This window comes from Larus michahellis, chromosome 3 (genome assembly GCF_964199755.1).
Source record: "Larus michahellis chromosome 3, bLarMic1.1, whole genome shotgun sequence".
NCBI classification, from domain to species: Eukaryota; Metazoa; Chordata; class Aves; order Charadriiformes; family Laridae; genus Larus; species Larus michahellis.
In genome coordinates, this window is record NC_133898.1 from 73,269,239 (window position 1) to 73,557,596 (window position 288,358).

The window sequence follows — 288,358 nt, forward strand, 5'->3', positions numbered from 1 at the left end:
CTTGGAATTTTTTTGGGTAGCTGAAACTTGCGCAGACTCACATGCAATTTTGGGAATGTCTACATTACGTGATGACTTGCCGTGCAGAGTTTAGGAGCTTAGGCTCTCTATTCAAAATTCAGATGCTTTTAGCCATGGCTGTTCTTTTCAAAATTATCTCACATTAATACCTTGCATTGTTGCTGCTAATTTGTGTTCTGATGAGGGGTAAGGAGTGGATTTAGTTGTATAGGAACTATCTTGTACATCAGTAGATACTATATAAATTTTAATTACGATTTACCTCCTCCATAGTACAAACTGTGTCACTAAAAATATAGTAGCAAAGTAAAATAATTTCTACATTAAAACGGCATCCAAAATCATATCTCACTCTTCATGGGAATGTCATGGAGTAGCCAGTGCCACCTCTACCTACCTTCAGTTCAGCTGGTGAGCTCCCACCTGCCAATAATCCATCCCACTGGGAATGAACATCCACAGGGATTTGCAAATCTAGACTTGACTACGGAAGTAGGAATACAAGGGGGAAACATTATTTTGCTAACTAGATCAGAATATCAGTTTCATGTCTACAATTGAGACAACACGTTGTTGCACAAAGTTTTCATTATGGAAAACAGGCAAATAGTTGTCAAGCTGGCAAGAGAGACAGAAAGTGGCAACACAAATATGTCTCTACTATCTTTTCCGTGAAGCGTTCCTACCATCCAGATGTTTCTGGTGACATCTGTCTTTGCTCAGCAGATGCATGTCATTGCACAGTCCCATAACCTTATGCTGAGTAATTGAAAAAAACCCACATATACTCATCTCAGCAACACCCTGTTTACAGGAGAAAAGCTTTAATTTCAGCACTTTCAACTTGGAGTGCTATTTGGAAACATTTAGCTCATAAAAAGTCTTACAGTTCATGCTTTGACCTCATCATGACCTGAACATTTTGTTAACAAAGTACCCTGTTAATGTTTTGACCGAAAGAACTAATGTACTTGGGGCTGATTGTGTTGCCAAAGTGGTGCTTGCTCCTAAAAAGGGAAAGTTTTAATTCTATTTTCAAAAGCAATGTCTTACTCCTAACTATATATGGAAATGTCATCAATCAGTCCTGGAAACAGCGTGTGCACTGCAGTGCATTATATTAGCTTGTGTTTCGGTGTGTGGTGTAACAAATCTCACCATACCGTAGCTCACAGCGGAAGTCTTCTGCTATGTCTATTTTCCCTCCACTAGCTTGAGTAGATGTGAACATAACTTTTATTTCAATCACCAGCAGTGAAGTATAAAGTAACAAGCTAATCTAAAGAGGGGATAATAAAATGCATAACCACTCCCAGACATATTTACAGCAGAATTCTTTGACTAAGGTAGTTTTGTTTGTGGGTTGTTTGGGTTTTTTTTTAAGATGTAAACTACCTGAACCCTTCACCCTCCATGGGTGCAACCTTCTGCCGTTGGCTCTTTTTAAATGTAATAAACAATAATTTAGCTAAAAAATGGATTCTAAACATTTTTATCAGTGCCCTTATAATACCTACCAAAGACTTCACCAACTGAAAACTATCTCCTTACTTAAAGAAGTATGTTATTTGAGCATTACATCTACCAGGAATGCGAAAAGGTAGGTGTTTTTGAAGTAGGCAGTGAGCCGAGACTGTTTGGTCTTCATCTTTATAAACCAAATCCCAAGAAATCCCTGACTGATAGATTCAGCAGCAATGAAAGTAGCAATCAGACAATCACGTGGAAATACTATGACGGTAAAGAAAGGCGAAAATTAAGAAAGCTTGCATTAGACAAATCAGATCCAATCCATGCTAAAAAACAGTGCATTGGGAAGTGCTGTGTGTGCAGTTATCATTTACTAGCAACTTAACTGTATTTCATCTGTATCTTTTAAATTTTTGGTAAGTCTTTGTCAAGATTAAGAAGTAATATATACTATGCATATTTTAAAACAGTCATATTAACTCCCCTTTTTTGGTATGGAGCTCATCAAACATTTTGTATTTTTTTTTTCCATCGTCAGTTATCTAACTTACTGCTGTCTCCTTCATATGGGAATAACAAGCACTTCTAGGTCCTTTTAGAAGTGCCATTTAGGAATTCAAATAAAAGCAGTCATAGTTGATTGGGTTAATATGCAAAAAGGGGTTCTGCATGCCCCTGGTAGAAGAATTGTCATGGAAGAAAATATTAGTCAAGCAGACAAAACACAGAAAAATAAAAAGTGAGAGGATAATAAATGAGAGGTTTTGTGGCTTCTTAAAATATTGCCAGCTAAATGTAGGACAGCACAGACCTTGTCAAAATTAGCAGTCAACATGATGTAAGTGTGTAGGATAAAATCTATTTTGTTGGTGAAGAAAAGAAGACTATTGTAACATATTTAGCTACAGGATATTGTTTCTGACACTTCATCAGCATGTTCTTATTAATACGGAGGCTGAGCTTTACTTGTGTCAAAATTGTCACTCGGAGCCCTCACTTCCCTGCAGACTTCAGTTTCTTAGTAATCTGAAATTTCACACAGTTATTTTTTGTTCTGGGGTTCAAACTCTATTTAATGCCAGAGTAAAAGTCGCAGATAAGCAGGAAGAGACAGAAACCCTCCGCAGCGCACAAACCATTGAGCACAGATTCCTAAATCTAACATATTTCATGTAGGAAGCCTGATCAGAGAATCATAGAATCTTCATCGTTGGAAAGGACCTTTGAGATCATCGAGTCCAACCATACACACACAAAAAAAACCCCAAACCAAACCCCTACAATCTCTGCCACTAGTGCATGCCCTGAAGTGCCACATCTAGACATTTCTTAAACACCTCTAGGGATGGTGACTCAACCACCTTCCTGGGCAGGCTGCTCCAGTGCCTGACCACTCCTTCAGTAAAGTAATTCCTCCTAATATCTAATCTAAATGATGATCTATAAGGGACAGTTAACCTTTTTAGAAAACAGGATACACACTTAAAGGGACTTATTTGGAAAAGTCTTTACCCACATTTGCGGTACCTCATTCCTTGCAAAGATTATACTATATGTTTTAGAAAGTTCAGCTAATTACAAGGCTTACATTAAATACATAATATCCTGAGTTACAGTAGGCATATATAAAGCTTTATGAAAACAATTAAATGTGTTTTAGATTTAAGCCAATCTCTGTTAACCGGGGTTTGGGGGAAATGACCTTCAGCGAGCATATTTTCATGAACAGTCTAGGTGATGGAAAACAGAAAGTCCTTATTAAGTTTGCAGACAATGGGAAGGGTGGAGCTTCAGACATGCTGAAGAGCTCAGAATGATCCTGAAAACTGAAGTTACATGAAAAAAACAGGATGGTATTCAACAAGGAAGAATGCAAAGTACCACCCTCAGCCAGGAAGACTCAGCGTCTCAGATGCGGGATGGAGAAGAACTGGTTCGGTGGACAAGGACAGAAGACGATCCCGGGGTTATAAAGCACTGCTGGCCGAGTATAAATCAGCTGTTGTCATCCTGCTCTGGAAAGGCCAAACACTAAGCTAGGACTTATAAACAGGAGAAAAGACATGCAGCAGCTTCTGTTCTACTCAGAAAATAAAACCTGGTGTTCTGCTTTAGTCAGTTTTGATGTCTCCACTTCTCAATCCACTCTAGCTCTATTTTCTAGGATGATCGTTACTCTGGACTTCGCAGTACTGTCTTCAGAGGACATGGAGCTAGCCACCATTGGTGACGACGTGCTGGATGAGTGGGGCTTCTGCGGTTCCTCCCTCTGCAGCTCTGCTGTACGCAGTGCCCCACGCAGGGGCTTGGGCTGCTCCTTTTGCATAGCTTTTTTTTTTGTTCCATTTTCATTTGAGGAGGTGGGCCCGAACCCCAGGTCTGACGATTGCTCTGAAATGTTTCTGTTCCTAATTTCTCCCAGACTCTAGGCTCACCTCCAAGTCCATCAAATGGAAAAACGTTGTATCACATTTGTATTGTCTTTACCTCGGCCGTTCTGCAGCACCACCGGGCCAAATGTCCGTGGGACAGAAGGGATAAAAGGTCGGGTCTCCAAGTATTCCACATAACTCATTGAGCGGAATGAAGAACTTTTATATTCATAATTTTACTTGAGTTCAGGCCAGTCAGTAAACATTCTTATTCTGAAAAATATGTTGCACAGCTATTGAAATCTCACATTTTGTTCTGTCGGCTTTTAAAATCCTTCCTTAGATTTTGTTTTTTCTAATTTGTGTCTGACGAGAACGAAGACATTTACTTGGTCTGACTTAATTTTTCTTTATTCTGTAAGCTGTATGCCCTTCAGAAAGCAGAAACTGGCTAGTCACAAATGAATTATCATAGACTGCAAGGGGAATGGCTTCATGAGGAAAAGCAGTCACTGCCGAAGTCCTGTATTCCCTTTTCCCTACAAAAGGCTCAAAACTTTGATATTTCTATTGCAAGCTAGTAACAACACTGGTTTCATTTCCACCCTCCAGACAACACACCACCTCCCTCAAGTGGTCAACAAAATTAGGGTTGTTTTTTCAGCTTCAAGGGTTGTTTTTTGGCACTGCCAGAAGAATGTGTTGAAGAATGCACTTTTTAAAAACAATATTAGTAGATCAAGTTTAAGCCATTCTGGAAAAGTAAGTATTTTGAATGGTAGAAAGAGATAACACTCCCACAGAAACAAATACTTAGCTGGCATCACTTGGGCACTGTAGACTTTTGATGAGAAAACTGAAATAGCTGCTTTTTTGTGGATGGGCTCTAATAGCTTTCTGCCTGCGGTTACAGGCATTCAGTTACGGTCACTGCCACGGCGGGGATTGTATAAGCACATAAGCTAATCAAAACAGTGGCACATTTGGAAAAGCAGCACTGTTAATTCTGATGGGTTGCTCAAATCCTCATTGGAATAATTACAGTTTTCTTCTTTTGTTCAAAATGCTCCCCATTTAGAAACAGTTCTTTTGTAATTTGCTGCCTAATATGTGCTTGCAGAACAAACTGGAACAGTGCTGGGGAAGAGCTCACGGGAACTCAAACCAGAATTACATAAATTACAAAAACAGCAATAATGATGGTAAGATAAAAACAGAGAGAAAATAGAAAGCTTCATACTTCAGGAAGCAACCCAGGCATGCACTGCCAGGGTTCAGGAGAAAATTTTCTCGTGGAACGGTATGCTGTAGGACTGCCTTGCAGAGAGACGTATGCGTGAAGCAATGTCTTTGTGTGTACGCCGACAGAATTCACCATGGCAATGGTGCATAAATTGCATGGTGCATAAATTTGGCTGCAGAAATTCCTGCTCCTGCAGCCAAATCATGGTTCTTCTACACATCACTGGACACCTACGAAATTCTGTGGGTGTTATCCAGGATGAGACCAAACATTCGCACCGAGCACCACCCTGTCAGGGCCCAAATGCCGTGATTTTCAGCGTTACCTCATATGAGCAGACTGACAGCAAACACAAAAGGGAAGTAGTTCAGGTAGAATTGAGCAAGCAATGGAAACCCAGGAGCACTAGAAAAAATATCTAATAAACCTATCTAACAAAAGACTACACGACACATAGATTTAGAGAGTGGGCAAACAAACAGTAATGCCAAGTCACCAAGCAGTTAAACTAGTTAGTACAGGAAACACAGTCCTCATGTTTCAAGGCCTAAGTCAGTCCCCAGCAGGAGTCAGGAATAAAATTGTGAAGTATGACACATATAACCAAATATCTTATAAGAATTGTTCTTGCTAGGGGCAACGTTCTCTTCTAGGATGTAATTTTTGTGTTTGTTTTGCTGGGTAAAACTGCAATCAGGTAGTTCCAACCACTTCTTTTAACAAAAGCCTGCTAATTAAAGCAACACTACCCAGCCTCCTTCTTGGCATTAATGAAGTGCCAGAGGAAGGAAGCCTTAAGCATTTATTTTCCTCTCAGACCGTCTAATATCCCACACTACAGCCGGTGGAAAAATGGTAATACATTTCCTGACCAAGAAATGAAAAAAAAAAAAAAGAGAGAAAGCATATTTATCACAAAAGTTTGAAGTACAAAGTTTCTTTTGCAGTTTGTCTGAAAGCTGTTGAAAGGATAATGTCCTCTGCATATTTGAAAGAAATATAAGTGGTATGAAAAAAAGCCCTTCTTGCCTTACTGTAGCACCAGGGTGGTTTAGGTTGGCGGTTGCAGGTCTCTAAAAAATACTGCCAAATCAGATTGTACACAACCTGCAGGTGTTGTGAGAGAAGAACGTCTAAGGACAGCAGTCCTTGACTTGCAGTACAGATGTGAAGAGCTGCAGAGGAAGAAAGCAGCTTCAGACAACTTGCAAGGTCATCATTATTAACTTTTGATTATCCAACATCTACGACCCCCAGCCAGTTGTCTGCTGGTTTCCCTTATTCTACTGCCCCCACCTAAGAGCTGCCTTTCATTCACTCTGGCGTCTGAGAAGCCTTTAGAAAGGAAAGCGATTTCTTGGTACCAGTTGCAAGCCAAAACAAACTCCCACCTCTAAATAGCCCTGAAATTCAGAATTGCTTGAAATTTAAACTCATATCTAGATCCAAATTTGGCTGTTTGAGGTCATCTTTGCACATTTTTGTTTAAAAAATAGCATTGTCTGATTCCTCCAACTTTTTTTGCTTCGGCCTTTTGGGTCATGGTCGGATTGGCTTTCCAGAGGCTCTGGTAACCTACTATAGACATCCCATTCCCTCCCCTCTTCACTTCAAAATCTTCCAGAGATGAAATTCAAGATTGCCCGCTAATTGTAACAGGACAGCTTCTCAGACAGATGACTTTCCAAGTAACCTTCTCATTCCACTCATATTCGGGGAATGAAAAAATATGCCAGAGCGTTATGTGATGACGGATGAGGGCCAACATTACAATTTATGTTTGTGACCTGGCACACAGATGGAAACACAGAGTATGATTCAGTGGTTTTTGCAGCCTTAATCCCTACTAAAGATTGGCTCTGCCAAGGTAAACCTGACATTTTAAATGAAACTGCTTTGCATACACTGCATGGAACCTGAGATCCCACTTTTGTGCTGCGGTTTCCTTCTAAAATGTAGCTACTGCCTGACAGGGCAGAGTAAGTGTGCAGTCTGGGCTCCCCTGTGCTCGCAGTATTTGGTCTGCTTCAGCAAATGGCAGTGACGAGCAGACCGTGCAAAAGGAGCGAGACAAATGTTTTTTGAACATGTACATTCCCAAGGCTGAGAAAAGGAGCAAAAATAACGTCTGGATCCCACTTTCCTTCCCCACCCAGGCAACTCCCAAGCAACAAAATCCAAATTAGGCCCCACATTTGCAATAACATCACATTTCCTGGTGAATCAATCATTAATCTGCAGAACTAGAAAAGGCAATAAAGGCAATACATCTCGTCATTACGTCCACAACTCAAAACAAGGTTTTAGCACTGGGAGCAGTTTCCTCTTTCCCCTCACCATTGCTTCTTTTGTGCTCTTTCTAAAAATAAGATATTGACAACTTGAAAAAGGGAGGAAGGGAAGGAATTCAGGTCATTTAGTGCTCATTATAGCACCAGTCCAACCCAGCACAAAAAGCTCTGCTTAAATATACAAGTACTCAAAAACAATGAGGGATATCCAAGAGCTTAAAGGTACTGCACCAAAGCCTGGATGTATCCGACTGAGCCTCTCTGCACCAGTGTGGCAGAAACGGCACTGGTTTTCCTGAGGCAAAACCCCACCAAAACACCTCACATGCAGCGGGCGGCAGGGCTGTACCGCAAACTACAGCTCATCTCCCCGCTCTCTTCCTCTCCCAAAGACCCTGCTGTGAGCATGCAATGAGGAGATTTATTTAGACTGAGAGCAAGTCGTTTCACCCAAACACCCCACGGTCATCAAATGTCATCAAAGTCATCGTAATCTCTGACTGTCACTGGCCAGACCTGGAGTCAGAAGCACAACCTGTGTAGTGAATAAATGACACGTCTCCAAACGCTGCATAAGCCTGGGGAAAGAAGAGCAGAGAGAAAAGCAGGCTTCCTCGGCCTGCTCACCTCTGCCCGGAGAGAACAAAAAGCATTTCAGTATCCCTGTGTCTTACCTCTCATCCACCCCCAGCCACTTTGTGTACTTTCCTTCACCCGGGTATAGCTTATATGTAAACAGGTTAAAATTCAAAGGCCCAGTAAAGTCAGACATCGCCTTGGGCTCCAGGATGAGAATCAGAAGTGCAAGGTGCTATTCAAGAGCTTGCAGGTAACACTCCCTTGCCCACATTTACCCCCACACACATGCACCTTTTCAAGCACTGATTTTTGAGCCTTCCCAGGAGCTCTCCTGCCTCATCTCTCAGGCCCTACCAGAGAGGAAAGAAATTTCTATTTATCTTTGAACACGTGGCTGTCCTACAGGGACCTGTTGTTGTTAAGACTCATGTAGCTGGTTTGTCTTTGAAACCAGTTTATTCCTTATGCTCTACTGAATGTATACCAATAGGGCTGAAAATAGCTGCAGTAGTAATTTCTACATTTCTTTGGTTAAATAGAACCAAAACAAGGCTATTTCCAATCATCTATTTGGTCTAAGCCTACTAATGAAAAATGTTACAACCTGACCTTTTCAACCTCTTAATACTGCATTATGGGAGAGAAGTGCTGAGAAATTCCTTTTCTTTCAGAAGAGAATGGTGGGAAAATGGCAAAACAGTTCATGAAGAAATAAAAATCAGAAACATTTCAAAGACACCATTTTCCATTCAACTTCTTAAAAAAGTTTTGAAGGGCAGGAAAGGGAATAATCCCATGGATTTTTCTAAAGTCAAACAGGTGTGAAATGGGACCTTCCTAACACCCCACAAGTGCCAGGGAGGCTGGGTATCTGCCCTCAGCGTTCTAAATGTTTTAGCTTAGCAATTCTTACTCCACCACTGCTCTCCTCCTCTAGCTTTTTCAGTAAATTTGTCCCTGACCACCCGTATGCGAATACTGCCTAGCAGGGATAGCACAGTTTTCTGATCCTTTCAGCAGGGTCAGTTTGGACTTCAACCACGTTTCTAGGCGGCTAGACACAGCCTCTCTCATGCAGCTAGAAGCTTTTCCTAATGCAGTGGAATCTTCTACTATTTAAATAATTTTTTTTTCCAGAGTATAATTTAAACAGGATTGGCCATAATTATATATGTTTTGGAAATTGGAAAAAACGTATGATAGGAAATGTATGTTTTCTGCTTTCCATCACTGATTTTGAGGCTCCCCAAAGAGGTCTCAAAAGCTTTGAAAACTTTTCTTCTGCTTTTATTAATCACATCTTTTTGATATTAAAAGTCAAAATACAGCAGGTTACAAGTCAACAAGCCTAGCACATTTTCTTCTCTATACTATAGCACAGGATTGCATTAAAAAAAAATGTATTAAAAAAAAAAAGGCAGAAAAAACCCACAGGGACATAGAAGCACATTCATGTGTCTCTTTCTCTAGGTACCAGCAGATCATTGCATCTTAGGAATACTCCACATTGGAAGGTGGGAAAATCTAAAAGCAGCTTTGAAATATTTTTAGCTGTAAAAGATATGTGGGTACAAAGATGTATAAGTGAATCAGGACACCTTCAGCTCAATACTCCCTAAACATTTCTGCAAAGATAGAAAAAAATTAAAACACATTGTAGCATAGGAAGATGATTTTAGTTGGCTAAGCTGTAGTATAAACTTGGTAAACACTAAGATGTTAAAAACCTTTGGACTCTGCATTAGCACTTCTTTTAACTGACTAGTTAGATAGTAACTTTAGAAGCATATCACACATCATACTTTCTAGGAGAAGATTTAGCTATTTTTTATTGATGTAAGAACCCATGAGATTCACGGGTCACTTGTAACTTTTATTTCCAATAAAACAAAAACAAGAAACTTGCGAACAAAATCCCTGCCAATATTCAAACAAGGAGAAATGTAATCAAAGTAGTCGAAATCAGAAACCACATATGCATAGTCATGTAAAGGTGCTAGCATAGAGAAACAGGCCTCCAAAGCATGTGCTGCCTCTTTTTAAACCATGAATAAATCTTGTATGGGTTTCTGAGTGATGGCTACTCTCAAGGACTGAAGCACTTCAGGATGAGATCCTGAGCAGTGCTGTCTGTGAAACTTTGCAGATGATCAAGGTGGCATCCCATTTTTTAAATCTTTAAATCTTACCTGCACAAGCAGGTTTGCACAAACGCTAATCCAATCCTCCTTTCACTGTTTTACCCCGATTCATTTGTTCTTCCCATATAAATATTCCTTGGGCATTTCCATCTTTATTCACTTTATGTCCAAAAGTGCATGCTCTGCAGAGACAGGCACACAAAGCTCTGCTGCAGAATCATTTCGATGCATGAATACTGTGCCAGAACACTGCACAAGTCTCTAGGAGATGCACAAAGAGTTTAAGACAGTCAGAAGTGGTGTTGGTATCTGCCTTTTGGATAGTAAAGGATTAAATCAGGAAGCAAAAAGGACTGATCAGCCTAACAGGGATTAAGCCCACTCACTCCCTAAAGAGTGCTCTAACCACCAGATCATAGGGTACGCTTGGGCAAGAGCATTCTTCATTCTCCCTCTTGAAACGGAGCCACAGTGCAGCTGGGCATGCAAGAGCTACAGAGGCAGCCCGAGAAAAGGCAAGAAGGAATACGATTGTAAGCTAGTGGTTAGGGCACTCAACTTGGAGGAAGATGGTTGAAAGGCCTAGCCCATTCTCCCGGGTCTGTGTTGGATTTTCTTTAACCCACAACTAGTGCAGTGACAACCTGAAGGGAAATGCATACCCATCCCAAGAAGGAGGGTCTAACCCCCAGCTTCCTCCCTTCCCAGGCAAGTATCTAACTAATCAGCTAAAGCAAATACGTCTCTTGATGCTGCTTCCTATGGTTCACCTTCAAGAGAAGGAAGAGATGCTCTCGTGTGGTGTACAGTATGGCCTGGAAGCTTGGTTACTCCTGCAAGATGAAGAGAGGAGTTTTCTCCTTGTCCAGCTGAGCAGATCCTGCATTGCAGGCATCCTGCTGCCTGTGAGAGCACTGTGCCCACTATGTGAAAGGAGTGTCCCCCTGGTCCTCTCTCCCAGTAGGTACCTGTCCTCAGAAGAAAGGCATGCAGATGAGGCAGTTGAGCAGAGACTAGCACCCAATATTTCCAAAAGATCTGCTATATTCTTAGTGGAAGAGGGGGGTACCTAAATTAGGTGACCTGACTGACCATAAGCGATGGCACAGCTCATGCGACTGGCACTGAATAGGATGAGGAGGCTGAGCAGATGTAGAATACATCTCATGCTGGTTTGTGCATATGTGTGTGTTTGAAGAAACATGAGCATCTTCCAGTCTAGTGATCTCTCAGGTAATGTCAGGAGAAGTTTAAACACACACACACACAGACAAAGTGTAATGATCCAGCCAGACTGCTATAAGCTTTTGGCTTCTGCTGATGCAAACCAGATGTTGACGAGATCTGAGTTGTTTCTGAGTTTGTTTAACTCCTTGGAGCATCGTTCTAGAATAAACACAAGAGGCATCTTTTCTCACTGCTCTCACAGCTCTCTTCCCTCTCGCACCAGACTTACCTCAGCTGAACAGGTTAGTTATTGTCCATTGGGAAATGTCAACCACACAGCATCATTTGAAAACTTGGAGGGAGGAGGGGAAAGAAAATCACTGTGAAATTTTCCAGGCAAAACTGCATTTTTACCCTTCATTTGATCCGATACAGTGGTTTGCTACTGTCAACTATAGATCCATTGATATGTTTAAGCAGACCAGAGAAAAACCTTGTATTATTCAGCATAGTAAGATAAATGTAAATTTAATGTACGGCTCACTGAAAACTGATTTAGGATTTTAGTCAAAGAATAATATCATTCTCCTCTCCCTTGTGATTTAGTTACTTCATGAAGAACAGGTGCTTGGAGAGAGTGTACCTGGTTAAAAAAGATCAACATCTGTCCTGTTCTCCTTGTGTGAGATAGTACACCCAAAAAATCTGCAATTTCAACACCACCTAGAGAAACCCTATATAATTCCACAACTAGCATAAAGTGCCTTGATTTATGCCATCACAGATGTAGTACTACTGATGTTACAATGAAATTTGGGAAGGGGCAGGAGGAACAGGGAAGAGTAGGACCCTTCCTGTGCCAACTCTTCCCCCTTCCAACTAGCTGCCCCAAATTTGCTTTGCCTCACAGATGTCTGCAGTCTGTGTCTCTGGCTCACGAACAGGAAAAGCAACCTTCTTTCCTGAAAGAAAATTGCTTCAAACATGGAAATTGTGGGAAGAGGCAGCAGACCAGACTATATGGCATGGCAAGGTCTCTGACCAAAATAGCCTAAATTGCACTTATAAAAAGGACCAAAATAGCTTAAATTGCACTTATAAAATGAACAAAAGTTGCCTATAACAAACTTTGCATCTAGGAGATACAGTATTCTTTTTGCCATTTCCACATATTGCCCAGAATAATCTATTGCCCTGCAATGCATCTATGTTTACAAATTTGCACAGATGTTCAGTGCCGTGCTCTGCAGTAGCACAGCGCTGCCTACCTCACCAGGAGTACACGGGTGGAGGAGTTGGCAGAACTGACTCGATTGTTTTCACTTGAACTGATCAATAGCACCAAAAAGTTTGTAGGAATTACAACAGTCCACACCGCAACTATCTCTTATCATGTAAAATTTGAGTGTGGAGCTAGCTGTTAATGAAAATCAAATTAGTTTTATGATCAAACAACCCATTCATGTAAACATTACAAAATCTTTTATTTGGTTCTTTACATGAACCAGCTCTCTCCGCTTCCCCCAAATCAGCAAGGATGATCTATCTATTCCAGAGAGAAGGGAAGATTTAGAGTAGCCTGGTAGAAAGCAAATAGTTGGAGAGGCCACATTCAGACTGGGAGGTGCAAAAGCCTGCAGCAAGGCCGATCTATAGATCACTGGCTTACAAAGCCACGGAGGACTCCACTATAACTGGATGCAAAAGTGATGATGTTTGCAGGGCTGCAGATGTTTAATCAGTTCAACGAGTAAATAATAGTAAAATCAGTCTACTGGACATGATGAGCCTGCAGGGATGTATACACATGTGCAAGAAACACCCTTCTTTTATTAGCATCAGAGAAGAGGAATCCTGAAACTCCCTCTTTTTGTGACTTGGGGTCGCAGTCTGGAAGAGATTGAGGATCACCGTGTTAGTGAGCCTCAGTTTCTGGCCCTAATCAATCCAGCATCTTTTCTGAGTTGTAGAAGAGGTGATAACCCATCTATAGTGCCCATAGATCACTGGTAGTCTAAGCAGGCTCACTGATCAGCCAGGCATCTGAGTAATATTCAAAATGAGACCAAATAATTAGTTCCAGCTGTAGATTTTGAACATACATCTAACTAAAGCATCTTTCTCTTTAAAAAATGTCCTCCTCCTGTCAGCGTTGTAAAGGCTCTGCTCAACAGGCCTGGTCTCCTGGTCTCTGTGTGTCTGACAGCCCTGGTACTGCCAGCTACTCTGCAGTCACTCCCATTTATTAGCTGGAGGCTGACAAGACCATTGAATTCCACTCGGCAATAAAGCATGTAAGGAGTGACACTGTCTTCTGCTTCTGGGATTACTCACTTGCTTTTTGAGCGGAGCTTAAGTGCTTTGCTGGAGCAAACCAAGCCACTCAGCACCGCCCAGGATCTGGCACTGCAACGCTGGAGACTGCAGTCCTACATCCAGCACTCTGAGTAGAGTTGCATTTAGGGTAGGAAAAGGTGATGAATGTTCATAGATGAGTAAGTAAATCACGGAAGACTTGAAGGAAGATGATCAGAAGGAGAGTTACACTGCTGTATTCTTTACAGCAAACAAAGAAAAACTTCAAACCAGATGTTTTAAGAGATCTTACTCTGCACAGAATGCACTGAAGGAAAATAGTCCTGTTTTGACAAGGTACAGGATGTGCTGGAACAGCCTAACACACTGAGATGACAAATATAAGCTAAACATCAGAAGTTAACTATAAAATGAGTTGGGCAGAAGTGCAGACTCTCAAAAGAGGCAGATGAAACCACAAGATCTGCAGCTATGCAAGACCCAGTAAGGTACCACAGGACATGAACCAGGGCATGGTCCCACAAATGTAAGGGACCCTTTTCTGGATCACCCAGGCTGATGTTATATTTTTCCCTATCCATTGACAGACCAAGCTTACTTCTGCTGAAGCCAGTGGGAATTTTGCCACTGACTTGCAAGGGAGTAGCAGCCCTATGATTTGGCTGTGTACAATTTCAATTAAAAAGTCTATGAATCACATCATCCTGCCCTTGGCAGCTGAGAGATGAAGACAGCGGGATAGGAAAAGAGCAGCTCAAGCAAATGGAAATAATTTTTCTATTAAACTTTTTTTTTTAAAGGAAGATACTCAGCATAACTTATTCCTTTTTTTCCTCCTGTTCCGTTACTAATAACTGTCCAGTGCGATTAAAGTAGATTGGTAACATCTTGTTTACTTTTCACTACCTACAGGTTTGAACCTGTGAGATTTATTCACCACGGGTAAAACTCATTCCTGTACAGAAAAAGTTGTCTTGTTCAGGGGTCATTCAAGTCCTCACTTAGCTCAGTATTGACAATTAATTTGCGCTTTGGGTAGTGGCACACCTGTGTGAACAGGGCACGGGAAAGCCTCTCATAAGTACATCCGTGAGCTTCAGTGATGCCAGTGGAGCTGACTAATTGTTCAGATTGGGAACAGACCTCTGCCCTTGCGCTCCCTCTGTGTCAGGAGCACCCAGCTGGTTCAAAACATACCATTGAATGTATATGCTTGCATTATAGACTGTGTGTATTGAAGTATATTCTAAAAAGAAAAAAAAAAAAGCCATCCAGAGAATACGACTGTACTTACACAAAGAAATTTCATATGCAATGTTTTCTGAAAGAACATAGGAAGGACACAGGATAGAGCCAGTGGACAAAGACTGATGTTTAGATGGCCTTGGCTCAGCTCCAGGCTTCCTAAATGCGCAAGTGCAAGTCGTTAGGAAAGTGACAGTGTAGGTCAGTAGACAGATGACCCTGCTGATTCCATTAGCGCTACATTCAAAACCAAAAAAAATAAAACCCAACCCCAAACCCAAAAACCAGAAGGCTATAGGCAAAGGGTTCTGACAGAGCATAAGTGAGCATGGATGAGGGTGTGCCTGTCTGATCAGTCTGTGGAGTGGGCTCAGGGATGCTGCTCTACAAGCCAAGCTACCCCCATCCCTGCCCGATGTGTCTGGCTCACCTCCACTGCATTGTGTGGTGCCGGCTCAGGCCAGCACGGGCACCGGCACCGGCATCGGTATCTCAGATGCTCAAAGCATTTGGGTGTTTGGCTCACACTGATTTCAGTGATATTTAGGTGCGTAAAACAGGAAGCATTTTGGAGGATCTGGGCCTCAATTCCCTCTCTGTAAAATAGAGATATTTGCATTTTCCCGTGCTCCATACTGTCTGTTTTGATCTGTAAGACCTTTAGAGTACTTTCTTGCTTTGTGCATGTGCAATGTTTAGCACAGCGAGGGCACAGCCCCTGCAAATGCTCTGTAAACATAAAGACCCATATTATTAGTAAAAACGGAATGCACATTTTTATTGTGAATCAGCATTGACCTTGAAATAAAACCCCTAAACCTTCAGAAGCAGTAGCTTGCTAGCTTCAGATAAGTACCACCAAATGACTCCAAACGTAGCTAGGGTCATTGCCAATTGAGTTGACTCAAACATACTGCAAAGATCTTTTTCAAAAGTGTTTTTCCAGAGATAAAATAGTACTCCCTGCCTCTTTCTCCCACTAGCATCCATATTCCGTAGCACTGTGACCTTGTCATTACCTAGTAAATTAATAGAGGTATTAAGATAAGTCTCCCTCTTGTAAGAACAAAAGCATTACAGCTGCAGCAAGTCTTACCCGGAATGAAACCCAGTGAGCCAAAGCTGAACCAAGACAATGTGAGATAAAACACATAGTTCAGCAGTAGCCCACAACCTATTTTGGCAGAGAAATATTTGGGTTGGGTTGGTTTGTTTTTTTTATGAAGGCATCAAGTCATGAAGGGGAGATTAAAAGTCTTCCACCCTGTAAGTCCTTTTATCCACAAGGTCTTCTTCATGTGTGTGCCATGTGTACCCTGGTAGTCTTCCTATTTAATACCTGTAATCCACTCTCTCTTTCCATAACACCCATAATCCTTTGATACTGCATGGAGCAGAGTTCAGAAGCTTTGCAAGCCAAGACATTTTAAAGTGATTTATACAGTGAAGTAGAATTTCCTCTGCCCACCTGCAAAAGCTGAAGCATTTCTGTGATTATAGTTAATTTTTAAAAGTTTCCATTCATGTAGGGTTTTTTATTAAAAAAAGAAGCACATTAAAGGGATTCATGTATGTGTGTCTGCTACTTAAATCTTCAACAGGTCTCACAGTGTGCCACTTGGAAGAACAAATTTGATTTCATTTGAAACAATCTGCTTGCTGCATGCAATTGCTTTAGCTGTAAATTGTTTCGTTACACTATAAACAAATAGGATATAGGAAAGGAAAATATCAATTACACATGCAGAATTTTTCCTCTAATAATATCACCACACACTTGTTTTTATTGTAGAATGAAGTAGCAATCTGTTCATTTTCATTAGCAACGTCACACTCTGAACAGCTATTAAAATCGCTTCTTGAGGATCAAATTAGAGCAACCAAATGCAAAAAAAAAAAAGGTAAACCCTCTCATGCAAAAACATTCCTTTAACTTCCTCAGTCTAGACATGGAGTAGCAAGATACTGGTAAATGTTTTCATATCCCATTGCCTACTCCCGGAGCCATGCTGTCCCTTGTTAACAGAAAAGAACCTCAGATTAATCAGAAGAATACATATCAGAGAATATTGCATTTAGAACAATAGGAGAAATTATTAGCAATGTCATAAAATTGCAGCTGGTAACTGAAATGTCTGCAAGGATCTCTAAACTAAATGCAAATAAAAGTCCTTGTGGAAAATTAAGACAAGTGCCCCTACATTTAAAATAAAATGTATGGAATAGGATGTTGAAGCAACTAGCAAAAGCAGCAACCATGGAAGAAAAATTATTACCGGGTACGTAAACACTAGTTAGAGGAATAGCATGGCCTTATTCCATCTTGGAAGGCTGTTATGTTACTAAAAGGCAGCAGTAAAAGATCAGAGCATTGTTAATCAGCATGAAAGGAGAAGATCAGCCAAGAACAGCAAAAAATAAATATATTTTTAATGGCTATTAAAAATCGCAGGTCTTCTGGCCAAGCAGGGAGTCTGGGATGTCTGGTTACCTCACTCTAGCAGGAGACACAGTAATTGAATTTACCCTTTGGTGCTTACACAGAGGAGGCCAGTTTTAGCAGCACCTGAGGTACGTGGAAACACAGTACTGGGAAGGCCGGATGGCTGCTTTGTCTGCCCTCTTGGTGTTGGCTTTGGGAGGCAACGGCTACACCTGTTAGTACAGAGCAGCCAAATAACCCCGAGATGCTGAACAATCATTCATAACAACAGCTTAAGTCCACAAAGCCTAAATTCCACCTATGTTTAATATAGTAGGTAGTGTTTCTTACAATATATGGAATTTCCTACATAATTCCTATGCAGCAAATACCATGCCTACATCTTTCCAGCTGTGGCTGGACCTTTCAAGGCTCTTAGACAATAGAAAACCCTGGAAATTTTAGCTGCTGGGAAGACTGTTGGTAGAGTTCAGTGAATGAGCAATACGAAAAGCAGCACATCATCATTGCAGTAACTGTAAGCCTTGCAGATCAATGATGTACCTGCTAGAGGATCAGGACATGAAGTCACCATGTTAAATAAAATATGATCTAAATCCTACCCTCCTGGAGGAGGATCTCGCTGTGGGGGTTTTGATACCCCCTGTGGTCTTTCAGGAGCTGCCAGACATCTCTCCAACGGAGCTTCAGGCTAGACTTATACCCAAACACCATCTCGCTAAACATTTTTGGCAGGAGGGCATACAAAATGAGATCAGACTGCTAGCTCAATGGTATTGGGTATTGCTCACGTACTAAAGCGAATTGTTCTGCACGTTGCGACTTTCCTCAGTCACTTGCTAATGCAGAAGTGGATCCATCTTTCACAGGAGTTTCTGAAGTGAAACAGAGTTAAAAGGCTTATTTCATAGGAATATTCAGTAAAAATAATGGTTTTCCTTACACCACATACCAGCTATTTCTTCAGTGGGACTTACTGCTGTACATATGACAGTGTGACCAAGGCATTGCACAGAGCTGATGAGACCCTACTCCAAGGAAAATGAAGACTGAAAAATAAAAAGCAGCTACAACACGATACTTCTGGTGAATCATATGCCAACAGTCTCACCCATGGGTCATTTAATATGCAATTTCAAAGCAGATGTATTTTTCCTAATGCTATTTACAGAACTCTTAAACTGCAAATACAATTCCTTTTGTTGCTCAGACTTTTTCCCAGCTGAAATATTACACTGATATTGTTATTTTGGGATGCCTCTAATCTTTTTATTTTTATCTTGCCCTGCTTGTTAAAGTTTCTTTGGCTTCTATTTAAACATCTGTGGAAAATACAAGTGGATTTACATTTCAATAAGAAACTTTCATTGATTGTTTTTTCTCCTGAATGAAATCTCTCCTCCTATTTTCATGTTTTCATGGGAGGAAATCCAGTTTTCTTCTGCAATTCCTTATTTTTGTTTGGTTCTGTCTGAAACCTTTAAATTATCTCTTATTCTTTTACTGGTTGGGAGAAAAGAAGAAGGATCTCTTCACTCATCTCATATTTTGGCCATTCATTCTTAGCAGGATCTCAAAATTTTATAAGTTATATTCTCAAGTAATATATTCTGATATTTTTTACTCAGGTAGCAATTACTGAGACAGCATTGGATTTTTAAAACTCTGTCTGTTTTTCAAGCATAAAATTCAGAGGTAGTGATTGCGTTGATCTATATGAAATGCAGCATGCTCTAACCAAAGGCAGTTGAAGAAAGCAGCATTTAAGATCCACGGTGCATTTCAGCTGGGGTTCAGGGTCTGGATCTGAAACTGGACCAAAGCCAAGAATAATGCTCCATTTATTTCCATGGCTTTATTTCTCATTTAGATTAAAAATAGAAAGAAAGAAAGCACAGAAGTGCTTTAAATCTCACAAATCAAATGTAGTCAGAACTGTAGCGTATAATCCCACAGGTTTGAATTCAGGAATTACAGCTTTAATTTTCAAATGCATGGGGTTTATATTTGACGGTGCACATGAGATGATCCAATTTAGCACTTTACTGTATTATCTTATCTTATTTTTTACCTTAAATTAATATAAATGCTTATGCCTAAAACAAACAGTGTGGTCGCAAAATGTCAAAATCAGAATAAGTCTTTTCAGGAGCATTTTGGCAATTTCTGTCAGATGTCATATAGGCTACAAGGATCTGTTACGTATAATATTGCTTTAATTCATAGCACCAGCAACAGGCTATTCTTTCATAGTTCTAACTTCAGTTCAGTTTTGATGAATCCTCAAAGCTAGGCCTATCCCAAACTACAAAATTCACAGCATGGGCTTAGAAATCTTTTGGAAGCGCGTTTTACCACCTGTTGTCTAGGATTTCATGAAGTCCAGGATTTTTAATAGCATCACAGGACCTGTGTGTTCACTCCTGATCGCAACCAGAATAGCAAAGAAATTTTAGAAGTGCTTCAGCATCCTACTGCTCTATTCAGCATCGATTCTGCAAATAACCTGCATTTTGCAGACAGAAGCACAGGGGTGACGCTTATGCCAGAGCAGTTCATCTGTCTGTGGTTTGTATCACCTGAATCCAGTGCTTAATAAAAGTGTGTATCCTATGTGTCCTGTTAAAGGTGACTTAATGCAAAACTTTATCACTTTCTGCCTGCTTGGGCTCCTGTCATCCTTCCTCTGCAGGATGAAGGCAAAGGTTGCACATCCTCCTGCTTTCTATGGTCACCTGCAACTTTGAAAAGCATCTGTAGGACAGAATCCGTTTGAATAGAGAGAAGTTTACGTATCCTGATAATATAAAGCAGTGAAAAAAAAAAAAATTGGCCCAGGGGGAAGGGGTGAGGGGAAAAATAAATATTTTTCTTATTCTTTTTCTTTGGATTTGTTTGGTTTGGGGGTTTTGTTTTTTTTCCTTTTTTTCTGGCAAAAGGCTGTAAAGGGGCTAACTGCACACAGAGAAGCACACACAACCAAACCAAACCTGCAGTCTCAAAAAGAAAACAAATTTCTGGGGAATCCTGTTTGAGACAGGAGTAAAAGGGGAGCTTTTGGTGACAGCACAGTGTCTGCTTCTTCAGGTTTCTTTATTTACTGTGATCTGAAAACAGAGAGAAGATTTCAAGGTTTTCACTTCATGCAAAATAGTACAGAAAATTTAAAACATGGTAGATCCTATTCGAAAATAAACCTTTACCTTCTTGCTGTTCTGCTGCTTTAAAGACTTTCACTCAATTTATTCTGATTGTTTGACTCTTATAAATTAAGGACCAGATCTACAACACCTAGTAAATTAATGCAGCACTGCTACTAACCAAGTCGAGTTCATATACATGAGTTCAGATCTGAAGCCTCTGTTGCCTTTGGGTATGTCTTCTGCAGTAAGTGATTTCCCCAAACTGTTTAATCACTTTGGAGTGTTAGGAGATTTTTGCACTCTATTAATGAGATTAGCTTTATTAGCTTTATCTAAAGTTTCAAAAGATTATGTCATTTTAAGTGACTGAAGCCATAAATTAGAGGAGGTTTTAAAAAAAATCCTAACAAGTTTGCCAGTAAAGCGAAAAAGAAGCTGTCAGAACTGGCAAAAAATTCAATGTGGATGAGGCAGGTTATGACTGGGAAATATGGAAAATTATTTGTCCGACTGCATAATGATTTAATAAAAATATGTACTTTACACAGTGCGGGCTACTATATCACCATTTATACTTGTAAAAACAATCTCCTTTTATCTCTCCAGGCTGTGCAACATCTGGTCAGCAGCTTCTACTCTGCATTCTTTGTTGCCCACTAAAACTTTAAGGTTTGAGGAAAACCCATTACCCAACTTGCCCCTAAAAAGTAAATATTTTAAGAGATCCACCAAAATGTCTGAGGATAATTCACTTATTTATGGACATGCTATTAACTTTATAGTTCAAGCCAGTTCTGACTCAAAGGTTCTGCATCTGATGGTGGGAAACCTGTTTTTCATGGCAGATGGATGGGAGGAAGAATAGCCCTTCTCAGAAGGAACGCTTTTAACAACTTTTGAGAACTGAGCTGTACAGTGCAACTCAATCAAATGTAGTATGCAGATCTGAGGACTGGGCTTCTCGAAAATATTTCCACCACAACTGTCTTTGGAGGGGATTTTTCTCACAAGCATCTTCTTTCTAGTGCTTTTTTTTTTCTCTCTCTCTCTCACTGAAAAACTCAGCACCCTAACTCTACCACTTTTCCTCTCTGACCTGCCACATCAGTAACCCTCAGGACGGTCATGGTCTTCCCAGTTTCCCTCAGCTGGTGGTGCTTCCTTCAGCTCCTCTCTGCTCATACCTACAGGTGGCACCAGGAGGGATATGGGGCAACCATGGATATGAGCTTGCAGGTCAGATTCAGAGGGTCTCTTTTGAAGCTTAGCCTGATCTTGTTAAAAAGTGGAGGGCACAGGAGCGTAAAAATATTATCCAGCCTGTTCTAAATCAAACCTGCAGATTTAGTGCAGCTACATAAGCCCCCAATATTTTTATGTTCCCTTTGCTCCAGAGCACCAAGTGTTGAAACACCCGTATTTTTACATGGTTTGACATTTGCCCAACTTACTCTCAGCTCCCAAAGGGCAGCTGGATGCCATGAGACAGTAGGAGAAAGAGACGGCTCTGCGGCAGCCTTCCCCTCCAGGCATGTTGCCCTGCTGTCACTTGGTCTCAGTCCTCACCATCCTCAGCAGGATCTGAGCCCAGGGTCTCGAGCAGCACAACACTCAGACCTGCCTGTGCCCAGCCCTTCCAGAGGAGACGTATCAAGGCCCATACAATGGATCTCAATGGCTTTAGGCTCTTCCCCCTCCATAAACTTCTAAGGCTGGGCCTGGCTTCACACCAGAAGCAAATTTCTGTCCTGAAAAGAACCTATACAGGAGCAGCTGGACTGACAGGAAAATGTCTGAGATGCTAACCATACGGTTTTGTGTTAGGAGCCCTGGCAGGATAGGCCAAGTAACGGCATGCTCCTAAGGATGAAAGGCATTGGAGTTACATCACTTCTAGACACTGAAGCATGAATCTGAAAAGGTTTGCTTCAAATTAGCATTGAAAACATATGCACAGGTCCTAAATTGAGCTCTTATGGCTCGTACGTTTTGTTATACTGGCACTTCCCGCCCCTGGCTTTGTTTAATCTTACCCAGATGTGCAGAACTACAGAGACTCAGACATAAGGCATGCACATTTACTGCTCCACCCCAGCCCTGCAAACTGTCCAACAGGTGGGATCACTGCAGAGCGATATATCCTGGTGGAACCAAATGAAGACTAGGAGGGAGATGCTCTGGATCAACAGGAAGATACAAGACAGGGGAAGGAAGCTTTACTTGTTTAACAGCTAAGTGGCAGGATTCTCTGGAGGGAGCCCATGATGCCAAAGGGATGGTACAACCCTCTCCCATGACCTCCCTCTGTTCCCCTACCCCCACCTCTACTGCCTCCTCCTTCCTGACTTTGAAGAGGAGAAAGGAGGAAGATCCCTCTCTTGTTCTTCTCATGAAACAAAACTCTCCCTCTTCCTCCTGCCCTGCGCTGTGGATGAAAAGAGAGGACGAACCCACAACATCCCCTCCCCTGGGGCTCCCAGGCAGGGTAAGGAGGCACTGCTGGCACGGGTTTCACTGTTTAACTTTAGACACACAGGATTGCATTTTTGTCCTTAGCTTCTAGCCTGTTTCTTTTTAAGAGAACATACTGGATAAAAGTCATTGCTTAGGGCGAAAAAAGACACTGGGCTTTGAGTTTCATTCAACTTATTAGTCCAAGCTGACTTGTGGTATAATTGTAATTGTGCCAGCTATCTAGTTAAATGTCCAGCTTGCTCTGGTTCTGTGACTGTTTCTCCTCAGAGTAGCTTGTAGCTGTACAGAAAGGGTACGAGTCTTAGCACTTGGAGTAGACAAGGAAAACTATTACTGTTAAGTTCACAGGTTTCGATATTTAAAGGGTGGGGTGTTTTTAATCTGCCTGTGCTGCTCTTAAACACTTCCCTTTTGCCATTATTCCTTCTAAATGACCTATTGGGATCCAAATCCAGGAAAAAAAAAGAAAAGAAAAAAAACAGAAAAAATGAGCAGAGAAAGGCAGCAACAGCAAAACACTGACGGAGAAGTAACAATTTACCTGTAAGAAACAACCAAAACATCAGAAAATGGGATCCAGCTAAAGAAATAAACTGAAGCATTAGCTTAAGTTTAGCCTGCAACAGTCCTTCAGACCTAGAAAAAGACTCCTGGTCTGTTAGCATAGCTACTGGGAAAGCAGCAGGTCCTGGGCAGGGGGAAGCCAGGATGCTCTGCCTCCTTCGGGAGCCAGGGTGGAGCTGGCTTCTCAGAAGCACTCATCTCGCTTCTCAGATCTCCAGGACACCTCTCTGTGAACACCAGTGGTGGTTTTCAGGCATGTCTTTATTTGCAGCCCCCTAAAACGTTATGCTGGAGTTTTTCTTAGTTACCATTCACTGGCCTTTTCAAAGTAGTCCACAGACAGTCCAGAGGTGGAAAAGCACCGCCCTTGGACCTTCACCTGTGGCAGCAAGGGAAGGCAGAGACAGTGCCAGAGCTGAGAAAGCATACATCCATCACAAGCAAAAATCCAGGATGGGCAAATGTTCACAGAAAGTCCTTTGAGAACTTGCTATACCCCCACCCAGGAAGGCGTTTAGGACTGTCCTAGGAGCTGCGTTGGCTGCTTTTATGCCAGGAGACAATCTCTTAGGAAGATAGACAAGATGGTAGAGTCTATCAGAAATCCCAGAAGATACCATACAGGGAGCCCTGTTCCTTCTGGTACCAGACTCGTATGAGGTCAGAGGCTGAAAAACTCGTCCAATAAATAAACCTGCTCTCTTCTGGTGACAGGGCATGGCCAATTCTGCTCTACTTCAGCCCCTCCTGAAACAGAAAAGATTTCATAACCTGCGCATACATCGGATGGCAAGGTACACAGAAAATACAAGTGATAAAGGGTACGTTGCTCTTGAATTCAATGGAAGTTAATTCACTCCTTTCAAAGACAGCATCAGCAGCCCTTGTCAAAGCAGAAGTATCTCACCAAGTGCCCACAAGTATGGTCTGATGAGGCGAGAGAGGGCTTTGTGATTTCAGGATCAGGCCCTTTGGGAATGAATAAAATAGAAGGTTGTGTTATGCTGATAATATTCTTCTGTACATTTCACTCACCATAGTGCTCTGGACACAAAGCATTTAATTTAATTAGGGATGGAACAAGAAGGCCATGTTATGGTTTTGGTTTTGAAGAACTACATTAGTCAGGTTGTGATTTGCACAACCCAAATCGCGGATGGTTTAAATCCAGGTTCCGTTTTTAGCCAAACCGACAAGGTCCAGAGGGGATAGAGGGCTCAGATAAAAGGTTTTGAGTTCAGTCTCATGTCTATAATGGGCAAACTGGAGTGGTTTGGGTTTGAATTTTGCAAAACCTCATCACTCAGGTTTTGGTTTTGCAAAAACAAAAACAACTTGAGGTTGGTTTGGATGTCATTCCATTTTATCTGAATCATTAAATCTGGGGGAGGGGATGGGGTTGGTTAAAGGCTCCGTTTATGTCCCATCTCCAGCTTTAACAGCATGGTTGTGATTTTTCCTGTGATTTTTCAGGAGACAAAGAAAACCAGCCAAAAAAAAAAAAAAAAGATTATTAAGTCAGTTTAGGACTCAGTTTTTTTAGATGCTAAACAATTCTTCAAGATATTGAGCTAACACAGCTGCCACCACCTTTACAAGATGTTGAGGGCACATGGTATTTTGTAGAGGACTAAGCCGCTGGCTCTTTACAAGTCAGGCCCTTGACTGGCAGAGCTGTCACCAAACCTCTGAAGCTTGATAGCCAAGGATCTGCCCCACTGAACCAAATTTCACTGCTGTAATCAAGCATGTAAGTCCCATTCATGAAGTCAGACAACTTGGACAGGAGTAATTGGAACTCTAAAAAGGTTAAAGACTTAGGAATTCAAGTGACATTTGAAACTGAGAATTCATGTTCTCTGAGCTGAAAGGTTAACACTGTCCAATACGGGCCATGTGTTGGGAATGATTAGAAAAAGAACATCTGATTCACAGTTATGAAACAACTCATTTAGACAATGCTATTCATAGCGTAATTCAGTAATGTTTTATTATTCTTTCTTCTGCTTCCTCTGTCTCCGTGTTGATTTTTCTCAAATGCAAATTCAGATATAAAGCAAGTTGCTGACATTTTCAGAAATCAATCCTAGTTGCGTCCTTTAGAACAATTTTCCCACCCATTTTTTGATTGCTCTATTTTCAGCAAATGAAAAATAAGATTATATATATAAATGTATATTTATATAAATATAGACAATGTCAGTGTTATTAAGAATCAGACCTAAGCTACTAACTTTAGGTACCCTTTTAATTTGGAGTAGAACAAACATCAATACAAGGTTCCTTGAAGATGCTTCCTTTGCTCAAATTAAGGTTGGATCAGTTCTGCAGTCAACGATTAGATGTCTGCAGAGAGCTATTGGATAAATGAGTGAGAAAATGCTAATGAAAGGTACAATATTTCTGTCATCTTCTTAGTAGCATTTAATGACTAGATCACTCTTCCTATAATGCTACATCCAAACCCTTCTTTCACACTCAAGCCCTGCCTCTTACTTTTCCCCAAACTACTGCTTCTGCTCCACATTCTAAGACCTGATGGTTAATGCACAGGCTATGTGGTAGAGCTGGGACAGGGCAGACACCTACTCTCCACAGTTTCCTGTCTAACCTCCTCAATACATGCAGGTTTCCAAAATGCCAGGGTGCGCAAAGGAGCACTCTGGAAGGCAGGGCAGATCGGAGACACCTCTGCTCGTTGTCTTATTATTCATTCTTGGTCACTGTTAATGACTATGTAATATATTAATCAATCTTACAATAAGTTGTCTTATCCATTTTTCAACTTCTCTGGGTCTCTGTTGTTTATATGTTCTTTTCTTCTTTGTCCGTTTCATCTTTTCTTTCCCCTCTTTCATTTTTTCTTTCACTTTCTCAAATAACTTCAGACTATGCTCTTTTCCCTCCATCTCTTACCACAGCTCCCCCACATCCTTTCTCTCTCTTCCCATCCATATACCCATATCCTTAATATCAAGCACCCATCTCACCCTCTTCACATGGACTCGTGACCATTACACCATTGTACCATAATGGCAGCAAATTACTCTTAAGGACTTGCACGCCTCTTCCCAGACAAATGAATTGGGATTGTGGCTCCCAAGCTCTCTGTAATTGTTTCACACACCGCATTCACCCCTACAATCCTCAGCTGTGTCCTGGCAAAGTTTTTCACTTAAAACTGTCCTGCCTGAATGCAGTTTTCAAAGACTGGAAAGCAGCAGTGTGATTTTGCATTTTGTACATACATCTAGATACGTGTCTGAAACAGAACCGTACGTCTTTCTTGAGTGCAAAATAGCATTCTATGTTGCAGTTGTAAGCTCTACAAATACCCTTGCTTTGCTAGGAATACACTCCTTCCAGATGCGTACCTGGCCTCTCTAAACTATGGCTTTGAGAGTAACAGGTTATTAGGCACCCTACATACGTTAGCCTGAGATCCTACAATTCCTGTTGATGTTTCCTTCAAATGCACAGGGAGCCTCACAGTGCCTTTCTAAATGGGACGTTGCCTGTTGTTAATCCTTTATTGTTATCTGCTCTGTGGAATGAGGTCCAAAGGGGCAGCAGCTTAACTCAAAAGAGCTGCTCTGGCTGTCCCATGGTCAGCTTCTGCTCCAGCAACTATTGCCTTATCAGGAAAGAAATGAACTCTTTCCCTGGCTGTATGTGGTTGCCTGTTGTCTTCAGGCCCTAGCCCTTATTCCTTTCCTGCCTGAGGTTAAGAGCTTATTTTAACTGGGGGGGAGGAGGGGTCAAAAGTATGAGACACTTTCCAAAAATCATTGTCAAAGAGAGGATTTCGCAGAGCAACAAAACCAACATTGGGCTGTGATAACAGTAAACTCCCCTCCCACTTGATGTTGTGAGAATTGAAGAAACTCATATGAAATACTGCTCAATCTCAGTGCGCAGATAAGGGCATGAAACCTTTTAGTCGTGTGCGTGCTTGGGGGTGTAATAATGGACTGCCTCAATGAACAAGAAGAGGGTGCTGATGTACGCCAGGTGATGAGCACTAGTGGGAATGGGGAAGTGGGAGATCACATGGAGACAACAAGCATTTTAAAACAGAAAATTGTGATACCTACTGGGGGGGGGAAATTCTCCTTTGTCATTCCCAAAACAGACCTGATGTTTACATATTCTGGCATAACTAACTTACATAGCATGAATACTCACCTGGATTTTTCCAGTTCCCTACCTCAACCTCATCCAGACTTCCAATAGCACTCTAGACTCACTATTGAGTGCACACAGGAAAACCCAAAAGGGTGGATAAGCATCCAGATCTTTCTACAGAAGGCAAAAATCAAAAAAACAGAAGTCAGGGGAGGTGCAAAATTACCCAAGACCAGAGATAAAGCCCAAGTTGCAGGGCTCTCACTCTGTAACCCAAACCTTTCCAGAACTCATGTTGAACAAGTATCAGTGGGAAAAGGACAGTGGCAGGAAGGCATTTCCTCAGGCCTATTCAAAAAACATTTTGCTCTCATGGTAGTAAATGAGGGATACATGAGAGATTTGTTGGAGAAAAAGTCAAACAGAGCTTTAAGATGGAGGGGTGTTAGTTTGGCAAATTTTGTCACAAAGGGTTGTGGGAATTATTTTTTCTGCCTTTAACTAAGGAAATGAAATGCAAACAAGTCTCCTTTATAACTCATTTGAGATTTTTAAGCACCGAGAACTCAAGAATTTCATTACTAACATTCCCACGGCAACTGTAACTTGTCCATACTGCACATGTATATGGCACCATAAAAACTAACACTCCAGACAGTAATAGAAAATTTCTGAACAATAGTTTTGTACTGTGGTGGTTATTGCAAAAATTAAAATGCTGATTTCCATCATACATGTTGTATCAAAATGTCAGCCAGAAGGCTGAAGTAACATTGGATAGGTTTTACTTAACCATTAAGGCATTCTCTCAGCTTCCTGGGAGAAGTTCCCTTAATCTCTGCATCATCTTGGAATCTTTTCCACCTCCACCCATTAGCCCTCTTCACCTTCACCCACCTTCACACTGTCCTTGGCTATGTCCACTACCATAAACCATGAGATGAGCGCAGCTGCAGATTTGTTGCACGCGTGGGAGGATGCAAAAGTCTGGTAGCACACCCGCTGGGATTCATTATTCACCCCGTTTCACAGAACAAAAGAACAGGCCAAAACAGGGGTGGCATCAGTCATGTTGGCCAACTCTTTGGTCCTACCTGCAGATTTGAGGTGTTTGATTATTCTGCTACTTGAAAAGCAAAGCTTCCCTGCAGGCTGTGGGGTGAATTCCTCTCTGTTATGCACAAATCCAGTATTCGGGGCAGTTAATCACAGTGGAAACGGAGCTTTGATGGTTTTTTCACGTGGCCTCAAGGTTATGTTTGGCCATCAGGCAGGAAGTCTTGCTCAGTGCATCTGCATTAAAAAAATACTAATAAACCTTCTGTGAAATGTACAGTGTGTAATGAGCGAGTCGCTGTGATACCATCTTTCACCTCTGCGATAGCAGCTGAGCTTCTGGAAGCCAAGCTGAGTCAGGAAAAGGTTGGCTTTATCTTTGTGTCTGTCCAAGAAGCACCATCTGGCATCCACAGCTGGAGAACCACTGCAAAGCTTGTCTTGGTATCACCGTCAGCCATCTGGAGACAGAACAACCACATAAGGTGTTCAGGTGAACAACTTGCTTGAGTCAAGCAGGGGCACGTGCAGGAATGAAGAGTGTGAACAGCGTATAGGTCCCAACTGGCCATGGAGCAAGGCTTGGTGCTGGAGCACACAACTAGCAGCTGTCAGGAAGCCTGCTTTTCCTGAACCCGTGTTCCCACTTTTTTTGCTCATCCTTTTTGAAACATCTCTGCTGCCTTTTGTTCTTCTGCTCCCTTCAGCGCTGCTCCCAGGGTGAGTTTTGCCAAGCATCTGGCCCCCTCCCCCTCCTCCAAAAAGAGTTCCCACCAGCTAAAACGGGCAGACTGTTGGCAATCGGGACCCCATGCAAATCAAACCAAAGAGGTGCCTCCTATTTACAGCGCACCTCCTCGTTCTGGCCTGCTGCCGGGGAAGGGAGCTGTGGATGGGGAGGAGGCTGCTGCACGGGCCAAGCAGGGAGTTGGTAGTTTGAAGGGAAGTTGAGGATGTTGGCCAGGGAACAAGTGGAAAGACAAAAATACGGGAGACTCCTGCTTCAACTGCATTTTTGGCAGTTGTGGGACTGTCGTTGGCTCAGAGCACGGTACATGACTGGCACAAATAGCTGTTTGGAGGAACAAGGGAAAGGGAACACTGTATATTTCACATACAATTTGACCCACTATAATCAAATTTGTTAATAATAACCAGCAAATAGCTGAGCGGTAATGAAATGATACAGAATATGTTCTGTGGAAATTTCTAGACAGCACCAAAACTCTCATGCTGAGTTCTGTAAAACACTGCCCTTTTAAGGAGGAAAGAAGCCATTTGAAAAACAGCCTTCCCATCCTCCCATGGGCCAGATGCAGCACATGGATTCAGTTATGGCAAAATCAATAGAGCGAAGTAAGGAATTAAAAGCAATCAGGTAGCTGAGCACTAATACATCCAAGCAATAGAGTAAGGGCAGCAAAGGAGGACTTATTGCCAGTTACTGGGAGCTCAACAGGAAAAATGTCTGAGGGAGAGGGAGAAGAAGAAGAGGAAATTGTGGGAGAGAAACAGCAAAGCAGAGCTGGAGACAAACTCCCAGTCCTGGAGTTTCCCCAAGCAGCTCCATTCAACGGCACCACACAGGCACTGAGTAGCTGCTCGTACTGGGAAGAAAGCTTAGCTGGCCTTGGCCATGAAACATGGTTAGGCAGATTCCCCCAGCAAGCTCTGCCTTGCATGGTGCCAAGCAGGCAGAAGACCTTGGGTCTGAAGGTACATCTACCCACAGAGACCTAACAGGAATATAGAGAAAAGTTCAAGAAACGCAAGTCCACTGAAGCCAAATAAAAACCCTAAGCAGTGAGGAGGGAAAGACAAGGAGCGTGCTAGTCTGGTTTTTGAATCAGATAAAGTCAAGCTCCATGAACTGGCACTCAGTGATTCTTATATATGTAAGTATATATGTGTATATATATATGGTACTCCATGACCCACGTGATGGAGAAGGTCAGAACAAATTATCATAACGGTCTCTGCTGGCCTACCACTTCATGAATCTCTGAATTTTTGTACTTGTGTTTGAAAGTACAGCCCTCTCTCATGCCCAGCAAGATATGCTGTGGCTCCAGCAGCACTTCAGTGGTGAGCCAAGTGGGAGCCACGCAGGGAAAGTCAAGTCACGAACAGCCAGGCAGTGGGGCTACTGCAATCACTTTTTATGCTACTATTTAGGAAAAATCTTAAAGATTTCCCAGTATTTTTTCCATATGTGAAAAAAATAGCTGCAAGACCCAGGTCTCAGCAGGGGGACAAGTATCCAGGCCTGCCTGGGAAGGTTCTGCTCTGCAGCTGGTCATTTCACACTGCCTGCCTCACAGCCACCACGCAGTTTTGTCAGCACAGTGCTGCTTCCTGACCAGGGCGCTCCATGAATCTTATCTGCTGCCAGTGCATCATGCAGAGAGGATTTTGTTTATATACACGCAGGCACGTGTGAGACAGAACTCCCTGGGGCCGCGTGCATTATAACCTGTGCTTTGACCTTTTCCCTTCACTGGCTTTGATCAGACTGAGAGATTTTTGTTGGGGACTTGCTAAATATGCAAAGTAGATTTCAGGCAGCATGGATAAGGATAAAGCAGTCGGATGCTAGCTGAACAAACAAACAAACAAACAAACAAAACCCAAACCACTTCTAAAAATTGAATTTTGCTGTCACATGATTCTATTTTGGCTTCTGTTTGCAACATTTAATGATAACCGCACTGATGGCTGACCTTGAAGAGCCCGGCTGCAAACCCCCCTATTTAACATTGCTGTGTTCTCCAGGTCATCCCATAACCCTCCTTTCTCTCCCTCATATTTTCCCACATGGATCATTGCATTTGCAATCGTAACATTTATAATCATAAACACTGAATTGTTTGCCTGCCTGCCTTGGAAACTCCACAGCCATTCCACCCGTGTGCACGTTCATCTGCTGTCCTTCCGTTCCACTAGAGCCACATCTGAAGCTGCGTGCCCATCGTCCTCAAGGCTGGAGTTCTTCTGGGAGTCCCAGAAGATGTTCCCTGCCCAAGGGAAGGGTGCCCTTCGCACAGCTCGCCAAGCACACACGTGAGCAGGGCTCCAGAGATGCCCCGGTCCCAGAAGCGGTTTCGGTCAGGGCCGGTGCCTGCTCAGCCGTGGGATACAAACCATAGCTAATTAGGCTCATTCATTCCAGCCTGAGGGGAGCCAGTTGTTTTTAAAGGGAACTACGTAGATCCTGGTCCCGCGTGGAGCAGCTGTGGCCCCAGCCAGGGTCATTCGGGGTGTTGGTAGGGACACGGTCGCAGTTCACAAACATATCCCAGAATGACCCAAATGGAGAAGAGGGAAAGCCCGTCCCCTCTCCCCGGGCACCCCTGTCCCCGCCAGAAAAAGCCCTGGCAAAACAGAGGAAACTGAGATCCCTCCCTCTGACTTCACTTGTCCCTGTTATTGTTGTTGGCTTATATTTTTGTTGCATTTGAGAGTCCTGGTCAGAAACTAGCTAAGCTCATTACACAAGGTAGTGTGAAAATAAAAGTGAAAGTTCCTGCCCCATATATGCCTCTGTCACTTCTCTATGAGGTGCATAGGTTTTCTGATGTGCTGTCTTCCTTTCTGTTGTTAGGTTTTTGTACAATAATATGCTCAAAATCCTCCAAAGCTCCACTTAAATATAAACAGCAAATTAGATCTACCCAGACACAACTGTCCTTATGCCTTCAAATAGATTTGCAGTTAAAATCTGAACTAGGAGACATATAGTTACCTTTAAATTTTGCATTACACATCTGAAAAAGCAGTGACTGCCCAGCTTTCTCCAAATTACTTGTCTTGACTTTAATCCTCAAGTTATCATACATTGAAAATGAAGAAAGGAGGAGAAAAAGTGCAAGGGAAAACCTGACTGATACTGCGGTATGTGATCACTGCATCAGCCAAAAGGGCTGGCTTCCAGTTAAGGACTCTGACCTGTAAGGGGTTATAGCACTGACAAGGATATTTCCTCTGGCTAGAATGTTGGCGTAAGAAGTCTTACAGCTCACACTTAAAAGCAATAGCTCTGAGAAGGGCAGATACCAGAGAGTGAGTTTTTTTAAATCTCTGTTATATTCCTAACACTTGCACAATGACTGTAACCTGAAAGGGGGGGCAGGGATTCTCTGCTTTTCTCGGGCCTGATTGATTTAGATCAGAATAGTTATTTGGCTTTCAAGAAAGAATTATTGTTCCCATGTGCAGCGATTTTTATATGGCCAACAAAGCTTTGTGATGTTTCTAGCATATGGCGTGAGTGCATTTACTTGACAGCTCACTTTATATTTAGTCCAGAAGCTTGGGTTAGAAGTGGGAAAACACAAGCAGTGATTAGAAACTCCTTAGCCCTCACCTGGCTCTTCTCACTGACTCCCTGTGTGGCTTGGGACGCTGGGCTAGAGCAGTTTTTAAAAACAGCCTCTGAGCAGGACTGTCTAGTTCCTGGCTGCTGCGAGACACTGTAGGCCTTCTCCTTACATTGCTGTAAAAAATAAATCTTTCTTTTTTTTTCTCCTGAAGTGTTCACCTAACAACTTAACCACCTAAAGTTTAAATGTGTATATCAGTTTTCCCATTTCTAAATGTGGGATGTTAATATTAATCTGCTGCATCAACATGGACTAAAACTCAGTTACTTAAAATCCATACAGACCTTTCACGTTCACTTTGAATCAGTTCACGTTCAGTCTCTTATTTCAATGCAGAATTAAAGTCAGGTCAAATCAGGATGTACATGTGCTATATAGCATAAGGAGTCCTTCCTTTACTGGCAATCCAGAATGGTTTGATTTCAGCCCAGTTCTAATGGTGATTGATTGAAGCGTTTACTGCAAGTCCAACAAGTCCCAGCTGCAGGACTCCTTGTGCAAATGTGCAGGTTGACTGTTGCCACTTACTCCGAGTGTCCTTCGTACAGGATTTCTGGAGAGCTGGCAGACCAGGAGCTCGATATCCAGCCAAACAAAGTGACAAGGCAGTAGGGAATTGCTAAAATCTGTGATCTACCACCAAAGCTTATAGAGCCAGCAGGGGTAGGATAACCCCTGATTGTATCTGCAAAAGGAAATTCTTCCAGCATAAGCTATGTCTGAATAAAGCCACATTCTGGTGATTGCTTCAGATGACTTTACTCACATGAATCATGGGCATTCATTTTTTTGTCAACCATTATTGCTCTGCTGTGTCCAGAGAAAATGTCAGAGTTATGAAAGAGCTGCCCAGCTTCCTTACAGCAAAGCGTTAAGTGTTCAGAATGAGAGTATTTCAGAAAAATGTGTCATAAAAACAATCCACAACTCACAGGTGACCAGCCACATGGAAACCTTGGCTGCTCTCAAGTGTCTCAGGCACTCCCCAAGGCTTTCTGCTCTGGGTCTTCATCTGTCAGTGCTTGGGTGAAGAATATTTTGCTGTGTTTCGAGCATTGTCATCCTGTGTGCCCCAAATAGGAGGCAATTGAGGAGGTCCCTGGGGCTGAGGTCTCATTACAAGTCATCGTGCTCTGCTCTGCTCCTTGACCTGGATTTTTGGTGGGCCTGTGATGAATGAAAGTCACCCCCCTCGCCTGTGGCATCACACAGATTATACACTTTTCACAGAGAAGACATTAAAGCAAATTTAAGCAGTAAACCACCTTTGTGAGAATGACTAATCGTATAACGTGGCATAAGGACCAATGTCAGATTGGTCATCTGATGACAAGCAGCTCCTTTAGCAAGTCTTGTCCTCTTACAGGCTGCCTACTGTTGTATTCCTAAAATTGCTGGGGTCTCCTTAAGTCAGCCAGGCGTGGGTGCTTCACAAGGAATTGCCACTTTCTGAGTAAAATTTTCAGAAGTGCCTTTGTTACTAAGCCCTGTTGACTTTGAGTGGTACTTAGAGATCAAACACATGGTCAGGTTACTCAGACTTGTCCGGCCAGGAGTTACCAGAGGTTGTGCATAAGCTGAATGGCAGTAAATGTCTGTGTGCATACAAATGCAATGTAATTTGACCTAATTTAAACCTCTCGTATTATGAGGTAAGTTCAGAGCTGCCACAGACTGAAAGCAGACACATGGAAGGGTATTGCTGCTTAGCGGACACGTGGTAACCTGCTACGCTGCAGGAGCTGGGTGTTTGATCTGGGCTCTTAGGTTCTCAAATCCCTTTTGAAAATGGAACTTGGGCAATTCGAAAAATTGCACGTTGTATGAGAACCTAAACTCAGCATGTGAGTGCTATGTAGCTTTGGAGGCACTTTTAGAGATGGCTGCTACCAATAATGATAGCACTTGAGAGGAAAAGAAAAAAAAGGCTTTCAAAAATAAAAGGTAACTGGCAAAGTTTCTCCTTCCCCCAACTGAAGGCACTATGGGACCTTGCAACTTGCAATGATTTCTGACTCCCGTGCAGAGCACATTGCCCTCAAATAGTCACAGTGAGGAGATAACTTGGTAGAGGAAAACTGAATTACCATGTACTTAGCTTTATTTTCAGAGAGGTTTCTAATGAATTTATCATGTAATTTCCATAACAAAGTGTGTAATTATTCCTCTTTTTTGTTGTGGAGATTTAATATTGAGTAGTAGCCTCAGGTCTATTGCTAAACCACATGCTACAATAAAGCTGTTGTTTTGTTTGATTTTAATTCTTAGACCTAACAAAAGGACACCCTGGCAGAACTTGTTTAAAGTGGAAAATTGGCTACAACCCCTGAAGCTCAAATAAAATATAATTTATTATACAGTTTTCTCAATGTCTTCATAAGCATTGTCCATTTTCTGGAAAACCACGTCAATAAATCAGCCACTAATTGTTGTTTGAAGGTCAAGCTAAAGGTTTTGTTTTTCTTGCAGTTGACTTCTGTAGGTGAAGAAACATTTGGCTTCATGGCTAGACAGTCTTGGAATTAATTTTCCACCAGTTCTTATGCTACTGAATGTCAAATATTTCTGCCCTTGAAACTGTCACATCATTCTAAGGAGCTAAATCTAATTGCCACCTCTTTGAAATATTTCTTTGAGCATTTCTGTGGCTTTGTAATTTTTGTCTGTGTTCTTTCCTTTTCTGCCTTTGGCACTTTTTTTTTTTTTTTTTGGCTCTAGAGGCCTTTCTGAATCTAAAAGTGCCCTGTTAGGAGCCAGGCTAAAAACAAAAATTGCAAGTGGAGCTTCACCGCTGTGTGCTGACTTCCCCAATACCTTAGAAAAGGGTCTCACCTGCCCCATTGGGCTGAGGGGTGGAGCGTGGGTGGCTGGGGGGAGAGGCAGCCACCAGAGTTTGCTTCACAGGCGCAATAGCCTGCATGGGAATACATGTAGTGGACGACTAGAGGGAGAAAAGTATTACAGGGGCTGACAAGAGGGATAGAAAGGAGAGAGAAGCCCTGGAAAGCCACTGACTGAGGGTTTCCAGGCTCTAGCTGTGGGCCCTGGGAGTGCTGTGGGAAGGCTGCCCAAGAAAGGCAAGAGGCCATGATGAGAGTCTAGCAGACGAGGTGACTTGGGGTCTGGATGCTTTCAAAAGGAGCAAAGCTAATTACAAGGATGCAACTCTTCCCTGATTTGATCTCGTACAAGGAGCTGCTGGAGGGAGCTGCTGTACATAGGACGCTGTCACAGTTTCTTTCCCATTGCGTGGGCTGAGTTATTGGACACCACTTGGCACCAGTCCCAGGGGACTGGCTGCACCAATATGCATGAAGCTCTGGCTGTGCAGCCCGTTTCTTTGCTCCCTGTGGTGAGTCACGGTGGAAGGCTGCCACATCGCTCCCAGCACGGTGTGTGCTGCAGCATCCTTTCTGCTACAGCCACCGAGGCTCATCTCACCTACTATTAGATGCCAATAGACATCTACACCTGGACTAATTCTCTAAACGCACTCAATGGGGAGAAACAGACACATCTAAAATGCAGTTCACCTCTTCCTAAGGCAGACATATTAAAGAGGGCAGATGAATTGCTCTCCCAACATACCTATTTCTTTTCTTTGGCCATGAAGGAAGCCTCTGTAAGCCTTTAAAGTTAGTTTAGATGAATGCGCTTCGCATATCTGTAAGAACTAATTGTATGTTTAAAATGCTAACATGGGTAACATTCATTGGATTTTTGCTTCTTTCTACTATTTGTTCTTTTCCAGACCACTGTTTTTCATTTTTTAATCTATTTGCCTTTATTATATGTATGACGCATGACGTCTGTTGCTTCTCTGTTGCCTTGTTCATTTACTAGATTACAGCAACATGATTAGGTGCCAGTTCCACCACAAAACATTCACTCTGAATTCACTGACTGAGGAAAAGTAGATCTTTCGGTGTAGATGTTGACATTTGGCCCAATGAATCCCACCCTAGGTGAGGCTTCTTAGGTGCAGAGCCTGAAAGTTGCACAATGTTTTAGAAGCAGAGAGTAATTCTACATCTTTTCCTGAGGAACTAGTCCTCCAGCTGAGAGAGGCAATCAAAATAGCAAGGACCACGCAGCAGATTGGGAACAGATGATTTCAGAAGAGAACTGAATTTTGGACAGGAGTGTTTGGATGTGTCGGATGGAAAAGAAAATCTGGGTCGTTGCACACAGGCAGGAGAAAAGACTACGATGAGAGAAAGAAAGAGGATTAAGAATATATGAAATGAGTGAGGGCAGTTTGGGGAGGGAGTCTATAAATCTCTCTCATCTCCTGCTCTGCTACAATCAGACGCATTTTTAGAAATGTTTGATGGTGCCCTCTTTCCTCGCGCCACCTCTGCCCGCAGGCAGCTCATGGTGTCACGGTGTTGCCCCTGCCCACGTCGCCCAGGAGAGAGCCTGGCCTCCAACAGCAGCCGAGGTGAAGGGGTGGGAGGGAAGGACTGCATGGAGAGATGTGAAGGAACTGTTCCGCTCTGTTCAGATGGGAGGGAATTGTACCCTACTGAGATCTAGAAAAACAAGTGGAAATAGTAGTCATAAGTTTTTAATAAATAAAATAAATATTTAAAAAAAAAAAAACCAAAAAACAGTTCTGCAGTTCTAAGGAGAAAATAATATTTGATTAAAAGACAAAACATGTATGGGGTAACTTTTTCATTTCCTGTTCATGATGAAGGTATTACTGACATTATTTAAGCTGTGTTGAAGACATATAACGAGAGTCTAAGCAGATATAAATGTTCTTTTGGAATGTTATTTATAGTTCCTTGGTACCCAATGCCAAACGTTAATAAGGTTTATGAGAAACCAGTGGAGACTGTAAATTGTTAGACTTCTAATTTAAATCATGTTGCTGACTCCATTTGTTTCCTACACATTGATCTGACATTCAGAGATAAATCTGATAAAATTCTCCGAGTTGGAGAGAGATTTGTTTTCTGTCAGTGCAAATCTAACTATTAGAAAGACAAGGAGTGAGGTTATTGGGAACAAAGCCACAGGCAGCAATATACCACACTTGAATACTTCTTTTTTATTTATTTAAATGTTACAGTATTTGATAAATTGCTTATGCAGCCATTTAACGGACTCTTCTGGAAAGTGTTTATTTGCAGTCACCTCAATGTCAGCAGTGAAATGAGCTGGGACTGAAATTTCATTAAGAAAGTCATATTTCATTATTATGGCCCCAGCGATCATCACTCTGTATACATTAAGTACAAAACCTATAGAATGTTTAAATAATAATACAGCTATGGCAAGAAACGGGCATGAGCCAGACAGGATATTCACTGTTAACGCACTGGCCATACCAACAGCTCAGGCTCTTGGGGGACAAATAGCTGAAAGAGTGTGTGGGTCTTAAACTTTGAATTTCCTTTGATTTACCCATTTCAAATTGCAGCCTTAATTTCCTTCAGTGCAAAGAAAACCTCTAGGTACCTGCTCTGTGCCAAATGGAGCCCTCCTGCAGTAAAATCAGAAGGAGAAGGCCAAAAAGGGAGGGACAAGTTACGAGGATCCTCCTTAGGATGTCTCTTCCAAATGCTTCCCTTGGGACAGAAGGTGGTTTCCCTCCTGTGAAGAGTGAGGTGACAGGGGTGGGTCAGTCCCCCGTCCCCTGGACAACCACAGGGTCCGGGCCAGGGGCTGGTGCTTTCCTGCTTTCTGAAACTCCCACCATGTTATTTCCATTTTACAGCAGCTAAATTCAGCCTTTTCCCAAGCTTCTCTGTAATGTCTGTCTACAAACCAGCTTGCCCCTGTTCAGCTAAATTGGCTTAAGCATTTCTTCTCCTGCAAGTCTACATTGTAAAGATTTGGTGTTCCTATGGAGGGACGTGATTTGGAGCCTATGAAGCCACCAGAGAGAGGTACAGCCAGAGAGGCAGGCAGGATTGCAGCAGCTATGCTGGCCCCAATCAGGTGACAGTCCATGGCAGAAAGCTCGAGGCAGGGTGAAGGCCCTGCTGGGAGGAATATTTTGCCCAGGTGTAATCTTGCACCTTAATTTTTCTTCCCATCACATACCCTGTCACCTAAGTGGTCTGGTGCGCCCCAAACGTCACACGCTGACTCAGAAACAAGCTGCAATATTTGCATCTGACTGTGTTATGAAAGTAATGATGCATTTAGAAGCCTCATTTTGAGGAAACAATATTTGGACAGAACAGCCTGTTAAGAATCAGGCCACGAAACACTTTTATCGCTCCTCATGCCTTAGAGAGATTAATGATACATGGCGTTTTATTCCTGTTCTCTGACAGTTACAAAAGTCCTCAAGGAAAACAGGCATACAGAAATGAACACAATTTAGATACAGTAAATAAAATAAATCATAGAAGGTAGGGTTATACTGGGGGTTTTGTTTGTGTCTTCGAATATACCAGGATGAACAAAATGAAAACCAGCATGTCACAGGAAAATGGGACCAAAGGGGACCTTGAAAGACAAGCGGTTCTTAGAATCATAGAATCATAGAATCATTCAGATTGGAAAAGACCCTTGGGATCATCGAGTCCAACATCAACTCCACTCTACAAAGTTCTCCCATACACCATATCCCTTAACACCACATCTAAATGAGTCTTAAACACATTCAGGGATGGTGACTCCACCACCTCCCTGGGCAGCCTATTCCAGTGTCTGACCACTCTTTCTGTGAAGAATTTTTTCCTAATGTCCAGCCTAAACCTACCCTGCTGCAGCTTGAACCCATTGCCTCTTGTTCTATCGCTAATTACCGGTGAGAAGAGACCAGCACCAGCCTCTCTACAATGGCCTTTCAAGTAGCTGTAGAGAGTGATGAGGTCTCCCCATCAGCTTAGACAGCTTATCTACACCTTCCCTCCCAATAGTGCGATTCAAACCCTGCAGAAGTCGATGTGTGTCATAGGCTTCGGTCGCTTTAACTCAGCTCCTCAGTTTTTCACAGTCCCTTTGGAGCAAGAGAAACCTAGCTTGCCTCCTCCCATACACCAAATAAAGTTTCCAAAATGGCACCTCTGCCTTGCTGACTACACTCTTTTCTTTTTTAATTGTACACGTGTATCCTTGAGAAACCTCACTCCAAGCTCAGGATAAACTCATGTTTCCTCTGCTTGCCAGAAGAAAATGAAAAGTAAAGCCCCATCAATTTTATTGCTCATAATTGTGGATAAAATGCAATATATTTGGCTCATATAAATTTGCTAGCAAATTATATTCAATAAAACCCTGGTGAGCAATTTAAAAGCATAAATCCCCCCATGCTGAAAAAAAGCTCATAAATTATACAAGAAAAAGGAGTGATTTCATCAAAGAACCAAGCTCTGCCCATGGAATGTTTCAATAGTACTGGATTTATAGTTTTCTGGGAGACGATTTATGATGCCTAATTTTCTGCAATAAAAAGCTCAGCGGGGATTCTCTGAATGAAATATCTTTTAACAAAGAAATAAATAAATAAAAAGATCCATCTGAGAGTGAATGCAGACAATGCCATTCTTGGAGAGCTGCCCCTTTCGTGTTCCTGTCCCAAAATTAATCATGGAAGACCCTAATAAAAATTGCATAGTGAGAAAGGAAAGGAAGACCATTAGTCTTTGCAATAAATGCATCACACAGTTGGAGAGGGCATTTTTAGTAATAAATTCACCTGTGAGACTTCACAGCCATTGTCTTTAAATAAGAATAAAATGATCAGACTGTTTTGAAGGAAAGGTTAAACATTTCCGAAACACACAGAGATGATTACATTCTATAAATAATCTAGTGGGGGAGGTTGTGCATGAAGCCGGTGCACATGCATGACGTGTAATCACAGCTAGAGGCACAGAGAGATGCATTCACTTCCCCTGATTTTAGGGCTCTGATTCACAGTCCTTGCCAAATTTAGTGGCGGTGGCTGGAGAGGTTACTGTTCCCACAGGCCATTAGTCACCAGGCAGCAGGGACCATGAATCAGAGCATGTGTCTGTTGCAGGTCACAGACCAGGGCGTTAAGGTGAAGTGAGAATGACAAGTTTTAAGTTAATATGCCAGGCTGTGAATTATGACAACTGAGGAGGAGACTTAATGTCTCTTCGACTGCTAAAGGGTTGAGATAGGAAAAAAAATAAATAATTCAGTCAGTCAGCTTTTAAAAACTCCCACATAAGTCACCAAGGTTGCGACCAAGAATTCCTGCTTTGAGAACCTGCCACTGGGTGGTAAGAGAGAGGAGACAATGGGCTGGATGGACATTTGCTGTAGTAGACCATGGTTGTTCCTCAAGATGTTATTATTCCCATTTTATCGATAAGAAGCTGAGGCATAGAGAGAAGTAAAGATTTGTGTGAATGATCAGACAAGCAGACTGACAATACTGGGATCTGAGCACATTATCCTACACATCAGATTGAGAAGGGTCTTCCTTCTCTACCCTACATCCATACACAGTCCATGATCCTAGTACACAGGGATAGGGATAGCCGCCAGGATAAGTGGGAGCCGTGAAAGTACCTACATGCTGAGTGCCTACATCGCTGGGGTCTGCAACAAAGGCTCAAAATCTGTCCCTCCAGAATTCCAGACTTTGAGAAAAAGGGTGAAGGTGTAGTTCAAGAAGATTTTCCATTTCTATCCATTGCATTTTCCCCTGTTTAGCTCTCCTGTGTGAGGGCTCCGATGTAGGCCCCCAAGTTTTCAACTTCCATGGCAAAAAATACAGACGCAGGCAGTTAGGGGCTGATCCAATGCCCATGCAAGCCTGTAGATGAAAGGACTCTATTGCCTTTGCTAAGTATTAGATTGAACCCTTACCTAAACCCACATAACACAAATGAAAAGAAAGTTGCCAAAAACATTTTGTTTTGACAATAATGGACAGAAAAGGTTGATGACCAGGTTTGACTGACCAGTCTTTTTCTCACCAAGCTTTATTATGAAATAGAATAAGAATTGCTGAAAATAACCTTTGTTCAACTAACTCTTTCTTATACAGCACAGCAGACTCAGTTGACAGCACTTCTGGTAAGAGGGGTAAGAAAACTGCAGCAAGGAGGAAGATTTTTCAAGAAATTAATTTAAACTCACATTGCAGCTCTGGAAGACTACCAGCTAAGAGTGGTGAGGCAGAACAGCTGGCTGAAAGGAAGGAAGTGTGTCGTTGGAAAGGTAATTTGTAAGTAGTAAGCACGCAAGATTTGCTATCTATCATCTATCCTTGCTCCAAAACACTTTACAAGCACCAGGCATTTTGCCCATGTCTGTCCAGCAGGACCTGGGAGTGCTTCCTAGCTCCTCTGCCGAGGTATTCGTGCCAGCTACATCCAATGCTATGTTGGGAGCAGACCCAGCTACAGACTGGTCCCCTCCATCCCACGCAGTGGAAACCCCAAATTATGGCCCAGGAGGTAACTGCAAAGTGTCCCTGCTGTTCCCCTGGTCTGGGCAGAGAGTATGTGCCTGTAGCTACTCTGCTCTGCCCTGTGCTCTGCAGACAACATTTGTGGCTGAAGAAGACCAGGAGAAGGCATTCATCAACACCTCAGTCATTGTTCCCCTAGAAAAAAAAAAAGAAAAAAAAAAAAAAGGCCTGTAGCTTGATCATTCATGGCTCTTACAGAGTTGCTTTTTTTTTTTCCCCCCTGAGGATCTGGACTGTATTTCTGATTGATCAAGAATGCAAAATAATTGCAGGTAAAAGTGTTACAGTTATCTACGGATATTTCAGTAAATACATCTGTACTCTTTTCACCCACTATCGATAGCAGAAGAGACTTTAGGGAATGTATATATGTAGCCATATATTAACATGTCTACTTGGCATCCCAGTGTACCAAAAAAGTAGTGTTTTCTTATGCAGACAGTGGTATCTGGCTTCCATACCAAATAGCAATAACATTTACTTGACATAAGTAGAAACATCCCTACAAAACAACAGCTCCCCACAAAATAAAGGCATTCAAAACTACAGCTCTGTGATCCATTTCGTCATCTGACTAGATTAAATTTCAGAGACAAAACAAAATGTCTTGTTTTATATATTTTGGGGATAATTCTAACATTTCAGTAAATGACACTTATCACTGATGCTGCAGTGTCCTAGTGTGTGCCCTGAAGTACATCAACTGGCTGACCGAGGCAGGAGCTGTTTCTGCTCAGGAACAGCTATTCCTGAAAGGGCCTTTTAAACGCTACTCCTGTGGATTTGTCCGTGACTTTGACACAACTGGAGAAAAAGAAAAAAATCACTTCTTAGTTATTTATCCACAGAATACATCCAAGCCAACCCTCCAGAGCTTTACTTGATCCTTTATGGAAACTCAGGTCCATAAACTTCGTAATTATTCGCAGCATTGTTGAGCCTAACTGCATGAGTACCAGCTCCCAATGATCTGCAACAATAAAAATAGGATTTTTGAACAACCTGCCCATTATTAGTGCCTAAAATAGCAGAGCTGTATCACCAGAATAGGTTATGTTCAGAGAAGTGAGGGAACGCTGCTTGAAAGCTTCCCCTTATTCTCCTTCAGCGCAATCTAACTGATCTACAGTAGAGATCCTGCAGCTACTAAAAAAGGAACCAAGCAAATAAGAAGCCGGTTGCTCAATGTGAAATGCGTAAGAGGATATCCAAAAGGAGACAAAAGAACCAAAAGTCAAATGTACAGTAGGCATAAAAGCATCATCTTGAGTTGGAGAACAGTCGACCTATAGAGATTGAAAACACCCCAGGGAGGGGTCCAGCTTGAATAAACAGCCTCACAGGCAGCAAACATAAAATGCAGGGTAACATTTTTGCAGAGCGTGTTCGTTCTAGTGAAGTCAGAGTCATAAACATCCTAGAAACAAGACTGGAAGGGATCTCAAGAACTCATTTACTCCATCCTTTGAATGTGAGGCAAGCTAAATACAGCTGAGAGTGATATGTTCAATCTGTTCTTTAAAAATCTCTAATAAAGGTCAAGCCATGGATATACGTGGAGATTATGGGAAGGAAATGAATTCAAAACACACTACCTGCCTTGCAAATGGCTGTATTCTCCAAGCTGACCTACATGTTATCTGCAAAGTGGCTTTATTGAAGCAATAAGGTACATCTTTCTTGTCAGTTACAACCAGAAGTACTGAGTGTTACCAGTGCTAACGCCAAGTGCCCTTATTTTCTCCAGAAGAGTCAGAAGAGGACAAGGAAGAAATGGGAAATGGCCTCTTTGAAAGAGAAATCTACTGTTACTGGCACAAGAACAAGAGAAATATCTCAGCATGACGATGAGTTGGCAACCGAATCCCGATGGCTCTTCAGTGTATCTGGGAACTTCCCAGAGTAACAGGCCATGGCACTGACCAGCCACGGATCATGAGTTATGATCTTGAAGTCAGCCTCAGCAAGGTCTAGATGTCCCCACATCATTCAATTAGAGTTAATGCAAAGGTTATCATTTTTGTTTGTGATCGTTTCTGAGAGATGAAGACATAGGAGGCTCTTCCCAAATTTTGTGAAGGTATGATCCAAGACCCGAACACCACGCAGTCAATATTCAGCAGCACCCAGCCACTAAGGCTCACAAGAGGAAAATATTAAAGAGAAAGGAAAGAAATGCTCAACAGTAAAAACACGTGCTTACCAAATAAGACATAAATGAGCCAGGGGACCTCTGGCCTAAATATCATGGTGTAATTATTCCTTTCTCCACTTAATTTTAGACATAAGAAGGCTGAGAACAGCTGAAAAGAAAGACAGAGCAAGAGATGAGTGTGTGCTTTAACGAGGGTCAGTTCTAGGATGCCTATGGGAGGGAAATCAATAGAAAGCAGGAGAAAAAAATACCCAGAAAGAGTGCACTAACCTGCCTACGTGCCCGCTGGGGCAATCAAATAGCTCATGGTGATTCTGGGTTAGAGTGAGACAAATCGGTGCTGATGTTCACGCCAAGCCACAGATACCACACTCAATTTGTTAGGGAATAACCCCAGGTCTTTCCAGCAAAATATTCACTCCTTCCATATCCTGTCAGTGAGCAATATGGAAAAATTTCCCTCTAATGGGTGAGTGTTGTATCCTAAAACAAGACTGGGAAACCATAGCTTGTACTTCGTGCATGAAAATACTGGAGAATTAGAAACTCAGCTGAACCATGCAGATTGCTGATGAGGGTACACGCTTATTAAAAAAGCGTGGAGGAATTTATTCTTTGAAGTTTACAGCTGTTGCCATTTCAGCCACAAGGCCAAGTTTACATCCATGACAGCCGAAAAACAGCACAGAAAAAAAAAAAAAAAGAGATCCAGCTTGCTAATTACATGACCATTTTCAACCTTTCTGAGGGAGAGGTTTGTTTCCTTCTATTTCAGTGGCTTTCTCCGGGTAAAAGATGATTCGTTTGGTACCCCAAGAAGATGAAGTTTCTTATTGTTCCCCCAGATGTGGTAGCTGGGATAGGAGGAGTGTCTCGGAGCAGTTTCTGTCCCCTCTGGGTGGGAGGCCAGGCTGTTTTCAACGTGAGTGGGGTTGCTAGTCTCTCCTCTCTGTAATGCCTTCCTCCCTTCATATCCCCTCCTAAAACTACCTCTACCAAAAACTTCCTGCCCTCTCAGAGGGGGGCTGAGATGGGACTCAGCTAGAGATGAAAGAGCACATTAGTGTCCATGTTTATTTTCTTTTTGTGTTACCTGTTAAGATCCAGCAAAGACTCTGGAGATGTGTTTTTCTTATTACCTGGATAAAAAGCCACTGCAATGACACTCTGATGCCATGTGTTTCACACAGTCCATTGAACAAACGATAACGACCTTCCACTACCTTGATGTTATACCCGTGGTTAGACTGAGCTGCGGCCTATTTGTACTTCACCTCAGAGCTGGGCAATCTGTTCCCTGTTGTTCCGAAATCAGTGAAACAAGATCAAAATCACCCAAGAATAAACTTTAACATTGCCACATGTCCCCAGTTCAAATTTTCTTAGCAAAACCTTTTCGGAAACATCCCTGAACCTGCAGATTGCTTAGTCTGATCAGAAGGCCTCAGGTGTTGGGGCGGGCATTTCCTTATGTTAATCATGCACGACTCTTAAGTTGGTGTCCTAGGGACATCTGTATATGTGATGGACAAGGGGTTAGGGTTGCATATTTGGCTGGGTAGTGCATGGTGTGATGGACACAGAGCTACTCCGCAATAATTTTAACAGTGTGCGTTGGCCTAATAACTGTTTATTGCATAAATATTTTGGTTAAGTTTAATAGCAGGCTGTAAGGAAAACAATCGGAAAGGAAGAAAAATGGCTTGAAGTCAGCCAGCCCTGCAGTTAACACAGGACAATGGGAAAGTCATGGGCTCGCAGGAGTCTGGTTCAGCTTCCTGCAGGGCCTACTGAACTGGTTGGGAAAAACAGAGCCAGAAGTCTGACAAGCGAGAAGCACAAATGAACTCTGGCTGCATCAGCAGGACTCTCTTTTCAGAGCCAGGGAGATCTTGGGGAGCTGTTCAGGGGCACCAGACCGAGACCCAGGCACTCGCTGTAGTGTCTGCAGAAGAGAGACCTGCCTCAGTTGCCAAAGGGACAGAGCTTTGGATAACGTGGAGGATGGGGGAGAACGGCTCATTTTATAAGTGCATTTTGGAAAAGGAAATAATGTTACAGTTTTGAGAAAATGGTTTTGACATTTTGTGGGCATCTTTTGTGACACCATTCCTGAAAAAAAATTCACAGGCATGCAAACATGTCTGGATATTTTGATGAAACCTTTCCTCCCTGTACTGCAGCCCCTGGCCACTCAAGAAGAGACCCAAACTCTTGAAATCTCCCCAAGGTAGGCAAGCCTCGACACCCGAGGTGAAGTGAAGACGCAATTGCCAGTAGCAAGCTTTGGTAGGAATATGGATGCATAGGCCGCTCTGTGAGCCCCACAGCTTAGATGGTCACCCAGATCACCCTGGTTCAACGCTGGCACTTGGTTCCTCCATATCTCTCCTGCCAAGACGCACATGAGATAGAGCCTGATGTCTGAGCCAAACTGTTTTCTTCTCCTCTTGTGGGCTTTGCAGCCCATCAGAGTCCTGACACCAGAGGGACATAAGCGTTGCTAGTCCTGTAGTGAGCCTGAGCGGCACTGACTGTACTTCAACGGGGCAAGCTTATACCATCAGGAGAAAGCATTGCCTACTGGTGCTGAAGAAGGTGGCGCCTCTTGCTCGGACCTTGTATCCTCTGCTCTACTGCAGGTAAGTAAGCTAGGCTAATTAAAGTCACCTGAAATCATGTTTAATTTTTTATCATAGCAATGATTTTGCATTACATTTGCAATGGGGTAGGCACCCCATTGGTTCCTGCTTGGTTCCTGCTTGGTTCCTGCCTTCCAGCTTCAGGGCAGTAACAAGAAGTGCTAATGCATGTTGTCCTTATGATCATTTGAGCATATCCTCACAGCATTGTGTTTCAGGACTAGCAGTTCTCTTCCAAAACCAAACTGCTTATTTAGATTAAATTTCATTGAGACTTCTGTGGGCATTATAGATGTGCATCACTAAGAAAGGACACAGCCCTTGCTGGACAAGAGTGAACACTCCCTGGCTTATGTATATGAGGACAAGTGACGGCTAGGTCATATTTAATTCACCCTGACCACACTGGCCATAATTCTGTCTAACCAGAAGAAAACATTGCATGATAGGGAAAACAGGCAGACCACGAACTAAGTATACACCACAAAATCCAGTACAGCGTGTTGAGTAAGCAGATGCCACTGGAAGGAAAGTACAATACTGTAGGTACTGAAAACCTTCAACTGGCATTTGCATTTCTTTATTTCTATCTAAAGGTCTCCTTTAACAGCTGGCTTCATGATCTTATTATTATTCTTTCAAATGTAAAATGGTGATACCTTATATCTGCGATTCTCCAAAAGACATTTTTCTCCTGTTCAGAAAATCAGGTATCTTCTTGTTACAGGTGAGTTAGTGTTCACCTAATGGACGATTTCTTGACCAGCACCGGTGTGTTACTTTAGAGAAGGTCATATATAATCATAAAGAAAAGGACATATAGCCGGAGAAAGAATCAGCAGCAAACCCAAAAGGTTTGTCAACTTCAGATAACCTACGCAGCACCTTGTCCCTTAGTAGGGAGCTAGTCTTGAAAAGCAATACTAACAAGGGAAGAACTGGCCCATAAGAGCAGCAATCTTTCCTCTTCTGTCCACAATTGCTCATAGAAACTACAGCTCAAATTCTCAGCAGGGAGCTGGATGCCGAGTAACTCATGCTTTGGATGCACAACTTGAGAAATATTAGAGGGGCCCAGTTTTAAGGAGTCCTCTTAAAAATCAGGCTTTGTTTTGGACATCATAAGCTACTCAGGATCATCAGTCAGATGCTAAGATCTTGGCTAGAAAGTACATCTGCCCATAAGCGCTATGCACATCTTCACAACAGGAACCCAGTCTGCTGTTTGTAATGCTTGGCATTCTAACCTCAAGTAAATACACCAAGTAATCTGCAGGATATGTCGCTGAGCATGCTTACATGGTAATAATGATGTTAAAGTAGAACAGCCGTATGATTTATTATGCCTTGTGAAATAAAGCAAAGTCAATCTCTTCCCACCACGGGAAGTACCATCACAGTAGAAAATGGAAACAAGAAAAAATGAAATACCACCCAGGCCTGGTTCAAACATGCAAACTTTCTAATAAAATATCAGAACCAGATGCTGCTAAAGATGAGTGATAATTAAAGAAGATAAATTAAAGAAATGTTTTTCCAGGGAATGACTCTACTGCACACAAATTGTTTCAGCATGCGGAAAAAAATATAATAAAATTACTGCTGCTGCCTGTTTTCAAAAGTTTCCATTAATGAGTCAAGGCAGGTTCCCTGCTAAATTCCCTCCTATTCAGGCTCTCTCTTTGCCTCTGTTGGTTTAATCTCGGTGTGGTTTAGCAGAGTGAGCAGAGGACCGAGCGCCAGGAACTTGGTTCCAGCCCTGACTCACTGTGTGGGCTCCCTTATGTCATGCTCAGGGCAGGTCAGCCCTGGAAAGCAAATCTCAGAAAACGGTCTTGAGGGGTCCAGAGCCTGACGGTGTCCCCACTCTCCGTGTCAGATGCCAGCAGTTCACCAGAGGTTTTCCCCTGACCGCCAGCCCAGAAAACTGATCTCAGGCTAAGCTGGTGTAATGCGACTTTTTTTTTTTTCAGTCTGGTGTCTCATCGTAAGAAATGAGTACGCTGGAAGCCAACTTATGCAGACACCTGTGCAAACTCACAGCAGGAAACGGGGCTGGAGTGCTGCGGATGAAGGGCGGATTCAGCAGACCCGCTCAGACCACCCTGGAGCTTTATGCACCCGTGTATAAACTCATCTTAGTCCAGGCTCTTGTTAAGCTTCCTCTTAGCTAAACACAAGATGATGTTCAAGGCCCTCGAAGACTTCTGATTTCTTTAGATTTCTTGCAAGCAGAAAAGTGCCTGTCCAGTTGCCTTAGGCATTTTCGTAGCATATAAAATAACGTGCTGCACCGGGCAAGGAAAAGAACAAGATGAAACCATGTAAATACATGGCTCAGTTCCCTTTTAACCACATGTTCCCCAGGCTCATAACCTCTGCAAATGCCTACAAGGAATAATGTGGTTTGCAGCGTGCCTTTAAGGTCAACAAATCTGGCCTGTTTCAGGCTGAACAAGGACTCAGACACAAGATCAGGTTCCCTTTGCTTAACGAGCTGCCATGCGGCAAGCGTCTGGGCGAGCACGCTTCCCTCACGGCGAGCGCAAGGTGAAGCAGCCCAGCTTCAGCCGACCTCGCCGAAGCTCGCATCCCCGGGCTCCTGCCTCGCTTCCCAAGGGGCTGAGAGGAGCTGTATGGCGGGGTCACCGCGGTTCACGCCAGGGTAAGGCAGCCGAGCGTCTCGCATGCCAATGCCAAAGCAAAGAGAGCTTCATGAAGGGCATGGGGCTCACAGCTCTTTCTCCTGGGTAGCCAAGTTAAACCAAAGGGAGGAACGCACACACAGAGTCAAGAACAGGGACAGGCCTCTCCAGCATGCAAGCTCTGAGTTATTTGCAGATGTTTTAGCTGAAACCCAGAGTTTACACTCAATTCGAGACTCCGTGCTAGGTAAATCTGTCCACAGGCCATCACCTGCCAGCCCCAGCCCAGCCACCCACATGGCACGGCCAGCTGCGCTCTGCACCTTCTCCTTCCCAGCACAAGGGGATGAGGCATGGATGACAGCAGCTAGGGATGCTTCCAAAACAGTAACAGCCATGGTACGCTGGACAGGCTTGGAGAAAAAAGAGCAGTGCTGACCACAGCTCTCACTTGATTCTCTAAAAAGCGCATTTATTAAGCACACACACACACACCCCCCGCAGACCTTTGAATTTGAAATAAGAAGTACTGGTTACACGGCTCACAGGGAGCCTGCCAATCTCTCCCCGATTTCTGCTTCAGTCCTGGAGACAGTGGATGTGGGAGTCAGTGGAGGGGGAGAGGAGAGGAGAGGAGAGGAGAGGAGAGGAGAGGAGAGGAGAGGAGAGGAGAGGAGAGGAGAGGAGAGGAGAGGAGAGGAGAGGAGAGGAGAGGAGAGGAGAGGAGAGGAGAGGAGAGGAGAGGAGAGGGGAGGAGAGGGGAGGAGAGGAGAGGAGAGGAGAGGAGAGGAGAGGAGAGGAGAGGAGAGGAGAGGGGAGGAGAGGAGAGGGGAGGGGAGGGGAGGGAAGGGAGGGGAGGGGGAAGGGAAGGGAAGGGAAGGGAAGGGAAGGGAAGGGAAGGGAAGGGAAGGGAAGGGAAGGGAAGGGAAGGGAAGGGAAGGGAAGGGAAGGGAAAAAGAAAAAAAGGGAGACGAATCTGGGTGTGTAATTTATATATGAGGGAAAGTTTAAACCAGTGTGACTGGCAAGAATACAATGTTACTAAAAGCCACAGACATGCTAATTGGTGAGTTATTTAAGCAAACCCTATTGATCTTGCAAGTTTGCCAGTTTCCAATTTTCACTTTTACTTGAAAACAGCTCAGAAAACAAGACTTAACCAGAAACTCATGATCGGTGACTTTTTAATCCAATTTTTTAGCAAATGTAACTTATCTATCTTGAGGGGTGCTTTTGTTTGACCAAGGGAACAGTTCCAAAGAGCTTCCCTTTACTCACCTAAGCCTCCCCCAGCGCGGGCTGGAGATGAACGCTTGGGGCAGGCCAGCTCCTCTGTGCTATTCTCCTGCAGCTGCAAACCGAGGTATTCTTCTCAAAGGTGATCTTCACTGCCAGCAACCCGTTTTAGGTGTATGAGGACTAACCACCAGAGGCCTGTGACACCTCAGCCACGCCACTGCAGAGGTGGGGGAATCCAAACTTGGCTCAGCTCGATTTTCTGCAGTTCTTGTAGCCGTGCCCAGCACAGGAGCTCTCAGCTGCTCAGAAATTTGACTGACATTGTCATCTTGCTGACAGTAAATGAACGTGACTGATGTCTAACAGTTCAAAGATGAGTTTAGTATGGCAATTCATGTAAATGAACAACAAAAAAGAAGGTTTTATCCCACTATCCCATCCCTCCTTTATTATTTGGACTGTAGCTAAGGCAAAGTTGACAGTAGTGGCCAAAGCAGGTATTCCTGGCCGTCCACCCTGCTCCTCTGTCACAGGTTAGGAAGACCTTGTCCTCTCTGAGAGAAGCACTATGGGCTACCAAGTCATCCTGAGCTGCTGCGATAGAGGGATGGGCTCCTTCTCCCCCTTGGCAAGAGCGTCAGTAAGCAGGCACAGGCTTTCCATGTTCTTAAGCAAAATATTTACTTTACAAGTGCTGAAACAAAATTTGGAAAAGTGAAAAATAATATTTATTTTCACAACGTTAAATTGCATTAAAGTTGAAAGTGAAAATTAGATGCATGCACATACATTGAGGGCATTATCCACTAATCACAGCAACATAAAAGAACTGGAAAATACCCTCCTCCGCTGCCACTAGGAAAGTTGGTCTGGACTAAATTACAGGCAAAATGTATAATTAAGCAAGCTATTATTACCCAGTGTCTTAGCAGATGCTGACCTCGTTTATGGTGATTTGGATAAGAATTCAACCGAGGTTTGATTTCACAGCTGTGTCCACCATGCCTTGGACCTGTTGTACTGCCCCAGAAATTCCCAGCATGTTAGCACTGGTGCCTAAGTGCGGTGCTTACAGTTTCCTATTCTCCTCGGCTGCTGGCGGGGGAACTTTTCTTCGGCTTCTTGGGAAAGAGAAAACAGTTTTCCTGATCTGTCAGCCAGGCTTTCTATTTGAAACCTGTGTTTAATTACTTTGAAGAAGCTTTAATATTCCACCAGTACAAGGAGGGGGGGGGGGACCTTCCACTGCTGTGTTATTCTCTTATTTTTATTTTTTGCAGGTGTAGGCTTGTGGCTTAGTTACTGAAATAATAATTCTGGAAATATCATTGGCATGAGGGATGAGCTGCCAAAGTGTTATGGGCTCAGTAATTTGTACATGGAAATGAGGATCCAGGGAACAACATGAACATCAGTGGCCCGAGGAGCTTATGATTAAAACATGATGCTGAGCTTTTATGATTTCTACAGCTAATTAGCAAGATTTATAAGCATCTAACAAAAAACAAGGCTGAATACAGTAATGATCCTTATTTTCCACTTGGAGCAGAAAACTACTGGGTTCTAAAACAGCAGGCAAAGGAAGAGAGGAACAAACATCCTTATCTCTTCATTTGCCCACCATTTAGCCTAATTGCTTCTTTCTTTTCCATAGGATGAGTGGACGTCTCTCAGGTGGCAAGCTTGAAGTCTGTGACTTATTCACATCGATGGCAATACCCCGTTGATTTAATAAAGAAAAGGTTTCCTGCTGCTTCTTTATGGCTTCAGACTAGCACCGGTTTTGTTTTCCAGCAGCGTGCTGGGGGAATGCGAGATGTCTGAAAAAGCCACTTCCACCAGCCTATACTTGGTTGATTCTGTTCCCCAGAGGTGTAAAAGTAATAGGAGAAAGAAGAAAAAAAAAAAAAAAAAGGAAGAAATACCAAGCTAGTCTGTAGAGAAATGAAGTGCTTAGTCTGCAACCGTAGACCCGCGAGGGGCCCTGCTGTTCCCGGGAGGGCTTGTGGTCAGCAGTGCCTGCGTGACCTGCCTGGGAAGTTCCCGGTGTGCATGGAGGGGCCGTGCGTGACCCCAGCCTTTTCCCCTCTGGCTTCTGCATTTCCAGAAGCCCAAACATCCTCATGTAGTCACAGACTGGAAAACCCCTGGCCAGCGTGTAAAACTCTTCAATTTGGCCTGGAGAAACCTTCCAGCTGGAAAAGGAGACATCCTCCAGAAAAACTTGATTGCATGGAAATCTCATGGCAGGGGACAAGCCTCGCTCAAACCGTAGATAAAAACAAGACGATCGCCACTGAAGCCATTGGCAAAGGAATGGCTCCAATACGGACCCACAGCAACTGAGGTCAGATGCAATGACTGGTTTTGGTGTGATTGCAGCCGGCTCCTGTGCGCAGCACAGCTGAGATTTCACCCAGAACGCAGCCATCTTGTTTCAGCCAAGAGGTCCCTCGCTCAGGTTTGCCTTTGAGAAGAGGCTCTCCAGCCACTGCAGGTATTGGTCTTTTTCAGCATCTGCACTGGGCACCTCTCCCGTTTCTAGCCAGGAATGCAAGGACCACAGGTGGGTCTGTGCTCCCTTGGCTGGGCATCGTGACCCACGGTGGGGGACTGAGAGCCCCACTGGGCCCTCAGCTGCCTGGGCAGCACTGCTCCCCTTGGCATGGAGCGACGTGGAGGGAGATGTGCTGTGCACACAGCCATCCCAGGCAAACCTGACCTTCAGAAGGCTGTACTTCATTTTTTGTCAGTTGTAAACTTCTAGTGTCAGGCACAGCATCTTCCCTTGTCCATGGAAAGTGGCTTTCCCCATTCTGTATGTTGCCACAATGTAATAATTAAAAATACACTGTGTTATTACACAGTTAGTGTGACCACAAAAGTCCATTTATAAAGCTCCATTTATTTATACTGGAGCTGTGTTTCCTTAGCTTAGAGATATACAAATACTGGTAGGCCATGATTAATATTACCCTAGCATTTTATTATTTTTTAATGAACCACTGTCATCACCTCCTCCAGTATTTTTTTTTCTTGTTCCTGTATTCATAGACAGTTGACCTAAATGGGTATAATGGGATAATTTCCACTGCAGCAATGGTTTGGCACTTGCGTTGAACAGTGCCTGGTAGCTGGTGCATCCTTGAGACACAGAGTCTGCTGAAGTTTATGGTGAGACCCACACCGGAGTGATGCCACACTCTCCGTTTTCACTTCCAAAACCAGTACATTTTTTTTGCTGGCATGGAGTGGGAGCAACTACATAGAAACATTTCTGAAGGGTTTCTGGTCTAACATTAGATAGGGAGGTTTAGCCAGCAAATTTCCTCCAAAGCAGCACCTAGCATCCTGCTTTCTTGGCCAGAGGTCCTTCAGACCATGGGAATGTCACGTCGACATCTCTGTGGGAAAAACATCCAGCGAGAGGAGCATCAGCAGAGCTTCCCCTCATCGTATAAACCCAGCGCTGCATACGGACGCAAAGCTCTCAAAAGAGAGCTGTGGATGAAAGGATCTCTCCCTGCTGGAAAGAGGAAAGCGGAATGAAGACCTGGGCTTGGCCAGAATCGCCGGGACGCCGGCAGAGCTTGGGCTAGTCCTAGCGGCAGCGGGAGGGGAGCGGGTCAGGGGGCACCACCCCGCCGCAGGGCAGCCCCCCTTGCCCACCAGCGCTGGGAGCAGGGTCTGCCTGGCCTCTTTTTACAGGTGTGCAGGGAAACGGGGGAGCGACGGGCTGCCGGGGCTCTCCTCCCAAGCATGTGCGCTCCAGATGTGCCAGGAGTGAAAGCCAGCCAATAAGAAATATTATTTATAATAACAATAATAACAATATTAATAACATAAGAACATCTGGTAGCGTTTTTTTTCCATCTACCATTTGGCTGGAGGCAGAGCATCCGGGTGACATGACAATTGGTATTTCTGTTTCCAATTTAGCCCGAGCTCAGCTGCTGCGTAGACTCAGACACAGGCGCTTCCAGGGATGCGTCCCCAGCTCCTGGGCTCGGCCGGCCCCACAGGTGTCACTCCTGCCACCACCCATGGCAGAAGCACCTAAAAACTTCTCGGTTTGGGTTTCCTTTATCGGCTGTTTCATAGGAGATTGCAAGGGGGATTCTACAACTCCATGGCTGCTTTCCATCCTGCCCTGTGAGAAAGTTACCCAACTACAACGGTGTGCGGTTTCAAACAGAAAACAAAAGCAAGCTGTTTTGAAATCAAAACAGAAGTGGCTCGATTACACATTTCATGCTATTGAAAGTATATTTGACTGAATACATATTTAAACCATTTTGGTATTGTTTTGAATTCTAAGGCTTTCAAACGTGTCCAGTAAATATATCACTTCCACCTACTGAGATTTCAGTTTTGACATGCAACTAACATCCAGCCCAAAAAAATTAATGCTGTGTTTAAGAAACAGTCCTCTAGCTTTTCTTTCCTCTGCATACTGACAGAAAGCTAAAAGCAAAATCACCATGGCAGCTGCAGCTGCTGCTCCTAACGTCTGCACAGACAGCGGCAGCAGAAATCCTTTTACCCATCCCGCTCATCATTAGTTTCTCCCGGCAAGGTGTAGGCTGGGGAGTTGGTTTCTTCGGGACCTGGTGCACGGAGGATGGATTCCTCAGTCATGGAACAGGCTTTCGCTTCAGAGCAGATAATGCATTGCGCACAGACTCTCATCTGCTATAAATTTATACAGGTTGATGACAAACTTAAAATGTGCACTATTAAAACGTCACGTTCAAGAATAATGTTCATTTAAGTATTCGAACTTTCTCCCTCGAGTCATTAGAGACTGAGATTTATGAAGAGCAAATGAAGAGGCCCCCTTACGCCTTTGGAGGCATGTATCCTGTTCCTGTCCTTGGGGTCAGCCAGCTCTGCACGTACGCTCAAGGACAAACTAGGCCCCAACACTCATTATATTATCAAATTTGCACACGAAGCAGCAAATGTTGCTGATAAACAGAAAATCTAGGCCTTTGGCTCAGCACTTGTCGAATTATTAAAATAAGTTGCTTTAGATTGCATCTTCAATAAATCCATTTCTCTTAATGCACTTTACTCTGTGAATAATAGGTTAGATTAAATCTAATTAGGCAGACAGACCTCCTACTTTATGCAGCTGAATTTATCGGGCAATGCAAGACTGCTCCCATCACCTTTGGCTCTAGCATAGTCATTCTTAAAATAACGTAAGTTGAAAATTTCAATAGCTTCAATACACTATTTGTTACTAGCAAAAGCCAGGAATTTGGGTTAATTCTACCCCCAGCCTTATTTTAATCCCTACGTAGGCTCCCTGCTGTCACAAATATTATTAGCATAGGAAATCTGCTGACTGCTAAAGTTTGGGGAATTCCAATAATGAAGGAATTTCCACAGCCTTAAATCTGACACATTTTCTGAAGCAGATGCTCAGCTAATGTATATTACAAAGCTCCCCTGGTTGTTTCAATGCGAACTTAAAGTAGCCAAGAGCCTGGAGCTCTGTCACATGAAAAACGGCGCCAGGCTCTCATCTCTTGGCCTGGAGAGACAGTGGCTCCCCTTCTCCTTGGGGACGCTCACGATGCCACCCAAGTGGGGACCCAACGCCCGCTTTCCTCCGGGATGCTGAGGCTGGCCCCGGGTGCAGTGATTATGGGTCAGCACACAAACGGACTAGAAATTTGGCAGCTGAGCAGCCAGAAGAGAGGGGGGATGAAGCGGACCTGGGAAAAAGAAACTGGAAAGGAACAAAGAGAGAGATGTAATCAGAAATAATCTGAAGCCATGCTGTTAATATGTTACGCGTAACAACATCCTTGATGACAGTCCAGGATGCTCAGCTTGGGCCAGGGAACTGTCAGCTAGGAAGGAGTAAGTCGTTACATAGGTTCATACTATTAATAGTGACAGTGCTCAGTAAATCTTACCTCGTGCACCGTAAACAAGTTTTTATTCCTACAGCTCAGGGCAAGTCCTTCCGAATCCAGAATTCATTTGTCTCTCAGCTACACAGACCAGAGGTCCAGCTTCGCAGGCAGAACTGAAACACTGCAATAATGAGCCCTGCACTGCTTGCATACATTTTTTTAGCGTTAATAGGTACAATTCACCTTCCTCTTACAAGACATTGAGCCTCTTAGTTCAATTTCTCCTCCCCTTCCCACATCCCACCTCTCCAAAACAGGGTCTTCCCTCCATTCTGCAGGGCATTTCCTCGCGTACAAGCCCTTTTGCTTTATGTGAACCAAAGAAGTATCTGTGACAGTCACCTGGAAGGGTAAGAAGTGGGTTCCTGCCTCTGTTGAAAGACTTGATACAGTGGGAGAGTGGGATTAAGATCTCCACGGTCTCCAGAGAGGTCTTGCAGCCTGGTGAGACAGCCTTGCCTCTGCTGGTGCTTCCTCTGAACACGATAATTAAATCCTTGAACACAAAGATGACGGCTTCAATGGGGAGACTGAGATCCCTCACCACAAAGCTTTCTAATCCTTTTCTCCTAGAAAATGGGTTAAACAGCCCTGGTTTTCCTTGGCAAAGGAGGGGTTTCAAACTGGGTGTCCCACAGACCGGGTAAGCAGGTAGAGGGAGAAGTGCCTAAATCCCTTCTCAGTCCTTCGGGGTCTATCTCACTTTACCACCAGAGATAAGCAGCGAGCCAGCCTGTCTTTGAACACCGCGTCTCTGTGCAGCGGAGGGCTGAACACCTTCAGGCAGAGATGCCCTGCCCCCCGCTCCAGGGTTTCAATAGTCTGTTACCAGAAAATCCTGAATCGACAGTGATTTTCTAGTAAGATTTTCATTGTTTTTTAAAATGCAAGTGTAGAAGGCTGATGAAAAGTTTTCAGAGCAACGTGTGTTAAGGTGTCAACATCAGAAATCTAGAGAGGATATCAGCAATTCACTCACATTTCTGCAGGCGTGTCATCTGAAAGAAAAGCTTATTTCATGTTGAGTATCATACTATGATGGAAGGACAGAGAACTCAGTCAATAGGAAAGGACACAAACACTTCTGGGCACAGTAAAAGGCATCCCTAGGAATAAACACTGCAATTTATTTTTGTTGCTTTATGCCTTCTTCCAAAGGTTGCCTTTGAGCATCACCCAGAGGCAAGACACCTTCCTCTCCTTCTGGGTGAAAATCCAAAAATCTCTCTCCCAAGAAGGGAGTAGACGCAGTCTACTTGGGAGTCTCCAAGAGCTTCAGGATCTTCCAAGCACAAATGCCCACAAATTTGCTTGAACATTCAGAATTGTTCTTCAGTGGAGAAAAAACGTTGACTAGATTTACCCTTGATTTCTAAAAATAATTTATGGGCTGCCTGAGCACCCACGCACACACTGGACTACTTGGCATTGTCACCTACGTACTTCTGAGTGTTTCGGCCACGGGTCCATGGATTAGTCCGTCTTCTCAAAGAGGACACTGCCAGCAGCAAAGCTCCCTCTTGACATTAGGTTAGTGTTGCTGTTAGTGAGTTGTGGGCTCGTGCTATGGGGGAAGGAAGAGAAAGTAATACTTGGATTCATAAAGAGCGGACCCTGGAGCAATCAGTAAATGGGAGAAGTGAAGATGACTAGTGTTGTACTGATTGCTGTCAGCAAGCAACTCAGAGCACAGTCCCTTCCAACCTCTTTATAAGGAAAGACAAAGGACTAGAGCTGGGGAAGAGGAGAAGCCATCCAGCCCGGTGAATCAGGACGGACAGTCCATCTCTGCAATGGGAAAATGAGCTGGCCCAGCTCCTACCACAAAAGAGCAGAAGCTGGAGGGCTAAGCCCACTTAACTTTAACCGACTTTTACTAATGTGGGACCTAAAACCACACATTTTGGGGATCAAGAAACGAGAGTGCTACTGGCTGCATTACAATGAACAAAATGAGCGGCAAAGTGACTGCATATGGGTAATAAAAATAATAGCCGATGGGAAACATGAGGAATCATTTAAATGATGCAAGAGAAAGGATATACATCTGAGTATATTTTTCATAGGCAAACAGATGAAAACTGGTCCTCCAGCAAAGCTGGGGTACAGCCAGGGACTTAGATGTTGCAATGTTTTAATTTGCAGATTTCCTGTTGCCTAGCAGACTCCTCAGCCAGGAATTAGACAGTCAAGATACGATTCCCGGGGAGAATTAGGTGCCTTAGAATAGCATTCCTAGAAACCAGCACACTGAGCATGAAGTTATTTACACTGGCCTGGAGAAACCACAGAAGAACAGAATAGGACCACAGTCAGAGACAGCAAAAATACCTCTCTCTGCTCAGTCTCGAACCTCCTCCTGTTAGGTAGGTAGGTGTTCAAGCCCAGTTAACCCTTTGTTGCAAAAAGACACTTTTCTTCTCCTCCCACCACACTCTGTATCTCGGTAGGTAGATCACTCTCCACAAAGAAAGAAAACCTGCTTTAAACCTCCATGCTGCCTGATCTGCAGCAATGATTTGGTCCCGACTGTTGCATATCACAGGCAAGCACCCACGTCAAATCAGGTTCACCTGCTCCCTCTCCCAATCCCAGTGACTATGCAAAGTGAAATGGTGTCAACAGGAGAAACTGGGAAAGGCTCACCCTAAAACACCAGGAGAAGCAGTAAGCTGAATGCCAACAGTGGATATCAGAGCATGGCATTCAAATTTTTGTTCCAAATTCGCTAAAGTGTGCGACTTTGCAAAAATACCCCACTTCCCAGGTCAGCCTTCCTCTGTCTCCTGGGTAACATCTGGCCAATGCATCCTGAAAAGCCTAATTTATGGCTGCTTGCAAAACCAAGACCCAGCTTGAGGAGAAGTATGAAGGCTGACCTACAGCTGCGATGAGGGAAGACGTGCTTCATTTGAGAAGTTGCTCTGCAAGAGCGTGGAGGTAAGTGGGACTCCAAAGAGACCGGCCACACCAAGACTGATGCTGCGGCAGGTGTGACAACAGAGTGAGGTTTAGGAGGACAGCACGGCCTTTCAACTGCACCTAGAAATCAGGATTCAGGTGCCCTGAGAAATCTACCCCTCTGATACTAATGCAACAATGCCATAGCTGCCTATATCACTCACAGTAACATGAAGACGCAGATGAACTTTGTAAAAGTTTAATGTGGAAGAGTTTCATAGCCAGCTCTTCGTCAGCGTTCTCTCACCCCTCTATTAGGCATGGAAAACTGATGGATGGACTCTTGTTATCTCCTCTTGTGCATGCTGCCTTGTGAAAGAAGGCTCTGCTCTCCCTGAGGAAACGAAGCACAGCTGCGTATTTCTTTCATATTGGATGCAATATCTGTTGAACCCTGCCAGAAATTTACCTCCTCCTTAGGCTTCCTTATTAAGTGTGCAAGAGTAATATTTATGTGAATCAGCTGAGAGCTACATCCAAAAAACAGCTATCCCAGAGAATATTTATGTGATTTTTATCTGGCTAACAGTAAAATGCTTCTGCATAAGCAGAATCTACTTATGTAATATTATAACACGGACAGCTGTATGTTGCTTGCAGGCAACGTCTCCACTAATTTTGGCTGGTATGCAGACCTTAAGGCACTGAAAAAACCTGCTTTAAAATAATTAAAAGTATACTTCTCATTGTCAAATTTAGAGTAATCTTGAAAGTGTAACCTTAGAAAATAATTCTGAAATTGGAGTGAATTATACATGCTCTAGACTTGTGCTATGGATTTTTTGAAATTTAAGACAAATGTGCACCAAGTCATTTTCGTAATGATGTTTGCAGTGCAGCATCACTCTCAGTCTCAGATTCAGAGGATTTCTGTCTCCACAGCTGCCAGTGAAACTCTATTTCCTTCTGTAGGCAGGTCATTTTCAGTAGCGTCTTATTGAGCTCCTTAAGACAGGCTTCCCTACTAGATAAACCACTGCGATTTGAAACCACAGAAAGCAAACTGCAAACCGCCTTGCCCAGAATGATTGTAAACATACAAGCAAACATGCTCTCAATAAGCCAAAGAACCTCTGAGTTAATGAAAACGCATGCCAATAGCCATCTTGATTTCTGCGAAGAGAATATTCTAGACTGAAAGAACTGAAGTAAGCCGGGCTGCAAGAGTGCTGTTGATGTAGATATTTGATTTGACCAGTAAATGAAATGTGCTTCAGAAAACCGTACCGGATCTGATTTGAGTAAGAAGAGTCAAAAACCAGATAATTTTTCTGACCATATGAGACCATCTTCCACCTCTCAACAATACCCCAGACTACTCCCTTGTTATAATTAAGGTTATGTGGGGTATTACTGGTGGCAAAACTCTGTCGAATAAACAGAACCTATTTAGCAATCGGCTGCACAAAACAATAGCAAATAGACCATGAAAGCAATAATCCCGTGCTGGCAGAGATGGACACTGGATGATCTAATTGACCTCCTGCGTTTGAACCTTGTCATCTATCACTGGCTACGGGCTGCAGAAGAATGAAAAACGTGTAAGATGAAGGTTTAACAATAGAAAAAGAAAAAACAAATGCAAATGCAGAATGCAATACGATTGCTCAAGATGCAAATTATAACCAGACCCAGGGACAGATTAAGAAATGATGAGTATACTCAGAGTGCCAAACTCCAAATAGTAGGTTACTGTAATGCCTCCTTTTTAACCCCACTCAGTCACTTAGCCACCAGTAAACGCCCTTTGCAGGACTTGTATCTCCTCATATTCAGGACGTAGGTAGAAAAGCACATTCAAAGGTCCAATTTTACTTCTAGGTCTACAGCGCGTTAGAGACAACAACCGAGACTTCATTTTACAATGGGAAGAGTCACGGAAAGTAGCTCATCTCCTCCAAGGCTGCTAAGGCTGGATAAAACCTTTGTCTGTGGAAGACGGTCTAATTGCCACCTCACCTCTGAATACAACTCTATAAACTCTGATTTCCTAGAGTTTGTACTTGAGGCTATGCCAACGGTAGTGCTGTAATTAGCTGAAAAAAAACACCTTGAATTTCTACTATAATCAGCCTGAAAATCTTTGGTTTGTAGAACAAGTTAATCTGCATTACTTCCATTTCTGCCTGATTTGTTGTCACTTTGTGCACGCCCCGCAGCCAGCCCCATTAGGCTGGCCACGGCCTAAGGACAACAGCCTGCTCTAAGTGCTTCTCCACATTCTCCCTCTCCTTCAAGATGTAACCACAGAAGGATTCTCCATCCTTTGCCCCAGTTTCCTGCTCTAGAACTGCTCTCCTTCCTTCCTTTGGGAAACACTGGATTCACTTCCCAATTCCTGGTAAAGAAGCAACTCTAATGCATCCCCACTTTGTCCAGCTGAAGCTCAAAAGCAGGCATTTTGTAAGAGAAAGAAAAGAAGAAAAAGTGGTTGTGAGGGGCCACAGCTCTGCTCTCTCCCATCTCTGCTACTCAGACAGAGGTCCACAAGGCGCTGGGGTTTCTACGACATCAGGAGGGGGCTGGTAAAGTGACTACACCTTGCTTCAAACATACCCACAGCTTCCAAGGGGGTTTGCTGGGAAGCATCACTGCCTGCTGGAGAAAAGAGTGGGAGCCAGTCACCCAGCCATCAGTTTTTATGGGCTGGCAGGACCTACAGGCAGGCATAAAGACATTTTTATTAGCAACACTGATAATCAAATTGTTTGATTACAAGATTAAGCTAGGATTTTGCAAAGCGATTAGCTCAATTGCCAAAGATTTTCTCACTTATTATTGACCCTTTTATCCAACAAAGAGTGGGATACAGAAAGGTTCATAGACTTTTATAAGACTACAACATTCTTCCATTAAGAAAGGTTGAGAAATAGTACCTTTATTCAAAATATTCAAAGACATTACAGATCCCCCTGCTCTCTGCGATATGACTTTCAAAGCCAGATTCAGACGGGAAAAATATAACCTTAAAACAGACAGATCAACCTTTCCCAAACTCTTAGCTGCAATAGAAATGGAGCTGGAACTATACGAGTGATCCTTTAGTTTGCAGTTTTCCAATTTCTTCCCTTGCAAGTAGAATTAATAACAAGTTTAGGTTCATTTTATTCCTTGGACTCTTTAACAAAAGCAATTTCTGCCCTCCATCTCTAACAAAAGGTCCCCAATCTCAGCGCTACCCCAACGGCTCTAATAAACAGTTACAGGTCTCCACTGAACAATTTCTTTGCAAATCAGATTGACACAGAACAATTTCCTTGGCCAAGAAAACCAAGAATTCAGCCAAAAAAAGACAAAAAAAAACCCCTTTCCCCTCGATTTTCAGGCAAACACACAACTGTAATAATATTTGAGCATATTTTATCATCAAAATCAACTACTTCACTCTTAAACAACTTATACTCTTTAGCCAACCATCCAACTAAACTGCTGGTCTGTCCAAACAATTAGTCATATTTTAAACCAATGATAACAGGCAAAATCGTCGTTTCCATAATAAATAAAGTGATCATTTTTAGTAGAAACCATACTTTGTATCTGTTTCTCCAATATATATGTTACTGTATGTATATCAATGTAGTTAATGCTCAGATGACAACTGATGGAGAACAGAAAAGATGCCGAGGCTGGCGTAGATCCTACCTCATCCTGAGTTTCTGCTTCTGGGACAGGAGTCAGGAAAATGAAAGGTCTCTGTAAACTTCATTCTGTCACAAGAAATGAGTAGGAAAGAAGAAGGTGAACCCACAAAGAAACCAGAACAAGACGAGACCTTGGGATTTCAAATTCTCTTCCAATTCATATAAACAGAGGCTATTTCCTTTCGGTTTAATTCCCTACCCCGCCTTATTGCTCTATTGCACATTATAAGCAGAGGTCCCAACCGTTTGCCTGACTGAATTACCACAATATGTTCCCAGAAGAACTGCAGTCACCAGAAGAACTCCGGTCGTCAGTGGCCATCCCATGAGACTGGCTGCTCTACCACCTGCAGATCAGTGGGTGGCTTTACTGGTGTGAAGGCCATTTGGCCACATTTGGTCCTCAGAGCACAATGTCCTGCTTCAACAGAAAAGGTACTGACAGCACAAAATGGAGCAAATCAACACATCAATTCTGGCTTTCCACCATGGTGTGGAGAAGGGGAGAATGGGTGTCTCTTGACCTGTGATGCCCAGGCACAGATGCCATTCTTCTCTAACCTCCCGTCTAAGGCAGGTGCCAAGAGGAGACCCATCACCCCTTCCAAGCTGCTGTTGTGTCTCCTCGAGGTCGGCTGCAGCAGCATCCCCTTTTTCACAAGGATCAGCTGAACCAAAGACTTGGGACCTTCAGAACACGAACCCAGGCTTTGGCGGGTTTTTTTTGGGCTGGGTTTTTTGTTTATGCTTTTTTTCAGGCAGACATTTGTGTAACAGGGAGCACCTGAACTAACTGAAATCTAAGTAACGATGTGGGGAAGGGAGAGAGGGAGGAATGGGAAAAGGAGTGGAAAAGCTTGGTCGTCAGTAATTCCTTACCTATAATAATTTCTAAAGCTGGCTAAGCACCTAAGCATGTGCAGAACTGCATACACTCAAGTCTTCCTCTGGATCACCTCCAAGACATTAATTAGAGCTTTCAGAATTAAAAAATACACATATACAATTATAATTAATGAGATTATAGATTTCGTGTGATCCCATCATTTCCAGTTCAATGTAAGAACAATAATTTTGGAGGGGTCAGTTGCCCTTTCTTATCCAAAGGACTTGCGCCAATGTGAAATTACTAAGTGGGAGGAGAATTAAAGCATGTTGCTGGAAACTGGACAATTTAAGTCTCTGGAGATATACATCTGGTTTTATAGTTCATTCTTTGATATTTTTCTTTAAAAGCCTGAAAAAGTACAAGCAATTGAATACCAATTAAACCATTACAGTGTCTGCAGGGCTTTTTTTCCATTACAGGTTCAATAACCTAAATGAGGCCTTTTAGTTACTTCTACAGAGTCCAGATTCACAAAAAAACCCCAACCTCACACACATACACACAGAGAGGCCTTCAAACGCTGAAGACCCTGGTTTATAAAATCACATAGTGAGATTAGTTTTGAGGAAATTCAGAAGCAACCGTGCAGTTATATATCTGATAGTAGAGCCAGCAGACAGTGATCATTTCGGAGAAAGGCACTCCTTTTGTCCCACTCAGAACAGCAATATTTTTGACAGTGAGTCAAAGTGAAGCACGTGCAGCCATTGTAGCTACAAAGGCATCCTACAGTCACGGCAGGGACTACTGCAAAATTACAGCACTTGTGCTTTGCATCATAAATAAAGCAACCCGTGGGAAGGGGTGCTCAATGTTTGCGATGCAACAGATAGATATCCTTTACCCCCTTTTTCAGAACTCAGGTATTAATACAACAGATTTAGTTGGACACTATGAAAACAGCCCTATCCAACTTTCCAGATGCTCCAAATCTACAAAGCAAAAGGCAACTGGTACCAAAATAGAGTCTTTGGGCACCAAGCTTACAGACTGGCAAAACCTTAAGCCAAAAAGTGGTTAGATTTCCTGCTCTCTGCCCAGATTATAGAGAGGATGTAATATTTCATGGTAAAAGATTGCCATGGAAGATATTTGCCTGGGCTTTTTTCAATAAAGTTTATTTGGCAGCTACAAGGGAATGGACCATTAGGTATTTTTCCATCTCTAGCATCTATTATTCTAATTTCACCTAGGAATAGCAGTCCGGTATCCATCTGTAGCAGCGAAGCTAGAAAGGCAGAGTTAAGCACAGACATAAAAACACAGGCTGCAGGAAGAGCCAACGCGATCAGTTGTCCATATCTGGTACCCAGTAATCTGATAGTCCAGCCTCTTACCTTTAAGACTGAAAATATCCGTCATCATAGAGTGGGAATTAATTTCTAGAAGAACAAACAGAAAACTTTGAAAATAATCTTCTAGGCATGTGCTGGAGGTACCTCACCACCCTGTCCTCTCTCTCTTCACGCTGATGTGTTGCATCCTGTGAAGAAGGCTAAGACAGACTCTCTGAAATGTTGTGATGTTTTTCTCTTCACCTTGTCACAGCTCTGCTGAGTGATGGAGGAGGATCTGAATGGTCTATTCTCTCTGGAGCGAGAGAATAGTGTCAACACCGCTCTAGATTTCAGATCTGGCAAAACGTGCCTGAAGGTGACATGGAAGAACAGCAAGTTTTAAATGACATCTCCGTTCTCATATGACTCTTGTGAAGCTCTGCCATTAATAAGATAAAGCTTTCTTAAAAATTAAATGTTATTTTTGTGTCTCTTGTACTGAGTACCTCAGCACAACACTGAGTTAAACAAAGCAGGCACTTATTTTAGATGTGGAGTGATAAGCACCAGTAATTTACCGGTTTTAATGAAATTCTGTGAGTATGTTTTAGTCCCAGCACCATTGGTGCTCACAGACTAGCAATGCTCCGTAGATAAATTAGTCTTTCTTGACATCAGCAACCACAAATATCCATTTTATTTTTTTTTTGGAAAACCTAACACATTTGTGTCTTTTGTGGAAAAAGTCTTTCAGACAAGCTTTGACAATAACCACTACAATAAAGGATTAATTCTCTTAGTTTCCTGGGTCTTAATCTGTTTGCTGTAGTTCAGTTTAAAACAAAAGAGTACCTTCCTTACAAATGACAATTCAGAGTGAACGATACCAATTGTGCGGATTAAAAACTTTAAAGTTTTACTTGAAGATCATACTAACTGTCCAGCAAAATTTAACAATCATTGACAGAACTGCTTGCATTTTTGCTTATGGTACCAAGCAGTTTACATAACCTGTATTTTGTTCACGAGAACGTGCAGTATATTGTGAACAATTATTTTCTAGTTCACTGTGAATTTCCCCACTAATTTAAAAATCAGTCGGTCTTTCATGTATTTTCAGTACACTCTTATGGATCATTGGTTCTTTCCAGTTAGAAAGAAAATGAAGGAACATGGTGCCCACAAGCATTAAAATAGTACATACTGCAACAGAACCCTACAAAATGACTGGCTTCACAGCTAGGTCCAGATTTTGATTTACAGATCCAGAACATTTTGCTTCCCCAATCTCCTAGCACGTAAAAAAATCACAGTGGAGGTACTGCACTGTGAGCTGGTTGTGGTCAACCCTAGAAGAAAAGATGGTGGAGTGGTTTGAGAGCTAGCCTGAGACTTGGAAGGTCTTCAATTTCTGCTCTACCATGGGCGTCATGTATGACCTTGGGCAAGTCATGTTTGTAAATGGGAATACCTATTTCATAAGGATCTGGTGAGGACAAATGCATTCAAGAATGCGAGACACTCAAGTATTACGGTCATATGGTTTATATAAATACATAAACTAATTACGTAAGTTCCGTATCTGGAAGCTTTGGAGGGTAAGGAGTCCTGAGTTCCAATGTATTTGTACAAAGAATGGCCACAGCCCTAGATAAAAGGGGTCTTCACCCTGAATTCCCAAAGACAGATGTTTCACATGGGAAGATGTCCTCAGCCTTAGAGATGAACACCTGCTTGCATTTCACACACAGAAAACCCCTTCAGGCTTCAGGCAGGTTATAAAATCTGGGCTACCCACTGCAGTCACAACTGCTGCTCTGTCACTCTAGTACCACTTCATCATCTCAGCATGCGGGGTACAAATACCCCCATGAGCACACACATACCACCTCGTTCCAAACACCCCCCAAAACTCCTCTGCGTGCTGCTGTTTGCTGGGTAGCTGCCTTAACCGCCCCCCTGTACTATTCAGGGTGGGATTAACTAGTCGGTGATTTCACACGTTGAATCTGGTTTATGTCCTGCTACTCAGACGTTAACCACAGAGAGAAGGACTATCTCACCAAACCACACTCAGAGAGCAAAGAAACCCAGCCCATCCTCACACCAACTACCCAGGCATGTTCTTTGAAATGCCTGGGTCAAAAAAAAGTTGCAGCATCTAAATTAAAGGAATCCCAGGCCACCCCTCAGTTGACAGACTGAGAAGAAAGAACTGATTTCTCAGTAAAAAATCTGTAGCCACTGAGATGCAAATCCAAATAGGACAAAGATCAAATCAGAAACACATTCTGCTCCAAAAAGGGACAGTTTCACGGTGTTGGAAACTATTATGAGCGAAATCAGCTTGGAGAGAGAATTTTTGAAAGGAAATCAGAAATAATAATTAGGAGGTATTGAAAAAGAGAGCACTGAATCACTAAAGACACACAGTCACACACACAAAAAAGAACTTTTTGCTGCTGTGACACATACTGTGGCTGGACTTTTCTACACCTTAAAATCCTCCAGAACCTGAAGAGAGGCTGTAAATGCCCCTGGACTGCAAATCTCTTCACACCCCTCTGAGGTGCCAAAAGCCCAGTTGCAGCTCCACTACCGATCCTCATGGTTCCTCTGGGCTACATGGTTCCTTTGGCACTCCCTCTCCCTGGATCACAAGAAAAGAAAGCTTTCAGCAGCAACAACATAGCTCTTCATTTAAAAGAAAAACACAATAAAGTGTAAGTTACAAATGTGTAAATAACCCCCAAAGGCAAACCTTCTCACTTTAGTTTGTATTTCCTTTTCTCAAAGACAGGGCCAATTTGTGTTTAGAAAGGCAGCTAATGATTTTTCTTATAGAATCATAGAATCACAGAATGGTTCAGGTTGGAAGGGACCTTAAAGATCATCTAGTTCCAACCCCCCTGCCATGGGCAGGGACACCTCCCACTAGACCAGGCTGCTCAAAGCCCCATCCAGCCTGGCCTTGAACACTTCCAGGGATGGGGCATCCACAACTTCCCTGGGCAACCTGATCCAGCGTCTCACCACCGTCACAGTAAAGAATTTCTTCCTAATATCCAATCTAAATCTACTGTCCTTCAGTTTGAAACTGTTACCCCTCATCCTATTGCTGCACTCCCTGATAAAGAGTCCCTCCCCATCCTTCCTGTAGGCCCCCTTTAGGTACTGGAAGGCTGCTACAAGGTCTCCCTGGAGCCTTCTCTTCTCCAGGCTGAAGAACCCCAACTCTCTCAGCCTGTCCTCATAGCACAGGTGCTCCAGCCCGCTGATCATCTTCAACCTTCCACATTTTTACGTTTAACGCCCACTGTGACACCAAAGAACATCAGCGGCTTTCCTTCTGCCAGGAGGCTCTTGGGTGATCCAGCAAGGAGCTGCACAGTCTCCACAGACAGCCTGAGGTCTAGGAGTAATGTGACAGAGACCACAGTTTCAGGACCACAGCGAGCTGATCCAACAGCTCACCTCCAATGGGAGAAAATGCACTCCCTCGCAGTAATCTTTTTCAGCAAAAAGCAACAGTTTTCTGCTGGCTTAGTAAGTGGAACTGGCACAGGAAAGGCTCCAGTAAGAACCAGAGTCAGTGCAAGAGTGGGCAATTCCGCTGAGCACAGCGGGAGAAAAGCCAGGACCAAGGAATGGGGAAAAGGCAGCAAACCCCCCTCCTTTCAGCAGCACTGCACTGTCACATTAGCTTCCCTGCTTGTGAAACCGCAGGCTGGGGACTTGCTGCGGAGCAATAACTCATCTGCAGAACCTTTCATGAAATGTAATCCGCTACTCCCAGGCAGGATTCGTATCTCACCCATCAGCTCCCCAAAGCATCATACATATGAAGTAACGATGTAGTGAAAGGGGAAGTAAAGTTAGCCGTACAAATATTTAGATAACTCACGCAAAAAGGAGAAGTAGGCAGCAACTCCTAGAAATCATAAGCCAGAAAACTGATAAGGCAGCCAAAAGGACAAAGGGAAATAAATTCTGTGACTGCTAAGACACTAAGAAAGGAGAGATTTTTATTTTTTTGATGTGGGACAAGAGGAAATGGCCTCAAGTTGTGCCAGGGGAGGTTTAGATTAGACAATAGGAAAAATTTTTACGCGGAAAGGGTTATCAAACATTGGAACAGGCTGCCCAGGGAAGTGGTAGAATCGTCATCCCTGGAGGTACTTAAAAGACGCGCAGACGTGGTGCTGAGGGACATGGTTTAGTAATGCGATGATCTGAAAGGTCCCTTACAACCTAGACAATTCTGATGCTATTCTGTGTTTAGGTGTTTGCTCTCCTGTGTGTTTCTTGAATTCTTGTTTTTTGCTGGATATCAAAAACAAATTGGTCCATCTTGGGATGGACGAAGTAGATGAAAATGAAGAGGCAGAACTATTTCATAAATATTCTTATCCAGCATCACAGAAGCAGCAGCTGACATGCATATATAAAATGAAGGTGAATTAACCAGCCTCACTGCGCCCATTTGGTATGGAAATATGCAAGAAGATGGCTGAAAATATGCCCCAGTGCTGCCTCTCCTGACTGAAAGCCGGGCTGGACTTCAGCTGGGACATTTCACTTTCCCCTTTCTGCCTCCTCGAGACTACATTCATCCCTATCTCAAGGCGTCCTGAGAAGGAAAGAAGAGCTCAGTCACTGTGCATTTCCCCTGCTCCTCCATGGCAGGTGGGACACAACTCACGGAGCCTGTCAAGCAGCAGCTCACACTTGCTCAACAGCCAATGGAGAAAACCAGCAGCTAATGGTGACAAGGAGCGCACCTTTTAAAAACGAAGCCCTCAGCCAAGTGGAAATGAGTGGAAGGGGTAGTTCTTCCGCAAGAGATCAGAGGGACTGCACGGCTTTCAGCGCCAGCAGGCACCGCCTGGAGACGGGAGATGCTGCTGCCTACACCGTCCCCCATAAATCTTTAGCAGAGGCCACGTCCTTCATGATCTTCAGATTCACCAAACATTTTAAGTGGTCCATCTGGGAAAGCTGCTGTTGCTGTTGTTCATAATAATTAACAGAATATGCCATAAATATAAATAGTAGTACTCCTTCTCCATGCAGGTCAGCAAGGTGCTCAGACCACCTGCCATGAGGAGCTCCTGCCATCCCCTCTGGCGAGCGCTGGCATCTGAGCTAACGTACTCACAGGTAGCTTTCCGATGTCCTTGTGAGCTGCAGCCTCACACATGGAGCGGGCAAGGCCACGGGAAGAGGCTGTCGGCATCCCAGGGCACTGCCCGTGTTCGGAGCACTGCCTTTTCTCTGTCCCAGCGTGGTCACCAGGAGAGGAACACGCTGAGCAAGATCATAGTAAGCTTACAAGCTTCCAGAAGACTCTCCTGGCGAGAGGGAGGAGGGAAAGGAACGTGGGCCGCTTGCCAGAGATCGATCTGTCCAATTTAAAGAAATTAATTTAATTGTTTGTGGCAGTAGGAGAGCTTGCAGCTGTTGGCTGCAGGAAGCCTGGAGAGTAAGAAAACACGGCGCCAACACTGCTAGAACTAAGCAAGCGAGGTGAGCACCCAGCAGCCAGAACTTAGGATGCTGGGTGGCTTCACGTCCCCGAGATGGCAAGACTGCACACCCGCCTTTGCCGTGTTGAACAGCCCCTTCCCAGCGTGGCAACTCTCCCTAAAACGCAGGCTGGCTGTGAACACGCAGAGCAGCTGGTATGAGACAGGGCTTACAAAAACTCCAACACCCTGCAATCAAAAGCTCGCCCTGCAAAAAAGCCAGAGGTCCGTCCCGCAAAGGGGAGCCCAGGGAGGCTGCTCGGGCGGGCGAGAGGCGATGGCCGTGTGCGTGGTCCATGCCCTGATGCCCTGCATGGGCTGCGTGGTCCATGCCCTGCACGCAGACACCCGCTGCCCCTGCCCGGGTCGCGGAAAGGCAGGGAGAACACTAACAACTGTGCAATTACAAAATTATGTTTGCTTATTTTCATTCTTTTTTATTTTTTTTTGTGACTCAGAAGATAAGAACAGTTGGAGAAGTATACGCTGTGGGGCCTCAGCAAATTGACTGCCAGGGTTTGCTGTTTGAGGCTTTTTCATCCATCCAGTTTTAATCCAAATTAGTAGGAGCTTCAGAAAGGGACTCTGGCAAAGTCACAGCTGGAAAGATTTTCATCATTAATTCTGCCAAGCATATAAAAAATACAATTAAAAAAAAAGGGGGGGGGGTTGGATGTAACAGTTCTTGGCGCAAACATGTTTTGACTTCCTTTTAGAGTAAAAAGAAAAACCAAAGGAAAATCTATATTTAATAAAGAAATAGTCCGTATCTTTGTCTTCCTTGACATCTTTACATAAGGCTACAAACGCTGTTCGATGATGATTACAAAATTCGTTTCTTACTGAAGGAGAATTTTTCTTTGCTTTATGCAGAGGCGAGGCGGCCGGGGGTGAGAGGGGAGGTCCCGCTTCCCTGGCCCCAGCGGCACGGGGCCCGTGCGGCTTTTTGGCAGGTCATTCCCGGTCGCAAAGAGCAGTAGTTTGTGGAGTTCGGCCCTGCAGCTCGTCATGTCGCTCCCAGGAGGGAACACCAGAACAGGGAGGCAGAACAAACGCAGGGGGTGCCTGGGCGCTTTGTGGTGAATATTGGGCAAATATTCACCACTGCCCGTATCGGCTGCTTTGCAATTCGCGGATGGAGCAGAGGCACCGCGCTACTGAAGAAGCTGCTTTCCAGCAGCCACTATCAAAGCACCCACCCATGGGTGCACACACACCTCTGTGACAGCTCCTGTTGCAAGCCACGGAGACTAAACCACGACATTTTGCAAATGCCAACTTTGACAAATACATACCCATTAAGCGAAATCAGCCCCTTTTCTCACATAACTTCATTACTTTTTTTCCAGGGAGCATTGTGTAAAGGGGTGAGGTTCAAGCAAAGGCATCCAAGGGAGTACCCCTGCCACATAGGCATTTTGAAGAGAGTGTGGGAACTTCCCAAGACTTCCCTAAATTGCTAGGGCTTTGTTTTTTAGTGAGACAAAAGGTTCTCCCCAAGACAGGAGCGTTGAGTCAGTTTTGGGCCCCTCACTACAAGAAGGACATTGAGGTGTTGGAGCGTGTCCAGAGAAGGGCTACAAAGCTGGTGAGGGGTCTGGAGGACAAACCTTATGAGGACTGGCTGAGGGAGCTGGGGTTGTTTAGCCTGGAGAAGAGGGGAGACCTTATCACCCTCTACAGCTACCTGAAAGGAGGTTGTAGAAAGATGGGGGCTGACCTCTTCTCCCTGGTGACAAGTGATAGGACGAGAGGAAACGGGTTCAAGTTATGCCAGGGGAGGTTTAGATTGGATATCAGGAAACATTTTTTCACTGAAAGGGTTATTAAACATTGGAATAGGCTGCCCAGGGAGGTGGTGCATTCACCATCCCTGGAGGTGTTTAAAAAAAGGGTAGATGTGGTACTTAGGGACATGGTTTAGAAGTGGTTTTTGTCAGGGTAGGTTAACGGTTGGACTTGATGATCTTAAAGGTTCCTTCCAACCTCAGCAATTCTATGATTCTATGATTCTATGAGTCCTGCTCATGATTCGGGTTATCCTAGTCTCTGCCACAACTGCTACCGCAATAAACACATTGCAGTCTGCCTGGCGCTTCTAATTGCAGGATCCCACAGCTTTATGCAAACAGCCTCAAAAGAAACCTGTGGAGCAGAACAATTTATAAAGGCATGAAGTGTGGCCAGAGAAGCATCATTCCACCCATTGCACACGCTCACATGAAGAACGGTACCACAGCTCGGTGGAGAAGACTGCCTGTAAGGACCTATCCTTCCAACTGAACACATCCAACCACTCACAGTCCACATAAACAAAAGCTACATTTCATTTCCATCCAAAAGGCACAGTATTTTTGAACCTTGACTATTACTTATTAAAAACTTTTATATCTAAATTTATCCTGTACTGAAATTACCTGCTTGCGTTTCTCCTACTGCTGCATTCGACAGAAAAAAAAGACAGATGAAGGATTAGTCTTGTTCCAAAATGCAATCATTGGCATAATTCCTAATCTTCAGCGGAAATCTCTCCTAACAGTCTCAGGATAAAGCAAAGGCACCCTGGGCTGTCCGGTCGTGGCACTAAACATCCATCCTTGGTCATCACTCAGAGACATCCCATCTTTCGGGACAGACTCTTGTAGACGGAAGTATGACAATTAATTGCTACATGTCTATCGTGCCAATATTATCTCCTTATGGAGATGAGATTGTTTAGCTACGAGTTCTGTATTTGATTAGAATTAATTACTTATCCCATCACATACAGTAACATGACCTGCTATTTTGCACTTTATTAGTGCAAAATTTATTAGAATGAATCCATGAAGAACAAGTTTTAGATCAGAATTTTATACAGCAAGAGGCACTTTCATTGAAAAAAAAATTGAAAAGTATTTCTTAAATAAGATTAATAACATTTCGTTTGGGAGACAATTAAAACAGTGATAACACTATACTGTTTTGACGTCTTTAGAAGGTAAGATTTTTTTTATTTTAACCAACAGAAATTTTGGATTAGAATCGCAGATGGTCATTGGCAATCATCGTATCTTCGTACCACATAGTCTCTTTCCATCACCTGAAAACTGAATTTAAAAAAAATAACTTTGGGGGAATTTTAAATGAAGGAAAATGTCCTGTTCCTACCCAGTTGTACTCAAAATACTCCTTGTGAAACCTGACATGCAGCGTCTGCTCTGGGCTGTCAGCAATCTGCAACGTATCACCCCAGGAACCTCACTGAGCGCACAGATACCAAAGATCGCAACAGTGGCAGTAAGACATTAAGATCTCCCCTCTTAATCAATGGATTTTACCTTTCAGCTGCCCAGCTCGTTTTAAGCAACATACAAGAATTTGAAAAGATCTTACTTGGCAAACCTGCCTGGAGGTCCGATACCCTTAAGTGTAGCCAGAGAGATCGTCCTTTCTCTGCGATCTTGGGTTTGATGGGCCTTTTAGCTGAAAGAGAGCTGACATCTCTTTTGAGAGGTGTCCTCCACATCCACAGGCTCAGCAAAGCTGTAACTGATTAGAGGCACTGTACAAAATAACAGCCACAGTGATAGACAACTATAATGAAAACAGTTGTGAGAATACGTACATCAACAGATTTTTACAGTCCAATAAGCCAATAAGAGAACATCAAAGAAACATATTAAAAAGGGTAGCACGGAGGCAGGTAAGTTATATTTCACTGTTTTAAATGAGTGATCACCAAAATCGATGACATAAGAGAATAAGGTTTAAAAAATTATTTTTTTTTTTCCAAATAGCAAACAGAAGAGAAAGGCAGAGGGATACCGGCCTCTTTGTTCTCCCGGGTACCCACAACTCTGTTCTTTTTAGGAGCAGGGAAGAAGTTTCCAGACTGAAAAGACAGCCTTGTTCAACTCTGGGCCTCAGTTCAGACTGGAGACCAAGCTAAACAGCAAAGAAAGAACACATTCATTTTTTCTTAGAGAGTCAGAAAAGAGAAACATGGTGGTGACGGGAGCTGAGCCAGCAGAGAACAACCTTTGCCTTCTGGAGACTTCATCGGCTTCCTGTCAGCTAACCCCAGAGCTGCTTGCTGTCCGACAGGGAAACTGGTAACCACTGCGTATCATCGGCTCCAGACTTGCCCTCTCCCACGGGACATGTTTGTCTCTGGAAAACCTGTGGCCAGAGGACAGTGCAAAGTCACAGGGTCACCTTCTCTGTGACACCCTTCCTGGATGGCGGCCCTAAGGCCGTGGAGTTGTCCTGGAGAGAGTTGAAATAATCATTAAGAAGAAATCTTAAAAAGCAGTGAGAGAAAGAAAGAGAAGATTCAGAATTATTAAGGTGCTTCCTCCCTGTAACATCTCTACAGTTCACTGTAATATCAAAACAGTGAGAGAAAGCCCATACTTTATCTTCTTAGCAGTGTTTTTCAGTATTTTTGGACAGATGACCCTTCACTGAGAACTCACAAAAATTTCACTGCCTACTGCCAACTTCCATATGTACCAATGACCCTCTTACAAGTCACAACTCTGAACTAACATACTACTTTAATGGACAAAGAAGAGGTGGCAAACAGTTAAGGACTTCCACCACAGTTTTCCAGCACCACTGAACAGGTAGAGAGGAAGGAAAGATCCACCAAAACCAAACTTCAAGAGCTGCTGTTGAAGTGCCCACATCCAGCGAGTGGAAGTTGCTTTAGTGCATGGTACCAGCACAAAGCCCAGCACGGCTGGTATGGAAACAAAAATCCCGCTCTACTAGAGGAGATCCAGAGTCAGATGTTGTCCCAATAACAGACAACAGTTTCTTAGGTTGGTTTAAAGGGAGGACTGCATTCTCCTTGAGATGTTCAGCAAGCTGACACATCTGCTTAACTCCTCTCATTGGAGTGATGAGAAACCACCGAGTCTAAGTTTTTGTGAGCTGGTGTCACAGCTTGAGTAGAAGTGGAAAGTTCGGCCAAGACCTTTACGTTCCTTCTAAAAAGGCTCTTCGTATGCTTTCATTTGGGTCTTTTTGTTTTAAAGAGAAGATCAAGAAGCAACAGGACCAGCACTGGTCGTAGCAGTGGCAACAAAAATCATGGTTAGAGTTTTTGTCCCCAGGTCTTGTTTCCATGTGGGTTCTCTGATAATTAGAGTTGAACTCGTATTACAACCTTTTCCCTGGAGGAGATTACCTGGGTCTTTTTCTTCAACACCTCTGCCTATTTCAAGAAAAGTTGCAGCTCCCTGTTATCTGTAAAACTTCATCAAACCTTGACCTTCTGTCAAACTGGCTTATCTGTAAAACTTCATCAAACCCTGACCTTCTGTCAAACTTGTTCCAACTCGCCACTAATTAAAAAAAATATTAGAGATAAGCAGATAGGGCACATAATTAATGCAGAGAAAATCTATTTCTGCTACTTTTCCACTTCCTCTTCCTATAGATTCGTGGGAAGCTTGGCAGCCAGGAACACCACCACCAGGCAAAGGTATTCTGTGAAAAGAGGGGGCTCCTTCCCTTTGTTGCCTCCACAAATCGCTCCCTGCAGCAGGAGACAGCCTCTGCCCATATGACCTCGCAGCCGTTTTCAGCTCCTCCCTCTATCCAATTTGCTGCAGCGCAACAAAGCGCTCCAAAAATAACGTTTATTTTTCAAAACTGGAAAATGGCACAAACCACCCCAAAGGAGAGAATGACAACGGCATGAGTTCAGCACGGGCTCGTGAAATGACCCTCCCTGCCAGGGACAGGAAACTGGAACCTCACGGAAAGAGACTGAATGGAACCAGATCGAACAAAAGCGCCAGAAACCGCGGCCATCGATGGCCAAATCCTGCCGAAAGGATAACTCAGTCCTTCGCTAGAGCGAGCGCAAGGACTGTGACACGGCTCTGCAGCTATAAACACCTCCGCTTTGCGAGTCTGGGTGTACGAAAGCTGGAGGACGCACTTTAAGCGAGGAGAAAGTTAGAGATCAGGAATATTTCCAAATGATAGCTTTAAAGTTGGGGACCAAGCAGAGCTTGAACATCTGATTCCAATTCTAAACTATTCCTTATTAGCAGATGTTGAGGTAGTACCCCAAATACACTTAAGAGTTTCTGTTCAAAATGGTATTCTTCAGTAATGATAGAGCTGTTATGTATGAACTGCTAAACAGAGGCCACACCACCGCTGCTGAATGGACGAAAAGTTGGACCAGGCAGAGGAGAAATAAACTAAATCATTCTCTTTGAATAGACTGAGCCAGATTTGCCACTACCTTACATCTTGTATAACCATTTAGATCATGTCTATGTAAGGTAACTTTTATGAAAATGAAGTTATAAATACATAATAAATCCATCTAGAAAAATTCCTTGCCTATGAAGAACAGAAAGTAATTTTAATTTGTAAAGTAATAAAAGCTGAATGCCAAATTGCAATGCTAAAATTGAAGTCAGAAGTTACACGAAGACAGTTTTTCAGAAGCAGTAATTTTTTTGATGTAGTATTTGAAAGTGATCAATTCAAATTCTGCTTTTGAAAAAATTTTCAGAGCTTTGATCTCGCTCCAAGTTTAGCCCAGAACAACTATTATATGGCTGACATTAAAAGTCTCAAAACAAAGTGATTTATAATGGAAACACAGAAAATAAATCACTATTTCAGAACCTCCTAATACACCATAGATTAGATCCAGAAGGTCAGACAAAGTTGTCATTGAGTATGTGAGCTCTCCCTGTTGCAGCTGAGGACCACAACACACAGAAGAGCAAATTTAGTTAATGAACTTGATCAGATACCCACAAGACTCGTGCCTTCCTAGGCATCATTTGTTTTTTGGAGAGGCACTTAAAGATTATAATCTACAAAGACTGTAGCACGACCACAGCCAGTAACTCGCAGCAAGTTGAGAAGCAAGGCTTTCTCTGGCTGGAGCGAGTAGATACATTCACCAACGCCCTGCTGAAGAATATTTGACCATATTTGACCACCAAAATGAGAAGAGCCATTAACATCTTGAATTAATGGGCTTAGTGGTTTTCAAATGAGGTATTTTCATGATGGACATGGTGGGGATTCAGCAAAGTTCGCCCTTCAACAAATACAGCTTCAATTTCAAAGATTTGATTAGGCTTAATACCATTAGGGAACCATTACTGATTTTATGCTCTTGTTGTTACTGCTTTAACTATCAGTTTCTGAACCAAAAATTGCAGACAGTTGGCTTGACCAAGAGTCAAGGTTTAGGAATGCAAAAGCAAATCCAAGGTACAGATGAGCTTCAGATGTGGACAGGCTTCACAGGATTTAACAAGCTCTCCAGAGTTTCTCAGGTCACAGAGGCTTCTTCTTCTTGGGGAGGTGTGTGTGCGCGCACGAGCGCATTTGTTTCTTTGTGTTTTTTGTTTGTTTCAAACACTGGTTGCCTGAGCCAGAGCAAACGGAATTCATACAAGCAATTATTGCATGCAACAATTGAAAAAAAAAAAACTCACATCAATCTTTTCTGTTTTATTGTATACCATTTACAAAAAAACAAAACAAATGAAAATGATCTTCTTAACAAGCAACCCTTTATCACCACCACGTGTTTCTAAAACAGCCAGATGTTCACAGTTTAAGAAGTCAAATAATACTACTACTCTTTTGTAAACGTTAATGGTGAAAGAGCAATAATAATGGTTTTAGTCAATCATCATTAGTACTTGAAAGTACAAATATAAATTAAATAAGACTCAAAAAACTTGTACAATAAAATTCGCTATAAACAAAGCTAATTAAAAAGAACTGCTCTCAACCTGTGTTGTGGGTTTCATCTTGTTTTAAAATTAAAAGCAGTATTTATTTTTCTGAAGCATCCAAATGAATGTTCACATCCAGATGTCCTTACAAAGAAACACGATCTTCATTCTTTCCTCATTTTTTAATCTGTTTATATTACATTTTACTTATGATTGTCCTTTTCTTCCTTGGCAATCCTCTTTGTCACACCACTGAAATACTTCTCACGGAATGAATTGTGTCCCCTGTATGGCGTATATTGACCGTCCAATAAGTAAGAATTCTGATCTTGATCCTGCATGGTATCAAAATGCAAGCATTAGGGTTTATGGTAGTATGTTGAGCGTGTCTTGCCATTGGTTTTCCTCCAGATTTTTTCAGACAATTACAAGCAAGAGTAAAGCTGGTTGATCGGTGGTTGTTTTGTTGTTTTTTGGTTGGTTTTTTTTTTTCCTCCCAATTCAATGCCAAACATTTAAGTCATTAGATTGATTAAAGAATTCCAGAAATAGAATGCTAAGGTTTCCATAAGGATTAACAAGAACACATACATCCTACTGCAAAGTCTTAATATTTAACAGAACTGAAAATCCACATGCAATGGATTCTCATTTGAAATTGATCAAATACAAGCTGTAAGCAGACAAGGAGTTTTTGTTGGTTTTTTTTTTGTTTCGTTCTGTTTTTTTTTTACCTACTCATTCAAATTTTCATTATTTTACTCTGTACATTTTGCAATGATGCAAGTTGTCAGTACCAGACACTTGAAGTTTTAGCAGTGCTGCATCACTGGAAACATCTCAGCTAACATCACCAGAATCCAACCTTTGCATGAAAAAATGAGAGCATACGTACTATGCCACACAGCCTTTTATAAAGGAAAATACAAAGATTGAATTCTCCAGACAGTCTTTTTTCAGGAAACTAATCACTTATAGGTTTGTGGAAGGCAGATACAAACCAGAGACCACCACAAATAACTAAAATGAGTTCCTGCTCATTTTAGGCTATCGGAGCGCTATCGGAGGATTTTTTTCTTGTGCAGTATTCAGGTACTTCTGAAAGTTAAAAGTTGACACAGTAAATCCCTACACATAATACCTAGCTGACATCAGCCAGGAACATAGTCTAGAAAATTGGCCCATTATATACACAAAGGTTTAGTTCACCGTGTACTGCAGCTTTATACAATTAAGATACCTGTCAACTAAAGTTATCAATACTCTCAGATAAACAATACATCAAACTTGCATCTGAGCACTAAAGAAAACTGATGGCAACTTTTAAAAACCATTTCACGCTTATGGTTGATGTCAGTTTATTATGCTCAATAGCAGGATGGAACTGAGATAAACAGCCCCACATAGAACAACTGAACTGTACAAAGAGAAAATAAAAACAAGCATACGACAGAACTAAACCTCTATCCCACTAAATGCTTCTTCTCAATGCATCCTCATTACTATATTTTTTTCATCAATGCAGCAACATACAGATTGGTTCATTAGCTAAGTTTCAGTTCAGAGTTATTTGTTTGTAATTGAAAATGAGGTTACTGTTGAATGCTTTAGCGTAAGTAATAGGGACATGGAAGTAGACTTAAGTCAGTATTTCTATCCATTACAAAACTATTACAATGTAAGAATCAGCTGAATTGCAGTGGACAGTCCCGCCCGCTTTCAGCTATTTTGTAGCCTGTTCAGGCTTTCACCTAGCAAGATCAACACCTCATCTTGCTTTGGATACCCTAATATGCATTCTGAAGGAGTGAAACAAAAGGTTTTTCAACATAGCAAGAGGTTAGTGTGCATGTACAAGTGCCCTCTTCTGGACACAAGAAGATAATCCAATGATGTAGTTCTCATCTGCTAACCTGGCAGATAGCAGCAGGATGCCACTGGCTCAAATTAACTTCCTAAGTGTTAAGTGCCATGTAGATATCAAACATGTAAAGCATGTACACCGGTAGCAGCCAATTCGTTCTATTTAAATACTGCAATATTGGAAAACAGCAGCAGAAAATGACCTCAGTAAAGCCACTGTAGACACAGTACTATCTATTGCCTTTTGGTCACCTATGAGACTGCCATCTCTAAAACCATTCTCAGGCTGACGATCAACAGGCTTTTAACATCTCCGTGGGGAAAAAAAAAAGTTACTATTGGCAGTTAGGAAACAAGGAGGACTTAAGATACTCTCCTCCTACAGCCAGCCTTTACCCGCTTCTCCAGGTCTCTTACACAGGGCCACTGTGAGGAAAAGAGCGCTTATTCTTCCCCTGAATTTGCAGGTCAGTAATCCTTCTTTGACCTAAACATATAATATATTTTGAAACCTTTTGGGTGTGCTTTAAATGTAATTCTACATAATTTGCTTGTTTTGAGAACTGAATGGGATATTTGACCCTCAAAGATAATGATACCTGGGTCAACATTATTTTAACATAAAAATTAATCCCCACAACCTCTAAGAGGTCACACATCTGTACACCATTCATCTTGATTCCTTAAGTAACAAAATGCTGATTCAGGGTGAAGGGAGGAAGGAAGAAAGGAACTACCCCTTCAACCCCCCAAGCTGGTTAGGGCAAAGAGAGGATATGATATGTAAGAGAACAAACTTCAAGTTAAACAGAGCTGTAAGAGGAGCATCTGCATTCATCAAATGGAAACAGGCTTGGTGCATCACTCCACAGCAGAATCCATTTTGCAAATCCAGGCCTCATCAAAAGATATGCAAATCATTGCTCACTAGATAAGAGGAGATCTGCAGTCAGGCACGCATTTCTTGGAAGAGCTGACAAAGGAAGCTCCTGGCCCCCATCACAGTAATTCCAGCTTCAGAGCTTCCACTCCTTACCTCTCCCCTGTACAGACGTGACTGCCCAATACAGATGGTAATTGCTTTGAAGAAAGAGAATAGATTGAGAATTGCTTCTTAAAAAAGGGAAAAGAAAATAAGATAGCCTGAACGACCCGGAGATGCCATTCACTGTTGACATTTACTAGTCAAAACAGTTTTATAGGCAACACAAGAACTGATCAAAGTAAAAGGAATTGTTGGATTGCAGAGAATAACAATTTCCAAACAAATTCTAACTTAGGGCATTTTATATCTACACGGGGAGATGAATGGGTGCAATCTGAACACCAGGGACACGCTGCATTCAATGCTACAGAGATAAGAAGTTGTCAAAAATCATCTGTTAAACAATTTGTTGTGACTATTTGCACTAGAATTTGCCTGGGCATGAGGCACCAGCTTGTTTCAGTAAGGAAGCCAGTCAAACATCCTCAGTTAAGCTCTATCTTGAGTAGCATAAATTGGTAGAATATGAACTTTAAATATTTGGCAGGAATGTTTTGCAGTAAGAGAAGATATGTCTCTTATGGAGGGTGTCAGAGACAACTCTCCCTCTAGTGTATTAACTGCCCAGTGCAGTCAATATGGATGGGGTTTTTTTTTTTGTTTCTCTTGCTTTTTCTTAAAAAAGGTTTAAATTCAGGGAACAGAGTTGAACCACAGTGTTTTAAGGGAGATAGTCTCTTTCCTCCTCTGGAAGAGGAATAAGGAGTACTGCTCATGAGTAGTAATGCTCAGTACAGCTGCATCTACGGGCAAGTAGCTTTTTTCACTTATTTCCTGTGAAACAACTGTACATATTTTTCAAGGCATAAAGTTCGTAATTGGTTATTCAACACGAAACAGTGAGACCTCCCAAGAAATAATTTCCAACACTGATCAGCAATGATCAGTCAACTTGGCACCAAGCCAGCTCTTTTCCCAGTCTGCCACCACTACCAAGATGACAAAGACTTTTTCCTTTATTTGTAGAAGTCAGAACTGAAGATGTTCGTTAATCCCTGGTCATTCTTTATCATCATCCCTGGTTCTCACTTTGAATAATTTAAATTCTAGAAACAGCAGAAACTTCTAGGTATCTCTCTGAGCCCTTGTCAATTACAGAGCTCCCCCACAATATTTTTTTTTAGAAGTCCTGATTAGAAACTTCAGAACTAGGTAGCATTTACCAGCCAAATAGATAACGTATTTCTGTAAAACAGCCAGCAGAGAAATTAAACAAATTATTCAACTACAGCTGAATTATAATTCAGCATAGGGAAATCAACAAGCATCAGAAAACAGAAAGCTAGACATACTGTTGTAAAGAAAGGGAACAACAAACAACGCTAAACACTGTTCATAAGTCCACCCCTTCCAAAAACCGTTGGTTGATCACCAAATACAGATTACCAAGAACCGCTGTAGTAATACTGGTGTAAGTTTTTGTACTCCTATTTACCTACTGATTAACCACTTACCAGTTATTTGACATTTAAATAAAAAATAATGATGACAATTCAGATATAGGTGGCAGTCTTACATAACTGTATTTTTTAAGGCTTTTGAAAAATAAACTGGCCAAAGTGAAAATGTACCTTCCATTGATTTGGGCTGGAAGAACTGGTTCAAACCTCCTATGACCTAAAGCAGAAGACTGGACTCCTAGTGGATCACAGTTGACAGATATTATAACGTGAATCTGTTTGGCCAAGGGATTCTCATTTTTCCACTGCCACTGTATTTCAGTTCTTATACACGAATGCCTACAGTCTTTGGAGAGCTGAACTTGTGTTTTTACTGTCCTGTCCACTACGATTATCAATTCAAAGTTTTATTTCAGGTTTAAAGAGAGATTGGGGAGATCCCTATCCATTTAATACCAGAAGGGACAGTAATGTCCCTAGAAAAAAAGCAATACATCAGACTAGTAAGCTCTCATCTCCTATCGCTTCTGTTTTGTTCCTCTCCCATTCCACACTCCTGTGCTTCGCTTCTCTAATTCTTCTGCCTTCAGAGTTTTAGAAGGCTAGAAGTTGCCAGGTGGCTACTGCTAGCTGCCCTCTACAACAACTGCCTTCATTTACTTTTATTATTATCACTACAATTGAAGATTGGGGAGGAGGGGAGTTATTAATGACTACCGTAGCTGTGCAAAAAAAGCCCTAAATATTAAAAACCAAACATCTCTTCTGCTCATATTGTGCACGTGCTGGAAAAGTCTATTCATACCGACACTGTGTTCGGTAAGAAATCTTTTCCAGTTGGCACGATTTCATCGTAAACTTAAATAGAACAGAGTGGATGCCTACAAGACAGTGAGTTATATACAACCTTCTGTGATGTTTTGAATCCAATATTTATGATCTTCATGCTTCTGATTAATTATGATAGATCAATACTACAACTAGACACATTCACTTTTTACTTTGTGTCTCTTTTATATTACAAGCACAATCAAATTGCACCACCAATTTCATGTCCAGTAACTGACTGAATTCATTTCCAGTTAAGAGATGAGACTGTTAATAGTGAAAATGAGTTTCCTGTGAAATCTGCAATTCGTTATTGGTGGCAAACACTGGGGAAACTGAAGGACTGCATAATGACACTACATGATTTGTAAAACTTCTTAGCCACTTGTGAGTACTACACTAAGCTGAATTAAAAGGTATTTGTGACTGACTGTTACAAATCAGTTTAGTAAAGCAGACAAGAACTGTCTGGAAACATAAACACATGTATACTCATAAAAATTCACTCTTTCATTTGGGAAGAACTGCAACCATTGAACTTTATGATCATACCTTGTGTGTCAGAAGTATAAAATAAATAGGTCGTTCAAGATATTAAAACGGGAAAAAACATGTCCCAAGTAAGGGATGCTGGGGTGGGGAAATCTTAGATAGTTAGACACCAGACAACAAGACCCTAAACCAAGCAGGCACTAGCTAAGGAGTCAATATGTATTTTGTTATTTGGACAAGTTTTACATCATCAGAAACAGCACATGGGTTCTGGTATCTTTAAATTATCTAGAAGACATCTGGAGTCCTGAGTGTAAGCACCTGTGCAGTTTTATCTAAGCAGTAAGCCTGCCAGCTAGACTCAGGTGCTCAGAGCTAAGCGTTTCCAGACATCAACCTGTCAAAGCATGTACTGAAGAACAGGTGATGCACAAAACAAGAATAACAAATGATGAAAGTCTATTCGCAGAAGGGTGAATAGATTTTTAAAATTAGAACATGTTATCCTACAGCACTGTCAATAATAGAACTCGTGCAGAAAACTTCCATGAACACCCTTAGACATACATGTCAAAAACTTTCAAAATTTACCCTCTGGGTTTGCTACTGGTGAAGTTGGCATCTCTGGCTCTGAACTCCACGTACAGTGTTTTAAAAAAGATAAAATAAAAATCAGGTGTTGCTTGAGAATCTCTGTCATCATTAGCATTATGAATGCAGTACTGAAACCCTGCTGCGTTATTAGTGCAAGCACCATGCAGACACAGCAGTCCAACCGTATCTCCTGTCATTTAAAATACCTCTTCCAACTGCCAAGGAATGCACTAAAAACACCTGCTCACCGTTTGCATGTGTTTTCATTAAGAATATTGATTCCCCTTTGTTTAGCATCTCTTTTAACAGTATTAGGTGAGAGAATCAGCAAAAATGGAAAGGAGACCCGAATGCAATATTCCCTGGTCTCGATGCCCGAGGAGAGGCACTTAACATATTCCAAAACAAACAAAAAAAAAAAATAAATGCCAGTGTGCTTCACTGTACTTATGTCACAGCTACAATATTATTTCAAAAGCTTGAAGAGTACCACTCTAAAAATGAAGTAACAGAATTGAATATACATATATATATATATAGGTTTACCTATACTGCAAGACCCACAAAGGCATTTAGTATTTACTTGGCCACCAAATTACATTTTGGAATCAACGGGAACTTAGGCATCTCTGTGGATGGGATTCACAGAGTTCAGTTTTCCAAGAAAAGCACATGCAACTTTCACAAGTAACCATAAGTTCAAAGACCTCTTTCACACTATTAAGTAGCTTGCTCAGGATGAAAAGTTTATCAAAAACTCAGGAGAAAAAAAAGACCAAAACCAGAACAGTCCTTTAAAACACTACCCAATTTATTTTAAAGAAACGTGTGGCAATTTTACAAAAGCTCTAACTCTTATTATAAAAAAAAAAAAAGCCTCAAGTGTGATAGAAATAAGGATCAAATGTTGAAAAACAGAAACTTTTCATGAATGCAATAGCTACTATTTCACACAATATAATCAAGAATTCAAGCTTACCTTGAATTCTTTCACTTTTTCCATGGTTATCAGGCGCCTTGATGTGTGGCTGGAAAGCATCTGCTCACAGTTGCTAATAAGTTTCAGGCACGGGTGGCGGGGAACGATCTCTTCTGTATATCTGGAAGAAATAAACATTCACAGAGCTGTAAGCTCATGAACTGGAAGACTTGCATCTGAAACAAAATTCATACGGATTCTTCACAAAATGGCTTACATTTAGGAAGTTCCAATGCATTTTAATCTAATGAAAGAAATTCACGTATTGGTGCTCGAGTTTTTACAGCATATATTCCAATCATTTTGTGACACAAGATGTGTAGAATTAAAACCTCACAGTAAAGAGCACCCCCCACATTTTCTACATGTATTTACATGACGCTAATGTATGCACACAGGCCTACCTGTATAATTTCAAGTAGAAAATATCTCAGCCAATCAGGAGTAATAACTTAGCCAATCAGAACTGTGATTTTAAAAATGTATTTCACAGTCAGCATACATAAAATTGCAGGAACAAGAGACTTAACTCTGGCTCCCCAAAAGGGGACCATTACACTTCAATTCCAAATCGATTTAACCCAGCTCTTATTAAACAGTGACATTCCTGGACATCAGAATTCGGTGTTATAAATGTATCGCATTGAAATTACTTTTTCTAAAGGGAAGAAATAAGAACACATTATTTTTTAACATAAGATGGTAGCAATGCTGGCTTGCAATTAAATCCTGTCTATAGAAGCAAGCATTTACAGTGTTTTAAATGCCCCTATCTCATAAGCATACTATTTTCTATAGAAACAGCTTTCTCTAGATTGCTTTCAATCCTTCTATTTCTCCAAATGCTGAAAGAGGAATTTAGGGATTTAAGACTTTTGCATGGGAGTATAGGAGCAAGAAGTATTGACTTAGCTAATAAGATAAACATGAGATCAGACATCCTTCCTATATAATTGATCAGCCATTTAGTCTTAGTTTTTGTAATTTGCTTTCCTGTAATAGTTACTACAACATCATACAAAAAACAGCATATGGTATTGTCAGTGACTATGATTTCATATGAAATGCTTGCTTTCATGATTCCCCAATGCTTGGGGGTCAACAGAAGTCAGACATTAAGAAGCAGAACTAAACAACTTTCACACCTATCACTTGAACTTAAAAGATAAAGAGGATGAGCTTCATATTTTTTCTGTATAAAAATGGATTTTCTGAACGCACTTTACAAAGTAAATGGGAGTTCTGGGAGAAAGAGAAGTCAAATGCAACACAACTCAAAATAGAATTCCATCTAGGTGCTGATGGAAATCTTGAAATTTCTCAAAGATAACAGTGAGCTGTTAAACAACTAAGACAATACCAAATACAGACTTGTAAATAGGAAAAAAAACAGAACAGTACTGCCTCTTTGCATTGTTCCAAGACTTCCAGATTGCAAAACAACCTTTCAGTCACTTCTCATGTGTGGAATCAAGTCAATACTTCTGCTAGGTGAACGTTCTGCATGTTTTTGACAAAGGAAAGTCAAATTAATTCTCAACTGTTTTGGTTTTTTTGTTTGGGGTTTTTTTTTTGTTTTTTTTTTTTTTATTACACAGGACTTTTGATGCCCCTAGTACCAAACTGCCTTTCTCTCTTACAAAGGTAGGCACTCTGCCACAACATCTTAGAAGTTTCTCTTCATAACCCTCTAAAAGCCTGACTGCAAAGGAATTAAAAGAATTCAGACTCAACAATGATTTCAATGTCAGATTGAAAGAGTAAACTTTGGAGTGAGATGCTATCTTGCAGAGGGAGAGATCATTATCACTTTGTTTAAAAGCCTTGTCTGTTAGCATTAATGCATATATTTCTACATTCTTTCAGGTAGAACTCGGAACATTATCAAATAAGAAATATAGTAGCAGTGGTTTAAACAGACACCCATTTTAATCCAGTTTTGTTTTTAATTTAAGGTAATACACTAGAATCTCAAATAACACATGAACCTGATGGCAGGTGTTGCCAAGGGATATTTGATAACACAACAGGTAAGTAGACAGTATCTTATCTTCCCCCCACACACTTGCTTTAATGTTTGTTCCTGTGTTCATCATTACAGCTGAAAATGAAGTGACTGTACTAACATTCTGTGCTAATATAGTGGCTTCAGCATTTCAACCTTCATTGAATAAAGTCAATTCATAGTAGTATGTACAAATTTACTTTTTAAGAGGTAACCCAACTAAAGCTTGAGAGCACTGACGTCCCCAAAACAGCAACTCAAGTAAAACGAGAATGTGCAGTTCATAGTTATCTAAAGTTAAGCACTTTATACTGCTGTACTGAGGACGCATGCTCTTACCAATGCTCAATGAGCAGACAAAAAGCTCTGGTATCTTAACAGATAGAATAAATTCAGTAATTTCAAACAGAGTTTATTGACATGGAAATCTAAGAATTCACAGCTACAGATGGTCTGTCAGGGTTAAGCATGTATAGACAGTCATTTTGAACAATTAGCTATAATACTGTTAATGGCACTCATTGCTTTGTTTATGAATAGTGTTACAAGAGAAGAAGCTTAAGATACCAATTCTACCAAAAAAAAAAAAACCCAAGCCTCAAAATCTTATCTAAGAGATGCTCAAGTAAGGTAGGCAAACGGATGTCTTTCCTTTTAAGCCCAGTTCTAATCCTAGGCTGCACTACTGAGCATACAGCATCCCGCAGTCTCTGCTGGCCTCTCTCGTCCCTAACAGGGCTGCTCCCCTACTCTTCCTGCCTCTCACTGCCATCTCTTGGTCACTTGACTTTCTGATGTCAGAAGAAAGCTAAAGTAGTAGTGCCAAACGCCAAAGAGACAGGAATGTTCTCTTACAGGACTTCGTCATGCACCTCTATCAAGTACTCTAATAGAAACATATATTAATAAGATCCTTGCTACTACTATCTTCGAAATCTATCTGCACCTTGAAAGTCTAATTTTCTAAGTTTTAACCTCAACCGATTGGACATGCATTTGGCAAGGACATGTGAAGGTTTTTTTCTTTTTGGTAATAGTCAGGAATTATCTCCATCCAAAACCCTTATTTCAAAATCTGCTTTCCCTCATATGAAATTTTAAAATATGAAGTCTGAACATTACTCTTAAGTGATGGTACTATGGAAGTTCCATCTGTACTATGCTCCAAAAGAAAGCACAGTTAGAACATAGCAACATCGGTTCTGACATACTACATACCAGAAATCAAGAATACATACTCAGGCCTGTATATCGGCAGCCAGTAAACTAATCTTCCTCCCATCACAAGATATTCTGCAGCAAACTTCAACAGGTCAAAAAAGATGTCACTTAGATGATAATTGGATGAAACGAAGATGTGATTTTCTGTGCTAAACAAAAAATTTACAAGTGTAAACATAAAAGCACAGGTAAGACCTGCATTTTACATTTAAAAAAAAAAAACACAAAAAACTCCAAACCACAAAATAGCACTATCCAAGATTTGCAAAACTACCTAGGACAATCAAGGAGTACAGCTTCTACTATGAAGAATATGACTTCCCAAATTCCCCTACTGGCTCTTTAGTACTTGTGGAAGTCAAAGCATGACTATTCCCCAGAAGCATGTTGGAAATAGTTATTTTGCACAGCATCTTTCTTAAGGGCAATTTAGAGTAAAAGGCAAGGAAGGCCAGGCAGTGGAGACGCAATGTGTTATCTCTAAAGAGAAAGGGAAATCCAAGAAAGAAGGTTAAGGTAAAATAGACATGTTCCATTTTAGACTGATTTTGCAGCATGCAGGGACTGAAGAGAACTTTATGAGAATAGGAAACAAGGTTAATGGTGGCTCACAGAGATGAGAAATAGGATTTGAAATCTGAACACGTGCAAATGATAAGCAGGGAGAACAAAACCAAGAGGATTTCAGGAAGTGACACACCGGTTTTGCAAACAGAACAAAAAGGGCTTTTCTTCTTTAATTATTATCATTATCATTTTTTTTTAACGGCTGACAGCCAACCAAGAAATAATAAAGATTCTAAAACTGTGACTGGGTTTCCATTAAGACATTTACATTCTACAACAGACAAGACAGCTTACCTACCTTCTTTCAGCTGTCTTAACTGCTTCCTTTTGTGAACCTGTTCTGCGAGTAGCTTCTCTGATACCATACGGTGCTATACAAAGCAAGTGCGTAATGCAGAGATGAGAACCTCACCCTTTGTCCAAATAACATACAACTGTATCATACACACACAGCAGTGCACAAACGGTGGCTTATACATAGTTAAAAAAAGGAAAAGCTTTTACAAAGTAAAAGTTGGTAAGGGTAATCTCTTGAAGATCTACTAAAAGCTTCTTGCTTCAAAAGGTCACTTTAAAACCATTTCAAAGAAAGCCCTTCAGCTGTTAAGAGGTTTCCAGCAGCCTAGACATTTGCTACACCACAAAGGACGATGCTTTTCTGTTTTGTTCATTAAGAGATATTCCTTACATTTCCAACATGTGACAAACAATCCCACGCTCTTTTGTTTGACAGACACAAACACCTCCCCTATAGCGCTTAGCTAACCTTTTTCAAAATGAAATTTTATGTATTGGAATTTCTTGCCAAAACATCACACAAATGGTAATTCTCAGACAGACAGATAAGAATAGACAGAAATGGCTTTTTCACATACATTTTTGCACACTTCTAATAGCATAAAATATTTATTTCATGTTCACCCCACAAGTTGTGACACAATTTGCAAACTCCATTTTAAGTCACATTAATATTCTATACTGTCTTATTGCCAAACAAGGCAAAAAAATTAGCAGGCAACCCACAAAGAAAAGTCACACTCCCTATTCCTAATTAATATGAATGTGTCATGGTAAGAGCCAGCACCAGAGATTAGAAATTGCTGTATCGAGGTCTTCTATTTATTCCCTTAGCCTCTACTCCTCTCAGGCATGACAAATGGTGTTAACTATATAGGTTTCCAAAAGAGCAGAGGATCCTTTCAAACTGCTAGTACTTCTAGTAGGTAAGTGTATCAGAAATGCATTAAAATTTCTCTTGGAGGCATTCCAATAATCGCTTAATATAAGTCTCTGGATGTCCATCAGAGCTGCTTGGCAGACTCAAGTGTGCTGCAGATCAAGTACTTACAGCAACATGGACCATTATGATAAGAAGTCTCTGTGCATCAATAAAGTTATGCCTTTACTGAATGAGACTTCTTCAAAGGATGATTTTCAGCCATGTTGATTTCTATTGGCACACATAATATTCTCTCCACGGAAGAAAGTATTACTTCCAGTTTTGTTACACATTTATAACTATCCCTAAAGCAAATGCAGGGATGTCAAATGCAGATCCAGTCTCCACAGTGCTGCCCTCAACATTCATCTTTTGCAATACAGAAACTGCAGACCTGAGCACTCAGAGACATTAAATCAATGTACATAGACACAGGCAATAATCTTTCAGTCATTGTTATTAGGCAACAAAAAGCATTAACAAACTTACGATCTGTAATGATTGCATCAAACAGCATCCCTTTTCGCCATATTGGTCTTGAAGAATCAGAAACTAGCGCATCAAGGTAATATTTCTCTAAACCATACTGTCGAAGATTAGCTCTGATGTTTTCATCTGGCCCTCTCCATTTCTGGTTCTTTCTGCTTGCCTTGCCTGGGTCGGGTAGAATGGGAAAAAAAGCACACTCAAACTATTTTATAGGAAAAGCTTTCACATACTCTATCATTTATTTTAGAGGAAAAGAATTAAATGTCGCATACAAAACCAGAGTTTATCTCCTGCCTTAGGAGATAAACTCATTGTGACAAATATTTGCGATAAACCTCACAAGTAGCAAGGAATAATAAAAATAGATGAGAAAAGTTCTGCTGTATCATCTACATAGGGTCTCACAGAACACATTTATAAAAATGTTGTTTTGTAAGATGTTCTCACTATTCGTCAGTCATAATCCTGTCCAATCGGTCAGGTAAAGTTTTCACTGGGATTAGACTTCCTGGGGTTAGGTTACGAGAAGCTTCCTACATCACATGCTAAGAAAGCAATATTTATTGTAATTATTATTCAGAACTCTGTTTTGGCTTTTGTTATTCCTTTTAGTATTTCCTGCTTAAAAATTAAAGAGAATAGTTTTCTATTCTAAATGTAAATTGCTCAATAAAAATAAGCATGACAAAATAAATCCTGTGAAGATTAATGTTGCTTTAAAATCCACTAAGTATCATCTGCCTATCATGAGCATTCTTAAATTCCAGAGTAAGACTTCAGTGGTTTAGAAACATGTAACATACCTAATCCGTGGATTGTGTTGTAATCTATATCAGTACCACACACATATGCTCCAAAGTGTGCTGAGGAGATAAGAAGGCCACCTATAAAGGGGAGAAAAGGGGAAAAGTATAAACTGCTGTCATAAGTGTTATCTGTGTTAGGATTTTTTGGTCAGGAACTTCAGGAGTTTACAGCAGTAGCACACTAGACCTAAAGCTAGACCCAAGGAAAAAAAAAAAAAAAAAAAGAATTAAAACTACCAACCAGTTAGAAAAGCTACACAAATACAATCAGGGACAATAACACTAAGTCCCCTGTCTGCTATACTTGATCTTCCTTATCTTGCTATGCCCTATGTCACTCCTTACCTCTAGAGACTGTTCTTAGGAGTTTTATGGTTTTCTGTATTTCAAGGCAATAAGATCCTTTAATCATTACATGAACCAAAACTTTTAATTCTAGTTTGCAAGCAGCAGAATTGTTGGGAAACAATCTGAAAAATCATCACCAAACAAACAGCAATTCTACCATGTGTGTTCTCAAAATCAGTCTCCTTAACTGTGTCTAAAATCAAACTTGTTGTATAATGTGGCCATTCCTTGAGTAAGAAGCAATGGTCAAGAACCTTGCAAATGCTAATATCTCCAACGTAAACAGCAATATCAAAACAGTCTCTGTAATTGTTTTGCAGTGTGAAATGTATACACAGATGCATCTTTTTCTGTATGACACCTATGTTGTCAGTACATTTATTAGCATACTCATCCTGCAATAAAACTAATTTTTTTAATCGCTACTATTGTGATCTGATTTCCTAATTAAAAAAAAAAACACACAGAAAACCCAACTACCAAAAAAGCACGTGTGTTTTCCCCTTGAAACTGGGCAATGGCTGAATAGCCAAAGAAAAAAGCAAGTGACATTCTCTCTTTAACGTTTTCCAAATTAAAAAAGGACAGACAACAGAAGATTACCTAAGAGCTGTGTTGTCAAGTTGTTAATAAGGAGGTATGTAGTTAACAGTGACAGAGAACAAGGCTGTGAACCCCACACTACTGGTGTCAACTGCTTATGGATACAAACAGTCCTGCTAAAATAAAGGGGACAATTGCTGCAGGATGAAGAGTTGACCAGCGCAGGGACCAACGCACAAGCTGGCTGTGTGGGTGACAAGCTTTCCCATTCACCAGCAGTGTGGAGAAGAGCATCTCAGGTGGCTGCATTGCCCCACGCCACCCATTCAGCACCAAGAAATCCCTAACAAACACACACTGTGTGCGCAGGCTAAACATCCCACCTCAGGGCAGCAGAAAACTCCTACATCATATGCCAGTGAACTCTACCAAAACTGAAGGTGAGGGTGAAATTAAAAAAAAAAAAATCCTCTGCTTTTTCTTGTGAAATGGATCAGGGAAAAGCAAGGTTACTCACCCCAGAGGAGTCACCCATTTCCCTTCTCGGCTGCATTCCCTCAGAACAGATGGGCAGTACCTCCAGAGGGTCAAGACAAATTTAGCTAGCCCTGACCCCAAGTATGGCATACCACCCAGTCCTATAAAAAAAGTAAGAAGAAAGTACTTTGCCCATCTACGAATGTTTTTGATTACAGGGAAAAAAAAAGTTAGAAAAACATGAACTTACAGCTTTTAATAAGTCTCAGCTGGTACTAGTTCAATTGTGTTCACAAAGAAAGTGCATGAATACTTAAATACTCTAATATGGCCAACCCTTTGACTTCCTATATCAAACAGATGTATACAAAGGGTTAATCAGAGAATCACTCTGTCGCCTGATGACTACTAACAGAATGATGATGGCACAAAACTTCACGCCTTCCTATTGTACGCTTTTTCCCCCCGTCTCTTCAGTGCACACGTGTGTCTGGTCACACCACTATCCTCCAGGATGTCAAAGAAAAAACTCCCATCACTTGCAATTACACAGCATCACAAATTGGCAAAGGGAAAGGGACAAACATCTTCCAAAGGTACAAACAATAAGCTTACTGAGATAACCAGAACAGATTGTCTAGGAAGAATTATAAAGTATTCACGTAAAAGACTTGATTTATTCTTCCAGAAACCTTCAGGCTTCCTTCTGCCCAACATTGAGAAAAGAATATTTAACCAGTTTATGGAAGTTATGTTTTACAACTCAAAACCAATCCTGGACATTACAATTCTGCTTTACAAAAAAAGGGGAATCAAACCTCCTAAGCCAAGGTGGTCAAAAGCACTTTTTATTAAGACAAATTCCAACTGTCCACTCTTACGCTAATGCTGAAGACTTGTGATTTGGCTCATCCAGCAAAAACAGTTTCCTTCCAACAAGAAAGCACCATTTTGCATGGCCATCCTAATTTGGTACTATTTACCTTTTCAGCATAAAAAACAGGAAGAAACCAAGCCAGGTATTAAAATTGCATCAATAAAGAAATATGAACTGCAGTTTCTTCAAAATTTCCTCAAATCCCAAATACATGCTCTTTCCCAACCCATCAGCTCAAACTCACTGCATCACTCTCAACTCTGAGCTATCTCCCAAAATGACAGTGGCAGGACACTGTTGCCCCGATAATCTTGAAAATCCTCTAAAGGACCTCAAGAGACTATTGAAATTCCTGGAGTTTACTCACCAAAAGTAGGTGCAAAAGCCACTGTTCAGTTGTTTAGTCATAAATACACTTGACTGACAAATGGTGTGCCCCCCAGTAGCTCCAGTGTCCCTATGTACTGTTTATCTCAAGCCTGTCTATTACAAATGAGTAGTGCAATAAAACCACAAAAAACGCAATTCAAATCATTAGTCAATTTGGGGAGAATTTTGTGTATTTTATGTTTCGAACTGAAACATGACTTAATATTTATCTTGAATTTCTATAGCTTCACTACTTCTATGTGATTTTTGTCCTCTAAATTTACTCTTTTTTTTTTTTCCTTCAGTTTTCACTCCGAAGAGAATGAATGCTTTCAAAGAATTTTTTGTGATTTAGGTTGAGCAGATTTTTGTAAAGAAACACAAAACCATAGACACTGAAATGAAACAAACTGCTTAGAGATGAAGCAGAGGAATTTCCTCAACCTTTCAAAGAGTACTACCCATCTGCAAGGAACACAGGCACAAGGAGGAGGAAATTCCATAAGACATTATCATTCATGTAAAAAATCAGGTCGTATACAAACAAAACTTCAGACAAAAACATATAGTTCACCGAAGCCTTGTGTTTCTGAAAATATTATATCCCTGGTCTGTTTTCAATGGCACCGAGAAGCCACATGCTAATAAGAATTTGTCCTACTAGTGACCCTGTAGCATTATCTTCTCTCTCCCTAACTTCTCTGCAGTGAATTTTCTTCATCCTTCCATTAATGTATGTATTTTTAAATTGTATGCGTCTCACACTTGGTCCTCTTGGTCAAAGTTTAGCAAAATCCAGGTCAGAAACACAGACTTTGTTATGCTTTTGAAGAAACTACTATAGGTAGCTTAACACAATACACTCTTGTGTGATTAAATGGCACAACCTGACACAATAGATCTTCTATTTTCCCTTTGGTAAAAAGTACTTCTATACCACACACAGTAATATATGGAATAAAAGCTCCCCCTCCTGGCTTAACTAAGAAAAGTTCTGCTGGGGCCGAATACGCGGGGTGATCAATATTATCCTGAAGTCGAGACGTGATGGTACAAGCAACTCATCACTATTGAATGCTACGACCTAACTATTTCTATGTTGTGTTATATGCCCAGAAGTGCCCTTAGCACTCCTCTAAATAGCCACCTCCAAAACTGCTGCTCCTTGTAACATTCTGAAAGTGGCTGCAGGGAGCGCTCTAGCCAAATTTCAGTTCTTAGTCACTTGGGACCTTAAGCAGCCCATGACACACATGAACTGGTGTTTAAGCCATGTTACATAAAATAATACAGTGAAGACAGACTTGTCAGAAGTGTAAAATAAACTGTTTACATCTTCTGAAGTTGGTCTCCCTCCCCCGAAATCCCTTTCAAGTTAATGAAACATTCATTTTGTAATCACCATTTTGCTTTTGCTTCAAGTATCACTGGAGCACCAGAAGCCACTGTGCCAGGTAAATATGTGGTGCGAGCAGTAACACGATCTCCCAGGTTTTCCCGACAGTAGAAAAAAAAAAAATATACCTGTTCCAACAAATGGATCATATACAACATCATTGGGCTTTACTCTCCCATGGTTTGCCATAATGAAAGAGAGGCAGGCATCCATGCTCGTATTTCCAATAAAATGTCTCTTTTTTACACTGTAGGACTCAATTAGTTCTCTTTGGCCATCTGCAATCTGTCGAAACATTTAAAAAAAATCACTGTCAGGTCTCAGATACAAGATATAAGCAGAGAGGATAACTGACTTGCTTAAGTGACAGCACCCCAAACAAACAGGTAACTCTTGATTCCATAACACATCACCTTGCTTTCTGCCATCTGAAAATATGACAGACTTCTTTCCAAGCAATAGATATCTTGGTCCATCAACTAAATAAATTTTTAAAGACAGAGGCCAAAAATGTACAAACAATTTAGAGGGAAAATTCTTCTGAAGAAGTAACAATTAGAGCAACTTTGCAATTATTCTGGGCATCAGAGAAACAATTCCTGGCAATTCAGAGTTAAAAGAATTTCAAAATTATGAGGAGCAGAAATGCATGTTAACACACATGTGCACATAGACATGCACATGCTTAAGGTCACACGGAATTCCATCTTTACTGGCTTTTCTGTCCACACTCAAAATCTAAATTTAGGTTAGTGTTGACAGATCAAAATTTACTGGAAAAACAAAGACCCAATGCTAACATTTTTACATCAGACTTCCAAAATATGTTGAAGAGGACCAAAGCAGTCTGGAAGAAAACATGTTCAAAAGCCCTTCCAACACTATTCCCCAGCTCCAGTCAACATCAGTCTTACTGGGTAAACAAAATACACTTGCCGATTTTTTTTCAGGTTGGTTTACTCTTTTTTAAACACTTCAGGAATCCAGCACATACGGGACAACAGCTGCAATGTTTTGCAGTATTGCCACAACCCAGGGTGCTTTCACATGAATCACAGGCATGGAGAATATTCACAGGTGCTGACAGATCACTTGGATCTCTAACTTCTCTGTACACAGCCCCTGACGATAGCTGTGCAACTTTAGCAGTGGTTCTCCCGCCTTCCAGCTGCCCTTGACCCAGGACATTGCAAGTACACTCCCATCAGTGGCTGGTGTCATTCTGGAAGATGTCCTTTGAAGACCCACTTTTTCCTCACAAGACATAGTAGACCAGATCAGATTTCCTCAGGATATCCTAATAATCCAGCAGATTTGGAGTGCATACACCCAACAGGCAAGAACATTTTTAGTAAGGACCTCAAATGACAAGCTCCAGACAGTTTTTGAACACGGTTCCTACTGTACAGCACTGCACTGTCAGTGTCCCCTTCGGTGGGCTTCACTTGCGGGCTGGACCTGCTGATGGCCAAAGCCTCGGGGATCAGTCTGTGCCTTTCTGTTGAAGAGCCTGCCAGGACCACTTGAAGCACAGAATGCTCCAGCATGACTGATGCAACTCAGTGGGGCCACAAGCCATCTCCAGTTCCTGTAAATCTTACTTCACGTTTGAAACAAGCTGCTGGTGCTTTCAGCTGGGTCTGGGCCCACAATAACCTGACACACCACTGTAGCTGTGCAGAGACTCAACTGCTGTGTTGAGTTCCCTCTGTGGAGGGCAAGATAACGCATGTTCCCAGATAGAAATTCAATTTTTTCCACCTCTAAACTGCCCAATTAACCTTTTTTTTTCCCCTAGTCATAATAAAGACTTGCACGACTTACACCAGTGTATTATGCAGTGACAGATTCAGCCATGATTACATTGTCTGCTTCCATTAAAACTCAACACATTTTTTTATATTTAAATTGAAGAACACTTTCCTGAAAATACAAGCTCATAAAAACTGAAGCAAGCGTACTCACGCACCCATCTACCAAAATACAGATGAAAGGGCTCTTCTGGAACATTATTAGGGTCCATTCCGTAATCTTCCAAAATCCAGAAGATGTGTTCTGGATTCTTTAAATTTACTTTTCCTTTGAATGGCAGAAATTCAAGGGCCTACACAATAAAGAAAAACAGAGTCCAAAAAACACAGTCGATTTTTTTTAAATACGCCCCCCCACAAAAAAAAAAATAATTAAAAAACCAAACCAGAAACCAAAACACAATTCCACTTGTGAGAAATGATAGATTAGTAGTAAAAGTACATCCTCAATTTTCTTTGGATTTCTGAAATGCCTTTCTTGTGAATAAAGATAGATCAAACGATTAAGGATTAGAAATCAGGAACTGTAACATTTTTTTATTAACTGAACAGAACCCAACTTTAGAGGAAATAAACTGTGTGTATTAATTATGCAATTTTCAAATTATAAAAAACAACACTGATGATGAACAATGGGATTTAAAATTTCAGTGATATGCAGCTGCACCAATTGACATACTCAGCATTATTTCACGTACACAAAAACTGAACAAACAGGAAACTGTAGCTACTATTAATACAGATAATTTCAGTCTCTGTAAATGAAGTAAATAGGATAAACAGCTGCTAAAATAAGATTGTGGAAGAGCAAAAATTAGCAGTAATTTAGAAAAATTTCCTAATTAAAATGCTAATGCAGTTAGGAGGAGAGCACAAGTGCTAACAAGAGCATAAGGACAGAACAAGAAATCAGTGCACAATCCACAGCTTGCAACTGAAGTCACTTGTCCCACGTTCTACAACAATAAATGCCTAATATGGAGATCAAGTAACAGATTTTACAAAAATCTAGCACCTAACTCTAGCCATTTGAATCTTATAGTTTTGGGCAATAAACTTCAGTTTCCCCAGCACACTGAGCTGAAATCAGCAGTGATATTTGTTTCTCTTTGTATATGCCTTACATGGTCTGTTTATTACAAAGTCATGAATTTTGAGGGGATGTTAATTCAGACACAAAGATCTCATTTAGAGCTGATAAGACGTAAGCTTTAAACTTCTTTAAGATCACCAGGAAATCCAATCTTAAATACACTGATAGCATGGAACAACATGAATAGATTAAATCAAATGTCAAAGACTTCTTAAACATCTACTTACATCTATCTTTTTTATTTTCTGTGCTTGGGTCAGTGTTTTATTAAATGTATGAATATGCACTTTGTAAGTGGAGTCTGACTGTAGATATGGAAGCTGAAAAAAAGCAAAGATACTTTCATTAGTGCTATTCAGTGTGATTAAGGAACCGTATTATCCAGATTCTTTATATGCATACCATCTTGTCCATTGGATAGTTCTTCAAAGATGCATAGAGCTCCCCTGCAGATCTTCCATGACCCCACAGTTCAAATATAGACCTGAAATAAAGATTTTTTTAGACTGCAGTCATGGGGGGGGAGGGGAAAATGCCTTAAAAACACTTACTTTTTTTGACCTTCTTGGCCACTGTATTTAGCCTTTGCTTCATGGATTATTGAAGCGCATTATTTAACTCTTAGCACATGCTTAAGTTTTGTTCTTAACAGGGACACACTTATTTTTAATCCTAAACTGGTATTTCAGTTACACCTTTTTGATTGGTAACATACACCGAAAGGTAAATTTCAGTCTTAATACCCTTGGATATCACCAGACCTTTTTCTAGCACACAGCGATACTATCAAATGAGACAAAATTAATTTGTACCTACCAATTCGATGAGGTAAGCAAAGGCTCAAAAAAGGTCAAGAACAGACTTTGCAAGTGTTATGCTACCCTGGAGTAAAACAAATCCTGAAACTGTAACATCCTATGGATAACGACATCATCAGAGGTTCTATCCCATTTTAAGATGTGGTTATGATGTTTGACATTTTAAGATGTTCATACACTATGCTGACTTCTTACACGTTTTTTCCCCCCCCGTTTGTTTCCATATTGTCAGCTTTAAGAAGAGCATTGCCTTGGAAGATGAGAGAGCTGATGCTACTGTAATGAAGGCACAAGACCACATCATGGACCTTTTCCCCAGCATTCAAGTATCCCAACCGAGTGGTCTTTCTGTGTCAAAGAAAAAAATCCTTTTAGTACAGGAATCCTAGTCTCACTGCATATATTGCTAAACACTAATGCGTGCATTTGCAACACACCATAACCACAGTGTTTAAGGATGAGCAGTGTCACGTAGTACCTTTTCAAAGATGACTCCTGAAGGAAAGTCTTCAAAACGTTCAAAGGTTTAGCTTACTCAAACAAAAATAAGATTGCCTAAGTGCCAATAGCAGATACCAAGGTCCAGTGGTAAGCTATTTTGTTAAAGTATTCCTTTTCTGAATAAATTATTTAAGGCTACATTTCTAATCTGCATTTACCCTGAAAAAAGTACATTTTTTGCAGTGTCTAATTTTTCTTCTAAAACATCTGATTCATCTACTGTGATAATTTAAACTACATTTATAGATGGAGCAATGAAAATGCTGACAGTATAGGCTGTACGAGACAGAACCAAATATTCATCGTTGAATTTTATTCAACTGTTGGAGAAGCTCTTATAACACCTTCAGTCCCACATTTTACTTTTACACTGACATATGTATTGGAAAAAAAAACCACAAAATGCTGGGGAGATTTTATTTAGATAAATATATGCTTCAGAGCTTTTAATATTCATTAGCAGTGCAACAGAGATGTTCCACCAATCTCACTCTAAAACTAGCATATGTCCCCACAACAAGTAAGAGAAGAGTAAAAAACCAGGGGCCAGTTATGCTTTCTACATGAAATAATAATAGATTAGTTGAAAGAGCATGGTGTACAGAATATCTGCACGCTGTTTTGTCATGTTTTACTTCCTTAGTTGCTTACAGCTGCTGTTTGAAGAGCAGTACAGTTTATCCCCATTGGAAACACACTGTCATAAGGACAATTTTGTATACGTGGGGTTTCTTTAGGTAAGAGCGGACAGCTCAAGTCATTGCAGGTAAAACTGAATACCTGACACAACAAGCACTCAACAGGGACCATGCAATGCTCTGCAGAAACACCCAAACTAACCCTGAACAGGACAGCACACACTTCATATTTGGTATGGTCAGAGAGCCATAGCACAGCTCTGCTGCTTCTCATCCTGAACCATACTGCTGAGGTATCTCTCAAGCCTCACTGGAAAGCACATTATTTAGGCACCTCTAAAAAGGACGAAAAGCAGCTGGAACAATCACTCTGGCATATTCCTGTGCTCTTGAATTTTCTGGAAGGACCTCTGCTGCAGTGGCCTGGCCTGAGGGCTCAGATACCAGCACTATGAGGGTGACACAAGGAATCGTTACTTTTCTCTTCCAAACTTGATTTTCAGTTTTCATGTATCATTGTTTTTATCTTTTAATTCCTTACACATTTTAGAACAAGCCACTAACTAAACATTATTCAAGTTGACTAAAATGTCAGTGACACTACAAGACAAGTACTGGCTCTTCAGTGAAGAACATCATTTCAAGATGCTGAGTTGACCGTACGCTATGTATGGAGGACAGGTGTGCTACAAAATCAGTTCTACAGGCTCCAGCAACACCTCCTCAATTTGAGAGGTAACCAGAGACTGTCTATTTTAAGACTCCATACAAAATTAATATTTGCCGCAATATAGCGGAACAATTTTCCACAGCCCACATTATCACTTCTAAGATTTTTCACCTCTTACTTTGCACATACTGTCCGTTTCATTAGTCCCCTTGCCATCTCTTCTGAAGGAATACTGAGAATCCAAAATGGAGACTGAAATAAAGAGAAGATAAGTGATGCAAATGCCAGCTGGAGGATGTCACATAAATTACACAATAATTCTGCTCTATTAAAAAAGAGAACATGCATGCGGAAAACAAAAAAAAAAAAATCCGTTAACTGTACAGAAAATATAAGGACAAAACATTAAATTTGAGGTAAAACTGTATACTCAGCTTGAATGTCTGAGAAATTTTACTAGGTATTTCATTTTCCCAACATATCTTTGACTTGGTAGAATATTATTTGTTTATGCTCCTCTAGATTATTCACCCTCTAAAGAATCCTAGCACTTCATTACACACAACTAGTAACTAAAACTCAGTGACATTCTCCGACCTAAGCACTGAGACCAGAGTCACTCAGCTTCCTAGCTTCACTATTGCTGATACCTTGTCTCATTGATTTAGAGGCAAACACCAAATTCAAACTGCTGCTGAATGTTTTCATGGTTCAGCTATTCTGAAAAGAAAGGAGCGCCTCCCAGCAGATGGCACTGTTTCTTTTCACACTGTTAAACGAAGACATCCCGAGGTGTATTTTGTGCATCTTTTAGAATCATAGAATCATAGGGTTGGAAGGGACCTCTGGAGATCATCTAGTCCAACCCCCCTGCCAGAGCAGGGTCACCTAGAGCAGGTTGCACAGGAACATGTCCAGGCGGGTTTTGAATGTCTCCAGAGATGGAGACTCCACCGCCTCCCTGGGCAGCCTGTTCCAGTGCTCTGCCACCCTCAGGGTAAAGAAGTTCCTCCTCATGTTTAGGTGGAACTTCCTATGTTCAAGTTTGTGCCCATTACCTCTTGTCCTGTCCCCAGGCACCACTGAAAAGAGCCTGGCCCCATCCTCCTGACACCCACCCTTTAAGTATTTATAAGCGTTGATAAGGTCACCCCTCAGCCGTCTTTTTTCCAGACTGAAGAGACCCAAATCCCTCAGCCTTTCCTCATAAGAGAGGTGTTCCAGTCCCCTAATCATCTTTGTAGCCCTCTGCTGCACCCTTTCCAGCAGTTTTACTCAACTCTGAGTCCTTGGTGAAATTGAGAATTAGTCCATTTTGGAAGATACCTCATTTTCCTAAGAAACATTAAAATTTATTCAGCTACCTACATTTAATAGCAATACTATAAAGAACGTATTTGTATACCACACATGCACTCAAGTAAAATATTTGGTCCTCACTTACATTTACGCGGATTTCCTGCTCACTGCTGAATTGTCCACCACAAAGCGAGAGCAAAGATGTTATTTCCTAAAGTGAAAATATAAAGGCCAGGCTTTAGGAGCATTCACTAATGTTTTAAAGAAAGAAAAGTAAGGGGAAAAAAAAAAAAAAGCAGCATACCATGAATTCTACTGCAGATGGTGACCTCCATAAGGATTATGAACAAAATGTCAGAGATAGCAACAGAAGAAAGAAAGGTGTTTATTACTGACTTACTGTGGGAACCGACAGTGAAACAGTCTCAGAGTAGTTGTGTGGATAGGGCAGAGGTTCACAAATAAATTCAGCTTGTACACACAGTTCACGAACTGAAAAAATTAGACTCTCTTGCTATAAAAGCAGCTGACTACCGCTCTCAAGAGTTCGGTTGCAAAGGAACGAGTTATGGTTAGGTTACGAAAAGCTGTACATTATACAACACAATAAGATCAAGTTCAGCAAATTTCAGTAATCAAATACCACCGTTTTGTATTTTCTCTTTCATCAAAATCTTTACTGTTCAATCCTACACTCTCACAACAATATTCCTTTTACAATATTATTCTATCTACTCTTAAAGTATTTTTCTGACTAATTCACACAAAAGGAGCGTCTCACTAGTAACACTCTGGCCCAGGGCTGGGTCCAGCGCTGAGCATCAATCTCTTTTCTGTTATTTCTCTCTGGTTTACAGGTATCTCAACAGTTTTCTTCAGTAGGTGCCTTTTCCAGAGTAAACTAAATCAAAGATCATAAATTGAACATGCAAAACAGCAAATCTCCAAGAAACAAGCTAGCAAGTAATAATTAAAAAAACCACCCACTAAAAAGGCTTTTGAACTGAAGTGAGAGGTAAACATTGGGGATGTTTCTCATGCAGCCCTTTTACTAGAAATGACACTGCAGCCTCTGAACAAAAGAGCACTGAAGCAAAATTTTATATTGACTTAGATTTGAGCCAAGTGGGTAAATAAGATGATTACCATGAAGTATCCCAAAAAACGGAGAAAAAGAAAACTGTTGCATAGCACTAGCACATGGCTTTAGTGGGACATTACCCCATTCATTTCCATCTTTCCATTTGTATAGAAAGGACATAAGAAACACTAGAAAAAAACCAGGGGGTTTGGTCCAGGAGAATAGAAGTTTATGCATAACCATTTAATTGTACAGTCCTGGGACAGCAAAAGCGCCTGAGATCTTACACATGAATCGGTGGCACCCTCACACATTCCCGGTAATATTATCCACAGGAAAGTGACAAGAATGAGAAATGAAGAAAACATGGCTTGTGAGAAAAGGCTTGGAGAGAAAAGCAACCTTGACCTCTACACATGCGAAAGGTTGCTGTGATAAAGGAAGGTAATAATCTATTTTCGATGTTTACTACAGAGGAGACGAGAGCACAGGGTTCAGACTGCAGCAGTGCTCTGGATGAGAGGTTGGGAAGATCCTTCCAAGAGCAAAGACAGTGAAGCACTCGAACAGATCTGATAAGAAAACATTTGCCATGCACCTATCTGTCCATTACAGACACCTTGTGCTGGAAAACAGGATCCGTGATGTTACCCCTCGGTATCTGAGCTAATCAAAGAGAGATCCCGGATTATGGAGCATGGTTTCTTACCAACTAAGAAATATGAAGCACAGAACTTTATTCTACAGTCATTTAACAACAAATGCGGACTTCACACAACACCTTCAGCTTCACTACCAGAAGAAAAGCAGTCCTCTCCTATCCCATATGCAGGTGTGGCAGAGATGGAAATCAGGCAGCTGATGTGGTTGAAAAACCTGTCCTTGCTCATTTCGTTAAGTTTTCAGATCAATCAGGTCCCTACTGTAGCTCATCACAAAGCCAAACGCACGTCTGAGCGGTGACCAGAGTATAAGAAAAGGGAAATGGAACTGCTTTCTCCAGCAGTTCATAGAATCATAGAATCATTTAGGTTGGAAAAGACCCTCGGGATCATCGAGTCCAACCATCAACCCCAGCTGTTACAACCAAGTTCAACTACAACCTTGGAGGGGGGGGGGGCGCGGTTCGGAAACCAACAACCCCAAAAACTTTCTCTTTTACATATATATCGTCTTTTTTTTTTTTTCACTTAATCTGACGACCTTGCCTCAAGAAAAATTGGGTTGACCATAAATAAATTCATGTTTCAGTCCCACAAAGCAGATAGTAAAAAACAATGCACAAAAGAAAGCCTTAATGAAAGCAAGGAAAATAAATGATGCAACACACATTAAATATTTTAAAACACGTGTTAACGATGACCCACCAATTCTAACAAAATAATTCTGCATTTCAGCACTTTTTTTAAGCACTAACATTTTACCCTGGATATCATATTACTATCTCTTCAAGATGGTGCCTAAAAAAGCGCTTAAGGCACTAAAATGTGTTACAGCGTATAGTAAATCTGCAAGTCACCATGGGAAACAAAATAATCACAAGTTAAATTTACAAACAAGAGGGTTTTCTTATAAACACAGAAATTGAGTGTATGCTAAACTAGACATTCACCAAGGACCCATAGAAACCACCAAGGTCTCAGAAAAAAATACCAGGGAATACTTCGGATAAGTTACAATTTATTTCTTTTTAAATGATTTCTGTGAATAGCGCTTGATCAAATAAAAACAATTTAGTGTCAGGGAACAAACTGTGCACCCCAAATTTTGCACCCAACTGGCATAAAGGTGTGAATGACAAGCAGACGGTGGTTTTGGAGGCAGGACTCGCTGGCTCCCACACCCCACCACCGAAGGGGGTCTCCTCTCCCTGATGCCACATGGGCCAGCGCAGCACAAACCCTTCCGACCACATGGAAACAAACGCTCAGAATTAAAAGCCAAAAGCGAGCAGCCCTCGGTGCCATACAGAGGAGGGAGGCTGGCGACGAGGACACCAGCCAAGGGCTTGGAGACCTCCACTGGATCCCAGCACACATGCAGGCCCTAGGACTTCAGAGAAGCCCCGTCCTCACTGATCCCCGCGTCTTTTTTCCAGAAAATGAAGGTATCTGCACCCTCGCACAGCTCCATGAATGCCTGGGACAGAGAGGACCTCACCTGTCGCCAGGGCAGCACCCACACCACGCCGGCGGGAGCATCTACATCGCTTAAACAAACTAAAAAGTCACCGAAACAGGACCTCAGAAATACTGTCATAAACCCACTTTTTTCCTCCGAGTTTCCACTTTCTACGTGGGAGCCCCAGGTACTTTCCTGGCAACCCCTCCTGGCTCCAAAGGCTCTTGAGAGTGGCAATGAAAACGTTGCCTCGGAGCCGCCACCATAGGCCACCTCTCCGGCCAAGGGGCCACCTCTCCACGGAGGCCGGGGGCTGGAGGAGGAAGCCTACGCCTGCTGCAGGGCTGAGGTAAAAGGCGCAGCAGCCCAAGCCAGGGGTTCGCTTGCCACAGGGCGCGGTGTGGGGCGAGTGAAGGGGCACCGGGCGCCCCCCGCTCCCCCCGAGCCGCGCGGGGCGGGCAGCGGGCGAGGCCCCGCGGGGGCCAGGCCACCCCTCAGGCACACCCGGGGCCGCTCCAGAGGGCAGCGCCTCAGCGGGCCGACCCTACCGGGCCCCTAACCGTAACGCGGGCCCCTAACCCTAACCCCAGCCCCTAACCCCGGCGGGCGCTCACCGGCAGGCGGAACTCGAGGTGCTCCTGCGCCAGCAGCAGCAGATACCGCCGGAGCGCGGGAGTCGCCAGCGCCATGTCCGGCCATTCCCCCGCCTTCCCGGGCCGCATGCGCCGACGGGCGGGCCCGGCGCCGCGGCGGGAGCGGGGAGCGGCGGGAGGAGCCCGCCTCGGCGGGCCCGGCACCCTCGGCGGCGGGCAGCGGTAAGGGGTGTGTGACCGAAGGGCCCACGCTACACCCCCTGCGCCGTCCCGCAGCGCTGGGGACGGGCCCTGACAGCGTATCTGTGGGCCGGGGGCGGAGCAGCGGCCGTCAGCGCCGCGGGGACGGAGTACCGCTGGCTAATTAGCGTTGATTTCATCTCCCTCTCATCCCTTTATGAGCTGTACCGGTGCGGGGCTGGCCGGGGGCAGCCGGCGGGTTCCCCCCCCGGTCCTGGCAGCCGCCCCTCCATCCCCCGGCCATGACCTTCCCTCGCTGTCAGGTCATTAAATAACATTAACAATTAACAGAGGCCAAAGGAGTCGCCTTCGTTTTTCCATGGGAAGGAGGTCAGCGCCGAGGTGGGTGTAGGAGCCGATAGAGGCGCGAAACAGATTCCAGGAAAGGGGCCGAGATGTGGCTATCCAACAAGGGTGGGGGGGGGACACAAAGTTTTTTGTATTGCAGCTCGTATTTTGTTTTGTTTTAACATCTAGACCTGATAACCGTAATCCTGTACTCACTGATCTCCCTGTTATGTTGAGCTGAAAGGTTCGGCTTATCCCGATTTCAGTAAGCTTTTTATTAGGACCAGGCCAGCTCAGCACTGAACTCATGTTCTGGATTTTCTGTGCTGATTTTTGGACAGCTTTTTTTTTTTTTCCCCCGGATGGCTAAGATTTTGCTCGTGACCCGTGAGCACTGCACGGGCCGTGTTCTTGATGCGTCTCCGTAATGTCATCCTGCAGCTTCTCCAGTTACCTCTTCCTGCGATAATCAAAGCTGAGGTTTGCTGTGAAGCTTTGGCCCTGACGACTGACAGTGTTGAGCCAGCATCTGAACGTCAGCTTTCCTAGAAGAGAAAGAAAAGACGTAGAAGTGGGTCAGGTTTGCTCACCTCAGCAGCTGAGCGCTGAGACCTGGCAATAAACACATTGCTGAACTGCTGACGAACCCTGCAAGTCTGAGATTGCTTACAAAATCTTGCGATTGCTGAAAGAGATTTAGTGGAAGAAGTCTGCTTTTATTCTTCCAATCTGTCTCACTTTAAATTTCTTAGCCATATAGCTTCCATTTTAGAAACTCCTTAGGAAGGGTTATTGGTATTGTTGTTTAATTGAGACTGGCTTTCTCTTACTTTATCTGCAGAGCATTGCTATCTGTTCTCAGAAGGTGAATACCTCAATTTTCCAGTGATGCTGTTTTCAACAGAGGAATTTAACTAAAGCGCTTTTTTCCTGCTTTTGGCTGGAGGATCCATGCAAAATCACTGGCAGTCTCTATATGCTTCTCAGCATAGTTTGAAAATGTATGTATATTAATAAGTAAGACTTACAGAGTCTGATCCTGACATAAAAACAAAGTGCTTTTCAGATACTATGTTTGTAAACTTAACATGCATTCCTATACTGCCACTGAGAAGAATCAAGCAGTTTGTTAGCGTGGATTTGGGGAGTCATCTTACATCGACAACATTACATAACTATTTTAGGGAGGGAAAGGAGGAACAATTCTCCTTTTTAGCCTTCAGGGGAATTTTAAGTACACAAAATGTAATTACTAAAATTGAAATTTATCCAGGAAGCTAGAATTAACCACCCTTCTCTCACAAAAAATATAACAACAGGATCATACGACAATCATGAGTTCCAATTTAAAAGTGAAACTGTGAATGAAAAGCCATTCTTTAATATGTGCTGCTGTTTATCTTTCTCACTTCCCTTTTGCAGCCGTTGTGTTGCCATCTCCTGCTCATCCCGTGCACTCTTCTAGACCCAAACACAACACAAGCTTTTTTTGACCATGACTTGCACGTTCTGCTGGGACACTCAGGAAGCTCTGACACTGCTCATAGAGTTCACGTGCAACAGCATCAACACATTTATATAAGCAAATACCATGAAACCTTACTTTAAAAAAAAAAACCAATAATGCTTTTAAAATATAGATGCACCTAATCTATAATTCAGTTATTAAATTGTTCAGAACTGGCATTTTTATCCATTTTCCCATAGAAAAGCTAGCACTAATCCTCTGTTTTATCTCCAAATGTCTGTAAGAAAAATATCAGCTCTACTGATGTGCTACGTGGAAACTTTAGTTTGTGTATTCCAACAGGTGACAGATAGGATAGAGCAAAGACGTGGTTATAATGCAATCAGACCTCTATAGGTATGTAAAAGTCAGTCCCTAATTCATTAAAATAATGACATACTGCACAGATAGTCCATAATCTAAGTATATGTAATTTTATATCGGTGGGGGGCAGCCTGTGTGCCCAGGGGAGCTGGGCAGTGAGTGCAAGCTCCCTCCTCTGAAGCCTGCCCATAGGTTTTAGTAGGCAGACATGACTCTGCAGCACAGCCTTTTAAGGGAGAACTATCTATTCTGGTTTTGTCTTCTTCACTAAATAGGGTGTTGCAGACGGTGCCGTGCTCGCTAACTGGATTTCCACTTCTCTTTTCCGTGCCTGATGAGGAAAATCCCCCTGCTACCAGCACGTATTGGCATTTCAGCTCCAGATAATGTTTTCTGTGCATAATAACTACCGCAGTCTGTGGGGACCTCCTCAGCACAGCCTGGGTTTGTCCACCTTTAATCAGCGTGCAGGCAGGAGAAAGGCTACCCACCCCTGTGTATGGGTTGGTTCTCTGGCCCCTGGAGAATGGTTTGCTCTCTCTCCTGTCAGTAAGCCTGTGCTGAACAGGTCAGCCGGCACTCCATCAGCTTGTCTGGGAAGTCTGCGGGGCTGCCAGCTATAAGGATAAAGTTCTTTAAAAGGATCATTGCATGAAGAGTAAGTACAGCATGGGGCTGCGGGGTATGTATGATAACTGCGGGACAGGTGGTACCCCCTGTAACTTGTCAGCATAGCTTACTGCCCTGTGTTACAAAGTGACTTCCGAATTTCAGCTGAATCACTTCTACTTTTCTCATTGGTATAGAGTTATGGGTGGACTTAAAGAAATCTTCAGATATTTAACATCTTTTTCAGCAGCCTTGCCTCTCACTCGGGCAAAACTCTGCCAAAAATTATCAGGCTGATTTGTTGTTGTTTTTCCTTCACAGCTGACAGCGCGCCCAGGAACCACAGTTACAACCGGTTGTTGATTTGTTTCCTGCTTGAGTGCCATAAAACATTCTCAAGAAATGGAGGAAGATAAAGGGCAGAGTGCTAAAGCTACCAGTGCGGTGGGTGACTTGAGGAAAAGTTGGCAAACCTGGGCAGAGGATCACATTGAGTATCAGAGAAAGAACCCGTTCAGCAACGACGACAGGCTTGCATCTAAACCGGTGCATACTCACAGAGGAGACTCTACCTATGGGAGACCCCCCGAAGGGTCTCAGACAGAGCAGAGGGGAAAAGATGCTCACTCACACGTGGGTAAGGAGGTAGAAGAGCTGTGCTCTATCATTAGAAGAACTGGAGAGGTGGGAGAAGATGGACATGTGAGTGTGACATTCGGGCAGCTCTTTGAAACATACGTGACTATTTCCAATAAAGTAGTGGGAATCTTGTTAAGAGCCAGAAAGCACGGTCTGGTTCGTTTTGAAGGTGAAATGCTTTGGCAAGGAAAAGATGATGATGTGGTCATCACTTTATTAGAATAAGGTTTTGTCATCTAATGAATTCTGCTGCATGGTTCCATTTAGAAAAACATAGCTGGATACCATCTTGAAAGAGGTTTTCATTACAGAATTTCAACTCAGCTGCTTACTGGGACGTGAGCAGGAGAGAAAATGGGCGAGAAGGATAAAAAATGTTTTTGCAAAAATGGTAGAGATTTGGACAGAAATCACAAATAATGAACTAATCCATCGTGCTGCTATTGGATTGTCCTTTCATTATTATCATCCACTACCACGTATACCGCAGTTCTTCAAATAACTCCACTGGCTTACTGCTTTAGGTTACTGAAAGTATAAATTGCTAACTTGCTACTATTCAACACTGATTCTTGCAGGTAGTGATATACTCACTGTGTGGGGGGTCTTCATTTGTAAAACATGGAATTGAAAACTTTTATGGGAATTCATATACTTCTTCAAAAAAAGAGCCTGAAATATGACAAAAGTTTAGGTTATTTTCACATGGTGAAACTGAATAAATGGAAGTTACTTTCTGAAGTATATGAAAAATCCCAAATTTACAGAAATATCACAGCAAGGATATTTGAAGTTTCCTAAATTAGTTACATCTTGCATGTATTTCGGAGAGCTGCACTAGTCCTGGTATTTAATAGTCTGTTCTTATCATCATATCTTCTCCCAAATCTTCTGTGTCTCTTGTTGTTTTTCCTCTGTATCTCACCATTTTTACCTGTTCTGTTCTTCTAATGCTGCGTCATACCCTAGAAGATCACAAAGCTCTGCAGCTGCCTTGGTGAATCCAGCTAACATCCTTTCATAGAAAGTAGGGTGCCACAATGTAAAGATGTGAAAGACCACTGATTGGGGCACTGTGCATTCACGAAAAGAAACAAAAAGGTTCTTTCAACAAAATGTAGCAATTTTGTTTACAACAGGAAGAGAGTAGGGATCCTGTAGTGCCAAATGCAAAAATAAAAGTATAGTGGTGCAGTCTCGTGCCTCATTTATCTGAGGCAAAGCTTTTCTTTCAGGGGACAGTTGTGGGTTCTCCAAACTAGGAGGAAAAAAAATGACCAGCTCGTGAAAATTGAGACTGAAAGATGACCGATAAGAATTTCCTTCGTGGTTATTCCAGGGGAACTTTTTCTATGTTTAAAAAAAGAAAAAAAAAGGATTGGTTATACGCAATAGTTGTAATAATGCTATTAAGAATAATCAGGAGCTGTATTTACAATAGTTCCCACCAAGAAAACTGTATAATTAGAAATATCAAATTCTGTTTTTTACCAATGCAAATAAAAGCTTTTATGTGGTGTTAACTACAGTACTTGACAGGTCTTTAGTGTAAGATATTCTCTTGCCTCAAAAGGATATTGAAATTTAATATAATATAATATATTATATAAATTACAAACTTGATAAAAGTGATAGATTATTTTATGCTATTTATATAAAAGAAACTTTTTGCAAAAAGCCTAAAAGAATGGTTTTTTTGGTTTGACATTTTCATCCAATGGGGATTTGCATTAAAATAAGCCTTTGGACTGAGCAAATACAAATACGGATTTCTTTATCCCTCTGCCTCCTTTTGTAGTGGAAAGACAATGAAAGTAGAAAAAGAGGGAAGAAAAGAATGTGCTAAAATAAGTGTATTTGGGGGAGAGGGGAGCCAGATGCAGATAGAGCATGGAAGGGAAAACAAAGGGTGGGTTTTAATCACCATGTAATTTTACCGTGTTGGAAAGTGGCGAATACATGCTGCAGCAGGTACTACTGGTGTGTGGTCCCTTAGCTCTCAAAACTGCTCCTTCTTCCTGGACAAATCCATGTCTTGCAGCCAAAAACAAGACATATAATTTGTGATCTTAACACATTTAAAATGCTTAGGGTTTTGGAAAAGCATTTCTTGCCAAAATGACACAAGCACACCACAGTGGATTTCAGCTCCCATTAGATAAAGCCTGGATATGCATTTTGATTTCAAAACGAATTGAGCTCCTTAAAATACAGCTACAGAATGTGGTTTGTTTAATTCTATCAATTTTCAAATGCAGTCCTTGCTGCTGTAGCACTTGCAGGAAGCAGTGTCAGGCGGTTCAGGTGTTGACAGCTGACTAACAGGATGGCAATATCAGGAAAAATAACACATTAAAAGACACACAGTTGAGGCAGTGTGTAGCCTGAGCACCCCAAGATGCAAGTCCAGCTCATGCAAACTTACTAGTCCTTCAGTAAGTCTGGCTCAAGTAGTTAAATGACAGGAATCTAGGCTTCCACTGCTATGTAAGTAGGTAGGGTTAGGTGCTTACATGGCCTCTGCTGCACTCCTTCCTGCTGCTCGTTGGTTTAAATATCACTTGAGGACACCTACAAGAGTTTTAAGCACATCTCTGATCAAAACAGATAGGAAATGGCATACCAATTTTATACGCGACTACAAAAAGCTTGCCCTATCATGATACTTGGAATAAAACCAAGGATTATTAGCAAAAAAGATTATTTATAGAGGGATGGATTTGTTTAAACAGAGACAAATTTCCTACCTGCCAGCTTCAGATGAGTATTCTCTAAAGAGTGACTGAAATCTTCCTATGTGCCTGTGCAATGGTTATAAACACCAAAAAGCTGCCAAACTGGGTCAGCAAGCAGGCTGACAAATCCAGTCTCCTGCTTCCAGCAACAGCCAGTATTTCAAAAGAGGCCTAAAAGATAGATCATACAATTGGTGAGTTTGTCACTCTAGAATACATCAGTTTGTACACTCCAGAATAAAAAAAATTACTCCTGAGGCCTGTATAGTCAGGAACGTGTCATATCTAATAAACATGACTCAACTGAGCTACTAGTTTACAAGTTTCACAAAATTCTGCTTCCTCACCTGCGATGTAGAGATCAGGTTAGCATCTACAGGTGAAACAGGAATTTAAACTTTTCAACAGGCAACTTTTTTTGCAACAGGCTCGCATTAGTCTAAATGGAGCGGAATTTATTAAATTATTTTCAGAAAAATTGTAGCACGTGAGGTTTTCTAGTATTACAGATTATTTAGAGTAGTAAGTAAAATCTGACCTTCTAAAAGGTGTTCTTGCCCTACTAAGTAACTTTCAGCTCTTCAAATCTCTCCTAAACCTCACTTCCCTGTGGCCTTTCCTCTTCTTCCGCTTGGAGCCTGTGAATTCTGCATCTCTTTTGCACTGTGCCTTGCATAGGGATTATCTGTATCCCGTCTTGTCAAACACTGAAAGCACTTTCAGCACTTCAATAAATATTACACATCAGTTTGAAATGACAGTATGTGAGTTTTTATGCAGCATTTTGTTGTTTCCAACTTTGGCAAATTTGAAATACGATTTTCGCAGGTTTGCTCCCATTTTTATGCTTTTATTTACAACTCGCACTTAAGATGACTTCAGAATAGCCGGAGGAGCTATTACCAATTTAATCACATTGAAAATGCTGTCCTTAGTCAAAACACAAACTTTTTTTTACTCTACATTTAACAGCGTTTCATGTGTATCTGTTTCGTCCTTTCAGAGGGGACAGTTAGCACTTCAGCATAAAAGCAGTATTCCTTGGGTTCACATTAGGTTGGGAGTTTATGTAAAACAATTGAGCAAAAGAGCACAAATAAAGCTTTGTCATTCCTAAACTTGTAGTCAAAAAAGCAGCTTTTCTCGGGGCTGCTAATGCTGGATCAAAGAACAACAGAGCCAGGGGCAGTGGCTAAGCAACTTTCCTTGGCTTCTCTGGGCTCTTGGAGAGTAGCTGCTGAGTAAGTTACTCTCCAGGAGTAATTAATTGATCTTTGCTCACTGGAAAGCTCTACAGATGATTTTGGAAGTTTTAAAGTGATGCTGCGATGCTGCTGTAGAAGAGGGTGACGTAGTTAATGGGGTCTGCTCACCGCCTCTTCCAGGGCCCAACCAGGAATTCTGAAACATATTCAAAGCATTAGGGCAGGCTTTTCAGAAAATATTTCTTAGCCTAATTAAAAAAATTATCTCCCGAGTCCAAGAATGCTTGTCAATACAGAAGGAAAATGGAACACGGTTCTATGCTGAAAAACACTAATGAGATACTGAGCATTCATCTCAGTAATTAAGATGGCTCTGTTTAACACTGTGTTTGAGCCAGTTTGAGGCCCGTCTGCTTGTGTCAGAGACAAGTTGAATTCCCCATCTTGCTCATCAGCAAAAGTTTGGAAGCTAGGTTATATCCCGATTTTTACCTTTCCAGTCTTACTGTCACTAGTGGGATCCTTCCCAAATGTAAGATGCAAAAAGTTGACCTTTGTGCTTCTGCGTACATTTGACAACGTACTGGCTCTGGCTGGGATGGAGATGATTTTCTCCAGAGCAGTCCATAAGGTGCCGCATTCTGTGACTAAAACAGCGCTGATAACACACCGGTGGCATGGCGATTGCTGAGCGGCAAGGCCTGCTCTTTTTACTGCTCCACCCCTCCGGCAGGCAAAAAAGCTGTGAGGGGACACAGACTGCACATTCCATACCAGACCGTGGCAGGCTCAGCAACAAGCGCTGAGAGAGGTTTGGGGGGAATGTAGGGCGAGAGGGCACCTGCTTGTGGGAAGTCATGAGTGATTGCCTTCACATCACGTGCCTTGGGGTTTTTTTCTTCCTCTTCCCTTCACTTATTAAACTGTCTTTATATTGACCCGTGAGTTTTCTCACTTTTCTCACGCTCTTCCTACTCCTTCCCCAATCCCACCAGGTCAGGGGTGAGGAGCGAGCAAAGTGCTGTTGGGGGTCAAACCCCACAGTTAACTGTTCCATTGCATTGGAAAATCATTCCAAGATTAGCATTTATTCTGTAATTCTGTTTATTAATCCTTTTTGACAACAGTTCATGTTGGTACTTTAAATATTACATGTCACGGTTAAGTACAGTTACATAAATTAATTACAAATCAGAACACATACACAGTATTAACTCTTGAAAAGATCTTAATGTTCAGATGTTTCACAAAGCTAGGAGCCAGCTCAAACCTCTGAATCTATTGCACAGAAGTAGTCAAAGTTCATTGGCTTTAATTCACACTCTTCCTACCTAATGTTATAAATTAAAACCCCAAAGGACTGCAAATGACACGTGAGCGCCCATTAATAAGAATAACAAGACATTGCGCGCAAGGTAATAGAGAAAAGAGAGGTGTTTCTGGGTAGAAAATGTTCTTCAGAAGGGTGTGAACTTTCTGAAGTACTACGTACAGTTTACTGTAAGAATATTACAATTCATTGTACCACTAAGGCAACAGTTGCTGGATCAGTGGAAAATGCTGAGAAAATTACGTTCAGGGAAGCTTGCAGGTGCAACGGACCATCATCACCTCATCTAAATGCCATCAGCCAAGGACACTTGATTAGTTAGGCACCAAGAATGTGAATAAAGAAAATCCACTCCATGTTTTCTGGACTCTTAACTTTCCAAACAGTCTGCCTAAATATGGTATTGAAAAACAAGAGTGCCAGCATTACTGATTAAGTCATACAGCAAAGGCAAATGTTCATCAGGTTCCTTAAACAACCCGACATGTTCCAGTTTTGGGCTGAGTCCCTGCTATCCCAAATTCAACTCAGATTGCTATTACGCAAGCCTGCCACATACTGCCTGTTTCTATTAAGACTTCATTTAGAAATCAAATTTAGCCAAGGCACTAGCAATCTCCAAGGGACTTCCAGGGAGAACAGTATCAGAACCATCTAAAAATTTGGGTGTTTTTTTCTATCATCATGCAGAAGGGCGATATATTAAATCAGTTCCTCTGAACTCTTCACATTTTTTGTAAGCATACAGTAATTTAAAATATTGTGTACATAAGACAGAAACAATCTTTAAGTCCAACACACAACCACTTACACATACATTTAAACTATATTCTATGTTATATAGCATTATCACATCTTGGGCACGTATTGCATTAACATTTACTATGTCACTGTCATGCAAGTAAGACAGGTAATATATTAAAGTGGTTTAGATCCAGAAAGTTAGGAGTGTATTTTCAGCAATGTACCTACTAATAACTAGGCATAAGTAACATATCATACAAATACAGATGGAAACCTAAATGTTTTAAACATTACTTGTAATCCCAGAACAATGCATGCTTAAAATAAAAGCTTGATTCTGCAACAAATATTCCCTTTGGTATCACATACACGATGTTAGTAGTAACTTGTTGCCTTAGATGCCACACGTCCTGCTGCTATATCCTGCCTTTTGATAGGAAAAGTTCTCTGCATGTGAGCATATATATTATGTATGTATATATATACAAATATAACATTATAATTAAAACAAATTGCCTTATTGTGAGAGAAATATATAGACTGAGGTATCCAAATGGAAGAATTAGGTTGGCAGCTACAAATTCTGTGTGTATTTCCTCATAAGGAACTAAAGTTTTTTTTATCATGGTATATTATTGGCAACATGAAACTGTGCAACCTTAAATGAGAGTTCAAAGAACGAACCGGCTAGCGACACAAGGCTAAGAGTGCTTTCAACTGCCAGCCTTTTCAGTTTGCAGTCGCTCAATCAGTTGTTCAGCCTATGAAAGAGAGAAAGCAATGTATTAACTACACTGTGGACCTTCAGTTTACTGAAAATTCCATTTTAAAGATAGTGACACCGACAGAGCATTTACGTTTCATTTTTACATGAAAAAGCATACCACAGAAGCAGAATACAATGATTGTGTTGAACAGCAGGCTCCTTTTCACAGTTTACAACTCCCATTAGGTGATCAGAAAAGGAAACAGAACCTATGAAAGTCAGAGGATGTTTGAGCAGATAAATAGCCGATAAAGCAGTGTGGTTCTAAAGACCTCAGAAGACAGCAGTGCTCAGAACAACCAAGTTTTAAGACCTGGAATTCTTTGGGAGATGCTCCAGATGGTGTGTTGTGGCCTCTCATCACCCAACAAGCTGCACAGCAGACACATACATTGCTGAGGGATGGAGTGCATTCACCTATGTGGTTCATGTCATGAGATATACATCCATTTGGTTATGTCACTGTGCTCACACATGCTTTTCTCATCATATGACTATTTATGCATCTAGCGCATAACTGCGGGAGCTGTATTTTGTATATGTAATGACATCAGCCCACAGAGCCCTCAGAAAGGCTCAGGGCAGCAGGAAATCTGCCAACATTGTTCTAGCAGGCCAAATTGGGCACACAGAGACTAACATGGGCACTTCTGAAATAAATCAATTTACTGTCAGCCTTTTTTTGCCAGTCCTATGAATTAATCTTTTATTTTGAACTAGTGCTTGAAGTTTTATTAAGATCTCTAAAGCAACCATGTTAATCTGTGAAAAGTTTAAGTTTGGCATGTTTTAAATACAGTAAAAATGTACTCGGCTACTTAAGGTAGGAACAACTTAACAGGAGCTAAACAGCTCTTGCAGTTTATTTGCAAATAAAGCTAGGTAAAGCATGAAGCAACTGAAAATGAAGCTATCTGAACCTTGGTTTTGCATTCTTAAACAAGTATCACATTTCAAGCCATTCCAATTTAAAAAAAAAAACAACATCCAAAACTAATTCAAGAACATTTCCCAACTTCACAACAGGGTAAAGTATCTTTTGAAGTACATCCATATTGTATAGCCAAACTTGGTACAGATCTCCCTGAGCTAATCCAAGATAGCAGGCAGTAAAACCACACAACTTATTTGAGGGCCAAGTATCTATGTGATGCTCTACAATACAGCAGAGGCACATCTGCTTTGATCGAGCTGGGTGCGATCACCAGCGAGGTACCACTGCAAAGAAGTTGAGTTTTTTCTCTTTAAGTAAGAGACTGTCTGTATCCTTTAGAAGAGACAGACCTTTTTCAGTATCTTTGTTTTGGGGCTGTGCAGGACACCAGGATGCTGTAGCTACACTGCAAGGACAGGTTCTTTGCTGCATCAAAGCAGTGAGAGTAAGCTTTAGTCCTTGAGGGAGAGATTTTCAAATAGCTATTTAGGCAGTGCCAGTTCAGTCTCACTGCTTGTCTCTACTGACATAAATCAGTACAAACAATGTTTTTTGTAAAGCAGACACTTGTTTCAGTCTAAAGATGACAAAATGAGAAAAAACATGTGAAATGATAAAAGCAAGCATTAGATGGCTGTGTTTTTCACCTAAATTGAATGAACCAGGGTACGTACAACACTTGAATACATCCTTTCACATTAAAGAACAAATACTTACCAAGCACATCACATTAACCGAAGCCACATGTTAAGAGATCCGGAACTACTGTGAATGTTATTGTCACTCCATTTCCCTTAGTAAGCATACACATTAACTTCTGATTATTTGAGAAAACATAAATATTATGTATTATATTTTCTCAAATACTTAATGGAAAATATAAATAATTAATAGTAATGACAAAAATAATTGCTCAAAGAACTTTTGGACATAATTAAATGTTAGAAAGATGTCACATTTTCAGCTTGCAACTGAAAACCTATTGAAAAAGCTCATCTGCATTACACTTACCGTGATAAACCAGTAGGAATTGATTCTGTACATGAGTCTGGATAAGAATCCTAGCTGACTGGCTGGCGCCAGGACATGAAGATGCAAGTGGGATATTGAGCAGAACGGAGGCCAGTGAAAACCCATTCTTCAGAAAAGGAAAACAAGTAAAAAATACCAGTGATGTTAATTCAGGAAGAATTGGAACACCACAACTTAGTTAACATGATCCCCTGAATTAAGAAATCAACTCATCACATTTTCCTTGCACATCAAGACAAGAACAAAAATACGCCCTTTAATTTCATTATACTCTCAGGAAACATTTTCAGAAGACCATTAGCCTCCTCCTTCACATCTCCGTATTTAAGATATATTTTGTTAAAAAGGAGGGTTTAAAAAATAAAATATATCTTAAATGTATCATATCTAATTTTCAGCTGGAAAGCCAACTGTCACTAGATCAATGTAGTTTCTACCTATTTTAATCATGAAGGCTCAGTTTCCTATACTCTACACTGTTTAAATTATGGTACAATTCACTTTGGCTACCAAGGGCACTGGCTTAAACTAAAGGGTGCAGCACTGAAATCAAATGAACGCAGGCATGACTCAAACACAATGCTTGAATAGGACAAAGTTTACCTTACCTGTGGAACCCAGGAACCCAGCATATTTTCAGCATGTAATTAAAGAGCAGCCTTTTAGATAAGTTGTTTGAATTGCCCTCCCTATCCCAAGATGTTGTCAAGAAAAAAATCTCAGAGTTGGAACACAATCTGCACTGGCAATTCATCAGAAAAAAGGGTTTATATTCAATGTCAGCATATTCTACTTAAGAAGTCATGCAATAAGTGAATGCAGACCCGATTTCTTAATAAATCATGCTGCAGTTGTTGCCACCATCTCTAAAATGGCACTCTGAAAAGTAAAAAACATACTCAATAAACACAGAAGGTTTCCACTACATACCTTATATCATTCAAGTCACTAAAATTATTTTTCTGGAGGACAGCTTTTCCAACTTCCATCATTCTCTTCACTATTAAACACAAATAAATTTAATTTAACATTTAAGTAATATTTTACATATATGTCATCAAGTAATTTAACTTCAACAAACTGATTACACTAGGATCACAAATGTGTGTTTTTCAAAATATAAATACTGTCACTACTCATAATCAAAGATTGTCAGGATAGTGTTGTACAATGATTGACATGAAAATTGCAACTGTTACCAACTTCCACACTAACAACACTTCAAAGTGTGGTATTATTCTAATAACTTTGGCCAAAGGTATGGTATCACCACACCTGCATAAGAAAACCCACAACAAATAATGACTGGTCAGAATGACGATGTTTACACTAATTCCAGTGTTATATCTCTACACAGCTACAGGACTTTGATCTCAGGCTGGTATAAGTTTGGAAGTTTCAGAGATGATACACAAATTTAAATTAAAATAAAATAAAACTCTCAATCCTACTTACTACTAGGACAAAGTTTCATTATGTATCACTGAGAAAAAAGCAACCCTAATACAAAAACTCAAGGCAAAAATCTAAGGAATTGTCTTGAAGACAAACACAAATAGAAATTGTTTCTAAAGAAAACTACCCTACATTTAAGAGAGACATCAGTGATGCAAGATTTGCAACGTGCAACTATAACTCTTTTCTTGCATCACCTGTAAATTGCCCTAAGGTGGAATCTCTTCATGCATGTACAGCTGTAGTTTCTTCTGTTACTCAACACACTTAGTTAGGCATTTCCTGTGAAACAAATTCAAGGACAATGTTTTCTTTAGAAAAAAAAAAAGCCTAAGAATAATAAATCATGGCTTCAATATTTTAGAATCTTATCTTTTCCAAAACTACTGAAATTTACTAGAACACCATTTCCCTTTTTCTTCTCTCACTTTTTTCCTGAAAAAGTGTAGCACTTATTTTAAAATATACATTTTATAAAATTCTTCTATAACTTTTCATATAATTTAAAATTGCATAAATATCTAAGAAAAAGCAACGAAGCAACACATAAACACTTGAAAAATAAAGCTGCAGTTCCAGCAAAGTGCAGCATCACCTATACACCACGCAAACAAAAAAGATTTCATGCACTAGTATGATGTTTTTATAGAATTGCACAAAAAAAAGTGCTATTCTAGAACAGCACATGGAAGTTCTCAGGAAGGGTAAATCCCTACTTACACACACTCACACCATCTATTTCCATGTTTACATCCTCAACCAAATGGTGCTCAAAGGTGTAATTTACTTGACAGCACACTACTTACGACTGTGCAAAATTATTATCCTTTAGGTTAAACACATACTTACAGACTTACCTAAAGGTATGTGTTCTCCCTTCAGTGTTTTGCAGTTTCCCATGTGCTCCACCGGCACCACCAGATAGTGGTGGGGGGCACTAGGTCTGATATCTCTAAAGCAAACAAGGTCTTCATACTGAAAAAGCATGCAAACATATTAAATTGATTAGGACGAGGATATTAGCAAAGATTTGGTGATAAAGTTCATCTTCACCCATCAATGTGATACTTAATGTCGTGTTTGAAGTAACTAGCAAAAATCTTTAAGATTTTCTGAGCCAGCCTACAGAAAGGCTTGTAAGCATGATTTGTGCCTTCAGCCGACCGTCCGCAATCGGGATCCCTTGGCGTCTGCTTTACGGTTTCTAGCTGTTGTGACAACACTTAAGGATAACAAGATATTTCCTCTCTGATCGCTCTTATCTCCACAAAGGAGCCGAGGACCCGTAAGACCACCCCAGACCCGCCGAGCCCTTCAAAGGGACACCCTGGCCTAGCCGGCCGCCCGGACACCGCCTCCCCCGGGGGAGGACTGCCGCCAGGCGACCGAGACGCTCACGGCTTCAGGGTCTGATCTTCCGTTCTCAAACTAACCCCCTCGGCCCTTCCCCGCTCTCCTGGAGCCCTGCCCGGCCCGCAGACCCCGGTGCCGAGCGGCTGGGCCGCCGGGATGCGCAGGAGAGCCCTCACACGAGCGCGGCGACAGCCGCAATCCGGCTCTTCATTAAAAACCGGCAACGAACAACAACAAACAAGCAGCCGCCCAGGCCCACGACGGCCCCTCCGCTGCCAGCGGGGAGCTGGCACCCGCACCAGTGCCCGAGGACAAGGGGCGGCGGCGAAGGGCGGCAGCTCGGCCGGCGGGACACCGGGAGAGGCCGCCGCCGCTGCCCGGGCGCCCCTCACCCACCTGGCAGGGTAGCAGCGCCGTGCCCGGCTCCTCCCGGCGGGCGATCCTGCAGAACACGCACTTGCCGTCGTAGCTGCCGCCGCTGTTCCCGGCTCCTCTCCCCTCAGCAGCGGCCGCGGCCTCCTCCCCCGCCATGGCCGCGGCCTCGCTCGCTCTCCGCCGGCACCGCGCGCGCCCCCTGCCGGCGCGGGGCGGCGCCCTCACGCGCTCGCCGCGAGCACCAATGGCGGGGCGGCGGGGCGGGGAACTGGCAGCGGCGCCGCCTCCGCCGGCAGGGGTAGCGGGGAGACTGCGGCCATGGCGGGGGCTGCGGCCGGAGCTATGGAACGTGGGGTGGAAGGGACGTTTCAGATCATGGAGTCTAACCCTAACACTGACAAAAACACCACTAAAGCACCGCACCTACTCGTCTATTAAACACCTCCAGGGATGGTGAACTCAGCCTTCTTCCCTGGGCAGCCTGTTCCAGTGCTCGACAACCCTTTCACTGTAGAAATTTTTCCTAATATCCAGCCTAAACCTCCCGTGGCACAACTTGAGGCCGTTTCCTCGTGTCTTATTGCCTGTTACTCTGGAGCAGAGACCGACCCCCCCCAGCTACAACCTCCTTTCAGGTAGCTGTAAGAGCGTGTGGCTGCAGAGAGACTGCGGGCCATGGCGGAGCCCTCCGGGCCATGGCCCCGCTCTGGCTCCTCTGCTCCAAATGAACTCCAACATAAACCCCAATTATTTTATTTGACACAGCTCGAGCAGGACTGTATGCATTCTCAGATTCACCCCTCAGATGGGCAGGTTCCTCCAGGCAGGTAAACACTGAATTCCCTTGACATTTCAAAGCAAAGCTCTAGCCACACATTGAATTACAGCCCTGAAGCATCAATAAAAAATACGTGAAGTCTGCTCACCTGAAGTTTTCACTAAAAAAAGGTATAACTGGGAATAAAATGAACACATTCTGAGCTTATTTGAATAAACTGCTTCCAAAGCTAATAGAGGGTATTTCTAAGTGGTGCCTAACCTTCAATTTCTAAAAATGCTTTCTTAATAATTTGTATTTTAAATTGCTTGCCCAGTTCACTAAGACCAGAGGTGCAGAAAGCTGCAGAATCCCTGACCACAGAATTTCAATGTTTTTGTTCTTCGTGCAGCCCAAATGGCACAAAGTATTTGTCCCACAGACGACAGGCCATAGTGTTTACAGAGGTAACAAGCCGCAAAATTCAGAATGAGATTTTCCAAAAATGCATTTCTTTGAGACCAAGTAAGCTGTGCTTGCAGAAACAGGACATGGAAGATTTGCCAGCGATCTCTGACCTGCAGAGCGCGATGCGATCCCTTTGCAACGAGCTAACCTGCTCCTTTGCTCCGCTACAAACAGGCAAGCGAAACCTTGAAAGTTTTGCACACGAGGATTATTCTGAAAGTAACTGGGTTTTACTTTGCTCTAAAGCCAGTTTTGCACAAAACATCTGGTGCAAAAACTGCACTGAAACCAGCACCAAACTGAACATCTGCACTTACCTGGGGACCTAAAGCCTTATTGTGAATCAGCACAACACTGTCCGGAATCAAAAATCTTTATCCGAGTACCGCAAAAGTACATATGCTTCATGTTGCAAGAACAAGCTTTTGATCTCCGAGAGAAAAATTACTAGTGACTGTAATTTTCCTATTGCTTGACATTAGTTAAGAAAATTCTTAGCTCTGTTTCACCCAAAGCAAAGTTCACAAATAGCATATTTGCTCCTTTTTGTGCGTAATAGTTTGTTTTTTCTTAATACCACCTCTGGATACCATAAAACCAATAAAAGCCAAGAACAAAGTACTTTTAAAACACTGTGTCTTGCTTGTACAGAAAGAAAAATACATGAACGCTTTAGCAATATAAAAAGGGTGCATACAAAAAGGACGTACATGGACTTTTGACTTCTGGGAACAGGTTGGTCAAAAAAGAGTGAATACCTGTCATTCACTACAGCTGAAAGAAGCAAGGAAAACTACTAGGTCAACTGTTTTAACTGTTTACTGGTATTTTTTAGCCCTTTGTCACAGTCTTGTCTTTGAGACAACACAGAACACAGCTCTCTCTTAGGAGATGCAATACCACACAAAAAGAATGCACCCTCAGCAAGTTTGCTGATGACACAAAGCTGGGAGGGTTGGCTGACACACCGGAAGGCTGTACCGCCATACAGAGAGACCTGGACAGGCTGGAGAGTTGGGCAGAGAGGAACCTTATGAAATTCAACAAGAGCAAGTGTAGGGTGCTGCACCTGGGGAGGAATAACCCCATGCACCAGTACAGGTTGGGGGCTGACCTGCTGGAGGGCAGCTCGGTGGAAAGAGACCTGGGAGTCCTGGTGGACAACAGGATGACCACGGGCCAGCAATGTGCGTTGTGGCCAAGAAGGCCAATGGCATCCTGGGGTGCATCAAGAAGAGTGTGGCCAGCAGGTCGAGGGAGGTCACCCTCCCCCTCTACTCTGCCTTGGGGAGGCCACACCTGGAGTACTGTGTCCAGTTCTGGGCTCCCCGGTTCAAGAAGGACAGGGAACTGCTGGAGAGGGTGCAGCAAAGGGCTACCAAGATGATTAGGGGACTCGAACACCTCTCTTATGAAGAAAGACTGAGGGATTTGGGTCTCTTCAGTCTGGAAAAAAGACGGCTGAGGGGGAATCTTATCAACACTTACAAATACTTAAAGGGTGGATGTCAGGAGGATGGGGCCAGGATCTTTTCAGTGGTGCCCAGCAACAGGACAAGAGGTAATGGGCACAAACTTGAGCATAGGAAGTTCCACCTAAACATGAGGAGGAACTTCTTTACCCTGAGGGTGGCAGAGCACTGGAACAGGCTGCCCAGAGAGGTGGTGGAGTCTCCAACTCTGGAGACATTCAAAACCCGCCTGGACACATTCCTGTGCAACCTGCTCTAGGTGACCCTGCTCTGGCAGGGGGGTTGGACTAGATGATCTCCAGAAGTCCCTTCCAACCCCTACCATTCTGTGATTCTGTGAACCCAACCAAAAGCTCCCATTTCCTTAGCCATGTTTCTAAAATATGATAGTGCTGGAATTCTCTTTTGAAGGGGAGGCGTAGGTATTTGTCAGCATAACCTGTAACTTAAGCTGCATCTTTTCATCCTTAAAATGTAGTAAAATCTGTGAATAAAAGAGAAAAGATCTGTAAAAAGTTTCTGAATGCATAAATTCCTTTATTGAAAATATTGTGATAGCACTGCATTACATATATTCAATATTCATGGTTTCAAGGGTCACAGAATTTTGGTTGAACAACACTGTTTTGAATATAGACCACAGCATTTAGATATGCTCTGACAAGGATAATATAATGGAGTAAGTTGTAGGTAGCAATAGTGAAATGTTGAACTTGGTTGGTGTGGATTTTTTTTGTTGTTTTTTTTTTTTTTTTTAAGTGGTCTGCCACCATTTAAAAGAGCAAACACTATTAGATATTCCCGGTATTTTCAAAGCATTATTCTGTTAGCAACTTCCAAAATATTTTACAGCATTACCAATAAGAACTTTACTTATGGCTGTAGCAGACCACGTAGAAGGGAAGTGTGAAAAGCTCACGTGCAGCGTGTTACAGGCTTACTTTTATAGCATTGGTTTTTAGACTGTGAAATTTCTGTGCAGGATTATGATTTAGTAATGTTTTTGAAAAAAAAAAAAACAAAACACTTGGCTGCCTTTTTTTTTTTTTAAATCGATTCAAAAAGGGAAGAACAGTAACTAAATTCAGTTGTATTACTCAGTTAATAATATTCCAATACTAAACTGTACTGTTTAATGCATGGAAGCACACTACCGTTTCTAAAATCTGCCTTTCTCAGGACCATGACACATTCAAATCTAAGGGCAGAACAGCGTCCTAACGTTATTTGGGTCTGAATTGTGTAAACAAAACCACAGCTTCATGCGAAAGCAGAATTCTTTAGCAAACTGGACGGTGCCAGTCCTCTGCCACACTCTCCCTATTTACTGAAATTTTCGTTTTGTAACATAGTCTTTTCTGTTCAGCATTGAGGGCGGAGGGCAAAACGTATCTGAATATTTAATGAAACACAAAGAAGAATATTTAGTTGCCTGTCAAATCCTAAGCCAGCCTGTTGCTTCAAGTCCTTTTCGGGAAGGAAATCATATATATATATATATATATATATATATATATATATATATATATATATATATATATATATATATATATATATATATATATATATATATATATATATATATATATATATATATATATATATATATATATATATATGTAATTACTAAGCAAACAAGTCACTGACATGACCTGGCCTGTTAGGGAAATAGCATTCTTCTCTAAATCTCAATTATATTTTCTCCTTAAAGCAGTTATTTTTCAATTTGTAGAGAAGTGCTTGTAAAAGCACAGTGGGTGGCTTATTTTGAATCATTTGGTGATGATACAGAAAAAACAATCCTCTCAGAAATGTCCTTCGTAAACAGTCAAATAATACTAGGGCAGATGCTCAGAGCATGCTGTCCCAATTCTGTTGGCTGCAACAGAGCTGATACGGTCTACACCACGTGGCAGTTTGCCCAATCTCTCCATACACTGCCAAAATAATAATCTGTTAACAGGAATGTGGCAGCAGAGTTAATAAGAAGCACTATCCACCTTCTCCCTCATCTCAGAAAAAAAGCAAAACAAAACAGAATTATGCACTCAAATGTTTCTGCCAGAAAACAAACCCTCTAATTAGGGTAAAATGAAAACCAAATCTCATTTACAAAATAAAAATATAAAAATTAACTTCAGAAATCAAATCAATTGATTCAGAATAAATGCCAATGCATAAGAAACCTACCTGAATAGTAATTATTTATCAAATTGAGATTTGAAACATTAAAAGAAAAAACTCATAGCTAATACATTTACAAAAAAGAAATCTGCTATACAATAATAATAAATAAAAAGATTTTAAAAACATGTTCCCTTAAGTGCTGTGTACACCTATTTGTGATTCTTTTCCATGGCAAACAATATGCTGTAGATTTTGGTAAAGTAACCTTTTATTTTTGGTTAGCATTTGTACGTTGAACATAAATACACATGGAATGTACTAGACAGTTACTAGTTTTCCCACAGGATCTTTTTCACAGTTACAGAAAGAGTTTTCAACTTACACACCATGAATGTTTCCATAAGCATTGTATCTTCGATGGAAGAGTGTTGGGAGGAGGAAGTAAAAAACACTTCAGCCCGATCTCTTACTGTTCTGTCTCTTACTGCCTCTCAAAACCAGCTCTGTTTTTTCTTGAGTTGGTTGGGGTTTTTTTTTTGCGTAGTCATGCTCTGGTACAAACTTGAGGAGAAAGCGTGTAACACTGTGAGGCAGCCTGCACCTTCTAGTTAGCTTTTAAGTGCCTAATGGATCCAGTCCTTAAGGCAGTCAATATTTCATTCAAATGTCCATACTTCTACATCTTGTATTATGAAATCTTCTTTCTTAGATAAGATGTCATTATTGAAGGTGCTGCAGGAGTTGCTTCGCCCATGATACAAATCTGCATCTAACCATAAGCCAAACCGGCCACTGAAAAGGAAATACATGACAAATTTCAGGTTATATATGATAGTAAAAATACCAGAAGCTGCAGAAACCCAGAGAAGCGATACGGAGGAATCTAGGTAATTCTGAGGACCTCGTAGACTGAATAGTGACAAGCTTGACCCAGGCAAAGCGCTTGCCAAGAATCTCACAGAGCAGTTCCCTTGCTTTTGTTCACACTAGCAAGCAGGGCAGAGCACAGGACTGAGCACACACCTGCATGCCCCCGTGTCATTCAGCAGTTTGCACCAGCGGCTGTGGCTGACACCGGGGTGTGGATGTCAGGGTCCCTTCCCTGGCTGTTCAGGTGTGGACATGGCCCCTTGTGGTGTGGGAGGAAGAGGAGCAGTGTTTGTACACTCCCGATGCAAACCATGCCCAGACATCCTGTGGTGCAGCCTACAGTCAGCTTTAGTTAGTCATATCACCTTAGCCCTTGATTTCATACCCACTGACCTCTGAAATTTAGGACCTGATTAAGCACTGTCTGTATCCTTGCTCTGTGTAGCATCAGAATAATGACAATTTAATAAGGATCACATGAGAAACCTTAGAAGCTAATGGCAGAACTGCCACTAGAGATTATCTTCCAGTGACAAACCTATTCAGCAATGAGACATGTATCTACCCAAAACATCTGGTTTTTTTCCGATCTCAAAAAAAAAAAAAAATACACTTACTTGCCCAACATCATTCACTCTCTTTAAGCAATGGAAATTGCTCTGAGTCTATACAGATCATTCACTCTCTTTAAGCAATGGAAATTGCTCTGAGTCTGTAACAGAAATCAGATTGCTGTGCTATCTGCCCTAAACAGTTTTACTAAAAGTTCAGCCATTTTACTGATTAGTTTTTCTTGCAACTACTATCGTCCCTATTCTCACTAAAAAAAAAAAAAGTTAGCTACATGATTTGAAAACCAGTCACTCACCCTCCACCTCCGAGCTCCAGAGAGCTGGTGTCTCCGTTGATGAAGTAGGTGTTCTCTCCACTCCATTTGAATACCTGGGGGGTAACCAAATATATTTGGACTGTGACGATTCTCGTATAACTACTGGAGACTGACTCTTAGGCAGGTACTTTTTGGTGTGGTCATATTTTATTTTATTTTTTTCTTGAAGGGGGAAGAGGCAGAGGAAATACGTATTGTTCCTTTACTTTCTACCTATTTAAAATTATGAACAAGGCACCTCAATCCTTTTAAAAATTTTGCTTGCATCTCTAAATCAACAGGCATTCTGTTAAAAAGGAACAATGAGTTCAATACTGAAAAATGCATAAGCCATGAACATTAAGGGGTATTCTTACTCCTCCCTGCTTCCCCCTTCAAACCACTTAAAACTCTCTCCTCACCCTTACAGACCGTCCTCTCAGCACTTCAGATAATTACAGCCACTTCTGCTAAAAACATTGCATCAAAGCAACAAGTGATTAACTGCATTCATCAACAGGCAGCACATCTTCTAAACACAAATATGCTGTCTTCATAAAAATCTGATACATGTTTCAGGAGTGGAATCCCTTATTTGAGAAAGTGAACACCTGCTTACCTTGAAATTTGGACTGAACGTGTAGAGGAATGTTTCTCCAGTACCATAGTAATGGTCACTAAACCTGAAGGGATGTGTAGCATATGCTCCAAATATCTGTCAGAATAAAGTGATTAAACGACTTTTGAGGACAACAAAATTCAAGAAAAAAAAAAACCCCACAAACATTTCAAAATACTTTCTAAAGAACAACTGAACTGGTGTTTCACGTTAGAAGAACCAACCAGTAAAGGACATCAGATGAGCAAGGACTCCTGCAAATCTTTTGTATCCTGCAAGTTAAAAGCCAGATGACAACAATGGCAACAAGAATGCTGACTCCAAGAGCTACTGAAGTACTAGACCTCTACAGAAGCATTATTTGTGACAGCTTGTTAACTGAGAAACTTAAGGAAGATACTTCCATGGGCACTATTAAAAGGAGCACTCATTGCAATTAGGAAGCTTGGGAGGGGTATTTCTATTAGTGTTGATGTACTTCCCTGCCTGTAAGTTTATTTTAAGCAGTAGAAAATATAAAAGAAAACACTAATATCTTATTTCGGTATGATGTCACTTCACAGTATGACTACCACTTCATAGTCATCACTTTTTATAATGTTGCCCTTTCAGTCTAACCCCCACAGAACAAGCACTCCTTACCTGGTTGTCCATATCCTTGATAACAAGGAGAACCGGACTGTCAAGAGATGCTGATTTACGGTACAGAGTCTTCAGGCTAGTCCCATGCTCCAGTGTGCTGTATGCGAGCCGCCATGGATATCCCTGCACCCGTGCAGGCAAGTGCCGGGCAAGCTGGGCAACAGACAGAGGGGGAAATGGTTACACATTCAACAGGCTGGGTCACAGGTAGTGCCCCAGATTATTCCCTTGTGGCAGGGACTTCTGAGCCAAAAAGTGACTTTCAAAGGAGCAGCTGATGCCAGCAGCTTAACATTTCCGCTACATGCATGTGGCCTTGTACTGAGCCCAACTGTCTGCGTTCACATCACCTGTGAAAGATATTTCAAAACTGGCACCTCCTCTCCAAGCACTGAAAGAGTTGCCAGCCTTCAATATCACAAATCAAACTCCAGAGTTGCAAAACACAACAATAAGCTTTCCAGGTGAGCCAGCGATGCAGCAAAGAGGACCTTGCACAAGGACACTCTAACATACTAACTACTTTCCAAACTTTTCAAAAGCATTGGTATTGCCTCCAGAAGGCAGAATGTCCCACACTTGGCAAAAACAGCACCACAGCTAACAAGGAAACTTGAGGTTTTTCTAGCTGTACCTGCTCTATGTGCATGTTTTCCAGGAGAGCGCTGTGATGCTTTAACACAGGCAAAGTATCATCATCGTCTTCTTCACAGTAACTGCAAATGCTCTTTCGTCGTTTTGCTTCTTCTACAGTAATGATCTGAGGCAAGAGAACAAGTGTTCAACCTGAAGCATAGCTCTTACACTGACAATCCTCTGTTGAAGCAAATTAATTTAAAACAACATACTCCTCATCTGTCACACTGCACAGAGCAAAACCACTGTATGGGATGGTTCTATCAAGCACAGGCAGCCTTAACCAAATGGAGAAAATCTTAACCGGCAAGGTGTCTTTTGAAACATTGAGGTAACCAGGTGACATAATGTGGTCGGTCTCAGGCATACTTGGTCCCAAGGCAGAAAGCACACTACACGCATCTGAACTAGATGTCCTGTGGGAGTCTAAATGAGGAGGACACAGAAGCTTCTTTGTTTTCTCTTATGCAGCTAGTTGAGTACATGAATTATTTTCTCAGGTGCTAATGCATAAGAATATGAAGACGTTTAAAATTTCACTTCTCCTTTTAATAAAACAGCAGCTTTCCCCTGGTTTTCTTTACTGACAGACACAGTTTTGTGTGTACAAACTGAAACAGAATGAATAAAGCAAAGACTAAAAATGTAAATCAACTTGACAGATATGTCAAAGTTCTGTCTTGTAGGGAATGTACCAAGTAAGGTTTTGACCATACAGTTTACGTAAGTTCTTGAAAATACTAATTCTAAGAGTCAAGGTCTTTATAAAATACATTCTTAGTTGAAAACGATCAAACAGCTGTTTGGAAACTTCTATATATTCCTTTGCTTAAGACTTTATAAAGAGAGCACATTGTAATATTTTAAAAGGTGAGTCCATATAAGTATTACTAACATCAGGTTTGAATTTAAATACTTATGAAACTACAGATAAGCCACACTACCTTTTCCCATAAAGCTGGAAACAAATGAGAATTCAAGCCCATACACTTAATACTTATCTATGAAAGGACTCAGCAGCCCACAAGGTGCTGAGAGAGACAGGGGACAAACTCTGAACCCCACGTGGCACAGGCAGCACAGAGGAGCCCAAACGTGGCGCAGGGCAGGAGCTTCCAGGCTGGCAGCACCCACGGTGCCCGGAGCTCACCACAGAGGGGGACACTGCCTCACCCCTCGGTGGTAGTGGCCTGGGTGTCCTGACTCCCACTGAGCTGCTGCTGGGGTGCTCGGCCTCCTGGCTGGCAGAGAACATCATCTAGCATAGCTGGAAAGCTGCTAATCCTTCAGTATGCCTCAGGGTGCTTAGCAAGCAACAGGAGCCTTGGCTCTGCACAGCAGCAGGAGGTGAGATGAAGCACAGCATGCCCGGCAGCAGGGATTTAGCTGGGGCTGGGTGCCACAATAGCCAACAGAAAGCAGCAGCAAGAGCTCAGACTGATGAGAAAGAAAAGGGGAAGCAAGGAGGCCGAGCTACAAAACAACCAGGAAATCTTAAACTGCCTTCCTTCCATGAGCATGCCACCACAGAGGTCTTACGAGTAGGAACCTTAAAGATGTGGCTGCAGGGCATGCTGCACCGCTGCCACACATCTCCCTGCAAATATGGCTTCCAAACAACTTTCACGTTACACATGGATAAAGTTTTGCATAACTCCTCTGTGCCTTCAGGATCACTGCTTGAACTTGCAGAAGCTGTCAACAGTCGAGACAATTGCCAAGAAGTGCCTGGAGGTCCTACACACACCTGCCCTACAGGCGAGAACGCAAATACTCTGGACTGACTCCAGGTGCGGATTTAACCACACCACAAAGCACAGAAGCAGCTTTTCATGAAGACCAGAACTGGTGAGGAGTTCACTGTGGGCAAGACAAAGCCCTAACAATGTCAGTCACACCTAGCATCTCCCCTGGGAAGTGAACAACAACATCCGCTGCACGCACTCACCTGCAGCCGCCTGGAGCTGAGCCACCCTAAGCAGGGCACCCGGGCACTGGTGCCCCAACACACACAGCGGGGTGAGGAAAAGGCTGGAAGGACCACCACAAGGCAAAATCCAGCCTGCAGAATGAAGCTCGTCACGTACCCTCGCGCACCCAGACAATACAGGTATTTCTGCCGATGACAGTGGAAGAGCCGTACAGCTGCACCCTGCCCCTCCAGCCCAGGCTCAGTGGGGTCTAGTCCTGGGTCTTCTGAGACTGGAGGGAATCCTGTGCTGGAAATTTTTTGATATGGCCAATTTCAGGGAAAGTTTGCACTGCAAAGTTAAGATCAATTTAAAAAAACCCAACAAACTCTAAAGGAGAACAGTCCTGCTTTTATCCTTGTTCCTTTTCCACCTCCTGAATGGTTTTCCTTCCCTCCGCATCTCCCAGGTCATAATTTTATTTTACTTTTTTTTTTTTTTTTTTTTAAATGAACACCTTTTTCATCTTCTATTAAAAGTATCCAATTCCTCTTTTAAAGGCTGTTTTCTAGGACTAGTCTCCTCCCAGGAGCGGGAGGCAAGGTATCACAGTAAATCAACTGGCAACAGGTATTTGTAGCAAAATGCAACACAGACAAAAAACTCAGACACAGGCAACCACAGAAAAGCTATTAACACAGCTGTAAATTGCAAATCAACTGCAAAGACAGACAAGCCTCCCTCTTCACTGCATAGGTATCTATTCAGTCTGTAACTGAAGTGCACATTTGAATGAAGTTCTGAGTCAATACTTGCAAAAAAAGGTATTTACAGACCACACAAAGATCAGGTATTTACAGACCACACAAAGGCAGAAACAGATGAAAATAATCAACGACTACAGAAAGTGGATATACAAAATCTTTTTAAGATTTTTTTACTGAGAAAGCAAGCCGCCTGTGATGGAAATACCCTGTTAAAATTTATCTGAGTTTGGAGCACATGTTTTACTAGGACAGAAGTGCTGTATCAGATCCACGCTGTTCAAACAGGGACACAGTTCAACATACCTCCACAAAAGGTTCCTCCTGGTCAGATCTGGCGTAGTAAAGAATTCGAATATTCAAAGGCATTTGTTTCCCTTTCATCATCTATGAGTTTATTCTGCAGTATCCACTACAATTCCCTGCTCTAGTGGCAAGAGCTCTCGCCCAAAAACAGGACAGATGGCTACTGACCATGGCACGCTGTGATAAAATTGCTTATATATACTTCCCTACAATCGTACTTTCTGTTTCCCCACAAGGGAGAGTGAAACTTTCACAGTAATCATGCCCAAATTTGGACTTTCAATTGAGATTTCCTGGCAGACCTACTTTAAATTTGTAAAGCTTGAATATATTACAAATAAAAGAGACATACCTTTAAGAAGCTGATTCCAGCTAATTCTTCTCTCAATACATATTTAAATAAAACAATGAGATACAAAGCTCCCAGTGTGGCCAGATGTCTCTCCCACCTCTGTTTTTCAGATCACTGGCCCTCCTCCTTCATTTTGGTTTTATGAAAATGGCATGCAAATAACAACTGAACAGTGAAATCTAGTGCAATATATGACTGCACCCAGCTCTGAGCGAAACAAGGAATGAAGACACTTTTTTTCCCCCCCACTTGCAGTTCACAAAGTACCAACGTTAAGAAACTACAAAACCGTAGAAACAAAATCTATGTGGGATTAGAGGTGATGTTGCTACATTTCAAATGACAAGCGCCACCCCTGAGCTCTGCTTTTGAATAGAACAACATACTTTGAAGATAGAAATGGTTAAAAAAAAAAAAAAGAGGGCAGTAGAACTTTAAAGATAAGTTTATGTTTAAGACAAAGAATCAGATCACTTTTTAAATCACCATCAAGATTATTTCCCACTTAGGGATTTCTCTGTTTTTTAATTTAACCCACATCCTTAGCACAGCAAGTCCTTCAGCATTCAGAAATATCATCAGAAAATGTGTGAGAGCTTATTTCCCTTAGAAAATAGTCTTTGTATACACAAGAGACAGGCAGATAACAAACACAGGCATGCCAGGAAGTTAAAACAGATTCCAAAAGCCTGTGCATTGAAAAAGTTAAAGTCCCAGTCTAAAACCTATCCAATATTCAAACAGTATTGCTGTGTGCACCTGAGAAACAAAGGTATGGCACAACATCACATACCAATCCATTTCAACCAGCACACAGGAGTCTCTGTTGGTGTTCATGTGTCTACATGCATTTTGGAGGTTTTATTCGTAGCATATAAATACAATACAAATTTAGCAATGCTGACTACATACACCTGTAGAGTTTTGCAAAAGGCTAACATCACATAATCAAAACATTTACACAACTTCTGCTGGTTGCACACCACAGAGCTCCCAGCCTGCTCTTTCTAGGTAGGGAATAAAGGAGCACAGAAGAAATATGAGTACATTCGTGAAGACAGATACAAGCCTTGAGGAGACTTCTCTATGAAGCAGAAAGCATTATAAAGAAATACCATAAAAACCATCAAAAGAGTAGCTGCTGAGATTCTTAACAGGGGATGCACACTTGCTATGCACATGCTTCATACAATGACAGAAAGCACTCACCTCCCAGCTTTTAGTAGTGGGCTCACTGAAGAAGTTGTCTATCATGTCAAGCTCCTCTTTTTCTACCACAACAAAACCTTGCTCTTTGGCATCTTTCCCATATATTTCTGGTGACCACTGAACAAAAAATGTGTACAAGTGATCCACCCTGTAAACAGAAGAGGAAGAGACAACGGTTGTGCAGTGGTCCATGAACACAGCACTGCCATGTAGTGCTGAGGTTCTGCCCAATGACAAAGAAGGGATGCAAGTAGGATACCCGTGTACTTCCACCCTCCCATACCACACAAGGTAACAGCTCCTTCCACCTGGCAGCCTGAAGCATTTCAAGGTCTCTCTGCTTCCCATCCCCACCACATTTTTTTTTCTCCCTTTGATATACCTGCAGCCAAAGCATCATGGAAAAACTAAGTTGCTCATCCACTCCCACACAATTCGTATTAAGAGGACAAATTGTTTGGTATTAGAGCATGCTCACAAAAATTAAGTCCATAAGAAAACCTCACTTTAATTATTTAGTTTGACCTCCTGCATAAACCAAGCCGTAAGATACCATCAGTAAAGTCTGCACCACATTTCTAGCTGCCCTCTAAAAGTTATAGAGGCCAACAACAAAACAATTCTTCATTCTGTTAGAATAATGAAAACAAGCAGTTACGGACAGCTTCGCTAATGATATAGTACCAGCAGTGTATGCGCTTCCATAAATGTAGTCAGCTCTCAATCACTGTCTTTAAAGAGTTGTTCTTTGGCAACAACCATAACAAACAGTGAAGCCATTTCTAAAGAAGGAATTTATGTAGTGTATTAAAATTAAAATGAACACATGCAATTTCAAACAGGAATACGATAGTGGATCTACTGTACAAGAAGCTGAACTGCCAGCAAAAAGAAAATCAAACCCTAATTAAAGAGGGCAGATAGCAAGATAGTAAGTACTTATGACACAGGATCTTTCTCCAGCTATTTACCAGAAAGTTTTGCCTGGCAATTCCTCGATCCCTACTAACCAAGAAAAATTGTAGAGAAATTATGAAAATTTCCCTGTATTATTTCCAGTTACTTGGATCTATATATATGCACAAATAGTCTTAAAACACCATTTCAGCACTGTTGGATTCTGTTTAGGGCCACTAGTATAATTCCAGCGATCTTACCAATCAAGTCTACATTTTTTGTTCTACACTCCTACCAGTGAGGGCCAGAGTCTGATGTCAATTCTAACTGCATAAACTGACAGCCCTGAAATTGTTTCCCGCTCATGACAGCTACACTAATTCACAGTCAAAGTGAAAGGGCTTGACTCACTTTGGCCTCAAGAAATTTACATCCAATTTCCACTACCCTCAGAAAAAATAAAGGATTGACTTTGTTCATCATGGAAATGTCCTCTTAACCATGAGAAAGGAATAAATTAGCATTGCCATCAGATTTTTTACCTTCTCCTTTGCACATTCACAAATGCTTCTGTGGTGCATGGCTAACATGTTCTAGCAGAGCTTAAATTTTTGTTATCAAGTAAGAACTATCCCTGTGAAATATTTTTAACATATACAACCAAATACGGTTTTAGTACAATTGTCCTAAATTTGTGAACACCCAACATTAGTTCCTGAGGCCTCAGCAGCACCACTTCATCAAGAACAACTAAGGTAGCTAACGTTGATATCAAAGTAAAAATTTTAGCTGCTGTTCATTCCTCTGCAGCAACAGACACACGAGAGATCAAGGTAGTACTGTGCAAACAATCAGTCTTTGGGACAGTTCTTGCCAATAATTGCCTGGAAGAGACTAAAAGAGGGTCACACTCCTATTGCCATGGGTTCTCCCCTTCTTTGTGAGAAGCCACATGATTGCTTGCAAGTTTGCATAGATCTAAACACAGTGACCTATGGAAGGCACTTCTAAAAGCCTTATCATCTCATTTTAGTCAAGACCTTTTTCTTCTAACTGCAGAAGTTTTCCAACATCAATAGGTCCCACTCAGCATGCCCCATTCCTCTTTTGACTTGCTCATAGAGGCTTCGGAAAGAGCAGTATGATCATCTCTTTACTAACTAATGTGAGTTTTAACTGAAAGAGACATTTAAATTGAGCACTGCGTATTTCATGTACAGTAGTACTAGTCTGGAAAGCTAACTAAATTCCTACAAATCCCTATTAAAGAATAATAAAACTCATGGTCGCTGCTGTCTGGCTAAGATCGGTTTGAAAGCACATTCATGCAGGTGAGTGGATGAGAGCAGCATACTCTCATCTCTGAATCACAGAACATATTTAGGTTGTAAGGCACCTCTGGAGATCATCTAGGCCAGCTACTGTTTACAGTAGAGTCAATGTCCAAGACAGAGAAGGCTGCAGAGTCTTGTCCATCTGCAGTTGTGAAAATCTCCAACAGAGATTCCACAATCTCTCCAAGCAACCTGTTCCATGCATAACCAGTTCAATTTTTTTTTCCTTCTACCTAATCACAATTTCCTCCAGTGCAAGAGCATGTGATCCGAGAAGGTGCCATCCTACTTTTTTCTTGCCTGACATCCTTTTTTTCACCACGTGTCCAAAAGGAAGAGGGGAGTAACCACCACCCAAGCTGTTAGCTATGCTCTTCCTTATGTGGGCCAACAAGACATGAAGCCTTCATTATTGCAAAGACACACTGCTGACTTATGTTGAATTTGGTCTCAACTTCTCCATCTCCTTTTCTGCAGGGCTGCTCCCCAGGCCACCTATCCCCAGACTGTACCACTGCATGTACTGTTCCACCCCAGGTGCACAACTTTTCCTTTGCCTTTTCTGACCTTCCTGATGTTTCTGTCAGCCCATTCCTCTGTGTTGAGGTCCCTCTGAACAGCAGCCCTCCCCACCAATGTATGAACACTCCCCAGATTTGGCATCGTGCCCCGAAACGACAAAGTTGTAGTCTGTCCCAATGTCGCTGATGAAGGCATTAAACAGTATCAATCCCCAAGGAACACCACCTGCACCTGGCTGCCACTCAGACTATCTGTGAACCCTTTGAGCCCAATGGTCCAGTCAGTTTTTCACCCACCTGGTAGTCTAGCTGTCCAGGTCACCTCTCTACAGTTTGGCTATGAGGATACTATGGAAGCCTTACTAAGGTCACGGTAAAACAACAATCCTTTGCTCTCCCCTTGTTCGCAGAGCTAGCCATCTCAGAGATGGTTGGTAGAAAACCAATTTGCCCTTGGTAAATCTAAGATAGCTGTTCCTGATCACTTCTTGCCCTCCATGTGCTTGGGAACAGCATCTGTAAGGATGCGCTTCCTAATTTTTTCCAGGGACTGAGGTGAAGCTGACTGCCCAGTGCTCCCACAGATCCTCCTCGATTTTTCTAGAGATGGCTGCAGTACTTGTTTTTCCAATTATTAAGGACCTCTCCAAGTGATCATAACCTTTCAAAGGATGATAGAAAGCAGCCTTGCAATAACATCAACCAACTTCCTCAGTACACTCAGAATATTTCCTGTCAGGCCCCACAGACCTGTATATGCTCAGTTTATTTAAGTAGTCCATAACTAAGTTTTCCTCTACCATGGACAGATGCTAAATAAATCCAGACACGCCAAATTTAAGAAGCAGCAGCATAAAACGAGAAACAGATGACTGCAGAAATGAGGTCATTCTGAAAGGGGATGCAGAGCATCGCTCCTCTGTTAATAAAATTATTGGTGGTTATTTCCAAGCTACCAAACTGAAAAGACTGGAGACCATTTTTAAATTGAAAAAACATTGTTTGAGGAACACTTTTACAGCCAACTTGACAGCTGTGAGGAAATTTGTCCTAGAACTCAATAGCTCTTTTGGTGATCACATGCTTATGAGCATGTCATGCACTAACACGGAAATATCAATACAACATAAAATACTTGGAAAGGAATGACTTCAGAAACCTGAAGTTAATCACTCCAGAAAGAAATAGTTCAAAAGGAAAACATGATAACAGGAAACTTCTTTTTTTTAATAAATCTAGGAGACACAAATCAAAAATGAAAGAGTAAATACTGATTAAAGAGGGGACTCCCCCCCAGCTGTAGCCAGATTAAAAGGAAAGTGAATATGCTTACAAATGTGTTCACAGTAAGACACACACAGAGGGCACAAATGTAAAAAGAAAAGTTTATAGTAAAGGATATAAATTCAGTAGAAAACTAATTTTGGAGAGTATAAAACATAACACAAAGATCATGACACCAAAGAGATAAAACCAGTGTAAGGACAAAAGCCTTGTGGAGTATTTACGCTACCACATTGCTTAGTAAACTGGGCACAAGTCAGCCATGACACAAATCCAATCCATTAACAGAAGCATGGGAGAGTGATCCTTCAGCATCAGGACCATCCTAATCATCACCCCTTTATGCAAGCCCTGTGTAAGGGCACGGAAGCATCACATAGGTATTGACTCCAGCCAGTTGTGTTGCAAGTTCTTCCAGATCTCAGCTTCAGCCACATTAACTACAGGGTATTATGCTCTAGATACTAACAGATACTAACACGAGTCACGACCAAGCAACATCTTGCTCCACAAAAGGAAATCCCATAGAAACAGTAACAAAAACCAAACCAGAACTCACCCAACTCCCCAAACCAAACAAAACAAAAAAATCAATGGGACAGGAAGCTAAGACTGAAAAAGAGAAGCAAGGCTCAACCCCTGTTACTTTTCCTCCTTGAAAATCTGCCTGCTCTCAAAAAAGGAACTTCCAAAAAAGAGATGCCCTCTCAGCAGCATGATCTCAGTGCAACACCTTTTCCATCAACATCAATGCAAATTACACATTCACAAACCAAACCTGTCTGCCAAATTTATATTATAGATAATCAGTCAGATTTACTTCTTGACTGAAGAACTAGTCAATGCTAAAATGAGGAAGTTATTTGTTAGGACACATAAACAAAGAAATTCTGTGTTACTATCTCTGTCCCAGTGCAAAGCATTTTCCTCTGCAAAATCTTGAGGAAATCTGTGACATAATTACTGACCTACTACTACTCAAAATTTATTAGGGTGGAAAATCTACATACCTTTTAAACATAAATCCATGTAGAGCACACACAGACTTACCCTCTAATACTGTAAACTATACCCATTGCAAGACTTCTCAGCAAAAAAATAAATCAATCTCTCTATTGGTGTCCAAACCCACGGGCGCCTCTCTGCTCAGCTGAACCCAACAAGAAGCTGCCCTAGACTGAGTAATCTCTAGTAATCTGTATATAAGGCAACTTGAGATGTCCATCTCCCCTCTTACGTGTCAAGGCGAGCACCACTGTGATCAAGCAGGCTGTGCAATGCAGCCCTATAGTCATTGATTAACTCAGCCGTGCTGTGTGTGTTATGGGGCAACTCACGCCGAGACACTCTGAGCACCCACAAAGCCACGTAGGGAGAGAGAAAACCCACAACGGCTGCAAAAGGCAAATGACACATAAAACTTCTTGACAGCCTTTATAAAGAATATCAGCCTAACGGTCTTCTCTCTGTATTAATAATGTTTCCAGAGGCTTCCATTAAAAAAAAAAACAAAAAACCCACCATTAAAATTTTAAAAGGTAAGTATGTCTCCCCCCTAGTGTGGTTTTCCCGCAGCCTGCCAAGGGCAGGAAAGCAGCAGCAGTCTGCACTGATGGAAGAGCGGAGGGCTACAGGGCCCAGGCTGAAAATGGAGCCATTTTCACAACTGATGTCAGAAGCTGCTGTAACAGAAAACATTAAGAGATCACGGGAAAGTGTAATTAAATGCAAATGAGAGGAAGATTTAACTTACACAGTGATTATAAACATGCATGCCAATTTCTTCACAATCTCAATCCAGGTTTAGTTTGTTTGGCTTAGTGTTGGGTTTGTGTTTTGGTTTTTTTAATTACTACGAAACATTAAGATGCTGCACAGGCTACTGTGACTGCACTGAACAGAAAAGTGTTTTATTTATGCTGCTTTTTTGGCCAATGAGATAAGAGTGGTATTCTTGATATTTTCATACCTGAATATAAATTGCATTCCAAATGTTTTTAAGTTTAGTAAATTATTTTGATACATTGTATCAAAAATACATTGCAAAGATATCCCAAGTGACCTACTGTCCATGGCACTTCCAAGATCCAACACTGATAATTATATACTTACTATACAACACTGGTGCAAGAATATCACCAGCAGGTAGGAAGCAATGCAATTTGCTTTGGAAAGGCATCTGAGAGTTTAGAGAAAACAGTGACTTTTTAGGAAAAGACATGTCTTGCACCAATACAAAGGAGTGGGTCTCACATCTAATTTTTGCCCCAAGTTCTACATGATCTTTTATGCACCCCTGCAGTGTTAAAACAGGTATGCGTGAATAGCGCCAAAACGACCCAATCTTATACTACGTTCACCACTAATTTGATCAAGATCTGAACAGCAGCCCTGACAGCAAAGATCTGGCCTGTCAGCCAGCACAGCCAGGTGCTGTGGCAACAGCTCACTGCAGAAATTACTTTTTCCTCATTCTAAAAACTGAAGTATAAACCAGGTGTCAACACTTCAGTTTATATATGGGTTAGGTCCCCTCACGATTGAGAAAATGACAAATAGAGAAGCTGTTTTGCAAGTTTGTAGTAAGAAGCTTAATAGATTTACCTGTTGCACAAAGCAATGATCAGAGGTGACCTCACTTCAGCTCAGCAGCTTTATTCAACATTAGATACGCTATCCCCAAAACTGACCTTGTGTTATATTACAGCATCACCCCAACTCCTTGAAGTATTTACTCACACTTCAACCTAGAATTTTCTGAACCTGCCCTTTTGCAATCCCTGAAGAGCCAAGGACTCGGTTCAGCAGATAGCTTTTGGTTTACTTGCTATCTCCAGCTACACTCCCGATGGCCACATTCCAGCTGGATTAAACCTCTCCCCCTCCTCCCCTGGGTCAGCAACTTCCACACTACTGGTCTTCTCAAAACACTCATTTCTAAAATACAAGAAATAAGCACTTAAATGAACACACATGCTACAAATTTGAAAATAAAACATACTGAAAAATTATTTTAAAAAAGAAAAAAACCTGACTGCATCTTAAAGAGCAATCTCTGAGATTAATCACCAGTTCAGAGTCTTCACTCCTGGTATCTAATTCACCGGAAGTGTGATCACTGATTTCCCTATTTTGGTTCATCAAAAGACTGGAGAGTTGCTCTAGCTGCCGTCTAGCAAAAGAAGGACGAGGGATTTGATTCCTCACAGCCAGTGAAAATTCTCGGGTGATTTATGTGGAAAATTACAGGCCTTCACTTTTTTTTTTCTTTTTGCTGTAGTACTATTTATGCATACATACACATCTATAGGCACATAAAACATTTAACAGGTTTTATCACGAAGGTTTTTTTATGGGCCTGAAGGCTGACAGCCACACCCGTTCAGTTTGGAGTCTCTCCCTTTCCCACATCGTGCCCTTTGCTCATGTGAAACCCTGGTTTTTTTAGCACTGGCACCTTAGTGGGTTCCTTGCCTCTCCTGACAGTGCTCCCCTTTCCCTCACTTCCTAGGCTATGGCCAAAACCCACGTCAGCCCCCAGTGCTTTTATTGTATGTTATCCCTTTTTTTATCTTCCAAGTAGCATGTGATTCCTTTTTCCTTCCCACTGGGAGCCATATTAGACAGCAACAAGCACTGCTTTATCTCTCTGGCATACAATGAAACGAGGGTACTCCTCTCATCTCAGCATCCTTGCTGCATTTCACACCTTGGACCACATAGGGAAAGTCAGATTCAACTCTAGAAAGCACCACACATTAAGAAAAAAAAAATTTTTTTGTACTATGCACTGCATCTTACCTTTCCCGAGGAACAGCAAACCAGTACTCTGGTTGCTTTATCTTTTTACTGTACTGTTGAGACATGGTGGTGCTCTGAGATGCAAAGGACTTTCTCATGGGCTTGCCTACTTTAATGCACAGAAACATTGGAGGAGTCTTGCTCTTCTCCTCTTTTGAAGGAAGCATATCTGAATGAGAGACAAAAGAAAGGGGCTGCTTACAGGAAAGTACAAATACTGCAGCTGGTAAAACATTGTCACAAAGATTAATAACCTCGTGCAAAGGAATACTCAGAGGCACCTACACAGAATTAAACCTGACATGTCATTCAATAACAAAACTGGTTTAATAAATCCTTATTTCATCCTAAACTGTGGCTATTTATTCCCATTTCATCACAGCCTGTATTCCCCCTCAGCTGTACAGCATAACCCTGTAAAGCAAATCAGTAAGGTGATCAGGCTGGGTGCAAACTGCAACATGAAGCAGGCAAGTAAAGGGGGCTGCATTTGAGTGGGTCCAGGAAACCGATCTGCGCACGTGCGCACACACACACCACCCAATCAGTTCCTCAACTCTGATAGTCAGACAGCCATACAAACACCTCTTGCCTGCACAAGACAGTCAATGCTAGTGTGACAAAAAAAAAATATTATGTATTAAACTATAGCCTTAATCACACTGAAGTTGCCTTATTCATTTTAGTACACATACAGCCATTTACTTTTTTTCTCTCCCAGTAAGAACGATCAGTAAATACAACTAGTGAGATATAAACCCTTCCAAAAGAGGGAAAAGTCATTTTAAGAAAACAATTTTTAAAATCAAGACTTCCACTCTAATCATCCCCCACCACCCAATACCAATCACGGGTATGTCCACTGGTTCATTAAACTACCAAGAAAGGAGTGCTTCAGGATGGACGAGTGCTTAGAGGCACTGGGCTGTAGTAGAAGTAGTAATACGTGTACATGCTATTTAAACTGAGATTTCATTTTGTACACGCTTTCCAGCAACAGCCTGAATTTTATTTATGATAACCCAATGACCAATCAGGACAAAATGATCGGTCAATAAGACTCTACCTATACTCCTCTTTATCACTTCTTTAAGGGTTTCCATAGTATGAAAGACACTACACAGATGCAAGTAGTGCCAAGAATACTTTGGTACCCCCTTTACCACAATGCACTACTACTTTGCGTAGAAATACAGAAATACACTGACAGACTTCACTGAAGCAACAGAAGTTACCAATACGGAGTGACAATTCCTAGGCCATGAGGTGTCCCTGTCAATACTGCAACTAACCTTCTTAAAGCCAGTAAACAGAGGTGAAGATTATATAAACAGTGATCACTGAACACGGAAAGAGCACAAAAGCTACATTATCAAACTAGAACCTTAGTGAATTTGAAGGTTTTTTTTTTCTTCTAAATAGCAGATAATATGAAAATATAATATTGGAGAGTTAAAAAAGAAAAGACTAGGTATTATAGAAAGAGGAAATTTAGAGCAGGCGTCTGTCAATTCAAAGGTTACCGTCATAACGCTGTCCGAGTCTCAGAGGCAACAAGGATAACCAGAGACCTACCTTCAATTGGCACTTGAATTTTCTGCAGCAGCCACAGTCTGATTTCTGATTGATTGTCTAACTGCGTTTCTTGACAGGTCTTGTCTACAGCTGGTACTAATGAAGAGTCCACAGACTCTTTCAGATCCTTTTCCTCTGCTGCTGCTGAGCTGATTTCTAATGAAGGTGCTTTCCTTTCAACACAGCAGGAATCAAGCTCCATACTTTTAACTGTATGGACTTCATTAGCTTGGGACTTTGAACAGCTAAGTGTAAGGTCTATACCAATTGCTTTATTGTTTTCACCTTTCTGGATTTCAGCCTTGTGTAAGTCTTCAGATGACTGAGACCCATTCCCATCTTTATTGAGGTAAAATTCAATAAGTTTATCTTTCTCTAGCTCTTTCTTAGTGTCCAATGCAGTCTCCACCTTACCTGTCGGGGAACTCATACATTTGTTTACTTCTGGAATAACATCTTGCTTTTCACACAGCTCTAAGTCTAAGTCAGCTTTAGGTTCAACACTGTCCTTTTTTTCCAAGGAATCAACTGTCAAGTGCTCCTGGACTTCTGTAGTGGGTTTGGTTACCTGCTGCTTAGTTCTCCCCAACTCCCTGGGGTGAGCCAGCAAGCCTTCCATTACTGAGATTTTCCTGTCCAACCCTTTATCCATACGAGATGACGTCTTTTCCAGTTCAATGAAGTCATCCTCTCCTTCTCCCAAAAGGGATTTTTCTTTGGTTTTAATGTCTGAAGCATTTTTTTCCCCAGAAGGCTCCTTTGCACATGGATCCACAGAAGACTTTTCCAAACATTCAGTGGCAGTGATGTTGTTGGGAAACTCCAGTGACTTTGGCTTGATTGAGCCTGTACTCTCAGACGACTTAAGAACTTCAAAATCAGCAGACTTTTCCTTATCCGAAGGCTTTATCTGTTTGGCATCCAGAGCTATGGAGGGATCCCCATTCTGCTGCCTCTTTTCCTTGCTAAGGGATTTGAATTTGCTGAAAGGATTGATATCTTTCTCAGAGGATAGGTCTTCCCATTCTCCTGGCCTGTACAGAGGACAAAGATCCTTTGGTATGTCACTGTCAGGGAAAATGATGGATGTATATAGGATGTTAAAAGCAAAATGGAAACAGAAAAAAAATGGAAAGAAAAAATAAATCATATACCAACTTAAGCTCTGAAACTCAATGAAAAATTACCTTCTCCAAAATAAACATATATCAGTGGAAGTAAGTGACTTTAAAGAAAATGGAGAAAAATGTGGAAAGGATAATACCGAAATAAAATGAGTAAACCACCTGGCAGAATATGCCACATGGGTGAAGAAATGGTACACACGTAATAACAATGTGCAAGTCATCAGAGGTTCTGTAACCAAAAAACCACAGGACATGTATTTAGCTGTTGGAATTTCATTCATACCATATTAGTATTGTTATTTCCCACACCTGACAATGAGTCAACCTCTAACACCATCCATTCTTCTTTAGTCAGTACAGATGTATTTTTGAGAAGAATGCAAGTCAGAGATAAGCCATATCCTGTTTGAACATGTTTACTGCACAACAGTAACAGGCGACAGAGCTTTCTTTTTCCTTTTATTTTTTTTCTCCATTAATTAAATGTACTGTTTGAATGCAGACTTCCCCAAAGATTTCTTTTTAAAGCAGGACAACCATAAAATATTTCAAAATAGGAAATTCTTAAAAACTTAACAGCATACAACTTGAGCTCTTAATTGCTGCTAAGAAGTCTGAGGTAAATGAGAATACAAGATTCTCATCACTTAGAAGTTACTAAATGCTCTAATAATGAGCGTAACAAGTATCTGGGAACTTTTTCTTGAAATGAGAAAATGGAGGGAAGTAGACAAATTTCACTTATCAAACAGGTGTTACCTATCAGGGCAAAACCTTGCTTAGAACAAATATACAAGTGGTGCCTAGACTACCCCAAAGTATTCCACCTCACAAAGTCTATTATGTATTATATATGATAACTATCAAGCATTTCTGGTTCTGAAGTGGAAGTATTCCACAGACTGGTATTTCTGTAAGTTGTGAAGATGGCAGTTAAGGTGCTGTTATCTTCCAAAATTTTAAGTACTCCTCTTAGAACAATCCTGGTAACACAAAAAACGTTCCAAATCTAACCCTCTTCACGGAAATAACTCTACAGACAAGTTAGTGCAAGATCCCAACCATGGCATGCCACCAGTGCTTTTAATTACTCCTTTGCACTTTGGTTCTCATATTTATGACCCATTTCTCTTTAGTGCCACTGAAGTGTTCTAAAAGGAAAGCAGAAGAACAACACATGCGAATCATTCCTTTGCTGGCACTTTCCTCCCCTGGTTTGTTTTATTCTGCTGAATTAAAGCTCCTTCCCTCCATTCCACCTTCCCCACCTTCTCCATGACCCTTACTGAAAATCTGTAAACATAATTTCAGGGAAGAACACTCCTTACGATGGCAACGCGTCTTTAATCTTCATGTGAGAGATGTCATTGTAGAGAGCTATTGAGACAACCTCCTCCATGGGGCAGATGAGCCCATACTCTTCACAGCCATTCTCAATTACCAGAGGATCAGATTTATGTGGGTCAAACATGATATTGTTTGGAGTTACTATCATGACTCCTCCAACTACACCCTAAAAGAGGAGAAATAAGAGTTAGCACATCACATGTAATTCACTTATTTGGTATTGAATTTTAGGCTACAATCCTAAAAAGAAAAACCTCTCCTGCATCTTTATACCCTGTCATGCAATGTCTGCTAACAAAACATTTTGTTTTCCATCACATCAAGTCATGACATTGTAAGGCGAGCAAAGAAAAAACTACTTGGTAACACTCAAGTTCCTGGCTGATAAGAAAGAACATCTGAACTATTCAGCTTTCAGTGCTAGCTGCTACAAGCTGAAACTGCAGATTGTTAAACAATCTCAGACAAAATAGATTAGTGGATTTATTCTAGATACAGGCACCTTCACTTGATACATGAATTCATATGCAACCATTACACCTGAAGGCAGTCTTGCTCATGTAAATGTCAAGGTTACTATGCTAAGCTACATTATAAATTTCCTTAATCTACTCTCACAGAGATACATGCAGAAAACTTGTATATATAGGGACCTGATATGAAACAGCTTCTCCCCAGTCTAGAAGCAACCCACCACTCTTCAAGGTTTACAAAGCAGATTTCCCATGTCGTGCTCTTATACCCTCTCTTCCAGATGAGCTACAAAATTCAACAGACCAACTCAGAAGCTGTGTGTAAATCATGACATCTGACAAATAGGGGCCACAGATCAACAGGAATGATCTACACTGTAGATACTATTAATTAGCCAAGGTCATCTGCAAGGCAAGCCAAGGAAGGCTAAACAAATGGCAGGTAAAGGACCACAAGCTTGGTTTGTTGTTTTTGTTTTGTTTTGTTTTTTAAACTGGGAGATGCCAAGCTGATGGCTTGGCAGTGGCAAGTTAGTACATGTGTGCCTGCTCCTTTGTAAAGCAAAGTCCGTATGTATTTCCCATTTGCTTCTCTCGTATGACTCACATTCGCATGCCTGGTTTGTGTTTGGATGAAAGAATCAAAACCAAGTGCAGAGGCTTCTCCCAAAGGTATGTAACTCTATTTAGCCAGAAGAGCAATACATCAGTAGGCTGTACTTCCTACCCAGCCGCTGCAGGAAGCAAGGCAACAAGGGATTTTTAGCTACACTGGCAAAGAAGCCGTCCCACTTTTGATTTTCTGACTGCAAATTTTTCAGTCCTACAGCCATAAAATTGGCGATCCCTATCCTCTGCACCTAGCAAGCATCACATAACAAAGCAACAGGATTGCTCTAATTTACATTCAAGACATCAAGTAGCCCTCTGTTACTTTCTACACAATAGCAGACTAAAAAATTGCAGAGCAGTTAAATACAGTCTACATCCACTCAATGCGAAAAGCAGACAAGAACTGCAGGTGTAAACACATCCATCTTACAAAAGTCAGGACTACGGGAAAAATAGGTTTAAACTACAATGGTTAGCATCTCAGTGTTATAAATTCCAGAGAACTTGAAAACCCCAAAATGCAGACATCTAACTGAAACCAGAGTCAACAAGATATATCAAAGCAGACAGTTCAAGACAACAGTGTCCTGCAAGCTTGAGAAGAAGAGAGGCTTAAAATACTGCCCAAGCTTTGTGCATTTGCTTCTAAAACAGATGCTGTAAAATTTAGGGTTGCAGTCCCAGTGGGAACACATATGTTACAAGAATGCTTGCTAGAAAAAGAAAGGAAAGAAAGGTTGTATCATGCAATATTTATCTTTTCATTAGGGTTTTCATAACATTCATTAGCAAGTGCACGCAACGTGGACGTATTTGGAAACACTAAAGTTAAAATTTAGCTTAAAGTCATAAATGAAACAGGTAGGCATGTGCTCGTTTTATAAAGCTGTTGCACAATTTGATGGAACTGGACAACTAATCCTGACACGTCATAACTCTGAAGTGCAATTTTCTCTGTGTATCTAGCAATATACTCTTAAACAGATAATTCTGGGAAGACGTGGTAAGGGAATGAAGATGGGTAGGATAGAAGAGCTATTCTTTCATAAAGTAATTATCATAACAGATGAAATAATTAAAAGAACAAAATGATACAGCATATTACCACGGTACCAATGCACACAGCAGCTATAAAGTTACCATAACAATTACATTCTTTACAAACACAGAGCACGTTTGACTCTCCCAGTATTCACCTCTCACTTATCCAAAGAGATTTTGCTTTTAAAGAATCCCATACAATGCCCAAAAGCCAGGTTTCACCTACCTTACCATCTGTGAAGTAACGACAATTCATTTTTAAAAATTTGACAACCACAGGCTCATCCTCTTCTGAAGTAGAGGACAGGACTCTCTCAACTGGTTTGAAGGCCTTTCTTGCCAAATCAGCATCCTTAAAAAAAGAAGAGTTCAGTGCAGAGCAGCAGGACCAGAATCGTATACTTTTAGATTTTGGGGAACTGTAAGACCAGCTTCAACCAACTATTTTCCTTTTGCTTAAGGAATAAAAAGTGGTGGTCACGTATGTATGTATGTATGCTTTACACAGTATCCTCGATGGAAGAAAAACCTCAATACAAATACCAGGCAAGAAATTAAAAAATGCCAAGGCAAGCCAGCTAATGGAATTTCAATGAGATATTCTCATTAAGAGAGGGCCAGTCCTACCACCTCATCCACACCAAAGACCTCTGCACACAGTGCACTAGTGTGATTCCCCAGGCACATGGCACAGAGGTGTAAGACCAAGGTTAAACAGTTATTCACTCCAGCATTCTCTCCACTTTTTGACAGTTATGGATTTGAAATGTCTAATTGTTTTAACATCAGCAGATGAACAGCCAAACTCCTAAAACTACTATCTAAAATCATCATGGTCAATCACCTTTCTAAGGAAAATGAAGTATCAGCTATGCCAAGGCCTTTCACAAAGATTAAATCCAGCAGTCTTGTGTATATAAGACAAGTCTATATATGGGTACCACCGTAACACACTTAACTAGAAAGAAACTGACTGCTCAGACTAAGCTAACAGCCTCCATGTTCCAGGATCCCAATGCAGGATCAAGGCTCTGGACTGCAGAGCAGCATAGAAATCTCCAGAGTGAAACACTAAATAATTCTTCATATTTAACTTTCTATTCTTTAAAAACTATAGACTACACCATTTTCCATTGCTTTGGTAGACTGTGGGCCCAACTGAACTTGTACTGGGTTTCTACACTCAGACTGAATTCCCTTCATTTGGCATATTTTAAAGAGATGGCAAATTTTGCAGTATAGCAAATTAAGACTGATGTTACTCAATATTAACAACACCACACATAGGGTCTGAACTGTAACCTCAAAAACCTGCTATTTACATAGCCCTGAATCTCAGCTTCAGAGTCAGAAATTTTGTGAGCAAAAGACCAGTCAACCAACGTTTGACTTACAGGGAGTTTATCATATTCAGCATCTGACGATGAAGGAGAAACGGGAGCACCGGGACTGAAAGAAGACAGTTTTGCAGCACTTGCTTCTGGCACAAAGAGAATCTAAATACAAACACATACATCAAAACGGCTTTAGAAAGTTACTCACTATAAACTCTACATTCTACTAGAAAGACAACCCAATATTGATCACTTGCAATTGCAATGCACTCCTTAACAACTTCTTATTCTGGAGTCCTTCTTCATAGGTGGTGATGGCAGAGCACATACAGGTCTAATGAATTACAGGATCTAGCTCTACATTTTGTTTTGCAGCACAGGCAAGAAAATAAAACGTTTCCCACAGAATGAGGACCTCCTCTTTTTTTCCCCCAAAGTTACAATCCCAGGTTTCCTTGCAACTATCACAACTACAAAGTAACTGTAAAATGACTATTAACAGTCATTAACTCGTAACAGCAACCTCTGGTCCAAAGAGAAGGCCAGTGTTGAAGATGGGGGATTTTTAGTGGTAGAAGTTTGCTAGAGGTTGTCTGTTTCCAAAAACATACTTGCATCTAGAAATTTGAGAGAATATTCCTTACGTGAACCAGCATTGTACCATCATGTACTACATTTAAAAGTGTAATACGCTAATACACACGTATATAAAAATATAACGCTTTGTTTGAATTTTCACATTCACTTACAGTGAACATCCCAGATTTTTAGTACAGCAGTACTAAAACTGCAGTACAGCTTTGGACCTCCACCCCAAATAAAAACAGAGAGCCATTTGTCACAAGTGTCAGAGCAAAGATACTTCTAAAGTTAAAAAAAAATGTTCACAGTATAGTTTTAAACTAAAAACGTTCAGAAAAATAAAAGCCTTTTGCTTATCCCAGCTGTTGTCTGCTGGGTATCCTTATGCAAGTCTTGCCACCTCCTTCTGCCTCAGTTGCCCCATCTGCAAATCATGACACTTCAATCTGTTCATGTCTGTGAAGCAGAAGTAGAGATCTGCTCTTCATGAACCAGGTGTTAGCCTTCACATTTGCATTTCCATTACATGACTCTCCCAAAAACAGTCTATCTCCATTTATTTCTCATCTTACAGGAGACTGATTCATCCCCAATGTAATGGCAAAGAGCCATTCCAATTACTGTATCTAACTCTCTAATTCTTTAATGTATTATATATAGCATTTATCTAGGCTTCCCAAGAATTCTACTCTCTTGCAACAGCTACATTACCCTCTTGAGCTTCAGAGTTATCTTTAGGCTTTAATGACAGCAAATAAATAACAGAAGTCAGATACGGCAATTACAAAGCTCACCCCACAACTCCAGGTAACAATCTAGCGAGTTCCCCTTTGAGGGATTTAAACTACTGTCCATTATCCTTGTATACAAATATTTAAAAGACACATGAAAGTAGTAAAAAGCTTTTAAATACATAGCAAATAATCAGGTTTCGGGTATAAAAAAAAAACCATAAAAGATTTACCTGGCCTGGCACAATCGTCTGCGTGAAAAGCTTATTGAGCTCCACAAGCTTGTTTGGGGTGATGTTAAACTTTAATGCTATGCTGTTTATGGTGTCCTGGTTTCCAGCCTGAAGAAAAAGTTGAAGCTTAAGATACCATAGTGAACACATTCAGCACACCAGCTGAACTAAAGCCATCTAACAAACTGTTTGCAGGGAATAGATTTGAAGATCTCAACACACCCTCTGTTTAATAGCTTACATGATAAGCCAGTATTAATAAAAAGAAAAAACTATTCTCTCGTACTATAAAGTAGATAAAACGGAGAGGTGTTATAGATGTCCCTCTCCTTTTCTCATAAAACTTCAAAGCAGCACCACCTTATTTACAACTGGTCTGGCAAGTGGCGAAAGCACACGCACTGGAAAGTTTATTACACAGTCAGCAGTTGCGGCACGTCAGGCATTTGTGCTGTTCCCAGCTGGGACACTCGCCTCCCACAGTTGCTCTGTGCGATGGAGGGCAGGGTTCAGGGACCTGGCCGGCTCACACAGAGACCTTCTGGGCAGAGCCAGTTCTCTGAGCTGCCACAGCAGCACACTGCCACCCTGCTCCAGCTTGAAGAGGTCTCACATCATCTCAAGAGCAAGCACAGGCCAAACACTTGATGACTTAAGCAACACTGTGGAATGGAAGTATTTTTCAAAATAACAGAACTGATTACTAAAGAGTCATGGTGCCAAGGTCAAAATAAGACTGGCAGCTGTGAGAAGAGGCAGAGGACCTGGGCTGAACACTAGTTCAGGACATGAGCCTCACTCTTCCCACATAATGATATCAGGCGCAATCCCTATTGAGATAAGTACAAGTTGCAACCAGTATTCGCTTAGTGCTTTTAGTTTTGTGCCACTGGCTCCCTCTCAACCTCAACAACTCCACTTTCAAAACGCAGACATGAACAAAGCACACACCAATACTTACAGTGTATTCTATGGTACCGTGGGGTTTCTGAGAAACCATTTTTTTCTCTTTCTTTTCATTGGTTTTGTTTTGATTGTCATCTAAAGAGAAAAAAAATGATTCAAGTAATTGACTTTCAAGATGTTTGCTTATCAACATGTTTTGAAAGACATCTACAGGATGTACAAATTGCAGCTGTGAACAGGAACGAGAGGGCACATCAAAAATATCAATTAAGCCTGAAATTGCATTGCAAGGCAAGCAAAACTTCTTCAAGTACAGCAAGTTTATTAAACATTCAGGAACTCTGCAAGAATAACGTATATGTGATACCATATCAATACAGAACTGCCCCCATGTTTTTCTCCGTGATTGCTACACAATTCAGCTGTTGGATACAAGCACTTTTTGTGATGAGCTGCTATCAACGCTGAGGAACAAAGAAGTAGATGAATGGAGGCACTGATAACTGCATCAGTACAACCACAACAAATACTGGTTAATCACCACTGCACCTCTAGTACATCATATTTAAATACTATTTTAAACTGCGAAGGTAAGAGTATGCTAAGAGTCCTGCAAAGCGTACATGCATACAGTATACAGTCAAGTATCAGAAAGCATAAAGCTCTTTCAGAAGACATTTTGCATCAGCTACAGTACACAAAACTCACTGCACCTGCAGAAACCCTTCCAAGATGCAAAAGGCACACGTGAGCAGGTTAGCTATTTCCAATTCTTACCACAGCTGAGGGTGAGCGAAGCCGAGGATCAGGGAAGACGCCTGCTGCCCAGCCAACCCCCGCTCCCTGAAAGTGATGGCAGCCCCGAGGGCTCACCCTCCGCACCCTGAGCCCAGGCCTGCATACCTGGGGGGTACGAGGGCGGTGCGCAGCCCCAGCTCCAGGAGCGGGGCTGGGGCGTGGAGAGGCCGTGCATGGCCGCTCTGCTCGCCCAGCCTGCTCGTCCCCGGCCCCTCAGAAAGGTCCTGCTGCCTCCGGCAGGGTGCTGCAGCCCGGCCGAGACAGGGAGAGGCAAGAAGGCAAGGCAGGGCTGGGACTGTCAAAACCGGCATCCAGGGCCAGGAGCAGGGAGACGCTGCCCTCCTTGGGGGGACTCTTCCCAGGGTCCAAACTGGCAGCTCCAGAAGGAGATCAGGGCAGAAAGGATGGGGGATGGCAGTGCAGAGCTTCTGGCTTGCACTCAGGCTTTGCTGCAACCTTTGCTATTTCCAGAGAGCAAGAGGCAAACAATAAAAAAAAGGGTGCGGGGCACCTGCCCCACTGTAATGTACACAGGAAGAAAGGAGGGGCTCAGAAGCATTGCTGCACCTGACCCTTCTGACGGCCCATTTCCACAGCGAGATTAATGCTAGGGGCTGCCTCAGCGTCTTCCGCAGGCTACACGGTCAGAGACTGTCTCCTCCAGTCAACAGAGACTCACAAGAGCCCAGCCTGGTGCAGGCAGCTGAACATACATCCAAGCATTCCTGCAGGGGTACCCCACAATGACCTGCCGGGGATGCAGTCATGAGAAGTGCCAAAGTTAGCCAGGTAACAGATAGCAAAGACGTTTTTCCCACAGCGTAATAGAGGCAAGAAGCATGCAGGGACTAAACACATGCAATTTAAGTCCATGTGGGTAGCACACAAGGCATGAAGGACAGAGGTGGGAAGAGGAAGATGAGGATGACGCTGGCTTTTTCCTGATAGCATTTTGGAACAAAGCGTCACTCAGTGATCTCAGACATTTCATCTCTGAGACTGCAGACCTACAGTAAAACTTAAAATTCGCATTCTTGTTGCCTTTTTCTGACCATTTGTACCTTCACCATTGTCACACCATGTTCCTCTGATCAAAGTCAAAGCAGTCTATAGTGATGGATGGAAAAACAGGTAATGACAACATTAGCAGGGCACAGCATTAAACCATCAGAAACACAATGCCAATATGACAGACAAAGAAGTGGCAACTAGTGGATATTTCCTTAATCCACTATTTATGTACAACTGCTGATATGGACACAATCCTGCCTGAAGAAACTCCCCCAACTGACAATGAGTGAGTTCACGCTATTTTGTGCTACTCAGAAGATACCACTTCAATTACTCCAGCATAACTAGAACTATGTATCACACACCATGCAGGGCACACTACCTAAGCTGCCTGCAACCTCTCACTGGAGAGAGACAAGAAAGGTTTATAGGTAGACTTCATCTTCTAGTAAATCATTTGGTATAGCTGGAAAAAGTAGATGAGTTTCCAGATATACTAACACTTGCTTAGCTCTGAAGCAGCACACAAAGCAGGAAACAGTTAAGAACAATTATTTCATACTAACTAGACATGCATTGGTAAGACCCTGGGGTGGGGGGAATAAAAATAAAGTAGCCCAGAGAGATGGAGCGAAAGAGAGAGAGATTTTGCGCCCGCTGAATGTGAAAAAGTTTACATCTGTGTGCGGATGGGAGAAATATGCCATAAAAGCAGTTTCTCTGCAGAGCTTAAGATGTTTGGTATTAGCTAAACATTTTCATTCCAAAGCACTGTCTTTGGAATGTGAAATGGTGACTGAGAGCCGACCGTGACAGCAACCACTATGCCACTGTGACACATGAAGACCACAAAATACTCTAGCAATACAGACAACTTCCTTCTCTACAGCTTCCTGCCTGGGAGGGGATGTTCCTCTCTCTCCCACCTCTCTCTCCCCCTGTAAAGTATTTTTCAGGTCCTCCTATTTGCATTGGCTGCAAGGTTTGGAGATTAAAAAACACTACCCAGTGAAAAGTTATAACCTGAAATACTGTGTTGTAAGGAGAGACATAATATGCTCTAGTTCTTGGCTGACAGGACCACGGGTCTGGTTGTTTAGTAGGGTCCTCAACACAACTGTGGTGCAACACAGAAGAGTGAGACAGATAATCACACATAGTGGAAACACCAAACTTGTAAAAACAAGTAAAAGAGAAAAATTAAAAAGACAAGCTGAATTTAGACTAACCATAATATAGTCCTTCTCTTGCCAATAAAGGTTAATAAATCCTAAATAAGCCCAATTAGACGGCTTGCTTTTCTTTCACATCTATATGCAAGAATAAATGTTGTATAGCCTGTTTACCTACAGGCTAAAAGAAACAGTCAAAGTCTGTAAACTTACTTGTCTTCTGAAACCAAAATCTGACACTTCTTGTTTGAATAGTTTTTCCATCACCCCCCCAACCCCCTTTTCTTTTTAAAAAAAAAAAAAAAAAAAAAAAAAAAAAAAAAATAATCCTATCAACAAGGCATTTTGGACACCGTCCTCACACTGAGCCTAATTACTTGGCAGGCTTTGGCAATTCCAAACCACATTGCATCACTTTGCATAGTGGAAAGTCTTAACTAGTCTATGTTTTTAATTGTGCATATAAAGATTTAAAATAATAAATTTAAAAAAAAAAATCAGACCTTCAGAGGAAAAAATTCCAATGAATCCATTCAATCTGACAGGTACTGCTGAGGCCACTTATTGTACATGTAAGTGAGGCCAACGTCACAAATTATGCTCTACATGACTGGTTACAGCAGAAGGGGTGGAAAACCTGGCAAAGCAAGGAAAACATCACAATATACCATTTCTCCAGTTACCTTATCCTCTCTTGTTTCTATTTCAGGAAACCAAACATTTTCCGACACGATCTGAAGGCAGCTAGCTCTAGCAGTAGTCCAAAGGCACCCAAGAGCACATGCAGGTGTGATGGAGTCCCCAGTAACCACGTATCTTTCAGACAGAACTAGATGGAAGAGCTGCACCTCTCCACAGGCTTTAAAATAAATGCCCCTGGCTACTTTTTGAACTTGGACACGTGCTAAGTGATGAAACAACTGACAGTTCTGCCTCCCAAGTTTTCCTGCACTGCATGTGCGCTGTAGATGGGATCGTACAACCATGAGAACTGACTAGGTGTTAATGCAAATTTGATCACACTGCATTTTTAGGAAAAGGGCAGAGTGGGTGGACTGAACCTCTCTATGATTTCAAGAAACATGTAAAATAAGAATTACATAAGTATAGTAAAATTAATGAGCAATGAGAAGAATGCCAAGTGAGAACAGGCAACAAAATACAGGCCTATTGAAAACAGTTAAGTCTAGAATGGACATTTTTCTGCCCTTATTGATATATTTATACCTACCTCACTTCCCTAGTACACTGTTCATATTTTATTTTGCAATGCTATGGGAAACCTTAAAAAAAAGGAATAATTTGGAATTCCTTACCTAGGAATAATTTGGAAAGCAACTACTGAAGGAGTACGACAAAGAGGACAATCAGTTTATCATCCAGAAGACCTTGACGCACGATAGGAGAATTGCACCTCTATGTAAATGGCTGTGTAAGTAGATAGAATAGGTCAAGAAGCATTAACCGAATCCTGGGTCGCTCACGCTGACATATGATGTGCCACTGCAAGACGATACCATCACCACTAATGCTACAAGCCTAACCTGCTGACAGTGGAAATCAGTGCGAGGTTTCGCAGTGCTGGCAGTGGCAGCTGAACCCGCCCAGCAGTTCCCAAGCCATCAGTTAGGCTGACGTCTGGTAACGCTGGCAGGAATGCTGATATAAACAAGGGGCCAAAGGACTGACCACTTCCCACACCAGGTAAACAAACTCAGCCTGAGAGAATAGAGGCAATGGCACACTTGGACCAAAAGTCCATTTTACTAATTAATTTGTCTTACCAAACACTTAGGCAGCAAGTAAATACAGAAATCTTTCCCCTGACTAGCGCCCTTGGCTTCTAGAGATCATGTGTTTCCCAGGGTAGAGGAGCAGCATCCACTAAACTGCCCAGTCCCTTCAAGACCTCTACACCGGTCCTATGCCAAGGAACCCCACAGTACCATGACGGGGCATATAAAGTAGTGCTTCCTTTCCTGCACTGTTTACTTCATTAATTTCACTGAGCATCCTAGTTAATGCTATTTTAAGGATGAATAAATAAATAGTCATTATTTACCTTCTGCATACCATTCATGTTGTCACAGATTTCCAACACCTTCTGTGAGTTATTTCACTTTTTCAGGTTGACTAATACTAGTATACTTTAGACTCTTTCCTATTTCTCTGATCACACAGGCTGTCCTCCTCATTAGTTTTTCTTCTCCTACTGTATCCTTTTTGAGATGGAGGAAGGAAAACCAAATGCAGATTCTAAGATGCAAAATATCCCATTAATTTGTGCAATGACATAAAGAGGGTTTCCTTAAAACTGTAAGATACTAGTCATATTTTCCCACATCACTGAGTACATCACTGCTGGTTTAGAACATTCCAGTCCTACGTCTCTATGACAGATTTGTTAGAAGAAAAAAAAAAAACAACCACCTGTATTATTACAGTCTAGCCAAGCACAAGGACCAAGGAGTGAAAACCTGAAGACAGCTTACAAGAATCTGAAATGCAATAAATTCAGGGGAGAACAGTTATCACTTGGAGTAACCTAATCAGAGTACTGATAAGAAATTAGGCAAACAAGGCTTCCTGGGATAGTTCCCTTATCAGTGAATGAGGCCTGATACCAACTATCTTGACAGAGATGAAGTACAATAAGTATCACTTAAGCCATTCTAAACAGTCACGGAGACCTCAGGAATATGAAAGTCCTGCTTCACCTAGTAGTGGATGAAGGACAAAGACAAATCAGTTTATCTTAACAATTTTTTCCATTGCTACTTTCTAGACTGACATTTTTATAATTTTCAGCAATACTGTTATGTGCAGAGTTGTGTAAGGATGATTTAATTGTGTCTCCACAAGCACCTTTCTGGTTCTTCTCATGGCTCTGAAAGCGAACTGAACAGCGTTCACATTAAAATTATTACTTTTAGATAAGAAGTCCTTCTTTCAGTTCCTGTCAAGTGTGGGTGAACCCCATCACCACAGGGTCCGGATCTGTGTTTTGGGACATCCTCCACGCACTCTGACATTCCAACACTTCCCAGAGGCCGCAGCAGCCTTCTAAGGAAGAGACATTATTCCAGCCCCATTCTCTCCTTTAGCCAGCTGCAGCAGCTGGGGTGCACAGAAAGGTTTTTTGGCCATCTGATCAGACCTATCTCCCTGAGGAAAAGGCAGCAAGTTAGACAGAAACATTCCCTGCTCAGATTTGAGCAGTGGACTGCTACCATGTTAAAAGAGAAGAAAAAAAACCCAAACACATAACCAAACAAAAGAACACCACAACATCCCACCATCTCAGGTGTGTTTTTCTGTTGTGCTTCAGACTTTTCCCACAGCCTTCTGCCAAGCCCTCACCTTTACATCTGCATAACTTTTCCTCTACTGAATCATATTATCATTTGGCTCCCTCCTTCCCTACTGCTGAAGTCACTTGAAACAAAAAGGCAGCTGTCGCCTATCATGACCACACTTGCACTCCTTCATTAGTGAAACTTCTGCCACAGAAGAATAGCAATTCCCTCATCAAAACAAATCCAGGCACATGATGCTGAAATATCTATGCTTTGAACAACTGTTCTCTGTTCTCAATAAAAATTGTGACTCTCCACTGGTTATTTTCCAAGCAACTCTTTCAAAAGTATAAAGAGATCACCAGAAAACACAGGGCCCCAACAAAAATGACAAGCAGTTCAAAGAACTGATATAGAAAAGGTAGTAACTCCTTCTGCTATAAATGGAGAAGGTATTTTAAGGCACTTTTAAATATGAATTTGGCTATTGATACTTATGCAATATTCATATACTGCAGCTTCTACATGAAAAACCGCAAATATTTTCAGAGAACTTAAATTCCCTCTTTATTTACTCCTTCCTCCCCAAAACATGCCTTTAGCTCCTTTTCAGAGGCACAAAGCAATGCTACATGTTACATGTTTAACAGCCTATTACCACCTGAATACGCTGCACTAAAATGTGAAGTGACCCTTTCCCACCACAGCCAAAGCAACAGAGGACCCACTGCCATCCTTCCCCCCAGACGTGCGCAGGGCTGGAGGACAGACAGCACCTGCACTCGGGCAGTGGGGCATTTTTGGGCAATGGGACACGTATAGGGACCTGCACACCCAGAAAGCCCTCCAGCTGAGCAAGGGCAAAGGGCCTCCCTGCAGCAGGGTTCCTCCCACCAGGAGCCTTGCAAGGAGACATTGTCTAGGGCAGTATCATTGCCACTTTTTTGCTGGCTCTTGAACGAGGTGAGCAGGAGACACAAGCCCTGCAGGGACAGCGCAGGGGGGATGAGCGCTCACCAAGAGTGCCAAGCTCCAGGCAGCTGCACAGCTCTCGTGTTTAAGAGGGCAAGACATGTGCTGCTGCATTCAAATGCTGCTGCATCCTTTGTGAAGATCTGCTTGAAAAGCGAGAGGAGGAAAGATCTAGCTTAAAAGGTTGCTGAGGTTTAGGAAAAGGGGGGGAAAAAAACCCAAACCAAACCACAACCACTCAATTTGAGAGGGAGGTAGTTCACGCACTCCACGTGTCAAGAGGAAAATTTGACACATTATTGTAAAGAAATAGTGAGATGTAGCCAACAGCCCAGTGCTTTAAGTCTAAATCTCAGCTAGAAAACAATATGGCAGCAGCTGAAATGTACTGGAACTAGAGTATTGCTGAAGCAGCATGTTGTTGGGCACCCAGAAAGAAACACTGAAGAGGGGTGACTAGAAGACTCTTTATATTTAATGCTATGGTCAGAAGGGCAGTTTAAAAGAGAGGATGCAAAGTGTTGTGAGCAGGGAGATGTGCACAGGATGTCCAGTAAAGGCAGAGGCAGGGGGTTCCTGGCATTCATTCTGGGTGCTGTCTGAAGACACAGGAAGGATTCAGATCAACCGATAACCTTGTATCGGACAGAAAACAGACACACTTCTGCGGCTAGAGACCAGTACTTAAGAAATAGGTCACGATGATGTTTCCCGAGGCACAGCAAGCCTGTAAAGAAGGCCACTCTAGATGCATGTGCCTTGTTGATGGAGGCTGCACAATCAATCCTCCACTAAAAAGGGATGCTGATGGACAGGACAGCATCTGCCTCCAGCTCCTGTGAAACTTATCCTGGGAAAAGGGAGATGAGTTACTCTCAGGGAGCTCTCTCCCACCTTTCTCCAGGTCCAAAGCAGCCTACCTGAAATGTGAATATTCAGAGTCATGGGGAAGGAAGGAAGGAGAGAACATGAAGACAGGGGGTGGGGGTGTCCTTGTAGCCAAAAACAGGCAAGACAAGGCTATTGTGAGAGGTAACAGGTTTCTGATAGAGCAGTGAATATAAGTGGAAAAATCAGAGAAGTCTTTGAGACCACGAACACACTTTTCGGATCGGGCTTTGCTGCTAAATATACATTAGGAACAAGTTAAGATATCTGTCAGCTGGACAGGAGAAAAGCTCCCAGCTGCAATGATCCTATCTATCTCTCTTTACCCTTAAGCAAACTAGTTACACATGCTTTTCTTTTGTGCTGGGGAAAACGTCCTACATGAGGAAAATGCTTTGTGTCTTAAGCCTCCCTGAGATAGACTAGCTGCATGAACAAACATCATCTTCAGCTGTCTGTGGATCAAAACAAACATCACATTCCCATTTGCATTTGAGGCAGAACCGTAACACACACTGAGACTGTTTTTAAACAGCTGGTTAGATTCCAAGAAATAATTTTGTACATCCCTAGGGAATGTAGTGTACAGAAATGTAATTATCCTGAGCATCTCTCCCAAAGGAGAAGATGGTTCATGTTTCAAGACGCAAGAGGAAAACAGGTAAGAAGAAGTAGTCACATTTTGGGGAACCGTTCATACGGAGCAACTGGAATGCTTCTGTAAGCAAAGTTCTTGCAGACACAACTGAACACCCCTTACCACAAGGGTGAAATACATATTGAGACTGAGCAAAAAAAATAATAGTTGTTAATTGTACAAAATTGCAGAAAAAAAATTTTGTGTAATGCAGCACAATTATACAAAGATATCCAGAATTGAAGTTTCAAAAGATGTATAAAGTGAGACCACAAAAAAAGTGTAGAGCTTCTGTGCTCTGGATTCCTTCAATCTCATATTATTCAGCAGTGACACTGACACCCAATTCTTCTTCAGGGCAGACACAGGGGTATGGTTTCAAAAGCCAAATTAATAGCTCCTAAGAGGAGAGGAGCTGGTCTCTCCTCACATCTCTTTCCACCATGGACTCTGGTTCTCATCTGATCCCACAGAGAGATTACTCAACTGATTAAAATAATCAATTATCTCAATTTTTATTCTTTGTTGGTCTAGTGAATTGACTCATCTTACTTTGTGGTCAGATAAACGCCAGTACCAGTTCAGAGAGAGAGAGAGGGGGAAAAAAAAAAAAAAAAAGTAGTTTTGCGCAAGGGGAGGAAGCGCAGGACCTCCCCCATTCAGCAGCAGCAAGGTTTTAATTCACATTGTGGAACATCAAGCTCTCATAGCACTCAGCTGTACTTTGAAACTAGTGCCTAGGAAAACTATAGTCACCAGATGTATGGATGTAGTCTAAATCTAGCCCGGACCACTTTAAGGAAGAAATTTTAAAGAGAAAACCATTTTAGACGTATGAAACTTATTTATTAAAGATTGTGAGGGACAACCAGAAAGATTCAGATAACATCAGTAAGTTTTAGCAACAAATAAGATGGTTGACAAGAGAGCAGCAAGGAGGAGGTTAACATGTAAGAGGAAAGGGAGGCCTCAATAGTTTTCAAATGAAGTTTGAGCAGTTCAGTCTCTATAAGGAATTATACCCAATTATTATCTCTAAGAAATTAGATGACTGTTGCTATAGCAGAGAACAAGATCCAAGATACAAGCAGGTCCTCTAGTACCATGAATAAACTGGTAATATAAGCATCATGGAATTACAAGTTATATGTCCTAACAACAGAGTTAATCTTGCTCCTATTACCTTTTCATACATTTTATAGAGTGCTCTTTACCATGAATCACATTAATTTGTGAGGTTTATCCTTCCCTTCCACAGCCAGGTGTCCTTCTGCATGCTCCTGCTTATAGACAAAGCAGTGGTGAAACAAAAGGAGATCTTGTTACACAGAACTTTAAGCGTGACATTCAAAAGGAAATCCACTTCAGATTAGGAAAACTCCAGATGGGAAAATATTTGCAAGTGCTTTCCTGCATTTTACACACGTGATCTAACTATACTTACTGTAGAAGTACTTGTAACCATATATTTATTCTGGCCCTGGATAGTCGCAGTGACATGCCTGTAACAATAGGAAATGATCATCATTTCTGTGAGCTTGTTCTCACATGCTCTAGATAACTACTTTGTGGTGTCATCAAAACTATGGACTCTTCCTGACCTACTTTCCATTTACCACTAGTAACGGTTTCTCCCCACTGCTATTTCACCATCTCCAGCAGCCTATGTAAGATAGACTTGGCAGCATGTTGTTCACCCGGGTTATCCACAAAACAGACCAAAGTCCTACTTCACATCAACACCACCTTAGATAAACCATTGTCAGCAGCCAAATACTGCATATTCAGTTAAGTGTTCTATCCTCCTTCAGAGCTAAAGTTTATGAACCACATTTATCAGCCCCACAAAAGAATTCCTACAAGCAATGGATGTCTACTGCCTAAGGGCAGATTAAATAGCTACCATCCATGAGGTCTACAGCTATCACGGAAGTAATTACACAACATACAGGTAACACATGCTATCTTCAACCTAAGAAGTGTGAATAACAGCCAAAGCAAAGATGCAGCAATAGAAACTTCAGCATGGGCTGCTACCAACTTGCTGAGTAAGTACACAACAGGAACGCCAGAACTGCATTTATATCCTCCAGACTGTTTGGCAACAGTATGATCTAGCTCCCCACTAGCATGATCAGCATTACACAAATACATAATGTTAAGTCAACCTTCCTCAGAAATACCAGCTTGAATAAGACAATTCACAGCCTCGGCATACAGAAACCTCCTCCCCATCCAGGGTTCGGCTTTATTTGTGTAAAAGAAATGCACAGACTCAAGATTAGAAGCTGCTCAGACTATCTGTTGTCACTCCTTCCAGTTTCTAGTTCAAGACCATTCAACCTACCCCAAGATCCCCGTGTTTGACAGTCTACCTCTAAAATATCCTGCTCTCCTTGTACATTTGTGGAGGTAGAAAGGCTCTCTTGGGTGCACTGATGAAGACAGGTGGAACTACAAGACAAAATGAATTTTGTGCTTTGCCAGTTTTATCAGCTGATGTGGTCTTAGCCGTCCTACCACATTGCAATAGTGACCACAGACTAAGAAGTAGTCTACACACCAAAAAATAGCAAGAAGAATTACAATGAAAAAAAACAGAACAAATTACTTTCCCTGGTTTTCTTTAAAATCAGGGGGAAAACCCTCCACATTTTCATTTTGATAAAGAAAGTCATAAAGTATCTGGTAAGTGCTCCCTTGGATAGCATTTCCCCCCCTTTATCCACTGCAGGTGAAAGAACTTTTCTGGCCAAGTTGGTCACCTGCAGATATATACTCCATGCAGGTGTTTGTGCTATCAACTCATAAACTGGAGCACAACATAGCTGAAGTACGTCAGTCTTTGAACACACTACAGAAATATGCTGCATTACTGGGAGCTGCAAGAAGAAAGCCACACGTCTCCTTAGATCAGACAGAGAAGGTCGTTCTTATTTTCTGTCACTTGCCCGGACAAGCTTTTCAGACATTTGGCATCTAACTGTGTGGTTAGGAGGACAATTCTTATGCAAATTCTATATCCTGTTTTCAGTTACTAAAGAAAATCCAGGTACCGGAAGCAAAGCTTTCACACTACCTTTGTCAGGCCTCTGCTGGACGGGAGTTCATTCAGGTGAAGTTAAGAAGCAAAATGGTGGGAATGAGAAAAAGCAAAGACTTCCATTAGGAAACACTAAAAATCCCCAACATATAATTTAAACTGCACATTGGTTTTGTTTGTTTGTTCCCCCCCCCCCCCCCCCAGAAAAAAACACCAAATACACTTTTCATATTAAGCAATGCTTAAAAAAAAAAAAAAAATCAACACTTTCACACATCTAACTTTAATTTCTTCAACAAATTTACCTTGACAGTGACAAAGGCTTAATGCATGTGACTGTGCAGCTCCCCCTGAAAACCGACCCAATATTAGTCGCTCTGGAGCAGTCCCTGGATTTGAGCACAGCTCTACGAGCAGCTTAAACCAACCTACGATGACACTGTTGTCAAAACAGGTAAATACACCGACCTTCTTCCTCCATGTGTTCCTGCCACCAGCCCTGAACTGGACAAGGTCACTATATACCAGTCTAAGGAAAGCAGCTCCTGACTGTCTGGGCTGGCGACGGCTGAAGGCCGGCACCGGGACCACTCATCTGGGCTCAAGAGGAGGATGGGCAGCACATCCAGCTGCACTTAGCAGCAGCGTGGACATCTTAGATTGGCTTGACGTGTTTATGAAGGTATACCCTGGGAGGGATATGGTGACAACCAGAGCTAGTTCCAGGCTTCTTATACAAAGGTGGAGGTAAAAAGGGCCCGTGATTACTTCAAGATGTGAGGGGATGCAGAAAAAGAAAGTTCAGTGATTTTTTTACTCACTTTGGGCGTAAGTAAACTCAGAAGCATTTTGGACAAGAAGCTGCCCACTGGTCTTTCTGTGGACTGACAGACAGCATTGCCTGTGAATTTATCATGAAGTGCGACCATAAAATTTCTATCCACTGCATCAGGGATCAAAGACAATACAGAGTGAGAAAAAGCAGCCTGTCAACAGAGCAGGGCTGAGGGAAGGAACACTTTGGCATCACAAAAGAAGACATGCACATTTTAACGCTACACATGCTGTTTTCCTTCATTCATTTCGCTGCTTGAACACACAGCAGCTTGCCTGGGAAAGCTATGCCATGTAACATCTCTTCAGATCAACATGCTGCACTGCCTTGTCTATCGGTTGGTGATTACAACGTCACAGGTTAAAAATATAGGTGAAAATCACAAAGACTCTAAAGATATGGGACACATGCCCTGTTCTTGTGTATGGAGACAACATCGGCATCTGAGGTGTTTCTGAATGCCAGCACTTCATCACACAGATCCTCAGGAGCCATAGAAAAGAGCAACTCAGTTTATACATGCTACTGATCCCAAGCGCGACCTGACGAGTCGCATCACAGACACCATGACAGACTGACGAGACATGAGGAAGCGTCAGTGTAGAAAGCTGTCAGCAACAGTGTTACAAATTGAAAAAGATCTGGCATAACTTTTTATTACTATTTAAATGCAGGTGAAAGAAGTTCTGCCTTTCAGAGCATTTAGGTTCGCTTCCAACAGTGTATTTCAAGCACTACACGGGAACTTGTTGGAGAAATTAAAAGCCTGCCTTGAGGATACCAGGCTTGAGTTATGCAGACGCCCTGAGAATGACTCCCTCATGCCTCTGCTTGGAGATCAAACGATTTGCAATATGATTTCATCAAATGCGCTATCCCGTGCTCCTTATGCATTCCGCCTATGAATATTCCTGCCTTAAAGAAATAAAAATCTTACAAATGTAAACCTCATGTCTGAAACTACAAAGAGGATATTCTGCCTCTTCCCTGGGGGCAGAGATCCCCAGAGAGCTACAGGGCGTCACTGGGCAGGGGAAAGAGACTATGGCACTGATAAACATGGGTGCTGCAGAGGACTGCTCCGCAGGCACCCAGAGCACGGGTCCTGGAAACCTGCGTGGGAAAGAGGCAAAGGATCCAGTCTGCCTGGTCGATGGCCCTCCCAGGAAATGCTGAAGGGGAGAAGCTGTAAGAGAGTCCAACCCTTTCCTCCAGGACAAGAAACGCAACTAAAATCACCTCCAACGAGCTGCACATCCCCTGCAGGCTCTTGGAGTAACTTCACAGGGCACCCGTGCTCAGCAAGCACAAGACCCAACAGGCAGCTGGCACGACCTGGAAAAGTTCAGACTATCCCAAACATGAGGAGCCTGTAGATTCTGTAAGCGAAGGACTCGCTAACCATGCGGACATATTTCACTTCATTATCCCTGGCAGAAATACGACAACTCTCTCTATTAATTCTCCCAATGCACTTGCCTTTCCCCTCCTGCACACGTACACCTGCCACAGCCTCACTGTGTGCGATCTGACCAATTGCTCCACAGCTTTCCTCCCTTCCTCCAGGGGCTGCTTTTCAGACATGCGAAGTGCATCTGCATTTAAACATAATTAAGAATGTAAGCACTCATTTCTCCTGAAAATTCAGGCCCTGGGAAAACAGACAGCCCTGGGAACCACATCTGGTTCTTTCAGCAGCGAGACCAGTTTTAACTGATCGAACACCAGTCATGTCATGCCCTAGCCTGACCTTTGCGGAAGAGATCACAAGACATCACTATCTTAAATCTTATTTTGAATAACTGCTATAGCAGAACTTAACTTTTAGAAAATATCAAATCCTGGTATTTTTTCCCCAGAGTCAGAAATTCTACCCTTCTTAATTTTCTGCCTCAATAATTACTGCCACTGTTAAAAAGGTATCCCTGGTTTCTAATTTCCACTTGTTTCTCTCCATCTCCTAGCCTGCTCAGCCTGCCAAAACTCTGTGCTATGATATTTCAATTACTTTCACAAGTAATTTAGGATAAGGCTCTGGTTCCCCCCGCCCCGAACAGTTATAACTGAAGGAGTCTCTCACAACTCCCTCCAGTCCCACGAAATTTGCCTCCTCCCTGAGCTGCACTAGAGTTCACAGTAAATCAAGTCAGAGAACTTGAGTTAAGAGCAAAAACATCCCCTGTCCCAGCATCCTGGGTCCTAGAGGTTCAGAGAAGAATAACAAGTACAAGCAAAGCCATGAAACACCTTAAATGTAAGGAATGCCAAGTTCTTCGCCCTGATGGAAAAGGCATATTTTACAGAGAGAAGATTATAAAAAAAATAATAAAAAAATCATAGGAGGCTTGAGATGGTGAGTAGGGATTGACTGTTCAGTTTCTTCTACAAGACCAATGGCCACCAAACAAAGCCAGCAGGAGCAAGACTGTTCTTCACGCAAATGGTGGCAAACCTGTGCAATCTTTACCAGAAGATATTGTAGAAACCTGCACAGGCCCAGGAAGAGACAAGCTAAGTATATGGAAGAACAATCCCTAAATCCACAACCTACAAGCAGCTCAGAAGTTCCCCAACAGCTGAGAATTGTCATAGGATGAGAGAACATTAAAGCAAATAATTTTACAAAATTCTCTGTGTTCTTAATGTTCCCCAGACATCCAGGTGTGGCCTTTGTGGGAGAACAAATGCTGCACTAAATGGACCCTGGTCCATTGACAGACAACAGCTACGGATTACATACAAAACACCAAGTTTTGCTTATTTGTGTCTTTTACTTAGTTTTACAAACAGGAGCTTATCCATCAAGATGAGAAGTGGATTCCACATATGGAGAGCTCAAACAGCATCAAGATGTTTCCATCCAAATTTTCAGAAGTTAAGTGCCAGCAGCATTATTTCCGGCACTTACTGCTCAGATCAAATTCTCCTGCCTGCGGACAAGACATCCCTTCTTCATGCAACGGTTTGTAGTAAACACCAATTAACTCAGCTCGAATATAACCTGGTGGCCTTGATACCGATCCGCTGGGATTTGAGATCATTTGTTCTTATTCCAAAACAAGTGATCTGAAACTGTATGCCTTTCAGTCATTCATTCCATGTGGTTTCAGCAACTGATGCTAATGTAACAAGCGCCTGAAGCTTCCCAACCAGCCACTGCCAACTACATGCAGTTTACACTTACATGTAAGTTTACTGCAAACCCCTTGTTATTCTATGGAGACAATTACAAGCAAATAAAATTCTTCCTACGCTGCTTTAATTTTATTTGAGGTTTTGATTTTGGAAGAAAAATTATTTCCCTTTTCACCCTGCCTTACATCTACTCTAATTTTTCCTCTCTGAAGCCAACCTGAAACACAAAGGCTAAAGCACAGACTCAGTAGACAAAATTCAGATCCTGTTCCTCTTACTGTTGTATTAAGCAACATAACACTGAGTAGTTCAGTTTGTAAATCACGTGGATTACTCAGAATACAAAGTACTTTGCTACAGGAGTAGGACTGACCAAATCAAGCCCCCAGAGATTAGGGCTGATTAGTTACCTAATTACCAGCAAGAACTTATATGGATTTTCTTATTTTATAAAATGCAGTCCACATTTTTATGACTAGCACCTTAAATTAAGTACTCAACTGCATCCTACTTTTGAATAACTGTCCCAGGTAGTAAAGACAAAACCAGGACTCATCAACAGAATTTTCAACTCAACATATACTGAAAAGTCCATTTCAGATTAAGACTATTTAGCAAATGACTTATTAGAAACTATTATGCAAAGTGTGTTCAGTAAGTGCCCCACCTTTTTATTAAATTTAAATTCTCTATAAATTTTCACAGCATTACAAGCAACTTTCAACTTTGAAACAGAGTAAGTATGCTGGTATTACGGGAGCTGCCCCTGCTGATTCTGTGCCAGTCAGGGCAAATCTCACCGCATTACGGGTGATCAAAATTGCTGTGCTCTCTCTGTTTTATTTACTAACATTTATTCTTGGCCAGCTACGCAGAACACTCAGAGGCTTGATAACTGCACAGGTGCCATGTTGCTCTCCTATCGCCCCCTGCCCGAGCGGTGGCAGGGAGGACAACTCAAAAAGGCATCAGTTTTCTGACACTGGGGAGATACTCTGGCAATTCCTGTTCAACGTACAATATACTGTCTCATTAAATGGGCACATACCATTTTTCCCTTTCAGGACTCTTGTCTCAGTGTTTAGGACTCCTGCTTGTTTTGGACAGAAGTCAGAGCTACAGTAAGAGGAGGTTTTGTTAGAATCACCTCCCACTTGCTTGCTGTGGAAACTGAACACTGTACAGTGAATGAGAAAGGATGGCTTTATGATCACAGAGAATAATGATAAGCTAGTTAACTGGATTTTATTTTACTGATAAAAGTAATTGTGTGATGTAGGACAAGTCATGTAAACCAAACTTTTCTTTATGATGCATTTTTTAACAGAGATGCATTTTTAACATGCTGCTCATGATCTCAAGCAAAAGCAGTGCAATCTGGGAATATTCTGCACATCTGGAAGAAAGACGCATTGTATCATGCTAGAATAAATATATGGACAAAATTCAGAGGGTTGTGCTCAGCTCTAATTCGCACCACTGTTAGACTGCCTGCTTTCATAAGGTCACCTTTTTTCCTGTTTCTGTATCTTCAGCGTCAAAACTTCATCCAGGTTAGCAATTACTGGCAGGAATCCTGGTTTCCTAGTCTCGCAGGAATCCATCTAACAAGTCTGTCCCAGAGATGTGCATCCTGCCCTAGAGCCAATAAACTGGTGCTTCCAGGCTGTTATAGTTACAGTACTGGGTTCCTGCAACTCGCCTCGTGTTTGTGGAAATGTTTTACAGCCCGTGATATGTGGGGGGAAAAAAAGGAAAACAATAAGAAAATAAGAGAAAAAAGAATTTGAAACTTACCAAGTCAACATCTTCCAACAAAACAGGCTTCCTACAGAAAGCGCATCTGAACCTCGCAGCCAAGCTGCAGAAGTAGGTCAACTAGGTTATCCCAAGAAGAAGGGGAGAGCATCCTGGGCACTGAGCGTAGCAGCCAGGGTGCCTACGCAACCACTGCACTGTGCCAGACAGACAAATCCTTAGAAGTCTGAAAGAAGATTACTGCAGCAACAACAGCAGAAAGGGTAAGACGACAAAGTCAAGAAGCTGATTGTCACATAAGCCAAGAGATGAGGCAAAAATAAGAAGAAAGGAGCGTGACTTCCATTGGTCCTCAGGAAAGAAAAACAAGCAATGTTGGAGCCTCTGTTGTTTTCAGACAAGAAAACAAGTGCTGTATCTGCTCTTGTCTTAGAGATTTGGAGATTGAATGGTACAAATATATTCCAGAATTACAGAGCCATTGAAGAACCACACGAGTGCTAAGAGAAAAGGAAAATATGAGCTTACACAGGAGAAACCTTCTGGCAGTGGGATCTGCTCAGCCATTTAGCAGTGCCTCAAGATAAACGATCAATACCTCATACCATTAGGTTATTTGTAACGGTGCCACCGGAGTGCTAGCAGGTGTGCTGTACGGAGCAATCCCGGCTGGGGAGAGGGATGCTGGAGGATCCCTTTCTACAGGGTGCAGGAGCAGCAACCCCTCCTCCTCGGCTCGGTGATGCCACCCACCGGCTACAGGCATCAAGGCAACATAGCACTTGGTGGGTACCCGGCGAGGAGCTCCTCGCTCCATCGCTGCGCTTCCATCTTCTTCAAAGAATAAGAAGTCTTTTAACCACCCTCTTTTCTATAAAGTGTGTCAGGGAGCACCACCACCCCTAGTTCTCCACAGCCTTCAGAAACTGTGTGGCAATCTTTCTACCAGAGAAGAGGGATTTACTGAGTCAACAAAATCCTTCTGACAAGACTTATCAGCCCTTGCATAAATCTATTAAAAGGAATGACATTCAAAGTGAAAGACTAAGGATGTTACTGTCAGCATTTATGAATTCATAAAGGCAAATACATTCACAAGCTTCTAAAGAAGGGACGCGGTATGCGAGGAAAAAATTACAGTGAGATGTGATGTTCCTTCCTCGTTTCTCTTAGAACAATAAATAAAGAAGGATTTATGGTCCTGTGAAGCATGAAAGGGAGATTATTCAGCGGCAGGGGTCTTCATTCTGTGAGACCGACAGACACGACCCTTCCAGGCTCAAAGCAGCTTATGACAGGACCTCCATTAAGCCACAAAATAAAGTTTGTGTGCATCACCATATCAACATGCAGATGAGACAATGTGCAAGACTGTTGCTAGATTTAATGCATTTTTCTTTTGAGTAGGAAAACCAAGCATTTTGTCAAAGTGAAGAAAGTATTTAGAAAAAGAATTAGTAATTCCTTTATCAGATTTTCTTAAAGTTCTAGACATTAAGTCAAAGCTGGGTAATCAGAAAAAAACAACCACCAAAACACCCAAACCATAAGAGAGAGAGAGAGACTATTTCAGTCAGAGCGCCTCAGAAACATCAATAAAGGGACAACTCAGAGCGGGGAAAAAAAATATCACATTGAAGAAAAAAAAAAGAGGTACATACAACTATAATGTTAAATAATGAAAACAGATGTGTACGTATAGATAAACCCCATCAGCCAGTTTCATATGAAAGTGTATCAGCTATTAAAAAATAAAAGTCTTTATAGATTTGGCAGTACCTTCCCACCACTGTGTCTTCCAGCAGGGAACTGCTGAATTCACATCTTCTGGCAGAACTCAGCTCAGCAAGATGGATAGTTTTGTCCTCTACTGCATGTGAAGGCTAACTATTTAAACAAGTCCCATTTGTACAGGCTGCTATGGGTGTAGGGAGAGCTCTTGGAAACTGCTCGGGATCTTCATGAAGGCAGCAGCTTTCAGAAGAGCAGCAGTAACAAACAGCCAGGCAGGTAACCACTGCCAGCTATAGCTGCTGTGGATGAAGGCAGATGTAAGACATGCAGACTAATACTACAACAACTAACAATTCCACTAAAATTACTTAATTTTGAGAGTTGCATGAGGAACGTGGAGCTATTGCACTTGTTTCACAATCAACTATTTTCCATCTCTCTTCAAACTTTCACTTCCACAATTTTCATGCTCCAGCTGGGCAGAAGTCCTTATTTAGGAACAAACAAAAGCAGGCATTTAAATAACAAAGGGAATTCTCTCTCTAGGGATTTTGTCAGCTGGGTCTGTGCTCAGCTCAACAGCAGCATTAAATTCTTGTATTTCTCAACAGGACTTCTGTGTTTCTGCAGAACACAGAGGCTTTGCACACCCATATGACAGCATTTCAAGTCACCCCTGTAACGATGCCAGTCCACATGAAACATGGGAACGCTTACGAAACAAACACCCGTAAAACCTGAGTTTGTATTGACTGTTGGATCACAAGTCGAAGACGACCTGGAGAGCTTTATGTTCTCCTTCACCAGCCCTGCAGCACTTTTCAGTGAGAGAGAGGGGTACCATGATCCCCCTTCTCCCCCATCTTTCCACCGCAAGTCCCAACTGTTGCAGCATTTTTCACAAAACTACTGAAACACTAGAGAAACAAAAATTCAGCTACCTAACCCTACCCCCCCCTTCCAATTCCTTTAGGTACAAACCAACAATAAATTGCTGCTTTTAGCAGATGCACTTTACAAGGAATGCAACAAAAGTTTATATTTTGGTGTGTTGTTGTTTTTGTTTTTGTTTTTTTTTTTAAACTAGCATACTAACAAAACAGGAAGAGTTCACAGGTTCATTCATTAACAATTCTCCAGTTTTCATTCTACGGATTTTATTTCAAGAACAGTGTGGTGAGAACGTCAAACAAAGACCTGCAAGTTTTCATTTAGTTCCCAGATTATTGATCTCATCAGATTTAAGCCTCCCAAAAATTACAGACCGGTCAATAAATCACTGTAAACTCTTGAGCTTGTCAGGAAATGTTACTCCAAGGTTTATCTTCTTTTATGAGGCAACACACGCCTTACCAAAAAAAGAAGCTCCAGGTGTGGACTAGTCTGTATGCCCCAGTCAACATCTAACATTTTTACTGCCGATTCATTTCCTTATCCTAATGAGAACTCCTTCTTAGGAGCCAGCCATTCATGACACTGTGTGAGCAGCAAAGAAGTCTGCTTCTAGGATATCTACAATCTTTTGCTGCCTGCCTTCTCTTTAAAAGAGGATTCCTTCTAAGATAGAACAAGAGTTCTCTCAATCTAAAAGATCATTCCTACAAAATACCAAGAGAAAAACTGGAGAAGTACTTCATAAATCATATCTAAAATTACTTACGAGTATCTAACAAATTACAATACACAACTGCAAACAGATGTGTATATGACTCATCTCATACTTATGCACAAACTGATTTTTTTCTGAATTACTTGCAAAAATACATCTAAAAAAGATATTTATGATTAACTGAGGTACTGATATAGTTGGGGGGAACAAGCGTTCCAGCACACATGCCCTTTGTTTAAAAATACATAGTTAATTTACTTACTTGTTCATACTTCAACAGACAAAATGAACATGAATTAAGACCAAAGTCTTATATACAACAATTTATGAAACAACCCCACCAAAAAAAACCTGAACCCCAATGCCATAAAACACTGAAGACAAATCTTAAAAACATATTAAAATAAAATGCAATAAACTTAACTGTTGCCTATAACGACACTGAGTTTTAGAACTGAGAAACAAGAAATGTGTATTTTTTTTTTTTATTTTTTTTTTTAAAGAATTGCAAGGTTAAAGTTAGAAGCAGATGATACGCAGAACTACATAATTTTGTTTGATGTTAGGGGAAGGATATCCAAAGCCAATTATCCTCTTAAGAAAGGCCTACAGAATATGAGAAAAGTACATTAACAAGCTATCAAAACAAACATATTTCAAAATACTATAGCATCAACATAACTCACCAGTACTATAGTATCTTTTAAGTTCTGTGCGTCTGATGTCTTTCAGTTGATTGTATTTTTTCTTTTTCTTTTCTTTGTCTGGAGCAGTTTCCTTTTCCCCAGCAAATTTACAGCCGTCTTCAGAGGAACTGATTTGCTCCAAAATAACTTTACTTTCATCATCTTTCTCAGAAGGTGTTTTGGAAACAGGAGATCCAGGGGAATTGGCAGAGACAGTCTCGGTGCTTTGTTTGGCTTGCCTTTTCTTTTTCAAACTACGCATAAAGAAAAAACCCACAACATTAAGATGCAGCCAACCTCCACAGACAAGTTAACTCACTTGCTAACTTTATTTTTTTAAAAATGAATTTAATATAAGAATTTCCTACAACTCAGTAAAAACCACACACTTTGCATCATTAACTTAGTAACTAAGATTATCTTACAGCATACTCTTCAATCATCATATCACCACCTCAAGGATATCTTCTCCAGAGTAACAAAAAAGGTAATAAAATTTTTACTGTTGTTTACTGAGGAGGAGAAACAGGGAAAAAGAAACAAAAAAACATCAAAAAGCTGTGTTTTTTTTAAACCATCATACATCTAAATGTAGAAACAAGATACTGAACCATGTTTTCAAGATGAAGCTTAGGATAAAATAAAGCCCCAGATCATACTGTATTATAATGCAACACCTAACATAACAGTTTCACAGTCAACTGCTCCTGCTTTATAAAGCTACTTGTTTTGACATAAACTTGTTATTTCTTTCCATTTTGTCCAAGGTTATCTCCCAGGGGCCACACATGCCACTCCAGGTCTGTTCTCGCACAACCCACACCACCTGGCACTCCAAGTGTCACCCAGCAGCTCCTTCCCCAGTGTGACCGATGTGGCCGCGAACTGCTTGTGCGGGAATGTTTCCCAGCTGCTGTAGCTCTTCTGAGAGAAATCTTAACGAGCTGCCTATAAATATTCCAACTTATCACTATAGCAACAAGAGTATTTTCTTTTTAGAAGACTCCTTAAAGCACAGCTCAAGTGAGAAAGATGCTTCAGGAATCCTAACACAGAATTTTCTGCTAAATCACCACCGTTAGCACCGACTGTGCTTAGTGAGAGCAAAGGCTGACTTTACAGGCTGAGGGTCAGCGTCACTAAAATAGTCCTCAGTTAAGAATCACTGACAAACACCACACAAAACGAAAAACTAATCTATCTAATGATCCTTCTCTCTAGTACACTAAGTTCTTAGTTAAAAGGTACCTAAGGGAGGAAGTAGTATATTAGTCTTGTTGATGCTAAAAACTTTGTTACGTGCATAGAAAGAATTATGCATAGAAAACACAGACAATCAATGAGTCACTACAAATGGGAAAAGGTTACGTGATCTCACAGCAGTAATTTACTTAAGGGAAAACTTAATACATTAAGTTATTAATGTAATCCAGGAATTTCAGAGATTCTTCCTTCCACATTTTATATCTATATGCTATCAATATATTTTATCAGGCTATAATACAAAAATAAATACACAGAGCATTTGAGAATTACAGTAAGACATTTCACCCTACGCATCCCGCCCACCCCCCCCAAATAAAACATTAAAACCCGTTCCCAAATCCAGAATATCCAGCTTGAGACCTCTGAGAAGGGTCAGTTTCTGAGACCACGTGTGACCAACACTTTCCAGTGCAACATTTCAAAAGATTGTTTTGCAAAAGCTGTGTCTACCACACACGTATGTATACATATTTCTTAAATGCTTCCCAAAATATGACAGTGGGAGATTCACATTCTGCAGCCAACTCAGTGAGGATGCCGTGGTTACCCATTCACTCAAACCAACTGATTTGTAAGACAGCTAGTAGTAGTTCATGCTCTACACAGCAAAAGAGATTTGTGTGTGAAACTTTACAGATCAGGTCCTGACTACATATGAAAACAACCCATGGGGATTTACAAAAGTGACTACATCTATATAACAAATCAAGTGTTTTGTTTAGACTAATGAGAATTTGCATATGCAAAGGAAGCTTATTTTTTACTAATAAACCACAGTCCTGATCGAAGGCTGCTGTAGCAACCGCAAAATATTACAGTCACATTACATACACAATGTCTATATTTAGCCCTGGTGGAAGTCTTTGCAAAGCAGCCCTCTACACTGAAATGGCATACCCTTAACTATGGTTGTACTTGATTCCAAACTTGTACATGAGATGCATTCCTGAATTTTTACTCTAGTGACTCAATGGTCTTCCTGTACGTGTGTGTATCACAGGGTACCCAAACCATCTCCTTCAGTAGACAAGAATAGGGAAGTATCCACTGGCAGCCCCGTTTCTCCTCATGGTGCATCAGAGACTTCTGTCCTTGGATTCCTAGTCCATTTTTTTTGATCACAAACTCTGTTAAGTAAGCTTTCTGTAGTATAAATGCAGTATCTCAACACAACAAAAAAAAGCTGCTAATAGAAACATAGAACCTCTTTTTGGAGCGGAAAAAAAAAAGATTAAAGAGGAAAACCTCTCTAGAGGTCAACAGTCCTCGTCACAATGCTCACAGCTTCTGTCAGTATTTTCCTTAAAACATGCTCATTTCAACCAAAGTCTCAAAGTTGCCCTAGGCAACTTTAAAAATAAAGAGCTAAAACAGAACCGATCCTTTAGTGATAGAAAAGAGGAAAGCAGAAACAACCATCTGAACTGACTGACCCCAACATAACTGACTGATGCCTCTCCCCATAGCATTTAATCTTTCCTGATTCCCATATACTACAGCCCACCGAGAACCTACAGCATCCCCAGCACACTGTGCTGCTGCTAATCAACAGTACCACAGGCACTTTTTGGTAAGAGTTATAAAGAATCTGGGCACTTCATAATTTCTATGCCGTCCTTGTAGCATGCATCAGATTTCCAGACAGCGCCAAACCTACTCCTCCTGCCCGCTGCTCCGTTTCAAGGCAATGACCATCCAATTCTCAGAGCAGCAACCTTGGCGCTAGAAGAAAATATCAGATGAGGACCGAGTACATGACATTCATAACAGGACTCAGAGTCACTGCAACTCTGCCTGGGATCTCTGCTTGGAAAATGCTACTTTTAGAAATTTCTAAAGTCTGGCCAAAACTATCCCAAACCCACCACTTTACTCACTCTTGAAAAACCTCAACTATAATATCCCAAGGAACCAAAACAAACCTTAAACAGCATTTAAAACCATAACAGCAACCACAAATCTACTATGCTTTTTAACATTATGTGCGCCCTCTTAGTAAAGCAAATACAGAGTCCTGTATACACGAGGCAATTCATTATCAACACACACTGGTTTTGTGCAGCAGAGATTGGGCTGTGAAGGGCACAGCTGGAGGGTTTACTGCATCTCAAACAAAATTCCAGACCCTTGAGAGACCCCCTTCAGCCTCCACTTGCCCTCCTTTCACACTGACCTGCACATCCAAGCAAGGCAGACTGGGCACACACACAAGCTGCCAGCCCTTCTCCTGCTCAGATTTCAAACCCATCACCTCCTGAAGAAGTTGGAGGCTGAAGGTTTTATCGGCTCTTCTCCCAGCTCTCAGGTATTTGCTACTTTTCATGCCAAGATTTGCCACGGAAGATGGACTTAAGAACACCATTTGTCAGATTATTTCCTTTTTCAACTACTTCGGAAGATTTTGAGTTGTTTTGTTCAGTTTTAAAGAGGATTTGTCTGAATAAAACCAACATTCAGTCTTGTCCTAATGGTTATGAGAGCAAAAGGGACAAATAAATAAATAAATGAATGAAACCCCTCAGTGTCAAAAGGGCCAAATAAATAAATGAATGAATGAAACCCCTGAGGAAAGCATGCCACGGTTTGAAGGAGACCACATTAGTGAGGACTCCCACTCTGACATTCCATCAGAGAAAGGTGATAGACGTTTAGAAATTACTGCTAGAGAACAATGGGAAAACCCTTTCCTAGAAGGGGAAAAGGGTACTAGGCTAAGAGTTAACAAAGCTCATGGACAGAGCTTTAAGCCGAAAGTTAAGGGGGAAGGGAATAAAACCAGGCCCGCTGGTAATGAACCTGAGTGTCAAGGGCCAAAGATGGGGGTGAAATCAGTAGCCCAGGTCATGTGCATCTACGCTAATGCACGTAGCATGGGCAACAAACAGGATGAGCTAGAAGCCATTGTGCGGCAGGACAACTACGACATAGTCGCCATCACGGAAACGTGGTGGGATGATGGTCATGACTGGAATGCTGCAATGAGTGGCTATAAGCTCTTCAGAAGGAATAGGCAAGGAAGGAGGCGGGGGGGTGTGTGGCTCTGTACATTAGGGAGTTGTTTGACTCTATAGAGATAGACTCCAGTGATGAAGAAGTCGAGTGTTTATGGGTAAGGGTGAAAGGGAAGGCTAACAGAGGTGATTTTGTGCTGGGAGTCTGCTATAGACCACCCAACCAGGATGAACAGGTTGATGAGGTATTCTATAAGCGGCTGGCTGCAGTCTCGCAAACGCCAGCCCTTGTTCTAGTTGGGGACTTCAACTTACCAGACATCTGCTGGAAATATAACCAGCAGAGAGCAGGCAGGCTAGGAGGTTCCTCGAGTGTATGGAGGATAACTTACTGACACAAATGGTAGGTGAGCCTACCAGGGGAGGTGCCTTGCTAGACCTACTGTTCACAAACAAAGAAGGGCTAGTGGGGGACGTGGAGGTCGGAGGACATCTTGGGCTTAGTGACCATGAAATGGTTAAGTTTTCCATTCATAGTGAGGTAAGGAAGGGGGTTAACAAAACCTCCATCTTGGACTTCCGGTGGACAGACTTTAGCCTGTTCAGAACCCTGGTTGGGAGAGTCCCATGGGAGGTAGTCCTGAGAGACAAAGGAGCCCAGGAAGGCTGGACGCTCTTCAAGAGGGAAATCCTAAAGGCCCAGGATCAGGCTGTCCCCATGAGGCACACAATTAAAGGGCGGGATGAACAAAGAGTTCTTGATGGGACTTAAGGAAAAAAGGAAGGTTTACCACCTTTGGAAGAGGGGACAGGCAACTCAGGAGGAGTACAGAGATCGTGTTAGGTCATACAGAGAGAAAAATCAGGAAGGCAAAAGCCCAGCTGGAACTCAACCTGGCAATTAATATAAGGGACAACAAAAAAAGTTTCTATAAATACATCAACAAAAAGAGAGTTACAGAGAATGTCCATCCCTTACTGGATGCGGGGGGAAACCTTGCAACCAAGGACGAGGAGAAGGCTGAGATACTTAATGCCTTCTTTGCCTCTGTCTTTAACAGTCAGACCAGCTACCCCCAGGGTGTTCAGCTTCTTGGGCTGGAAGATAAGAATGGAGAACAGAACAACCCCCCTGTAATCCAGGAGGAAGTAGTTAATGATTTACTTATGCACCTGGACACGCATAAATCTATGGGGCCGGATGGGATTCACCCAAAGGTTCTCAGGGAGCTGGCAGGAGAGCTCACCAAGCCTCTCTCCATTATCTATCAACAATCCTGGTCAACAGGAGAGGTGCCGGATGACTGGAGGGTGGCCAATGTGACGCCCGTCTACAAGAAGGGCCGGAAGGAGGATCCCGGAAACGACAGGCCTGTCAGCCTGACCTCGGTACCGGGAAAGATCATGGAGAGGATCATCCTGAGTGAGCTCTCAAGGCAAGGGAAGGGCAGCCAAGGGATCAGGGCCAGCCAGCATGGGTTTATGAAACGGAGGTCCTGCCTGACCAACTTGATCTCTTTCTATGACCATGTGACCCGCTTTCTCGATGAGAGGAAGGCTGTGGATGTTGTCTACCTGGACTTTGGTAAGGCCTTCAACACCGTCCCCCACAGCATTCTCCTGGAGAAACTGGAGAATCATGGCATAGACAAGTGTACCCTCCGCTGGATAAAAAACTGGCTGGATGGCCATGCCCAGAGAGTTGTGATTAATGGAGCAAAATCTGGTTGGCGGCCGGTCACCAGTGGTGTCCCTCAGGGCTCAGTTTTGGGGCCAGTCTTGTTCAATATCTTTACTGATGATCTAGACAAGGGGATTGAATGCACCCTCAGTAAGTTTGCGGATGACACCAAACTAGGTGGGAGTGTTGATCTGCTTGAGGGTCGGAAGGCGTTACAGAGGGATCTAGACAGGTTGGATCAACGGGCCAAGGCCAATGGGATGAGGTTTAATAAGGCCAAGTGCTGGGTCCTGCATTTTGGTCACAACAACCCTGGGCAACGCTACAGGCTTGGGGAAGAGTGGCTGGAAAGCTGCCCAGCAGAAAAGGACCTGGGAGTGTTAGTGGACAGCCGGCTTAACGTGAGCCAGCAGTGTGCCCAGGTGGCCAAGAAGGCCGATAGCATTCTGGCTTGTATCAGGAACAGCGTGGCCAGCAGGAGTAGGGAAGTGATCGTGCCTCTGTACTCGGCACTGGTGAGGCCTCACCTCGAGTGCTGTGTTCAGTTTTGGGCCCCTCACTACAGGAAAGACATTGAAGTGCTGGAGCGTGTCCAGAGGAGAGCCACCAAGCTGGTGAGGGGTCTGGAGAACAAGTCCTATGAGGAGAGGCTGAGGGAACTGGGCATGTTTAGTTTGGAGAAGAGGAGGCTGAGGGGAGACCTCATTGCCCTCTACAACTACCTGAAAGGAAACTGTAGAGAGGCAGGGGTTGGCCTCTTCTCCCAAGGGAATAACGACAGGACCAGAGGAAATGGTATGAAGCTGCGGCAGGGGAGATTTAGATTAGATATTAGGAAGAATTACTTTACTGAAAGAGTGGTCAGGCACTGGAACAACCTGCCCAGGGAGGTGGTGGAGTCACCATCCCTGGAGGTATTTAAGAAACGTGTAGACATGGCTCTTCAGGGCATGCTCTAGTGCCCAAGATTATTGGTTTGTGGTGGGGTTGTGGGTGTGGAGTTTAGTTGGTGGGTGCTTTTTTTTTTGTGTGGGGTTTTTTTTTTTTTTTTAATGTGGTTGGACTCGATGATCTCAAAGGTCCCTTCCAACCACTAAGATTCTGTGATTCTGTGTCAGGTTTTGCAACTATATCAGCCTTTCAGACAAAACACTATGCATCTTTTCCAGTGAATGGATAAGGTGCTACTGCAGAACACACTTGTTTTTCAGTACCAGAGTCAATGGATATGTTGCTCTTCACTAGGAAAGTTGCTGGGGGAAGGAAGTGGGAGAGAGAAAACGGGAGGGCAGGAGAAACAAACAGCTTATCTGCAGAAACACTCCAGTTTCTGAGGAAAGTGTCATACACATCTGTAATTTCATTTAGATGCCAGATAACGTTTTTTAAGCTAATTGGTTCTGACAGGCAAAACATTTCTTCTGAATTTATACAGAGGCATCCTTTTACAGCTCCTCAAAATGTTTTCTGAGCAACAACTGATAAGCCATTTTCCAAGTGTGTCCAAAAACAGAGTTTTCTAGTAAAAGCTTTCAGTCTGTTACTGTGCACAACAGATGGCATGGGGGTTGTTCCACTAAGTTCCATGAGGATCAGAGGAACTGGCTCTTAATGGGCACTGTGACCTGGATGCAGAGATCTGAAGGGCATCTACCCTACAGAGAACAGGGAACAGAAACTTTCTACAACACAATGACCATTCTCTTACCACTTAATAAAGACTAACGATCTGAAATAGACATAATTTCAGAGCAGGCAGGTAAAAATACACGGTCAGCAGTGATTACTTCATTTAATTTGCAACTGATTGCTTAATAGCTTAGGCACTGACCAAGGAAAAGAGCTAGGAAAGATTTCAAGAAATGGCCTACTTCATCTTACAGACCCAAGTGTATCTGACTGCCTACAAAAGCGAAATAAATCTGCATTTTCAGAATAAAAGTCTGAATTTCCCATCACACTAACAAGGTAGGTGTCTAGTGTAAGAAGAAAACTGGTCAGAGAAAAGAAGAGTGATGTTATCTGCACAACTTTCACTAGAAGACTACAAGCAACCAGTAAAGCTGTGCAACTCTTACACTGAGAAAATAAAGAAATGAAAATCTGACAATAACTTTTTTCTAGAAATTCCATTTGGTTTTTGGTTAACACTTATTCAACAGAAATGCCTAACAAACAATTGAATAGGACCTCATTTGGTACAGAATAATTAATCACAGAGTGCTTGGTCTGTATCATAGGATGTTCTAAACAGTTCATAGGATAATAAGGGATGATTTTTATGACATATTAGATTAATAAAAATCATACAGCTTTAGAATCATACTTGCTTTAGAAACAAAAGCATCTAACAAAGTGTCCCTCCAAAAATATAAAAAAAAAAGAAGGGGGAAGGGAGAAGAAGTCTTCATTTTATCTTGAAGCTGACACAGTTTTCCTTTGGGGAAATTTTTCACAATGTGCATCCTCTAAAATGTGCCTTGATATCTGGCATACAGTCAGCTTAACATCCTGCACAGTAGAAACAGATCATGTTTTACAAATGATGTTTTTTTAAATCCATTTATGCATATATGCAATAAGATTAACACTTCAAACACCTTAATCTGTTTTGTTCCCATCCCTGTTAATTTACTTTGTATACAAAATGACACACACACCAATTATTTCATTCAGAATTAACCATTTTCATCTTAATTTAAGTCTCTACACTCACTACAATATGTACTAATTTCTTTGTACGCTACATGCCTTTCTCCACCCATACATCCAGAACAGCTAAATAAATCAAATTCATGACATTAAAAAAACCCAAAACTATTTACAGAAGCCTTAGAGTAAAAATCCCCGCCAGGCACCCACTGGTCTGATCCTAGCCAGCTATTCTATTCCGGCCCACACAGATCATCCATCTCCCCTTTGCCCAGCTCCGTGCCAGCACTACTCGGCCAACTCCTGGCACGGCTGCGCTCTCACCCCACTTGATGAAACCTGGCAAATAAGTAATCTCAGACAAAATAAATCATTACTGTTTGCAAAGCCAAAGGAAGTGAGAGTGCTTGCCAGACTGTAGGACTTCACTCCTGACTTCCTTAGTGTGGCTACTTTCACTTCGCAACAGAAATGAATACAAAACCGTTCATCCTCAGGGAGAAAACTTCCTAAAACTAAATGGCATCCACCCCACAAGAAAGCACGCTCCACGAAACACAAGCCGTCTCAGGCTGGTATGAACCCTGTTTTGGAAATGCGCAAGCCACAAGGCTGTATGTTTACTATTAAATCAAACTATTAAGGCAAAAATAAGGGATGGAACAGATTATTTTTTTTTTTTATGACAGATTTAAAAAAATAACTGCAGGGGAAAAAAAAAACTCTGAAATAGTTATCAAGGACAACAACGTGGTTGCAGACACTGAAAAGTGTCCATACTCTGGTCATTTCAAATGACAAACAGCAACTACAGAAAGCTCTGGTATTAGTAGCACAGGTCAAGACTGGAAATTTCTACTCTTATTGGAACTCCTGTTACTAATTTACAACAAATACCAGCACCAGGTTTCACACATGGTCAGTCTTCAGCAACGCTCAAGAATTGGCATGATTCAAAGAGTAAAGTGCTGTACTGATAATCAGGGGATGTCTGTTTACTTCTTGATACTACCATTAGCTTACAAAAACAAGTCACTACCTCTGTTTCATCATCTGTGATGTGGAGGGAAGGATTTGTAGTGAAGCGGTTCTGGAATTTTAAAGACATTGTAATCTTTGATAGAAAAAAAGTTTTTGATTAAATGGAAGTATGTTATTGTTTCCCCCAGTCTTCTGATTGATATCAGGGAATTTTAAATATCCCACTTAAGCTCTCTTATGTTTATTTTAGGGAAAAAAAAATAAAAATCACCATTTCCCAGGGTAAAACTTGAGAGCTTTCAGCTGTCATAGTTTTTATTTTCTTAAATTTAAGAATAGTGTTCCCACACAGCTTAATAAACCTCCTATTTTCAAAGGCAAAAAGTATCCTCATCTTTTCTGTTTACTTAGCAAAAGAGATTATGATGTATTCAACACTCCATTACCATGACAACAATTTAATAAAATCTTTCCCATAGGGAAAGGATTTTAGAAAGCTCTTTTGTTTGATTTAAGAGATCTATTTAATTCCTTCTTTTATAACCTCAGTTACTACAGGTAACTGCAGTAACTCAAACAACAGCTTTAGGCAGAAGGCAAAATGAAGAAATCCCTCCCTTCAGATGACTCTTTTAACTTTGCCTGAAGCTCATTTAACAGGCTTGGTCAGTTAAACCCGCACCACAGATCTATCTTGTCATAAATACCAGCTGGACTCTTACCACACTCCCATCCTGCTCCTCCTCTTCTCCTCTGCTAACAATGCCAGACACTTTCTCCTACTGTGGTGTTCATTAATCATCCCAAACTGCTCCTACACATGCAACAAATTTTTCCCAAAGTGGCTCAGCAAGACACTCTCGCTGCATCGAAGCCCTGGACAGGGAGGAACAGCCTTGCCGTGTCATCTCCAGCTGGTGCTGGGCTCCAGCTGCTCTCCCACGCTCAGTGTCAGGTCCCCGAGCCACCACTCCCCTTGACATCAGCTGGCTGAAACTGTAAGAAAAAGGGAACTGCAGTTACATGGCAAAGAAGGAAGCTGCAGGGAAGTTGCACGGATTCTGCACAGGAGAGTCACACCATATTAAAACTATTAAGATTATTTGACGAGGACAATAAGCACATGGTAACCAGGCTGTCTGGAACACATCTCAGGTTTTCCCCAAAACTTTGATAAAACTCCTCCCTCCCTGCCTCAATTGAACACTCTTGAAAAACTCAACTTCCATGAAACAAAGAGGAAGGCCCTTTTAAATTAGTAATTGATTAGCATAGGGAAACAAAATGCAAGAATTGATAAAGACCCAAAAGAAGAATGAAGACAGGGTACATGGAGAGCTGTGGTGGACGTGTGCTCCTCTATACAGTCATCGCTGGACACCCACTTTCTCAGATCAGGTAATCATAGAATCACAGAATGATTTGGGTTGGAGGGGAACTTAAAGATCATCTAGTTCCAACGCCCCTGCCATGGGAGGGACACCTCCCACTAGACCAGGCTGCTCGAAGCCCCATCCAGCCTGGCCTTGAACGCCTCCAGGAATGGGGCATCCACAACCTCCCTGGGCAACCTGTTCCAGTGTCTCACCACCCTCATAGTAAAGAATTTCTTCCTAATATCTAATCTAAATCTACCTTCTTTCAGTTTAAAACCACTACCCCTCGTCCTGTCGCTACACTCCCTGACAAAAAGTCCCTCCCCATCTTTCCTGTAGGCCCCCTTCAGCTACTGGAAGGCTGCTACCAAACTTCCCTGATATTACAAGAGCCAGTTTTAGTATTGATCAAACCAACTGAAAGCAGTTGGAAGGAAGTTTAGTGCTCAGTGACTCAAACAACAATAAATATTTACAACAAAGCAACAAAACAGTAGACAAAAATCCACGGTCATTTAAAGCAAAATCCATGGGAAATGTGCCATACCTGGTGCAGCAATGACACAGCTGGAACCCACCTCCAGGAAAAGATCTCAGGGAATGGTATTTTAGTATTTCTTACATGAGAAGTACCAAGGGCACCACATGAAATTCTTTCAAGAAATACTTTTAGAGAAGGTGAAAAGCAGCTAAAAGCAAATAGCTTAGGCATGCTGTGTTTGCCAAATATGTAAACAGGTACAAAAAGCAACTATGAAAATTCAACATGGCAGGGCATATGAGGACCTATGGAGGACACAGTCACAGGGATATGACCTTTTTTGATTTTTGCTCAGCAGGTACCTACACTGCAAACTGCTAGAAACCTGTACCTCTGTGGCCACACTCGTGAAGGATCCCTGCATGCACTCATTCCCCCCCCCCCCAATTCTTAAGCATCCTTGACTGGCTCCTATCAGAGATAAAGCATGGTGAGCACAGCAGTGTTGTGGTTTAACCCCAGCCGGCAACTTGAACCACGCAGCTGCTCACTCACTCCCCCAGTTTGGATGGGGGAGAGAACCAAACAGTAGAAGTGAGAAAAAAAATCATGGAATAGTTTAACAGGTAGGGTAAAAGGCATGCACAGAAGCAAAGCAAAACAAGGAATTATTCACTGCATCCCATCAGCAGGCAGGTGTTCAGCCATCTCCAGGAAAGCAGGGCTCCGTCACATGTAATGGTTGCTTGGGAAAACAAACAGCATCACTCCAAACGTCCACCCCTTCCTTCTTCTTCCCCCATCTTTCGGGGGGACACTGAACATGATGTCATATGGCATGGAACATCCCTTTGGTCAGCAGGTGTCAGCTGTCCCGCCTCCCAACTTCTTGTCCCCGCCCAGCCTACTCACTGGCTGGGAAATATGAGGAGCAGAAAAGGCCTTGACTGCCTAGCAACAACTGGAAACACCAGTACGCCATCAAAAGTATTTCTCATCACAAATCCAAAACATAGCACTATACCAGCTGCTAGTAAAAAAGTTAACTCTATCCTAACTGAAACCACGACAAGCACTAATGGGGCAAAAAGCACAGCAAACCCCTAGGATTCAGGAGCACGGTACTATTCAAGGAAAAGGAGACTCGGCTCAAAGCTTGTAGCTCAGAGAAGCATTTTAAGCCACTTTTGTCAGCAAAAGAACGTGCCCCTCTCTCTCCTTACCATTGATCCTGTCCCCAGGAGTTGGCCCCATTACCGCAGACAAGTGCTTGCTGCAACTTCATAGGGAGCAGATCTGGGAAATTATCTATGCTAAAGATAATCCAGCAAAACTGCCAATATAGAGATTAACTTTTCAAAATCGGATCACCCCCTCATTTAATCCCACTTGGCTGTGCTACCACTTGTATCAACACAAAAGAGAAGGCCAAAAGACGAGACAAGACTGCTCCTCCAAGCAGCAGTGACAGTTCAAAGGCACTTTACCCAGACTGAAGGGCTTGTCAAGCTACAGCCTTCCTTGTTCTCTGTAATGTTAGGCTGAGATCAGCAAAAAGAGAAAGCCAGAAAGCCAAACCAGACACAGGTCACGCCATGCGCAACAGACCTCTGGACAGGATCACTGAAGCAATTGTGGCAGCTTCTTCCCATTTATCCAGAAAAGGTGCTCTGACGATGGGAAATTTTCATGAAGGTTTGTGCTGCGAGGGCTGGGAGACAGGCAGCTTCCCCTGCTGCAAAAAGTAAGGAAACAGTGACTCTGCTTCTCCAACAGCAGCAGGGAAGAGTGGAAATCGCTGTTTTCTTCATAAAGAGGATCTTAATGTTGAATAAGTTGACTCAACTTGGTAAGTGAAGTCACCTGTCTGACTTTGCTGACAGGCAAAGTCAGGGGGATCCAAAAGTAATCACGCTCAAGAAGTCAGTGATCAAAATGAGTTAAAATTCAATTATTTCGTTATTTAAATGACCACTAAACGGGATACCTTAGAGAGGGAAGAGACTGAGATGTAAAGCACCTGCCTCTACATTAGCTTTTGCTTTTATTTCAAAAATTACTTTGAAAATTAATGTTTAAATGTCAGGGCTCTCTGCATCATTGCACCATTCTGTATGGTACGAAACCAGAGATTTAATACAGCTGTAAACAAAAATTGTTTAAAACAAAAAACAGAAAAAACCATACAACTTCTTCTTTTCTTAATAGAGAAGACCAGGATTTTAAAAAAAAAAAAAAGCACTAAAAAGGAAGCCAATCTGTTTTTTTTAAATGCTAAATGCTACTTTCATAATGACGACAGAATCATCCAAACGTCACCATATGTTTCTCAGGGATTCTGTTAATCACAGCTGGAGCTCATAGCATAAGAGATGCTGTGCACATACTTACAAACAGGTTGCAAATGCATCTGTTCAGGAACAAATTTACTGCAAGCAGCATGGTGACAAAAGTAGAAAAAGGTTCTATTTAAAGTATTTCAGAGTAATTTTTAAAAACAAATCTCAACCAACCCACCACATGTCTCAGTTCTATGTTTGCGTTCATTGTCCCCAAACAACTTGTAACCTATTTGGCATGTTTGACAGTTTAATGGGCTTCCTGAATAGAGTTCCCATTAACTGACCCTCACTCAGCACAGAAGAGGAAATGCCCAAGCGTACGAAGATCCTGTTACATAGATTAGAGTTCTAAAAAACACCCAGCAATGCTGATAATGGGTAGGAAAGACAGGAATCTGTAGCTTCAGCATTTGGAATAATGACCAATATTGTCTCATACAATGGGTATTTCATAAGTAAGAATGATAAACCCCCTCCACCAGAGGAGGTGTTTGCATCAGTGCTTCTATACAAAATAGTATGGCACTACTTTTCTAATACTATGGTCAAAAGATCATTAACCGTAAGTATAAAGATGACAAGACAGCATAGGGCTTGTCTAGACGAGACAGTCACATGCCAGGCATGCACCAATGCAAGTTCTCATATGCATATACCTTATGCTAAAATGAATATTTGACATGGTCTGGTATTTTTCGGTAGCCATACCATTGTACTACATTATACTAGTGTACTAGGTCCTCCGTTATGTTCCCACTTGTAAGAGAGAAAGTGTGTGTTAATTACCAAGTCTTAAAATTTCTCGGTGTTTTTTATTCAAATATTATATTATTTATGGTTTTATTTTTGACTGAAAAATAGTTTGGATTTTTTCATTTACTCTTCAGCTGAAACTTTTAACATGCAATCAAAATGTTTACAGTTGGAAGGGGAAGAACAATTACTGCACAGGAAAAACATAGGCAAAAAGTAAATCTTGCCCTCTATCAACACAATTGAAGAAGGGGCAACAGGAAGACACAAGAGGTTCTGCTCCATCTCCATGTTCTCTGGACTCTGCAAATCCTGAAGGTCTCACTGCGCTTCAGGCAGATACTGAACTAGAGTAACAAGCTGAGGAAACCAGAAATTTACAGTGCTCTTAAATTTGATCTTTATAGGGCAGCCCCTCTACTTAACACAAAGTGGCCTTGCTCCTGGCAGCAATCACACGCACCCAGACTGCAGCACGTTCGGGAGGTTAAGTGCCACCTCCTCCCTGCAGAAGCAGAGCAGGAGGGTGGCAAGGAGAAGCAGGCCAGCTACCTTCAGTCCCCTGCTGTTTTCAAGGACAAGGGCCTCCTAGCAAACCTGGCTGGCCAGAGCCAGATAAGGCAGGTGTTCTGCAACACCCTGTCCTGCCGCCTGCCACTGTCCCCCCTTGCCCATTCCTTTCTGGTCTGTGAAGGAAAGCTTCTTGCCAAGTTCTACCCTTTCTAAAGCAGGTGGCTGGGGAGCTGCTGCCCTCCCCTCCTCTCTGCTGCCCTGGCATTTCACCCTGCAGCAGCAGTGCCCTGGACCTGCTCCCACCACCCTCCCTACAGCTACGTTCCTACAAGCAACTTTCACCATTCTGTTAAGCCCAAACAGTATAATTCATCATGTTCACGAGACCAGAGTCATATGCTGTGGGATTGCACAAAAAAAAAAAAAAAACAACCCAAAAACAAACTAAGGGGTTTTTTTTTGACAGCATTGGTAACACAAAACACTTCTATAATAACAAAAAACCCTTCTCAGGCAAGCAGAACTGCTACATGCAGCACCTGCTGTTGTCCAGGTGGAAAGAAGAACATCATCTTTTTAACACAGATTCTGAACATACAGCTAAATTTTCTGCTTAAGGAGATTTGATTTTTAAAGACTGATTGAAGCATGCGATTAACACCTTGAAGACATGTATTTATAGAAGCATTACTGAAAGCAAAAATCCAGCAGCCGACGGAAACGCACTGTTATGTCAAAACCATAAAATATAATTTGAACTAAGTCTACCTGCGATTGGCTAGATGTTAAGTTTACACCTACTGAAATAAAAACAGCCACTCCAGAAAAACAGTGGTAGAAACCTGGAGTTATTATCAATATATTAAGTGCTATACATGACAAGTTCTCTGTGCCAGAGACTGCTGCCTGACAGGAAAATACTCAGTGCATTAAGAAACCCAGAGAACTGATTTATGGCTCATTTACACTACAAAGGTTTTCCAGCATAAGGACCATTCTCCCCCTCCTCCCCAAATTCCTAACTAGTTCTGCCGCTCTCCTTGGGATTTCTTCTCACACAAATCAACAGGACGAATCCCACAGACTTCAGTGGAATAGCAGGAGAGCCTTGGAGCATAGCTAACATACATGCTTAAATTTCAGATGATCCTAGGAAATGCTCCCTACCCAGCCTACAGAGTAGGACAAAAAAAAAAAAACACCCCACCACAAACCGACACTTACAACCCACCTCCCCATAATCAGGTTGGCAGGAATAGGACGGGGTGGGGAGAAATCCCTTCCAAACCCAGGCTGGAAGCTGGATTAACGCTGAGGGTATGAGAGTTTACCAGCCTGGCACCACGGGGAACCTAATGCCATCAGGAATATCCACACAGCCCCAGGGAAGACGGAAAAAGCTTCATTTCCTTGGGGAGGCAAGAGTGGGGAGCCCAATGCTCACAGGCACACAGCAGAAACGGCACAACATGCAACTAATAGTTCAAATACAGGGCAAACAGACAGTCATCCAGCATCCACATGTAGGATCCACAGCATTTCTTCTTTACTGACAGAATTCCCTTCATTACCTACATAATGCTTTCCAATCCCCCAACAGAGGGGAAAAAACTACCTCTCTCCAAGAGCACATTCCTGCAGGTATCATTCCTATCTTTCCCTTTAAACGTGCAGCACCATTACCAGAAATAGACCATCCCACCAGCCAAACCAACAATCCAATGTAGCACAGCACATGCCAGAAACAAGCAGGCAAAAGTCTTGAGTCACAGCAGCAGATAGAAGGCAGACAACTTCATCTGTGGGACAGAAACAACAGCAACCTTCCCTGAAGGGGTATGTCTAGCTTCTTATCAACCCAGGTTCTCTTCAGTTCAGCGCACACTAACATATTTGACTCCCCTTCTTTTCAAAATACTGTACATCCCACTCTCTACTATCATGCAGTACAAAGCTGCATGGTAGTAGAGATCTGACCAGGACTGCTGCCGCAAGGTGGTAGAACAGCTGGGATTTCTCAGAGAATGAGCAAGAGATGATTAACAGCACCATCAAAGAGTCAGTACAATTAGGCATCTCTTTAGGTGTGTGCCTCTATGTCACTTAAACAAACCTGTGGCTCCTTCTGGAAGGGGCCTTCATGCCATAGCAGCTCTTTGATGGCAGCTCTGCCATCTGTAAGAGATATGGCAAAACCAGAAGGCTGAGTGAGACCACCTCATTCAGTAGCACGTTACACAGCATTGCTTTTAAATTGACCATGGAACCACACGTCTGCCAAGTATTAACGCTAAATTTCCACCAGCATTCAAGTTTGGCTTTATTTTAAAACTGTTCACTGGGATTGGGCAGAATTTTATGCAGTAGGTCCTAAGAGCAGAAGAGAGGATACGTCTGGCTGAAGGCTGAAGGGACAAGACCATACCTGCAGACACTACCAAAACACAGCGTAATTTAAAAAGGTGATTATATCCGTTTCCTACAGACAACAGTAAAAGGTCTGTAACTCGTCTATCCAGAAAGCCATCTTTTGAAGCCTCTAAGTTTTATAGCTTTAAGATACAATATTTTTAAATCCCTCCAAGAGCGAAAAGCTAAATAGCATGGCCCACCGGCAGCCTCCAGCACACCCCTCGTGCTCGGCATATGCCGTGGGGGAAGGGAAGGAGAGGAAGACAAAATACATTACAACTGTGTTAATGGCAACTCTTATCAAAACTGCACAGACTCCTACATCAAAAGGCCTATGGTGTAACTATTTACGTTCTAAAAAGGAGGCTAAGTCAGTTTCTTTTTTTTTTTTTTTTTTTTTTTTGCAGTTTCTTTTTAAAGGCTGATAAGAGACACCCAAAGGTCCCTTTGGGAAAAGCAAATATAAGGTCATTGTATGTTTACTGCCTAACAAGCCAGGCTTATACGTATCTTGCAAGGTGATTAGTGAAAATTCTGAAATTGCTGGTGTGAGACAGCATGTTTGAAGATTAAATAAACAGAAACTCTTTTCTCTGTGTGTTCTGTGATACAGCCCTCAAAGAAATCAAGAACATCATGAAACTCGGCCTTTCTTCTCTTTCCTAAAAAAAGCCTCTTTATACAGAACCCACACTCTTACCCAGTCTCACTTCACATGCAGAGGGAAGTGAACGGGTGAGAGGATTAACCATGCTTCCCGTCTTATGCAAGCTCTCTAACTCCATAAATAGCATTTCTGGTACTGGAAAATTTTGAAAAACTCCAAAGAAAGTCTCAGGGCCCCACTAGTTACTTTCACTAAGTCTGTTATCCAATAACAAAATTCTTCTTAAATCCTAAATGATTTCACTACTCTTGAGGATGAAAGCACTGGAAAGAACCAAGGCTGCTGAAACCACTACCTTGTTTATGCTTTCCAGAGGCAGGAATTCATGTTGGGAATAATTCTGTTATTCACAGGCTAAGTAGAGGACAGCAGTTCATGCTCTTCTGCTGACTCTCATCCTGCATCACAGAATTACAAGACAGCTAATATAAAAACCTCATAGTCAGAAAGTAACAGCAGCGTGAGATGAGGAGACAGTGCCCAAGATAAGCAGCTGTTCAATGTACTTTTCCCCTGCACTGCAACACTTCAGAAAAAGCAGGTTCCATTTTTCCTCCAACTCTCATTCTCCAGGTTTGCATGATAAAAGAAAACTTTCATATTTTTTATATATACAACAGTAAGTTTATGAGCAATGAACAGCAAGTGTCTCTCAAGCATCTGAAGGACCCGACCACCCTCCTAAAGCTCTACTCAAAAGCTTTTCATGCTGCTGTCTGCAAAATTCTAGACATTCTTCAATGTCTGAAAACTACAACGGTTGCAAAGGACAGCTGAAATACTAACCTACACAGCAGCAGGCAGAAACTCTGCTAAAAACATTGAAACCTCTCCATTTTAAGTAACTAGAAGGCAAATCTCAATACTGTATGTTTCAGAAAATATTTTATGGCTTCTCTCAGCACCTAACATAGCAAATCAACTATCCTGCACATACACCCCTAAATAACAGAGCAAATAATATCCATTGCACCCCATAAATCAGAAGGATATCTTCAGCTTTTTCTTAGAAAATAAAATGCCTCAGGCAATACGTGTTACTGGTAGAAACAATGCGAGTAAAATGCAATACTGTTTTTTACTTTCAGTAACAGGATTATGAGGTAATGTTTATATGTCTGGAAGCAGACTTAGAAATTTCCATTATACAGATGAGCTGAAATGATGTATTATTTCCTAGAGTCATTTAAAAAAATATAAGCATCTCCAGGATCTTGGCTTGACTATTCTTCACACCCAAGATAAACCTCAGCGATGGTTTGTTTTAAAAACAATGTGTGGAAACTTTTCCTTCTAAAAGCAAAAAATAAATTATGAGTGCTACAGGAAACCTGAATAAACATCAACACTTTGGCTCAGCAGAGCAAGAACAATAGCAAGGAGACGATTGCTGGAGAAGTAGTGATCTGAGGAGCACCCAACAGCTGAAGCCTGTTGCCAGGATACAAGGAGTCTGGCCAACAAGAAAAGCACTTAACACAAAAACCTATGACAAAGTCTCACGTATGGGAGATGCCCTCAAGAAAGTACGTTTGCACACATATTCCTTATCTGGGTTTCCCACCTTCCTAGCCACCACTGACTTCCTCTCTTTCCACACATTCCCCCTGTGCTCACTGCATTTTTCTCATTTCATCATCTTCCTATGACTTAATAGCCACAGAAATAAAAAAATATGAAGCGTATAAATACTGAATATGGCAGTAAAACAGAGTAAAACCAGAAAAATTCCAAATGAGATGCTTATAAACCTGTTAGTTTGTAATATGCAAAAGACTGACCAAAAGAGTGACCATAGTGCATCAGACCAAGGGTCCATGCAAGCCAACAACCCGCCTCCAACAGCAGCCATGAGCAAGGACCAGGGAAAGACCATAACAATACGACAAGTATATACACGACTCCTTCTCCAGCTAAGCTTTCCGGACTCTAGCTGTTTACAGCTCCGCAACTATATATTAATGATTCCTACTGTAATGGGTTGTGAATGTTTACAAGGAAATCTAAGGCTAGGTTGTAAACAACTAATGCAATCGGAATGCTGTATACCATTTGTTGTACAGTTTATTTATTTTTAGGTATTAAAAAATAATTAGGAGAAGAAAAAAAGCTGTAAATTACAGCCTTGTAACTAGTAAATGATAAGTGTACTAAACACTTATGTATGTTTGTAAATCTTGGTTTTAACGTACAAATCTTAATCTGTGTGAATGTAAATTTAGGTATCTGAGACAAGAATCTAAATTAAATTAAAATATGCTGTGAACTCCTTTATTTCCCGTAAATATTCCTATCATAAGGCAACATAAGGTAAACATCAGCTTGTACAACTGGCTTCAGTTTCTGACAGAGTATTAGCAATCTGGAGCTAAAGGGAGTCTCTGCCTACTCAGATGGGCTTTGGAGCATGTCCCAGACATTTATGTAGTTTTGTCAGAAGAACGATGGTGACAAGACCAATGTAAATTCAATAAACACAAAAGCACCAAATCCCAGTGAGAATATTTTCCCCTAATACAGCACTTCACCTTTGACCTGAGAAATCTGGCTCTCAGTGGTGACCAAAAAAAGAGACTGAGAACTAAAATTTGGAATTCCCCGGGAAACTATTAAAAAAATTATTCAATGTAAGTATCAGTTTTACAGTTCATCTCTACACAGCATTCTTCAGATTAAAGTCACCACAAATTGGAGACATAACTATTAATAAAATTAATGTAAGCATCTCAGGCGACTTGTTGAAAAGGAGTATTTTTTCCAATAAAGCACTACTTATTTGCTGTTCTCAGCTAAGAAAGTAGTAGAGAGCTACTTGACATAGATCATAGATAGATCATACAAAGCATGGAAAATGCCAAGTGAGGAAGGTTAAAAGACACAGAAAACTTGAAACTAAGAGAGACCCTTCTGTTATTCTTTCAGTAAATTACTCAAACTCTTTCCTTATGATTTCTCATCTCCTAGAACTTCTTGTCCAAATGTATCCAATATCACCCAATAGCACGTGCAAAGTAATTCCAGTTTCAAGCTGTACATTCACCATTCCAGATAACCAATTTATAGCCAAGGCAATTCTTTCCATGTGACACGTCACTTAATTTAAAAATAAATTACCAAAATAAAATTTTAATAGCTATTCATTTCATGAGTGAAATACCTCTGAACTTGACACTACGCAATAGGCAGGGGAAAACCAAGAGGAGAGAGGGAAGATAAAGGAAGAACAGACAGAGGGAAATGGGAAGTTGTACCAGGGTTCAAGGGCACATAATCACAATAAAAAGCACCAAACATCACAGTAGCATGAAGGACCCAATACACATAGATGTGCCATTGTACATCTATATTACACTGTACCATTTATTTTTTGACTTGCTGGATATCAGGACAGACTTCACAGCAAGAGCAGACAGTTCTCTGCAACAGCTGGAGTAATATTGGTCCATTTGGGAACTAATGACACAGAAGTCAAGAGCCTAAAAGCAAGGTTTGAAAAATTAGGCAAGAAAACTTAACTACACAGAATAGTCTTTAAGTAGGAGTAGCAGTCTTAAATAAGGACCTATTGCATAAGATAAATTTATGCCTGCATGTTACTCTCTCACTTTTACCTCTTGCCTGTTACACTCCCACGAGCTGTAACATCTTATCTGCATAAGGAATCTAAATTGGTCTTTAAAAAGTTTTGTAGAGATTTCAATTCTGTTTGAAAAGTTAATTATTTCATTTCTTGCCAACCAAGTCAAAAAATAAGCCCTTTACCAAAAAATGCAGCGAGTAAAGGAGCATTTGTTAAGAAGCAAAAATGGATGGTGAGGGTTTTATTTCAGCTTCGCTTGCCATAGGGAGGGGAAGAGACCCCAGAAAACTGAGGCACTCAGACCATGAAGACCTGTAGTGGAAAGATGTGATGGCTGGGCTGGGTTGCTCTCTTCTATAGAGAAATTTCAAATATTTTAAAGGACAAATGTTTAAAACAACTTATTTACAACACTAAATTTAGGGGACAGAGATGCAGACAGTTATTTCATGTTAATCTTGCTTACTCTGTAGCAGTTCAGGAGCTGGTTTGGCAGCACATAACTACCACCATGCTAACCACTTCAAATATTTTGAAGTTCTCAAGCTAACCTTTCCAACGATTGCTAGTGTAACCAGTCAGACACTGAGCGCCACCCCTACCAAAAGCTACCCAGGAGGGCCAAGACTACATTAGCCCGAAGGCTAAAAGCCACCTTCTGATGGGAAGTCACACACTTTGGGATGCTGGCAGGGCAGCGCGGCCGCTGCTCGTATCCACACGCTGCCTTACTCTGCCAACAGAGAACTTGGGTTTCTGTTAGCAGGAACTTAAGAGAAAGAGATATCACGTCCCATTTTTCAGTTAATGCCTTTGTCCTTGTTAATACCAAAATAACCTTTCCCCTCACATTAAAGAGTGAGGTTTTCTATTAAAATTTGTGTATTTTCATTAATATAGTCCGCAAGGTAGTTAAAAAAACATTTTATTTCATCAGCATTGAATATATACGTTTTCTCCTTTCTAACCAGGATATAAGCAGAATAATTCTTCTCAGCCCTGGGTGGAGCAGAGCCCTTTTCTCCACCCTCTTGACACAGAGCACAGCTTTCCCTCTTGCTGGCAAAAAGTCTAAGCTGTTTCCCCATTCTCTTCCTTGGTAAGCAGTAGAGTCTTCTCCCATGAACATATGACCATAGGCAAAAGTAACAAGACTCATGTAAAGGTAGGGGCAAGAGTCCTTGTTTCATAAGAATGTTTACTATACACAAATTTAGATTTTATAAATACTATTATTATCTTAGACTCACAAAACATAACAGTAGTAAGAGGTAAGGGGAAAAAACCAAAACGAACAGTAATGGAAGCAGAGGGGTGCATGTGTAAGGGGATCAGCTGAGGTTGCTCTCGGCTTAATAAATAGAAGCCCAAGCTGGCAGGAAAAGCAGGGTGTTTGAATAAGCACACAAAACAGTATGAGAGCCAAAACACTATTAAACTTGGGTGCTTAAATTTGAAGCCAGAACATGTATCCACAGATCCTAAGATACAAAACAACCAAAAATGACAGCGATATCAAACCATGCACCTGATTAAATTATCTCAGTGTCCCAATATCAGGCACCTAAGCTGGGAACTTCTGTCTACATCAAGTCAAAAGCCAAATTTTAAAAAGTTTAAAAAAAACAGGTAGGGGTATTGTTAGAACTGCCTTTGTACCAAAGGGAATATAAACTGCCTATTATTTTCAGGTACTCGGATGACATTTACATGGGTCATCATGTAAAGCATTCAAAGCATTCACTTGCAAGATGCTGGGACACCTGTCTACTAGAGGAAGCACGCTAGACTTAAGATGCTAGACTAAAATCAAGGACATGTAAATTCAGTTCTGCTTCTGTCCCTGACTGCACACAGACAACGTACGTGAAGGTAAGTTGGGCATATCACCTTCTGACCTACTTTAGCTTCTATTAAAACATGACTTAAGGATCTGCAAGAACATTCTTGTAGAAATCATGCATGGATTTGCTTAGAATGGGAACTTAATTTAAGGGCCTGCAACCTACATAAGTAAAAAAGATGCAATCCAGGAGGGAAAGACACATATGATGTCCCCAGAGTTACACAGCAAGTTAAGTGCTAGAACTGGGAATTGATTTCAGGACTTTTTGACCCCCACCTAATGCCTTGTGCCCATACAAGACACACTGCCCCCGTGAATTTTTAAAAGGGAATAGCCACAGATAACACAGGAAAGCTGCAAACCAGATTAAATAAAACATCAAGGACTTTGCTGAAAGCCTCTTGTGGATTTTCCATTTTGTTTAGCAGACAGCATTCAGAAAGGACTCAAGACATTCTCTTCAATTCTAAAGCATCTAACTCAGACATCTCTCAAAGCCTGAGCCTTCCATGACAAGAAATTACTTATGCCTTCGTCCAATCTCTTTAGCTACCTCCTCTGCTATAGGTTCCCATTGTTTATTTCCCCTTCTCAAATCTAAAACTGCAACATTCCTTCATGTCAACATCAACATAATTGCATTTCTCCAAAAGTGCCAAGAAACTTGCTTTCCTAAGAGATGTCCTTCACCACAAAACTTCCTAAAGTCTTTAGCCACCACTACATACCGCCTGAACAGCAATAAAGAAGTGCTGCAACTTTTCCTCACACTACTACTTCTAAGTGGCACGACAGGCATGTCTCTAGATGGCTATAATGCACTAAGGCTAGTGTTTTAGCCCAGTTTCAATAACAGTTATTTAGTACAGAGTGGAAAGAGCATACACTTTTCCTCTTCAACGGTGCAGAAAGTACCTTTGAGTCAAAGATGTTTTTCATACTGATTTCCTCCCCCTCCTATGCCCTCAAGAGTAAGTGAGGTTTGGTTCTTCTTGTACATCAGAGCTCAGAGAGGATTACAGACTTGCTAAATTAACAAAGACAAGTTATTAGGAAATCAACGTCACTTATTTCTTAAAACTCACCAATCATGAATTACAAACTATAAAAATGATTGAACAAAACCCCATTGCTTTTATTTATAAAGACGATAAAGTCTAGGCAGCTTACCCCTTCTTAGCTGACCTTATCCTACAAGATACAACACAACTTAGTCTGTGCTTTATTTGAAATGAGATAAACTTTACGTTTAGACATGTTTATGTCTTAGATGTGCTTGTTTTTATAAAGACTCCTCAGGAACTGGATAGCGGAAGCTCAAATGCAGTGCAATTTGCAATTGAGTACCCAAGAACAGCTTTATGTTACAAACAACAATTATTGATTTAAGTTTATCTCCACTATCCAAAAGAAAAAAAATCACCACCCCAACATCACAGACACAGCAAGGAAAGCACTTTCTGGATATATAATGCAGCATGCGTTTTGTTTATATATGTACTTGAAAAATTTTAAAGCCTTGTGAAAAAGGCAGAATGAGGAGTTCTACATTTTAATCAATATTGAAATAAACCCTGTAACCTTACCGAGCAAAATAGCCTTGTCTTCGTTCCTTTTTATCTTCCTTGGTCTCCATTATGTACAGTCAAATGGACAAGGTGAGTGGCCAAGCGTGATGCTCTTTTTTGCCTCAGTACCTCATATCCAGGCAGAGTCTCCTGTATATAACATTTAAAAACAGGATGTTCATAAATCAACATGTCAACAACACCTATAAAAACCAACAGAGTTGTGGAAATGCAACTGACCCGGTGACAAAGCAAAGTAAAATTTTAACCAGTCAACGCTTGCCACGTGATATGCATTTAGTATACAATGAGACAAACCAATAAATGCACTCAGGCCAGTTTCTCCAGCAGGAGAAGAGAGATACTGCAAAGCAAGTAATGCAAAGAGCAGCAGCAAGTTTTAAAACCCTGGGAGGATTAAAATCTTTTGCAAGCTGTTAAATAGTTTATACCGAAACATCTTCCCAGTTTCATGTGTTTTATAGACAGGAAGACCAAGAGAAGCTTTGGAAACACCCAGTACAAAGAGCGTAACCAGAAAGAGCCATAATTTTCACTTTATAAAAGTTCTATAAAATAGTGAGAAATAAGAAAGTTTTAAAATAATGTAAAGAAAAATAAAGAGCTATCTACATTCTTTACACAGGTTTGACTGTTGTGAACAACACACAAGTTCGAACAAGTATACAGGGTGAAACACGATGCATCTACTGCTCGCCAGATGAATTGCAGTCACCTTGAGATAGACAGGACTACGGAAGGTTTCCTAAAAAGTTAAAAAACAAACAAAAAAAAACAAAAAAAAAAAAAAAGGAAGACCAGTAACACCGGCTTATGACATGGAATGCATCACCTCTTTGCAGAATGCTATACTGAGGCCCCCGAAAGCCAGAAGTTGGCAGTTTCAGAACTGCTTGGCAATTACTGCAATTAACAATATGCCACAACAATTGCTTTCCAAGAATCCCACCAAGATGTTTCATCCTCTTCCCCTCTCCAACACACACCATCTACCTCAATGGCTTGTGCACATGTACAAAATAAGTAAACTTAAGAGTCCTTTATCAGTATTCCAGATTAAAGTTCAAACCAGAAGTTACTACTAAACATTTTAGTCTAATGGGCTGTATAACAAACAAAAGGAAGACGCATGAATTATGTTTCGTAGCAAAAGAAGACCTAATCAGTTCCTACTATTTTCCCCTGCATTAAAGGATCTTAAGCTACAAACTGCCAAATGTCAACACAAGAGATAGTGTAGCAAAAATAGACTAAGCTACTTGAAAAGCCCAAGAACATATCACACTAGATTCTATCAGAAACACTTGCCATAATTTTCTCTCCATATTTATGGAGCATCAGTCCACAGCAATTAAAGTCCATTCCATCAAAATGCACTTTTTCTTACTCATTAATTTTGAATACATCCAGTGCATCAAAAAGAATCTAGTCTCTCTGTTCTTCATGTATCAGGTAGAGTCTTACAGTAATGGCCACTCTTTAAATGGCAAATTTGACTATGACATCTTTGGCTTTATAAAGAGAACACTATTTTATCTCTGCAAATTAGTGCATGTCACAGTCTTCAGCCTGACACAGAAACCTACATGATAGTAGCATAACAGTAGCATCAAAACAAATTGTCCTGCTCTGATGTCCAGTCTGTAACACACACTTTCTGAGAACTTCAACGCATCTTTATTTTCCCTGTTGGGCCAAGTCCTCAGATCTTCAGAAGATCAAAACCCATGGCTTTGTTAGCACTGCATTTAGAGTTACAGTAAACCTTTCAAAGCATACAACTACAACCTCTACAGCAAACTACAAAGAGTTCAAAGAAAGAGGAACCACTCTTTCCTCTTTGCCTGCTTTCCCTTCACTACACTCTGAGATGCATGTGCAAGGGCACTGATGGGCCAGAGCTGCATTTAACCTTGACACCAAGAACTACCAAATAACCATGGAGCACCAAGATAATAGTAAACTCACGAGGACAGTGGGACCCATGGGAATGAGAAGAGGGAAGTGGAGAGAGCCCCTCTTACCTCACTGAAACATAATCAGCTGGGACGAATGGAGGGAAGTGAGAGCTGTCCTCAGGGCCTCACCTTGTTCAAGAGTTGGTGGCACGCTCCTTCCATTCATTGTCTTCCTCTCCCATGATCTACCCACCCCACCCAGCACCCTGCAGGCAGATGAAGGGAACACCACTTCCCAGGGGGCTAGGAGGAGAAAACCCCGCCTGCCCACAGCCCTGTCTGTCCCAGTGCTGGAGCAGCCATCCCCTGCTTTGGCAAAGAGGGGCACAAAGGGAGAAGAAGTAGGACTTAAGCCTAGACCTAGCCACAGATGCCACAGGAGGTGCCAGCACCGGACCAGTGTGGCATTGCTGAGCTCTCCAAGTGTAAGGTTTGCTGTTTGCTTTCATCAACTCTAAACAAAGTTAGCAATGACAATGCAGGTATGGAGCCTGTTCTTCCCACATCAACTAAATACAACTCCAAGTCCTTTCAAATGGTGAGGGCGAATAAATAAAGAACTTAAAAAAAAACAATTAAAAAAATTATTTAGAACAGATGGGCACTCAGAAAATTGGAATGTTATCCATAGACCAGAAGTAACAAAGACATTTGGGTGATTTTTTTTTTTCTTTTGCTAATAAAAATATGCAGGGATCTCATATCCAGTCACCAATTAATGAAAAATTTCACAACCAAATTATTTAACATCAGGTCTCACTCTGACGACTTAAAACTGATTTAGCTTACCTTCTTAGAAGAAATAAAGGTGGTGTTCTTGGAAGGAATATTTAAGGCTGAAAATTATACTTTGAAAATCTAGTACTAGGAAAAGCAAACTGATTAGAAGTCTGATGTCACCACCTCTGAGTTTATTTTTTTGTTGGGGATTTTTCATGTAAGAGTTGGCTCTAAGGGAAAGGAAAAAAAAGGCCTGAAAGCTAGGATGATCACAGTGTAACCTGCAGTAACTGCTACTGAAAGCTAGTATTTCTGAAAGGTCCTTTTCAATTTTTAGTTCTTTAAGCAGTAACAGTACACAAGCCATGTTTACTTAATAAATTGTCATTGCCATTTTAAAGTTACATCAAAAAAAGCAAGCCTACTCCGCATTTCCCCTCAACCTGTCCTTCGATATCTCCCAAGAAAGAAATCACAGATATTCTTTATTAACTGCTTAAAATATTAGTAAGGATATATAATTAAAATGAATCTTGGTTTCCTGCTAGAGACAAAGACTGAATCAGGCAGACTATTAAAAATGTACATATTTGGGGGATTTTTATACGCTGAGAGACAGACATCTGGCATGTCATGAGTACAGTCTAAACTCAAATGATGACAAAACTGATTTTACAGAAGTTTCAGGCTCAGTTTAATCCTTTCTACACTGAAACAGAAATAGACAGTGAAAAGCTTATATTACGTGTCTACAACAATGTTAATTCTTTTATTGGGTAATTTCAAGAGGAAAGTTATTCCTGATGGACAAAAAATGCATTTAAGTAACGATCCTGTTAAAAATTTGCCACTCTCCAAATTCAGCCAATGCCAGCACCTAATAATTATGTGAGAAAAAGAACAAAATACATTAAAATATACAGTACTTTTTGCTGTTAGTGCTACTGCTCTTGATTTTTTTCATTTATATTAGCATATTTTTGCATAATTGCTTTGTCTGTTTAGGCTTGCTGCCAGGGAGCTTTGGGGATGCCACTGGGAGTTTGTAATGAGGGCGGGAATGCTCCAGCAAGGCTACAAAAAAAAAAAGTTTAAAAAAAAAGAAAAGAACCACAGGAACAGACTGAACTCCTGATTCTGGATACCCACACCTCTGCAACTTCCACCACTCTCCCAAGATGGCCAGAAATGCTGCTTCCAGCTCCTGCTTCCCGCTCTGCTACCTGGCACTGCAGGACAGCAGCCTCCTGTCATGGTACATTAAAAGCAGCAGAAGAGGAACATGCTCTGAGTGTGAGAATAAGCAAAGGGGAAAGGAACGGTATTTTTGAGAGGAAAATTAAAAAAAAAAAAATATGTGAACAGAGCATCCTAATTCCTCTAAAGACTTTTATATATTTATCAAATTCAATTATTTTTCCTCTCTTTTCCCTCCCTTCTCAGGCATGAATAATAATAAACCTTTCTACTTGCAGTTTAAGTAGTTAACATTTTCATGAGACAACAAAAGGACCTGCTTGCTGCACTCAGGGGTAAGCACCCAGAAATCCTGTTCACTGGCTCTAAAGCATCAACGATCAGTCCTCCAATTGTGAGCATTACTTTCCAAAACTGTGCACATGGAACAACAGCATATCCAACAGCACTAGCAATGAAGAAGCCAATGAAATGTCTGATTATTTTTAGAACATTCAATGGACTCGATAGCTTGTCTCTGGCCATCTGTGCCCACTGCAAGTCCTGGAATGACATACAGATAAAAAATAAATGTTCAAAATAACACAATTCACTAGATATATTTTCATGACTCTGTAGAGTCAGTATCTCTCAACCTTTCATGAGGTAGGAAAATGCTGTAATTCCCTACTTTGCAAATGGGGAACTGAACTACATGAAGTACCTCCACACGCTCAAACGAGAGAAGAGCAATGTGTGCAAGTATCGCTCCACTAGCTTTAATCTAACCAGCCTCAATAACCAGCAACAATGAGAACAAGGAAGGAGACTACCTTGACAAGGAGCCAGTCATTATTTTCTGTGTAAAATTTAAACTGACAAACTTTGGAGACCGATAGCACAGTCTTACCTTTATTTGGCTTTGCGGGAACATGCATAGAAATTGAAGTTGAGATCCACAAAAGGAAATAAGAAGCCTAACTCCTCTGAGGATCTAGGTTTAAATGGCGCTGTCGGCTCCTTCAGGAAATATGTAAAAAAGCTTTAAGGAAATCAAGTCAAGGGTAGTATCCTGTACCTTAGCAGGGTCCCCACAAGGCAAGCAACGGTGGCAGCAATCATACTGTGAAAAACAAGCAGGGAAGGTGAGAGGTCTAAGCAACGGAACAGATTAAGGCAGAAGATTCCCAGTGAGACAGCCAAGCGGACATGGTCATGCCAAGGATGTCACAGGGAGACCCCACGGTGCCGAGGGAACAGGATGCTGCCCAGACACACCATGTAGTTCTCACCTGCTCTCTCGTGTGGTTACAACATTAGTTTTTTATTTTTGCTTCTCTATTTTAACTCTGCCCCGAGACTACAGACAAACACTGCACACGTCTGCTCACACCACTGCATGCTTCCTTACTCTCATCTGCTGTAATACGAACATTCAAATGTTACCACCAGTCATTTTCAGACATGAAACATTACTAACGATTCTGCTTAGATCTGCAGCAGAGTGTCTTCTTACGAACAAGAAGTGTTCTGGGTACACTTTAGCGGCCAATTCTGACCACTAAAAAAACCGCACCATGAGAGATGACAAGGATTACACCAACCAGTCAATATTAAGACCAAAAAAAGGAAAGATATGTACGTGGTACTTCAAGAGCAATATTAAAAACGTCTATCAAGCTAGCAGAATAAGAAATTATAGAACAAATCACAGACAGAAGGGAAGCATTTTCAGTGTATCAGACCCTTGGGAGTTGCTATCTGTGCCTCTGGAGAGCCCAAAGCAGTTTCCAGGGCGTTGTGCAAATGCAAATAGACACAAACACACACCAACAAGGTTGCAGGATAGGGTCACGCACAACACCTTTAAGCATAAGGCAACAGAACAGGAGATGTTAAAGTTTTCTACTGAGAAATGCTGAACTTCGTAGTATTTCATTAGTGCCTCAATGACTGGACTAACTGGGTTGAGTTTTACTGCTTTTATATTCTGCTAGTGAATTTCATTTGATGTAATAGTAAAGAGAAAAGTTTCAGAATAAACACTACAGCATCTCAAGATGAAAGGCAACAGAAATGCACAGCCAGCAAAGAGGAGAGTAAGCTACAACTTTTTTAGTCTTTTCTTCAGGCAGAATGACCTAGCTAAAAGTGAGATTAGAAGCTTTGAAGAAAGCACTAGCACAAGCCAAGAAAACACAGCACAGACTAATTACAGTAAGTTATATTAAGTAGAATGGACAAAAAATTGTTTATTCTAGAGCTATCTTAAGATACATATGGAATTACCTTAATATAATTATACAGTCACATTATAATTACCATGTAAAGTGTAATGTTATTTCTAAAATATTAATAAGCTCTATAAAGAAGTCCATTATACATAACTGAAGCGTGCTAAACTAACCTAAGAGAGGTTCTCCACCTCAGTGAAGCTGGGGCTAATGACTCAGCTCTTACTTAGGTGAATAACCCTTATTTATGCACACAACTCCACTGACCTTTAAAGTATTGTCTGTCATGTTTCTTGTAACAAGGGTGCACTCTTAAAATCCCCAAATAATTGAAATGCAAAAATTAAGAGACTGAAAATAAATTGGTATGCAGAAGTGATTTCTGGACTTCTTGTTCAGATTAAACACAGACACGTATCACAAGTTCTCTATCTCCAAATGGAGAGAGAGATTCAATGCGGCTACTGTACCCTATGGAATGTCAAGGACAGAGAAAATAAGATCGGGAGATAAGACAGGCAAAGGGAACAAACCCACAGGAACTGGGTGCAATGTTTAGGAGATTGCTATCCCCACTACAGAGGTATATTAAGCTAACAGTCCAAGTATTTTCCATTTCCTACTAATACAGGAAGAACAGGCTAAGCTTAGATCACCTTCAACTCACCAACTGGATCTCCAACAGCCTGTCCACATGAACAAAGTTCAAATAAAATAAATGAGAATCAATGTAATCAAAACATTTCTGATTCAGAAACCAAACAATAACAACAAAACGCGATTCAATTCCAATGGATTCCCCAGGCGAATTATTCCTACCTGACTTGGGAGGAGGCTTTTACCCACTAACTCAGGCTGTCATGTTTCACACGTAAGGGGAAGCAAAAGAGCTATGAGAAATTCCACATCACCAGTAAGGGTTGTCAAGAAAGAAAAACATTCAGATTTAATCTTCCCTCATTGGCAGATGAACATACCAGATGTGTTTTCTATAAGGAACAACGTATTTTACTGTGTAAATCGGCTGCAGTTGCTAGACAGAAACTGGTTACAAAACACAGTGTAAACTATTAACAGGTAGAGCGTTACGCCATACCAAATATAGAAGTGCAATGCTGTTTGAAACCAGGCCACTTGGGAAGATTTTCATTTTTAAGTGAACAAGAACACTGCCGCAGGAGTTTAAAAATAATTAACACCTTCATTTTCTTGTATCCCCTGTTTCAACCCACCCTGGATCAAGTAAGCATCAAGCTGAAGCCTTCTGAACCCCACAGCCTTTCACGCTCACATTGTACAGGTATACACAGTATGCAGAGTTTAAATGCCAAATCCTGCATCTTCATGGACTGTTGACAAAAAACAGTGGTCACTGCCTACCAAATACTGTAACAAAAGGTACAAGGCAGCAGAAAAACATCAGCATTTGGATAAACAGAATGAATTCTGTAGCCACTGAAATACAGAAAACCTCATACATGTAAACAACAGAAACACCCAAGAATTTGCAGGGTGCTGGTTCCAGTTAATTGAGATTACAGTTAATTTTAGCTACTTTTATTTAAAAAGCTAAGCCTTTCAAACATTCCTCGTCAAGAATATTGCTTTCATTTTACAGGTGAGAGACTGAGATCTAGAAGGACCTTGTGGTCACTCTGGAAAGTTACTACAAAACCACAGATCTTGTAACTGCAAGCAAACGGCTTACCCCTGTGTCTTTCTTTCCTGGGACACCTGCTGAATTAAATAAAGTCTGTGCTTACACCACATACTAAGGCATTTCTGTCACAGCTTATGTTGCGTTTCTGAGTCAGATCCTAAACTGATGTACACCATCAGAGCACCACTACTACAGAACACAAGGAGGATGCAGTTTACCATATCCAGAGAGAATAAGACAGATGTCACTGTTTCCTTACCTCTCCCTGGAGCATGTAGGCATACACACAAAAGACTTCTACGTATATGCTCAGCAGCATTCAACTAAAACACCAAGTACTTGCAATTTTTAAAAAATAAAAATTGATGAACATTCAACACATCAACTAGCATTTAAGCAATCCCCTTCGCACCACCTTGCTGTTTTGGCAGCTGACAGCAGCAGTTTCCTCACTCATAATAACTGCTAGTTTCATGACCTGTTTAGAAACATTTCAAAGAAAGCCTGTACATCTGTTTTGACAAAGTCAAAACATATGCATACAGATAACCACATCACTCCCAGAGCCAATGAGTTATGGATCTCTTACTAGGTTTTTACGGGACATGACCAAGTACTTCTTAGATTCCCCTCTCTGAACCAAGCAAAGGGACAGAAGCAGCAAACAGAAAGTCACTCCATCCTCACCACTTCTATGCAGCAGTGTGTTACGAGAGCAAGTCAGGTAGCAAACGTAATCAGCCAACTGTCTGGTGCCACCTTCATGCCAGGTGAGCAACCAGAATAACTGTTCTATGTTCCATACACAGAACGCTGTTAAGGGCCATTGGATCCACAGCGTCACGTATCATAGGCTTGGCCATACATCAGAGTTGCTTCTACGAATTAGCTTACACAGGGCTTGAGGGAGATTTGCACTGCCGAAACAGCAGCATCACTACAGAGAGATGCGCAGCAAACGTCCTTTGGTGGTCAAGGGGACCTTGGCCAGCCAAAGTGCCAAGTGAAAGAAACTGGGCTTTCACGCATGCCTCTCAGGCTGTTAAAATACATCCAGGCAGCAAGCAGCTGCCAGTTTGAAGTATTACTGCCCTTCGCCTTCCTCCCATTCACCTACTTCAGCTGTTTGCTACCACTCCTCCACCGAAAATTATCGCATAAATTACCTGCGGCAATCAGCAGAAGCAGCTCCATACCTGCAGTTCCCATGCTGGCTTACACCCACTTCCAGCAGGCTTTGCTGCACACAGCTGAACTGCAAGCACATCCTTACTACTGCCACAGAAGGCAGAAAACCACGGACCTAACTCCTTGAGCAGCCACCTCATTCCATGGGTCTCAGCAACCGCATGCTTTGAAGGATGTGTACTGCTGAGACCTAAGGCCAGCATTCATGAGATGAGAAACAGACTACAGAAGACAAATGCACGTTCTCAGCTTCATGGCAAACTTGCTCTCTTGCTTCTCAGCTCTTTTCTCACGAACCCAATAAAGGCATTTATACCAACGGTAAATAAAGTAGAGACAGGGCAGAAAGAGACAGGTGTCTGAAGAGTCACTTAAAACTCAACGATGCCGCTTGATGCTTGGCACAAACACTCGTACCATAAATCCTAGGTACCACAAATCGCCTTCTACTTACAATTAGTTTAGGTCCCAAAATGCTTAAGCATAAAGTTAGGTTTATATTTGTAAATATTACCTTTGTACTCAGAGAAACTTGGTTAACATGTTCTCAATGCTTTACAGAATAAGGCCATGCAACAAGAAAGTGTTAAAATATGAATAAACCCATCAATTTAACAGGAAGTATGAGAGATGGTCACTGCTTTTTAGGTCAAGTACCTTTCCAACAATATCCATAATCACACTATGAAAATTACTGGAAACTTTTCTTTAGAAAAGTACCCATCATTTTCAAGTTTTTAGAAAGAGACCCTCAAATTAACAGCCCACTGACACTACGCTGTGAAAGACTGACATTTGAACACTTCCTCACTTCAAAAAGCAACTCAAGACACAAGAGCTACTTGAAGGTAATTTCAAATTTCAGCTCAACATCCCTTTTTTCAATCGACCCTGACTCATGCAAATTCCAGGCCATGGCTTTTTCTGTCACCTACCTCCCAACTGAAAAGCAAAGGAGCTTAGGAGTGGGGGTAGAAAGGAGTCTCACAGTAATGCAATGCAAATGTTTTCCTATCTGAAACACCGTTAACAGAACCAAAATGCCAGGTTTCCATAGCAACCTTAACTGTGTCACACTGCATACACTCTACATTAAGTAACATATTGAACAGTTTAATTGTAACAGAAAATCCTGTACATTTGTAATGTACAAAATTAACACTGGAAACCTTTATTGTTTATATTTCAATTCCTTAATCTGCAACATTTATTGTGTTACAGTCTGTTGAGTGTGACCTTATATTACACCAGCTTTGCAGGTGTTCAGATACTGGCAGCATTAGGTGCCTTAAAATTACAGTGATCAACAGTAAATCGTACCCTCTACCCAGTGCATAGCCTGAAGGCTGTTTTAAAAGCAGCAATGTTTCTAATTATTTCCGCTCTCTTTGCAAAATTCCGTTAGGTATTGTGGAAGTGAGAATGATTTAGTTTTCTTGCTCTTCTGAAACATCCTTAAAACCTTTATTACCATTTTTCCTTCCTCTATCTCCGGATTCCTGTACAACTTTACACACAGTTTCTGGTCTTGTACTGAGAGTCACCTTGCGCTATATACAAAGCAAAAACTCCCCTCTCAAACTGAATTCCCCTTGCTATATGTCATAGCGCAGTTACATTTACCTACCTAATTAGAGAGTCTCTCTGAGTAGTTGCTTGCTTCTTCCCAGAAACAGAAAAATAAGTTTTCTCTACTTTTCTGTGTTCTAACTATTTGTGCGTGGCTAAGTGCCTGCTCGAAATTATTCTGGTAAATCAAGCTAGCAGCCTATTTCTATGTGCACAGAAAAGACAGAACAGAATGGTCCATACAAAACAGCTATACGCTATTCTTTTTTTCACCATACCTAATCTGGACTTTATTTGCTTAACTCTGGATAGGTTCAGTCTGAGATGGTTCAGGGCTTAGTTAAAAAAAAAACAAAAACACAACAAAACAAAAACCCAAAACCAACAAAAAGTTAAAAATATGCTTGAATTAAGTTAGAGTACTGTTGCATAAAAAACCAGAAGTGTAGACATTTTCTGGTAAAACAATAGCAGTATGTACTTTACTTTCAGATTACTCAAGTGTTTTAAATATTATTATTGAACTGAGGTGCTCTTGTTGAACAAAACAGGCTGAAACTAAAATTCAAACATCTTACACTGACAGTATCGACAAAGAAACTCAGCATTTCTGAAGATAGGTATTTCTTTTTGCTGGGGCGGGGCCAGGGGGAGAGGGGGAAGAACCACTTCACAAAATTTGACCTAATTTTACAAACAGCTTCAATTCCTCCACTGCTGCGTTTTCATAGAAGCCATCTCAGCCCCATCACCAGGCACTGCGACGTTGCTGAGCTCTCTACTCACCTACCAAGTGCATTGAGAGGGACCGCTCGCTTACATGAGTTATGCTTGTAATACCTAAGCACACATTTGCAGAATTGGGGCCCTAAGATGAAATCTGCTAACTTTCCCACAAGTTCTGCCTGACATAGCTGGTAGTGGGGAGTGTTTCAGACTGCCCAACATGTTTCAAACAACACCTTGTCTTCACTTGTTTACAGCTACATCGAAGTAATTGCTTGCCCTTCCTCAAGTTAAAGCCAGACAGAATAGTTAATATATTAAAGAGTTTCAAGGGTTTTTTAGGTCCATGTTAAAGCCTCTTTTTTTGAGGGGCCGTAGTGCATCCACTTTTGGTGTTAAAATTTGGCAGACAATAATTCAGACCTTTTCACAGTTGCTCTGAAAAGCCGTCCAAACTAGGTAGAGACCTACATCTTTGAAAAGAATAGGAAAAGCAGCTTACACCTACCCCATCTGGGTACATCAGTGATTTGTAGGACTGATGCATTACCTGTAGGAAGTATATTACTAGAGCTAGGTTCATGTTCTTATCAATAACTATTACAAGACCTAGGATTAAAATGCACACTTCCAACCTGTAACACATGGCTGAGCTAACCTAATGAACAGGTAATACCTGGCACTAGCTTCCACAGGTCAAAATTGGTTTTCTGTACTATCTGCTTGCTGGACTCGGTGAAGTTAAAAAAAAAAAAAAAAGTGAAGAGAAGCAGAAAGAAAGATACAACCAGATAAAGTAAATTCCGATTTATAACACAGTACGCTGTCATCCTAGAGCCTTTCAGTGAGAAATTAAACATCCACAGCTCTTTCATCACAGAATTCACAACAAATACTACGTGGGACAAATACTACGTGGGATGAAGAAGTCAAAACTTAAACAACAATTACAAAACACAGTACCAAGTAAAACTTTTATTTTAAATGCAATATAATGCTGACTGCAAAGCAATTAAGAGTTGAAAACTGTACTCAGTACTGCCATGAAGTCATGATTTCAGTGACATCCATGGGAAGTTTGATTGTTTACAAAGTTACCAGATACTTGAAAAAAAAAAAAACCAAACCAAAACACAACCAAAATGAAAAAACACAATCAGAAGAGAGGCTTTTAAAAGCTTGTTACCATTTACTGAGGGATGACAATAATTTTGCCCACATGACAAAGTAAAGACATTACAGTTACCAAATACAAAGAAATACACGTTTCCTCAGAAGCACCTTAAAATTGGGTTTGGTGCTACAGGTGGCCCCTTCAGCTCAGTCAGCTTTCCTTTTGCAAACCTCCTCGGTTTTCCACTGGCATTTGCGCAGACTGCCCACGGCATTCTGCAATCGTGGCTTGCTCATAGTGGAGCAGGGCCCCATTTCTGAGAGAAGCAGCGTGCCCATTTCCTTCCCAGGAGGAAAGCAAGGAAGGGAACGCACCTTCCTTGCTCTTCTCACCACCTTAATCCAAAGCGTGAGCAGAATTGAGCAGAAAGGCTAGGAACCACTTTCCTGGGTGGCAGCATTTTTTCCACATCTTGACGTTCGTGAAGCCCAGAAGTCACCAACACGCGCAACTGCATAAGGTCTGTTTTTTTCCTGGGGTTCATGTTACTTGCTCTTCCCACCCTGCCTGTAGAAGATTCTGGATTTATTGTACTTGCTGTATAATTTTGGTCTCAAGATCAGTCTCTTGTCCCCTTCCCATAAAACCTGCCTGTTACCTGCCAGGCTCAGCCTGGGACTGGAAACTACCAGAGCAGGGCTCAGGAAAGGACACAACTAGTTGACAAAACACTGAAACTTACTACTCACACAATAGCATCAAGTGCACAGTGTCAACAGAACAGGAGAAAAGAAAACTAATTTCCAGCTCCTTAATCTCTTTTGATGACAACCAATGTGTTACTTGTACCAACATAAATCACACATTACAACGGGAAATCCAATTTTCAAAACAAATAACACACTTGAAAATTTATCCAATGACCAATCAGTTACCGCAGGGCTCAATTTTAAGAAATGCAGAATTCCCGTACATAAGGAGACAAACGCGTCCCAGTGAGTAATTACATGGGCACTAGCTCAACACAGGAGATTTTACTTTCCATCCTCTAAGAATGACTGTAGCAGGACACAAATATAGATGTCACCACAAGTTCCTGCCTAGCCTCTGTACAGTGATGTGATGATGCCAGCCACCTCCCACCATCTACTCACCCCTAATAAGAAGGCGTATCTAACCAACACAGCTCAGCATCATACACAGAAAGGAAAACAAACAAACAAACAAACAACCCCAAAAACCAGAAAACCCCAAATTGCTTTATTAAATTTATTAAATTAAATTTCTCCAGCTAAGCACAAGGGCTGGAGAACAACTCACCGCGTTGGCAGAAAGCCACCCTTGTCATTCCTTTGTGGTTCTCAATTCATCTCCTAACCGCTCTGATGACTACTCAGACTGCTTGCCACTTGACCCAGCACATCTGGGTGGCAAGGGGGCTTTCATGTTCATCAGCTGATGCATAGCTGTCAATCATTTGGCCCATATCTACACAAGTGACTGGCTTACAGCAGGCAAATTCAATCTTTCACCACACACCTGGACACATTTCAGCAGTCTGTTCCGTAACAAAGTAAGAATCAAAGTTTTATCTCCTTGATTCTCCACTCATTGTCACCAGGATGTCACCACTCACACCACGCATCTACCAGACAACAACTGCATTTTAGAAGCTTTCAGAGCTGGGACAGATGGCACTGCCTGGGTTTTATGTCATGGGTTATCACAGCTGCCACCTTTTGCCATCAGTCTTCAGCAGCTTCACTGCAAAAGGTTTGATCGGCAACCAGTATGAAAAAAAAGGGAGTACAAAAAGTCTAACATTACTTATGTATTACAAGTGAAGAATTTCTTCTTAATATCTATTTTAAATATCATACAAATAATATTAATGGGTAAAATTACTTTTTTATACTCTTCAATGCTTCTCTGAATTACCTAAACCTTTGTGAGAAAGTATGAAGGAAGAACTCAAGCCACTCTCCAGCCTACAAAGCTTTGCCAGGCTTGTAACAGCTACCAAAACCCGCATACAATATTATACCTAGTTTTATCAGAAATGTCCAGGTTTTTGGGTTCCGTATAACTACTTAAAAAGCATTATAGAAATGCTGTGCAAGTTGACAGTAAAATAACGCCGTTGCCACCACACTGGGGCATTACTTGACCACAAGACAGTTAACAACAGACTAGCACTACCTACTATGTTATTTGTGCACAGTGACTACTGATGCTGCATGAAAGCACTGCTGAGCCACTGACAGTATCAAGTTGTTCCTTGTAGCATCCCCCCCAGATAACAACCTAGGCAGATGCCAGTTAGTTTCTGCAATCACAGCATCACCTGACCTGGCAGGAAGCCATACACACCTCTTCCCCTCAAAACGAAGGTGGCAGTGATGGTTAATAAATATTCATACTTCTTTTCTATCTGCTGCCTTAGCTTAGAGTATTTAAAAAGAAAACAAACCAGAAAATAAGACAGATGGCATGTGGGACAGAAAGCAAAAAAAAAACCAGACAGGAGTAGCAGCAGATAGAGAGAGCACTGCTAGAAAAGGTTAAATTTACTTGAAAAATGAGTCAGTGAATAAATTACCTTTTCTTAAGATAAGGCTGAGTTCAAGGAAGCAGTAGCTCTGACTGTGAACTTCTGTAAAACAAATCTGTGATTTCCTCTAACTGGTGTACTGGGACAGCTATTTGTCTGGACGGAATCTTGGATTTTGGGGAAAATGACTCTCAGATATCTACAGAAACACTATGGGAAGATCCCCAAATCAGTCACTAACGGGTGAGACTACTCTAAGAAAATTTCCTTTCTAGAAATTGGTAGCTGTTAATAGACTTTTAAATCCTACTAAGTGAACACAGAATGAAACATAAACAATCCTAATTTGACACTGTAACCAAAAGGTAAATGCAAATCTTGCCTGTATAAACAAGTATAACTTCCCTGATCGGCTTGACTGTTTTCTGTTCTTGTAAATGAGGTTGATATTGTCATTACTTCGGTATGATGGGTAGTCATAGAGTCTGCATTTCAAAAAGGATGTTGAAAAAAACAAAACCCAACCTGTAAAACATACATACTAGTCATAACAAAGGCAACAGAAGAAAAACAGTGGCACCTCAGTGGGATCTATATGTAGAATACCAAAGAGGGGGCCTAATGATTAACTACCACACATGAGTATTACAGGGAACAGAATAACTGAGTGCAGGGAACAGTTTCATCTAGCTGTCAAGGCCATAGGACCACACAACACATGGAATTTGAGGCATGCAACTGAAAGCACAGCTCGCACCTTAAAAACAAGATAAATAACAATCAGAAGGCTTATTAGGATTATGACGAGTACTGTATATATTGAAAGCTCCAAATATAAGCCAGAAGTCTTCCTAAAGCATAAGCTGTGGTTCCATGACAAGCCATTAAGCCTCAAGTAAGGGCAGGCATGTCATTACGGTGCTATACAGTACCAAGCTGAAATACTGGTACTGTTTCTTCAAGCTTGGCCAGAGACTGGGAGCAGCACAGGTGTAAGAACAAAGCATCACACCTGGAATACCTCATCCTTCTTAGCACTTACTATTACCTTCTGCATTGCAACCCATCGGGAAGTACCCAGAGACCCCACGAAGCCTGCCTGCACCCTGTCCTTGCAGGCAAACAGAGGACAGACACAACCACAGCCCCCCGCAGTGTGCTGCCCACCCCAAAACCGAAGAAACAGTTCATAACAGACACCTTCCAGCAGCAGCATAGCCACTCATGCCCGCCTGACATTTTGACCAAGTATAGCTTTCCGCCTTCAATCAGAAGGGTTTGCAAGGAAAAGGGGAAAAAAAAGGATTCTCCCGTGTATGTGTTTAATGTATCAATATGAAACATTATGTTGGGGGGGGGGGAGGGTGATGTGGAATATAAATCCTCTAGCTTGCTGTGAATTTTGTCACTGCCTCGCTGTTTCACAAATCAGGCCAGGGACAAATGACACGGGAATAAGGAAACCAGTCAGATTTAAAACAAAAAAACACACACAAGAGGGAGAGATCTGAAAATTTGTTTCCCCTACCCTGCTTTTCTTCCTAGTCAAAGGATGCCACCTAATTGAGTGCTCTTAGTGCTGACTTCACGCCTCAACTGTAGCGTTAAGTTTCCTCTTTTTGGGAACGCAATCTTAACCCACAGGACAAACCCACAGCAGCTGCAGCAGCATGACTCGTGCATTTTCCTCCACGAGGGCACAGATCCCGAGGTCCAGCTCCCTTGCAGCAGGGAGCGAGAAACCACCAACTCCATGGCAGGCAGCCATCCCCACTGCCAATAGCTATACCAGTTGAGTGGATACCTCACTAAAACAAGAGCTGTGCCCGTAAAGCCTTATAGACTTTTTTCACTTATTGATCACGAGGAGGAAGAGATTTGTCAGTCTGCTGCTTCTTGGGCGATGACGCTAGATTCACCTCGCCAGCAGAGGTGAGGACCACAACCACCTGCTGCTGCATCAGGCACCTGCTGAGATACAAGAGGGCACAAGCCATGGGCCAGACAGGGAGTTTTACCGCTTTTCTCAACATGGGTTATGTTCCAGCTTTCCTTCACTGCATACTGGAAAGCAAAGGGAAATTAAGTCCCTTCATCCCTCGTTTCCGTCATAATTATAGTTTGTGAACATCTCCAGCTGCCTGGATCAGCAATTTCTTGTGTCACATCATGCTGCAGAAGCTCACACTAAGATCCCACCTTTGAAACACTTGCCCAGATGGGTGACTGCAGGGAGCCTCTCTGGCTGCAGTACCCATCTATGGGATTCTCACAATTTTGTTAATAACCTTTTTGAAGAAATGTTTCTCCAACCCACATCACTCTCTAATGAATTCATCTCTATCTGAATAGAGGGACTTACTCCCTAATACTGTAAGGAATTTGCAAGCTGTCCACTGAAGTCAGGACCATAAGCTAGCCAAATATTTACTACAAACAATCCCAACCAATTTTACTCTTCTCTTTGAAAATCCTGGATACAGAAAGCAACAAAGGTGTATTCCTATACAAGAAGACAAGGACTGTTCCAATCAATTCTAAGTCACTTCAACTCCGTGAGGAATCACTTATCATTTTGGCAGTAGACCTAACAAATCCAGAGAAGTGTGGCCACTGGTGCAGTGAAAACAGGACACTGGGCAAAGGCAAGGAGTGAGAGTCAGACATTGTGCCTCACAACTGACTTAGACAAATCAGTTTTTCTAAAAGTATTCCTTTTTCATAACATAATACACAACAAGATAAAAAGGTAAGGAATTTAACTGAAGTACAGAATTCCCTTCCAAGCCCAAGATTCTGATCCATTATTTAAAAAAAAAAAAAAAAGGGGGGGTGGGGGGTGCATCACATAGCATTTTGTCCACAAACAGTCCCATCAGCTTCAACAAACTCTTCACAGGACCAACATTACTTGCTTGTTTAGACCCTTAAAATATTTTGTGTATATTTATGAACATTTACCAGGTAAAAAGATGAAAGAGAGAAAGAGAAAGCGGTGTAAAATGCACACGGACTTATATATTCTTAATCATGACTTAAAGACATATATTCCTGATAAAGTAATTTTCATTCAGAAAGTGTATGTGCACACATACTTTTCTTGGTATTTTCTAATGCCTTCTCCATTAATCTTGTGAAGTCTGCATGTGTTTACATTCACATTCAAAAACTATATTAGCAAAATACAATTTCCACGCTATGTAAATACATGCTGATACAATATGCTGGCAGGGTTCATCAATATGCATTTTAAGTATCATCCAAACACAGGCCCTTAGTCTGGGTGATAGCATTCGAGGCAAACCATAATCGATTAATGGGCACCTACCCATCTCAGAAGTCCATCGTTATGCGTTAATACAAGAAATGTACCACTACTTAATGGGAGAACAATAAATGTGGTGTGTAAAGTAAACACACGGTAAAAGCCTGTTATTGAGTCTAAGCGTTCATCATCTTATTTCATCACCTAGAGGACAAACAGTTACTGCATCCTTTAGCACCATAATATTGCAAACGCATCGTCAACACACAGCTTACCGCCTCCAGCCAAAAAAACCAACTTTGAAGTAGTGTACGATGAGGTACAGAGAGGAAAGTCCATTGCACAGATGAAGAGACAAAAATTAGTTACTAACGCACATTTGGCACTCGGCAGCACTTCTCAATCATAATAACCTGAGACTGTAAATTAATATATAGAGCGCCTGGAACGTTCCAGTAAATCACCCAAGATCTGGGGAGGGAGGAAATAAATGTGGCTTGAAGCCGTGAAAGCCAACAAAGCAACCCGTTCGGCTGTAACGGCTGGTTAAACGCCACCGCGGAGGCAAAAGCTGGGGCTAGCAGGCACCGGGCCCACCCCGCGCCCAGCCGAGCCGCCGGCGGCCAGGTCCCGGCGGCCGCCCCGCGCCTCCCGGCGACAGGAGAGACACATCACGACAGCGACGGGACCGCCCCTCACCTCCCGGCTGGCTCTGACAACAAGCGGGCAGGCAAACGGCTCCTCCGGCAACCCCACACCGCCGGGGCTCAGCGCCCGGCCCGGCCCCGCCGCCCCCCGCCCGGGCCGGCCTGCTCGCCCACCGCCCCTCGGCAGAGCGTAAACAGGAAAACGACCCGGTCCCCCCACCCCTTCCCGACGGCGCGCACCTGCAGGGCGGGCGAGAGGGCGGCATGGCGGCCCCGCGGCCGGGCAGTGGCTGCGGGAGCGCCTGCTGCAGCGCTCCCCGCTCGGCTGGAGCAGCCCCAGCCCCGCCGCTTCTCCCCCCTCCCCCGGGCCGGGCCCGGCCCAGCCCAGCTCGCCGCTCCGCCCCGGCGATCCCGCCTCCCCGCCCCGGCGATCCCGCCTCCCCGCTCTGCCCCGCCCGGCCCCGGTGGCTGCGGTGGGCTCACGGCTCCGGGATGAGCCCGTAGCGGAGCGCCGGGTAGGGAGGGGAGCGCAGGGCGTGCTTCGCCTCAGCCGCTTCACGGGGCCCGGCACCCCCCGCCGCGGTGCCGGCGAGCCCCGTCCTGGGGAAAGGGGTCGGTCGGTCTGTCTGTCTGGAGGGGCAAAAAGAAGCCAGGTATGGCGTATTTCTTCATAAAACCCAAGCGCCGGGCTGTGCATCTGGAGAGGAGATTTCACCAGGCTGTACAAAACCAACCAGTTTTGCAAACTGAGGTTAACCAAAGCCTTTAGATCCATGGGAAACCGATCAGCCTGCACACTTTATCTGCCGTTTCCACATTGCCGGCTTCTTCACCCAATGCCCCTAAACCCACTACAGTTACCAGAAAGGCCATTGCCTTACCCGAGATAACTCCAGGTAACCGTTCCAGCCGTTTGTGGCTAGTCTAAGCGAGATCTGGCTTCCTATTCCCTCCTTCAGTCAGTTTCCAGCTCTGACAGACTACGGTATTGTAACATCCTTAAATCCCAAATTCTGCAGGCAAAAGCCTGAAGATAGACAGATACCCACATAAATAAAAACTTAAAAGTAACACAAAGTGTATACATGCACATATACGTACAGATGCTAAGAGACTGTGCGAAATAAAATACCAAGTGGTGCACAGATGTCCCAAGATAAAAATAATTATTTTTTAATATTCATAATATAACAAATCCAACAAGTTTTAATTTCAAGTAAGAGAGGTACTTGTCAGAGGCCTATTTTTTAACCTAACAGCTGCTTAAAGATCCATTTCAAAATCATATGTGTCGATTTCAGGACCGAATGCAACTCCAATGTGGACACGCAGCTCCCACCACTACCCTCACCCTGCTCGTGGCATTTGCTTTCTACCACTCAGTGTCAGTACCAGGACAATGACTTTCCTGACTCCTTCACTAAATTTGCTGCTGTATTTCCAGCTAAAACTGAAGTCTGCATCTGATTTATTTTTTCCCAAACAGTTTATTTCACAAGACACAAGTCTCCTGCTTTGATATGTTTTGATAGCATACTGCAGTTACTACATCTTGTATCTATATTATTACCCAGGTACAAGTTGGGCAAACCCAAAGTTACATTGGTTAAAATCTCAAAGACCTCACCGGCACAAGGGTTCTCTAGCATGGCGCAGAAGAATGGGCCTCTGCTCTCAGTTACTCCTCTGGCACTGCTTAGATAATAAAATTGGGGGAAAAAGAGAAAGAAAACTGCAGACCTCAAATAGTACCATTTACTTGATTTCTTTTGCCTAATTGCATAAGATACGCAGCCCTGTCCATCAAAGCGATGTAAACCCTACTTATGTCTTAGCTGAACTTGCGCAAGAATGACACTGACTAACACTTTATTTAGCTCCAGGAAAAGTTATCCCTGTCCTAAGGTACCAGTTCACTGTCTATCATCATTCCAAGAATGATCACCTCTATTGTATCGTGTAGAAAGCTCTATGAGGACAATGCATAGATTCCATGCAGCAAAGAAACTACATGTTTCTACAGGACTTACATTGCCCCAAACTTTTCAAATACATATTCTAGCCTACTGGCATAGGGAAGAAATCACTCAAACTCCTGTCAGAGCAGCAGAGTAAGCAGGCTAGGACTTGGAACAGGACCATCATACAAGTTCTGGTTACGGCACTGTGGATTATCACCTGGAGCTCAGCCCACAGAGTTTATGCCGTTGTCAGAAACTGCATGAGTGGGATGTAATATACCATTTTATTTTACTGAGCCTGGAACTAAGAGGTAATGCCTGACCATCTGTTACAATGATGAACATGAGATAGATGAATAGACAGACGGATAGACGCACACACACACATCACCTTTGAAATAAAACCTTTGAAATAAAATTTAGTTTCGGTCTCTCTACAGCATAGAGGATAGAAGACAGTCTGAATGGTTTGCTCCTTCACATGGCAATTCATTTAAATACAAATGATCTAACATAGTTCAACTCATTGCTTTTGTGATATCAATGGTTAGAATATCTTTACCTGAGAAAATCTTAAAATTCATGTCGCTCATTCATTTCAGAATTGGGCAAATTTGTTTTATCACCAATTGCACTATTTTGATGGAGGTAAAATGCAAATTTGCTATTTTGATCACTTCCAAATTGTGAATTTTCACTCGAGAAAAAGATTTCTCAAACAAACTCCCATGCGTAATAACACACGGAGGGCAGAACAGACATGGGATAAAGTACAATGTTTGGATGGGTTTTGATCTTCCACAATACACACTTCAGTGTATGTTAATAGAGCTGCTCACTACATTATAGAGAAAAAAAATTGTCACAGGTACAGTATGTTTATGGCCTGCACTCAGATCAGCTTACGCTGATGTTAGAAAAAAATACCATATTGCTCATGTGTGGTTCATGTAATTTTTTTTTAACATCCGCAACTGTTAGCTTACAGCTCATTTAAGACAGATAACCTGCTATAAGGAATTACACTCATGAGCTTGGACACCCTAAGAGTCCAGTTTTTAAAAGGTATAAAAATAAAGGTGACACCAATCTTTTCTTTTTCCATTTTCAGTCATCCTCTTTTCCCCAATTACTCTTACAATTATTCACCATGAAGTAGTCGCAAAATAGGTTTCATACAGGCAGACTTTTATGCATAATTGAGGTTCTGCTTGATCCTGCCATGCACTGGGGGTTGACTTCTGTAACAATACATTGCTATTTTTAGCCTGGTTTCTTCGGTTTATGTAATGATGAATTTTTTGAGTGTCCCCAACTAACCCTGTAACTTTGAACTGATTGTCTGCATGTAACTCAATTTGACAGAGGTATTGAAAATTTCTATAAGTTTCACAAAAATGAGAAAGAAACCAGAGCTTGAAACTTCTATAAGAAGTTCTCCCCTAACAACTGATTCTGTGCACCCATTTCTACTGTCTAGTACAGCAAACCAGAAGTTGCTTCCAAAGTGCTTTGCAGAAGAAAAACTATATAAAAAAAAAAGGAATTAGCTGAGATACATGAGGAGATGATGGGAAAAGTTATATTTGTTTCAACTAAGCTATTTTTTTGAGCTCACTGGACACTGGATGAAGCACCCTGCCACCACATCTTATCCTGAACACCATAATCACGTGCATTTTAACACAGGCTAAGAGAAAAAAAGCTGACACAGGTTTTCCTGGATCAAATATGGTGTCAGGGGAAGAACAGAAGACCAATTAAAACAATACAAGAACTTTAAAAGGTATTTATAAAAATACCGAGTTACTCCTCCATTTTTCTTCAGGATCTTTAAAATATTTTGTGTAAATAATAAATGACTAGTCTGCACAGAATTAAGACATGACACTGCAAATTCTCACAGACTGCCCCCTAGCCCTATTTAAATTAAACTACAAGAAGATAGAGCAAGTCACTGTACAGCTTGGAAGATGATCTTGGAGCTAAGAGTATCAGAACTGCTGTAACATTTGGGCAACGCCTTTTGAGATTTTCCTTAGATTATTTCCACAAAAACACTATTATGGTGAAGATAAATATAACAAATATAAACTACAACAGTATTTTTTCCCCCAGAAAATCATTATAATCTTACAGTTCAGCAACCATTCCGACCGTACACGGAAATTAAACATAAAATAGCAAAAGACTGTTCATCATCTTTTTTTCCCTCCCCTTCCTCTCCACCTCCCTGAAACTGGGATGATGTACATTTTAAATCAGACTACTACCTTAAAGAAGAAAAGCTGATGTCAATACTTCCCAGATCAAATACACGGTTGAGGAAAGAGAGGAGTGATAAATGCACATATAGTTATAAATATCATTTACAGCTTCCATGCAAATCAAGCATTTTCACTACTACTGAAGCGTGTACTCCAGGCACAAAGACAATTTGTACTTACCATTATATAGTGTAAACATATCCAAATAATATACTTTCAGTGAATTAGCACATTACTTTGATGTTATTCTTACTCATTTTTACATAGTAAGCCTGCTGCCCCACATCAATTAACATGGCAAATTAAAGTAATAATAATATGTAATGTATTCATACGGAACAGACAAGTTAATTGCATGATGCTTTACAGCTTGCATTTAAAGTAATTGCTCTGATTTTTCAGGTTCCAAAATTCAGCTTTGCATACCAAACTCTAAAAGTTGGGGTACAGTACCTCTAACATTGAACGCTACTCACTTGGTTTTACTGACACAGCGCTGTTCCGTTGTGCTAAGTGAAAAGAAACATCGGCCTCCGACATTCCTTCCCTGGCGCTTTTGGGAAGATCATTCTTCTCCAGCTAGCATCGCAGGGATGCAGGCACAGGCACTGGCTGCTTCTGTGCTGGCAGGAGGCTGAATCGCTGACAGTTTCACTGATGCGTTTCTCTATCGGATATAGGAAGCCAGAAAAGAGGCGTAATCTTTTGTCAGTGCACATGACTTGTACAGAAAAGAAAGCTACTTCTAAAAATAACTAGCGAGCATATGACTGTCAATGCTACTTTCCTGGTGGTCTGGTGGTCAGCCCCCTGCCCCCCACAGCCTGGGTCCACATCCAGGACAAGATTTTGTATTTCAGTAAAATTTCTCTAGTGCATACATTAGAGTTTTCACTACTGTTACGGCTGTAATCAACAAACCTTTCACTGCTCAACAGAATTTAGTATGATATAATATACATATTGAAAGTAACTTGCTAATTATCAAGTGTAACAGCAAGAATTATTTGTTTCTACATCTAACAGTTTCCTAAAGCATGGACAAAACACGTTTGCCTGCTCTACCATCATCCATGAGAACCCATCTTTCATAGGTTCAGCTACTTTTCTGAGATTGTCATGGGGAATATTTTGTCTCTATCACTCAGGCAGCTTAAAAATCAGGGGGCTCACCCCTGCCTTCCTCCGAGATGTTGCACAACAGAGGCACTCTAAGAACAAACAGTGGCAACAACCCTTCTGTAACACGTCTTCAACACTGCAAATGCAGCTGATGTGGACCTACCCTAGTTTTAACCTAGGCGTCTCAAGTGCTGCTACCACCACAGCCATGGAAGCACAGAAAAAAGTACACCTCCAAAACCCACCTGAGAAGCACCCACGGTGGGAAAGCCTACGCTTTTATCCACAACTGTGAACCTGGTGAAGCATACAAATTCCTTTAAAGCTAGCTCAGTTTCTGCAGTATAAAACCACCTTAATATTTGCTCGGTGTTTCTTGCAGGTTCTAAGTTGCAGGAGACCAGGCCCCACTTTGCTTTCCTCTTCAACAAGGGGCACAGATTATCTTCTGGGACGAAGTGACCTCTCTCACCTAACCACATCCCCTTCTTTGCGGTGGCCTCAGGCCGTGGTGGTGCCTCAGTTTGAGCTGTGCTCTGCCTCCAGTGCTCCACAGCTTTGTCTCCTCAAGGCCTGAAATGCCTTGGTCTTGCCAAAGAAGCTGCTATTGATATACACGTGAAATGCAGTTCTTGCAGTATATAAGACATCAGACTGTATCTAATAGGGCCTGATTGTAACCTCACATTTTATGTTATCTACCTCACTGCACAGTAAAATGGCTCAGTTTGGACAAAAGAAAGTTCCATGTCAACCAAGACACACATTTTGTTGAAACCTGCTACTGTGAAGGGTTTGGGATGAAACAAACCATTGGCTGAATAGCAACTCCAGTGAGACAGAAACCAAAGCCCCCAACCTCCTGATTATGTCCCTGACGAAAGTGGTGTCTGTAAGTTTGTTTTCAGACTCTAAAACTTTTAAAGATAAGCTCGTGTATATTTGCAAAGCCTGCAAGCATATAGTCTGAAGCTTATCTATCTTAACGTGGAAAAGGTTTCTTATATGATGCATTTCTAGAGGCAGAGAGTTTGAGAACTAGAGAAGTTTGCTTGCGTAGAACAAACCCTCTTATATTACGCTGCTTAAACAAGGGAAAATCACTTTAGCTAGCACAGCTCACAGATCTACTTGGCTCATGAAATCGACACATCAGAGGAAAAAGTGCTTATGCAGATGTAATCCACATCGATGGCAGAGTTTTCACTCCTCTTATAGAAACCTCCCCAAAAAAAGCAAAGTCACGGACTCACACGCATCGTGTAAGCAGGCCATGGCAGCACAAGGCAAGCGAACCGCCAATCTGGCTTCCCTCTGTGGAGCCACGGGCTTCCACTTGAGGTAGGCCCTCGGATCGGCTCTCCCCTGCAGGCCAAATACCGAAAACCGGAGAAGCTGCCGTATTTTTCTCTCCACAGCCCGCCCGAAGCGCGATGGAGACGCGGCAAAGGCTTCTGCCGGGAGCCGCCGGCCGGGAGGCACGGCGCAGGGCGCTCGGCTGAGGAGGCCCTGCCCGGAGCCCCCACAGCAACACCCCGCGGAAAGACTGTCCTGTACGACACAGAGCGAACGGCCCGCACGAAATGAGGAAAAATAACCCCTCTCCCGCTGGCGGCCGCCACCCGCCCAGCGGCCGGGGGCGGCGGGAGGGGCGAAGCTTAACCCAACCCGCGCTCTGTCGCCGTCCTCCTAACGACCCGCCCTCTGTCGCGGCCGCGCAGCTCTTGCCTGTCGCGGTGTGTGGGGCGCAGCTGCTCCCGCTCCTGCACCTCCGGGCTGAGGGCAGGGCCCGAGGCTCTGTCCGCCCGGCCTCCCACCGCCATCCCGCCTCCCGCCCAGGAGGCGCCCCCCTCTCCTCTCCTGAGGGGCGCCCCCTCCTCTCTGCCCCGCCGCCGGCGACTCCCCCCCGTTGCGTGGAGTGGAATGGAACGTCCCTCCCTACACACAGCTGCCTCCGGCACTTGGCAGTGGCCAGATGGGGGAAAGACTGTTAAGGTTAGGGGATGTGGTTGTGCGATTTAGCTCTTCAGGAAGGACTTACAACACGGTTATACAGATCCCTGGTGGTCTAGTGGTTAGGATTCGGCGCTCTCACCGCCGCGGCCCGGGTTCGATTCCCGGTCAGGGAAGTTCTTTTTTCCCCCCTTTCTTTTTTCGCTTCTTCCCCTTTTGCCTATTAGATGCTCTCTGGCTTGCCTTCTGCTGCTCTTTCAATTCAGGGAGCATCCGGCCAGCTGCTGTGCGAGCCCGAGGCGTCGGCGTTGCTGCCCAGCAGCGAGTTTTATGGTGCGTTTGGCAGCGTGGAGTCATCCATGAAGGGAGTGTGCAAAGTCTCAGCGCCCTGTACAGGGGCAGGCAGGCAGGGGAAGCCTGCCCAGGTGTAGCACCTGTCTAGAAGCCTTGCCTTCAGAAAACTGCCTATGGGCACCCCATACCAACCCATAGGGTTTCTAGGAGACAGCTGAGCAATGTCTGCCTAGAGGGCCACAGGCAGGGCTGTTGGCCAGCCCTTAGAAATGCCATATATTCCTTTTTTTTTTGGCTGTTCTGACAGAAAAGGGTGTTCCCACACATCTCCCTCCACAGGTAGGAGGTTTGGTGCCATTGTGGGGACCCCCTCAGCTGTCACTGGTGTCCGTGTGCCTCTCTGCCCAAGTGTGGTTTCCCCCCAGAGAAGGTGGGAAGGGTTTGTCCCCTGCGCCCTTGTCCTGGCAGGAAGGGATGCGGGGGACTGCAATTCTCCATGGTGTTTGCTCACCTAAGGAACAAACAGACTGTCTCTTTACAGTGTATTTGCACAGGCCCCACCATGCTGAGAAGACAGGCTGAGAGAGTTGGGGCTGTTCAGCCTGGAGAAGAGAAGGGGACCTTATAGCAGCCTTCCAGTACCTAAAGGGGGCCTACAGGAAAGACAGGGAGGGACGCTTTATCAGGGAGGGTAGCGATAGAATCATAGAATCATAGGGTTGGAAGGGACCTCTGGAGATCATCTAGTCCAACCCCCCTGCCAGAGCAGGGTCACTTAGAGCAGGTTGCACAGGAACACGTCCAGGTGGGTTTTGAATGTCTCCAGGGACGGAGACTCCACCACCTCTCTGGGCAGCCTGTTCCAGTGCTCTGACACCCTCAGGGTAAGGAAGTTCCTCCTCATGTTTAGGTGGAACTTCCTATGCTCAAGTTTGTGCCCATTACCTCTTGTCCTGTTGCTGGGCACCACTGAAAAGATCCTGGCCCCATCCTCCTGACACCCACCCTTTAAGTATTTATAAATGTTGATAAGATTCCCCCATCAGCCGTCTTTTTTCCAGACTGAAGAGACCCAAATCCCTCAGTCTTTCTTCATAAGAGAGGTGTTCGAGTCCCCTAATCATCTTGGTAGCCCTTTGCTGCACCCTCTCCAGCAGTTCCCTGTCCTTCTTGAACCGGGGACCCCAGAACTGGACACAGTACTCCAGGTGCGGCCTCACCAGGGCAGAGTAGAGGGGGAGGATGACCTCCCTCGACCTGCTGGCCACACTCTTCTTGATGCACCCCAGGATGCCATTGGCCTTCTTGGCCACAACGGCACATCGCTGGCTCATGGTCATCCTGTTGTCCACCAGGACTCCCAGGTCTCTTTCCACCAAGCTGCTCTCCAGCAGGTCAGCCCCCAACCTGTACTGGTGCATGGGGTTATTCCTCCCCAGGTGCAGCACCGTACAAGGACGAGGGGTAACGGTTTTAAACTGGAAGAGGGGAGATTTAGATTAGATATCAGGAAGAAATTTTTCACTCTGAGGGTGGTGAGGCACTGGAAGAGGTTGCCCAGAGAAGTTGTGGATGCCCCATCCCTGGAAGTGTTCAAGGCCAGGCTGGATGGGGCTTTGAGCAGCCTGGTCTAGTGGGAGGTGTCCCTGCCCATGGCAGGGAGGTTGGAACTAGATGATCTTTAAGGTCCCTTCCAACCCGAACCATTCTGTGATTCTATGTAGGGTTCTTGGGTATATGGTTAGTGGGGCAAGAGAGAGACCAGATATTCTTCAGGAGGTGGAAAGAAATAAATGGAGAGGTCAAAGGGATTTTTAATACCTCCCTGTCATTAGCATCTGTCTTGCTCCCTCCTGCAATGAAGCCCTCACCACACCTTCTCAGCTCCTGAAAATGGTGCATGTGCCCTGGCAGGAGGGGAGGAGAGAGGTGAGGAGAATGGGGTGAAGTCTCTTCCAGTCCTGTGGCAGCAGGGTGCCTGCTCTCCCAGACCCTCCCAGCTCTGTCCTGTAGCAGAGCACATCAGCTGTGCATCCAAACCCGCATGCGGGCCTCCATCAAGAGCTGCTCTTCTTTGCCTGTAGCTCTCCCACCTCCCACCCCTGCCCATGATTTGTGGGGTCAGAGAGAGGGCAGTGGGAGGACCTCTTTCGTGTTGCAGCAGTGCCTGCATGTGGTGGGATGACTTTGGCTGGCCACCAGTTGCCTCCCCAGTCGTTCTCTCACCACTCTGCCTCAGCAGGACAGGGGGAGGAAATAAGATGAAAAACTCATGGGTTTAACCCAAGGCAGTTTAATGAAAGAAAGCAAAGGCCCCATGTGGAAGCAAAGCGAAAAAAAAAAGATTTATTCTCTACTTTGCATCAGCAGGTGATGCCCATTGACTTTCTGGGAAACAGAGCCCCAGTACAGGTAGCAGTTGCTTTGGAAGACAAATGCCCTAAAAATTAATCCCTCCTCCCACCCTTCTCTTAGCTTTTATTGCTGAGCACAGCATGTCATAGAGAATATCATAGGGAATATCCCCTTTGGTCAGTTTGGGTCTGCTCTCCTGGATGGGTCCCCTCCCAAACTCTCCCCTCCGCGCACACACCCCTGCCCTGCCCCAAGCCTACTGGCCTTGGGAGAGGGGAGTATCGGGGAGAGAGCCTTGATGCTGTGGGAGCACTGCTCAGCAGTAGCCAAAACACTGGTGTGTTATCAACACCCTTCTAGCTACAAGTACAAAGCACAGCACTATGAGGGCTGCTGCGGGGACACTTAACTCCATCCCAGCCAGACCCAGTACACTGCTGCAGGTTAAACAAGAAATACTGGTAATAAATAACTATAACACTTAGCTTAGACAGACTGCAAAACAGAGGCTAGTATACCTGGTGGGTTACGCTTTAGCAGGGATCCTCCTTGCTGCCAGGAGCAAGCCACAGCCCTTGCATCACCCGTGTATCTCCTTAATATTGGCAGGCCATGCTTTATCAGGAGTACTTTGCCCTGATGTGAAAGCACTGCTGGAAATAATGGTTTTGGCTGCTTTTCCCAGGGTGTGCCGGAGGCGTACTGCAGTCTGGGCTGCCCGCCAACGCAGATAGCAATGTCTCAAGAGAAATCCCAAGGTCCATCCACTATATTTTTTATGACAAAGAAGGTGCAAGCGGGTGCAAAGGGATGGGATCACCTTTGCTTTAGGGCAGAAAGCAAACTGTTAAAAGGGCTGTCGTCACCTTTTAGATGTTAAGAAAAGGTGCCCAATAATAGTTAAATACAAAGACCAAAGGATGTAACCTAAGAAATTATTTAATTCCTGTGGCTGGGGGTTGTTAAGAGCAAGCTGGGCAAGCATCTCATCAAGAGTCTCACACTGCACCAAGGGAGTAGCTCAGTGGGTCTCCTAAGGTCCTCGAAATCCTAATTTTATTAATTTGTCTTGGACTTTCCCTGTAATTACCAGTTTACATGAGTTGCACTGGGATAGCCGTGTAGGGTTCTCAAATTCCCCCCTCTCTCTTTGGTCTCAGGGAAATGCCTTACCACGGTGGTGGAAAAAGTTGTTGTTTTCCACATCAGGAAATGACGGGTCATTTTAGAAGCAGATAAAATGAATTTCAGGTGTTGACTAGTTTCCCAGAAAAGGAATAGGTATGGTTTTACAGAACAGGAACAAAAGAAGCGTTTCCTTTGTTTTTAATTCATTTTGTAGTAGTATGTACGTTCTTAGCACCATGAGTCCAGCTCTAGAGTCATCTGAGAAAGGATAAACATATGTTAGATTTTAGAAACCTGGAAAAAGTCACTGTAATAGCTCTTGCACACAAAGAAAGAGTACTTTCCAGTATTTTGCTAGGAATGGAAGCATAGTCTCTGAAGAGGCTACCTAATGGCCTTCCCAATCCCTTCTCAGTCCAATGCCAGGCCTGAAACTTGCCCTCATGCAGAGGAAAAACACCCACCTGGCAAGGAGTGGGAACCCGTCCTCTTGCTGGTGTCTATCACTTCAGGTCCCACTGTGATTAAAGGTGTCCTGGTTTGGGGTGAAAAGACTCCAGGATAAGTGTTCATCTTCAGTGTGGGTAGAAGAGTTACAGCAGTTTCTAGCTCCCTGTTTCCTGGGCCTTAGATTAACATGATGGAGGGAAGGAACAGGTTACTTGTTTATAACAGGTGGAAGAAGCATCTTTCCTAGAATCTTTGTTGATATTTTTGCTTTAAATAATAGGTAACTCATGACACTGGCGTGCTGAAGCCCCAGAAAGGTGAGCTATTTTGCAGAGGACTGGCAGTACAATCAAAATCATTACAAAAGCCTTCCAACACTTGGCTGTGTAGGCTAGAACAGATGTATTTCAAACAAATATAAGATCAAGATGATAGTGGTGATGGTGATGATTGTTGTTATTATTACTGTTTGTATTATTTGCATAGCTGAATTTGCTTCTAAATGTGATATATTCTGAGATACTGGATCGCAAGTATTTTTACTTTCATTTCTGTTCTTCCTCAACAGCTTGACCAATTGGCTTCCATCTCACAGCAAAGGTTGATGGGAGTGCACTGCAGTAGAAATAAGGACAGTGAGGAAGACAACAGCTTAACTATAGATCCATTTAAACCAGCAGCTGAGTTTCTGCATAAGAATGTTAACTCTTACTTTTTATACTTTATTGGAAAATTTGGGAACAGGAGCTTTCACATCCAAACTTGATCTTTTATCTCTGGCATTAACTTTTCTTTCTGGCTACCTCCTATAAGTTACAGCCCTACATTAATTCCACTTTTTAAGTTTTTTCCAATCTTATCATAGAATCATAGAATTGTTAGGATTGGAAGGGACCTTAAAGATCATCTAGTTCCAACCCCCACTGCCATGGGCAGGGACACCTCCCACTAGATCAGGTTGCTCAGAGCCCCATCCAGCCTGGCCTTGAACACTTCCAGGGATGGGGCATCCGCCACCTCTCTGGGCAACCTGTTCCAGTGTCTCACCACCCTCATGGTGAAGAACTTCTTCCTAACGTCCAGTCTGAATCGACCCATCTCTAGTTTTAATCCATTCCTCTAGTCCTACCATTACCTGACATCCTAGAAAGTCCCTCACCAGCTTTCTTGTAGGCCCCCTTAAGATACTGGTAGGCCACTATAAGGTCTCCTCAGAGCCTTCTTTTCTCCAGACTGAACAACCCCAACTCTCTCAGCCTGTCTTCATAGGAGAGGTGCTCCAGCCCTCTGATCATCCTCGTGGCCCTTCTCTGGACACGTTCCAGCACGTCCATATCTTTCTTGTAGTAGGGGTTCCAGAATTGGACACAGTACTCCAGGCGGGGTCTCATGAGAGTGGAGTAGAGGGGGAGAATAACCTCCCTCGACCTGCTGGCCACGCTTTTCCTGATGCAGCCCAGGATACGATTGGCTTTCTGGGCCGCTAGTGCACACTGACGGCTCATGTTGAGCCTCTCATCCACCAGCACCCCCAAGTCCTTTTCTTCAGGGCTGCTCTCAAGCCAGTCACTGCCCAGCCTATATCGGTGCTTGGGATTGCCCCAACCCAGATGGAGGACCTTACACTTGGTCTTGTTGAACTTCATAAGGTTGGCATGGGCCCACCTCTCCAGCCTGTCAAGGTCCCTCTGGATGGCATCCCTTCCCTCCAGCATGTCAGCCGCCCCACACAGCTTGGTGTCATCGACAAACTTGCTGAGGGTGCACTCTATGCCACTGTCCATGTCGCTGACAAAGATGTTAAGTTTTTTTCTAAAAGCATATTTTCTACTTGCCCTCATATTTCACTTCTATCTGAAGGACATGCAGTCATGCTGTCATTGGACTCATTCTGTTATCAGGACGTTCTGGTGGCCACTTACACTTTTTTTTTTTTTTTTTATTGTGGACATAAACAGGTACGACTTCATGCTATCAGGGCAACGAGCCTCTGCTTACTGATAAAAACATCATTTGAACATGCCACAAGGTGGCAGCCCAGTCCTGTGTCTGCCACCACACACCCAAGCCTCCCAGTATGGTCCCTGCTTAGAGGGTTTCAGGTTTAATTCCATGGGTTAACATTGTGCCCGTTTAATTCCAATGAGCTATAGAGCAATGAAGGCTTTGTATTTGCTGATAAAGCCAACTTCATGTACAGGTGAAGCTGTTATTAAGCCAAATCATATGCAACGTGTTTCTTTGAGTCTAAGGCTGCACATGGAAATTTTACAAGCTGTCTTTGAAACAGCCTTAATGTAGCATTTAGGAAGAGAAGTTGCACAGGATAATCAGGAGTATGACTCGGATTCTTTAACACCTCGGTCTATCTGTGGCATTTATACACTGACGATACATGCCATTACCAGAGTGACGAAGAACCACGTGGCCCTGGACGTGTTCATCCTCACGGACGCTTTGTTGGGGAGCAGCAGCATCTCTGCTTTTCACCTGTAGATTTTGAACTGAAGATCAAGCAGAAAGTCTGTGCCAAGGCAAAGGAGGGAACTGGAATTTCTCCATCCTGGGTCAGGATCCCAGGGCACCATGATCAGCTGGCTGGGGAGACAGGAAGGGTCTGGTTTTGTTCCTTTCTGCACTTATTCACAATGCTGGTGGAGCATGGGAGCAGTCTGTGCTGTGACATTAGTGCTGTTGTCACCATGGCAGTCAAAGGACACAAACAAGGCAAAGTGTTTATTAAACTGCTGGAGATGGAAGGAAAAAAAAAAAGATGCTTTCAGGCACACAATCCATCTCCAGACTTTCCCCTCCCCCTCCTATTATCTCTCCCCGAGGTCCTTTCTGTAAAGCACTGCTGTCTTAAACGATAACTGTAGATCTTTTTCCTAGGTACAGATTCGATATGGAACACCTCCTGGACAGTAAGATAAACTAAAAAAATGTAACAGCCTCATTTCAAATCCTGCTAGGACTGTGCCTTCAGAACTACAGTTGGAAAATTTACTCTGAATCATGTTTAAAGAGAAATTGTTTTATCCAAACCAAGACATTTTATTTAAGGTGATGATAATGAAAGTCCAATGCAGATTTAATTACCACACACAGATCTAGATAAAACTATCCAAGGACCATTTTCTAAAGAGTCCTTTTACAGCAGCAATTGCCATGTCTTATTAAGGAGTGCTCTGATCATGAAATTATGAAAGCTCTGATCCTTTTAAATGCCTGAACTTTTTCACTTACACGCTGAAAATCTGTTTTCTAGACCCCTTTTATTACTGCCTTGTGGCTACAGTCAATCATTACCTTCTGCTTTTCCATGCTTTGTTTCCCATGTACTCTTTTGATTAATCACATTTTAGTAAACTATATTGACAACGTTATTATGCTGTGCCTAATCTTGCTGGCAGGAAAATGAAGCTGGGAGGTGCCAGTTTCCCCCAAAAGCAGGAAAATAATAACAGGCTATAAATTGATATTACAACACATGCTCGGGCTGGTGGTGCTGCCCGCTGCGTGTAACAGGGAATAGCAGTGACCCAGGCGAGACCAAGGCGGCTGATGGAGCGTGGCCACGGCAGGGAGCCTTCTGCAGCTCTGCTGCCGCGCGGCTACACGCTCAAACTGGCCCCACATCCTTTGCAAGGCATTATTTTGACATAAATGACAACTCTGTATTCCATAAATGGCATAATTGGTATTGTGTACACGCAGTTCGGCTCAAGAGATGCAAGAAAATAAATGAAAGAAACAGGAATGGTCTTTCCCTCTCTTCAGATAAGAGACCACCTGTATAATTCTATCAGGATGAAGTTTTGTGGCGTATACTCTTCAGTTTGTTCGTTCTCTACCCTAAGCTGGGTAGAAAGTCTCAGCGTCAGATTTGTTTGGACTATGGCCTTGGGGCAATTGACATGGAGCATCTTGCTGTAGCCTGGTGGGTGGCTTTCATCCCTCCAGCCATACCGCACTCATCTCCCCTTAAGCAAACAGGCTGAAGCTGAGTGTGAAACACACGAGCAAGAGTCACCTCACCCCAAGCACAGCAGCGGTTCCCCTGTGACAGCTCAGCACAGCAAAATCCAGAAGTAGCATCCTCTGCTTATTCATTCCCATCATGTTGGTCTACTTACAGGTACTCCAGCCCTTTTGAAAATCAGGTATTATCTTAAATTTTTTGGACCTACTGTCTATCAGTTTGCTGATCTTGCTTTAAGAGTAAAAAAAATGAATGGTTAAAAGTAATTTAATAAATTCTGCTTCTCCTCTGGTCATACAACTTGAAGGGGGTTTTTCTTATGCCACGCCTTATGCCATCAGAAATTTGCCTCCCTCACTAGCATCTGGGCTCCAGGACAACTACGATCTTCTGTTAATTGGAGGCTTGTGGTTAGGGATCTCTAGTTAGGGATGCTCACAAGATGAACATGAGTTTGGAGACAATCTTTACACTGGAATTTGAGGTCTAATTAGACAAGATCAAGATCAAGAAGCTAAATAACCCTATTCCCACTTTACAGGTGGGCAACCAAGAAGCACAGTAGTGAACAGTTGTGTTTCTGATGTTCAAAAGGAGCTTGATACTTAATATTTTTACGAATCAGGCAGATGAGAATGCATCCTCTGAAGTTTTGGTCCTGCAGGGGCTTGAAAGCACGAATAACTTCATTTTTATGAATAGTCCCACTGACGTGAAATAGTTCCTCTGACTATGCCTGACATCCTTAGTCCCTCTGCAGGGCAGTCCTTAAGCGCATATTGTTCCTGAACTATCAGACTGCTTTTGAAAAGCAACAGGGAGCCCTCCCATAGCTGAAAAAGTCATGCACATCAATGGTAGCCAAAAAATATCTCTCTAACATGTGCAGCATTTCTTCCCTTAAAGGGTAATGCACAGGAAAAAAAAAAGTCTTTATTTCTCTTTTTTGCCTCCAATTTCAGCCACAGGCCCAGAAATACCCCACTGCAAAAGCTGGGCATACAGGCAAGCAGGTTTTACATATTTATATTGAATTATTACTTCTCTATTGTTTTGTTGGTGGCTACTGCTATAGGGCATCCTTGGGTTTTGACGGTCACATCAAAGGAGCTGCTCTGGCGTGAGAACCGGTCAAAGTGAGCAAGATAATTCATGGATTTATTACTGAGGTCGGTTCCCATGATTGTCAGTGGGCAGCAGCCACTGCTGTGTCGTAATCCTCATTCTCTTGGTAAGGCACATACTGCCTTAAAAAGGTTTAATGATCCAATAGTGATTTACTAATGGGAATCTTTCTTGTGGGTTTAGCAGGCCTTGAAGGAGGACGGGGCGGCACATGAAGGTCAGTTTTCAGCAGTATCGAGAAACGTTTTTATTTGTTTTGTTTTGAGATTCCTGTTTGCAGCATTTTTATCCACTAACTGCAATAATAAATTGGAAGGACAAAGTCGTAGCTGGGCAGGCGTCAGACCTGTGATAACAGGGGAGGGAGGGAAGGAAGCAGACAGACACCGCTGATGGGATGGCAGATCACAACAGAAGACCTGAGGTAATTATCAAAAACCACACACTTCGGCCTTTGTGATTGACAAAAAGAAAAGAACAAGGAGAAAGAGACAGGGAGAGCCTGGTGAAACCACAGTCTTGCTGTGGTTGCAACCCGTTTCCCTTTCCTTTCTGTCGGGAAAGCGGGGAGGGGGCTGCCTGGTGGGACGGCTGCCCAAAAAGAGGGCAGGGGAGGGAAAAGGCGAGGAAGCGTCTTCGCCTGTCCAGAGGAAAGGAGATGCTCCTCGCCCCCAAGGAGCCAGTGTGCCCCCCCGCACCGCTCCCCCTTGCCACCCCGGTGCCTCTTCAGAAAAACAAACCCTAGAAAACCCAAACAAAATAAACTCCCTTCTCCACCAAAACACATCTAGAAAGCAGCAGAGGGAGAGGGGATGGGGAGAGAAACAATGTTATTTTATTTTAAGGCTTGTATATTAAACCCAAGTGTTGTGCTGGGAAGCGTCATTAAAAAGTATTTGAGCGATCCACACACAACAGACCTCATCTTGTTAATCTAGTTGCAAAAGTGTACCTTAAATGCATAACACTTTGTTTTAAACTCCCCAAAGGAGAGTCCTTGCCTTGTCCTAAAGAAAAATAAGGTTACTTGGCTCTCTGGTACATGAAAAAACAATACAGCACTCGGAGTTAAATCAAAACTAAGGGTGAAAAATAGCGTAGGCCTTTAAGTAATCATAATTTTGTCTCGTTAGGTTTATGGATTACCTTGTAGTAATTTATTAGATTGTTACCTACCACACAGTAATACAGAATACTCTTTTTGGGTATTCTTTACAGGTAAAACACTTTTGTTTACGTCTTCCAGTAATATACTATTTGCAGGAGCAGTGTGCTGATTCCATAGGAGGAGGTCTTACAGTCTAACATATATGAAGACATGGACAGAGTTAAAAATTTCCCAGCTGTTAGGAGATTGCAATCACAATTTCATTGTTGCATCAAGGTATTTTTTCATCCTGAAGACTTTCCATTGTAGAAGAGAAAAATGCTGAATATGGACTGTGTAGAAAGCAAAATTAAGTCAACACCTTAGAAGGACTTTCCTGTAAAATAAGTAATAGCAGCGTTCAGATAAGCATCATCTAAAACATTTAGCTTTGCCTGAATGCAGTATCAGCAGCTATAGCTGTAAAAAGAGTAGTCTGCCTCTCCAGACTATGAAAGTAATTGAGAGACACATTTCCTTTTATTTCCAATATTAATTTCCTTTTGCTTCTGATTTTTGAATTTCTAGGGTACAACACTAATTCATGTGTCCCAGCTTTGCACTCCAACCTTGAATACAGAAAAAAATCCCTAAAAAGAAATTATATTGATGTCATTCTATAATCACGATCACTGCTGCAGCCAGACCATTAAGAGAAATTCTGAACTTAGTATTGAATGAGCTGTTGACTGGCCTTAGTTTTACAAGATCAATGGATGATAACACATTATCATCAAATGATTCTGATAACGGTCTGTGGTTTCTTCAGGTGAGACAGAGACTGATTCTTTGAAAAAATTAAATCACATGTGAAAAGATTCTTGAGCTTCAAATCCTGTCTCTCCACAGATGATGCAAGATAGAGGAGAAATTCCGTTGCCTGGCCGTACGCATTTAGTGCCACTTAAGTAACCTTGGGTCTCCCAGGTGTTTGCACAGGGCTGGCAGAGGTGACACAGGACACAGGGGAGACCTGCACCTTCCAGAGTGATAGCTGGACCTCATCTTAGAACAAGGCAAATATTTAGGCAACTGAATGCCGACTAAGTGATCGTATTTACACATTAATAACACATTACAACTTCCAATAGCAATTACTAGAGGCAAAAAAAACCCGCAACAAACAAATCCCCAAACAAAACACCTCTTTTCAGGTAATTATCTGTCAAAATTTTGTTGCATTTGTAAATCAGGAAAGCTTGGGTTTACCCTCAAGTTGAGATCCCAGCATTTCTAGCACCTGCCTTGTGCTCCCCTGCTTATCATTTCTGAGCATGGTCAGATGTGTTGCTGTGGTCATCCCTTTCGACACCTTTACGCGTTATCTTCCAACGCACAAGTCTTGGCTGTGTAAAATGGTGAAGCAGAGGAACAGAGCACAAGTAAAAATTTCAGCATCAAGTAAAATTACACTGAGGTTCAGGCAGTACCCTCGCACAAATGAGGCTGGGCACGTGAAGCTTGCAAAAAAAGCTATACCAATTTCTTCATTTTTTCTCGAGGTTGGACCTCATTTTGTGCCCTCAGGCTATCTGTGCCTATAGAAGCAGATGACTAATGAGCTTGGTGGCTACAGAGCTGGTAACAGTCCACACTTCAGTAGTATTTTCTCATGTAGTATCTTGTGATGAAAAGACGCTTGTGACCTTTTCTACTATGGAGAAGAAGTTTCTCATTTACAATAGCCCTAAGAATTTGCCAACATCCACATCCCAGGCTTGGGTAAATGCCCTTTACTTATGACATCCTGATTGAAGTATCATCTTTCAGAATAGCTGCAAACAAACACTTTGAAGGCTCACACTGAGGAGGCAGCAGCATGAACTGGCACCTCCTGGCAGCTGTTCAGGCAGATGTAGTCACAGCATACGTTTATTCTGTTTCGAATATATGCATTCAGCCCTCAGCCACAGTAGCCGGTTTTTCTTCTGGGGCAATACCTCATGCTGGATTTCGTCCACTTGCAATCAGAGCAAAGGGAGGACCGGCAGTGCCGCCTCTCCGTTGCCCGTCTCCTCTCAAGGGTAATAATCTTCTCTTGGTGCTGCGTGGCACAGTTAGTCCCGCAGCCTAAGTGTTTTTTATTTGCACTGCTGAGGGCTAAGGTTTCGAGCCTGCTAATGCTGACTGACAGAATTGGTTTTTAGCTTTTTCCTCTTAAGAAAAACATGCTAGGAAATTGCATAACCTCCTTTGATCCTCTTGATAACTGTAATTTAAGGTTGCAAACCCACCCATTGAAAAGTTAGTCAAAGCCAACTGCTTACTGTTGAGCAAACAGCCCAATTTGCTTTCTTGCACTTTCTTAGGACTATGCACTAGTCCTAAATTCTATCAATTACAAACTTTTGTCTTCCTCCAGGTCCATTCATCATTGAATTCAGATAAAGACAGAAGAGGGCTGAAGTAAGGTTGCGTGCGTGAGTCCTACCTTTCGGATCGCAGTTATGCCAAGGAAAGAGCTTTCCCTTGCTCTGTTTTAGAAATTGCATAGCCTCCTTCAGCTCTGACCTGTTAGCACAGATACAACCAAAGCCATCAGAAGCTATTACCCTCTGATGTCTTTCCAACAGCGCATGTGAAATATGCTTCTTCTCCATTACTTTCTCACTTGGGAAATCTTCATCCACTATCACAGAGGTAACGTTCCCAACAGAAGCTCAGGATTAAACAGGCATGAAGGTTTAGCTCCTGCCTCAAGTGCTGGTCCCTTCAGGTGATCCAGATTAAAAAACAAAACAAAACACAACAAAATAAAGCAAAAAACAAGAAAGGGGAAGAGACATCAGCAACTCAGCACCCGTGAATTTGGCCTGTTTGGCGAGAGTGAAAATTGCATAAACCCAAACACACAGGCTGCACAAATCCATCCATGGTGCCGTGTTTCAGGATGCTAAAATAACTTCCGTTCATCTAATCAGTCTTTTAGAAATATTTTTTCAAACTCCCTGTTTTTTTAGAATGAGGCAAAATGTTGCATTTGGGGCAACAAATGGTAATGTTTTGGGGCACATCAATTACATTGAAGCCCTTAGGTGGAACCAAGTTAGTGGCTGCCCATTTTTAACATGATAAGATGTATGGGAGACCTCCTACTAGGCTCTTAGAGGGCAGGTTAATAGTTAACAGCTTTTAGTCAAGTAGGGTTACAACCTGCTCTTTTTCATGTAAATAAAGTCCACTTTTTATCTACTTGCCAGTTCACTAATGTCATCTTTATTCTTGAAACTGCTCATAGGGAAAGTGAACGGTACCTGAACCGGGTGCTGCTAAACATGCCAGTACAGCAGTGCAGCATTTAGGTCTTGAAACAAAAAATGTCTAATTCCACCCCCTCCAAACAACAAAACTTGAAAGAAGATTGAGCATGATTTACAGCACAGGGGTAGAGAGCCTTCTTCCCCTGCTTTTGTCCATTTTCTCCATGGGACAGCACACTGTTCACGCAAACCACAATCCCTCCTTGCTGGGGAGGGGCTGGAGACGGGCCGAGGCAGGCGGGGGTGGGTTACGTGTGTAACATTTGGGAGAAAGGGATGATGGAGAGCAAGCCACTGAGCTGAGGCTGCATTTCGGCAACGGATGAAGTCTCTGCCTGGTTGAAGGGTGGTCACCCCGTTTCCATGCCCCAGTCTTGTCAGCTGTTACTCGGGCATAACAATCTTCTGGTGTCTTTCGGACATGGAAGACTTTGTGCTTGTCGTTACGGACAGAGCTTTACCCGCCTTCTACAGACAGGCTTTGCCGGTCTCAGCTGAAACCATAACAAACCCTTGCCTCTGTGAGAACTGCTAAATTAGGCAGCCAGAACTGGAGGTAAAAACTACCCTCTCTCAATACAGATATTTAATGATGTCATTGGGTTAAAACTTTCCCCTTCTGAACACAGGATCTGAAGGAAAACTGAACGTAGAAATCCCAAGGACTTTCGGGGCTCTCCAGGGTGGACAGATGGGTTTGTATCATTAAGGTACCATCAACGCAGAATCAGTTTACAAGCCTGAAAACAAATACTGCTTTACTGACTGCTTTTTTCTGCCTATTTCAGAGCACGCCGTATGAGACGGGCCCCCTGGCTGAGCAAGGGGAGCAGAAGAGGACAAAGCAGTCCTTACTAGTGTCAGAAACTAACTTTGCAACCACGAGTTATTCCTTGAGAGCGAAGAAAAACTGGACAAATCATCCATAAAACGCAGTCAAAAAGGACTTCGTTTAATTAGTGATATGTAAAGACTTTTGCATAGAAAAAAGGTTAACAAAGTAATGCATAAAAGACCGACTAGGTACAGTATTTTTAAAACAAATATTTTAAAGTATATTTTGCATAATGTTTAACATTCTCAATGCTTATTGCTTTCTCCACACAGCAGAGAAATCAAGTGCATAATAATACATGCTGTGTTTTATTTTTATTTTTTATTTTTTTTTTACATAAAATCTCTAGTTCTTGACTGGATGTATTAAAATACTTAGGTTATTTTAAGTCACTGTAATAAAAAAAATGAAAGCAAACCATTTTATGCAGCACTAGTTGTCTGGGTATTGACAAAATAATTTACTGACATACCCTTTAATACATTCATTTTGGTTTGGAATCAAACCCACATTACAATGTTGGCGTGTTAATAGCCAATTTAAAAATTGTTCCTACCGTAACTTCATTCATACCCAGAGTGATCGTTCTCCCTGTAGTTGATAGTGAAAAGAAGAGGGATCTTGCACAGAATCGGATAAAAGTAAATGTCCAAATACAGCTAAATAAATTAATTTGAACTCTCACAACACCGAGTCTCTTGTATTGGCATGAATCAGCCGTATCCAAGTGTGCAGCACACCTTAAATAGGTGGTTGCTTGTGGGTGCATGACAAATTCACTGTTTGTACAGATACAAGCTAGCACCATATTTAAGCCATAAAAACAGGGTGCCTCAAGGCTCACAGGCAGGGCTGAAACGTTCATTAATCCCAGCACTGTTAAGATAATTGCTTTTACCAATGCTATGCTAGATGTCACAATTTGGCAAGTCTGTACAAAGAAAGTGAACTGAGGAAGTGAGAACTAGGCTGTCAAATTGAACATTCTTCCTCGGCAATCTTTTGGCTAAAAAAATCTCTCCCCTCCAAGAGCACGCTCTTCCCTGGAAAGATACCCAAGTCCTGAAGCTGAACGCAGGATTTCCCCTCTCTCCCATACCATTTCCATACCTGTGCAATGTTATTTGTTTTAGCAGAAGACACATATATATAACTTTTTTATTATTATTTTTTTTCAATGTCAGGCACTTACGAAACTCAAGCTCATTTTTTCTAGCCTGGGGAGACCCAGTAGGTGCGATCCCTCGCCTCTCTGCTAAACAAGGATGCATAGCTGGAGAATTATTAGTTCTAGTGTCTACGCATTTCCCAGGACACCTCTACACGCTGATACGGCCGCGCTGTTTCTGCAAGCCACTGCCGCTCTCTCAAGGTGCCTCCAGCGAAACAAACCCAGAAAGAAGAAGAAGAAGAAGAAAAAGGTGGTATTGCCCCGTGTCCTCTCCGACGCCTGAAAGGAGGAGGACAGCCGTGCCGTTCCTCAGTGGGCTTGCCGGCACCTCTCTTTTTGCCCTTTGGGCGAAGGCAGCCCCTTGGCCGCGGTGTGGATGTGGGTGTGCGTTGGGGGGTGTGGGGGGGGAGGCTGTGCTGAGGGGGAGGAGGGAGCCGGCCCGGGAAGGGAGAAGGGGGAGACTTAAAAAGCTCCAACTTCAGTCCCCCAGGGTCGGTAGGGTTTAGTGCTGCCCCCGCTGCCGGCCTGCTGAGGGCTGGCGGTGGCCGACACAGCCAAGGGAGGGGTGATGGCCGTCGCCGCAGCCACGGCGGCAGCGGCCGCGCTGGGGGGAAGCATGGGGAAAGCGCCGGTGAAGGAGAGGGGGAAGCTCTGGGCAGCGGCTGTGGCTGCCGCCGCCGCGGCGTGAACAGTGGCCGAGAGGGACAAGAGGGAGGTGGAGAGGGGGGGAACGCAGGGAGCGACGCTGCCGGCGGAGGGGACTCGGAGGGCGGCGTCGGCATGGGCGAAGGTGGCGGTGAGCAGGGCAGAGCCGTGGTGGGGGGCCATGTCCGAGGAGAGTCTGCACGGGGCGGCGTCGGAGGCGTGTAGTCCGTTCGGCTGCAGCAAAGCAGCCGGGAGGTGGTGAAAGGCAGCTGCCCAGTGGTGAGGGTGCAAGGGGTGGTGGTGGTGGGCCATGGAGGAGGTCATGGCGGCGGCTTCCCTCTGAGAGGCGCAGGTGCTCAGGTGGGACACGAGCCTAACGCGCAGGGGGTCGGACGTGTCGAGGCCTTCCACCGAAGTCAGGTACCTCGCCACTTCTGTCAAGCACTCCCGGAAGCCAATGCTCATGAAATCCATGGCCAAGGAATGAGCGTCAAAATAACCTGCAAGGGGAGGACAAAAAGATGGGTTGAGTCTCGAGCCGGCTTCCCAGGTGACATGTCTGACCCGGTCCCCGCTCAGCCACCAGACCTCCTAGCTACAAGTTAAGATTTGCAACGTGAGAAGTTTGTTGTCTGATCTGTAACCGATTTGTGTGACCATCCCTGTAATGCAACAGGCTGCCATTGGTTTTGCAGACAATATACAAATGAAACGAATTAAGTCCGTTGGGTACTCGTGATACTTAAAAAAAAGATACACGATGCCTCTCCTGGAAGTCCTCAGCAAGCTGCCGTGGTGCGGCATTGACCCTGTACGCACACGCACACGTGTGCGTGCGCGCGCGTGTGTGTGTGTATGTGTGTGAACCAGACGTTTATCCACACAAAGAAAGAGGCTGGAGATCAGAGAGCTTGCATGTACTGCCCTGCCTTTTCTTCCCTACGCTGGCATTCCTGGTAACGCCCTCAAACTATTTCTCGACATTGTGAGATAGTTGTTGTAACTGCTGCCGGGGTCCCATCTACTTCACAGAGTCATTAAGACAATATGACATACGGTGTTATTTAACTACAAACTAAAAACATCTTGTCATGACTCTGCACACACACAATAAAAAGCTTTACTGAGAAAACGTTTTATGCAATGCCATTGCTAATTTGGAGATGGAAGACTGACAGTCATATGGCCCATGAGGTATTTCAACAAACAGCAACTGGATCTCCACAGGCCTGGGATAAAAAAGCATTTGAAAAAAAAAAAGTCTTATTAAATGCACATGAAAAGATATTCCCTTTCTAAAAGGGTCTAGCATCACATCTAGTGCCTCAGTTGCAGCTCGTCAGCTACAAAAACCTATTCCAGTTTTTCAAATTTTCCTATTTTAGTTTAAATGTAGTCTCCTTGGGTGAATAACATCCTATCCACTCCCAAACTGGCATGGTGTTTTTTCCTCTTTCTTTCAGTGAGAATTTTTAGGTATGCATGACTATGATGCGTGTTAGTATAGAGGTACAATCAAGTGCCCTTATTATGGAGGATTCTGGCAGCAGTACCTCCATTAGGATTGCACTCTCTCGCATGAAAATCTTTCTGAAAAATCCTACCACCTTAGATGGCTGGTTTCACTTTTGTCAGCTTTCAAGCTAGAAAGGAGCCTTTCTGCTGCTGCACGCCCACATTATAGAATTAACTTGGGCACATTTATAGATGTCGCCACAAAGCCCCTGCCTGCTATACACCCCTTCTTCCCAAATTACGACGGCACTTCTGTTGCAGGCTGCCTTGCTCATCTGAGGCTGTACAAAACCCAAGAGAAACTCTGGCTCGGCCAGTGGATGGGTGGGCACGAAGGGTCGAGGACTGGTCTCAGCAAGGCCTGACTCCTCGCGGCTTTTTTCCTGCCAGGTCCACTGCGACCAAGGGATCTGTGGAAATGCCGCGGCTGGAGTGAACTCCCAAGAAACAAAACGCCAGGCATGCCCGCGGTGGGGAGCTAGCAGGATACCTGCTCGGGTGCCAGCCAGCCTGGCGTGGGGACAGCCTCCGCACCGGAGGCTCCAGGACCTCCGGCGGCTTCAGAGGGGCTGACGCTCAGCCAAAGCCACCTCCCAGCTCTGGCCACGAGTCAGCCAGCCTGGGAGTCCTGAGAGCGCGCAGCTCAAGCCAGGGCTTCCCAGCCTCCCTCCCTCCCTCCCTCCCTCCGGACCGGAGGAGACGTGGGGGATGTGGTTGTCACCAGCTTCCCCTGAGTCTGAGCTGCTGGCTCTGTGATGAGCCATCCCAAAGCCCTGGTGATCCTGGCTCCCTCTCAGTCTCCTATGGTGGCCGAGACATGAAAACAGAGGGGAGATGAGAGCTGGGACTCCCAGGCTCCATTATGTTTTGATTGTGATGGTTATCTTTTCCAGGTTTCCCCTCTGCTGGCTTCCCCCTTCTGAGAGAGACTTAAAATTGTTGTTTCTCATTTCTTTCCAAAACCCAAGAACATCCTCCACCACCCACACGCATACACACCAGCATTTCGTAGGGAATGGGAAGTCTTGGCTTTCCTTCAGCTATCCTGGTAACCCACTTGCTCTGCACACAGGACACCGGCTAAGTCATTTGAGCTATATTAACCCATGTTGCTGACCCAGGTGTCAGTCACCCAAGCTAAATTTGCAGTGAAGCTGCAAGAAAACAACACTGAGGTCCCAGCAAGCTACTCGCTGCTGACAAATTACTCCTCCCCTGTGCTTGCTCTTGCATGGTCAGCGAAAAGCCCTGGCCCCAGGCCAAAACAATAACTCAAAGTGAAGAGGAGACCATTGCCCGCACCTGCGTCAGGGCGGTGGAAACGCGGAGTCTGCGCGGGACCTCAGAGGCGGCAGCCTGCCTGCCCGGGCAGCTCCGAAAAGCAGAGAAGGGACGGGAGCCACCTCGGATTTTCTTCTGCTGTGCCCACCTCGGGCTCAGCATGCTGAGCAGCGTCTGCCTCCATCCCGGCGTTCCGAGCCCCGGGCATTCCCCATCGTGGGTGTCCTCCATTTCTGCGTGAGGAGGAAGAGGATGATCCCTCCCTAGCCCCCAGTGCAAGGGAGCATAAGGGTATCAGGACCTATTTCTCCCTGCTGCTGTAATAGCTTTTGTCCACAGGAAAAGTGATGGAACTCATTTTTTCGCTGATCCAAAAAAGTTTCTGGCTCGGAAGATGTTACAAAGTGGGAACAACTACACTTGCAAATAAAACAAATATCTGCCTTAAAAACACCCTAAGAAATTATATTTAAAGCTGTTACTTGGGTTGCAAAATAAAACATTAAGCAAGCAGGAAACGCAGGCTTAAACTTTGCCCGGCACTAACTCGCAAACCTCTTTTTCTTAAAGTTTCTTAATCCGTGCAGTGAGATTACTCTTATCTCCGGGTCAGAAGGCGAAGATAAAGTTGTAGTATCTGAGAAGCGACCAGGTATTATGTCGATGTGCCACCCACTAAGGACCATGGTGGGGAAGGCAGCTGTGGGTATAAGCCGGCATCACCTCTCCCCGCACCCCGACGCTTCATCTGTTCCCGCACCATCCTCCAGCAGCCAGAGGAACGCCGGTGCCAGCCGGGGCAGGGAGAGGCACGGCAGCAGTGGCAGGCCAAAGAAGAGACCACAGGACCTGGGACTGCTAACAAAATCCAGCTCGTCTGGTTGCAGCCAGAGGCTGGGTCTCTGCCGACACCTCACCCTGCCCGGCAGCTCCCGTCCCAGGATCTTTGTCCTCTGCCCCACTCACTGGGCCACCCAACCTGGCCCAATTATAAAAGGCGAACATCAGAGGGGTGGGAGCTGCTGCTGCAGCTTTTCGGAGGAACGATGCGCGGCATGAAGCGGGGGTCAGGTCGGGACAGCCGAGCTGCACATCGCGTGGGGAGGACGAAGCGGAACGACGGCGGCTTCCCCCAGCAGCTGAGCGTCTGTCGCCCCAAGTGAGACAGAGCTCGTGGAACGCCGGCACGCAGCCACGCGATTACAGACGGCACCATCACATACACACACACACAGAGGATCTGAATTCAAATTGCACAAGCATGATCAATTCTGGCATTTCGTAACTTTCAAGAGCCTACCTTTACCAGCAAAATAGGGCTTTTTAAAGGACAGTCTTAGATATAAAATTAACTTTTTTTTTTTTTAGATTTAATTCTGCACATTTTCTGAGGAATCCAGAGGTGTGTCTGTTATATGAAGGACAACAAAATCCCGTTCACCTCTTCTAGAACAAGCTACCCATAAATTTTAAGCTGAAATGAACTCCTAGCAAAAGCCTCTTCACACCTAGAAAATACCTATGTCAGCCTGGTGTTAATTTTCACAAATAACAGAACACCAGCCTTTGACATGCCATCTGTTGTTAAGCACGCACTGATTATAAGTTGAATTCTGTAATCACTGCAAGGTACAGGGAGAAGCAGTAATTCAGTCACGGGCTGAAAAATGTTGAGTTTAATCAAAGTAGGAAAAGAGCGAGCAGCAGCCACCTCTTTTCTAGCCTTTACTGTCTATATTGCAGTATGGGTCAATGAAAAAAATCGGCTGCTTCCCCTTGCAACAATTTGAACCATAATCACAGTCAATGGCATGGGACGTGGGACCGTGCTTTACAGGAAGCCAGCAAGTTTTTCACTCCAAATAAGTTCCAAAATCATGACTACACAGAAATACCTCGTGGGTGGCTGAAATCATTTGGCCTCTGGCCTGGGGAGGGTCAGCTTGCACAAGTGAGGTACGCTCGGCAGCCGGCTGAGCCAGTGGGTCAGCCAGGGCAGCCCCTGCGTCACGCCAGCACCCACTGACAGGGAGCCACGCAGACCTCTGACACACAAATATAGCATAGGAACATGAGCGCAGAGAGCAAGCACGGCTGCCTCTCTGCTTTATCAGATACCTGGAGCTGCACAGAGCAAGACCGGGTTTTATTCTGGTGAATGAGACGGTCTAACCTGGCATTTAAAAGTCTTTCCAGAACAAAGAAAATACACGGAACGCAACAATGAATGTTTCTCTCCATCCGCTTCCTTCGGTATAGCTGCTGGGTAATGAGGTTTAGCATCGGTTTTGGGCTACACAATTGTTGCCACAAACCTCCTGTTTATGTTTGGTGTTTGTGTATTTGTTTTGTCTCCCTGTGCAGATTTCAGTGCTCTTTGGAAACCCCAAACAAATCTCTGACTGGGCTGCCTGTGAATGAAGCCTTTACTGCCACAGTGTTATGAAAGCAAACACAAGCCCAGGGTCAAGTGCTTCTTTTGTCCCAGTAGTTCTTTCCCACGAGTTCAATCCTGCCATTAGCATTGATTTCCACTCCTTTAATCTGGAAACGCCTATCACAGCTCCTCAAAGCACTTTTTTTTTTTTTTCTGAGATTTCCCCAAATATCAGAAAAGAAACTGTCGGCTCCTTACCTTTACCTCCTGTCGCCTGCAGCATCTTCAGATGATCCACTGTCATTTGCAGTATTTCCGCTTTTTCTAATTTGGCAGATCCCTTTGAGATAAGAGACTCGTATAAATAAAGGCTTACAAGTACTAGAAACTTTAATTTTATATACTTTCTACTGAGCTCAGCGTTATGGTTTCAATTTCCCCTATCATTAGGACATTCTCGGCTTAATTCTTTCGCGAGCATCTGCCTCCCAGACTTTGTCTAAGGACTAATGCCGTCTCCTCTCTAGCAATACAAGCAGCAGCAGCACAATTTTGCTTTATTAAGGCTCAGCACAGCTCTGGCCTTGAAGACAGTGTAGAGACAACATCTTCATGACATGAGAGAAATACGTAACTTTATGGACTTCCTTTTTAACAACGAACACAACTGGCAGGACAGGTCTGCACGGTGATCGATGAAGACCCTGCTGCAACATTTCTCCTCTGCTTTTACCAGTAGGTGTCCCTGTGGACACACACCCAGAAGTATCCCTCTTTCTTAATCGCCAATTAATTTTCGTCATGTCATTTGGCTGCTGAATATTCTATTCTCATTCTCGACTGAAAAAACAACTGCACAGTCTTTTAAGTTAGCGAGAGGCCTAGGTTGCAGGGACTGTGAAAAAAGAGAGTTTAGCTCCTCTGTCAGTAAAAATCTTTTCTGCTACTGAGGGTGGGCCCACAGAACTATGAAGAAGTACTGGAAAAGTATAAAATACAACTCAAAAGGTAGTATTAATATATTAATCTATAAATAAAACTATTTTGCATGGTAGCGTTCCCTCCAATATCTGGAACACACCCAGACGACGGAGTTGACCATGCAAATGTTACACCGGTGCGAGAGTTCATCCCTTGGCACCAGCTAAAGACAGGACTGCACAAGCTTCAGCCACCGGCGGACGGCATCCCGCAAGCCAAATTTTTCTCCTAGTTATCATTCAGGGCCGCCTCACTGCCGCCAGCTGTCCCGCAGCCCCAGCCAGCTTCGCCCAGGTTGCCCGCGTGTAAGTTAGGTAAGGCTCTCGCCCTCCTCCGCAGCCCTGCTTCGCCCGCCCCAATCTCTGCCAGGAACTCTGGAGAGCAGAGCTGTGATTTGGGAAAGGAGGAAGGGAGGGAGGGAAGGGAGGCGGAAGCGAAACTAAACCTCCAACTTGGAAACTTCAGTGAGCTGAATGTCAAGGAGCTGGAAGAGGACCGATGACTTTGTCCTTGGCATATTGCAGAAAAATGGTGGGGCTTTCTGAACAAAATACAGCACGTGCTCGTTTTTATGCCAACTCATTTTATTTTTTTTTTTCAATCCGCTTATTGCTTTCGGCGCTTTCCTTGTACAAACGGTGGTGTGCATGTTAATTTTTGGTCAGAATTCCCCATTTTACATGCGACTACATCCTGTACTTTTCTCAGACTTCATCTTTTCCATAGACACAGTACAAGCCATCTCAGTGGGAGTGACTAATAGCTAAAAACTGCATGGCGCTGGGTAATTTCCAAAGGCTCTGTAGGACTTGTTTTATAATGTTTGTGGTTTTCCAGAAGTAAACAATAAAATGGGACAAACAACTGTTGTCTCTTGCCCCTGTTTATCTAGCTGAAAATACCCCGTCACTCTGCTTTGCCAGAACCTACGCAAGGGCACAGTTACAACTACTGGTTATTAAAAACGTATTGCAGGTGACACAAGTCATGCTCTCGCCATGATGACAATATTTAAAATTTCTTCTTAGCTTTTGTTCAGACCAGGGATGTAACAGGCCTAACACGGTGCGGTGTGTGCCACGCAGTTACCACTGACATTCAGCACTTTGCAATCCTGCTCTCAAATTTTACTTTCTGGTTTTCATTTGACTGTTACGAGGAAGTCAGGTTCTTTATTTTCAGTTGGTTCCTTTTTATTGAGATGTAGTGTCAATTGCACATAGCCATATATCTTCAGGTACCTCCAGTAAAACAGGAACATGGCTAAATATTGAATCAAAGCCCCAAAAATAAAAATCAAGATATGGAAAAGCAAATAAATAATTTAACATGAATGGCATAAACAAAATGCCCTTTTTTACAGGACAGACGGTATTCTTTTGGTCTGTAATTTCATAACCAAGGAGCTGAACCAAAGTTAGCTGGATCTTCCCAGCCTTCCCATTGAATACTTTCTCGCTGAAATTCTTTGAACGTATCACTGAATTCACTAGCTGACATGACACGGGCCTGTTCCCTGTCCTAATGCCTTGGTTCTAAAGGGTCATTTTAAAACATGAATAATCCAGACTGTCTGTTGCCTTTTCAGGAAACTGGATTGATTAATTTGCAACTGAAATTATAGATTACAAAATATATGTTTCTTAAAGTAGGGGCGAGTGAGATTATATTTAAAGATTTAGACAGAAGACTTACTGACATACAGGTTTGGGGGAGTTGTGTTGGGTTGGCTTTTTTTTTTAAAATACGGAGTAAAGCACATTTTTAACAAAAACCACTACTGGAATTCATCGAAAGAACAGAGGCAACATGAACACAGTCACCCTTAAGGGAAAAACAAGCCAAAGAATGGAAATGTTTTTCAGCCTTATAATGAATTATGTTTCTAATAGTTTCGCCACAAGAAAGCATTTTATTGAAATGCCTGTTTTGTGCCAGATCAGGACACATACAATATTATTTTAATGAGTTTTACGAGAGAATTAACATTGCCAGATGAGATACAGAATTTAAAAAAAAAAAAAAAAAAAAAGGGCTTACTTGTTTTTCAAAAGCAGTTGGCACAAGCCGCCTCAGCTCTGATAAACTGTTATTTATACGGTCACGGCGCCTTTTCTCTATAATCTATTCCCAGAAAAACAAAACACGTTAAGTTTACAAAAAAATGTTGAAGGGTAAAATCACAGCACACATGCAAACCGTCACACGGGAAAAGAATTAAACGCAACATACCCCTCTTCTTTTCTTTCTGGCCATAATCTGAGATGTTGTTGTTGGGGAATTTGATCGAATGACAGAGCTATTACTTTGCCTGTGAAACAATAAAAGTATGTCAGGTGTTGCACAACTTGACACTGCTCTTTGAAGATACTTTAGGTCACCATGTTAAGTATGCATAGTCCCTCTCAGGATGTTTTCAATGCTTATAAGATGCGGTTTGCACGGCACAGTATTTTTAGAGAGCGAGAGACGTTTCATTTTTTGTTGCCCCAGCATATATTTTGAATTGACAGGACACTCTTTCGGAAATAAAGTCCCTTTCTGGAGAGAGTTCACTGTCCAGCTCAGTGGGTTTTGTTTTCATTGCATATAAAACCCTGCCTACCAAATACAGGCTGAAGAACACAGACCAAAACCACCTGAACCATCTCTATAGGCTAACAGCAGTGGTTAACTACATGTATCCGATGCCACAGGCTCTGCCTGGCCCGCCAGGTTTTGGCATTCCTGACCAGGGCTACAAAAGTCAATAGATGCTCTAGTACAAAGCCAGTTGCCCAGCCAGGGTCTGTTTGCATTGTCCCACATCAGGAGTGGAATTCAAAATCCCCTTTTAAAACTACACTACCCACGAGTGCGAAAAGGCTTTTATTTCATCATGAGCGAGGGGGAAAAAAAAAATAATCCAGTAGCTTTTGCTAGTCGTTTAGCCACTGGTGCGGATGGGACGGGGCCCCAGTCCATGTGCCTCTCTGTTGCCACGACCACCTTCGCCCCCCACCGCGGTACCGGCGGGGATCCCGGGCCCGTCCCTCCTTGGGCACCCACCGCCGCTCACCCGCCGCACCGGGGTCGCCATTCCGCTACTGCGGGCCCCTCCTCACTTGTCTCAGCTCATTTCCCACCGCCGCCGCCTCCCTTAGGTCGCTCGGCCTGCTCAGGGGATAGTTTGGAAAAGGTCTGATTTGAAACCGGCAAATTAAGCGGAGCTAATGAGCTGCAGCCCGGTGCCTCACCAGCTACTTGAGCGCTGCGCCTTATTTCGAGGCTCGGGCTGCTGGACCGCGGGGCAACTTCTTGAGGGGGCTACCGACAAGCTGCTAGTTGGCATGGAAAGGGACAAACCCGCCCCCCACCCCCACGACGGGGCGGCCGGGTTTAGCCCTCGCTCTGCCCCATCCCGGGGCGCATCCCGGCCCACACCGCTGCCCGCGGAGACGGCGGCCCCGGGGCGGAGGGGGGGCGGACACCCACGACACACAGGGGGGGTGTCCCACTTACCCCGAGTAGTTGTTCTCGCTCCCCACGTCTATCGTCTCGTCCATGTCGCTGTCTGAGGTAGTTTCCTCGCAAGGTCGCTTCATGGTGGGCACAGGACGCGGCGCAGCTTAACAGCCGGGGTGGGGGAAGAGATAAATAAATCCGGGGGGGGGGGTGCGGGGTGTCTCCGGCACGGCACAGCACGGCTCCGCACCGCTAGCAGAGCAAACCCTCTCTGAGGCGCTTTCCCACGCCGCGGCACAGCCTCAAGCCCGACAGCCCGCCCCCGGCAAGGACCGCCCCGCCGGGGGGGGAGGGGGGACATGGGAGGCGGCGGGGGGGGCCGCCCACCGCAAGGGCGCGGAGCGGCGCGGAGGAGCGGGCGGCCACGCGGCGGGGAGCCCGACCGCCCTCGGCCCTCGGCAGGCGGGGAGCGGAGCGGGACAGATGCCCCCGGCAAGAGGCTGGGCTGGGCTGGGGAGGGGCGCGGGGCTCCGGGGCATCCTCGGGGTTCGCCCGCCGAGGGAAGAAGCGGGATCTGGCTCCCAGCTCTCCCATCCGGCTGGAAGTTGGGGGGGTGCAGCCCCGCTATCCCATCCGTCATTTGGGGGGGGGGGCTTCGCTGCCCCCAGCCTGTAAAGCCCCGAGACGGATTAGCCCCCCCCGCCCTCTCCTGCAAAACCCCCTCCTGGCCGCTACTCGGAGGCAGCCGCTCCGGGGATGCCGCGGGGTGTCTGGTAGGGCACAGGAGCGCAGGTTTGGGGGTTGTATAAATCACGGGAGAGGTATAAATCCTGGGAAAGGTACAAATCCCGGGAAGGATTTATATCCCGGCGCGGCCGGGGGGTGCGGCCCCGTCCGTCCCGTCCCGCAGGGCTCCCACGGGCGCGCCGAGGGGTAGCGGGCGCTTGCAGGGACAGGAGCCAAGTACGGCGATAATCCCGGCTGGAAAGGACTTGGAGGAAATTTAGCGGCTGGGTTACCGGCGGATCTGTAACAGGCGGGTTTTATTTTGCTTTTGTTTGGGATCCCACCCCCCCTCGTTTGTTTGTTTTGTGTTTTCTAATTCCGGATGCCTAATAAAATACATTCGCGGTGGTATGTTCTCCGCAGAAACTGAATCATCATTCGCTTTCGGTGACTGTCTCCCTCTGTCTGTTCCCCCCCCCTCCCCCTCCATCCCCTTTGTCACCTTCCTGGGAACAGCATCCCGGAGGATTTGCAGCCGGGCGGGGAGGCGATGGGGATGCCTCGGTCGGGCATCCCCATCGCCTCCCCGCCCGGCCGCCCGGTGCTCCGGGGACCGCATTCCCCACAGTGGCCCCTTCGATGGGTTCTGACCAAAAAAAAGAAAAAAAAGACAAACCCAAAAACCAAAAAAAACCAAACCAAACACAAAAAAGTATGTGTTTTCTCCGGGACCTTTCGGGAGAAATGGAATAACAGGAGCAGCCTGCGGCGCCTGACTTCAATTTGAAGCAACAAGCCCTTTAGAAACCTGGGAGCAGAGTCAGCAGTTTGACTGCGTTTCTAGATTAAAAAAAAAAAACACAAAAAAAACCCAAAAAAAACCCCAACTTCCCTTCGTTGTCGCACAGAAGTCGGGGGGATCTTCGAGAGCCGGGAAGCCCCAGGAGCGACGCGGAAACGATGCCCCGCCGCGGGAATCGCCTTTCGGAGGGAGATTTGGTAGGTCTGAGATTTGGTAAATCCGTGTTACCTCGCCTGGGCTGCAGCTGCTGGGGATGCGCCTGCAAACGCTTCCCAAACGGGGCAACAGGCTCAAGGGTGGATTAGTTTTTTTTGAACCCCCACTAAAATACTTCAATAACCTGGGGATATCGGTGTGTTTCCGAGCTGTCTCGGGGTTTTGCACGGAAATCTTTAATGCCACGCGTCGGTGCCGCTGGATTTGTAATTTCTGCTCACTCTGGGAATAGTTCCTGCTGCCTTACGATTTTTTGTTTTGGTTTGGTTTTTTGTTTTTTTTTGTTTGTCTTTGTTGTTTTTTTTTTTTTCTTGGGGCACAAGTCTCCCCTGCTTTTCTCCAACAGAAACCTGAGCTGTCCTATGTTTACCTCCCCGAGTAAGGCTTATGTCAGCGGTGTTTGTCGTGGATCCGGCTACTAAATCCTCCTGGCAGCTTTGCTGAAGTCCCTCCTCTGGGAAGCGCCTAATGTTAGCAGGCAATTACTGTTTGCAGTTTGCCCAGATTAATTTCTTTCTTTTTTTCTTTTTCTTTTTTTTTTTTTTCTTTCTTTTTAGGTCTACCTGCTCCTTGGGGGAGGAATTACGGGCTTTCCCGGGACTCAGGCCCTTGCCGGCCGCGGCAGGTGCGCTGCGACAGTTGTGGGGGGGGGATCTCCGTGGGGACCCCACGGCCACCCGCGGGCAAGGCCAACACCGCGACCCACGGACCGGGCAGGGGCTGCGGCGGCCCGGGCAGCCGCCGTGGCGGGGCCAGGCCTCCCGCTTTGCTTAGGTGGAAATGTGTCCTGTGCCTCGCGTGTCCCTTTCTCCCGTGGCCCCGTACGACGCGGCTCCCCGGCGCGGCTGCCGCAGAGGGATTACCCGCTCCGCTGGCAGCGAGCGGCGCTGACAGGCACGCGTTTCGAGCCCGGAGAGATGCGTCTTTCTCCCTTCCCTCCGAAGGGGGGAAAAAAAACGCGGACCGACCCGCCCGAAAGCCGTGGGGGGCTCCCGGGGCAGTCCCCGCCCTCGCCCACCGCCGTCGGGGCTGCGGGGCCGGTGGGGCCGGTCGCCCCCCCCGTCCCCCCCCCCCGCCAGCCGCCAGTGGCTGGACGGCGGGGGTGTTTCGAGAATTGGCTTGCGAAAGAAGGAAAGCGGGATATTTCTCGCTACATTTACAATCCCTCGCTACATCTATAGAGGCGGCTCCCGGAGGGAAGCGGCGCTCGTCAGCCCCCCCCCCCACTCCCCACCCCGGTCCCCGAAAATAAATCTGCCGTTTCCCCGAGATTTCAGGATTGCTCCTGGGAGGCGTTTGTAGGAGTTTTAAAGAACGTTTTAAAAACGAGCGTGGCCTCCCGAAGGAGCCGCAGTTTTACCCAGCAGCTCTCTTCAAGGAGACTCAAGACTGGCCCCAGTTTCTTTACTGGACACGGAAGGCACTCAAACTTCTAGTCTTAGAACTGTTTTTTTTTATGCTTTACTCTCTCCTTCCTAAACAAACGTTTTCATCCCGTTTCCTTCACCCCGTGGGCAACCTCTTAGGGATAACTGTTCATTTAGTTTTAAGTTACTTTCTTCTATTAGGCAGCTCTAACAACAGTGGAGAAAGACAATTCACATTCATGGACTATGGACAATGACGCTGTGTTTTTTTCTTGATGGACTCATCATTAACTGCCAGGAAAAGCTGAAAGCGGAGAGAAAAGCTCATCTGGATTTTTTTTTTCTCTTATGCAATTGTAACTAAAATGTTGAGATGATTTCAGTCTAAATTCATTCCGAGATAGGATGGACAGACTGAAGAAAGAGCAGAGAATTGGGAAACCATGTGTTATGATGCTGAAGGAAATTATGCTTAAAAAAGGTGGGGAGGCCTTAAAACGTGTGGCTTTGCCTAGACAGTGGCTGCACACGGGTGGAAGTGGATGTGTGGCATTCCACGCATCTTTGCATCGTGGAGGAGTATTTGGCTGTAGGACTGTAGGACTCTTGCCAATGGCTCAAAGTAGGGGCTGATCCATAGGTGGTTGCTGCGGTATTACAATGACTGTGTAGATAGTGATAGAATTGTGCTGCCCTGCGTTGCGCTATGTGATCTGTCCAGTAGATTACTTCAGTTTACTTCAGTTTTTGGGAATTATAAAAATTGCACAGAGGCTTGCTGTAAGAAACTGCAATTTCAAGCTGAATATAATAATAAATAAAAAAAAGCAAGGAAGGAAGATGCAGTGGGTATTTATAGATCTTTCTCAGTGACATCTTTTAATGTTTATCATTGAGTTACACCTCTCAAATCTGATCTTCGTGAAGTCGTGGAGCTGACTATCATGTTTTTAGGCTGACCATGAAAACATAACTCCATGTTCCCTGTGATGTGTCACACTACTTCCCTGCTTTTGGTGCCTACAGAGGTCAATGAATGCACTCTCCTGGGTCGAGTGCTTCTTCCTGGCCCCTGGTCAATAGGTGCTGCGTGTTTGTCCGGTCCTCCCATTAAATGCATGAAATGCTCTCCCTGAGAGCTGTCACTACTTAGTAGGTGACAGGGAAAGACAGGAATACCTCCTCTGGCTCCCACAGGATCAAGGACCCAGGGCTGTGCCATCTGGTGATAATGAGGATGGTTGAGCAGCACTCCAAGGAAGATGGGCTGCTGGAGAGGACAAACCCTGCAGCTGAAGAGCCTCATCCTTAACTCTTTGCACCTTGGCACGCTTCCTATGTGAGCTCAGGAACTCAGGACAATTAATTAAATTAACAAAAGGTGTAAATTAAAAGTGCCTGTGAACTGTATTGAACCTCAATTTGCACGCTCTTATTCACAACAGAACTGACTGCAATTTGATTTAAATTAATTCTCTTTCAGAATAAAATAACACTGAATAGAATAAAAGCAGCTTTAGTTTTGAATAGATGTCTACATAGAATTGTTTGTGGTTTAACTAATCCACTTTAAAAATTAACTCTATTGGTTTTCCTGGTCATTTCCATCTAGTCTAGCTTGCTTTGTCTCTCTATTTTAGTCCCCTATCAGTAAAATGGAAATAGTAATTGCCTGCTAACATTCTAAAGTCTTTGTGTCGGAGGGTCTTGGTAATTGCAGCATTTTGCCTGATACTCAGTGTATATGTTCTGCAAAAGCCAGGTCTTGATTTTCTACACATGTGCAAAATTCTTGCCTGGTAGTGTTTTGTGAGGACGGTACCCAGCTGTACATGACCACAGGAGACAAGCAGTGGTGGAGAATTAGGGTCTCATTGTGCATTTTAAACTTTCACTGAACATCTCCTTGGCTTTGGCTCTGTGTTTTCTTCAAAGACTAAGGGCCAAGATTTAAGAACTCTCTAACTTTGGTCATCTTAATGAACGGCTTCAATGGTGTTAATGGGAACTAGGGCACTTTCTTTATTAGTGGAAATCAGGCCACTTAATTACCTCACAAAAATATACAGAACCTAGTCTCACGGTGTTCTGCACAACACAAATTATGAACTTTAATCTATTTTATAGGTAGCTCTTTTAAAATCCATAGAGCTGTAACAAGAATAAAATTATCCTACGCGCTTGTAAAAATGAGCACATAAGCACAGCTTTCTCATTGAAACTTATTTCTGTTTAAATAAATTTTCACAGTGCTGAAGCATGGTTTCACTAGCTCGTGCTGCTAGTAACTGTGGCAAGGCTAGATAAACACATGTCGTGTCAAAAATGGGGACCTTCTTGAAATATTTTTATCAAAACTTGGTGGGTTTTGGACCAAAGGAATTTCGTCTTTGTTAGTTCCTTCTTCCTAGTCAGCTTTCTTCAGCATTTTCCTTTCTTTCTTGAATGTTTTCTCTCCAAATGGGACTTCTTTTATGCTTTTTGGTTGCCAGAAACTGGAGAATTGTCATTATTTGAATCTTGTTGTTGGTTGTTCTTTTAAAATAAAAATGAAGATGCTTTCCAGAGAGTTAGGAAGGAAACAATTCTGAGGGAGTGCTAAGGAGGCAGCAGTGGCCTTCGCTGAGTTTTCTTTATGAGATTGTATCATCTTCAGTCTTCAAACCTGGTTGTTAATAATAAAGCACATCACCTAATGCTCTAAAAATACTCCTGTATATAGACTAATAAACAGAATAAAAATAAGCAACCCCATATATTCTGGCTAGATCCATATTTTAATGAACTTGCTTGGTAACAGTAGTCATTGTTGCCACCTGGAAGTGACTGTGGAACTACAGATCCTGCAGAGGTAGCTAAATAAAAGGACACACTAAACATCTATTCGCCAGAAGAAGAAGTTATGATCTCTGGAAAAAGAAAATTATTAATGAAAAAATCTTCCAAATCTCTGCAATAAAACATGTAGGGTCAAAATGAATACTCAACTGGCAAAATCTGTACCCAAATTAAACAGGCATAAATCCAGTCAGGAGCCAGAGTCTTCCACCACAGAAGAGTCTGGATCACAATCTTAGCTGAGGAGGTGAACCGGTTTTCCCCAAATGGAAAGTTTTAAATACTGCCTTGAATGTGTGTCCGGGAAGAGAATAGTTTTTCTAAATTGCAGAAAGTTCCCTTTTGTCAACCACTCTCATTTTCTGAGGGAGAGAAATTGCCTCTGCCTTGCTTGTGCTCAGTCGTGTGTCTTAAGGCTGCCTGTGCTTAAACAAGTACTTTTGTGATTCTTTAGTTAATATCGCATTTGATCCTGCTGAGCTTAATCAGGAAAACCTGTGTTGACTGAATATGGCTTTTGCTTCAATAAAGAAATTGAAGTGCTCTCTGTAAGAGCTGGGCCTAATTCCAGTTTTCTTCTCACTTCTAAAAGAAAAGGATACTGTCGAGGTATTTTTGATTTATGGTGATAAATATTTTTCTCTCCTTCAAAATATTATATTACTTTGGTAATATTTTAGTTTTATTCTGTGTATCTTTTTTGTTTATACACGATTGAAAATAAATATGTCATGTTACAGGAAAAAGGAATAAGACTTTCTCTTTGAGAGGAAAGCTCTGACACTCTGTCAGACTAATTGTCAGTGACTTAAAAAGCGTTCACTGTTCTTTGTGGTGCAAGACATGAAAAAGTCTGTGCAGGCTGAAGGCTTTCCAAAATGCTTTATTTTGCTTGGTAAGTTGTTTTCTTGTGTTTTATTTTTTATGGCAGATGTTAACCAAAGAGCGTTTACAATTGCTGTGAGAGAGCACTTTGCTTTTGGTGCTTGCTGGTTCTGCGTGGATGTTGGTGCTCACCTTTGCAAGGAGCAGAGGTTTCATTTTTTGGACCCATGCTGTTCCCGTTTTGGGCTCCATAACAGATCCTGAGGCATCCGGCACCAATTCCTTGGGTCTGCGACCTTTCTGGGGCCGCAGCAAGCGAACTCCCACTGTCAGAACACCATGAGGTCCCCGGGTGTTTTTCTGCTGGTGTTAAGTATAAAACAGACACTTATTTAATGATTTCTTCCCGTCAGCCCCCGCCTTGGTTGCTGTTGCGTTGTTTTTCTCCATGCAATGTTTTTTTAACTGAAGATTTTAGCTTCCCTTTCTGAGCCAAGTCTCAGGTCTCTGAAATGTTCTCTTCTGTCCAATTCTTTCAGGCCATCACTCCTGCTTGGAAAGCTGCCCTCCCTGGCCTTCTGCAAGGTCTGCTCCTTAGCTTCTTTCCTTCCGGTTGTCCCTTTATTTTCTAACTGCTTTTCATGAAGAATGCTCAGGTGCCCACTTTTGCTCCCTTCCTTTTCCCAAATCCATGTCTGGGAACAGCCTGAGGATGTCTTAGGGACCGCAGCTCACAGTGCTTTGATGTCTGGCAGCAACTTCTACCCAACCACCGAGGTGGTTTTTACATTGCGTCTGTTTTTGATAGGCTCTCCCTCTTCCTACGCCCTTCTCCTATCTTTGGCCTTTACTCAGCCAGCGCAGAACTTCTCTTCTTCCTTCCTAAAGCTCTTGTCTCCTCTGCTTCCTTGGACATGGCTGAGGGCATCAGTTCTTCCAGTATTGGTGAGAATGGTTTATAATGCTGGTGCCTCCTCTGCCCTCTTGTTTGCTTAGATATGAAGGTTGTCTCCAAGTGCAGCTATCAGGTCTTCCTACAAAAGCAGACACTAATCTGACTTTTCTGCTAGATAGACTAAACGTGGTTCAGGCTTCTGTCTGGCTTCCCAAGCACATCTCCTCTCTCTGCTTCTGGACTGTTAGAAAAGCTGTTCAGTTCATCCTTCTGGTTAATAGCTCTGGCCACATCACTCCTGTCACTCCCTCTGGCTTGCTCATTCCTACTCTGCCTGAAATACCCTGCCTTCACCAGCTTGGCCCTTCCCCAACCCGCCCTCACCTTTTCTCTTACCATATTCTCTCATCCCTTCTTCCACTAGCGTGGTCAAGCCAGACTTACCTGCCTTCCCCACCCTTGTGCACATAAAGGGTTTCTGAAGCATTTTGATGGATTTTCCAGATGTGCTCAGGGTTAGTGGTGGTTGTGCAGGGCTGTGATGGTCATCTATGTCATCTGCTCAGACTCACCATACTGATTTTCCAGCCTCAGCAGATGTTCCCCAGAGCAGACTAGCTCCATTAGGTTCCAGCTCTATTATATTACAGTGCCTCTGCGAGTATATCTTCTGTATTACATTTATATTGTTTCTGAGACTACGTATAAGCAATGTAAACCCTGGGTGCCTCCAGTGCTACTAGATATGTCCATGTCCCTAAGCAGCCAAGATGTTCCCCACCCCTCCTGCTGGCTGGGAGCCCCACACCAAGGTACTTCGATGCTCGTGATTTTTTCTGTGATGTGACATATCAGAGCAGTGGCTCTTGGACTCCATCACCCATTCACCTCCATGGGACATTTAGGTTCCCACAATCAGGGGGGATTTTTCTTCCCTGATAGGGGAATTCCAAGCCGGAGCTGCCGCCCGCTGGCTCTGTCAGGGAGGAGGGAGGCGAGAGGGATGAGCTCCAGAAACCTTCCTGCTGCTGCCCGTCCTCAGCTGCCGGTGGGGAGGGGGGTCTGGGCGGGCACGTGGGGCTGGGGAGGGCAAAGGGAGGTAGGACATTTCCTCTGTGACAGTAGGACATTTCCTCAGACAGAGTCCCGCCAGGCACACCTTCCTGCTCTGAGAGGGAGTCTGACAGTAAGGAAGGACAAGGGAAAATCTTCTCGCTCGTGCTGAGTATGGAGAGGGGACTGTCACGCAGAGCAAGTGCCCCGCTGCAGGCAGCTGCTAAGTACCTGCCTACCTGAAGTAGGTTAGTACCCACGCAACGGGTACCTGTCACTCGTATGCCCTGTTTCCGAAGCCAGGTACCCTCGGGGCACAGTTTCATCTAGGGTGAGGCTTTTACTGTGGTTTCAAAAAGGCCAGAGTCCTTGTGGTCCATGAGTCCATGGGTTCAGCTGAAGTCCATCACTTGTGTTACTAATGAACCAGTATTTCATTTGTTCCATAAAGCAAAACACAAAATTGCACAAGTAATATGTATTTAGATTTTCAGGACCACTCTTCCAAGTAGAGTTTCTCCAGAAATCTTAACTTTCTGCTAATTGAAATAATCTCAGATAAACCCACTGCTATAAAGAGAGAAAGACAGCTAATGGACCACATGCAAAGAGGAAATGCCAGCAATGCGTTTTGGTCTAGAGAGAAGTGCCTGAGGGGATTGTTGTTTGGTCCATTGATTTCTTCTGTATTGATCTTAAATGGGAAGTAAGCAGGCTACTGGAGGGACGCTAAAGCACGTAAGATTATTTAAAATTCAGAAGATGTGGCAATAGCACTGTGGACATGGGTGTGACAGAAAGCAACCTGGAGAGCTCAAGAAACACAGGGTGAATCACGAGAAACAGGGGTGTGTTCCAGCCAACGGAAAGGCACAGAGTATTGATAACATAGCAAGTCTATAAAGTGGCCACCGTAGCTCAGCTGGTCAAATGGCTGTGCACCTGTGGGGCAGGCCTGCACAGGTACCGGGGAGCAAACGCTCATGGTACAGCCAGTCGTTGTCACATCAGTGACAGGAGCAGGCCATTTAGCCTGCTCTGAAAGCTCAGGAAGAAAGAAGACATCACAGGTTGCCTTTCATTGCGTGTTTTGTGTTGTTCTCGCCTTCTACTTCAAGTCACAGGTTTTTGATTTCAGAACATGCCTTGTACAAGGATCAGAGCCAAACCGGGAAGTATTTAGGGAGGATGATAACTCTGTGTAGAAAGAGAATAGAATTTCATTGCTATGGACAGTGGCAGTACAAAGACCATGTGTCCACACATCTTTGCCCACACACCTGTTCTTCACCTTTCCCTTTCTTGTGGGCGTAGAGAGCATTTGCTGTCATACCACCACCACCCCTCTCCTTTTTCATGTGTGCCCACACAGGCTCACATTCTTTAGTGGGGGAGAATTTAAGCCCTTCAAAACAATGGAGGAACCTGTTGAGTTAATTTTCAGTGTAGCCGGTTTTGCAGTCTTGGGTTGGCTGGACTTCTGATGTTTTGCTGGGGTTCCAGGGTTGCTGGCAAAACAACCGGGGAAGTATTTCAGAGTCATCTAAGGGAGAAAAGAAAACATCCTAACAAGACACATTGCAGAAGATGACTAACTTTTAAAAATAAGTTTTTATATTTGCTCATATAACTCTACAACATACGCAAAATCGTAACAGATGAGAGCGTGCAGCACTGACGCCTCTTTTCCTACATCAGTTTAAGTACCTCATTCAGTAAAGATATGTTCAGCTATCTCTTGTAAAAGATATTATAAACCTAGCAGCATAAGGAGAGATAACCACTTGTTCTGAAATAATGGTGTAACTGATCTGCTGCTATTTTATATTTTAGTAGGTTTGTGTAGTCCATGCAATGCCTTATCCAAAGACCTCTGATGTTTTAGTAATAGGAACTTTTTCATTGACTCCTATATTAGCACTACTGCATAGCCTACTTATTAATCGCTTCACAAATCATTAATTAATTAATTAGATTAATAACTAGTGCTTAAAAATCTGTATCTTGTTAATGCACAATAAGTCAGGTTTTGAGTATGGTAGCAATTTATGTTGAAATATTTTCCCTGTATTTTTTAACAGTTTCAGCTGTTAAATACGCAGACATAGTGACTCCCACATAAAAAATAAAATTGTTCAAATGGCAAAGCTGCAAAACTCCAGTTCAAAGGGTGAAAGTTTTGCAAACTGTTCCAGTAATAATAAATGTAAATTTTGCTGTGACCACTTGGTGTCATCTAGTCAGAGCTAGTTTGTTAGCTTCTTGTTCTAGACTTGGTTTTACCATTAGAAAAATCACAGTTAATCTTGATTATCCGAGACCTGGGGGACCAATACTAGCTCTTATTCTCTCCAGGGGAGCTCCTCAGAGACAGCGTTGCAGGGTCACCACAAGACCTTAACAACTGTATTTCCTCGTAGAAAAGCTGCTTTAGGGGCAGACCTAGGCATGCGACTGAGGCTTTTTGCCCTGATTGCAAAGTTGTTTTGCCGCCAGTGCTGCTGGAGAGCAGACGAGGCGAATACATCCTGCTTGCTGTACCCGAGATCAAGTGCAAGGGTCCAGTGTGTGACAGACAGCACTATTAGGTGACACAAGTGGAGCCATCAGGAGCTCCTGTGCAAATCTGGTGTCAGCTTGGGACAAGCTCTTCTCTCACTCTGCAGCACGAGCCCTCCACCTCTTTGCCAGTCTGCTAGCGAGAGGAAAATACTCAGCCCTCGACTGAGACAAACAATTCCAGGGCTCTGGGGGGAAGCACATTTTTCAAGAATTCCTTGTGAGGTGAAACACTTGGAATATATTTTTCTTGTTCTTTGTAAAGAGCCTCCTCTGTTCTGCTCTCCAGTTGGGCGACCCTGCAGTGAGTTACACCCAGCAAATGGGTAATTGCTTGGAACTTGGAACCGAGGCCTGGAAAATCTTTTTGTGTTTAAATCTGTACCTAATCAAATATCTACTCACTCTGTGAGGAGCAAGAACATCGAGCAGAGAGGGGGAATATTTCACATTGGCAGAAATGAAAGGCAATGTTTTGATTCAGTCGCTTAAATTCGTTTACCAGGAGATGGGTTTAGAGAGAGGATGGTTTTAAAAGGGTTTTAATTGTTTCGTATATCACAGTTTGCTGCGTTTTAAATATTTATGGTGATTACCTTTGCTGTTGACAGATGAAGAAATCCAATTGTGTTTGGTGCTGCCTACCACAAAAAGTGTAGTACGGAGAGTATGACGGAACTGGGAAAAAGCAGAGGTAGAATTAAGTGCAATTAGTAAAAATGTGACAAATGAGTAGTTGGTTGCTTATCAAAAAGAAAATGGTCACACCTTGTCAACACAACAGCGACAATCCAGTTTTTCGAAGATCAGGGCATTGCCGATTGATGTTGGCAAACTGGAGGGAATTCACATAAAATAACTCAAATGTCTGTTGGACTTTAAGGTCCTGGTTTATGGGAAAGATTAAAACAGCTAGATAAAGTCTGTCTGTCTAGGTACTTGCATAACAGTAATGAATGTGATATATTACGCTGCGTGGTGAAGGGCTCGGTGGAAGCCAAGGGATCCCGTAACCACTTACAAAGTTGTAGGCTGTAAGCACGAGGAAACGAAAGACGTGGGTAAGGATTGCTGAAGGAGCACAAGTGCTAGGATGAAAAGGAGGAAAGCTCATGCCAAACACTAGGAAATATTACCTCCTGTGAGAACTGTTAGGCTGTGGTCAGAAGCTATACAAAACCCCTCAGCTGAGTCATTTAAACTGAATTGTAAAAAACACTCTAGAAAATATGCTGTATTGGCACAGGGCGAGCCTAGATCGGGAACAACCAGCCTACTCCCTGGTTTCCTTTTTCCCAAGGGCCCTTTACTGCTAGTATGGTAGATATTAATTGACTTAGCAAGAAGCAGAGCAGGGACGGCTGGAGGCAAAGAGGCAAAATTCAGCACATGAGTTTTGTGCATCATGAGGGCTCAGTGTGGCCGCTCTTACGCAGATGCAGGAGCCCCACGGACATGGCACGTCGCACTGACAGGCAGGAGCGAAACGAGCCTTGTCCCGCTCTGAGCCATTGTATCAGCTCAGATCTAATCTTCCCTGTATCGCTGATCAAAGGGGTCTGTGCTGAGAGGAACTGCTGGAAGGCATAATGGGGCAAACTGGGGAATCTGTGACAGCCGCTTCTATTGCATCCGTGTTCATGGCCGGTTGTGTCTGTGGAAAGGGATCAAGAGGCAGGAGGCTTGCAAAGACACGTCACCTCTCTGTGCTGATGTGTTTCCACCTCTTTCTCCCAGCACCACAGATTTCCCACATTTTTAGTTAAGAAGAAAAACAGTTGAACCTGTCACTCTGAACATTTTATGTTTCGTTCCTTTCTGGTATTGATAAAGGCAGGAGTTACAGGGATTGGGGGTGAAGCTTTATGGCAGTTGGAAACATTCTGGATAAAAGAAGAATTGCTCTCTTGGGAGCCTCAGGAGAAAGCTGCAAAGTGAGAAAAATAGCTCTCTGCTGCATGGAAAATGCTGGGTCTACTTACTCATCCTGCTGTGGTCACCATGAGGGCTTAGTGGTGCCCAGCTGCACCCATCATGCACATCCGGCTACCGTTATTTGCTTCTCCAGGAGACTTATCCCCATGGCTTTACCCCATCATGGCCAGCGCCATGTTTACCTGGCCAAAATTAATTTAAAACACAGTCTTTAGCATAAATTCTCTCTTTACTGTGAGGGAATATTTGTGATTTTACAAAGTCTCAATTCTCAGTCCATATTTGTTGGAGAGTCTTATTTTACGTTAAGTTTAGTAAGGTCACCTCAGAGTATGCTGTGAAGGTGACGAGCAGGGGTCCTCATTTCCCTATAGCACCTCTAACTCCATCATAGCAAAATGACCCCAAAGAATTAAGCACCTCATGGACTTTGATGTGCTTTAGATTCACAGCACTCCTCCAAGCTGCAGAAATGTTTTATCTGGTAAAAAATATTATTCATATTATGAAAATGGGCATCGGATGGGCTGAGGAATAGATTTGCAACAGAACACTGAAGTTTTGACTCTCAGCATTGGCTGGCAAAACCCATGCCTTTGAGTTGGGCTCCCAAAGACATGCAGGCATGTCATGGGGAGAGTGAAGTACCTCTCAACAGCCGTGACACTCTGGGATGTGTGGTGGCATGTGAAACAGTCATAAATGATGTTTACATGTTGCTTAGCAGGCTAGTACGGTATGGGTATGCCTGAGCCCGACGCTATGGGTATGCCCAAGCCCCAGGCCTTTCTGGATCGCTGATACTGATGCAGGGCTGCTGTGGGACACAGCCTGAAGCTCTCCCCTCGAGGTAGACCCTGAAGCATCTAATGCTCAAGGTTCTCAGCAACACAGCCAGCCTGGTCTGAGGTGAACGATGGAAAGACTGGACTTGCCCTGGAAAGAGAAGGGGTAGAAGGAAAGGGCAAATCTGAGGCAGGGAGCTGGGGGAGAACCCAGCCTGCTGCTCCTGCTCACGGGTGCATGCCTGGTGAAAGGAGGAGGGAGTATCCCACCAGCAGGAGCTGGTCATGCAAGGTCAAGCAGCAAACCCAGTTTCTCAGGCCTGTGCCACCAGCAGAGCAGACCACAGGGCTGCTACCCTCAGCAGGCTATGGCTCTCCTCAGCTGCCTACGCCCAGTCCCAGCTCTGTGCTAAGCCAGCCCTTTGAAAACCAGCCAGGCTTATCTCTTTCTTTCAAAATCTACTTAGAGATGCAGTGCTTGCTCCATCCATGCCTCACAATTGACGGATGAGAGAGGGGATATTCACCTTCGCTTCGGTCAAAGGCATGGACTTTTGGGATGACCATCAAAAAAAAAGAATGCACAGACCTGCTCTTTGCATGGTCAGTACTCTGAAGAAGACCCGCTACCAGCCTCCTGGCAGCCTGATGTGGAGGAGGAAAGTTTCGTGGTTGAGTGACACACGGCCTTGTGCCCAACCAGCACAACCGTTCTTTTCTATGTATTTAGAGAGTAATACTAATAAGTCTCAATTATAGTACTTAATACATTTCAAGTATTTGGATTTGTGGGCATTTTGACCTAGGGATCTCTTTTCTTGTGATATATTACAGCAGAGCACGCCAGACTCAGCTGGAGGCTTTTTGCTCATACGAGTGTGTGAGCTGCAAGATGCAGAAGGTGTCCTCTGGCAGAGCCTTTGGTCTCCATACCTGAATGTGTTAAGTTCTGGCTGAACTGCAAAGGACCATCCCTTCTCTCTCTGTCAGACTTACAGGCCGGGTAGCAAAAAGTGGACTTGGCAACTTTCAAACTTTAATGGGGTCTGTGGTCTGTTTATTTGATAATGTATTTTTAGCAGAATACGATAGGTGTCCTTTTCTGGGAGAGAAATGCGGTAAAAACTCCAGCGAATAAATACAAGTTTTTGTTTTCAACACTCTCCTCCTGGACTCCTGCTGTTAACTGACTGCAAAATTCAAAGAGATTATTTTGGCGGTTCCAAAAATCTGTCACACAGATCTGAGTTTTTTTCCTTGTATTTGTCAATGTGTGACTAAGCACAAGTATTACAGGAAACATGGAAATGTTTGGGCTTTACAGAATGGCTGTGGAAAAAGACCTCCTACTGATTAACAACTGCTGTTTAATAAAATAATTTTCGGATGTCCAAATTGCTGATTGTTCCAGTGAGGGTTATGTTCTGATCAGAAGGGATCCCACCAGTCCCATGTCATCAGCTTGGGCGCCCTGAGAAGAGGCTTTTCTGCAGCCATTTCCTGCTTCAGAACAATGGAGAACGAGAGATGCCCATCTTTGCTCCCTGTGGTGCGGGGATCTGTTTAGCACAATCTCTAGGGTGGCAACAAAACCAGGGGAGAAGGAGCTAAGAAAGGAGCTGGAGCGCTAGGGAGAGTCCTTGTCTTGGAGGTGCAACCCACTGGTTGATTAGGAAGGCCCAGCTAGGATGAAAAAAGAGAAGATGTCTCACGCTTGCTGAAATGCTGTGGGTCGGTGTGGTGTACTGGGAGCTGGCTGGAAGGAGCGTGGGGGAGCCAGGAGCCCACGTGAAGCTCCCCAGGAATTTCTCTATTCTGCAGTTCTCCCTCCATGGCAGGGTCGCAGCCCAGCGCTGCTCTTGTGCTTTCCTCCGGAGGGCTGGCATTCAGGCTGCCCAACGCACACCAAAGCCCTGGTTGGCACTTGGGCTGTTCTGTTTTAATTGTGCCCATTCAAGTGCTCCCATGCACGAACTTTCCTCTTACCTCTGTCATGTTTTGAGCCTGTTTCTGCTGTGCTGTGAGGCTCCAGTCTAGTTCGGCTGTCTTGTGAGGCACTGGCAGAGTGCTGCCGGATGGTCTTTCACAGGTGATGTGCACAGTGCTACAGTCAAACTCTTCACCTTGAACCAGGGCCATGTTCATGGCAGGTCCGACACTCTCCTATTAACAAGTGTTCCCTCTGCCAGTTTCTTGTTGGGCACAATATAACAGCTTCAGCTCCATGCAGTTATGTATTCTTAGACTAAATGTAGCTGAAGGGAGCAAATTGATGGGACTACCTTTTTTTTTAAAATTTTAGTTTAGAGGCAGCCAGCAGATGCCAGGAAGGGTTGCTTATTGACATTAATCATCACCCTGTTGATAGCGCGGGGCAGGCTGCTTTCATTGACCAGAACCAAATCCAGTAATCATGTCATGGAAAATATACATCACATTTATTTCAGTAGCATGTCTGAATTACATTAATATGAGTTCAGTGACTCCATCGGAAGCAGGAGCAGAGCTGTTGTCTGCTAGCACAGATGTGCCCCAGAGCTGTGCCCCACAATCTGCTGTGCTGAAGCAGGACAGTGAGGCTATGTCCAAAAAGTTATAAAATTATCCTTTGGGATCCTGCAGCCCAAACCCTACTCAGACAAATAAAGAGTAGTCCACGCATGGTGGCTGTAGTGTTTTCCGTTGTTTTCTTCAAGTATAACTCTTCAATAAGGGGGATGGCCACGGTCCCTTCAAAGGGCAGAAATGCTCTAGTAAGAATATATAAAAGAGACCATCCAAAAAGACAGTAATTACAGAAGTGTCTCCTTTTACCCAATTATCTACAGAAAATGGGTGTTAAAGCAACAGCTGAGAAAGTAAAGCAACAAAAAATAAACATCTGAGATTTAGCTTGATCACTTTATGCCTGGGTAAAACAACAAGTTAATCATCAAACAATATTTGTATATTGCCTAATGTGTTAATGAATTCAATTTTTCTTAAATAGCATCAACATGTTAGATATTACATGGAAAAGAAATGAGGATGAATAGCTAGCCAAAATAGTCAGTTGAGCCTCTTTTTTCCATGGTGAATGCAGAGTCTCTGACCTTTGTTCAACAGAATGGTTGAGAGCTGAGGTTTGGGACTACGTTAAGTTACCAAGAACAGCAGAATCCAGGGGGAACAGATGTGATTAGTTGTCTGAACTTGAATGTGAATATATTCCCGTGGATCTTCTCTCAGCCCCTTCCCTGCAGCACACAGCCTAACAGCTAAATATTAACTACAATTAAATTGAAATGTGCATTAAGATGCTGATTTGCAAAAATTAATAGCTTGAGGATGAGGAGACCCCTTACCCTTTGGGCTCCTTGAGTGTGCACATACTACCCCTGCTTCACTTTGTGCATTAACTGTATGTGTTTGTGGTCATTATACTGGTTCACTGGCGTAAAAACTCCAGAATGGCCAAAATATCACTTATAGACCAGTAGGATTGGGTACAGTACGGCAAATTTAACACATGTAAGTCTTGTTCAAACTTTTTATATAAAAATAAGACCTTATCTTACATGGGAAAAATAAAAGACAAAATGTGTCACAGTGAGAGTTTTACAATTTTTTCAGACATTGATGTAGTTTATTACTATAGGTTTGTAAAGCAATGCTGATATATTTCTAGGTATTACCTACCCTCTTCAACTTTGCTGTTGCTGAGAAAGGAGATAGAATACGCTGAAAAGCAGAGGAATACACATGCAGTAAGAGGTACGATGCATACATATGCATGTACTGAAAAGGTAAGTAGCCTTTAATTAAATAGATCATTGCTTCCTTTCTTGCAGGAAAGGTGTGTTTTATTTAAATCATCAGGAAAGATCTGCAAGGGTTTCAAAGGAGAAATTGCTGAGGGCATTGGTGAGATGGAATAGAATACTCTGCCAGTACCAGTCCAGGGGGGTTTCAAAGGCAGGCAGAGCTGAAGTAGAGGCCAGAATTAGTTCATGTTCCTCGCTATTGCACTGGCTTAGTATGAAATTATTTAAATATAGTTGACTTAGTAGGGAAGACAGCCTCTTCATAGCGATGAGGAAGCATCTAGAGATAGTTTGATGTTTGTAGCTGCCTTGCCTTCAGGAGGAGATCCATTTTGGGGGTTCTTGAAAATTCTTCATTTCTTTCATGTTTTCATCTTTCTTTTAAGCCATCATGATAATGCATAATATTAAAAACTAGACAACGCCCTGAATTTAACCATTATATTTCAGTTCTCCAGTTATAGAAATATCTCAGCCTATAAGACAAAACAATTCTCAGAAGCTACAAACTTAAATTAACTGCTGCCTCTTACCCAGACGTGTACTACTTCAGATTTCAGAAACCATGCAACTTTCAATGGAGAATATCAGTTTTCAAACCTTATTATTAGTAACTAGAGAGACATTTTAATTACATTTTTAATTATTCTCTAACTCGATTCACATCACGTCTCCTTAGAAAAACTGGTTGTTTGTAGATTAGGCACATCCTTCAGTGATTTGTTGCCTCAGGACCTCTCAGTCCAAGTTGAATGTGTCAGGGCATCATGTGATTTCCTTGCTGCAAACCTTTGATAATGAAATCAGGAACATAATAAAGTTGGAACCCACCTTTCCATGACTTTATCCTCAACCCTCTTGTCTGTATAGATCTGTGCTTTAAAGCACTGAGGAGAAAATTCACAGTCCTGCTGCCTTTCCTGCATGCAGCCTCTCCTAAAACATGACTGTCAGGTCAGTAAGTTATGTCTCAAGAGGAAAAATTAAAAGAATTAAGCCATCAAAACTGAATTTCATTTTGTTGTACTTCCAGAAAGGGTTGAGTTACATTAATGATGGTTTCTTGTTCGAGTTTTACATGCCAGGGTCGCAGGGACAACGTGCGAAGGACTTACTAGTAAAGAAATGCTCACCTAACTGGCTGGGCTTCCAAGTTTTCCACTATTAGTGCTCAATAAATGTGCAGACTGGTTAAAAATCACCTCTTTCCGTTTGGATGCTTGGCCCCAGCTGTTTTTCTGAGTGCCAAAACTTTGCTAAGAAGAAAAGAAGACCCAAAAGAATGTGATGCTACTTTACCGAGGAGAAATCTTCTCTTTCTACCCTGGCATTAAATTCTTGAAGGTGAACAAAGAGGGAGACGTGTCTAGAAATGCACAAAGAAGCTGGCTAATTAAGAGAGCTCCCACTGCCCCCCTTCATGAAAGCTGCTATGCTTTTGAAACCCTGGAGATGGTTTCACTGTGAATTTGTGAGGTTAGGAATACAGCTGGGATGCTGAGACTGTGGGCTGGGTGGTATGTATAGAATGTGTTTGATCAGTTTCCCTGGTTGTATTAGAAAGAGATGGCATAAAACAAATGGGGTGGAAATAGGCAGAAGGGATGAGCAGCTCCCTCTGGGATAAGTCTGAACTGATTTAGATTGTGGGAAATCATTTTTTTGTTGTTGTTGAATGTATTTTTTTCCTGGAGATTTCAGTGAGAAGATTTTTTTTTTTTTCTCCTACTCTTTATCATTGTCACAGAAAACATTTTTTGGGCCTTCAGAAACACAAGGCTCAAACCTTGCAGTTCATTCCTCCAGATGTTAGCATGGCATGCTACAGCCTAGCTTTCTGCATATTGACATGTAAATAGCTTGCCAATCTCACCTCGCCCACGGTATTTTGCATTATTATTATTATCCCCTACTTTGTCATCACCATTTTTTGGTATTCAACCCAGAAAAAATACATCACCACTGAGCGGGTACTTGAACACTGGGCAATTGCAGCATGTTAGACAGACAGAACCTGGGCGATGCAGGACATGATGCCTCTCTTTATAAGCCACTGAAAATGGATAATAAGCTTTCACTGCATCCCGTTAAATCCATCAACATTAAGGTTGCCCAGAAGATCACAACACATTGGCAAGGAGATTCATATGTCCTTTCAGTCATATTCACAGGTAAAAGCTCCTTCGCTCCTCTTCTTCAGTAAGAAGAGTATGACCAAGTCCTTTATGCTGCCCTGAAATGAGTCAGAATCCTTATGTCTGCTCTTCCCTGGTGAGCCCAACTCTGACCATCTGATTCCTGTACCAGCAAGGAGGGATTTCCTCACTCGACAGGACCGTGGATAAACTTGGCAGAAAGTAAAAAGCATTAATAATAACAGATGTTGTAATGTTTTTCTATGTTTACAAGACCCCTGTGTGCTCCATGTATCATTTGAAATTGTATTGAAATGACTGATTCGCATTTAATTCACATAAGATAAAACATTTGCAGAACAGGTCAAGGCTTTCTAAAGATGCAAATAAACAACTCAGAGTCTGTCTGAGAAATTCTGTGTTTGGACCTGACTCCACCCATTAAAAACTGGTACTCAATTAAATGGCAAACTATAATTTTGTTTCAGTTTTCTTTCTTTTCTATTGTAAAGATGAGAGCCGCACTGAGATTCTACCGGGAAAGCAATACCAATTAAGGAAAAGTAAGGCATCAGAATTAAATGGAAAACAATTGTAAAGTTTGTCTGAAAACTTTATGCAATTGTTTATGACTGACTAACCTTTTCTTTCAATGTCTCTTCCCTTTGGATTTTTTTTCAGCAAGCTGCTTAAACCTATGGCTTGCTTTAAGCAGGCAGAGGATTAAAATCTTTGCAGAACTGGGGTAGGCACAGTTACGTGTTAGTTCAGCTCAGAATGACAAATATTTGCTCGTATTAGTGCTATGCAAAACTTAATCTTTAACCTCATTAAAACTTTGTGACATGAGCGAAGGACTTGGAGTCTTGCACAAGCCTCTTGAGGTGAAGTTCCACATGTACCTGGTGCATGAAGGGCACCTTTATTCAGAAGCAACTACGGATCTGTAGACCTGTGATGATTCACTGAGCAATTTCTGGTGATCCTGAAAACCTGAGTTTCCTGGGGCAGCAGCAGGAGTACTAACACATTTGACAAAGGAAATGGACCAACTTTACTCTTTCTGCCAACTGGTGGACATCGCATTCTTCCTCATGGTGTCAAGAAAGGGACTAGCAGTCAACCTCCGAGTGTAAGTTCCTTCCTGCTTTCCCACACAATGGTTTGTAGTACAGGAGTGAGGGGGCACTGGGGCAAGTTGTATCCACAACAAGCAAAAGTTAGTTGAGTTTTCAGTTTTCATGAAGTGAATTAACATATTTCATCCTAAATTGCAACAGGAAGTTGAGACATGCTAAAATGATATGGTTTGCAGATTCACTGAAAGAGCTGGCTAAACCAACCCAGAGCTCTCAACACATTATTAATCCGAATATTACACAGAATGAAGCAAGGAGAAAAGGCAACAGACAGATTACTTACCAGTAACCTACACACTTTGAAATGGGCAGTCCCTATGTACAAGCAAGCACTCGGTGGGTATAAGTAGATACATCGGTTCATATCTGAGCCTCCCTTCATCTCCCCAGGCTTGCTAAATGCACGTGAGCATGGCATCATCTTGATCGCCATGTCCCCAGAGAGGTAGATTAAAAAGCCTTTCATGGAGAGGGAAATGAGTGTAACATACATTTATGCCACGCATTGTGAAACATTCCCATTGCTGTCGTTCCTGTCTTTGAGGCCGCAGACACCTTCACGCTGCGAGTCCCTCTAAGCTGTAATGCCATACATTCACAGTTATCCACGAATGGCTTTCAAAAAATAGGACTTGGGCTCCAGGTACATGCTCCTATGTCATGGACATTATCAGTCCTCAGCAAAGCCACTGAGCTTGCTGGAGGTTATCGTTGAAAATGTTGCTGTAAGTGGTAACCAGTTCAGGGCTGTGTAAGGGAGCTCAGCCACTACATCTCCTCCTCTGCAAATAGAATGCCAGCAATTTCGCTGTTCTGGAGCACTCCCATAACAAGTCAGGAGGCTGACTGGGACTCAAGAGGTCTGCCCCAGCTGAGTACCGAGTGTCACATTCATGTCCCTTTGAGGATCAGGTAAAGGTGGGAGCAGGCCCACCTGTTTCCTCCAGTCTGTGGAGGAAACATCTAACACCATACCTATGTACACAAGCTGGTGTTCAAAACCAGCATGTAGGTGCATTAAGAGGGAGGACAAAACAGATTCCTTTGGTTGTAAAAGACAAAAATACCCACCCTCAACCCAAAAATCTGACCAAAATGCAGGAGCACTCTATGGCACTGGCTGTCTTGCAGATTTGGGCTTGGTGAGCTATTCTTTCAAGAGGCAGAGCCTCCTGTCACCTACCCTGTGAGAAGTTGGAGTGACTGCAGTCCCCTGTGTCACCCCTGGGGAGCCCTGGCACTGGCAGCACCATCTCTGTGGTGGGACAGTGAGTGCCACTCTTAGCAAAAGGCCAGGAAATTCAACCCAGTGAGCAATGAAAGCCCATGCCCTGCAGTTCCTCTCAGGTTAACAGTCCTTTCCAGATGGGGAACAAATCTATATGTCCCTTTTCAAGCACTCCTACCCAAGAGGCAGAAATCTCCTCTCTTCTCTTTAGCAACTGGAAGATTTAAAAAAACGCTTTCCTGGAATCAAGCTCTAGGCAGACTCAAATTGCGTCTCGTAGCGCAAGAAAGGCTGTTCTGGTTCTTCGCCGTATACTGAAGCCCCTCATTTTTTGTCCTCCCCATCCCGAACCCATTCCACCACCATTTCCAACACTGCATTTTGCATAAATTGCTGAGAAGCCTTGAGCTGGCTTTACATTAAAAAATAGTGAAGTCAGCTGGGTACTTCGGAATGTGGAGGCTGAGGAAAATTTGAGTCATAAGCATCTGTATTATTTGAGTGAGACTCTTTGTCTGACTTTGAAAGAAATACTCTGAAATTTTAGGTATGAAGTAATTTTTTTTTGAAAGTGTTTTTTTTTTTTAACTCTTCACACGCTAGGTTGCAATTTTAAAGCTTAGTCCCTGTATCTCTCCAGGCCCATGTGCTGGTTTGTCACCCACAGCTCACGGTTGCCTCCTTTACAAGAGACTGGGGTCTGTGTGTAGGGGCGGCGCAGCAGCCTGAGGTGCGTTGATCCAAACCTCGGCTCCGGCAGCAACGCTGAGGTGAAGCTGTGTTGACAGATTCGGGGTCTGTTGTGTTGCTACTCTGAGCTTTGTGGGAATCTGAGACACAATTGTGGTATTTTGGAGTAAACATTTTAAAGAGAAGGAGCAATTTTCAGTAAACTGTAGGGAGGGTGGGAGAGCAGTAGAGCGGCTATGCTGCTAGAAGAGGAAGCTGGAAATAAAGGCTTTTGTTTCCTCCTGCGTGGAGAGGTCACTCAGTGTCTCTGAACTTCCAGTTACCTCCTATAAAAAATATTACAGCTGTTAATGTGAACCATTGTATTGCCCAAGTACAGAATCGGACAAGCTGAATGGCAGAGATGGTCTTTGTGGTTTTTTTCTGGAGAATAAAATGGGTGCAAATTGTAAAGTCTTTTCTCTCCATTTTAAATTGGTGTAATAAAAAGGGCCAATATATAACAGCCGCACAGAGAATAATACAGAGGGGGAAAGGAGTGGTAAGGTGGCCTTACGGCTTGAGAAACAGAGCTCTTTAGGCCGGGCACGCGCAGTATTGCATCAATGCAGGATTAGCACCCCTTCCCTGCAGTAGCTCGTTTCAAAGTGGTTTGAGGATCTCTGCAAGGTGTGACCCGCGCTGTGCCTTGGGGACATGTGTTTCCCGTGGATGCATACCTGCTCCTGGGGGATGCCCAACAGGTCTGCAGCTGGGGGCACAACCGGCCCAGCTGCTCTGGTGCTTCCCGGCAGATCCCTGGGTTAGAAAAATGATGGCCAAAGAAATGTATGAACCCCTGGAATAACTCTGGCCGCCTGTTCCTGGTTGCCCCCTTTTTTCAAGGGACTGCTGGCGGCAGGCACAGACCTGTGTGTCCCCCAGCTCGGGTGAGAAACCCAGTTGTGGGATTACAGTGTTGGGAAGGAGGCAGCAGGATGAGGCTGCCAATCCCGGGCAACCCACCTGGGCTACATCTCTTCTCAAGGGTGTCCCAGGAAAGGTGGGAAATGGAGGAGTCGTCTTCTGCACACACAGTGTCTCTGCACAAACACACGCGCACCTCAGTCAGTCGTGCCTCTGGTAACTCCTCAGGGCTCCTCTCTCTTTCTGCAGCAGAGAAGCTGGCGCTGGTGTGGATTCGCTGACAGCCAGCTGTGTCCTACTTGGAAAGCAGCACTTTGCTTCGGCTTCCTGGCTTCCCAGTCTGTCCCGGCTGCATAAGTATCCTGTGGAAAAAAAGTTCAATATCAGGTTTGTAACAGAATAAATGTATACGAGGGTCTCAAGTTAACATCACACAGGGAACCTTATTTTTATACTTCCTAAATTTAAAGTGCCTGACTTCGCACCTTATCAATATTCATAGGGTTTTTTCTTCTTTTACGTTTTGTTATTGTTATGGGAAGCTCTGGCCGGCCATTAAGTACAATGAGCAGTCCCGAAGAAACCCACAGGTTATTGGGAAATATATTAATTTGTTCCAGATCTCACTTTACTTATCACCATTGGTTTTGGAAGCCAGCAACTTTAAAGCAGAGTTGCAAATCTTTTCAGCATGTTAAAACCCACAGTGGTGTGTAAGTTCATCTGGGTATGCCATGCGTCTTAAACAGAGATGTGCATTTTATGTCAAACATTCAAAATGACCACTTAAGAACATGGGAATTTATTTAAATTTTGGCTGCCCAGTAAGTGTTTGACTACATTTCCACTAAATAATAATGACATCAAGAGCTTTGTTAAATTAACCACAAGACCAGTATGTATTTCCTATGGCTTTCTCAGGGGACGTCCAGTACACTAATCCTGCCAAAAGGCAACACGCTAAAATATTGCAGGGGCTGAGTATGTGAGTATGGAGCAAGACTGCAGCTGACAAATGACTGTCAGGCGCTGAAGTCGGGTGTAGACCTATGAAATTTAGGATTATTGCTACTATTCCGGAACGTGAAATTAATCCAACGTCAGTTTGATGTCAGCCCCCCTGGGGTGGACTGATCGCCGAGGATGCTCTGATGATGCCGGCAACTTCACGGCACATCTGCTTTCCTATCTCTTGTGTACCATTCCGCTTCACTACTGAAAACTGCTGCCCCAGGTCGTGCACACAAGCAAACGTTGGCTGCTGTTTTGTGTGTGTGTGTGTGTAAGTCTGTCTTTGCTCGAAGATCCCACTAGAAAAGCCTGTTTCAGTTCCACTGTCTATTGATGAAAGGTTTCAGAGAGTTGATCTGGTGATAGAAATAATATCACGTGAGTTAGGTATAACATGAATAGCATAAGCTTCAGTAAAGAGTTACAGTGAATTTCTTACATGTAAAACAGATAAAACACAGAGCTTAAAAATAATCTATGAATGGGAAAAAAGGATGGATTTGTTATGTTTTTGGCTGCAAACTGTTTAGTTAGCTCTGGTGCTGAATCAGCCAGGTAGTTGCACTAGTGTCCAAATGGAGCCTGGCTCCAGGAGCTGCAGAAGCTGCGGTGAACACAGTGGAGGTCTGCGCAGGGCATGGTGTCTCCTCTGGCATGTGCCTCCCCCACTACCCGAGCGCTGTTGGATGCTGCATCCTCACAGGTCTGCCCTGGGGGTTGGGGATGCAGAGCTGCTTCTGCTTTCTGACAGAAACCGCCCTGCCCGTAAAATATGAAACACTGGAGATATCCTTGTGAGTAGTCATGCTTCATGCTCTGGAGACAAATATCTCCTGCTCCAGAGAAAGCAGGGGCAGCTGTGAGTATCTGGCAGTGATACTTTGCTGGGAGACGGAGGAGCAGAAAATGGACAAAATTCTGTGCATTAGTTCAGACACTTGAACAAGGGAAAATGAGAGCTGAATGAAAAGGGAGGGAAAATGCTGTAGGCACAGCAAGGGCAGCTTCAGTGGCTGAATGTTTCTGACTTTCTTTCTCATCCACGTTGATCTGATCCTCTCCTATCACGATCAGAGGGCTGGAGCACCTCTCCTATGAGGACAGGCTGAGAGAGTTGGGGGTTCTTCAACGTGGAGAAGGCTCCAGGGAGACCTTCTAGCGGCCTTCCAGTACCTAAAGGGGGCCTACGGGAAGGATGGGGAGGGACTCTATTAGGGAGTGTAATGATAGGACAAGGGGTAACGGTTTCAAACTGAAGGACAGTAGATTTAGGTTGGATATTAGGAAGAAATTATTTTCTGTGAGGGTGGTGAGTCACTGGAAGAGGTTGCCCAGAGAAGTTGTGAATGCCCCATCCCTGGAAGTGTTCAAGGCCAGGCTGGATGGGGCTTTGAGCAGCCTGGTCTAGTGGGAGGTGTCCCTGCCCATGGCAGGGGGGTTGGAATGAGATGATCTTTAAGGTCCCTTCCAACCCAAACCATTCTATGATTCTATGCCTATTGTGTTGCACAGTGAATTGTTCCTGCTTACTGTATCAGTTAGGTTCTCAGGGTTCACTTTTTGGCAAATTCTTTTATGGGCTGCTAGAGTTCAACAAAGTTTTATGGTATTACTTAAACCAAAACTGAAATGGCTATGTTTCCAATAAGTCATTCCTTCAGTGTATTTATCAGAGATACAGTATGAAAATTGTGGTGAGTTCCCAGCTGACAAAATGGAATAGTCATGCTTTGCACTCAAGTAGCAGCATTTTAAAAGATGACTTTTGGCAGGGAAAGAAGGACGTCATCATAATGATGTTGCCAAGTGCATGTTTTTTTGACACAAGAGCATTTTGGATGCTATGCACTCTATGATAACATGGTCATTTGAAAAAATAATAAAGGTCAGTCTTAAGGAAGTACCTCATTTTATATGACGTTCAAATTGTGACTGATACATCTGCATAAAAAAATCCTTTGGCAAACCAGTTCGTGGTCATAGAATGCATGGATACCACCACAACTGCTGAAAGAGGAAATCACTACTGACAGCAGCAATAGCAATAACTTCTGGCTCCATAGGTGGCTCTTGAGAGGTCAAGAGATATCTACATCCCTTTCTTCCTTTTCCTACAACTTTGCACCCTCTCCTCTGCCAAATGCGTACCAGCTGATATATTTTCCTTCTGTGCCTCCCATACCCTAAAAGGCAGTTGCTGTTGGACTGCCATTACCTAGCTGTCTGAGTTAATTGAGCATGCAAAAGCAGTAATTGTCTATGTAGAGTCACCTACTGTGACGGCAAGCATTTACACCAGGGATAATCAGCAGCTGCTGATGTTCCCCTTGATAGAGTGATCGGTGGTGCATCAATGAGGTAGGTGTAGCACAGGTTGGGAATCACAGGTGTAGGGTAAGGTCTTGACGTACATAAATCTGACTCCACACTCACTTGTCAAGCATCCAAATGAGTCAGTTGTGTGGCCCACTGTAGAAACCATTCTGGTTATGTATTTATTATCATGGCAGCATTAGTAAATGCATCACTTTTGTGGTATTGGAAATGCAAGGGAAAAAATCTGTATGCCCAAGTGACTCCTTGTGGCATAATGTTCAGCGGTAGCAAGGTGTGCTCATTCCTGAGGTCTTAGGGGGGTGGCCAGGGCAACTGCACTGTAATACAAGCTTATGATAAAGATATTTCAGGATATTTTTTTTTCACATTGCCTGGTTTAGCCATGAAATATCAGTTCACTCAGAATGTGAACAGTTGCAAGTAACAGGAGTCCACATTTTTACTGACTAGTGACTGTTTCTGGTATTTGCCCACTAGATGGCTGCAATTGTTGAAGGTAAGTACCTTAGACACTTGGAAGGGGCTTCGGATGACAAAATCTACTTTCCATCCTCTCCTGAACTTTTGCCCTTACTTTCATTACTTAGAGATCACGAAGAAATGAAAGGCAGCAGAGGGCTGGAATTCCTCAAATCAAAGGTGTAAAATCTACCCCAAAGGTGTAAAGCCTATTTCATCTTTGGCAAGGAAGCACTTGCAGAAAGGGGTCCAGTTGTGGCCTAACGAATTGTTGTGTCAAACTAGAACTTATAAATGAAACTTGAAGGCTACAAGGAATAGGAAAAGGACTTATCAAGAAATAAACCATTTCCTGAATCACAGAAAATGTAGGGACAAAGTGAAAATTTCCAGAAGTGAAGAATCATAGAATCATGGAATCTTCATGGTTGGAAAGGACCTTTGAGATCATCGAGTCCAACCATACACACAGAAAAAAAAAACCCCAAACCCCTACAATCTCTGCCACTAGAGCATGCCCTGAAATGCCAAATCTAGACGTTCCTTAAATACCTCTAGGGATGGTGACTCAACCACCTCCCTGGGCAGGGAGTCCTGGGCAGTCCCCTGGACTTTACTCTTTCAGTAAAGTAATTCTTCCTAATATCTAATCTAAACCTCCCGTGCCACAACTTCAGACCATTTCCTCTGGTCCTGTCATTATTCACCTGGGAGAAGAGGCCAACACCTACCTCTCTACAAGAAATGTAAAGGAAAAAAGAAAAAGAAGTGCATCCTGTGCCATAGGCATATTACACGGTTTAGGTAAATGCCCAACACTTTGTCTCAGCTTTCAACAATGATGGGGTAAAAAGTGGGAAAGTGAATGGGAGTAGGTATGTTAGAATGAGTGTGGTAGAAATAAGACTCAGATAAGCTACTCAAATAAGATACAGTATATTACATAAATATATAAGAGTCAATTCACTGGGTGAGACTGAAAATCCATCTTGCCATGCTTCCCAATTCAGGGTCAGTCTCCGAGCCTCAAGCACTTTGTGTCCCAGAGACTTACCTACCCAGAGTGAGCGTGGGGAGGGTTGTAGTTATTAACCTTCAGTTGCTTCCTCTGTCTTTGACTCATTCATGTGCCCCCTCATCTGCTTTTAACTTTAATCATCCACAACATCTCAGGACAAGAAATTCCAGACTTTACCTGCAGCTTGACTGAAGAACGACCTCCTTGTGTTTGTGTTGAATGGTGTCCTCCTGCTTTGATTGGAAGAGACAGTGAGGAGCACACGGTCTCCGTGCCCTCTCCACGTACTCAAGTCAGCGCGCTGGACATTCTTTACCTGTGAGACCAGTCGGAGAAGTGTAGTTCTAGCAGCAAGGATTTTTAGCACAGCTTACTGCTTACATACAGAATAATTAAGGAAATGGAGGTAAATATATAAACCAGGACAAAACATTGCCTTGGTTGCATAAAGCATTCCATATCGACATAAAATTTCTCTTTGAGAAAAACAAGTTATTTTCTAGGTGAAGGAAATATAATGTGTCCAATATTTCTGTTCTCTATTGGAGTATTTGATTCCGTACCACCTGAGAAACTGTCAGACTGGGGGAGACAGAGATTACTATGAGATACCTGAGTTGTACATAAAAGGCCAGGGACAACATGCTGTGCTGAAAAGAAACCTGTCAGGCTGCAAGGGGGTGCCTTGAGACCCTGTCTTGGCACTGGTGCCGCTTAGTATGTTTGTTTCATGAGCTTGGCATAGGAAACAGGAACAAGCTGATGAAAACTGCCAGTGATAAAGAAGAAGAAAGAACAACAATACAGATGAAGGTCAGACCATCACATAAAGATGACTTTGAATATTAATTTGAAGATGACTGCAGCAAAAATGGGATAGAATTTAATAGTACAAATAGCAAACTGTTGCATTTAGGAGGTGATTGGAACATCTGTTATAAACTGGGTCTCTGTAAGAGGTAATAGGGACTTAGAAACATCAGTGTGTTTTGGGAGTGAGAGAGACCTATTTGCCCTCACATGTTTTGTCAGGTCTGGCATCTCAGACGGAGGTAGAGAGGTACTATTTTGCAAGGTGCTTGTGATCTTGTATTTGAAATTTCATTTTCATTCTATTTACCCCACTTCAAGAGAAACTAGTTTGTACCAGGGTAGATGCAGAAGTGGAAAAGGGGAGCGATCATGGAATCAAAGATCTGATTTACAATAAGAAAAAAGCAGAGACTGGTATGTTAACTTGCTGGGGGGGCGGGATATGAATACTCTCTATAAACACATGGAGGGAAAAGATAAGCTAACTAAAGCTAATTTAGAAAGAAACTAAATGCCAGTGTAAGCACAAGAACAAATGGACATAAACTGACTGCGAGTAGGTAGAAAAACCCCCAGTTTTTGGATGGAGTTATATAATTACATACAACTTTGCTTCTATCAGTTCTCCTGCTGACAAGGGAGAGTCCAGGAAGATCTTCATTTTATCATTTTCTGTCGCTGCCTGATGAGCCATTTGCCTCTGGCCCCTCAGGAGTTTGTACTGGCACTGTATGCCCCGGCGAAGGGCACTGCCTACTTGGTGATACCTCTCATGGTACGGATTACGTGCCAACCTTGAGCGACTGCCAACAAAATGTACAAGAGCCTTGGCACATTCGCCTGTGGTTGGTTGCACCAGTTTCCAGAACACAGTGTCCTTCCCGCTCTCTTTTGGAGAGCCCTGTCTCATGCTGCCTATTTTTAGCTCTCTTTTTGCCCACTCTCCGTGGTGGGGGGTTTGTCTGCAACCTCTTAAAATGCTCTTGGTGTCCTCCTTCCATTTCCTTCATTGCTTTTTTTTCACAGTCCCCTCTTTCCCTCGCTAATTGTAAAGCCTGCACAAGGCTGTCTTTGAGATATTTCAAAAGGACACAACACTCCCTAAACACAAGGTTTTCAAATGCCTTCCTCTTTTCTGTCCAGGGCCATGCTATCTGGTATGTCTACATTTTGTCAGATCAGCTTGGTTGTTTTCTGGTCCTCCTATAACGATTCTGAGAAAGCTGCATTAATCTTGTATGCCTGTGGTGTAAGACACACCTGGGCAGAGCTGTTATTAATTGCTTGCAAAGTACCGCTGCCGGTGAGCCTAAATTTCAAGAGTTCACAGAGCCTTTTTTTTTTTTTTGCATGTGACTGTAAGGCTGGTTTTGTGGTTTGTTTTACATTACTGCTGAAGAGAGGGAAGCCTGAGTACAGAGTCCCCTCCCTCCCCTCCCTGTTCTGGTTTGTTAGTTCATCAGACCTGGGATCTGTCGGAAAACACTGGAGGTGCCTCCAGCAAATGAATCTGGCTTTCCTTCCCTTGGGACCGAGGGCGCGAGGGAGGGAGGGAGGGAGCGAGACTCTATGTCTGCATCTTGTTTCTTCCCCCACTGTCTGAGTGAGGAGTCTGGACGCGCCTCCGGCATGGACCTGGACCAGGGAGCTGGTCCCACAACATAGCCTGCTGCTACCTAGGCTCTCACCTGTGAGTTGATACTACTTGATACTAGTCATCTTGCGGTAGTTCAGGTTTGTAAAGTTAATTTTAAGGGAGGAGCATCAGAAGCATGGAGAAAACATCTGTTTTGTCCAAAGCTGTGGCAGGTCTGGTGACAGACTTTAGAAAACCTTATCCCCAGACCCAGAAACAAAGTCAGATAAGCGATGAGCTCATCAACACGTTTGATATTGGGATTTTTCCATATTTTTCCCATGGTGTGACCAAGCATATAGTCTCCCCACTCTTCATTTATACCCACTGCATACCACAAGATGAAAACCCACTCACCGATTACAGAAACAGAAAGGCTTACCGTGATTAGAGAGGCATATGAAGAGATGCCCTGTGTCACAGTGCTGTTTCTCATTACATCACATAGATCGACTAATGTGAAGTTTCAGCAGTGGAGTGATGAAGGGTATGTATGTAAAGCAACAGATGACAAGCATGTCCATGTCACTGTTATGTCACTCTTCTGTGACTTTCTTTGCACATTGCACTTTAAATGACAAAGTGACAAACGGTGACTCTGTACCAAATTATTCCATTTTCCATGCAAGATACACAAATATAAATTGAAGTTGTCTTCGGGAAGCTACCTCTTATTTTCTGCTTCTCTTGCAACAAAGGACCTGTCTCAAATGTCTGTGGGACATCTATTCCAACACAAATACACCATGGTTAATGTTTGATTTGAAATCCATCACAGACATCTGAGACAAGAGCACATCCATCATTTTTTTCTTACTTTTTGTGCCAGTTTGCTAAAAGCCCTCCTAACATTTTCTCTAATCCTCTCCTTCTTTTCTCTCTCGGTTGAAGGGAGCACTCCAAGTACAAGATTTTTTTTTTTCCCAAGCTTCCACCTATGTCACAGGCTGCAGGACACAGAGGGACACCCCAGTGTGTTTCAGGTTTATGGATCTTTATTAGGTAATTTTTGTGAAAATTGATAAAGAATGTTGGTGGCACAAATAAGAACAACTGCGGGGAGCTGGGAAAGAATTATGTGGACAGGGATTGGCTTAAGCTATCATTTGGTATCCCCAAAATGCAGAGAGATCAGGGAAATATTTCTTGAACTATTTAAAGGAGTGTAGGGACATTTTGAACATACGCCACCAATCTGTACTCAGCAGATGACCCTGGGTCACAGTGACCATGCTAACATCAGAGTTACAAGGGATACCAAGGAGAAACCGTTAAGGAGGACTGTTCTGCTTAGGCATAGCTGACGCTTTTTCCCTATAATGAGATGATTACCTTGAACAACCTTCCTGAGACTCTGTGTTGATACTTGATATTCTCCAAAATAGGGCAATGGCTGTTCTGAGATTGATTTCTTGGCCTCAACATCCTGCATGACTTCTCCCAGCAAAGTTCCCCCCAGTGACTCAGAGCGCTGGCTAGTGCAATACTGGGCTCGTGGCAAGGAAAATACCACTCCCTTTTTGTGACTGAGTCCTTTTAGGCTCCCCTTAGTGCATCTCCTGGCAATGATTAGGAACATCGACTTATTTTTTTAAAGGCTACTCCCCCTCCCATAGACTCCAGTCCTGTGAAGTCCTTAGGAAACATACCAAGATCTGAAAAGCTATTGTTTGGTATTTCAAATCCTGGTCCCTTTATGTCCAGCTGGTGGGAAAAGAGGAGAGAGAGACAGAAAGAAAATAGGAAGGCAGCGGCAGGGAATGGGGGGAGGGTTGGGAGTTTAGCGCAAAATGGATAGAATTAAGGATAAACGGATCCAAAGGACGGAGAAAAGTGGAACAAAAGTATAGCAAGGTACGATTAGTCCTAGTCCTGATGGAGGTTTCACTGGGGACTTTGTGCAACCAAGGGGGAGGTTTTCTCCTGTGAAATAGCCTGTAGGGAGAAGTAATTAAAAATACAGGCACCTCAATAAACAAGGCAAAGATTAAAAAAAAAATCAAACAGAATACTGCCAAAAAAGAGAAAGAAAAAATATCTAAGAAGTATCTGGAATATAAAGGCAGGAGAAAAAAACAAACAAAAAGCAAGTATTCTGTAAGTGGCTTCCTGCCAAGGACAAATGATTTTATCTTTCTGTGCTGCGGTTCTTCCCACTGCAGAATGGAGCCATGGATGCTCTTCAAATTTTTCAGAAATATTTGAAGTCTAGGAGTTGTTTGGATTGCTAGTAACAGTGGATAATGTAGAGTGAGAAAGGCTCGCTACAGAGATGGAGTCATCTTGGGAATATCAAGACAAAGACAACTTCATAACAGCCACCGATATGTAATAGTGCTACTGAGACTTTATGGGAGAAAACAAGGACATATTTAATGAACAAGCAGAAAGCATTAACAACAGATTTTAAAAAGAATCAGCAATATTCGTGTGCAAAGAGTTGACTTGACTTGACATGTTGTAACTTTAGTATTTTCCTCTCTTATAGTTAAAGAACTTCTTTTTTTCTCTTTGAAATTTAATACAAACTTTTCTTTTGGTTTTTTGCCTCTCCCTTTCCCATCTCCAAGCTGCAGGTCATCAGATTTCCTTACTGTCTATGATGGAAAAATTTTCAGAATAAAGCCTTATCTTTGGTTGGCTGGGCCAAATACACAGCATATTTACAGAGTCTGATATCCTGCGGCAAACGCAATTATTGTCTGTCTGATAATCTTATGCTTATGATAGACATGTATATATGTACAGGCTACATGGGAAGCTTTGTATGAGATTGTTTGGCACATATTTGGGTCCTTTTCTTGGCTGAAAAGAGCTTGTGAAATGGCTTGCACTAGTAACAGCTGAAAATTATAATAATCTCTTTCATCTTTGACATCACTGAAAAACACATGGCTATTCTTTATTGCAAAATCCTGATGGTCTTTGTCAGTTGCTTGAAATTTTGGCTATGGATGTATCTTCCTTACCGATCCCTGCAGTATCTAATTTCATCTCTATCTCATGTATAGTTACATTATGCAAACTGCTGGATGATGCTTTATTTTTGTTCGGCACCACTATTCCTTAAACTTCACTTGAGTCATGGCAAAGTATGGGCCATGCTTGGAAAAACAATGTAGAAGACGTTTGGATGGGCTTCAGATCTCTCGTATTTCAAACGGTATTTGGCTGCAATAAAGACAAAGAATTTTGACCAAAGGATTGTATTTTCAATGCTTAACAATCTAAAAAAGATACGATAGATAAGAAGAAGTATAAAAGTATAAGGTTATAGCTGCAGTCGTACGCGAGCAGCAAGGCATGAAAATACCCATTTTTTTTGAGGAATGCAGATCTGTTTCTCTGTTTCACAGATAAGTGTGTGCAGAACACTCAGCCGTAATTAAGGATGGAATCTCTTCTGAGCTCCACTCCTTTGGCTGCATGGGGAGACCTGCTGGTGGTTTCGTTTAATGAGGATAGCCCCACAGAGTTTCTGTCTTCAAAATTCTGGGATTAAGAAATAAAGAATGCAAAAGCTATGAATACTGAGGAAGCTAACATTTTTCTTATTCCACTGATTTACAAAGCAAGTGTGGACTCTTTGTTGTCCGGAGCTGGCCTATGGAACTATTTCACTGGTATAATGTTTTGAAGTAAGAATTTGATGACAAGGGTTTCTGACGGTCTGCAGGCTGTCAGAGATCCATGACTGCCCGGATTCAGGATCCACTCATTGGTCTGATATCAATTTTTTCATATCACTCCTGGAGAGACACAGTCAAGTGTCTTCTAGTGATGCCTTAAGCATGATGGGACAGCTGCAACATTTGGCTCATTCTTTCTCCCATTCTTCTTTTCCAGTGCTCCATCTTAGTAGGGCTGAATGCAGGACGCTATACATTTCTAACGGATAAAGGCAAGGATGAAGTTCTCCTTTTCTCTGGAAACTTGAGGAGTTGCTGGAAGTTAGTGGTACTTCTTTCTATAGGCTGACAACATCGCTACCACATGTTTTTAAACATCACTGCTGCTATAATGGAGAAATTGGGTCACGCTCCACGTGTATGTTGTGAAGGGCTGAGCAAACCTGACTGCTTTTCAAAATGTTGGGTTCCCTCCACGGGTTTTAGTCCTGGCTTTGTGATCATTGTGATCACTGTAACGGTACGGCTTACAACCAAGCCAGGAATGAAATGATTGCCAAGATGCACAACATCAGATAATCATTTCAGGTTTGATTGAGACTTCAGCATCTGTCCTTAGATTGTGGTGTTAGGCATTGCTATAATGTTCCTGTCATTAAATTATCTGCAACCCCATGGCCAGAAGCTTTAGGAAGGAAAAAGCGATCTACTCCCTCTATTGATAAAACGGGCAAAGTGCTGTCATGCAGAGCTTCATTTGCGAAAGAGAAATTCAGGAGGTAGTTTATCACAGTTGCAGTCGTGCTTTGGGAGTTTAAGAGAAGTGTTGTCTTGCAGCAAAGACTTCATTTCCATGCTGTCAAGACTTTCTGCTCAAGGTTGCTGCAGAGCTCCCCATTTCTGGTGTCTCTGTTGCAATGGTCTGAATGCTCCTGTGGGTGAAGGTAGGGAGGACCTTGCAGTGGGAGGTGGCACACGGGACAGCAGTACCTTCCTGACCTCTTCTGTCCCTCAGGGAAGCTGGGACACTGTCTGAGTAGGGTAGTGATGCTCCCACAGTAGTCAAAGCAAGCTGGACCCCTGAGGACTAGAGATAGACCCACCAAGAGAAACTTGGGCTACTGCTCTGCATTAACATGGTCTGCGAGAGGTGGTGGAGCTGTGGAATGGTCTTCGTCACTAGGGAAAAGGGAGTTGGAGAGAGACCTCTACCAAGGGCATTAGAAAGATGTGAAAGGGGTACTCTATTTACCTTGTCC

General features: G+C 42.7%; 4 protein-coding genes, 1 long non-coding RNA gene and 1 other non-coding gene across 34 annotated transcripts; 2 read left to right on the forward strand and 4 right to left on the reverse strand.

Annotated features, from left to right (window-relative positions):
• Nucleotides 1–75,100: 75,100 nt before the first annotated feature.
• On the reverse strand, nt 75,101–107,466 carry TRMT11 (tRNA methyltransferase 11). Of its 6 annotated transcripts, none has more exons than XR_012586230.1 (13): nt 107,217–107,411; nt 103,546–103,611; nt 102,280–102,353; nt 99,877–99,958; nt 99,702–99,794; nt 98,540–98,674; nt 96,699–96,855; nt 92,558–92,638; nt 91,755–91,919; nt 90,345–90,417; nt 89,477–89,628; nt 86,254–86,374; nt 75,101–75,591 (listed from the first exon to the last, which is right to left on the reverse strand). XR_012586230.1 is itself a non-coding variant. In XM_074580801.1 (13 exons), the coding sequence occupies exons 1-13, from the start codon at nt 107,322–107,324 to the stop codon at nt 75,400–75,402; spliced, it is 1,392 nt and encodes a 463-aa protein (XP_074436902.1). In that variant the 5' UTR covers nt 107,325–107,411; the 3' UTR covers nt 75,101–75,399. The 6 variants fall into 6 exon arrangements, 4 of the variants coding, with proteins under 4 accessions (XP_074436902.1, XP_074436904.1, XP_074436901.1 ...); XM_074580801.1 differs by having other exon boundaries at nt 75,101–75,504; nt 89,497–89,628; XM_074580803.1 differs by having other exon boundaries at nt 89,497–89,628; nt 107,217–107,410.
• On the forward strand, nt 107,349–112,333 carry LOC141741016 (uncharacterized). Its single transcript, XR_012586231.1, has 3 exons — nt 107,349–107,417; nt 109,830–110,212; nt 110,485–112,333. It is a non-coding gene; the product is annotated as an uncharacterized LOC141741016 (long non-coding RNA).
• A 3,495-nt stretch (nt 112,334–115,828) lies between these two features.
• HINT3 (histidine triad nucleotide binding protein 3) lies at nt 115,829–122,943 on the reverse strand. Its single transcript, XM_074580805.1, has 5 exons — nt 122,753–122,943; nt 121,861–121,978; nt 120,479–120,548; nt 119,528–119,654; nt 115,829–117,577 (listed from the first exon to the last, which is right to left on the reverse strand). The coding sequence occupies exons 1-5, from the start codon at nt 122,885–122,887 to the stop codon at nt 117,530–117,532; spliced, it is 498 nt and encodes a 165-aa protein (XP_074436906.1). The 5' UTR covers nt 122,888–122,943; the 3' UTR covers nt 115,829–117,529.
• A 4,082-nt stretch (nt 122,944–127,025) lies between these two features.
• On the reverse strand, nt 127,026–226,220 carry NCOA7 (nuclear receptor coactivator 7). 23 transcript variants are annotated; one of them, XM_074580807.1, is made up of 18 exons: nt 219,242–219,362; nt 200,191–200,322; nt 188,100–188,226; nt 185,357–185,630; nt 175,104–175,357; nt 153,585–153,664; nt 152,624–152,731; nt 151,138–151,239; nt 149,970–150,095; nt 147,599–147,783; nt 145,144–146,210; nt 143,569–143,737; nt 135,732–135,879; nt 131,189–131,314; nt 130,555–130,707; nt 129,913–130,008; nt 129,294–129,367; nt 127,026–128,347 (listed from the first exon to the last, which is right to left on the reverse strand). In XM_074580807.1, the coding sequence occupies exons 4-18, from the start codon at nt 185,434–185,436 to the stop codon at nt 128,212–128,214; spliced, it is 2,904 nt and encodes a 967-aa protein (XP_074436908.1). In that variant the 5' UTR covers nt 185,437–185,630; nt 188,100–188,226; nt 200,191–200,322; nt 219,242–219,362; the 3' UTR covers nt 127,026–128,211. The 23 variants fall into 23 exon arrangements, with proteins under 23 accessions (XP_074436908.1, XP_074436929.1, XP_074436919.1 ...); XM_074580828.1 differs by lacking the exons at nt 185,357–185,630; nt 188,100–188,226; nt 219,242–219,362 and adding exons at nt 223,706–223,896; nt 226,080–226,220 and having other exon boundaries at nt 145,558–146,177; XM_074580818.1 differs by lacking the exons at nt 185,357–185,630; nt 188,100–188,226; nt 219,242–219,362 and adding exons at nt 223,706–223,896; nt 226,080–226,220 and having other exon boundaries at nt 145,144–146,177.
• A 188-nt stretch (nt 226,221–226,408) lies between these two features.
• TRNAE-CUC (transfer RNA glutamic acid (anticodon CUC)) lies at nt 226,409–226,480 on the forward strand. Its single transcript has one exon. It is a non-coding gene; the product is annotated as a tRNA-Glu (tRNA).
• A 14,496-nt stretch (nt 226,481–240,976) lies between these two features.
• Nucleotides 240,977–252,572, reverse strand: HEY2 (hes related family bHLH transcription factor with YRPW motif 2). 2 transcript variants are annotated; one of them, XM_074580832.1, is made up of 5 exons: nt 252,352–252,572; nt 251,083–251,161; nt 250,891–250,974; nt 248,128–248,209; nt 240,977–243,196 (listed from the first exon to the last, which is right to left on the reverse strand). In XM_074580832.1, exons 1-5 carry the CDS (start codon nt 252,432–252,434, stop codon nt 242,514–242,516), a joined length of 1,011 nt encoding a protein of 336 aa, XP_074436933.1. In that variant the 5' UTR covers nt 252,435–252,572; the 3' UTR covers nt 240,977–242,513. The 2 variants fall into 2 exon arrangements, with proteins under 2 accessions (XP_074436933.1, XP_074436934.1); XM_074580833.1 differs by lacking the exon at nt 250,891–250,974.
• Between the last annotated feature and the right edge of the window lie 35,786 nt (nt 252,573–288,358).

What these genes read in the sequence shown, in the direction of transcription:
- TRMT11 (XM_074580800.1), bottom strand. Translation starts at nt 107,324, where the DNA reads ATGCGGCCCGGGAAGGCGGGGGAATGGCCGGACATGGCGCTGGCGACT. An exon ending in ACTATCCAATGGACAAGATG is followed by an intron (nt 99,795 to 99,876) that starts GTATGCATATAA and finishes GCTTTTTTTCAG; the next exon opens with CTTCCATATCTACAGTCAGA. An exon ending in CTGCCGATATACAGGCCTGA is followed by an intron (nt 86,375 to 89,496) that starts GTATGTATTCTT and finishes TATTTCTTCCAG; the next exon opens with ATATACAGAAGAGATCGTTC.
- HINT3 (XM_074580805.1), bottom strand. Translation starts at nt 122,887, where the DNA reads ATGGCGGGGGAGGAGGCCGCGGCCGCTGCTGAGGGGAGAGGAGCCGGG. An exon ending in GGGAGAACACATACCTTTAG is followed by an intron (nt 120,549 to 121,860) that starts GTAAGTCTGTAA and finishes TGTGTTTAATAG; the next exon opens with TGAAGAGAATGATGGAAGTT. An exon ending in ATTCCTACTGGTTTATCACG is followed by an intron (nt 117,578 to 119,527) that starts GTAAGTGTAATG and finishes TCTCTTTCATAG; the next exon opens with GCTGAACAACTGATTGAGCG.
- NCOA7 (XM_074580806.1), bottom strand. Translation starts at nt 185,436, where the DNA reads ATGATTAATGAACACCACAGTAGGAGAAAGTGTCTGGCATTGTTAGCA. An exon ending in CTGAATATGATAAACTCCCT is followed by an intron (nt 150,096 to 151,137) that starts GTAAGTCAAACG and finishes TCTTTTTTTAAG; the next exon opens with GATGCTGATTTGGCAAGAAA. An exon ending in ATTAAAGACGCGTTGCCATC is followed by an intron (nt 146,211 to 147,598) that starts GTAAGGAGTGTT and finishes TTTCCCTGACAG; the next exon opens with TGACATACCAAAGGATCTTT.
- HEY2 (XM_074580832.1), bottom strand. Translation starts at nt 252,434, where the DNA reads ATGAAGCGACCTTGCGAGGAAACTACCTCAGACAGCGACATGGACGAG. An exon ending in AGCGAGAACAACTACTCGGG is followed by an intron (nt 251,162 to 252,351) that starts GTAAGTGGGACA and finishes ATTGTTTCACAG; the next exon opens with GCAAAGTAATAGCTCTGTCA. An exon ending in CCAGAAAGAAAAGAAGAGGG is followed by an intron (nt 250,975 to 251,082) that starts GTATGTTGCGTT and finishes TTCTGGGAATAG; the next exon opens with ATTATAGAGAAAAGGCGCCG.